The sequence below is a fragment of the Sturnus vulgaris genome, chromosome 1 (assembly GCF_052056855.1).
Source record: "Sturnus vulgaris isolate bStuVul1 chromosome 1, bStuVul1.hap1, whole genome shotgun sequence".
NCBI lineage: Eukaryota > Metazoa > Chordata > Aves > Passeriformes > Sturnidae > Sturnus > Sturnus vulgaris.
In genome coordinates this window covers 82,841,233-83,129,590 of record NC_142243.1, presented here as the reverse complement: position 1 = coordinate 83,129,590, position 288,358 = coordinate 82,841,233, and the positions used below count along the sequence as shown (strand labels likewise).

Genomic DNA, 288,358 nt, shown 5'->3' with positions numbered 1-288,358 from the left:
TTAGTGTCCAAATTTTTGATGCATAAATACTAATACCAATCACATCATTACTAGAAGACTGACCTATATGTCAAAGAATCCATAGGTGGGAATGAAATCCATACCATCATTTAAGTGCCCTGATCATATTGTGCCTTCTGACTTGGAAATATTGCAGTGGTTTGCCTTTTGGGGAAATTGTTTCCTTTTGCTTTTTGTAATTTTTTTCTCTCTTTGTTGCAAAGCTCTTGAAACAACTATTAAATACAGACAAACAGCTAACAGTCCTTTTCTTCCATCAAAGCATGGAAAAACGTATCCATCTGCCTTTCTCTGAATTGTAAGGGAAGGAGGTGAAAGATATGCTAAATATCTGAGGAATGATGAAGTAGGGCAAACTGCAGTCTGATTTTCTGTATCAGCTGCATAACTCATCCATCATTATTACAGTTTGCAGCTGGGGATATTGCAGGGTTCTGACATGAACTGTACTGGGAGACAGAAACACCCTGGTGAGTTGACTGCATAGTGTAGTTAAGAGGCCTCTGCTGTTACTTCATGTTGTAAATGCTTCTCTGTGGATGTTAAGAAAACCAGTGCCATTTTAAACAAAAAGCTTGAGTGAATTTTATGAAAAGTCTAGACTGATGACCTGCAGTTTCAAATTTGGTTAGGTTTGGTTTTCTAAAAGTTCTTGGGAGTGGCACGTGCACTGGAAACTTTTTTGCATTTTCCTAACCTTTTTTTTTTCAGCACACACATGGGGGGCTGTAAGTAGAATTTTAATTTTAGGTGAAAGAGATAACACCTATTTGCTGCCCTCCACTAAAACTGTCACCAGTAGTTCAAATATTCCAGCATTTTAATTTCTTCCTTACTTTCCCATTTTCTTCCCTTATCTTTTGCATGTACCCACTGCTTTGACTGAGATTTTTTTTTGTTTGCTTTTGTTTCCTAAATATTTGCTTTTTGTTTAGTCTTATGCCCTGCCTGAACATTTAACTTTCAGTTTTGAATTCCAGCCTCTTTTGGTTTGTTCTGACAGTATCCTCACCGTCAGACTTCCAGATACTGTCAGAAGAGTCCAGTTATTGTTAGCTCTGGATCTAGGAAGTAGTATGACCGTATTGGAGGTAAGCCCCATCTCTTCTGAGAAAAGTAGAATGACTGAAATGTGGCAATGTCCCTTCAGGCCACTAGTGTGCAGTAGCTTCATTGCAATGCAGCAGCAGTGTTTAGAATAGATGATGTATGGTTTTAGTAGAGAGAGATACCCTGAAAGGACCGAGGTCTTGGAAGCCTTTCAAGTTCAGTTTTGAATTTCAGTGGTTTAGAAAAGTTTATAAATTCCTTCCCTAAAATTCAGAGATTTACCATTGTAGTTTCAGTTTGCATAGTATATATTATGTTTTAGTAGCTGAATTTTACTGAAACTGCTGTGATGCCTTTTCAGGGAACTTTTCTATCTCTACACTACTGCAAATAATTGCTGTCTGAACCAGTCTGCTGGGTTTTCTCATGACTATCAAAGGATTCTGAATGGGCTTCAGTGGAGTAATTTTATGATCTATATGACAAGCTATTAGTGCCGTTTTCAGCATAATAGGATGCTATTTTAATTGTAGTACTGACATATCACTAGGGCTCCTATTTTTTTAACCTTTGGAATACTAGGCAGTATAGTAGCTTTTGTCAATTAAATATAGGAAGGGTTTATTGTGATGGTCTCACTGTACTAGCTAATGGGAAAGGAAGAGAATTTTTTTTCTTTCTTGGACGTGGGGTGTGTGCTGTACTAAACAAACTACATGTATGAAGTGGTTTGTTGTCCTTCAACCAAGCCTTCTGTTCAGTCTAGCACTTGCATTACCAAGAGTATCCACCTTCCCCTTTTCCCAAGTCTTGCAAGTAACCACAAACAGACTGTTTGCCAGGGTGGTAAGTTCTTGAATTTGTCATAGTTACTAATGATAAATTATCTCTCCCATGAAGACTTGGAGGGGGTGGGGGAGGAGGTCAGCATAATTACTTCTGTGCTGTGTTTATGACCCTTAGAGTGTGCTAAGTGGAAAGAAGGACTTGAGGGCTTAAAAGCCTCACAGAAGGTCAGGTGCAAACATGACTATGGACCATGCTTTCTCTTTTCATGACACTATTTCCCCTTGACCAGGAAAGCCCAATTGATTTTAGAAATTTTTATTTTTCTCTCCTTTCTGTCAGTGTAAGAACTGTGTTCCTTTTTTTAGAAAGCTTTTAGTTTTATTTTCCTGGCTTAAATTAGAGTTTAGGTTTTACAAAAACAATAAGCTGCTCAGTTTTTACAATAGTTATAAATATAGAAATGACTATTCATAAATCTAAATAAGGCTGTAAAATTCAACCTGATTGTAAAAAAGAATGGAAGGGATTTTTTAGTTCATGCATATGGACTTCGTTCATCCCATGGTCCATAAAAAAGCTCAGCTAGACCATTAAAAAGGATTCAGGTCCACAATTCCAATTTTTGCATTAGATATCCTCAGTGTGACACACAATGAAAAGCTCCCTACTTGGCAGTTACTGGGGATCAGGGTGCTCATGAGGAAGGCCCTAGTTTTGATTTAATGACTGTTGGCAGAAGGCATTATTAATACTTTTAAAAGTTTGCTGATAGCTACTCAGTGCATGCCAACAGACTAAGATGGATTCACTCAAGTCTGGTACTGGTGGCATATCTATATCCACCAACACTCTGCTGAAGAAAACTGGAAAGATAATTCCTTGACAGTGAAGTCTAAAGTCAAGGTTTTGTACTTTGCCTGCCTGAGTAGGGGATACTGTTGCCTTCTACTGTACCCAATACACCCTTTTCTCTACCAAAAATGTGAAATAATGGGCTTTATTTTCTTTAACAGAATTTGGCTTATGGCATCTTTTTATGTAGTGGCTTGCCGCCTCTCAAGTGTATGATCTAATGCATTGCAATATTTGTAAATGATTTTAGAATACATCATTGGATATTAGTACATGGGTATAGAGTACATTATGGATACCTGTAGTCAGTCTAGAGTTAAAGTTGCAAGTTGCTTTTCTTCATTATGATGTTCCATTTCATTGTTTTGAAATTGAAATACTAGTATGCTTTTAAAAACAGTCTGAACTTGCTTGATGAACTGCACCCTGATTATTTCAGTAGCTGCATAACACAGCTTCACAGGCAGGGTGAGAAGAGTCTTTCAAGGCTGCTGCAGGTCTCACTAAATCCAGCTCCCTCCAAAAGAAAAGAGATTGGGAGCTGCATACCCAGTTGCATCTGTGTTTAAAGAGGATATTACTCCAACAGTTTAAAGATCAGATTGATAAGTTTCTGTCTTCTTTTTTACTGTGATTATTTAATTCCTGTTAAAGCTCTTTAGTGATTCTGTGACTACCCAAACTTGGCAAAAGGCCATCGTGATGAGCCTTCACTTCTTGGCAGATAGATGGTGTTGAATTCCTAACTTAACACAATGGGATGCCTGCACCAAAACTCTTATCCCAGGTTTTTGTTTCAAACTTTAAAAGCACTTACGTCCCAAAAGAAGATTGGTGTGGACAGGGTGCAGACTGCTCTGGGTCTGCACTAGGCAGTGGTGGTGTTCACTCTTTACAGAGATGCCTGAATAATGCCTCCTCCTGACCATGTCCTCAACCTAAATCCAACACTGTGCTTTCCTATCCAGGCTCCGTCTCTCTTCCAAGTACCCTGATCCTGAACGTCCTGGATTTTCTAAGGTGTGGTGGCACAGTCACAAAAGGAAGTTTTGTCTATGACCTGCTGGTCTGAACCTCTTTTTTGTGAAAACAGAGGAAGTTGCCTATTTTCCAGTCCTCCATCTGATGGTGGGTGCCTTATTCCCCTCCTCATTTTTGTAGGAGGTGTCTGCTTTTGGGACCGTATTGCAAGGGAAGGGATTTAACCTGTTGTTGCAGGTCTTTGGCACAGAGATGGTTTTGGATGTGTGAACATATGGCATATACGAGCACATGATTTGGGGTTACAAGAGATTTTGCATGTAAAAGCAGTCAATTAAAAATGTGAAGCATGCTGAGCAATCCCCTGACTTCCCTTGCCACATGCTTTTTTCCTGTGAATTTCTTTCCAAGGCATGTGAGGCATGACTGTTTTTCTGCTCTGGGAATCAGTTGCTTCAGAGGCATGATGAGTCCCTCCCTCTATTTTAAATCCTAGAACTGACTATACTGGCACACTATTCCAGCATTTACCTTGCCTCATATCCAGAAAATGTGTTTTTCTCTTTCACAGAAATATGTATTATTCTTTTGGAGATATTCTCTGTATATTCCAAATCATACCATGAAGACTAAAGCAAAGATCTCTCAGCTGGAAACTCACTAAACCTGGACAGTTTCTCTTTGTCTGGAAAGCACCTGATATTTTATGTACATCTCATAAAGATGATTTTACTAATCATTAATTTACTGCTGCTATAAAATTTTAAAACTTACTGCCTTTCACATAGATGTGTAGCACCAGCCTTTGATTATTACAGGTTAACACCAGGCAATACCTACAATAATTGTAAATTGTCCTGGAATTGGTTCTTTTACCTTTCACTACAAAGTTTCCTCCTGGTCTGCAGTGCCCACCCACACATTCATATACTCATTTGGGGAGCTCAGCTGCAGGAACTGGGCCAAAAACTGGTTTTTTATATGCACATACAAATACACACATGGAGAATAATGAGTATTTTGGTGAAGAAATGCTTAACAGTTAAAAATGTGGTTTGAATTACGTAGCTTTCTGTTTCATATGAATGTGTATCATTCCCATCAGAATGGGCTCTTCTGTAAGCTGGTACATTTGGAGTTCACAGTTACTGCATTCATTTAGCCAGAAATTCTGTTGTATGGTAAGGGAAAAAGATGCCAAAAATCTGCAATGTTCTAAAAAGATTGTGGTGTTGCACTCAAAAGGCCTAAGATGGAGATGGTGAGAATCCCCAACCCATCCCCAAAACTGGATCTCATCAGTACTGCTGAAACAATTTGGCAGCAAACTCCTTTTTTTTCAGGTTACTTTCCAGCCTTCTGGCAGCTGTGTACTCTGCTCATCAAAAACATGAAAAAGACTTGTAATTCATTGGCAAGGTTTTAAATCATTTACATATGTAACTTTGAGTGTTTGAAAGGTAATGTTATAGACATGTCATTAGCCTAGGTGATAACATAAGCCATAATGCTCAGTATTTCTCATTGTAAGTTTTTTCTCTAAGCTTTATGTACTATTCTTGCTAAGCTTTAACAGTCTGAACTGCAATTTTCCATTTTGGATATCTGTCTGGGAGTGGGGAAATGAGCTAAAACTTCTTCGATGAAGACTAAACAATGTCAAAGAACAGAGGAGATTATATCTTCTCTTTTTTTAAAGTTTAGCAGCTTCTTACTGTTAAGAAATTACTTGATATTTAATAGGAGGCTACTTTCATGTTGAGTATTCTGTTGCTCATCTAGGGAGGGTAAAAAAATCCCAACTTGGCTAAGATATAAGACCTTTAAGAGTACTATGAATATGGCATCTGAATCAAGAGCAGAGACTTGCAAAATCTGAATTATAGTATTTCATATATTCACAACATAGTTCACTAGGCTTTGAATTGCTACACTGTATGAAGTGCAGTGGTGAGAATTAACTGGTGCTTACTCTCAGAGCCCTGAGAGTTAACTGGCACTTACAGTGTTGATATGGTTATACCTTTTCTTTACATGTGGAAGGTGGAGATAATTACACTGTGGGGTGTGGATACAAATTTTCATGAGCCAGTTATATTCTAGTAATAGTATTAGTTTTAGTTCTATTTCTCTTTTGCAGTAATAGTGTATTATCCTGTTCTTGAAAAAAAATTAAATATTTTTACCCTGCAGTAAATATGCCCAAGGCAGTACATAGAGCAGCAAGAAAAATATTGAATAACTGTTTTGTAAAGGAATTCTGTTGACCCGTGGCTGGTCTGATGAGCATCCTCTGGAAAACAATCAGAGGACATAATGCAATGCAGTATTATATATACATACATATATATATATATGTGTGTGTTTGTGTGTGTGTCGAAAGGAAAAAGCAAATTGAGATCAACTTTTCAACCACTTTGCCAAATGAAAGTATTTTTGCCTATGCTTATTTACTGCAGATATATATATAGGCACATATTGTTTCAAAGAGACAGTATGATATATATATTTTTAACTACTATTTATGTTGTTTACATTTGTCTCTAAAATTACTGTAAACAAAACAACAACTTACAACAAAATTCAACTCCAGGTTTATTTTGTTGTGGAAATAAAACATGAACCAATTGTGCAACTTCAGGTAGGGTTTGAATTTCCATTAATTGCCAACTGATTCTAGGACAGATGCTTCTGATAATAGGGAGCTAAAACACATACGTGTGCCCTCAGTAGACAAGCAGTGTTCAAAGCATTCCCACTGCTTTACATTGTCATGCCTGTGTGCTGGCTGTCAACAATCATTAGCAATCCGTGTTAGAAGCACGGCTCTGCTTTGGCTGTAAGAGGTCTGAAAGAGACCTGAGCTGCTATTCCTGTGTTTTCTCTTCTGCTCAAGAATCATACCAAGCCTAAATTTAGCACCCCCCCCTTTTTTTTTCTTTTTTTTAAAATCTCATTTTAGAGTAACAGTCAAACTGATAACACTAACCAAGAACATGTCTGATTTTAGACCTGCAGTCTTGACAATGTTTGTACTGGAGGAAAGCTTCTGTTACTCTTTGCATTACTGATCTTTGTTTTTCTCTTAGGGCTGGAACATAAAGTCCATTATATGGTAAGGCTTGGGAACACCTGAATCCTTTCTATTTTTGAGAAAGAAACATTTTTATATCAAAAAGTGTTGTTTTTATTCACCCTGCGAATAACTAATCTAGAAATTTTATTTCTATCTTGTAGTTTCAATTTATATTTGTTAATATTGCTTTGATCTTTTGGGGGAGTTATTTTTAGTGAGTAAAAGAAATTGTAAAATATTATAATAATCTTAGATGCAACAGTGTGTGTTCCCTTAATGAATATTTATTTTATTAACTACTTTTTCTGTCTTGTAACATTGCTCAGCCTTCAGTGTTTTAGTAAAACAGCCTCACAGCGAGCACAATTGGAACAGAAACTGATACCAGCCCCAATGTACTGATTTCAGTGTTTACCTACTTAAGTATGCATGCTAAATATAAAGGAACTTATGTTTTCATAGAGACTTGAAAATTGGAATTCTCAATAGGCAGCCCAACAGTCATGGTAAACACAGGATAAAGCATGGAATGTACCAGTGGGAGTCTAAATCTAGGGCAGGGATTGACAGCTGTATGTCTCACTGTATTAAACTTCACTGTAGTTGAACACCTGACAATTTGGGCCCTTGTTGTTGACGTCTTCAAAATGTTTAAATGCTTCTCCACTTTATAAATCAGACTTTTCAAGGAAAAATAGGCAGCATGTTAATTTTCATGTACCTTGTCTCCCACCTGGGCATATTTCAACTGCCTGATAAGGTTTCAGATAATATATCAAGGTTTTATAGTTTCTACGTATGGAAGAGTTGAAGAACATAAGAGACTATTCTGCAACTTGAAAACTAAGCAAATAGCAAAATTCTTCTTTCATAGATTTTTGTCGATATTGAAATGTTTTACAGGATAGTTGTACTTCAGACAAGTCAATTGAGCCTGGCTGTATTAGAGAATAGTAAGAAATAGAGATGTCAAAAATCCCAGAAGAATATTTCCCCATTGTGGCTGCAACCACAAGTTCCTTTTACCCATTCACAGCTCTTGAATAACCCATGAAAGGAGGATAAAACACCAAATAAAATAGAGAGGATTTGCATTATTTAATTTCAAAGTATTTACTTTGTTTTATTTTTAAGTGGTTCCAATTGCATATGTATGTGGGTTTTTTCCTACAAACTGATCTTTCAATTCCTCTTTTTTTCTTTACCTTTTTACTCTTTTTTCCCTTTTTTTGTTCTCTTGCTTCCCGTCCAGTTGTCACAACCTCTTGCTTAAGTTATCATCTCTGTCTTTCTCTAATGCAGATTGTATTTCATATAGTCTCTTCAAAGAGAAATTAAAAGTGAATTTTTATATATTGTAATCTGTAGGATCTATTTATTTGTTAAAAAGTAAAGGAGCTAGTGATTGATATGAATATCTCCTGTTAAGCAACTGTGCATATCTTGACAAGACCACCAATTTTCCAGCCAGGTTATCCTCACAACCCTTGTTCAGATGACTCCTGATATGCACAGTAAGATATTACTCTGGTGTTTTTCTTGGCTTAAGAAAATATGGTTGTATGAAACAAAAAGCAGTAGACCTTTTCAGGGCCTGTGATGAATAAAGAAGCATGAATTTTATTGCTTAATTAAATTTGGAATTCTTGTTAGTAAGTGTCTGGTCTGCTTTGATTTGTATGATTAAAATGGAAGGATTCAAAATGTTCTTCCTGGTGCATTGTTTGAATAGCCAGCCCTTTTTTTTTTTTTTTTTTGTAAAGTCATGGCAAAAATAACTTGTCTAATCTCATCCCATGAATACAAACAAAATGAATGATACCTTTGTCTGTTCTGCTGCTCATGCTCAGAATTAGGTTTCTGTTGGAATTTCCTAATTCCCAAATTCAGTCGTAGGTGGAGCTCTTGATGTTAAATTGATTTATTCTTAAAAGTACCAGGATTTGGTGTGTCCAAAACTAATGGTGGTCTGCCATCAACAGCAGTAGTGCAGATACCTTGTAAGACAGGTATTACAGGTCAGTGTGAAATGTGAGGTATTTCAAAGGCTGCAGCACAATTCCAACTAACTGCATAAGAACATGGAATTGTTCATTAGGTTAATACTTGCTGGGACTTGCAGGGGTTGGCTGGAAAAGGGAGATTTGGGAAGGTGCATCTCTAAGATTCTGGCAAAAGCCACAAGGAATTGGTAAACGGAAGTGTATAGAACCTTACCTTAGTTGGTGATGCTCAGTTAAAAACCAAATTGTCAGAGAAAAATATGGGGATTGGGTGTGTGGACACATTGCAGGCAAAGGTGCAAAAGGTAGAGAGCAATTAGAGCAACACATTAGGAGAAGAGGTTTATCTTGCTCTTGTCTTAGCATTACTCTCTGCTCCCTCAAGACCATTCTCAGGGCTTTATCCCAGTACCTCTAGTGTCATCAGTGGAGGCCAGTGTTCCTGATATGCCTGTAGGTTTCACTCCTGTTAAACTGCTGTCCCTTCATCTTCCCCCAGTGTGCTGTAATGTTTCTTAGCTATGATATTTCCTGCTTTTCTGCTGTTGTCACTAATGTCTGTTTGATCTAGTACCATGACAGCTAAGCACCTGTGGCCATATAGTCAAGTCATAAACCCTGTAATCACAAAAAGGTTGTTTTATTCTACACGGCAGCTGGCTGGAATTGATGTGTCTCTGGTTCTTAGCCATCAGGAGCATTTTTTCTCCTCCATTTTAGTGCTGAGGGTCTGAGAATCCCATGCATAACCTTGTCATGGAGTTCTGTGAAGGAGTAGTTTCTGATTCCGGATGTCCACAGACCTTGACTGCACTAAAAGTTCACAACAGAGTAAGTCAAGTTAAAAAATTGCACATCACAGATCTGAGTCTGCACTAGATTTAGATTTTTGCATAAATCCCATCCTTACCCTTTCCTTCTGTTTTTTCTTTGTAAATTTTAACAGTCCAGTAAAAATGACATTTTAAGAGTTTAAACCTATTAGCAACAAATAGGTTGCTAATGCATAGCTTCCTCTCAATCAGTTGGGAATTTTTAGGAAATGCTGCAGTTTTAATATACTTTGACAGATCTCTTTCAAAACTTCTCACAAACCTTATAAACAGTGATGAAAAATTAATATTATTTGGTATCTTCGGGGAATGTGGTCAGTATCTGAAAGAAAAAGGGAGGATTGAGAAAAGTTTCAATCAAAAACTATTATCTGCCTTGAATACAGCTTTCTGCCACTGCTCTTCTATACATAATTTTATATTAAAAAGTGAAAAGCTAGACTGCCAATAAGATACACTGAAGAAAAAGAAATAGTATTGGGCTGAGGACAGAGTAAATGCTTAACTTCAATGATGGGTTTCATGCTTTTGCTGAATATTTGGTTGAGGGTTCTTTTTCTGAGATCAGTTTTGATTGAACTAAACCTACTATATTTAGATCAATTATTAATTTCTTGTGTGCACCAAAACACAGAGTCAATATTATGTGTAGTAACACATACCTGTCCCATGAAAATTATTCAGAGGTACTCAATAGTGGCAAGATCATTATAATTCTCTTTATTCTGTGTTCTGCAATTCTCTGCAAAGATCAAAGATGGATACAAGAATCAGCACAAGGGTTCAGTAGGTTTTCAACAAATGAGTTTTGGTACTTGTCTTAAACGATGCTGACCTCAGTATATTAAAAAATAAATCAACCCTACAGCTTCCTTCCAATAAAAGGAAGAACATAGGGGGCATGCACAATCTGTGTGTTTCTTCTGCTAATTAGTAGTTTGAAGGAGCTGTGCATGAAGAACTCCCCACTGAGCTTACTGAATTTTATATAACAGCCCTATTATCTGGTATTAGTGTTAAATGTCCATTTTCTCTCATGTCTCCTTGCTAGTAGATGAAATCTTACTGTTTGGGCTTTTTATGTTGGCTTGATTGCACACCATGCAAAGTGAACACAAAAGTCCTTTTAAATTAGCTCAGAGGGAGGAAAATCTCTTCCAGTAGGCAAAGTGGTTGGGACTATTTTGGAGCGTGTTGCTGTGGCTTTAGCAATAGTTAAGAAAAACTACCGTGTAATATTTTAGCTGCCTATGGGACTCTTTGAGAAGCAAAATGTATGATGTCATTCTTCCCATCGTCCCTGTTGTTTTGGGGGAAGGAGGAAGAAGGTATGGAGAGAAATTATGAGAACAGTCCCCAAGATATACTTTTGTTAGGGTTACAGCTTGAGAATACTTGAGAATGTCTTTGCTCTAATAAATAAATCTATTGCTTTGTCTGAAACTTTTCACATGCTTTACATCACTCCCCATTTATTTACATTGCTTTTGGTGTTTATGTCTATGGAGCCTGGTTGCTTTAACTATTAAAATTGTCACAAAACAGATAGCTTTCTTGGATTGTGATTTGCTAATTGAATTGTATGGCCAGAATATGTAGCATGAGGTAATATAAATAGTCAATGCAAGATGTATATAGCAATATGGTAGAGAGTCTGAAAAAGCTGCTATTTGTCCTTCTGTACTTCCTTTATTCTTGTGGATTTTTTGGCATAAGCATTTTGGTGTAACAGAAGGTACAAACTGTATCTCATATACCAACTGCAGAAAGCTAACTCTGACATTCTGCTGTGTTACTGCATTGTTGGTACATTTGTAATATAAAAAGTTAGTATTTAGATACTACTTCTGAAGGAGAACCTGAGGAAAATATAATTCGTGCTTGTTCTGAGCCCTTGTTTTGTTTTGCTAGTACTTGCAGTAAATATGAGGGAGTTCTTACTATGGGAAAGTCAGGACCATTTACTACTTGTATTCCCAAAAACGATTACAGGTTTTTGATTTCCCCCTAGGAGCTGTCAGCCTGATTTGCTTGGGTACCACTGGCCATGAGATCTCCTGCAGAAGCACATATGTGCTTTTCCTGGCCTCATTTATCCTCTAAGCAGACACTGTGATGTACCTCAAGGTTTTAATTGATTCAGGGTGTAAGTATAAGGCTGCATGGCATCCGTGCACTTCCTCACACCCTGAATCAGTTCAAATCTGTTTCTCTGCTACCTACCATCAACCTGTGTCTTGTCAAAGGTTTTTGACTGCCTTTGTGGCCCATAAAGCCAACACTTCACACAGGCAGTTCAGAGCCATCTCCTGCCAATGTTTCTCAGGCTTTTTCTGCTATGTCTGCTGATGATAGTGTTTTCTGAAGGAAATCTTAGACTTTAAAAGATTGGAAAGATTTTTAATTTCACTTCTAATCACTAGAAAGATTTAACCCATTTTGAGAAGTGTCATCCAGTTCTGAAATATTTTCTCCCTATGTCCCATAAAAGGCCTACATTGCCATCAATTAGTGTTTGCTGCTGCATGTACTCTAGGTAAAGGAGTTAGGGCTAGTCTTGATAATTTTGACTTCTTGGTTCTACAAGTATTCTTCCAAATTGTCTCCGTCTTTCTTCAAAGGCCCTTCTTTAGTCTCACCAACTGTGATCACTTAGTCTCTTCACCTTTTCTTCTTTGACAGGTGAATTACTTCACATATGGGATGTTTGCTTGTAGAAACAGTTTTGTAAAATCATTCAGAGAAAGGAAGAAAATCAGTTAAACTAGTGAGGTAAGGCTGGTCAGAACAATAACTCTGACAACAAACAGTGGAAAAGATCTTCCTTTTCCAGGTTATCCTAAATGCTGAGGGAAGGCTGTACTGCTGTTTCCAAGCTTTTGACATCTTTCAGAATTGTAATGAGAAGTTTAAACCCCTGCTGGTACCCTTTGAAGGGAAATCTGTTCATGAAATATGAGCTACCAACCAAAAATAATAGTGTATTTTGAACCTGGGAGTCAAGTTAAATTAATGTCACAACTAAAAGACAAATATGATAATCTTTCCTGTTTCTCATTTTTTCCAGCTGAGGCATTTGATGCTTAATTGTGACTGACTTCATGCACAAGTAGATTTGCAGGGTTAATACATTGCTTTCTAGCAAGTATCTGGACATTTTCCCACTTAAGACTAGTCAGTGTTCTCCTGGTGCCCATTTTCTCTGTCCGTTCTTCCTCTATTCAAAATGCCCTAGGCTGTGTTCAAATGTATCCACAGGCATCCAGATTAAGCACAGAGCTCTCAGATTTAAAACCCTGCAGTGGTGATGCTTGGATAGTAAGACAATGCTTCCAGTTTGGTATTTCAGCCTGGATTCAGGAGACACGGATTTGCCTTGTTACAGTTTTATTGCAACTTTTAACAGCAGTGATGGAGGAGCACTAAATTTAATTAAAGACAGCCAGCATTTGCCCCCAGGGCACGGCTGAGCCCCTCAGCCCCGGGGAAAGCCTGGGCAAGGGAGGGCAAAACGCTGCCCGGCAGGCAGGGCTGAGCCAGGGGAACCGAGCGAGAAACGGAGACTCAGCAGGGATGGCCTGGGGCCAGGGAGAAATGCCTGCTCCTCACCACATGTTTCTGCCTGAATTTGGTGAAATATAATAAATAATTAACTTTTTTTTTGCGGGTCTGTACAAGGCCTAGGATCTCCTTAGATGTGAACTCCACAGGTCCTTATTTTCTATCTTCAGTGGCTATTTTGTCTAGAACATCGAATATTCAGCCTAGATGTAACTGCCCAGGAGTAAGCTATGCCACTTGAATAGCTAAGGACAGTAATTCCCAGTCTTAACTCTGGCCTACATTCCTGTGCAGAAAGGCATAGGAATGTCAGTGATTTCACAGTGGTTCCATGATGGCTGATCAGGCCAATCACACCATTTCTCACTGTTGTTTTAAATGATGGCTGTTTACATTTATGTCATGCTGTTTGATTCTTTGCCTTTCCTGAGAAGTTAGCTGAAAACTGAAAACAATGGTAACAGGTAACCTGTCGAGGACAAAGGGCTTTTTGTTTAAAAATAGAGAATGTGAATGCTAATTTTGATCCCAAGATGTTTTTGGCAGAGTAGGTTGGCCCAAATACTGTTTTGTTTTTCCTTAGTAAAAGTACCTTGACATCTTAATCCTATCCTTCACACTGTCACACAATATCTGGAAGAAGCCTAATAAACATGGAAATGTTTCAAACATTTTATTTTTTTAATAACAGTGTTAATTTTAGAAAACACTTTGGGCAAACTCTAGAGCAGGCACAGTTGGGAGGAAACCATCAATATAATTTGTGTTCTGCAATGGGAAAAGATACAAAGCCACAAAATTGGGGTTTTTTTAGTATGAATTATCACTCCCATGTCATCTTTAACTATTATAGGTTAAAGAAAGAATATAGCCAATTACTCACAAAATTCTGTGAAGAAAATCGTTGGTTTCAGAGGGCTGTATTTCCATTATTTAATTAATGCACTTAAGTCATTGTGACAACTGTGTTTTCCTCAGCGCCCTATCTTCTGAACTTTGAACATGTGAACTGAGCTGAGGCTGCCCAGCATGCCTGTGATGTGGGAGCAGCTCCCTTTCTCCAGCTGGCTGTGGCATGGAGCAGCAGTCAGGAGAAGCACGCCCTGGTTGGCTCCTGGGCAATGTGCCATTTTCCTCCTGCTGCAAGGCTCACAGACAAAGTTGGCTGGTGGCCAGATCAGCTGCATTCAGCTTGTGTCTTTGAGGAGCTGAAGAGAATGTATGCACTGTATTTTTTGGCATGAAATGTAACAGGTATTGAGTAATTTTTACAAAAAACGTTTAGCTTTTTCTGTTTTTGGGAATACTTGTATATATGACTTCTGCATCAAGTGGCTGGGGTCCTTGTCACCTGAGTGCTGGCACAGCAGACATCTCTGAACAAACAAACCCTTCCTAGCTTGAGACCTACTTACTGTAGCTCTTGCAGGTCCAGCCAGCTCTCTCTGTGCATCACTGCAGAATTCATGACCAGAAATCTGTGTAAACACCACAAGACTTCTGCCCTGCATTTTGAACTGTAATAGCCACATCTGCTCCCCACCCACACAGACTCAGTGAGCTGATAGAAGCACCTTAGTTTTAAAAATATGAATCTGCATACAATACTGAAGGCAATAAGAACTTTCAAAACAGTGTATTTCTGACCTCCTTTGCTTGGGGTGAAGTGGATGTGTGAAGTCCTTGGCACCGGGTTGGTATTTTTGTGTCATGTCTCATATAACTTGATAGGCTCACTCAAGCATTAAGGTAGGTGTAATCTAGTAGTAGAGGTTGATTTCACTCCACATGATTCATGCCCCTGATTTGAGGCCTGAGGAAAACTGCATCCCATTCATGAGCTAAAATTCATGTCCTGCATTGCTTTTTGCTCAAGGCAGAGAGCTCTTATAGTTTTCCAGTTGGTTCGTGTCCAATCCAGCTGCTACAGTCAAAAAATATCAGTATATGGGTAAAATAGAGGTAAATGTATTTTATGGTGAAAGAAGACTAAATGAGAAGTTACTATCTCCGATTGTTTTGGTGCCTTTTTTTTTTGTCTACAAGTGAAAGATACAATCTTTTTTTACATATGTAAAATGGATTAGGTCTCATCCTTAAAAAAAAAATAAAGGCATATTTTTAAAAATTAACAACAAAAAAAAAAGACAGAAAAAGTTCCCATTCTCAGTCTAAATTACTTCTTTCTGTTGCTGTTCCATTACTTCCATTGCTCACCCCACCACAAATATACTGTTTTTATGAGTTTCCCCCCTCCCCCCACCCTTTCCTGTGCAGGATGCCAAGCACACAGGAAGGAAGGAGAAGAAATAGTAGTAGTAATAACTATGATCCAAACAGAATAATTCTCTGAGTAACGCTAGCACCTCTTTCAGTATGCTCAAGTGAGTGGGACAAATGCTTTGCAGAAGTGATCAAAGAAAAATCAAAAACATTATGTACACACATCTGAGTTAACAAAATTTCTTACCATGTCTCAATTTACACCTGTAATAAGTTACACAAAAGTTACGGGAACTGTTCATAGGCACAAAACTTGGATAAAGTTCACTTGCCAAACTGAGGGTCCAAGTTCTCTTCCCTATTGTATAATAGTTTTGAAGTAAAACAATACTCCTTTTAAATGATAACATGAAAAAATCCGAGAAGGAAACTCAGCAGGAACAATGAACACTTTATATCTTCCCCTCTTCTCCCCTCTCTTAGATTTGGCAGGATTCTTCAGGAATGGAAAACATACCTTAACATTAACCAGCATACAGAAATTTCTCAAAATTTTTGCTTATTAATCTTTGAGCCAAAATTTGAAAGGGCCTTAAGCTCACTCCTGCCTATGATTTTCATGTACTCCTTCCTGATGGTTATCTTTAGTGTTTAATGAGCCCCTAGCACAGATAAGATGCTGGTAGGAGAAGAAATAGTAGTATATAGGAATGACTTGGATAACCACAGAGTTGCAAAGCTAACTCTTTCTTATGTGCTTTTACCATTTTAAACTGAAGAACTTAAAAAATGTGGCTTGAGGATACTTTTAAAGCAAGTATTCAACTTCGATCCAGTTTTGTATGCACAATTATATACATACAGAGCCTGATGGTTATCTCAACCAGATTTTATTGCCCAGGGACAAATTCCATAATTTGTAATACACAGCAGTATAAGTCTACTATGCTTACCCTTGGATTTATGTTGCTGCAGTGATTGAGAGTCCTTGTCACGGATGAGGAGTTTATTGTGTTAGGCTCTCGACAAATGGTGGATAAATAGGTGTTCTCTGGTCCCAAAGGCAACCGTCCACAACCTATTTGGATGCCTGATTTTTTAGGATTTTTTTTTAGGATTTTTTTTCTCAGCTGCACCTCAGATATGGGAGGCTTTTTCTCAAAATTCCAGCTGTGTGAAATGGTTAAGTGGTATTGCTGTCATTTGTGTTAATATGTGCAATAGGATTGAATAAAGCACAGAGTGAATTTGTTTTCCCTTTGTGATTAGATTTTAGACCTTAAACTTAGTGGGTTCATGAAGCTCAAATTTTTTACAGGTGAGCATATGGATAGCTAAAAGGTGTTGCTGTTCATATTTAAAGTGAAAACAAGGAGCGAAGAGGCACCATGACAATCTGTGGAGTACTGGAGGTAAGGAAAGAAGAAAGGTGCATACAGGGATAGGAACTTACTGCTCTGAAGTGGTGAGGTTGGTGTCTTCACAGCTTTGTAGGTAATCTCTACCATTCCTCCACTGTTGCCACACACAGGTCACAGTTCTCATGTTTCAGTTTATGCTCATTGCTTTCCGTCCTCCCACTGTGCATCATTGTGAATGATGCCTTCAGATCCACTTGTCTCCATCTTCTCAATGACCTCCTTGGATGTATCAGAAAACTGCCATGAGGTTTCTCCAGTGCCTTTGGTTCTCCAGGCCTGAAAAAGCCCCCATTCCTCGGTCCTTCTCAGAGATCAATCTTCCAGCCCCCAAACACTGAACTCACTTCAGTTTATTCATGTCCATCATGCATCAGAGGTCCAAAATTAGACATAGACCAAATTTTGAAAAATGAAATTTCATTTTGAAAATGAAATCTCTCAAAGGCTGAGCAGAGGGATAGAATTCCTCCCCTCCATGTGCTGGCTGTGACCCTGTTGACAGAGCCCAGGACACTGTTGGCTGTTCCTGCTATATATGAAGCTACAGAGATGTTAAGGTGTCATGTACTGAAGTAGCCATAGTACTTAAGTGGTCATGCTATTTATGTAGGTAGTCACAGTACCTAAGTAGCACTACGTTGTGCTATGTAAGTAACATTGATGAGTCCTTAAAAGCCAAAAAATTAGATCCAAAGCTTAAAAAAACCCAAGTGGGAGGCAGGAAAGTGAGATAGTGAGATTGAATTTTGAAATGCAGAATCATATTTTCAGCTGACTCTACCCAAGGTCCAGATAAATGCAAGCAACACATCTGAAAATGCTCAAGCAGGTGGGATTGCATTTTTGGCCCAGGTTCTCTTCCTCTTCATGCATTTTCAGGTGTTTGATTGAAGAGGATATCTCTGAACATCATATATCAGTAGTATCAATTTAATACTGTAGCCTAAAGTATGTCAAACCACAGAAGAGCAATAGGCAGAGATGGTGAAATTACATAAAACCTGCTGTCGATGGGAATCTAGCCTTTTCTCCTTGAAAACCTCTTACAGGACTTTTTCTTTGACTTTTTTTGTGGGTTTTTTTTTTCTGCTTTAATCAGTCTCCAGACCCTATTAAACAGGAACAAAAAGAGGAAGAGGAAGTACAGTACTTTCTACAAAGCAGACTGTATTTATTTGTTTAAGTGAGACAGAATCTCAATGTCTTCAGTGTTTCTTAAAAGCAGATTTAAGCAAATCAGCCAGGCAGCCAGCCAGGCAGAATGCATTTTTAGGCACTGGCTCAAAGACAACGTCAAGTCATATTAAGCTGGGTGCCTAGAAATAATATATGTGAGATTAAAAAAAAAAAAGAATACTGGAAGATCATCTTGCCAGTTGTGGATGATTATTTGACACAGGTTGAAGAGAAATTGCATTGTAAGTCATAAAAGGGTGATGAAAAATGCTTTGAAATATTAAGCTAATATAGTATCTAAGGCTGAATGCCACCCGATTGCTAGTTTTCAGACATTTCACTGGGAAGTACCTGAACATAGTCAACAAAATAGCTGGTTCAAACCAGTTCTCTGGGTTTGACAACCTACCCCCCCAAAAAGTGAGATATCTTAATTGTTTGCTTGTGTGAAAAACTTGCTTAAATGATTGTGTATTTTAGTAGATGTTATCATATTACCAGGTTGAAACAGCTATGTTGATTTCCCCTTTTGGTTTCTATATATTCAGCAGTACAAATTAAGCATCTCACCCACAAAATATAATTTATATGATGAATAACCAATTTTGTTCTTAGCCCTAGGTGCTGAAATGGCAGCAGAGTTTTCCTCAGCTTTGAGGACCACAGAACCATTAGGGTTGGAAGGAACCTCTGGAGATCATCTCATCCAACCCTCCTGCCAAGGTAGGGTCACCTCGATCAGGTTACACAGGAATGTGTCCAGCTGGGGTTTCAATGTGTTCAGTGAGGGAAAATCCATGACCTACCCCAACAGCTGGTTCCAGTGCTCTATCACCCTCAATGAAAAGTTCTTCCTCATGTTGAGGTAAAACTTCTTGTGTTTTGGTTTATGGCCGTGGCTTCTCATCCTGTTGCTGAGCACCACTGTAAAGAGTCTGGCACCATCTTCCTGACACCCACCTTTGAGATATTTGTTTGTATTGATGAGATCCCCTCTCAGTCTTCTCTTCTCCAGAATAAACAGGCCAGAAAGCAACAATCATAGGTTAAGTTAAACAGTTTTCATGGCAAGATAAAATAAGTTTCCTAATTGAAACTAACAACAGGGTAATTAATTATACCATTTATCTATCACGCTTGGCAAGGCATGCTAGGATTTACAGGGTTCATCTCGGTAGATGGTGCTATTGTGTCTTAAACTACTTCATATGCTGGGATGGAAACACTGCCCAAGGCAATAGAGGCACAGTAAAGGTTCGGCCTCTAGAGCAATTACAGGCAGCCTTAAATAAGTTTGGTTTGTTGGTGTTTTTTTGTTGTTGTTGTTTTTGGTTTTTTGTTTGTTTTTGGTTTTTTAAATTAAGAATGGGCAGGGTTGATTTGGTGAGAGTTTATGTGTCTGTAAAACCTGTATTTAAAAAAAACCCCAACCTTTGAAGTAGGTCATATGGTTAGAGTAAGGCAATCTCTATGGGATGAATGAGTTGCATTACTGAGTCAGGAAAGAAAGAAAAGCTTTAGATGTTTACCGAATTATTAGTGCTTATGGACGTTAGTTGCCTGTAAAAGGATACAACCACACCTTATCCAATCATGCTTTTCCTCAGACTAATTGAATGACAACCCTGGCACAGGTTCCATAAAAAGAAAGTTGCACAGAAGGGTGCTGCAAGTATGTGCATGAAAAGAGCACTGTGCAGCACTAGAGTGCTCTGTTCCTACTTCAGTACCTGACATGCAGAAATCAAAACAGCAGATTTTCTTTCAGGCTGGGAAAAAAAGCCTGAAGGCATGTGAGCCTGCAAACATGGGATTATTTCCCCTCCTCCCCTCCCCCTTCCCCCTCCCCCCTCCCCACTTAGCTTTTCTTAGAAGCATTTCCTGACTGGATCTTAGGATTACAATACTACAACAGACTAGTGATAGTCTGAGAGCCACTCTGGTCATTTCTGTTATGTTCCCCAAAGCTTTTTTTGGCTTTTGCACAGCAGATAGCAATTCCTGGATCCCAGTTCTGCTGAGCCAGCTGGGCTCTTACAGCCTGTTTACAGTTGGGAGCTGTGCTGCTGAGAGACTGAGGACAGTAAGAAATATTGGCACTCTCAGGATAGTGGGAGGTAAGGCAGCCTTAAGTCAGCAGAAAATTAGGGCAGCATTAACTTACAGTCTAGGTCTGGGCTAGTCTTAGCCATGTAAGTAGCCTTACATGATGGATAAACTGCAGGGATTTGATCTGTTTAATGAGCAGCAGCATCTTTCTTTTTTTTTTTTTTTTTAATAGATATAATTAAAGTAGTAGACTGCTGCCCCACAGCACGCTCCCAGATGGCAGCACGATCTCTAGGCCAAGGTTTCCGTCTGTCTTCTTCTAGGCAATCCTTGGAGCAAAAGAAGATGAGTTACTATGGTGACTTACAGGACAAGTGGATATCACAAGCACAAAAGCATCCCATTTGTTGACTATCTCCTGGACTCATCTTTCCATTCTGAGGAGCTGATATAGTCTAGCTGATCCAAGCTGTTTTGCTTAATTCCTGAAGAGAAAAAAAATATTTATTTCCATGTCACATCTGTCTGGTTGCCACTCCCTGCCATGAAATCCTCTCTTTGTTATATGCTATTAAGCACACTTGATCTCTTAATCAATTTTTAAGGCCAGAGAAGGTGGTTGTGATTCAGAGGGAGCAGTTCACTGGAAACTGTACACCTAGCTCATACCCTGGTATTGTGAGCAGAATTTCCTCTTGTGATACATAAGAATTTACGTTTGAGAAATGATGATATCTGATGGTATTTTGCCTTTATTACATATGTAATGTATCACTGACAAATCTTATAAATTCACAAAAAATTGTATAGATTTTGGTGGAAGATATATGTAGACATGCAGACACGGTATTGACCCGAACACTTTATTTCTTAAGTAGCTTACATTTTTTATGGAGAAAAGCTGCTTTACAACCCATTTAGATGAAGATTAACTTGTTTAATGTTTAGTTTCATTCCCAGTAGAGCAGTGATTGAAATCTATTTAGTCTGAGACAAATGCAACAGCAGTGTTTTGCCTTAATTTGAATATTGCTAAGGATAAGGGACAGAGACTCTTGAAAATGAGTCCAAACAGTCAACTGTTTACACAATACTTGAGTCACTTGGTTGGACTGCCATCTTCTTATCTTTGCATGCACAAGACTATTCCAGTCTTCTCAAAATAGGCCTTAGGAGCCTGGATCGCAGCTCCAAGCTCTATAGAAGACTGAGCATGCCTAATTAAGTGGCTGTTGAAATGAGACTAGCCACAAACATTTTAGAATTTATAAATAGATGACTGAATCTGAGTCTGGTGTAGCAAATCTCAAATCCTTAAGTTGCAAATCTTCCAAAAGAAATCTTATGAACTAAAAAAAGTAACCATAAAAGGTGGGGGGAAAAAAGCTAGGCGTCTCCCTGAAGCAGTTTGAATCTATTGAGGCAGTGGATAAAGTCATCATTTACCTTCTGGCTTCCTTTTGTGGTTACCACAGGGAGACAGCTGTTGTGTCTGCTTGGCCCTGCCATCCCTACAGCATAGGCTGGCATGCTTAGGTGTTATCTCAGTTCCCAGCAGGTGGTTCATTCTGGTGGCTGGTCCATGACAAGCTGACGGGCAGGTGAGATAATTTCAATCCTGGAAAGAAGGGAAGATATAATTCAGGCGTATGTCAGGGCTATATGTGTAGAAGCAAGTGGGAGAGGGACCACGGTAGAAGGGAAGAAATAAGTGATTGAATCAGAAGCAGAGAGGATTGAAATTTATCCAAAACATATTGCCTAAGATTTTGGTAGTGCCTCCATTATTGCTAGTGATGAGGCTGGGAGGTTTAGAGTTCCACTGATTGGTAGCTGCACCCTCGGGAAGGGACGTGGGGAAATGTTCTCATCTGTCAGGATCTGACTATTTGCAATGGAATCTGACAGCTGTAGGGTTACGTGTGTATAAATCAGGCAGGCAGAAGAGGAGTTAGACAGTAATTTTATTTTGCCATGGTACAGTGGGAGAACTTTCATCCTGGAGTCTGAGCAGCACAGCCACTGCCGTGTGCCAAGCAAGCCTGCATAATTCCCAAGACATTTCTGTCCATGCTCCCACTCTCTGCTGCAGCCCTAGAGCCTTCCTCCTTGGAGCTTCCCTCCTTCTCCTTCCTTTGATTTCTGAGAGAGGCAGAAAGCAACCTTTACCTTCCCCTTTCTGAGCTGCATGGGTTTGAAAACATAGCTGCATTTATTTCCTACATGTCATGTCATTGCTTCCTCTGCTTTCAGTCCTGGGAAAGGAATAACACTGACCTCTAAAGGGGAAGTCACAAAAAGAAGGTAACATTTTTAGAAACAAAATGGATCCCAGAAAACTAGCCTAGGCAGGACTGGGAGTTGGAGCTGGGGTTACCAGGATCTCATGACAGACTCTCCTGCCAACATCTTCACTTGGGTGTGAGCTGGACCTGGAAGCAGACTTGGTTCGTTTTGTGTTTTTTTAATCAGACTTGGAAGAAATAATCCAGATGTGTATCAACTTCTAAATGTTTTTTCTCAGTGGGTGAGAGATGTGGATTCAGGTTTCTTGTTTGGAAACTCACTGTAGTGAGTTAGAGGTGTCATAAACTGAGTAGACTTTCTGAGGTGACTGATTCAGCTTATTTATCTGGCAATGTGTGGTACATCTGCCAGGTCTTTAACCTGGGTTTCAAAGTGTCAGTTTCTAGTACATGGAGAGGATAAACAATATTATCTCAGAAATTAGGCAAGGTCTAACATTCTTTTTTAAGGGACAAAAGTGATGTAGGGAAGCAGAATAGAATGCAAAAGAAAATTATTTTAGTATCTACTGTTACCAAGCTGGGAATAGTTTCTCTGAAGAGATACTAAACCTCCACTTATTTAGAAAGTTTCAAAGTGAAATCCTGAAGAAAATATTGAGAAAAAATAAATAGTTCTGTTTTCTGAACCTTTCTGTAACATGGAATTGTTCATCACTCCTTCATACTAACCTAAGGTGAGGCACAGAGCAGTGGGTCAATTCACTTGAAATTGTAGATCCACTTGGGAAATTTCAGGTTCTGATCAATGGACAGGCTGCATTATTCTCTCATGTGGGTACATAAATTTTAAAAAAGCTAGAAAATTAGTGCTATCTTCAGTAACAACACTGTAAAACCTAGTTTCTAGCATACACTGTGGATAGGTCACTTAAGAAGAAAACAACAACTCCAGTTGACCACCTCAAAAGCTCTGGGGATGCAGAAAGTATTTGGACTGGCGTAAATCTGCCCAGAAAAAGAGAGCTTGTCATTTTTATGTACTCTTCCTCTCCTTTTCCATTACTCCTCATCTCTCTCCCTCTCCCTTTTAGAGGTAATTATTGTGGGTAGATTATTCACTGGGATGGTCTCTTTTTCTCTGCTTATACCATCACACCAAATGCGCCTAACACTCATCTTTGCCAGCTCTGGGGTTCATAAAGTGCCAGAGAAAACATGGAGTTTAGTATCCTCTCTCCTTCTCCTTTTTTAATGCACAAATAGTGAGAGTTTCTATGTCTGTGCATATCTGTGCAGCCCCATCCCATTGCTTTGGTTGACACCTGCTATCTCCTTGGGACATCAGGGGCTCAATAAATGAAGCTGAGACTACAGGCGTGGCCTCACCTGTCCCCCAGCCCTGCCTCTTTCCTGATGTTTTTATGCTTGCAGTACTCTTTCATGCAAATGAGAAGCCATGGATCCATTCATCACCACCTCTTTTATTGGTCTTTGTAAAAGAGGTTGAGAAGACTTTGTTACAAGTGGTAGAGAGAGGCACTGGGGCAGGGAATGGTGAAGAGGTGTGTGCAGAGGCAGCAGAGCGAGGATGGCAGGAGATCAGGCTCTGTGTGTTGGCTGGGCTGGGGGTGGTACTGTGGCTCTCCAGCTACAGGGCTGCTTCAGGTACCATGCTGAGGCAGTCGTGCAAGAACCACGTGCAATGTGAATGCATCCCTTTTCTGGGGAAAAAGTGCCAAGGGCTCAGCTCTTCCAAACTGCAGTCTAGCTTTGATTCCTCCCATCCAATTATCCAAGTTTCTTCAATCCTCTTGCTAATGCATTTCTGAGCACTTTCCTTGACTGGAACTCCTTACTTTCTCCAGCAAAAGAAAATGTACAAGTTGTCCTCTCGCTGTTTCTACTGCCCAACATCCTGCTGCCTGCTCCCCTTCCCACTTTCTCTCCTATATTCTCTTGTAGCTGTGGTCAAAGACCCAGATCTCTTAATCTAATCACTCTTTCTTCTCTGGAGGTATTTTTCATCTTTTCTCAGGTTCTTGAGCTGAACACTTCTGTAGAGGACCCGGATGACTGCAGAAAATGTTATTTACATCAGTTTATTCTCACTGGGGAAACCTGCAAGTTGTAAAATGTATGTATAAGCCTGTTGGTTGAGGCCTAAAGTGAAAATTAACCCCCTGCATTGCACTTCCCCACTTTGCCCAAATAGCAGAGGGCAGAGAAACCTGAAAAATTAGGAGTGTTCTGTTTACATCTCAGGGTCTGTGGGGAAGACAAGGAGGGACAATGGGTGAACCTAAAATATATTTGGTTTTTATGCATTAATAAGTTTGAGAGGACTTTCTGTTGAAAATGGAACAGAATTTCAGGTCAATTAACCCTAACTGTGCCTGGGATAAACTCATCTGCTTGTGTGCAGGAGTTGCTTCCAGGGCTGGAGTGGAAAGATTAAAGGTGGACAGGGGAGAAGAGAAAGAGATGGTTTTCTGTAAGTGTTTGGTAAGCTCTGGCACAGAGCTTATGGGTTTCTTATGGGTTTCCTGGGAGCTGAAAAACAAAAGCAGCTGCCCAAGAATCACCTTTAAGGGAGATTCCTGGTGGAATGCATTTAGCTCTCCGTGTTATGCACACTTTCTAAAAAGCTGAAATAACAAACTGAGCAGAGTGGCAGGGAAGTTATCACTGATTTGGAAAGAGGGGTTCATTGATGCCTTACTGGCTGAGGGAAGAACAGTTCATGGCAAGTAGCAGGACCCACTGTAGGAAAACGTCATGATTACAGATCCTCTGAGGAGACTCTGGACCTTGCTATTTGTCCAATATGACAACTAGGAGGCTTTAGCATTTCTCTCAGCAGAAAAAAAAACCCCAACAACAAGATAAATTGTCATTAGTGCTATACTTCAGGAACTTCCTCCTTCCTCAGAGGAAGGTCAAGGCACTATTCTTTTAAAAAGTTCTTTAAATGTGAACTATGTCCTTGTTGCTGGCAGGAGGGCCGCACACACATGCAACTTTGCAACAGTGTCCAAAGATTTTACATGTCAAAACCCTCTTGCTGCACAAGTGAAAGGGAGATGCTTGTACTGCACATTAAGTACATAATGAGAGACGTGTGTGTGCAGAGTGGGGGGCGTATTTGAGGAAATTACAAAATATTTCTTGAGTTAAGCATGTTTATGAAACATTTCAGTCAGGACCAGTTATACACCAGTGATTCTCAACCACATTCAACCTTTTCCTCAGCACAGCATGCTGTTTTCTTGTCTCCTATCTTGACAGCAACCTCCACAATACTGTTGCTGCCCCTGCCCTCCTCCACTGCCATCAGTTTGAGAAGGTGCCAGTGGAAAGACTTAGATAATCAGCCAAACAAAGCACATTAGTTTGGTCTCTCATCTCTAATGTTGGTATTCAAGCCAGAGAGGTTATTTTAATTGGGATGTAGTATTAGAGATTTTTTTTTCCTAGAAAGTGATTGTGTTAACTTTGAGATTAATGCTAAGATTTGTTAAATTTAATCTGGACACATTTAAGTTTCAGTCACTCAACAGTGGCTTCCATCATAGAGAAGAATAAAAAGTTAAAGCAGGCAGAGTATGGGATAAGTCAATCCCAGCTATTCATTTTTAAGATATTACAGGAGGTGAATATGTTTGGACAGTGAAGGGAGAAGAATGGCCTGGCTTTAAAGTGCTTAGTTTCCCAGAGAATTCCTGGTACTCTTAAATTTCAGATGCTTAATCTTCCTGAACATCAGATGTACAGAGTACATCTACATTACTTGCAGAATTGAATGAAAAGATCTAGAGTTCCTCTTCTCATGCTGTTTTTTTTTCCCCTTTTGCTTCATTGTAAGTGATTAAAACCAACTGACAATACCTCCTCTCCCTCATTCTTTATTAATTCATGATGAATTCTGTTTTCTGGCTGACATCAGTTCACTGTCATGGTTCAAAACTTTTCCAGTGCTTGGTTGGCTTGTTGCTTGCTTGCTGAGAAAAGTGTTTATATCAGGATTTTTGGAAAGAAACAAAATGTGATGTTATAGGGAGGGAGGAGTAATTTTGTTTTGTTTCTACAGGACTTGAACTTTGAGATATTTACATTGTCTTATATGTGATTCGTATTACGAAAAAAAAGCTAATTGTTCTATTGTTCTGATGGCTTATTTCTATTCATTCTTTTGTTATACTTTTGACAGAGTATTAATCTCAATAGGATGTGGCATTCTGTGTACACACTTAGGTGAGATGTCTGGCAGATTTGAAAGAGGGTAAAACATCTTTGAGAAAAATCTCAGGTATTCCGGTGATCCATTTTTGTTTCTCCACTTGAGTTTCATGCCTGTCTCATAGTCACCTGCTGCTATATGCAAACCCTTTTCTGATTATTAGGTTTGACCTTAACGATGTGTTCTGTTAAATGCTCTGTGCCTGAAGCAGGCTCACATGTCTCAGTCTGATCCCATAAGTGTCCTACATAAGGAGTGAGCTCTCACCCAAGTGTGTAATTTTGAAAATTCAAATATTTTGTCAGAAATCTTTGTAGAAGAAAGAAGATGACCCCTCTATTTTGTGAATTCCATTAAAGCATTAAAAAATTAAGAATGCAACTACCTGCGAAACCAAAGAGCATTCTAATTCTCACCTTTGCCTACAACCTGATATGTTTGTTTAAAGACATTAAATATCAAACTGGTAATGGTTTTGTATGCAAAGCAAGGGAATATAGTTATTGTCAGAGACAAGTACAGAGTTTTAAGACATAAAATGATGATTTTCTCTTACTGTTCCCAGTGTCAAAGGGAAGCTTATTCTCTACCAAAAAAAAACAAAACAAAGACAAACCAAAACTGTGGTTATGACGATTCATGACTTACTGCACTGACTTCATTCTGGCCTCTTGCACATAGTGCCTAACAAGAGATCAGTTGGAGAAATTATTTTCTAAACAACGCCATTAGTAAATCAGAGTCTTTTGCTTCAACTCATAAAAAAACTTAGTTCCTGTTAAAAAGTACAATAATGCAAAGTCCTGACTAGTTTATAACACTCTTCTCCTTTCTGAGTATGTTCTCAAAATGCTTGAGCATTCGAACTCCCAATGGATTTGATGTTGTTTGGTACCTAACTAAAAGCAACTTGCTTCTTGGATAGCCAACTTAATTTAGAATGCATTACTTACACTCAGATTATCTGCCACATGTTGAGATTGGTATCTGGCCACATGGGGAACCAGAAAATTCAAACATGTAAGTCTTCAGAGTGTCTCTTTCCGAGATGTCCTTGCAAACAACTACTCTTTTGGGAGGGGTTTCAAACTGAGGGTCAAATGTACTTCATTGAATATCTATCTTTCTTTTCTTTCTTTGTTCAACAGAACGCTATCCGTGTTTTACTGTGTCCAGCTGGCACACCCTCAGCATGCTGATTTAATTTAAAAAATCACTACCCATTGTAGAAGCCAGATGTAGCTGAATAGCAGAGTTTTGCTCATAGTATGGCTCTGGTGCCTGCACTGTTCCAAGGACCATTACTGCAAACAGTGCAGTGAGTGCTTCCAGAGTAGTGAGAGAAGGCAGGAAGTGCTGCATCTGTGATGTGCCTGAGAGCAGGATTGTGCTTTGACAGGGTGGGCTTCTGTCATCCTCTGACTCTAGAATTTGAGACTATTCTTCAAACATACAGTTACTAGGACTCATTTAAGCTGTAGCAAGTTCCAAACCAGTAGAAATTGTACAGGCTTTCAGGCACCTTCCCTGCCCAGTCCCAAACTTGCAGCTCCAGATTTTTACCTGGGAAGCAGGCAAAAGGGCTATAGACAGCTTGTTTTCAAAAACTATAGAGCAGCTATCAATATAGTGAAAATCCCCATAAGCTTATTTATTTTGTAGTTTCACACTGCAATACTATCAATTCAGACCTGGTAGCAAAAATACAGTCAGAAAAGTACCATTTGCATTAGATACACCACTGTGATTTTTGAGCATTGTTCATGCTGTCCAAGGAATTGAAAGCTGGAAGGATCCTTGTCAACAGATTACAGTAAACCTGACTGCTAGATCATTCTGTTTATCCCTTACCTCCCTCGCCTTTTACAAATAGGTTTTCTGGCTATTCATACTGTTGTTTGGGTGGGAAAGAAATGAGATTATAAAGACAGCTGGATGCACATAGTAGAAATGAAGATAAGAAGAATTGATAAGGGTAAAGATAAAACAGTCTCCGGTAAGACTTCTACAGCAGAAACTTTGCTTTGGTATAAAATGACAGCCATTCAGTATTTTCCATTCAGAAAGAGCCTGTCACCTAAACAGTATCTAGAAAATAATGGCTACAGGTGGGAGCATGGGATTGATCATGAAAGGCCTTGAACTTTGTTCTTGACTTTTCTGAGTTGCTTTGGATAAGTAACCTACTCACTGTTTAAATCCCTCATTTGCATTTTAATAATATGTAAGCATCCAATTTTGCTGGCTGTCTTGGTCAAACCCTTTACATTTTGAAAATATTATGTCTCTTTCTTCCCTGTCTAAACAGTCTAATGCCTCTGATTTTTCCTATTAGGTCATATTTTCTAACTGCTTGATCAACCTCTTTGCCTTTCTGTGGATTCCTTCAGCCACTATGTAAAAATCTGTGACTGTGGTGGGTATAATGGGGCATGTTACCCCAGATCAGACTGTCTCCTTCTGAGCATGGAAGAGCACTTGCTAAGGATGGTGAAGTGCCCCAAGTAGGAAACAAGGAGAGACTGAGAAGAGGGTCTTAGACCTGACTATTTTCAATACCTTCTATGGAAGTCTTGATCACCAGATGCTAATGCTAAATCATCAGTTGTAAGCATTGCTGTCACCTCATTCAAGCCTTACTTGTGCAGCTACAAGTGCCCTCCATAAGCTTTCTTTTGCCTTGCTGTCATCTTAATTGATGTTCTCTAAATGACTTTTTTTGGAAACACATGGTAAACTAAATTTATAAAACTATTTTGGCTATATTAGGATCTAATGAGGATCTAATTAGGATCTAATATTACCTTATCTTGTACAGAAATAGTCCAGAAATGGACCACTTAATTTTTTTAGTAGCCTCCCATGTGACAGGAGGCTCCTGGAACTGTAAGAGAACAGATACCAGCAAAAATGCTGATTAACTGCTGTGCCCATAGCAGTGCTTGGTTTCTTAAGATGCAACATGGCTACTCTTTCCCACAACCCAATGATTATCACCGTCCATTCTAAAAGTTACTTATAACTCTTCTTTACCAGACTGTTCTTTCTCTTGTATCCCTTAATGTACCACATTAAGCAGGTCAGGCATTGCAGTCTTTGGTGTTTGTTTGATTTTCGTCTTTGAGATGTTGTGTGTAGTTTTGCCCGTTCCTAAAAAATTAAAAATTGTCTGAAACTTTTTGTTTTGGGGCTTTCTGCTGCATTGTTTCAGGACTAGCCAAAACATGTAGTACAAGAAAATTATGGTGAATTTGGTTTTGTGATTTTTTTTTTCCAGGTGGGCCATTTTTGGAAACCTATATTTCTGGCTTGAGCCTTAGAGAAAATTGACTGCTTTTTGTGGAGGCTGGACTTGTTCTGTGCTGCCTTTTTGGTCTGTGTGGATCTTGGAAGTAGTGTGGAAAACAGCAAATTTTTCCTCTGTTCTTACTGAGCATCCAAGCAGCACTGCCTTGAATGCTGCCAGTGAGGAGACACAGGGACTGCAAAGAAGTTCCTGGAGCTAGAGAAGGGAACAGGTCTGGTTCAGTGTGGTCGTTTGAGCCTGGCTGAACACCAGGTGCCTACCAAAGCCTTTCTATTTCTCCTCTCCTCAACTGGACAAGGGAGAGAAAATAAAAGTAAAGGCTCACGGATCAAGTTAAGGGCAGGGAGAGATCACTCTCCAATTATTGTCATGGGCAAAACAAGCTTGACTTTGGGAAATTAGTTTAATTTATTACCAGTCAAATTAGAGTATGATAATAAAAAATAAAACCAAATCATAAAACACCTTCCCCTCACCCCTCCTTTCCTCTTGTGCTCAACTTTACTCCTGTTTTTTGGTACCTCCTCTGCTCCAGCAGCACAAGGGGACAGGGAATGGGGGCTGTGATCAATTCATCACCGATTGTCTGGGCCACTCCCTCCTACTCAGAAGGAGGACTCATCAAAGTCTGCCCCTGCTCCAGTGTGGGGTCCCTCCATGGGGCACGGTGCTGCATGAGCGCCTCAAGGTGAGTCCTTCCCACAGGCTGCAGCTCTTCACAGGCAGCACAGGCAGTGTGAGTCTGTTCCAGGGCTGCAGCCCCTCAGCAAAAGGCTGCTCCGGTGTGAGCTGCACCGGGTTTGCTTTTGCCAGCAAACTACTTCAGCATCCTCACTGCATGGGGCCACATGTCCTGACAGGAGTCTGCTCCAGCACAGGCTTCCCACAGGGTCACACCCTCCCTTGGGCACCCATTTACTCTGGCACAGAGTCCTCCACGGGCTGCAGGTGGATCTCTGTTCCCCCAGGGACCTCCATGGCTGCAGGGGCACAGCTGTCTCACCATGGGCTGCACCATGGGCTGCAGGAATCTCTGCTCCTGTGCCTGGAGCACCTCCTGCCCCTCCTCCTGCGCTGATCTGAATGTCTGCAGGGCTGCTCCCCTCACATATTCTCACTCCTCTATCTGGCTGCTGTTGTGCAGTGTTTATTTTTTACCTCTTTTTAAATACATTATCCTAGAGGGGCTACCAAGGTAGCCACTGGATTTGGCCTTGGCCAGCAGCAGCTCCATCTTAGAGCCAGCTGGCATTGGCTCTGCTAGACAGGGGGAAGCTTCTAGCAGCTTCCCACAGAAGCCACTCCTTCAGCCCCTCCCGCTACCAAAACCTTGTTATGCAAACCCAATACACTCAGCAAGCAGATGGAGAGTCAGGCCTGTTGCAAGGAGTCTGGTAAAAACATGGGCTACAGCTGAGGCAAAGATTGGGGCTGGATGGTAGGGAGCATGGGAAGGCTGGTGAGGAGGGAGAAGGAACTGAAGGAAGGTTTCACATCTAAAGCAGAGACATAGCATTAAAAAGAGCATCAAAGTGCGCTTTCCTGCTCTTGATGTGTGTTCTGGGCAAACGGCATCCCTGCCTTTCCCTAAAATGCTTGGGGAAATGCCCTGAACTAAGTCTGTATCCAAGCGCATTAAGGGAAAAATCAAGTTTGTATATGAAGGTTACTCTTGGTGTGAGCTTCTTCATAAACAACAACAAAACTTTCCATTGCTTTACTTTAGTAGGTTTAGTTATAAGGTATTTTAGTGCAAAGTACCAAAACAGCTATTTTCATGCTGTGAGCACTTCTTTTTTTCAGTCAGAATAATTTTTATATCTATCATTTGAGTAAGATATTCTCATCTTCAGTCCTTACCAAGAGAATCCAGAATTTCATGGTACAAAGAGGTATTGCTATCTTAAAGTTTGCATTTTCAGATTTAGCTTTACTGCAAAGTACTGTATATTCTTTCTGGAGTCTATATTCTTGTTCATGTATACAGTATGCAGCCTCTGTTCATAAAAGTAAATCTTAACCAGCTGTGATCATGAGATAAACCCTGACATTTGAGTTGCCTGACTTTGAAAATAGTGGGAGAGCACATTTGGTACTTGAGTCTATAGGTATGGGCCAGTATAACAATGAAGAAATTATATGATAGCCCAGTTTAAAAATCATCATTTGCTATTTTCACAGATTATCTGTGTCGGTAGAATGATTAGGGAGTGGAGGAACTTCCTTCATCAGCAACCAATACAGTCCAATACATCCCCAGCTAGACAGGGACAACGGTAGGAATGCCAGTTATGCTGCCTCAGGGAGAGGGAATGTCATTTCAGAGAGAGCAGGGCAGAAGGACATCAGCACAGAACTATTCTAGCAGAAAATCGATACCTTTCTGAACACAAAGCCATTTGTAACTTTTAATATTGAGGCCACCAAATAGAGTGGGAAGTTAGCTGCTTTTGATGCAGCAGTCAAAGGGTCAAATTCTTTTCCCTGCTGCTCCAGCGTAGCTCTGTGGCAGTCTGCTGGGCTCCGCCAGTGAAACTGAAGAGGAGGATTTGGCTTGCAGCCTGGTTTTAATCTGCACGTATGGTATCAATTTTGGAAGCATTTTCTGGTTGTCCTCACAGTTATAAAAGGGTAGAAAAATATATTTCTTCTCCTCCCCATTAAAAAACAGGATTTTGTTAACTCATTTGTGTTAATTCTCTACCTGAAAAGTGTAAAGTTAGCTTCCTCTTCAGTTTTGCCATAGGATTGGCCTGTCTATTAATAAGTACTTCTGCTGTCTATCCTAAGGGAAAGGCTGCTCCAGAGAAACTAGGTTGCCCCAGCAGATTCCAGCTCTCTCCTGCACATGTAGCTGATGCTGAGTCCATGAGGACACTACTCTATGGATCCTCCTTATCACAGGCACTGGAGTCTCCTGTCCATCACTCTTCTTCCTTTTTCCCTTAGCATGTTCATCCAGTTATTGTTTGCTCAGAGATGAGGAGTTTTGTGGTGTATGGGCTGTTGGCAACAATTGTGTACATTTCAAGTGGCTGCTGAAGAGAGAATGTCTCCTCATGCTCACCAAAATTTTTGGCTGTATTGATGAGTGCAGGAGCCATCAGCCATGGATGAGTGTCTGGCCCCATGAACGAGCTCTGATCCCCTCAGAGCTCCATCTCAAGCACTGTCATAATTTTCTTAATTGCTGTTTTATTATAAGGTTCTTCTGCATATTCCTTGACTGTAGTCCCTTCAATGTTTTGTGTCACCTCTTTCGTTGGGATAGACACTACTTCCTCCTCTTTCTGAAAAAGAGCAGACTCTCTCCCCAGGGCACAGGACTGTGAGAAGATGCCTGTAACAAGTTTTCCCATGTAATTGTAGAGAGCGTTCATGTTTTCTTCAGAATCTGAGGAAACTTACATTTGTGAGGGAGTTAAACCTTTACAGTAATGTTTGCCATTTTTTTTCCTGCTTTCTCATTTAATTACTGATTTTTCTTCCCTTGCAATTTCTTCTTACTTTGTATTGTTCCACCCTCTTTTTGCCCTCTCCTCCTTTTTTTACCTCTTTCAACTACCTTGGCGCTCAGTTAGCACCCACAATCAATATTCCTATATAGCCATACAGACTTAATAATTTCTTGGCTCTTTTAATGGGCTTAAAAATATTCCTTAGCATAAAATACTTCAATAAATATCATAAGATATTAATGTAAGGGGCAACTGAACAACAGTGGCAGGCTGCATGTGATGAACTTAGCTATGCTACTAAGAAATAGTGACTGCAAAACATAGAGGGTGAAAAAACTGAAGCAGGGAGATGAGTCAAGGTTGTTGGATGCAGAGTGAAAAGGGCAGCCCTATCATATGTGAGACAGTAGGTAACACATGCTAGCTGGAATTTCTGCTGGCAGCTGTCCATGTGTTTCAGGACTATTATTGTAGGTGAACAAATCAATAGAAGTTCTCATTATTTCCAGCAAATTAAGACGGTAACTGTTTCTAGAAATTTCCCTAGACTCCTTGACCTGTAACATCAGTAGTTCATAATGATTGAAATAGGAAGCAATGCAGCAAGTTCATCATGCTTTCTAGTGCACAGCATTGCTTTGGTACTTGTACTTTAAACAGAATACATAACATCTGTGTTGTGCTGGTTTAGATTTATCTCTTGTCAAAGATAGATCTCTATCTGCTGAAATAACTGAAATTACCTTCTAACACACTCATCAGGAAAACAAGCTTGAACACCCGCAGATCACTATGACTGTGTCTGTAATTTAAGAACTGAGAATACCTGTAGGAGGTTCTCTTTTAATAAGATGAAAATAGATGACTATCCAAAACTGTTAGCTGATTAGGATCATCATGGCCTTATCTTAACTTGGTTGTTTTGCATGTTGAAGGTGAGAAATATCCTGTTTTGGAAATATATTCCCAACATTCAAAGTGACTATGGAAACCATTCAGATTATTCACTTTTTACCTCCAGCATCAGCATTTTAAATGATAAATCAATCACTCAACTGAAAGAATATAGGTTTCTATCAGATTTGTTCTGGCTATCTACTACCAATCCCTACGAGAGTTCCAGTTCACAAAAGTATTTTGCTTTATGCAGTATTTTAATCATGACTATAACTCCGGACTTGTTTCCATAATTTTTGTGTTTAATTTTCGATAGTGATAGCAACAGTGGGAAATCTTAGCCAATCAGGCTTTTGAACACAAGCCTTGTGTGTCTGGGGTTTATCATTGCAGCATTAGAGAAGCTCTGGCCATTGCACATTTACATCTGCATGACCCAATTGACAATAATTCTTAGTTACTCTGGAATAGGTTTATGACATGTCCACAATCTCAGGCTTGAAGTACTGCACCACACACTGTCAGTTTTTAAACACTATTTTGCCAAGTCTCTGTGTAACTCTTGCACTGCTAGTGGGTTAAACAAGGCTATTGAAAAGGTTTTCATGTTTTTCTGAGTTTTAAGGATTTTTGTGCAAGGGATATTATGACAGCATATTCAAATACTTATTAAAAAAAAAGGTTCCAGGGCCAATTAAAATGTAAAGAAACCCATGGAAAATAAATTTAGGTAGTGCCTTCACACATTCAGGACTAGATCAATCAGGCAATGTAATTATTAGACTGGATTTATCCAATGAAAATGACATGCCTCTGTACTGTATGCTCTGACTTCTTTTTCACTTGCGTTTAGTTTAGAATAAATCCCACAACTGTGCTAAACAAATGTTTGTTTGGTTGTACCAAGCTTTTGTTCCAGCAGTGGAATTCATTAAAACAACACGTTCTGTATATTGCCAGCAGGTCATCAATGCATGCTTGAGTCAGATTCCTGACCTTTACTTTCACTTGCCAAGTCTGCTAGTTTGCCTCGTCCTGGGGACTCTTAAAATATATGTCATTAATAATATACCTTGCCCTGTTTTTCTTATAGCTGATAATATCTTCACAGGTGTACTCACTGGTTTTCTCTTACCAATGAGGTAATTACCAACTACAGTTGATTTTATGTAGAGTCAGATGCTTAACTCGCAATACTTGCTGAACAGTATGAAATAGTACTGTTTTTCCCTCACCTAAGGAAAATTTAAATTAAATTTGAAACCTATTTAGGATTTGAGGTAAGCTTTTTCCTTCTGTAGGATTGTTGGAGGTCACCTCAAGCAGCTACTCAACAGTATATATTCCCAGTGAATTATGTGGACTCATTATTTTCTAAACTGATGTTCCAGTTGCTTGTCTAGATGTAATTGACGTTAAATTTTTCTACAGTGTTACCCCACCAACAGCTCTAATAAAATTTACCCCTACACTCTACTCAAGTTGGAAAATGGTAATCAATCCATAGGGGCTCAGCTCAGTATGTCCCTTACCTCTGTGTTTAAGTGCTGTATTTCACACCCTGTTTTCATTTTGGCCATAAGCACCTCAGTCCATACAACTCCAAGTGTCAGGACAGCTCCTACATCAGGGTCACTATCTGGAATCAAGAAATTACGCCTCTGCCTCTCTAATTTTGTAGAAGACGTTCTCAGTGCAGTTGATTTGTATCAGACCTATCATCCTGGGAACAAAGAAGGGAATTTTTTTTTGTTTCCAAGTTGCAAATATTTTGCAGTTGATCAGAATCAGTGAGAAGACTACATGTCTACATGTAAAACCTCACCATGTTCTTCTCTTCCTTTTTCACAGGAAAAAGTGATCCTGTCAAGAGACAAACTTCTTTCAGAGGAATTGTGCACAAGAGCTGTGAATATATGCAAGGGCCCCACAGTGACATGCCAAGTTCTGTCCCAGTGTGCCAACTCCACTGTTACTATGGTCAGCAGACTTTTACAGCATCAGGATCCACAGCAATGTAAATACACACCAGACTTCCCTGAATGAAAGCGTGGTATTGATTTTGCTGTACTCTGTTGCACTCCTATGGATCTTAATGACAGGCTGTTACTTCAAACAACATGAAAAAACTTACTAAAATAATCTATTTTTCCTTGGTAATTAAAGGCAAAGCAAAATGGAGATGATCACAAACAGTCTCTGATGAGAACTTCTCTTAATGTTCCTTTTGATCTCTAGTGCTGCTGCTCCAAAGTAAAGCATCTAGGTAAAAATAAAATCATATTAATACAGGATGTTAAATGGAAACATGTCCCTAAGAATGAAGCTGTACAATTTAGTGTCTAGCTTTTTCTGGCATTTGTTAAAGCCCAGTGAATGCAGTTCATTTCAATGTGATTTCAAAAGCAGATAAGCAAATATGTGCATTACAGGAAGCATTCAAAAAAGATGGTTTGAGTTTGAGACCAATCACTTCACAAATGCTTCAAGAGTGCAGAATACCACTGAATGATTTAAACTCTGCCTTAATAAGGATCTATGACAGTGGCATTTCTTAGAGATATCTTTTTTTTCTTTTCACATAAGAGAAACACCTAAAATACAATTAGAATAATCAGGTCTATCCATCCCTGAGATCATGCTGTATCCTTGAGACCTGCAACAGAATCATAGAATCATAGATGGTTTTGGGTTGAAAGGGACCTGTAAAGGTCTTCTAGTCCAAACCCCCTGCAATGAGCAGGGACATCTTCAACTAGATCAGGTTGTTCAGAGCCCTGTCCAACCTGACCTTGAGTGTTTGCAGGGTGATAAAAAAGTTGAGATGCAGTTCTTCAGTGTTTCTTCACTCTCCTGTTTCTTGTGCTGTGTGGTGTGTTTCTGTAAGCCATGAGAGGAGTCAGGCACAGTCTACAGGTTCCATGCATAGATTTCATCATGATTATAGTAATTCTACTTTGAAAGACTGTGACTGGTGCCTTCCATTTTCCAATGTACTTTTGTTATTTTCCCCTTGCCCAGTACAACTTTCCAAATAAATCTTTTCCCTTTCTTTTTGTCAGTCATTATGTAAAACATTGTTCTTCCGTCCCAGAGGACCAATGTCAATCATATACAAGCTTTTTCACACAGCTAAATTGAAGTGGCTAAGTAATATGCATGTCAGGGACTGGCAAACAGTTTAAGCATTCAGTTACTTGTCTATGCAAGTTTACTGAATTTACCTAGATGTGATTAATGGTGCTAGTTACCTTATTAAAGGTAATTGAGGGAGAATCTGGTGTTACAGTTTTCAAGATCTACAGAAATACAGTCTAAATTAAAACAATTTTAACTGCAAGTCACTTTCAGCAAAAAAAAAGAAAGAAAAAGAAAGAGAGAGTTTATCTGTACACAGAATTATTTGTTTGTTTCTTTACTGGTCAAGTAATTAATCCTGGAGGGCTTTGAAATTAAATTAAGGTAACAACTTCATAAAAGTTTTGGGAGTGCAGTACCTACATGTGAGTGCTGGGCTCCAGATGTGCGTGGACCTCCAGAAGAAAACACTCACACTGACTCCTCAGAATGGCAAATATGGGCCATGTGGCCACCTGAGTCAAGGAGACTCTGCAGTTGGTACACAGCTCTCATATGTCATGTCTGTGTGCATGTTCTTGCTGTGCAGAGTGAAATTTGCCATGACAAAGACTCTATCAATCTGCTGGGACTTGTGTTCCTCACATAAGGATGATGAGGATGGCTCACTTGCTGATGAGCCATCCATATCCAAACTAATTGTACAGTATAGTACCATCAGGCTGGTTTATTAAAAATGCCTTGTAAAAGAGCCAAGTAATGTGAAACAGGTTAAAAAGTTGTAAAACAAAGATGAGGTTTAATGGCTGATACCATGATAACTTTAGAAATTGTCAGTGCTATACAGTGATGTGTTAGCCTGTGGCTTTAGGAGAAAACATAAATGCAAACCTGGTTTTTCTTTTTTTCCCTATTCAGCGAATGAGAACTTGGCCAGGGTGTAAGCATTTCATATTACTGACCCGCTACCTTCACTCATTTTGGAAAGCAGTTGAGAATTGGATATTTTGTGTAACGGCTTTGTAACCAAACACATACATCTAATTTAGCAACCTGCTGGACTATTGCATCCATCATGGCAATGTAGTCCCTGCTATGCACTGAAGCAAGCTCTGCTCTGTCTTGATTTGGGCTGAGTTTCCTGCTTTGGGCACACCATGTTCCCTCTGCCCTTGTGTCAACATTTTCCATGCAGTATTCCCTCCAGTGGCCTGGATGACAGTGAAATTTGATCAGTTGGTCTCTCCTGAGATCAGCCAGTCTTTCCTTCCTCCTAAAGGTAGGGACAAGGGCTGCTTTGCCTAAGAGGGTAAGAAACAGAGAGTGGTTTCAGCCTCCCTGTCTTCCTCTATGTAGCCAGAGGGCAGAAGGAGGATTCTAAATCTTTCAAGGTTTTGTGGGGGAGCTGTTGGCCTCAAATCTTTCTGGGCACATGCAAGAAGAGAATATGCAGCTAAAATGTGTGATGGTAAACCCTATAATTCACACTGTTAATGCCTTTTATTCCTAGCATTATAATTTTCCCTTTCTCCTTTTACCTTATTTTTATCTCTTCCCCTGCAAGCTGTGAACCACACAAGCAACTACTTCAGAATTTTGACTTTGTCATATTATTTTGTAGCTTGGCCCCAAATATCATTGCCTTAGTTCCTGTGGCAAAGTGGCTGAAGCCTTATTAGGTCAAATAAGCTATTCAAGGTATCTGGGTGCTACTTTGAATGAGCCAAGAGCAGTTATAAGAAAATACTCTGCAACAGATTTAATTGTCTTAAAAGTGACATAGTAGTATCCAAACAAAAAAAAGATGGGTTGTCAGGAGGAGCATCTTAAAATGGGAGGACTCTGAATCAAAAGACAATAAAATGGTTAACAGGACATGATTTTGAAAGTGTATCACTTTCTGTAATGGTTTTTCCCAGCTCTTTCTTTTCTTGTAATGTAAGGCGTAACAAGAAATAAATATTCTAAAGCATAGGCCCATCTACAGCCTCAAAAAAAGCAACTAATGTGAAAGAACAGTAACCCCAGCTCTGGGGGTTTTTGTGTTGTTTAAAGCCCTACATAAATCAAGAGGAGGCCCACAAAGGGAAGACTGTTTGGTTTCAGGGACTGGTCTTGATTTTCTGCTTAGGATAATCAAGATCAGGAATCTATCTCTAATTAAAGGCAAGCAGAAAATATGAAGGATTTTCACATACATTCTTTTCATACTCATCGTTTAACATGTTATGTATACAGTATTCTTTTCCTTTAATTCAACTTGCTCAAATTATGTGCAGACAGCCTCAGCAGCAGGGAAAGGTGGGAGTATTTAGGATATCTAGAATTTAACTCTTTCACTTCTACAGAAAGACCTGTTTCTTTATCAGAAATATTCAATAGAATGTGGTTTCTAGTTTCAACAAAAAACCTCAGTGAATCTGTATGATTCTGTTACATGGGGGCTTAGGGGTGTATTTTGTTTAGTGGGATTTTTTCCTTTTGGTGTTTTTTTGTTGGTTATTTAGGGGCTTTTTGGTTGGTTTGGTTTGGCTTGGTTTTTTGTTTGGGGGTTGTTTTTGTTTGAGAGTTTGTTTATTTGTTGTTTATTTGGGTTTTTATGTGTATGTTCTTATTTTTGTTTTTTGTTTTGTTTTTTTTTCCTAATTGAGTAGATTGTAGCAAATATACTGGCCTGGCTTCTTTGGAAAAAAGACATGCTTTTAGTTTTAACAAACATAGTGCTTTTTTTGGTGTCTGTTTCTCTTGTAGCTCTGATTTTCTTTGCAGTGATTTTCCATAGATATGTCATTCAAATGAATGAAATTTAATCAGGATGTGGGTTCTGTCACTTTGATGGTGATGTAGTTTCCCAGATGCAAGTTTTTCATTAAGAAATTAATATTGGCAGATTGGGTATTACAGTAAACCCAACAAGCTCGAGTATGCAGTAGGACCACATCATCTCGCATGGTGATGTTCAAGTTCCCCTCTCTCCCCACACAGTCAAGTCTGGGGTTGATTTACATAAATTCTTAGTTTTCCAACAGCAACATCCCATAAGCTGAACTATCCCTTATGCTTTTGGCTCCCTTTCTGAGATGTATTGCTGACACTTCCATCATTGAATCCGTATAGCCCACTGAATCAGTGTCTGACGTCTAGTTTTCAATGGAGGGGAAGATTTCTGATGATATATGTGGTTGCATTTAAATCTGTGGCAATAAGATGGATGAAGATTAAAGTTTGGCTGAAATAGGTCTACCCTGAGATCCTCTTCACCTCGTGCTTGGAGTAGACTTACTAACATAATTTGATTTTATCCATGAAACACATTTTCTCTAATTAAAGGAGCCCTGTGTTTTGAACTAGATGTACCAACACAGCCTTCTGCTAGGCTAGTTGTCTAGAGTGGTTTAAATAACAAGCTTTTAAGAAAGACAATACTGCAGTAATTCCTAGTCAAGGAAAGGATTTGATATTTTCAGCAAAACAGTTTTCTCAGGAAAAGAAAATTAATAGCCAATTTCCTTGAATGAAAGAGTGAATGCTTTCCTTCCTTGATGTCAGAATAGTAATAGCTGTGCAAGAAATACTGGGACATTCTTTTGTAATGACTATTTATTTCTGTGGGATGTTGGTCTAGTAGTTAGAGGCTTCCTGTAAATCATTTACATTGATGTGGGTATTTTGGGGGCATGTCTTTTTTAAAAAGTTTATTTAAAATAATAGGAGCAAGCAGGAACTGTTCATTGGTTAGTCACCAGTGCATTATTGATTCTGTCTTTTTCCTTCTGTTCATGTGGACTGCACTCTGATAAAAAGGCTGAAAGTGGAGACTAGGCAGCTAGGGCTAAAATAATTAAAGAAGACATCACTGAAGAGAGAAGTTTAGCTTCAAAATTCAAGTGACCCATTCTTCCTTCTCTGTTGTCTGCCCAACTCCATCCAACTGTATGGATGATTTACTGTGGGACACATACTGAGAAAGTAAGAAAATTACAGCCTGAAAAATATTCCAGGCCGGAGCTTCTCAGCTCTGTTCCCAACCGATAAGCTGGGCCAGCTCAAGGCTAGGGACAATTTCTCCCAGGGTGATAATTTGGTCAAAATAAAAAGGAATTAATAACAAGATAAAACACCTGTTGTGGTGCATGACCAGGCCCTGGGAATGGGGTGTCTTCTCTCTGAACCAATCACCTTTTCTCTACTCTTGGAGTTGCAGTCATGCTATAAAACCAAGTGTGTTTCTGAATAAACTTGTCTCTTTCTTGCCTATCATGAAAGATGACCATGTAGCTGTGCATCTTATTTCTGCTGCACTTAAAGGGTTAAAACCCCTTTCCACGGCTACAATTTACCTTTTTGTTAAGGCAGGTTCTGCATTGCCACAGTTCATAGCAGAATAATAATTTAGTGGCATGAGAATGACTTCAAGAGCAAGTCAGCCTGCATGGGTGGTGGGTGTCAGCAACTGCACTTTCGGGGCCAGCCTAAGCGGTGCTTACACATCAAAAACCTCATGGCTAATGGAGGTGGCCAAATGCAATGCTAGATTTAGCTAAAAAAAAAATCTAATTTTATTTGGCTTTTTAGAGGTGCATTTTATGGCTAGGTTTTTTTACTATAGAACTTGTCAATAAGAAAATAAATTGGCAAGCATGTACAATTCATAAGGATTTTTACTTCTTAAATTTGACTCTAAGCAAGTTTGTGATTTACATACTTATAAAAAGAAGTGTCTTCTAACAATTACTTTTTTTACATATGTGTATATATAAGGAATCCAATTAATATCGCACTTTTTACAGATTTACCATAGTGAAAAAGTTTAATGCTAAAATGTGCAAGAAAACCTTTCTCTGTAACTTTAAAATTGGCAGTGAACAATTACTGTAATTTTAAAATATCTATTTTGCATTTTGGTAAAGATTGTTGCAAGTTTTCTCTTCCAGATGAAGAATACTTTCAATTTTTCCTTTTCTTGTTCTCAACGAGTGTAGAATATTTGGAAGAGTTCAATTTTTTCATATTTATGTATTACAATAAATATTATCTTAATTATTAAAATAATAACTTTTAAAAAAGACTTTTTTTTTGTAGTATCACTTTTTTTCAGATATATTTAATTTTTTTCCTTTACTTTCTTTTGTAGTTTTTTGCTCTTAGGGTTTTTTTGACCTTCCTAAAACCATTTCTTCCATGCTTGTTCCTATTCACCAAACAACTGTCAATAGCTTCCTAGAAACTTTGTTGTCCCAATGCTTTTTCTGTGCTAATTGCTGGGTTTGGGAATTTAAGCTCCAGATGTGTAAATCTGAAGTTACTCAGTATGAGGCAGACCAACTTGTCTTCCCAGTCCTGAGTTTCCTACTGTACATTGCTTTGTGTGGCCAATTATCTTTGTAACCAAGATCCACATTTGGTCTTGAGTAGCTGAACTCCTCTTGAAATCCAAGACTGATGATTTGGATTTTTTATTTCCAAAGAAGAAAGAGGTATTTATGTATAAACTCTATGTCCCTGGGGGAATGCAAACTGTTTTTTTGAGCATGAGCACACATAGGGATAAGCTATGTCTTGTACAAAGGACCCCCACTGCCTGACCTGAACTTTTCCAAAGTCCAAAAAGGAAAGAAAAGTTTGTGGAATTTATACACCCTGTGGAGTTTGAGTCTGTTGATAAAGTAAAGAAGAAATAGGAGTGAAGACTGTGCAATTTTGAGTCATCTGCTCACTGACTATAAATCTACAGCAGTCTATTTATCAGTTCCACTGAGGCTGCAGCAACTCAAACAGGCAAGAGAATACAGCTGCCTTTGCCTGTATGCAGAGCCTGTAGATGGGTCAAAAGCTGAACATAAATCAGCAATATAGAGCTGCTGCCTAGACAGAAAAGCTCTCAATCCAAGGGAGAAATGGAGTGGTGGCTGTGTGTGAGGAGCCCCAGCACTGGGCAGGACAGTCAGTTCTGAAAAGGTTTTAACTTGGATATTGTGCCTCTTTCTGGGTGCTCCACTTAGAGACACTTGCAGCTTTGGGAGAGGAAATCTAAGACCACTTATGAGGATGATCAGGGCTCTTCACAGTATTTATCTCAATGAAGGACATGATGAAGTGGCTTCTTTCATCTCAGAGAAGGAGGGAGGATACCTGTGTTCATATATGTGAACACTTCAAGTCCATGGTGGGTAGAGCAAAATCTGGTAAGGTGCAGCAAGGAAGATTCAAGTTTGATATTAGAAAAGGTCTCTCATGGTAAGCCTGTGGAAGTACTGGAGAAATTGTCTTCACCAGAAGTCTTGCAACTGGATTAGATAAACACGGGCCCAGGACAGTTTGCATAATCCCTGCCCTTCCCAAGTGACCTTCTGAGACTCTCACTAACCTTGAGAATTCTCTAGGAAAATGACCTAAGTTTCTTCTTTCCAAACCTTGCAGTGACATTGCCTAAGAGCAATGCTACTTAAACACCCAGTCCTACTGTAATTTGTTAAACATGCTAGATTTTTTTCTTATGAGAACTTCTAAATTTTACAAGAACTTCATAAATATCTTACATAAGCATATACACTTTCCAAAGTTTTAGCAACATCTTCAGAAAATCTTGAAGTGGGGACAGCCATCCTGAATATGAAAAAGTATATATATCTAGGTGTAGGTGTAGCAAGTCCTAAGATGACTTGTGAGACCAGTCACTTTGCCTCCAACTCATCTGAAAGGATAAAGCACTTACAGAAATCTCTTGACTGTTACCCCTGATTATTTGTATTCCCTTGCCCTTTTCTGTTTGAATTCAGACATTTTCTTTTATTTTTGAAGGCAAAAGAGCACACATACTTCAAATTAATAACGATGCAATAATAAAGCTCAGTTGCGCTATTCTGACAAACACGGGATATTGAGTGTGCAGGGTTAGGAATCCTGGGGTATTTGGGGCACTGTTTTACAAAACTGCAGGGGCCTCACTCTAGGCTGATAACTCACAGTGCCAGGTCAGTGGTGAGATATCTTCTTTAAGTGTTAGCCAGAATTTGTTGGCAGGCAGCAGGGAAGTGGATGGAGGCCTTGAAGGTCAGATGTTGTTCCAAGTTTGTCACAAATATGCATTAGGGAACAGCAGTGTGGGGGTGGACGGGGCTGAGACGCTAGATGTAAGCAGTAGACTGGTGCCCGACTCCACCATCACTGCAGACAGGAGCTGGATAAAAGAACACAAAACTACAATGCTGTTTTTCTTCAGGCTTTCTAAATAATGAAATAACTCTAGGGCTGCCTGTTATATCGATGTTAACACAGCTCTATCCAGCACAGAAAACATGATCACAGACTTCAATAGTTTGAGGCATGTCTGCTGAATGTCACCCAGATTCCTGATGTATTTGCAAGCAGTACAGATTTTAAGTGTCTATGAAGAAGGACATAGATTCTCTAAATGCTCCACAAAATCAGACCAGCTGTGTTTCCCAGTATACTTCCTCTCCAGCAGCAAGGAAACTATAGCTGCCATTTAATGAGATTGTGCAACCTTAGTAATTTTCCCTGGTCCATTCCCATTAGATTGCATTGGATCCACAGTTGGATTAGGGATTTAACAGGGTGCATTCCTCTTGTTGCCTCTCTGTTTATGGACCTACTGTCCATAAATTTGCATTATTGTTTCTGAATCTGGCAATGCTTTCTGTCTCCACAATCTCCTCTGTCAGCAAGTTCCACAAAGATGGCAGTAGATGTAGTATGATTTTACATCAGAGGGAATCATGAGCCTGCCTTTCTGATTTTCTTTCTAGAGAGTTCTGGTTCTTGCACCATGATCACTTTAAAAAAAATTAGCTTTGAAGCATATGGGGCTGGGGATGGAATTTTCTTGTGCATACCTGTAGACTTTTGGCTGTCTCCCTGTGGGAGTGCATGGAGTTAAAAGAATCCTTATAGCCTTTTATCTATTTTCTGCCATGTGATATATCCTTAAGATGATCTCTATATTTCACCATGTGGTAACAGAACTAGTTAAAGTATTAAGTAAACTGATACACTCTCATCTTTAGTTGTCTGAGGTTTAGTATTCAAGCAACTTGTTTTACATATCCCTATAGCTAATTCAAGTCAGGATCACATCCTTTGGCAGAACGATGTGTGGTGTAGGAGTAGCTATATAATAGGGAAGAAACTACGATGAGTACTCCTGGTATATCTGTACTTTTCAATGAGGAATTATTTGATCCAGTGTTCACAATAGGGGTCCAGTCTGTGTGCAGGAGAACCTGTTGAGACAGCCACTGGAACTTCTTGGGACTCTCACAGACTCTCCTTTGAGAAAGGTTTGATAATACACAAGTTTGTGTTGATAAAAGAGCCGTATGGCCCAAGGCTTCCAGAGTTTTTCAGGTAACTCTTGAGAGTCCACAAGATGTTTTTATGTGCAAAATGTTAAATCAGTCTTTCTTCTCCTGTAGTGCCTATTGCTCTGCAAAGGGATCTGGACAGCCTGGATTGATGAACCAGGGACAATTGTATGAGATTCAATAAGGCTGAGTGCTGGGTCCTGCACTTGGGTAGCTGGGAAGCTCCCCATTGGAATAGGACCTGGGGGTGCTGGTCAACAGCAGCTGAACTTGAGCTGTGTGTGCCCAGGTGGCCAAGAAGGTCAATGGTATCCTGAATTGGATCAGCAATGGTATGGCCAGCAGGACCAGGGCAGGGATTGTCCCTCTGTATCTGGCACTGGTGAGGGCACACCTTGAGTTCTGTGTCCAGTTCGGGGCTCCTCTATTCAGGAAGGACACTGAAGTGCTGGAGTGTGTCCAGTGAGGGGCAATAGAGCTGGTAAAGGGTTTGGCACACAAATCCATTGAGGAACAGCTGAGGGAGCTGGGGATGTTTAGCCTGGAGAGAAGGAGGCTCAGAGGGGACCTTATCACTTGTTATATATAACTGTATATATATATATATATATATATATATAATTGTATTACTGCCTGAAGGGCGGGTGGAGTGGGGTAAATACTGCTCTCTTCTCTCAGGTAACAACTGACAGGACAAGATGAAATGTTGTGCCAAGAGAGATTTAGATTGGATAGGAGAAAAAATTCTTCACAGAAAGAGTTGTCTAGCATCAGAACAGGCTGTGCAGGGAAGCTGTGTAGTCATCATCCCTGGAAATATTTAAAAGGCATGTAGAAGCATGTGGTGCTTGGGAATGTGGTTTAATGATGGACTTTGCAGTGCTGGGTTAGCAGCTGGGCTTCATGATCTTAGAGGTCTTTTCCAACCTAAATGATTCCATGATTCTATGACACAGAAATGCACTCTGGAGCTCTTCAGTAACATTGAATTTTGCGGCATGGGAGTAAAAGAAAAAGAAAAAGCCTTTGACCTTGATAATTGAACAAATAGAATTTTCTGTGGCTGACAATATTACATCATCTTCATGCCATTTTTACAGGACCTTTCTGACTGTAACCATAATGTAAACTAGGGCCAGAGGTGCATTTTCAAAGCTCAGTTCTGAAGTTTCTAAGTAATTACCTTCCTAAATTTGAGACTGGTGATGGTAGCTTACCATGTATTACTGCAGCCAGGAAAAAGATTAAATCTAGACAAGAGACAGACACAGGAAAACCCCTCAACATTTGTATATTTTCTGCAATAACTTCTCTTTGACTAATATGAACAGGTTCATACCTGTTGAACAGGTTCAACCATTGACAACCCTTCAACAGTTCCAGGAAGGAAAAAAAATAGAATGTTTAGAATGTTAATTAAAAAAAATATTTCCGTGACCTTTCTGTATGGATTTATCGTTTTTCCCCATGAAGGACAATGTCTTGAAAGCCTGTAGGATAATAGCAGTTGAGATGGAACATCTTTATTCCTTCAGATATTTGGGGAAATTTTTTACAGTATTTTCTTTAATGTTGAAAGATAGGTGGGTGGATAAGTATTCAGAAGAACACACATATTTTTAAATAGATACACAAAAGTCTAAAGTTATGCATATATGCAAGCCCACATTTTATTTAACTCTTTATTGATCATTGCTGAAGGCCAAAATAGTAAAATCTTGATTTCCTGCACTTCAGAAAACAACTTTCTGCTTTCAGAAGCCTCTGGAAAGAGAGAGCACAGTTAGTGAAACAGAGCACTGCTGGGTTGCAAATGCTGCCAGTGCAGATGGCAGCAGTGCTTTGTCTCCGTGGAAATGCTCTGTAGCTTGAGCCATGTCTTGCCCCTTCAGACGTGCTCAGTACAGCTCCCCCTGTCCTCCACTGTCCTCTCACAACCTTCCTAAATGCCTTTCCTGTAAAAGGGAGGGATCCTATGTTGAGTATAAACTTATAACTCCACCTATTTCCCTTTTTCTTTTACTTTGTTTCAGGTTTTCAATATTGTTTAAGCGTAACATAAAACATATTGCAGAACTGGCAATTCTTCCTACACATATTTAAAAGTTCAGATATTTAAAAGTGAAATTAAGGCTTTCTTTTGCCAATATTCCTACTGCACAAGTCCACATAAGATAAAGTAAGCCATAGTTGTTGGTGTCTTGATTGTCTTTAATAAGATCATGTCAGAGGATTCCTTCTCCACTTCTCAAAGCCTACAAACTTACTAGGAGCAAAAGAAGTGTGTAATACCAGTTGATTGTGTATTTACAGTTTCATTGTTCTTCTGTTGATTTTTCTTTTCATTTTTACTTGCTCTCCCCTAGCTCCTTGCTGAAATAGCAGAAACATCTGCCTCTCTTCCTTCATGGAAGAGAATAATTTATAAGTCCCAGATTTACCAACAGTATCAGTTACTTCCAGCAAACCTCACTCCTGGTCTTCTTAATTACTTTCCATCTGCTTTTCTTTCAGTCATCTTGGTTAGAAGAAAAATGCTGACAATCAACAGCAATGATTTCTTCAGTTGTTATTTATTAAGTCAAGCTTTTTGCAGATAGAGTTTCAATAAATGCATGGTTTGTTGGGGTTTTTTTTAAGAGAGAGTTATCTTTGAATTGGACATAGTTGAAAAACAAAATGCAACCATTCCAGAAGCTGATGACAGTATGAGAGGGGGAAGTGGTTTGACTTTTTTTTAACTTTTTATATTTTTCGTATTCTAAACTGACTGATGGTCTTAACCTCTGCTTTGAACTTTTAAGGTGAAAGAAGCACAGTTTGGATTTGATAGTTGTACACTCAGCTGAAGGAAAAAGGAGACCTTCAGAAGTTGCTGTTAGAAGCAGCTACTGTGGGCAGGCAAGGATACTAGGATTTGGGAGTTTTGCTCTTGTATTTTGTTTTTTACTTTTGTTTTGGTGAAGTGAACATTTATGTTCTTTTCCCATGACTTTTCCCTCTTTTGGCTATGTTGCTCCCTTGGGCTCCTACTGGGAAAGCAGCATTGAACTTGCAGCGCTGAAAAGATGATTAATGATAGGCAGAACTGTATACAACGTGCACTTTATTTGGGGGGGAGGAGCCTGCAGTGAAATCCTGCATTGGAGAATTCTGGGCAAATGGTGTGTGAAATTGTTGACAAATTGCTCTCATTAAACTCACTAAATGAATGCTTTCATGAGAACACTGGCTTGATATCACCATGTATAATGTGACTTCTACTTGAAATTGTGTGTACTGCTATTCTTATCTTTTAAACCCTTGTAACAGCTTTAATGTCCTGATAAAGCCAACCATTGTAGCTGTCTTCACTGTTCAGTACATGGGATGTGAAGGGAAATTGCTGAGGGTGACTTCCATAAGTGGTTTTGAATTATTCATTAATTTATTACTACAGTTTTGAACCCAGTCACCAGAGTTCATAAGTGCCAAGAAATGGATTTAGAAATGCCTTAAGTTCCTCGGACTCTTTAGCTTGATCCCTGCCAATGAAAGAGGCAGCAAAAGGACAGAAGTCACGAAAGTCTCTGTTTTAGAATGCAACTTTGTATTCTGTTTAGCCTTCTTGATGGTAGAAAACTTCCAGAAAAATTGTGTCTCAGAGATAGTGGTGTTTGTTGATCCAGGACACTCACCAGCATTTGAGTAAGGTCAGTGTGCACTAGACACTTGCCTTTCCAAGTTGAATTCTGGCCATCAGCCTAAATATGCCCAGTTGGGCAAAGAATGAAGTGTGAAGCCATCACAAGGGAGAACTGCACAGGCTACTGAGACCTTCAGAGATGAAGGTCGGGCCATGGCCTTGTGCCCAGGCTTGTACCACACACAGTGTATGCTTGTTACCAGGTTTTAGAAACCATCTATGCTAAAAGCTACCACTGTTGGCTGTTTACCTTTGATTCAGCAGCTGCTTTAGCTGCTTCAAAAGTGTAGGAGATAACAGCCAATCTATATTGAAAGATGATCCATATGATGAAATGAAAAATCTCTGCCCTAAACCAAATGTATACCATGCAGAAAATGACATAAGTATAGCTGTCTTTGTGTTGAAGACTGATAGTAATTTTGAAGAGGAATTGTAGTATAAGAAAGGCATGGATATATTGTCAACCACTGATCTACTTGAGGTAAAACCAGCTGTGCCTGGTCCTTCTTAGAGCTTACTGCAAGGAGAACTGGAAACTATGCTGTCCAATTTCCCACATTTAGGAAAACCTCAGATGAGCTCCATCACATTGGAAAACTTTCCCTGAATATGGTGTCTCCCTGATGTAGAAATCTAGAACCTAAAATGTAATCTGTGGCTGTGATATGCTGAAGCTAAAGCTTAGGTGGTAGGTTGCACTCTTTGCATTATCATCAGGTGTTTATCTGAGCAAGGTTTTATGTTAATGAAATAAGTAGACTCCCCCTGGAGCCATCAGAGAGCAGGAAGTGTGGTAAAGGACAGTCTCATAAAATGGAAGTATCAGTGGACGTCAAATTGAAAAATAATGCTTCAGCTGTTGGCTCACTAAGACCTCTATAACATTTTCTTAACTGCAAAGGACATGCACAAGAGATTTAATATGTATGAGCAAAAATCATTAGAATATTAGATCTGAATGTTAAAAAGAAAGCAATGATACTTCGTTTTCCAGAATCACAGAATGACTAGGTTGGAAGAGACATTCAAGATCATCGAGTCCAACCCATGCCCTAACACCTCAAATGAACCACGGCACCAAGTGCCACATCCAGCCTTTTTTTAAACATGTCCAGGGATGGTGACTCTACCACCTCCCTGTGCAGACAATTCCAGTACTTAATCACTCTTTCTGTAAAAAAACCTTTTGCTAATATGCAACCTATATTAAAGAATCACTAGGTTGGAAGAGAATCACTAGGTTGGAAGAGTGGTTCACTGATTTAGTTGAGCCAGAAATTCGCCTACTAGCTGATGTTTCATAAGATTTCTGGTAATATTAAATGCATGCTAATTGTGCTGGCTTTACATGTGGACACTGTCCTTACAGCAAATTGCAAAATTAGTCATAGGCACACGTGTCTTAGTTCTGGCTAGGTAAGGGTCAATTTTTCCTGGCACTGGCCAGGGGGCACATGGCTAGGACACTGAAGTTACTCTATATCACCTTGTGTCCTCTTCAGGGGCTGTAGTGGGGATGGAGTCTGTCTGGTCATGGAGAGGAAGGTGATTTGTGTGGGTCGATTTGTGTTCCTTGTGGTGAGCTCTCATGTGTGAATCACCCACCTCTTGTACACTCTGTTAGGAATACTGTTGCTGTTATTGCTAGTTTCTTATCTCTTTGCTGTTTCCAGTAAACTGGTCTTAACTCAGTCCATGACCTTTACTTTTTGTGTCTCCAGTTCTCCTCTCCAGTCCTCCATGGAGAGGGAGAAGAGAGAGGGAGCGAGCAATGCATGGTTTGGAGTCTTCTAGTGGGAACCTTACATTGGGGAATATAATTCCTAAACCACAACAATATGGACAAGGCAAGCTGTCTGTGGGAGGATGAAAACTGGAGAAGGCAGGGGACCTTTTCACTGAACATGATGCACTGCGTGGGGGAACCACTCTGCTGGGACATTTGCCATCCACTGGAGCATTTGCCATCGGCAGAGAATCTTGGTCTCTTATGTGAAAAACCTCCTAGCAGAGCACACAAACAAGACTGTTCTGTTGTGCAGGGGAAGCACATGCTCTTCCAGGGCTCATGCTTGAACTATTTCTTTGCATCCAGACAGCTGCTATCAGTGTCCTCTGCAGGTTCATGGCTGATGTTCACACCTTAGCTTTGTTTCAACATGTAAATGCTGATGTTTACATAGACATGCACTTTTCCTTCACTGTGGCACAGTAGTCCAGCCTGCAGCACTGAAAGAGCTTCTTGTGCATGCTTCTCCATGCACCTATTTTTTTTCAGCATATCACACTGCTGTTTACACACCAAGTTCTGGGTCTTGGTAAAGACTGCAGGATGTGCTGATAGTGGGGTTACAACAGAGTTACTGTTTGCTGGCTTTGCCTTTGGGAGAAGGCACACAGAGCTTGCTCTCTCTGAGTGCAAGCTGCCTCAGAAGAAACCTAGCTCAGTGCATCTGTGAGTGGAGTGACCCAGTGACTGGGCAAGATATGATTCTGCCAGGCCTGTGAGGAGATCTAGGGTCAGCAGAGAGACTTTTTTTTCTCACCTTGTACAGACCTATCTGTGAATTCTTCACTGAAAGTCAATACAAACTTGGAAGGAAAATCAGGCTGGTTGTGCAGGGAATGATACCACCAAGGGAAAAGAAGACGTTTTGGCTGCAGGCTGGACAACTCAGGTGTGATGTCTGAGAAAGTTCTGAAACACAACAAAACCTTCTGACTGAAACTTGGTGAAACGCCCTTTCATATGGCTAAATTTCACTGCCTCTCCTTATGAAAAAAAGAAGGAACTGGGAGGGAGCTCATTAGGGTTGAACAATTCAAAAGCCACTGTGAATTTTCTTAGAATGTTTTACATTAACATCAGTCTGAAGCAGAAGAATGGAATTGTCAGGAGCAGTGGAGAGAGACCAGAAGATAATTGGTTCAGAGAATGTTCACAAAGACTGAATGTAGAAGAAAGTTAGTGGAGATGAGTGCTGAGGAGAACAATTCTGTGGAAATGCAAGAATGTACTGGTTACCAGCTTGGGAGGTAAGACAGAGGCAGGAAGGAGAGAGGAAAGGCCAAAGGGTAAGAGGGAGCTTTGTTGAGTGATGTGTCTGGCATACATGGGGCACGAGAAGCTGAGACTACAACTAGCCAGACAGGAAGAAAGATGTGAAATGAGGCTTTGGTGTGCATGTGGTGTAGCACTCTTTGTGGGGTAGTGGTCAAAGCAGGAGAAACAGCACTTATGGAGATGCAATGGTCAGAAGAAGCTCTGTCTAATGCATTGTCCCTTTGTCCTGTGTCATCCTGCAACACCTGCTGCTTCTTGAGAAGATACACAGCACTGGAAAAATGCCTTGTCTTTCCCCAGTGTTGATTCCTGCAGGTTGTTTCTAGACAGGGGTTTCCAGAGTTTGTCCACATCCCTGTGTAGGGAGTGTCCACAGTGTGAAAGTCTGCTATGAACAACCCTCACCCTGTTCTGTTTGTGACTGGAAGGAAACCTGGCCATGCCAGGAAAGAAGGCCACAGCTTCTTTCTGAGAAGAAGCATAGACACAACCATAGTGCTTGGAAAGTCTTATGTTTCCATCATTACTTCTCTTAGTCCAACTAAGTCTGCCTGTTAAGCAGAATTCAGGCTTCCAACCCTGAAAATCATTGCTAGAGATGTCAATGCGATGAGGCAATGTATCTTAAGTTCATTCTTTGCTCAGTTTTTGGAGAATGCACCAGCCAAAACTGTTTTTTAAATCCAATGAAAAAAACTCTATTTTAAAATTGCAAGGTCAGACATTAGTTGTGAAATGCCAGAATTAATTTTGCTTCTACAGTCCTACTATGTCTCATTATGCCAATGCATCAAAATGCCACAATTTACATAATTGCAAAGTGCTCCTGGGACTGAAGTGGTTTTGCAGTGCTGGCTGAAGGCCTCAGGTTTGTTTGTGGTGGAAGGTGTGCTGTGGGTTAGGCAGGGGAGTTCATGATGGTGGTTCTGGAAGCATACACAGTCTTCATTCCTGTGTTTTCTAACACTTGAGACTTAGGAGCTTGGCTTTTCAAACTCACTATTCTTTTCAACAGATTTTACATGTAATGTAAAACATGTTTCAACACAGTCTGAACTTTATTTATTGATTTTGTTGCTGGAAAAAGGAAAAATCATATACAAGTGAGGATTTTCTCCTGTAAAACTGAAAAAAAAATCAGCAAAAATGTCTTGAAATATCAGGTTGGTTAAAAACTTTTAAAGATTTTAATTAGTTGAAGTTCTGAAAGAATTTAAAATGAACCTGGATCTTTATTTGATAGAAATGCCTGTACTTTATCTGGTCTGTGATCCCATCAGACAAACCTATCAGAATAAAAACTCATATTATCCAAAATGTCCTAGAATTTGAGCACCACCTTGATTTAGTGCATTTCAACCAGACCTATTGAAGTCATTGTGGGACCAGAGCCTTTGCTTGGCTGGAGCAGCCTGACCTCATGCAAGTGGATGCTAAGAGAGTTCGCAGCCAGGAGAACAGGCTCTACTAAAAGCTGCCCCTTAAAATACGATCTGAGCTATCCTTAGATCCTGCAGCTTTTCAGCCATGCAGATCAATTCACTCATAGTAATACTAAGGCTACTAATGAGAAAATGGCACATACTTTCAGGACACAGGGCAATGAGGCCATAACTTTTATCTATAATGATGAAGATAATCTAGAATTTTTCTTTCTTTAGGAGGTACATAGCATTAATGGATCATTTTCTAGTTAATGAAACAATATGTTTTTGATAATGGTTTTAAGTTGCCAGCAACATATTAGTCAAATTTCTTTTGGATTCTTTTTCCCTTTACAATGCCCAAAAACAGTCAACACAGATATTATCACGAAGCATTCACAAAATATATGCAGCCCTATGAACATGGTGATGTAAAAGTAGACTTAATTAAAAAAATATCACTTGGCTTCTGCTGTCATTAAAAGGACACTGAATTCTTTTACCTTTTATTTAAATTGAAATTGTGAAATGAAATGCTTAAAATGTTCAGGGAAGAAAAGGAAAATAAGGTAGGAAAAAAATCAAAGCTTCTTTCACCAAATAGGAAACTAATCCTAAATTTGCTGCTGGAATTTTAGGACCTGAAATACAAATGGCTTTTAAATTGAACTATGACATAAGGCCACTTGGAAGTAGCTGGAAGTTTTTGATACTTGTTTATTTTTTCTTCCAAGGAGGAAAGCTTAGGCTGAAACTGAAGGAAAAACCGAAACAACTGCGGCAAAAATTTCAAAGCCAAATTATTTAGTCCTGGAATTGCTGTGATGATATCTTATGGAAATAGTTATGCTGCTTTCAATTTTTTAAATTTTATTTTCCTTATCCAGAACCCTTTATTTGGCTACTTCTTCAAAAATTGCTGTGGTTTTGTTCATGAAATAGAAAAATGGTGCATCATGAGACATGTAATGTACCACAGAGGGAGGCCCATAATGAATACAGATGTAATACAAACATTCTGTGAAATGATTGTAGCAACATATCCAAATAGAAACATTTTGGCCCATAGTTTTCTTATTTTTTCCTCGGCTCTAATAATTTCTAAGTTCCTCTTGCTGGGACAGGATACAAGTCTAATAAAAATGCATTGATGTCTCCTTATGAAGAAGGAAAGCATAGGAAGGCACATATGGAACAACAAATCTTTCTGTCTTGCAAAACCAGCATTTGATAGTACTCCATCTCATCCCCCTGAAGTGGACATGTACTGCTTGGATTAAGAGGCAAAACCACCAAAAGTTGTCCTTGTCCTTATAGAAAGCACTATATCTCCTTTGGATCATTGAAAAGATGGCAGAACTGATGTGCTTTCAGATCCTTTGCACCATTTTGAAGGTGAGAGTGTCTTAAAGGGTTATTGTAAACTTCACACATGTGATATGGTTCAGACAGCTTAATTCAGTCACAGCCAAGGGACTCCTACTTGTGCTTCATATTTGTACGTACATATACTATGTAGTTCAAGCTGAATAATCACAATGTATAAGATATGGACCAACTAGAAGACAAGGAGAATAAAAAGGAAAAAAAACCCTACTACCCAATTTTGCCAAGGATGAATGAAACATCTCTGAAATTGTTGAAAGAAAATATCTTCCTAAGTCTCATGTGCAGGCTCCAAAAGGGTACAAAGTCCCCAGCCATATCTCTGAACATAGCAAGCCTCCCAGGGTGCCACAGCGAATCCCACAATGAACCAAGTGTTTGGTAAATACTGAAGGACTACAAGATGACTCAGTCCTAGTTGGAACTTGTAGTCTCTTCAAACTAACATTTCCCAATGTCTCTGCTCATGATGATGTTTTGGGTTTATGAAGCTCCAAGTCTGATGTCCTACATGCATTGCATGAAACCCATTATCAGCAGTATCATCTGTGATGGATACATTTCTCGTGAGAGTTTTATGTCTTTATAACAAAGTGAGTTTGGTACTTTACTGTTTCCTCCTCTGTCCTCCACCTCATTCTCCTATAGAACGAGTGTAACATGATGTGCAGAAGCAATATCCAGTCCTTCATCAGAAAGCTGTGTTCAAATCTCCTAGACCAAGACTTTCTTTCCTCGCTATTTTTTTTTTCCCCTGGGTGTTTTTTGTTTGTTTGCTTGTGTATTTTGGTTTGTTTTGTTTGTTTTGGGTTTTGTTTTGTTATTGGGATGTTTTTTGTTTTATTGTTTTTGTTTTTCCTTCCTTTTGGTGCTGGTCATGGTGGAATATTCCTGGGATTTATGTCATAAACTTGACAGAGTGGTTACATGTCTGTCTAATATCTTTATTCTTTACGGGGCTCCCTCAACAGCTGAGCTTCATGTCTCACAAAACACCAGCCTATGCTGGTTTTGATAAGCAAAATTACCCCTTGGAAAAGGGAGTAATTTCAGTTGTGGTGCATCAGATGTTGAATTTGGAGGGAAACTGCTATATTTGCCCTCAAGGAGTGAATTCATAATTTCTGAATGATGTAAAATTATTTACATACAGCTATGCACTTGGGTCTACGTGAGATAATATTTCCAACCAGTCTGAGAAATTTCTCTCTTATATGTCAAAAAGGTTGCACAGCTTTCTAGGAGTTAGAAGTGGGATCTTTGACTTTCCTGGTCCTATGACCCACATAGGAACACTTTTGGGTGGTTGACAGCCACGGAGGACTGCCACTGACATGAGGAGCTGAGAGGCTGCCTCAGGAGTGGTTTGCAGTGGGTACTCCCATTGCTGTATTTCAGGCTGGAATTAAGCACAGCTGTGCTGCACATGGAGCAGGGACACGTGCTGTTTTCAGCCTGCATGTGCTGTCCCACAGCTGGGGACTAGCACTGCCCTGCAGCACTGGTGAGGAGGATGGTATGGCAGGCTGTGCTGGCCCACAGGCCAGTTGGGCATGAGGGTTTGAGTGACAAAGGTAGGCTGCTGTGCTGTACAAAGCCCTATGTTTTTTATTTATCATCCTACTCTGCCTAGGTGAGTTCCTAACAAGTGTTTGGGGTGTGGTTTTCGAACCCCACAAACCACCCAGCAGGGAAAAAAGTACTTGGCTGTATGTGTTTTTGGCAGCCTGTGGGCTCATATGTAAGCAGATATTAATGTTGCCCCACAACCTTTCGCTGTCTTACAGAAGGCAGATTGATTCCCCCTGTCCCCTGCCCTGCCCCTGAACAGGTAACTCTCACAAAGAAAGTAGAGGATGTTAAAAGCAGACACCTGTGTCAAGGCCTACCTGCTTTGGCATTAAGTACTAAGTTTGTTTCATATTAGAAATTAACCTTTGATTACCTATATTTTTAGACTGATTCATATTTTGTTTTGAAGGACCAAGGCTGGTCATTTGATGAGTCTTACCCCAGAAGGCACTATTTTCTTCACTGATTTTTGAGAATTGAAGGGTGTGTGTAGTACTGTATTGTAGTGTTCAGTATTGAATCAGGACCAAAACTTTCATACAAGGAGACATTGCCTGATTACTTGTCAGTCATCTCTGCTGCTGGTACCTACTTCAGCTTCTGGTAATTAGCCCACCTCTTAATGAAAATGCGCTTAAAAAAAACCCCAAAAAACAAAAGAAATCCCCAAAACGTCAGGTTTTAGGCTGCTTTTCTGTAGTCCTGTCAGTGTCGATACTTTTGCCTCTGCCATTTCATATGCCGTTTGTGTAAGTTGACAAAGATATAATTAGCTTAGAATTATCTGTACATGCAGTAATTGTCTTGTGGGTGTTGTGTATGTTTAGGAAGACAGGCTTTTTCATACATAAGATCATAGTGTGGTGTGGGGAAAACTGCTCAACTCCTGGTTTTAATCAAATCAGAATTAAAGTGTTTTTGTCTTTTTAACAAGGACATGTTGACCTAGCAATCAGTGAGCTCTATGCCGGGGCCAGTATGAGCAATACAACACATAAACACCAACCGTAGATATTTGCAAAGTGTTAGTAAAGAACTTTCAAACTAATCTTAAAAAGTCCTAGTCTCAAACATGCATTGCTTTGTGCATGCCACTCCCGAGGCTGTGTGGGTTACAAGCTGACACTCCTCTTCTAGAAGTGTGGGTCCCTCTATTGCCCCACATGTCCTGCAGGTACCTGTGTAACCACATTTCAGGTATAGTTACGTGTACCTGTGCTGCTCCCTGTGCCAGCATACGTGCCACAAGACCCCCTGCATGCCTGGGGTGGGATCCTTGCTTGTTGCACCCTGACCTGCCACCAGACAGAGAGCCAACACCAGCAGGCCAAGAGCTGAGATACCAGCACCAAACCAGGACTGCCTGCTCTAGCGTCTCTCTCCACCTATCACAAACTTTCATCCTTCTTTCTTGCTTCTTTTAGACCCGATTCTTTCCCAAAAAGCCTTTGATAATACTCGATTACCACTTAACCTGGGTAACAGCTGTGTGCGGCAAAGTTAATTGATATTCTTAGCTGGCACACTGGGGGAAGTGCCCTCTTGGGACTGGCAGTTTTTGTATTAACCTGGTCACACGCAGTATATCCTCACTCCCACTTGACAGCATTCCTTGTTATCCAGCCCCTTTTGCCAGGAAGAGGTGGTGTGGGCTCTCATGCAGTAGTGAAATCCTTGCTTCCCAATGCCGTTGTCTGGGTGGGCTGCACTTGGGATGTCCACTATCCCTGACATTCCCAGTGATCCAAGAGTCTGTCTTTTAGATGAAAGAAGAAGAAATTGGTTTTTTTTTTAAGACAGCTAAGTTTAATAGAAACATCTTATCCCAAGGGATGAGATACATCCCTACAGAATACCTGAATAACTAATTTGGGGGACGTCAACAGTTGGATTTTTTTCCTTCGATGTGGCGGCAAAGGCCGGTAGTGATGTACTGGAATTGAGTGGGAATACCATTTGCAAGGAGAAAACAGCTCGAGCTCCGGAGCAGCCGGAGGGAGCGAGAAGTAAGCGTCCCTGCTGGGCGGCTTCCTCCTACACACGGCGACTTTCTGTGAGCCCCCGGTGAGCTGCACGGGGCCGGGGGTGCCGCGAAGGTGCGGAACGCAGAGCCGCCGTCCTGCCCGTCGGAAGGACACCCGGGCAGGGCCGCCCTGGGCGGGTCTATGCGAGCAGCCCCCGCAGCCATCCCCGCCGGGACAGCGGGGGCGGCAAGGCAGGAGGACAGCGGCCAGGGGAGCCCCCGTGCCGGGCGCTGTGTCTTTAAGGGCCGGGGCCGGCTCCGGGCTCCATCCTCCCTCCATCCCCATCCCCTCCCTCCCTGCCTCCCTCCCCCGGCCCGGCGGCGCTGGGCGCCGGGAGGAGGCGCCTGCCGCTAACAAAAGTCTGCGGCCGAGGCTCCCTTTCCTCCCGCCCCGGGCAACAAGTGGCTGGCGGCGGCCTCTCGGGGGAGGCGGCGGCAGCGGCAGGGCTGCGAGGAGGAGGAGGAAGGCGGAGCGGCGCTGAAGCACGGAGGAGCCGAGCGCCAGCCGCGGGGCGGTGGAGCCAGAGCCCGGAGGCCGTCCCGCCCGTCCAGCTTGTGGATTATAACTGGAGCCGCCTTCCTGGCCCGGACACCCCGGCTGGAAACCGGGGCGGGGAGGGCGCGCCGATACATCGCATTTTTTATTCTTTCGTTTTTAAAGTTTTTTGGTTGGTTGGTGGTTTTTTTTTTTAATTTTTTTAAGTTTTTTGTTTTAATTTTTTTTGTCCCGTGGGGAAGGGAGAGTGTCGGCCACCCGAGAAGAAGCGGAGGAAGTTGCAGGGCTGCTTTGGACATGTCGCCGTGAAAACCTCTGGGGGCTGTTCCCCCAGCAGTGCCCCGGGGCTGCGCTCGGCGCCCCGCGGCAGAGATGCTGAGCGGCGGCGTGGGAAAGCGGCGACGAGCATGAAGGCGGCAGGATGGGCGCGAACAATGGCAAGCAGTACGGCAGCGAGGGTGAGCTGGGGGGCGGCAGGAGCAGGAGGGGTGCTGGAGCAGCGTCGGGGTCCTGGCCGGGGAGGAGGGACAGGGCAGGGTCGCTGCGGCGGGATCCTCCTCTCCCCGGGGATCCGCGACCGACCCCCGCCCGGATCCGCGACACTGTTCTTGGGCTCCCGCTGCGCCCCTTGAAAACACCCTCGGTTTTTAGTCATTTTTTTTCACCATAGGAGTTTAAGTGCTGTCTCAGCTCATGATGTCGGGCCAGCGGCGCGGCTTGCTGTTCGAAGGTAGCTCGGGGGTTATGGCAGCGTTAACTTTGCTAAAAACTTGTAGAACGCTCTTTGTAATCTTTTTCTACTCGTCTTTATATCCCAGGATCCTTATATTATGCAGTATGCTATATGACTGCTTCCTGTCTGTACAGAAAGAAAAAAATTAACCCCAGCAAGGGCTGGGGAGAGAGTTAATGTTCTCCAGCTGTTATCCATAGATTGTACTCCTGCAATTTCGCTTCAGTGAAACTTTAGTGGGCTTGGTTTTAGATATACAGGGCCTGATTCGCTCTTGTGGAAACCTATTAGTCTCGCTGGAGTTGCATCAGGGATGAATTTCAGCTGCTTTGCTTCTGGTGTGAAGGACTACTGGAACAGTCAGCTGGTGTCAGGCAAACCAATGGCAAGTACAGAAAGTTTGTCTTCCTGCCAGCTAGTTTTAAGCTTTCTTTAACTTCTAGCTGACTTCTATATGCATTGCTTTCCAAGTATTTAGGCAGCTCTGTAGGATGTATGCCTTCCCTTTGGTGTATTGGGCAACCGTATAGGATCACCACCACCCCCTTTTTTGTTGTTAAGCGTTTGTAGGTGGAGCGAGGGAGAGGATCTTGTGGTCTGCTCCATTCTTTGGGAGTTCAGACGGCAACTGCCAAAGAATACACCTCTTGCATCCAAAATATGCATGAAGATTGTGTAAAGGAAAGGGGAAAGACGCCACTTGTAGTGCAGATTCTGCAGTTCCTTTCATTTATTGCCAAATGAGCTCTGCTTTCTGAGGAGCTGATGAAGTCAGATGCTTTAAGCTATTCTTTCTGTCGTGGGCTTCCAGTCAATTTTACCATCACTAGAAAAACTCCTGTATAAATGGGGTGAACCTGGAAGTTACAATCAAAACCTCTTTGGATTCCTCTTGAAAGAGGAAATCTTAGTTTTTCACAGAGTTGAAAGTTGTCGATAGTTCTGGTCATGCTGCTGAAGGGTGTTTACCTCAATGATGGGAAAGTGTGGATGCATGCCCGAGCTTTCTTGTGAATTCAGAGGACTGATTGCTTCAATAAATGTACAATTTTTGGGGAAGAATGTGACTGACACGGAGTGTTTTGCAGCCCTCAGTGAAGGGGAGATTAACTATTCCATAAGTACCTGATCGGCACTGGGGGGAAGAGGAGGATTAGTACCACTGGGGTGTTCTTAGTTCACCTCTCTCCTCCATTCAGAGTGGAGATTGGATCCTGGGAGTGCCGACTACGTGTGGCAAATTAATCTTTGCAGTGCAGACCATTACCTGTTTTGAGAATTAGGTAGAATAGTGGTTTAAAGTTTATTTTAACTTAAAGAATCCCCAAGCCCCATGACCAAAACTTCATCATTTATGTGCCTCAAGGATCGTGTTTCCTGGTAACTTCTACGCATCATCAGTTACTGTGAAACTTGGAGAAGGTCTCATATTAGTTGTGTTTCCTAAGTGATACGGAGGAAAACAAATCTAAACCTGATAAAGGGAAGCCTTTTTTATTTTTATTTTCATAAACTACTGGCGCTTTTGGTGCCTTTGGCAAATAAACCACTTAATTGCTATAAAAAGTTCCTTTTTAGTAGGATGTGATTATGCTAGTGGGTGGAGGGGTAACACCATTTTTCTGTGTATTTAAAAAACAGCCTGAATATCCATTTGGAAGTTCATGGAGTGGTGTCTGTGCACACAATTTTCAGCCTTTTGGGCTTTGTAGGCTGATGCTGCACAATGGTATGTCCTGTGCATTTTTAGGGATGGAGAAAAGTACCTTTGTTAGCTGAGCTGCTTGAAGGCTGTTTTCCCATTTGCTGCTTGCTGATATCTTAGGTGAGATTTCAGGAAAACAACTGCAAATTATTTTAAAAATGGCTGGGGTTTTTTTCACACAGCTTTCCTTCCTATCTGCTGTGGAACTGCAGAATTTCATGAATTTGCCCAAATTGGTTCTCATGTCAATGTTGAACAGATACATTAGGGCAAGGATAACTCTTGCTCAAGATACCACTTCTCAACTAGAGCTTTTATGACCAGAAAATTAGGTGTTACGTGGATTGCCACATTGTTACACTTAGCAGTAATAAACTTTTTTGAAATTGACATCTGTGCTGTGTGTGTAATAATATCAGGCAGCTAAGTGTTTGTGACTGATCACATAAACTACACTAGACTGCCTTTATTTATTTGGTTGGCCAAGGCTTTATTGAATGTTATTTTATTAGAAACTACAATTGTGGTGTTAAGATGCACAGGACAGTCGGATGTTTGAGGAGTCTAAATGAGTATATAGACTCTGATGTATCACTGACAGTGCCTTTGAATGTGTTTGTTTTCCATTAATTTAATTTTCTAGGGGTAAAACTTGCTCTGAATGAAGCTTAAATGTAAATAAAATTACTTACCTGAAATATCATGTCATGCAGATGGGATATGAACACAACACTCATTTAAGAAATTATAATAGATTAATATATAAACAAAACTTTGTTTACAGGAATGTACCTCTTTTTAACTGTAAAATATTAAATACATGTTTACTTTCCTAGTTTTCATTTGGACTTTAAAAATAATTGTTATAAGGCAGACTGACTATTCCTGGAAGTCTGTTCACCTGAAAAATATGCGGAGCTTGAGATTTCAGGCTTGATGTAGTATGCAGTAGATTCAGACTGAAGTGTTAAAGTTTGAGATGAGTCTTTCTGAATGTGTTCCAGTAGTTGTGTTTGAACAGTGCTATTGATGCTAATTGATCACTGGATCAAGAAATCCACTTTACCATGGAGCAGAACTTGTAGGGGTTTTGCTTATGCAGATAAACTGATGGAAATCATCAGTTACCATGGCAAGAGTCTTACTGCTGTCTTTCTTACCATAGGGATAAATCATTCTACTTTCTCTCACTTATTTAGCTCCTTGCTTGGTTTTTAAATAAGAGGAATCCTTGTGTCTGATAGTGGATAGAGCAGCCTTTTGCTGTAGAAGCTATCAAAAGTCAAGTGTTCTGTTTAAGGACCTGTCTTAAAGGGTAATGCTGTTGCAGCTGACCAAACAAGACACTACTCATCATCACAGATGAGGGGAGTGAATTGAAGGATGATGCCCTTTAACTGTTGCCAAGTTGGCGGTGTTTCTGTAATATTTCTGCCTAGAAAAACCTTCTGTGATGGACACAAGGCTGGGTGGGTGCTGACTGTGGTGCCAGCTGTTGGCATGGGACCTTTAGGAAAAAGTTAGCTGGATACTGTCCCTCTTACCACCTGAGGCAGTTTCTCATCCTCAAGGGAAGGACTGCAGGCTTCCGTAATACACGGAAACAGGCTTTGGAATATGAGTTGTAGGAATAATCTGTGTTCTTACACATGAAAGGAAGCTGTGGCATTGAGGTGAAGTTGCTGCTTTGCAAAATAACTTTTCAACATGTCTTCTTCACAAGTGGCTTCTTTGTTAAATGAGACCTGAGAACCAGTCAAATTTGAGAAGAGCTAAATAACGGTATAAAATTTTGACAATACCAGTGTTCAGACCATATGAACTACTATCTTTTTATGAGTCAACTATCCAGAATCCGGCAGTTGTGGATGAAAACTTCTTTGTGCATCTCCTGTACTTTCTCCTTCCAGAAGCTGGTCTAGAGAGGATTGGTGACAATATGCAGCAGCTCCAGTTGATCGGCTAAAACGTATCATGAAAGACTTGATGTAACACAGGAGCCTGGTGCTGTAGAGAACAGAGGATGGCAGGGGAAAAATAGATGAAACTGTGGGAGAAATAGGTGAAACAGCACCTTAAACAAGGAAATCAACATACTTCCTGAATCATAAGCCTTGTTGACATGCATTTCTTTTTGAATCTGAATATTTAATTTGGGAAGAGTTTGATGCAAGCTCTTTAGGAATGACTTTCACTCTGTTCTTAGTTTGAAAATGTTCCTTCTTCAGATTTTTATTTGTGGTGTTTTCTATTTGCAGACCACTTGGAGAGAGATCCCAGTGTTCTGCTAAAGTAAGCACCAGTACAGAAACCTGCCTTTGTCATGAGATCCAGTTGTGGCAAAGCACAGGCAACAATGGCTCCGCAAAGGCGGTGTTCATTATGATGTGCGACCTGGTATACAGTAGCTAAAACTTCCTAGGAATTGCCAGCATGTAGCACTGTGGAGAAATTGGTCAGTCTGTGTTCATTTTGGAGTATGTTACCTTCTCAAACCTGTCCCTTCAGCTGGGAAACATGTTCAATGTCTGCGTTTCAGGCTTTCAGACTTGTCTTTTTTTTTTTTTGAAGGTTCTGTTGGATACTAACTCATTGTGAATGCTGCCTTTCATTTCACAGTAGATTTCTGATAATTCAGTGATGGCAAGTGTTCTGACACGCCTGATATTGTGTATGAAAATCTTTTTAATCCAAAAGTTCTGGCATTCACGACCTATAGATTTTGCCATATGTTAGGATTTGTTTCTGCACAAAGTGTTTCTGGATTTACTTTACATGCAGTGCTTGTGTCAGCTGTGAAAAACAGTAATACCATGGTAGTCTTGCACTCTTTTGTTTAAAGAGCTGAATCATAATCACTTACCAATTATTTATATTGATTTTTAGAGTCTGTGAAGCCTCGTGGGAAATTTTAATGAGGGTAAGGGGGTGGGAAAGGCAATAAATTAGCTGTTACTATATTATTTAATTACAAAACTATGACACTCCCCAGAAGTATCTTCCCTGTGTACTGCATCTTCAGAAGCAAGGACAGTTTTTTTCTTTCTGGTGTTTATTAGTTTCTACCCCATGAGGTTCCCAGAGTCAAGTGAAGAGTCTCATCTAGTTGAGTGCTAAAAGGCTCCTTCCTAGGCTATGCATTTTTTGCCTCCCATTGTTTTGATGTCTGAGTTGCGTTTATATGTTACTATTTGACCAGTTAAAAATGAAGTTTAGTGTATCACACTTACTGCTCTCTTACTTTACTGCTCTGGAGGGCTTTTTTTGTTTGTTTTTTAACCTTAACATCCATGCCACTACTGTAAATATTAGGGTGCTGCTTAATAGTGCTTTTGGTCTTGCACTTACTCATGTGATTGCATTCTGCTTTTTGGTACTTGTCCTGTCAGTTCTTGCATTTTATCTGTGGCTGAATTTCACTCAGCTACCTTCAGAGAGATGAGACTTGCCTCTTAACAGCAAAGTTGGGACTGGAAGGATAGCAATATTTCAAATGTCAATTCTTTGAGCAGTGTTGTTTTCTTAAAAGTGAATTTGCAGTCTGACAGTGGCCAACTGCTCTTAACCAAAAGTAATCTTCAAAAATGCTGCTTATGATGTTCATTTTTTATGTAACTGTCAACTGAGCAATGCAAAACGATTGTGTGTATGTGTGTTTACTCAGTTTGTCTCCAAAAAGTAAATTTTCTCTAAGCTCAGTGCTTATGTTGCATGTTGTTGTGTAGATCATGAGACAGGGGCAGGAGGAGGGTCTGACACAGCACTTAAATGAGCTGCTGTCATAAACCAGAATTTTCTTTTCTGAAAAAATAACCAGCCTGTGTGTGATTCAAATGTGTGTATATACACACACATGCAGCTACAGATTTGTGGGAGATTTAGGCTTTAAAAAGTTGCTAATTTTATCGATAGCTTTTCAGAAAGTAACTTAGATACTAACATCCATTTTATACCATAAAATATTACTCTTTCATAAAATTCTTCTGGGGGGAAGGAAGGTCTCTTTTTATTTCATTGGTTTTTTAATAGGTATTAGCTAACTAACTGTACTCTAGGGAGTTATCTTTGACTTGGTTAGTAGCTTTGCATGGTGCAAGATGAACTGGATGCTCTTCTGTACATTAAAAAAAAAATTGTTAACTGGGTGCCAGTCAGAGGCCTGAATAAACTTTGAAGCTGGGGATTCATGACATAGAAAGCTTCCAGCAGACCTGTCTGAGCTAAGGTAGTAGGTGTCCAGGACTTGCACATCCTCATCCTTTTTTTGCCCACTCCCCAAGGGCATAGAAAGAGACCAGACTGATTTGGTAACGTTCCTAAGCTGAATTTGAACATCCTTCTACCAAACTTCATAAAATCCAAACTGAATATGATACTGTATCATTCCTTACTTCTGGGAAAATATAAAAATCGACATGGATTCAGAATTGGGTAAGCGGTTTTAAGTCTAAACCGCTCATCCCAAAAAGCTCCTTAGCGAAATTAGTTTTCTGGCAGTTTCAGTCCTTTGGCCAGTTCTGGATTCCTTACTTCTGGGAACAATTCCTAACTAGGAATTGGTTTGCTCCTTCGTGTGTCTTGTTTGTGTTAGGAAAGTGATTGGCAGAAGGCAATGGATGACATTTGAAGGCTGAAATGCACAAGTGGTTTATTTCTGCTCCTCATTTTATAATTAGCTATGCCCTATTTTTTAATATAGGACATATGCTTTGCTAAATTAGGACAACTATTTCATTAAGGAGTGGAGACCTTCAAAAGCTGAAAAACAGGTGGTGGGCTCCCAGTAAAATCTGTTCCTTCTTGATGAGAAGAAGAAATATGGAACACCTTCTGTGTGTGTAGATGTGCAGCTTGTGATGGGATATACAACCTGTAGGACTTTGTTACTCAAGTACCATTTAGGCTGAGAACTCGTAGTGTTGTAGCTGGCCTTGGGGGGGGGGGGGGGGAAACCTGGTAGTTCTGTCTGATCATACCTCTCATTTTAGTTACAAATCTACTTGTGTGCCTTCTAGCACCAACATGGCACTGAGGACAGGTTAATGTGAGGCCTCCTTAAAGGAGTTGAAGCATAAAGGAGGTGTTACCATCTTGATGCTATGCTTGAGTTGGTTGTGTCTTAACAGGTGTTTAAGGAAAAGGTTCCAACTCTCTGCCAGTATCCAAACTCAACAAAAGTAATTTGTTGGCAAATAGGTCTCTTCATGCTATATACTTTTGTGATCTCTGCCTTAAGTAAACGGGGAAAAATTGTTGTCTTTTGGGGTTTTTTTTACCCTTGGAGTAAAGGGAGCAACAGGAAGCTCTTTCTCATGCCCATGTTTTGAATCAGGAAATTCCTGTCTGCAATACATAAATTTGTCAAATCAACATCCGAAATCACGTGGTACTTTTCTTTCTCAGCGATGTTTGTACAAATGTGTATAATAGCTGCAGAAATGCTATACTGAATTCTTTTCAAGCAGCATTAGCTTGGAGGAAGGGGTTTTTTTAATGCTCTTTGGTGAATCTATTTTAAAAATTATCTTCCTTGATTTCCTTCTTTGTTCCTGTGAAAAGAAAACCAAGTGAAATTCATAGATGCTATTATAAAAGTAGCAATTATGAGGTTGGCTGTCTTTTTAAAGAAAGAAAGGGGACTTCAAAAACACTGGCAAAATGTCAATGATGGTTAAGTAGGAAGAACCTCTTTTGATCAAGAGTCATACAACCTTGTTTCACAGTAAAAATAGAATTTTTATTAAGTCTAGTTGTCACATGACAAATGTAGTTTGTCAGTTCATGGGGAGTCCAGACTTTTATTGCTGTTATGACTGCATGCAGAGTGGAGAAGCATGCCATCTACTTAGATGATGCCAGGCTCAGATACTATTTTGTTGCCGGATTGCACAAAATCCTCTTTCTGTGTAAGTGGCTGCATGGAGAAGAACAATTAGAAGTTGTTCTTAAATTGTGTAATAATTACTAAGGGTGAGTATTTTGTTTAAATCCTAATCTTGAGAGATAGTAATGCTGTTGTGGAAAAAGGTGAAGACAAAGTGCATTTATTTGAGAGTGCATTTATTTATTTATTTATTCTTATGGTGCTCATGGCTCTTGTATTACTTCATCTCTGGTGCAATGATGGCAGTACTTGGTCTTGTTCATCACTGGAGGGCAAGACATAATGCAACAGCTGGTCACCAACAGATGTACTCAACAGATGTTTTTGGGGTTTTTCTGTAGCACCTAGTAAAATGTATTTCTACTCCAGTTTTTCATTTGCCTTTTCTTTGACACTTTATAAGGAAGCTGCTTGTGGCATCAACATGGAATCATAGAGTAGCTTGGATTGGAAAGGACCTTTTAAATGTCATCTAGCTCAATCCCCCTGCAATGAGCTTCAGGTTGCTGACAGCCCTTTCCAACCTGAAAATACACTAAAAGAGGTATAAGAAAAGCTTTGTAGCAGGAGGATTTCAATTCCAGTTAACCATCAAGTTGAAGCTAACTGTATGCTCTTGTATAGAATATTTAGTAGCTGACCTTCCTCCTCAGGTTCATGTATGACTGTCCTCTTTTGCAGCCAACAACCCTGAAGGTCCTTATCTATTTTTAGCATGATTTGAGAACATGGGTGCTCTTACTCCAGAGCCTCTAGCTGTGGAATTTTTATTGTTTGATATACTAGACTGCCAATGAAGCTCTTTACAGACAGTAAAATTACATTACAACATTTTCCAATCAACTCTTGGCCATATTGTAATGTCTACAGAGCCTGAAGTACAAAAATCCAAAGATTACAAGTAACACCTCTGGAGATCTCTAATCCAACCTGCTGCTCATAATGAAGCCAACTAGAGCAGGTTGCACAGAATATTGTGCCATCAGCTTTCTTAGCACCTCCAAAGATGAAGGTATTACAATGCCCCTGAGCAGTGTGTTCCAGTCACTTGCAGGTTTTAAAAGAAGAAAAAAATGCTTTAATGTTTAAATGGAAAGGGTCGTGTATCAATTTGTGATCATTCCCTCTTCTCTGTTCACTGGCTCTCGCTGAGAAGATTGTCTTCTTTACTCCACTCTCTCTCCTCTCCAGGTGTTTATACACAGTGATAATACTCCATCTCAGTCCCTTCTTCTCCAAGTAAAGTGTTCTAGCTCTCTTAAGTATTTCTGCCTAGCAGGTTAGTCAGTTTTCAGTTTTGTCTCACCATCCACTTAGCTAGACTGTGCTTCATCCATTTGTCTATGAAGATTCTATGGAAAACAAAAGTTGGGAAGTCTTGCTGAAGTCAGGATGAACTATTTGTGTACTCCCCTAGTGCCAGTTGTTTCTTTATTGATGTCTGTCAGGTTGGCCAAGAATTACTTCCACTTCTAATCCCTGATAATTACTTCCCATCACCTTCTTGGCTTGGAAATATTTTCCAGGAAGCTGTCACTTGTCTTGGATTGAGGTGAGGCTGACCAGCCTATGGGTCCCTAGGTTGTCCTCCAAGCTGTTCTGGGGACCAGGGGAGTGTTTTGCTTTTGTCCAGTTCCCAGGAACCTCTCCTGATCACCGTGACCTTTCTGCAGTAATTGAGGGACCTGGCCATGACGTTGGACAGATCCCACAGCCATTACCAGTGCACTCCATTAGGTCTCATGGATTTCTCTGTCCAGTTTGGTTAAATGTTCCCTAACTTGATCCTCCTGTACTTCTACTGGTTACTTATGTTTAGAAAAGCTACTACCAGGCTTTCAGAGAGCTGTAGCAAGTTCTGGCAAGTGTGAAGATTGTATTACAGTAGTTGAGTATCTCTAAACAGTACTCTGTAAACTTGTTTCTACAGCTGGTTTGGAGTTTTTCAGCTATAATTTATTTTTACCTTTGTGCTAAGAGTCTTCATTTCCACTGGATAAAGAAACTCATGCTTTCTCAATGACTACAGAGTCTCTTGGCAGAGAACAGATAAAATAAGAAGAATGCCCTTAAGAGTTGTGGTGGTAGAATCTGGCTCTGTGTTTTTTGTTGCTGTTTCTGGCAGCAGCAATGGTCTGTACTTTTCATAAAAGCTTCTTCAGTACAGTTTTGCTTGCTTCAGGAGGAACAGCTAGCCCAGGATAACATTTTTTTTTTTGCTTCCTAGAAAATTAGAATTGTTACTTTTATTATTAAAGTTGTAGTAATAATAATAAATCAGTTCTGCCATGTTCCAATTGATGTAGCCTTGACTGGTAAAAATACTTGTCAGCAATCCTTATTCTACTGGTAAAAAAGTTAGCTTCTTTTCATGTATTCTAGGATTGAATCAAAAAGGCTTTAAATTCTCCATTTAAGTTATGGAGGGTTAATATTCAAGTTTAGAAGAAATGTCTTACTTTTCCTGTGTGAAATGATGACATACAATTGCCTTAAATTTCCTTCTGAAAGCAGTCACTGCTCACAACGTGGGTAATTCTAATCCTCTGAAGTGCTAGGAGATGCTTCTCAGTTTAGAGTCTTCTATTTAAAACGAAAATTACACACAATACAGTGAGTTTTGGGTATTGCTATGTCTGATGCTACTTGGCAGTTGAATTTGCATTTTGATTTTCATACCAAAAATCTACCTCTAGGGTAATTCACCTGTTAATGTTATCTATTCCTTGAACATTTGTTCTGTGTGGGAGAGGGGTAATGTTATGGAAAGGTGAAAGATTCTGTGATGTCAGAACTATAGCCACAGTGCATGAATCAAAATGTTCCAACATAAGATTTTAGGGGTGACTTTTTACAGCTGTTTTTCTTTCCGTTTGTATGTATAGACTAGACAGCATAGTCCAGTCTAAAGTTTTCTTTGGCACTCGGTTAGGCATGAGCAGAATATTTTGCTTATGTCTTCATTTCTCTTGGGAAATTATTGCTCTTTACTCCCCTGTGGGTGTACCTTTTGTTACCCTGTGTGGTTGTCATTATGGAAAAACACAAACGCTTATGGTGTGTATTTATTTCTCTTGCCAGGAACTAGTGGAACAAAGGTGAATATGAGACTTCCTCCCCTCAAACAATTACTAGGTTTTTCCTGCTTTAACTCTGGTCTTAAAAGGCTCCATGTGAGAGCCTTTCTTGTATCTAAAAAATAATCCGACTGTGAATTGGCTTACAGTTTATCAAGAGGTTGCACAGAAACTGTAAGGGGAAGGGCTAGTTTCTGTTTGGTTGTCCAGGAATTTATTGATTCAAATATTCTGTTGATTTAGGTCTTTGATAATGGTTTAATTTTCTTCTCATCATGAAAGTACCTAGTATGTCAAGTCATATTTTTCTCTGTAAGAGCTGAACTGTGACGAGTGCCCAGCATCTTGATAATGGTATGTGTTTCCATAGTGTGTGTCAGGTAATGAAGTGGAATTGAACAACCTTATCACCTTAGTTTTTGAGCACAGGATTTGGCAGCAGAAGTAGGACACAGTGAATGTTGCAGACCTGTTCCTTTCTGGGTTTCCTGCTTTCATTTTGCCAGGCCTCATATTCTATGGAAAACAAATCCTTGCCCTTCTGTGGATAAGATCTCCTGCTGCCCTTCGCCTTGCCATGTCTGTCACTAAAGTGTAGGGTTTCTTCATTAAGTTCCCTACATGAGCAAAAACATTCCTAGAAAGTGAAGTTTAGCTTCCCCAGGATTAGAGTCTAAACTAGAACAAGTCTAGTCAGACACAGGAGCCTTTCACGCAGCAGTTGGCTGTCAGTGGCTGTGTGGTTTGTGCCTTTTAAGCACTGATTAATCCTATCCATGTTTTCCTCAATTTTCTTCCTAACTGAGGTATTGGCACTTGACTGAAAGGAATATCGTAGGTAGGACACAGAGCCTGGGCTTTTTGTTAATTGAGTCATACTGGTAACAGCCTTGTTGCTAATGCTAGCCGTGGTTTTGAGAAAATACAATACAAATCGTGAAGGATTCAGTTGATTCAGGACGTATTTTCAAGCCAAGGTCAGGTCTCTAACTATGCACTTGGGAGAAGAAGGATCATCACACAACCTGCTTTAACCCTGTAGATGCCAGCTAATGGGTGTGAAATGTGAACAAAATCCCTGTAAAATCAGTAGAACTGATCAGTGTGAAACTTTATTTTCTGTAGACTTAACCACAGGTGGTTTCAGAAGAAAACCCAACAATTAAACTGAATTACATATTCTTGAGTCTTACAAAGTAAGTACAAAGAGGGGGAGCTGCAGTGGAAAGGTGTGTGTTTTTTCCTGGACCATACAAGAGATGTTCATCAGGTACCCAGTAGAAACTTTTCTTAAATTAAAAAAAGAATGAATACTCTAGGGATAATAAGCTAATCTGTGTCACTAGTGAGTCATCTGGTGAACTAGATGTTCCTAGTTGTGTGGTTTTGGATGATAGAGAATGGTGGAGGAATAGTGAATTACATAAAGTGTTCTTGGCTATTCTCTTCCACAGCAATATGCAAATTTGGTTTGCTTCATCTTTGAGAACAGAACCTTATCTTGTGGTGTAGCTGAGCCTCTTTCATTTGGAACAAGAGCTACTGCTTTTTAAAAAGGGATTTTTTAATAAGGATTTAATATATTTTTAAATCCTCCTTCATGATGAAGCCATGAAAAATTAAAAAAAATCTTAATATGCTAATTCTTACATGTTGGTTTTGCATTTGTCTCCCAGACAGCTGAAGTCCTATATTAGTGATACCTGGAATGCACACAAGTAATACAGCTTTGCAGAAATCAAAAATGTATGATGAGAATAGAAATGCCTGAACAACGAAACTCTTCAGGGAACTGACCTTAATTTTAATTTCTATACATCTACTGGAAATGTTGTATATTCATGCTACACAGTGTTATTTTACCTTTTTGTTTACCTGTGTTGTGTATCTTTAAAAAAAATTGTATCCACAACTTTCTTCGAGCCTCGAGTTCTTCTTTGTATATGTGCTAGGTTAATGGAATTTCTAAAATTTTAAGTTCTTGAATTCCAACAAGAATCTTCAAAGAGCTTTTTCAATCTAATTCTAGTAAAATGGCTCTGAAGAGTTGAGGATAAGAATATGATTTTCAGTGTTATGTGACCAGCATTGATTTTCGTGATCTAAAAAGGATAACTTACTTCTTAAATACTCCATTTGAGAAATTGAGCTATGTTTTTGTTACTTTTAAAATGCAATATTCAGGTAATGACAATGTGCTGTTGTGCTTTTAGAAAAAGATGCAAAAGACCAAGCACAATTAATGCAAGAATGAAATGTGTTAAGGAGATTGGAAACCAGACCACTCTACTCTCCTTGAGACTGTCTATCCACATTAGTTATACAGGAAAGTCACTAAATCCTGGCTATATTCTGAAATTCATCAGCTGAGCCCTGATAATTCTGGTTGCTAGCAGACCAGAAATCAACTAATATATATTGACATCAAGCATTAGTGTTATGGTAAACTGCTTATAAAAAATTATATTAATGTAGTGCATTGACCTGACCCAATGAAATGTGACAACCTTCCCCTTCAGCAGGACTGTGCCCTCTGGGAAGCTGGTGAATTAAAATTATTTTATTGATGTAATGTGTTCTTAGTTTGCTGAGTACCAGCTGCAATGAGCTGGGTATTCCTGTAGGATTATTTGGTGGAATGTTCTGTGGTGGAGGAGACAGGGATGCTGCATCTGAGCAGTGGCAGAGTAACTCCTCTAAAGTGGATCTGTGCAATCACAGCTTTGATGAACTTTAACAGATTTGTTGCTGTCATCCATTCAGTAAAGGACTGACTTGGATCCTTCTCTTGTGCAATAGGTAAAAAAGAAGTACAGTAGCTTAATATTATCTTTCCTGTTTGGCAATAAATAGTCCAAGGCATTTCAAGGGCCTAGCATATCAGGTGATCCTTCAGTGCTTGCTAAGGAAGTTGGAAAGCATATCACTTTTTTTTTTTTTTTTTTTTTTTCCTTGAAGATTGACTCTTTACAATAGATACAAGAAAACTTCTCTGGAGAGATTGCATCAATTGTGGAGACTAAATGCACAACTCTCCAAATCTGATGTTTTGTCATTGCTTTGTCACTTACTCAAGGATTTTTTCTCAAGGGTAATGGGTTTATGATTTGGAAACACTGTATGGATAGATAACACCATTTAGATAAGTGGCACAAAAGTTTTCAAAAGTATTTTAAAGTGAATTTGCCACTTTAATTACTTCCTGTGCTATCTTGCTGTGTAAACTACTATGAAGCTCTGTGACCGTGTTGGGAGCAATTAAGGATGGGTAAGAATGATTTTTCCAGGTAGGGCTTTGAGTGTTTGAATGAAGTTAAAAACAGAACAGGTAAGGAATCCATCCAGAAGCTGCCAAAGGAATTTGTAATTTTGGATCAAATCTGGTACTTCTCCTTCAATAGCTGCCTCTCAAATTGTTTCTCTGCAGCTGAAAACAAGCTCCAATCTACAATTAGTCTGGATTCATCTTACTGTGTTATGAGAGATGTATATCAGTTGTCTCTGATTCTCTGTTCCTTAGATCTTTGCAGTTAGTAAATCCAGTTGCCTGCTGCCCTCTTGTAAAATCTGACAACAGTTCCTTGTAGTTCAGTAACTACATGTTATGCAAAGCCGGTCAAGCCTTGGGTACGCTCCCATGTGCAGATGGTTGGTGGCAGCAGCTGCTTGGCTCTGTGCAGCTCAGGTAGTAATTTTTTCTTCATTGGTGTGATTCAGACTGGCCAGAAGTTTTTTGCATACTGAAGAATTTTCCATTACACCTCCTAATCACTTTTGAGTAAATTATGAAGTGGCTAAGAGGTTGTTCTTCCTTTGCTTAATGGCACGGTTGTCTCTTGAGTATTTCTCTTCTGCTGTGTGGTTTTGAGAAGTGTGGGAGAGTGGGCACTACAAGTGCTTGTGTTGTTTTGAAAATGCTTCTTGGGGTCCAGACAAAAAGTAATGTCTGAAATATTTCTGTTTATTGTCTGTGAGAGGCACAGGAAATAGGAAAGGCCAACTAAATTATTGCAGCAAGCACGCTCCTCTGAAGCAAAGGAAAATTTAGGAGTGACAAAACTGGGCCTTGCTGCCCATTGGGTCTGTGTAGCACGTTCCTCATAAATCTAGTGACAGAACTGGATCAAGGCTCCTTCTTTCTAGAACAGCAGAGGGGAAATGAAGTTAGAGTTTCAGAGCCAGTTTATCAACTAGAAAAGGGAGATACATTTACTTCTCTCACCCCAAATCTCCATAATCTGTAGGTGAGTTCTCATAAGGTACCAGAGCTGCAGTGAAACTTGTAGACATAATTTTGTCCCACTTTCACTTAGAATAAGTGGTCATTATTTTCTTTTGCAAGTTAGAGTTGAGATGAAAGTGGAGGATGCTAAGACAGGTACTCTATCTAAGTGAGGAAATTGCTGTAAAATACTGGACAATCCTATACTATCTCAACTAATTGGAATCTAAAGTTTTGGCAGAAGTTCTCCAATGTTGCTGTAAAGATAAGTTGCCTACAAAGTTTGCAAGTCCTCTCGCCTCAAGGCAAAGATGTTTGCATTTTCAGCCGTCTATTTTCTTGCAGCCTAAACTGTCCAATTTTTAGGTTAAGCAGATGTGTGAAAAAAAAAATTAAATCTGGGCTTTTGGCCATAGTAAACAAGCTAGAATTGCTGTTTCTTTGAATGTTTAATAACAATAAGATAAATTGTTGCAAAGTACTTCATGCCTCATTCATAGCAAAATACTACCTTAAAATGTTGTTTGCATCTGCGTAATGTAAAAATGCTATTTAGACTTGAACATCTTTATTTTCAGTTGATTCTAGACTTAAATGGTGATTGATTCCTTGGGATTCGTTGGCATGCTTTCTGTCCTTGACTTGTGTGAGTGTGCTCCAGTGGGACTGCTTGCCTTCCTCTGTAACATGGCATCTGAGGGTTTGTCCTTCAGAGCAGTACTTTTTTGTATGGGTTTCCATTGGAAAGAGACTCTTCATGTTGTGCTGTTGTATTTATGTCATGGAGTTAAATCCTAATGCTTTGCTGTTGTCCTAAGCAATGCTGTGCATTGTTTGTGTAGGTGATGATCATCTCTCCAGGCTGACAACCCAGGGTTTGTGCAGTATTTCTGTGTGTCCCCTGTGATTTTAATTTAAATCTCTATGGCAGCTATCAGCACTGGCAGAAGTAGGAATCAGAAGAAAAGGGCTGTATGGGCAAGATTGCTTTCTCTAAAGACACTCTTGGGAGTATCTTTGCACAGAGCCCAAAATACATGAACTGGCTGAAATGAGACCCCTATAGCCTGATGTCCTGTCCTTTGCAGTGACCCTTTGTGACTTATGAACAAAGAAGAGTTTAATGGAGTCGTGTGAAGAGTTAATAGACAGACCCTGTATGCTAGAATTGTATATTCTAAAAGCGTGACTGGTATCTGAAGCAAGAATGAGAGATAAGTGGATGCTCTCTTCTTGTTGTGTCTTCAGTGCTCCTTATTTGAAATACTACAATTCTCTTGGCTACAGCAGTCAATAGAAGTGAAAAGCTGCAGTCATATTTTGTTTAAAAAAGAAATCCTGCAAATTGTGATCATTCATCACTGTAGTTTAGCTAAAAACATTTGTTTCTGACACCTTGTGGTTGAGTCTCAGAGCAGCAGTAATATGAGGAGTTTCATAGAGAGATTAAATCTATTTTTTCCTTGCTGTTTAGTCACAGAATGGCCTGGGTTGGAAGGGACCTTAAAGATCATCTAGTTCTAGCTCTACTGCCATGGACAGGGACACCTTCTGCTAGACCAGATTGCTCACAGCTCCATCCAACCTGTCCTTCAACACTTCCAGGAATGGGGCATCCTCAGCTTCTCTGGGCAGCCTCACCACCCACACAAGAAATAATTTCTTCCTAATATCTAACCTAAACCTACTCTCAGTCTGAAACCATTCACTCTTGTCCTGTTACTCTTTGTAAAAATCCCTCTCCATCTTTCTTGGTAGCTCCCTTCAGGTAATGAAAAGCCACACCTAGGTGACCCCAAAGACTTCTCTTTTCTCATCTCAACAAACCCTATTCTCTTAGCCTTTTGATTTGATGAGTGGGCTGTTAGATAGATAAAGCTGCTTTTCTAGACCTGTTCTAGTAGTGTAGCCTTGCTGACTGACAATGTATTAACCTACTTGTATGATCTACTCCTAATGACAAAATTAATTGAAGCTCCATGAATTTGCAGTGAACTATGAAGGACCATTCTAGGCTTTTGGAAATGGAGTTTTGTCATACATATAGTACATCCCTAACTATTGGATTTATGGACCATAAGAAATCTGCGTTTTTCCAAGCTTTTTATTTTTCCTGCATAAGCATTTTTATTGTTCATCTGTTTTCAATATCTCTCAATAAGGGATGGGGTTTATAAACATTTTTACAGCAAAGGCTTTGAAGCATATCATGGTTTGAGTTTGTCTTGCCCTGAAACAACTTTTTCTGAAATACTTTGCTTGTATCACACTACTGTAGCTCCAACCCTAACTTGGACTTGGTGGGTCCTACTGGGGCAATTCTCATGGAGAATGACTCTAAGCATCTGTTTATGTAGAAAGTATCCTTGTTCTTCTAGAAGTCTCTATTTCAGAACAATGAGACTAATTTTAAACGGAAGGTGAACCTAGAGGGAAAGCCAATCTACCTGCTGGGTATAGCTGTAAGCCCCTTTAGTTTTAGTTTGGTTTATACAGAGGAAAGGGCATTTTCAAATTTAGTCTGTAATAGTTCCCTCAGATCAGGTAAGGTACCATTGGAGAATCCATTTGTTGCAGGTATAATTGTCTAAACTGTGATTCTCTTCCATATAGAAGCTTTGCTCGGGAAGAAATTCCATTGCTGATGGACATTGCTTCTTCAGCAAATTTCTAAAGTTGGTCTGGTCTGTGAATTTCAAATAACTTGTGCAGAATTCCTTTATGGACTTGAAGCCATTCCAGGGGTTTAAAAAAAAATAGAATTGTGGTGTCTGTTTCCTCCTTGGTAAGGATAGAAGACAGGCAAATGGACACATTTACTGTCTGTGATTATTGGCAGAATCCTGCAAAAAGCAGATTTTGTAGCTTGACAACAGCTGTGACTCAAAGCTGCCTAACTTGCTTGTCTCTGTTTGTAATTATCTAATCCTGCTTAGGCTTTCTCTTCCTGAATACAGTTTTTTGTATGGTGAGCATTTCCTGCAGTAGAGGACTAATACAGACTGAGGGCCTTTCCCGTCACAAGGTAGGATGCTCCAAGTCTAAACAAATATCTGATATTAATAGCTTGATTTCTTCTGGCTTGTTCTGTAGGTCATACTTCTCTTTAGACCTAATGAGGACTATTGCTGTCTTCTGGTCTATGCTCTTAAAAGAAGAACGCTAAGTACTCTAAATATTTTAGTTCCTTTACTAAAAGCTGAATACTGCCAGCATAAGCTGCTCTTTCTCAAGAAGAATTCTTGTTACCAGCCTGTTTGTTCATGTTTTGTGTCTCCTGGCACTAACAGCTTCTGGTAGCTGGATGTCAGATACCTGCAGGCATGTCAGTGTGGTTCTGCTTCCCATGTCAGGGAATCTGCTTAATGCTCTGGATTAAATGGAGCAACTTGGACCTGGAAACACTAACTGTTCATCTTAAATTGGCAAACAACTCTAAAAGGTGATTCAAAGGAGGGGGGAACCTACTTCAGGGAAACTTGTTCAGGGTAAGCAGAGAGGAAACAGGCCTGAGAAGGTTTTCATCTACATGCAATGAATTTTAGGTATACTATTGATTTTGTGATTCTGGAAATACAGAAACAATCCAACTACTTTTTAATTAAATGCCGTGTCTTTATTAAAAGCTGAAGTACTTGCATGACTTACCAGTCACTGATTGATTCATATAAAAAAGAAAGTTTTATTAAAAGCTGTTATGCGAATTGTCAGGGTTAGTTCCAAAAAGTAATAGGAAGATGGGGTTCTTCCTTCATATATAAATCCAAAATTGTTAAGAAACAATTAGAGGAGTGACTGAGGTCACCTGATGTGTTCAGCCTGGAGGAGGCTGATGGGACCTCTCACTGCAGTTACAACTTCCTCATAAGGGGAAGAGGAGGGGCAGGCACTGATCTCTGCTCTGTGCTGACCAGGGACAGGACCTGAGGAAATGGGCTGAAGCTGTGTCAGAGAAGGTTCAGGCTGGATCTTAGGAAAAGGTTTTTCACCCAGAGCGTGGTTGGGCACTGGAACAGACTCCCCAGGGAAATGGTCACAGCACCAAGCCTGACAGAGTTCAAGAAGCATTTGGACAATAGTCAAGCACATGGGATTCTTGGAGCATCTTGTGCAGGGCCAGAAGACAGACTGATCCTTATGGGTCCCTTTCAACCCAGGATATTCTGTCATTCTATAGAACATGGAAAATGACAGTCTAAAGTAGATGTAGTAGTGTGGCTAGGTCTTCAGAAGCTTTTTCAAGCAGGCATTCAGACTTCATGCCATGAGAAAAACAAGGTAAATATTTTGCTAGTTTTAAAAGCAAAACAGATTATTTTTTTGTTTGTTTTGTTTTCTGCTTACTTATGGATTCTTTTAGAGGGTCCATGCTTGGAGGCTTGCTTTTGTTATGAGTTTTCTGTTTCTATTGATATTCTTGTCCAAATCATGTATAGCAGGCACAGGACCCAGAAATTTAAGCAGTCTTTCCAGGCATTTTAAGACTTCTGCTATTCAAGTTGACAACAGTCTCTGTTAAGTCCTGATAGTAATTTGTTGTCGTTCCTAGAGATTTGCTTATTCAGTTGTGCAACTGACCAACACATCAAATGTTATCTAGTTATCATGGTTGCCTCTTTTAAAAATATGGTTTTGTTTCAAGGTGGCCAAGAAGGCCAATGGCACCCTGGCCTTTATCATCAATAGAGTGGCCAGCAGAACAGGGCAGTGATCATCTCCCCCATCCCCAGCATTACTGAGGGCACGCCTTGAATCCTGTGTAGAATTTTGGGTCCCTCATAACAAGAAAGAGATTAAGGTGCTGGAGAGGGCCCAGAGAAGGGAAACAGAGCTGGTGAAAGGCCTGGAGCACAAATCCCATGAGGAACAGCTGAGAGAGCTGGGGTTGTTTAGTCTCAAGAAAAGGAGGCTCAGGGAAGACCTTACCACTCTCTACAACTGCCTGAAAGGAGAGTGGAATAAGGTGGGTGTTGGTCTCTTCTCCCAGGTCACAAGTGATAGGATGGGAGCAAATGACTTCAAGTTGTGCCAGGGGAGGTTTAGATTGGATGCTAGGCAAAATTTCTTCACAGAAAGAATTATCAAGCCCTGGAATAAACTATCCAGGAAAGCGGTTGAGTCTCCATCCTTGGAGATACTTAAAAGACGTGTAGATGCTGCACTTGGGGATATGTTTTAGTACTAGGCGTGGCAGTTTTAGGTTCGTGGTTGGAGCTGATATTAAAGGTCTTTTCCAGTCTAAACGACTATATGATTCTGTGGTGATAGGGATAACTACATGAAACCTAGTATTTACAAATACAGTGAAGAGCTGTATCTTAGGAGTGTGCTTTTCTAAAGGCAGTCAGAGGAGTTACAGGGAACACTTAGCATTAATTGTAAGTTTTCATTTCTATGAGGGTGTCCCTGGGTAGCTATTAATGCAAATAGTGTTTCTGGGCTCCTAAGGATATGTAGACTGTAAAGTGTTAGTAGTACGAATTCTCACAATAATTTGCATATAGTAACCCAGTTAAAAAGGTCTGGTTAAAAGATGCTGTCCTTTAAAGAAAATATTAAACTAATATTAAACCTTTGAAATGAAAGAAATATAAGCATATATATTCTTAATGTTAAAAATAAAATTTGGCATTGGAATGCAGACAGTTATTGTGACTGGTTCAGAGTGTGTTTGTAAGCCAGCTGGGGAATGTGTGACATTAAGCCTACTGTAACCCATTATGTAGTCAGATTGTAGTTAGAACTTCCATGGTTCTTTAAGAATTTGGACTCAACTGTAAGTACAAGGAAAAGATTAAAGCTGGTAGCCAAACAATGCAGATAATTCATCAGAACATACGTAGTTAAATAATTTTTTGATGGAAGGAGATTGAGAGGAGGACCTTTCTGAGATGAGATCTGACACCTCTGCCTTGCTGGCCCGAAGTAGGTTGTTGTAGGTTTTTGTATAAGCAAGTGTACTTCTTTGTTTAGTTCAGGTGTTTCCTGTCTTACCTGATAGAGTACTTCTCTCTACATGTAGCAGGTTAGCAGTGGTCTTTGGTGGAAACTCTTTCCAGAAGCCTCATCTAAAATGTGGTGTACTGAAAAGAGTGTTTGCTGAAGGTCATCAGAGCACCCTTTGCTTCTTGCTTAGGTGGAATGGAAATTCTGGCCTGATGACCCAGGAGTACATTAATTGTGACAGGAGTCACAACTATGAATTGCATTCATAATACATACCAGCTTCCGAGGTGTCTTCAGTTCAGCTGTGTTTTGAAATCATTAGAGTCATGTGAATTTTGGCAGCCTGGAGATATTAGGATTTTTGTGGAGAATTGTTAAATGACTTGTTAAAAATGTCTGTCTCTTCAGAGTTAAAAAGACTACACATATAAGAACTTAAAGTCTGGTGTGTCACATCAGATTAAATTTGAAATTTAGTGTTTGCTACCATGTTTTAGAAAAATATATCCTTGGCATAAGAGCAAATCATGCTGCAGATACTGAATACAGGAAAAAAACTTTTAAAAGCTTCCAAATTCCCATAAAATTTTGTTTGAGCATGAAGTGTGCTTGACAGTCCAACCTCACATCTTCCCTGTAAGGTGCTTTTGAAACTGCTCAATTTAATGGGGTCTCATGGCCAAGCATACAAAGTTTCTGATATATTTGAGGCTCTACAGGGCTCGTATACTATGATCAGGTATTTGTAAAAATGTGGGTTAGCCTTAAGGCAAATAGCTTGAATTTCACAGCATTTCAAGTATTTTAGCTGCAGGTGTTATTACTATTATTGGTTTGTGGGTTTTCTTTTAGTTGTTGGGATTTGTTTGGGGTTTATTTGGGGAGGGGGTGCTTAGCTTTCAGTTTTTAGGTGTACAAGTATAAATCTTAGTTGACTAACTTAGAAGTTCAAGTCCATTTTTATGGGGTTGGACAATAAATCAGTCATATGAGTCTTCACTTGACCATGTGTTCTTGGTCTGGTGGTAACTGTTCTATTTTTTTAAAATAAATTTTTAAAGGGAGAGGAGACCTTTGAAAATGGATTTGTCACATGTTTGGTGTCTTTTCTCTCCAATTACTATCAAAGAAAGTTTAATGTTTGACAGTGCACAGATAAGAAGCTGTAAGGTTTTGTGATATTTGTGGTAATGGTTGTCATTATGTTGAACTTGATGCTGCTAGGTTGGCTTTTCAAACTTTCTCAAGCTGAATGTTAGTGTAAAACTATCGAAACCAAGCATACATCAGTTTTAGTTCCTAACAAAAGACACCTCTGCATTGCATTGTTTGTTTAATGCTTCAGAAAGCGAGTACTTCTTCCAAAGGGCAGTGTCTTCTACTGGACAGTACCTGCAGGCTCACTTCAGCTCCTGGTTGCCTCACCTCCTTTTTCCCTACTGCCAGTAGTCCTGGCAAACCTGTCTCCTGACATGAGATGTCTTTGAGTGAACAAAAACTTGGGTTGATGTGAAGAGCACATAGTAAGGTGTTTTCAAGAGGGAATTACAATTCCCTCAGAGGCCTATCTGGTCTAACATTTTCATTATTGATTTTGAGCTAGATGAGCCAGTAATTTGTGTAACGATGGGAAACAACATTACTGCAAAAGGACCATAACAGAGTATGTTGACAGAATTTTGTGGGGTGGTAAAAGCAGAAATGGCATGAACTCACTGGTGCAAAATACTGAGTAGTGCAGGGAGGACATCATGAGTGTAAAACTTTTATTAGGCCTCTCATTGATTGGAGACAGCTGAAAAGAAGAGATCAAGAGTCTATTGCTAAACTGACCATGGATTGTCAGCATGGCACAGCATGGGGACAGGGGAAAGTGTACTATACATCAGGGAAAGTATTTGCAATGAAAGAATACTAGAATCTGTGTAAAAGGTTCTATTTAGAGGGCCTAAATGGCAATATTGATCTAAACCAGAACACCTGTAGGAAATTGCTACGAGAGTGCTTGGAGAATGATATCTTACACGTTAGGCTACCTTTAAGACTGTTGTGTTCAGGACTGTGAAACTAGGAATGGGTCTTGTTTCCTGGAGGTAGAACAGATGTTCTGAGTGAATGTGCTTGCTACATGCTTCTGGGGAGACATCCTTGGCTCCTCTTGACATGTTCAGACCATTATAAATCTCTGATAGGTAAAAAAAAATTAAAAATGGCTGAAACTAGAAGTTAGAATGCTTGATCCCAGGAATGTAGTTTTAAAATTATCTTCTGGACCTGGCAGCAGAGGAGGGGGATTCTGTTTTAAAGCAAGAGTTCTTCAAACTGTTAAAACAGCCCTGGCCTTTCTCTGTAACATCAGGAAAGTTACTTTCTAGGTAAAAATACCTAAAAAGTGCTGACCGTTACGCTCGCTTTTTCAATCTTCCTATTATGCCCTACGTTTGTAAGTGTCTGGGGAAGTATGGGGGTATGGTTACTCTGTGGACCTTTCTTCATGGGAGAAAACAATTAGGAAGAACCCTAATCATCTTTTCTGAATATTGGCTATACAGCTTTTATGTGCCTGAATTCAGTCTACTATGGTTTTCACTGTTCTTGGTAAATGTGAGTGGTTTTTCTACTCCTGGGTGTAGACCACCCCACTTAGCCTGATTTTTAGGCATCTGGTGATGTGAAATGTTGCATTCCTGGTAGATTGGGACTGCTTACAGGGTAGGCACTGGGCCATAGGGGAAGTGCTGCTATGAAGCACATCATCAGGCCTCTGTGTCTCTTTGTCTGCTCTGCTGTGAGCTTTGCTGCAGAAAACGGCTGTTTAATTAAATGCCAGGACTCTTGCCAAATTCCAGCATGATGTAATTAAAACATTCCCCACAGGCAAGCTCTGACCCAGCGTTCAGTGTGGATCAGAAACTTGATGCACCCTGGGGCTCACACTCTCCGGAGGGTATTCTTCCAGTTTGAACAGAGACCAAAAGGGATGAACAGATGGGGAGAAAACAAGCTCATCTGCAGAACTGTAAGGTTTTCAGTGAGCTGCATCTTTTCCTTCTGCCTGTGCAGAAGGAGCAAGTAGCCACTTTCAGGCACAGCTCAGTCATCCATTAGTTACTGATATTTGTGTGGGTTTTTACAATGTTATGAAAGTTTGTCTACTTCAGTGCATGGTATCAGTGCAGACTTGTTGGATGAAGAGTGACATGGCCACCTACTTCATCCCCTGATTTTTACAACTTTTTAAAAAGAATAAATCATCGTGGAAGATCATGTGTGTCATGACCCTGCATTCCTTTGCAGGGATCCTGTTATATGTCACTTGGCAGTTTGTTTTACCCACTGTGGTGGGTACTTGATCAACTTGCAGAATTTTTATTCTCTGCTGTCCTTTTCAGTGAAAATTAGAAGATTAACTGCTTGCTCTTGCCAGGAATAGGAGAAATAGCTTTCCCTGCAGTTTTGCAGAATTGAAATGTTGGTTGTTGCTGCTGCTGGATTGCAACAATAGAATAAAATTCCAGTCCTTCAGAGCTTATCTTCTTTGTTGAAAGAGTCAGATGGATATAGAAAAGCAGATTTGGGGGGAAAAAATAGTATTTAATACTAGTTGTCTTGATAGATATTTGCCTACCTCCGAGTAGACAGCTTTAATGATGGAGAGTTTCATCTGGGAGACTAAAAGAGGGCAGTATATTTAAAGAGATTTCATGAGCTTGAAGAGTACCTTGGGAAAGTGCCTGTGGATGTTGCTAGAGAGTAGATGGAATGGAAGGCTGTGGAGGAAGAGCTGTTTGGCTGTTTTGCTTTCAGTTGGCAGGATAGGATATGGTGAATAGTGAATAAATCTCAAGCCAACAGTACCTCCCTTATATCAGGTACTACCTATGGATAGTTGTTGTTTACTTGAGTTTTAAAGAGTAGTGCACACAATGCAAGTTCTTGCCCTAAGATGTTGTGTATCAGTGGTGCCTGTTTTGGAAAAGGAGACTGATTATTCTGCACTTTAGTGAGCTAGTGGAGTGGGATAATGGCAACTGAGGCTGTGATTTATCCCTTTGAAATAGTCTTACATAGTGAAATGTCACCATGGGGACAGATCAAGCTTTATGTGATTGCTTCCTCAAAGAAGAAACTTCCTTTTCAAATAGGTATTTACTAATGGTTGTTACACATTTTTAAGGTAAGAGAGAATGCAAAAGGTGTGATAGTAGTCCTTTTTGAGAGGTGTGCTCTTCTTCAGAGTCAGATGTGATTGATAGCTGTGCCAAAAAGGCGCCTGCTGTTGGGCACTGCCAGCGGAGCTCGGAGATGGATCAACCTTTCTGTCTGACCTACAACAGTGGGCACATGCTCAGTATCCATCTCCTCCTTTGTGTGCCAAAACCACCTTGGCAAACATTCTTCTGTAGTTATGTATATTTTAAAATGCTTTAGATATAAGGTTCAAAATATGTTTTATTTGTTAGTGGACTGACTTAGTAAAGATATTTGTCATTAATAGATGCCTCTGTGTACAGCTTCAGATTTTGCAGTGGTGCTTTCTGAAGTTGAGTTTCAGCTCAAATAAGGGTGTTTTTTACTTCAAAGAAAAGTGTGCTGTATTGCAAAAGAAAAAGCCAGAACACTACAGATTAAGAAGTAACCATTGAGAAAGCTTGCCTTGAGGTGTTTGCTGATATCTAAAATCCAGATTATGAATTTCAAAATAGTAGTAATACTGGTGCACTTGTTGCATTGTACAATTTAGATTTCTGAAGTGATCTTAAAAATGGACCCACTCTTGCATTTCTTGACTGTATGCATCTATGTGTGTGCATTTATATGCAGAAATCAGGTACCTCACTGAGTTTTCAAGACAGCATGGATGTTCAAGTAGCATTTATTCTTTTGGTTAAATTATGAACTAGTAGTTGTGCTATGCTGGAATTGCAGCAGGAATCTGTCTAAAACTCTTACTTTCCTATAGCAACTTTGTTTTGGTAGCTATTGATTTTTATTTCAGCCGTGGAGTATAATCACTCAATAGTATGAATCTCTGTTCACCGCTGCTGGAAGCATAGGCGGTTTTTTAGAAAATATTTATACAATCTCATCTCTGCTACCCAGAATTTCAGATATATTCCTACTTGTTTTTCTGACATAGACATAGGACAAGTTTCTCTTATGTTCTTCACTTTTGTCCTTCTGTCTTTCCATCCTGTACACACTGCCACTACACATGTTTTGAGCAAGTACCTTCTAATGACTTCTTTTGACAGAGGTTATGACAAACAGTGGAAAAACAGATGATGATTTTAAGCATTCCTGCCTTCTCTCAGGCCCTCTGGTAGTGGATGAATGTGCACTTATTAGCACAAGTGGAAAAATCAGCCTGTTTGGTTTCTAAATCCACTGATGTGTGCTCCCTGGACAAAGTTACTGGGCTTGTTTGTTCCAGGCTGGTGTAGGACTGTGATGGTCTTCCTGCTGCTCTAGGGTTTGTGCCTATGTTTCATAAATGTTAGCCTTAGATTTCCTTTAATGAAAGTGTGGAGTACTCAGGGAAATAACACGTGATAGTTTATCACGTGAAAAATCACTGCTTCAGTGTTAGTTTGTGTGTTGTTTTAGTTTTGGAAAAGTCAGTTTCAGTAGAGTGATTTGGTTTCAGTATTAATTTGCAAAAATTTCCCTGAAACATGGAATTACTTTTGCATTTCAATTACAGTTTTCACTATGTACTAATGAATCGTTAGAAGAGTATTTCAACCTTCTGAAGGCCCTTTCTGTGTTAGAACAATGGTTTAGCTCATAGACTTTACCCTGAATAGCATAGTGGAGAATGAGAAAAATCAGCAAAACTTCTAGCTGGGTTGGACAAGCAGTTTTGCTCCTGTTGTCATGGTACAGATAGTTTCTGAAGACTAAATTTTAACAGGAGTAAATCAGGTTCTTGGCATGGCATGGTGTATTTCACAAACTGTAGTTTCACAGTGGCATTTAGTTAAAACTTATGTCTGAAAAAGAATCATGAGTTTTTAGCGGCTCTCATAAGTGTAGTTAGCAAAGGATAAGCTGTCCTTTTAAGAGGATATTGTGGAAATGAGCACTGGAGCAAGCTTCCTGCACCTGTGGCTCTTTGACATCAACCGTGTTTTTGACCTGATATGCAGCCATGGACGTGCCAAGACTGGAGAGGTGCAGGTGTTTCCCTCTGGCTCATGTAAACTGTATGCTTCCCTGGAAATAAAATGCAACTTGCTATTGCCTACAACTACAAAAGTAGCTGCTGAGTAGTTAAGGAAGTGCTTGTGTATGAAAGGTGCCAAATGGCACTAGGTAGAGATTTTCAAAGAGGAGGGAGTGGGAGGAAATGCACAACTGTTGTCAGTTCCCAGGACATAACTACTCTGCTCCATGCTCTACTTCTGCATATAGAAGTCCAGACTTGCTCTGTCTGCTAGCAAAAATGTACTAATGTGATTGTAAATTTTATTAGAATTACTTGCTAGAAATCATCAGACAGGTTGGAGAAAATGCAGGAAGATTCAAACTAAATCCCAAATGGCTAAATTGTTAAACATCTCTACTCCACTCTACTTGAAAGACACTTTGAGAATGTTTCTTGTCAGACAGATTGTGGTCAAGGAGTTGGAACAGTTCTCACAGAAATGAATTAGTGGTGGTGACTGCTTTCAGCACAATGAAGCTAACCAGAGAGACTGAAAGAACTGGGAAAAGTTGGGTTGTATTGTTCAGTGGCAAAGCTATTCACTTACATTTGGCTAACCTTGCCTAACGAGTGCCAAAATAGGCTGCTGTCCTGGGCATTGCTCCGTTCAGTTTGGTTCATCAGGCACATCTTTCAAAGTAAAAGAGGAGTAAGGGGCTGATCCTTAAGGAGAGCCAGTTGGGCCATCTTCACACTACACTGTATAGGTAGCTTAGCTGGGTTTGAGGATAATACAAAAGCCACTAAATGCATAATTGAGTGGAAGTTTATGCAAGGAGAGAGCCAGAAGTATCTTGTAGATAGTGTGCTTGGACCTTATCCTGTTGACCACGGAGCCTGGTCTGTGTTTGCTGTTAGCCTCAGCCCATCTGACATCCCCATTTGGATTTCTAGTTTCCTTCTCATGTTACCAACCTGATTCTTTACAGCAGTATTTTTATAATAAGCTGTTTCTGTGTAATAATTACTGTTGCACTGTACAACTTCATGTGCTTTCTCTCAACTTTTAAGTTGAATCACCTCAGTTATTACAAATCTTAGTAATGGTTGAATGGTTGTTTGGTTGTGGATTTTGTGATGGTTTTTTTTTTGTTTGAGTTTTTAAATTTTTGGCGTTTGTGTTGTTTGTTTGGAGTTTTTTGTTGCTTTTGGGGTTTTTACTTGGTTTTTTTGGTGGTGTTTTCTTTTTGGTTGGGAAAAATTCTCTAAAATGATCCATGTTTCTTTGATGTGGCTTCTGTTAGCTTTTTTAGCAGCACTGATTAATTAAAAAATATGCACAAAAGTGTGATCAAGAAGCAGAGATGATTCCCTGAGTGTTTTAAGAGTGTTCATATAACATTGTAATAAGTGTGGTGAAGATTTGGTGTCAAATGACAGAATATTAATGCAAGCAGCATGTCCCCTGTCCTCTCTTTTGTACAGATAGTGAGTTGGCTCGGAGAAAGAAATGTAGGATGAATTAAAGAGCATTACAAGAATCAGTGTGATGCTGGGTAGGATGATTGGGAGCTGGAGACTGGCCCTGCTGCACCATTGCTTGTTCCCAGAAATTATCCAGACAAGAACATCATGAGCAAGAGATTTTTTTAAACTGTCATGTATAGTGGTCACTGATATACCCACTCTGTTTCTGTTGTTTTTGCTCTCTTTTCTTCTGCTGGAGATGTATCCCTGTTTCAGTATTCTTTTTTTCCTGTAATAGGATGCTAATACCGAATACTACAAGAATGAGTTATACCAAAGAGCAGAACCACTTCTCGGTTCTGCTGGAAAGAAAGGGAGATGAAGCATGTCTTTTCATAAAGACATGAGATAAAACACTTTTGAAAGCCATGCCTTTTTATTTTTTTAACTTTTTCAGAATTACTCAGTTCAATTTGAGCTTTATGGATATACTTCAAAAGGAATTTTATAATTCTCAAACTGTTACCAAACAGTCTTTATGACACTGGCATGCATACTACTAAACAGTGAGAATGAAAAACATTTCAGAATTAAGTACTGAATTATCAACAGGGTAGATATTAGTTAGTTACCTTTTGGTTTTTTTCCCTTAATGTGTCCTTCTCCCACTGAAAACCAGTGTGAGTTACAAATAACATGGCCCTGGTGAAGGTTGTAGGGACAGCTGAAAAAGTGTCCTTTGTCTTTTTGTTGTGGTTTGTTGGGATACCTTGGAGTATGCTGTGATTAAAACAGATGAAGAAATTGTAATGCTTTGAGGGAGATACATTTATATTTAACTCTTCTGAAAGTTTCCATGCCGTGTTTTCTGACAGGAAGGTTTTTTTGTGAAGGACAGCTGAAATAGAGACAATGGTGCAGAAGGAATAAAAACGCTGCATTGGCACTGAAAGCACAGTATCTCTATGGAGAATTACGGTACTACTCATATGCTGGAGATAGATGAGCCTCTGTTGTTTTGGTTAAATTTTACTCTGTGTTCAGGCAGTGACTGCAGTGGCAAATTAGTGTGCACAGTCTCAGTATAGAGTTGGGACTAGAAGATTAATTTATGTAATTGAAACTACAGAGAGTTTTCAATAGGAATAATGTTAAAATTGTGTGTTTAAAAAATAATACAGGTAATGGTTTTTGGTTTTGTTTTGTGGTTGGGTTTTTTTTTTTAAGTTTTCAAGGCAATCCTTGCCAGACATCTGTGGTTAGTGCAACGTTGGAACTTAGCATTTAATACAGTTCAGAGAAAAAGGAAGAAGAAATCTAAAGCTGATTGTCAAATGTATTGTGTGAAGCCGTAGTTTAATTTCTTTTGTAATTATGGCTTCTTTAATATCTTTAATTGTTTTTAACTCGGCTATTATGTGATGAGTTTCATTTCTGAACCTGCTAGTATGAGGTTTGCCATTTTGCCAAACGATGGTCAGTTAAAGTAGGGATATTTCTCAAGTATGTGGGATCTCTCTTATTAGTTGCCTTTAGCTGCCACTCTATATCACTAGATGCCTTTTTTCACAAATCTCTTTAGTTTTTGTAATCCCACTATTTTTCAAAGTCTCCTTCTCCTTGCATCCTTCAGTCAGCACTTCCCTTTCCCCCTCCTCCCCTCCCTGTATCCATCAGCAAAGAAAAGCTGGAAGTGACTGTGCTTATCTAAAAGAGTAGAGTGATCCTTGTCTGCTTTTCCTTAGCTGTCAGGATCTTTTGTTGTTCTGTAAGTAAAGAAGTCATCTTAGGCTGTCAGGTCTGTATTCTCATATGAAAGATTTTGTATCACTTTTCACAGTGTACACTGATACCAGAGTACTTTGTATGATGTCTTGATAAAGGTTTTTCACTTCCTCAACTCTTTACCATTAACTCTGACTTAAACAGCTGTCAATAGTCAAGCTGAAAATTTGGGAGATATTGTGAGGTTGATTTTTGTGGTGTTACTATGTGCTCCCCTAGCACTGCCACATCATTCACTTCAACCTGGGGATTTCTTCTGCTTCCACTGCATCTGATGGAGCAGTAAAATTGATCATGTTAATACTAATCTTTTTTTGTTTAGATCTTGGAACTAGTTGTTTGTGAAAATCTAAATACAGATCATAAGTGTTAATGGTACTCTTGTGAAAGAAAAACATGTATTTGGTGGGTTTGATTTTGTAGTAGTAAACTATATCATGAAATTCAGACCTATGCCAAATGTCTGTGTTCTAATACAATAACAGATTGCAGCCACTTCAGAATCTATACACCGGAGTTCATCCTCTCAGGCTACCTCCACTCTTTGGCATGTCTCATGCAATAAAGTGCAAATGAAGTCTCTACCAGTTTATATTTGGTATTGAACTGGATAGCTATTGCCTTTTCTGAATGGTAAGGATTAGCATTTTGTTTAAATTAAAATAGAGCTGGGCAAATACTGAAATTGAAGTAGCCATTAGTGGTGAATTTGTCAATGAAGTGATTTTCTCAGAGAAAACTATATATACTATAAAACTAGAAAAAGGATTTTGTTTTGACTTAATGGTGTTTATTAATTTTTTGTGTTGGTTTAATAATTATTTTTGGCTGTTGGATTATAATAGTAGAGTTAAGGTTAGGCAATAAATTTGAGAACATTGTATCCAGTGTAAATGCCCATCTTAAAACATGGTGTTAATTGGATGACAACTTGTAATGGGAAGTCCTGTATTGAATGAATGAACATTTTTCTAAGAAAAGTCTGTAATTGGTTGGAAGGCCAAAGTTTTATTTCCCTGTTTCCTTGGTAAAGTACAAGGTTAGGGACCGTTTTTGAAATACAGGCTGAGCCATCTCAGTGAAAGATTGTATTTTAAAACTTAGCAGGACTAGCATGTCTCTAGACTAAGTAATAAAAAAGGATGTAAAAGATTTCTCATCTTGTTTTCTCACTTTGAGTTCAAATAAGTGGAGCACTTGCATTCTTTCTTTCTCAGGCAGCCTAGACTAAACAGTTCATGGGCTTTTATCAGTGTGTGTTTGAAAAGTGGAGCTTAACACTTGGAGTGGGTGCAAAGTTTGGCTGCAAATAAGCATTACCTTCTGGCACAGGCTGCTTAGCAGGTGTGAAGAAATGCCTCAAAGTAGTTTGATGCATTATTGATTCTTTATAAACATAGAAGTGGTGTGTGACACTGTATAGTGAAATCCTCTCATAAAGCAGACATTTACTGTCTTCAAAAATGAGGGTGACCTTCATAGTCCCATATAAGGGTTCTTGGTTAACAAGCCTCATCAGTGAGTGCTGAAGTTTTCTAGAAAAGGGATCATATCTAGAAAAATCTAGAAATATTATCATCTGTTAGCTAGAGAAGACAATATGTGCCCTGCCTCTGTTTAGTCATTAGATTAGATGAATCCACTTGAAAACTTCAATAAATAAAGCTTTTAGCTATTCTAAACTCATAGTAAGTTATTTAGCACCAAGAAGAGAGTTAAAGATGTCTTGACTACAAACCCAGTAGGCTTCTAGCACAGCAATTAGAGTCTATGACCATACTAACAATTATATTTAAGCTTCATGATTTTAATCCAGACTTTCTGAAGTCTTGCCTTGGTGGTAATAAACATCATTCTGCTTAGCAGTTCTGAAAAATTCAATCCCCTACCTGCACTTTAATGTGTGTTTTTTCAGGCCTTTTGCAGTATAGTGGATAACCTATTGTGTCTTGCTATCTGCAGAACTTCCACAGCCATATTTACAGTAGAATTATAGAATTATATAATTAATTATAATTATATAATTAGACTTATGTAATACTGATTGCCTTGTTACAGCTTCACCTTTCAAGCGGCTTCTTGTATCTGGTTGTAACACAGCCTCAAAAAGGTGGCACTAAGGGGCTGAGCCCCAGGACTCCCCTGTTCCCAGGTGCCCACCCACCCATGGCTCAGAGGCCAGCCATGCCCTGTGATGGGGCCAGTGGAGCTGGCTGCTACCTGCGCCTGGAAAAAGAAATAGAAATCATAAGATGACTTACTCCCTACCCCAGATATATTAGTGTAGCCTGCTGGCGTTTGCAGGAGGTTTTGTCGTGTGCTGTGGTACTTGAGAAGGTGAGGCAGGCACTGACTGAAAGAACAAAACTGGCCAAATTGGCCTGTGGGACCTGAATTGAAATTTAGCTTAAAACTCAACAGAAGTGCTGCAGAACTAAGTTACTATTTCACAGCTAAATTATGCCAGATTTCACAGCCAAACTTCACAATCCTGGAAGCTGGAGTTGTGGTTTAAACATAAAAAAAAAATGTAAAAATGCTTTTGGAGATTCCACTTGTGAAAGTTTTAATATTGTCCTGAAGTACCAGTGCTAGCACATATCTGCAAACTCTTCAAACTTGAGTGTGCTTCCTGTGAAACTTCAGTTTATTTCATTTCCTTGGGATTGGAGTTTACGCAGATTACTTTGTTTTATCATATCCTGACAAATGTTGGGTGGAATAAAATTTGTAGCCTGCTTATTATATTGGCACGTGTTTTCATTTGGAAATAAAACGAAGAGCAAGCTTAAGAGCCATAATCCTAAGATTTTAGGGCAAAAGATGTATGTGAATTTGTAAATTAATTTTCCTGAAAGCAGTTCAGTGAGTAGCAATGCTTGTAAGTAGGTAATTTCAATGTTGAAACAGTGGTAGTTTGCTCAGCAGTGAAGAATTAATAGATGGAAACCAGTTTTATGACACATAATTTTCATTGGTACAAATGTAAAGTTCAAGGAGACTGTCCAAATTGTCTAGTCCAACTTTTTTTGTACTTTGGATAAATGAATTGATATCTTGCATCTTTAAAGGATGCTCTATATCTGCAAAGCCTGAGTACTGCACTAGGCTGCTGATTTCCATGGGAATACTTGGAAGCATCCTAGGAGTCTGCAGTCTTTGGAGGTGCAGATTGTAAAGAGATATGCTTGAGGTTTTGGTGACTTGGATTGCCATAATGTGTGTCATGGAAACAAGAGAAGGAAAAGAGATTTTTCTTCCCTCTTGAATGATCCCTAATGCTTTGAGGTTTGGATTGATTTTTTTTTTTCTGGATCTTTTCTTGATGTGGTTGGCATGTATTTGATTTTAAAAACTTGTCTGAAGATATGAAAGAGAAAGTAATGATCATCTGGTAGGAAAACCATGCACATATGCACTTTCATGTTGAGAAGTTTAATTTGAATAATGTCATTTGGATAAGAATTGATGGCTTAAATAAACATCATTTTCAGGTTTTTTTACATCAAAGTCATTGTAATATAACACTTTTGGGCAGTTAAGAAGATTAATGGATATTCTGGACTTAATTGCTTTCTGCTGTCTTTTCCTAAATGACTATTTTGTTTTTCTGTTTTGGCATTTTGTTCAACGTTTCACTTCAGCATGGCAAGAAGTGGATTTGGCCCTGCTATCCATTTAATTCCTGAGGTACCTGTCACTGCCTGCAGAAGAAAGTTGTCATCACATAAAACTTGATGTCAAGAGAAATATTGCTGTTACTTTCCAGGGCAACACATAAGAAACAATGGTCAGGTCAGCCTGTCTTTATGAGATCTTAGAAGGATGTGCAAAATATGGCATGCACATGCCCATACACCAGAATCCAAGGCAAATGTGCTGCAAAAATACCTAGCAAAATTGTTCCAGAGCAAGTAAAGGGGACTCACTGCTGTTCCGACTAGGACAGGCTTTGCATATAGGGCTCCAAAAATCCTTTTTCACTGTAATACAGTTATAGACTGTGCTTTCCCATGGAAGTTTAAATTGCATTGTTTCTGTCCTGACTGACTTGGGACGTCTTTGACACTTCTCAGCAGTGAGTGTGACTGGCAGAATCCAAAGTTTGCAAAAAAACTGGAGATAGCAAACACTTCTGAAAATCATACATAATGTTGTAGTCAATATAGCCGCCTGCGATGATAAAAAGAAAATCAAATACATTGTTTTAATAGTAGTAATTCAAAAAGAGACAAGGTAAATTTAATAAGAGAGACTGTAGGGCTACTGAGTAGAAAGATGTCTATGGCTGAAAAACTTCCATGGGCTACAAAGACCTGGAGACAATGTTCAGGAGAAGTATCTGTTATATTAAATGCCTCCCTGATTCTAGCTTTCCTTCCAGCAGGATCAAAATGTAATCTGTAGGAAATAGCATACTAAGTTAGATAGCTGGAATCTTGTTCCTATGACTATTGTAAGATTTTGGCACTAGTAGACAGGGAAAAAAAAATCCCTACTTTGCTTCTTCAGAAGCAGGTCAGAGCCATAATTTGAATTGCAACTGTGTGGCTGTGTGATTCTTTGCAGGTGTTGTGAAGTACATGCTACCTTCACTCCCAGTGTGAATCATGTTGTATTCTAGGAAAACAGATTTCTTCTATCATATCTACTATAGTGCAGTTTCCTTTCTTTTGGATTGCAGCTTCTGGTTTAGAAATAAAGAACCATTGACTCTATGAAGGAAACTCTAGATCATTGCAAGTCATGTTAGGGAAGCTTTTGGCATGCCTTTAATTTGTTTAAGCAGAGGATCAAAGTCATTACTGCTGTAGTCTTTGCAATATTGCCCTCTGTTTGATCCTTCTAGTTGTCATTGCATTAGAGCCCTTGTCAGGGTATATTTATGTGCAATGACTTTCTCAGTGCACTTTTTGAATTGGAGAGGAACTGGTCTCTGGAAACCAGTGTTGTACTGTGCTTTAACTTTTCCCTATGGCATTAGGGAAATCAGCAGTCTTTGAATTTCTGTGATTCTAATATTCCATGTAATCATTTAGCTTGGAAAAGGCCCTTACAATTGAGTCCAATTGTGAACCCAGCGCTGCCAAGTCCATCACTAAACCATGTCCCTAAACACCACATCTACATGTCTTTTAAATACCACCAGGGATGGTGACTCCACCACTTCTCTGAGCAGCCTGTTCCAATGCCTGAACACCCTTTCAGTGCAGAAATTTTTCCTAGTATCGAGCCCAAACCTCACCTGGCACAACTTGATGTCGTTTCCTCTTGTCTGTCACTTTTTTCTTGAGAGAAGAGGCCAACTACGATCTCCAGGCTGAACAGCTGCTGCTCTCCTAGCCTTTCCTCTTTGGAGAATACTTAAATACTGTAATGTTTTAGCTCTGGCATGTGTACATGAGTCTGCAGTAGCCAAATCTAGTCTACTCGAAGCTTTGTTTTACACTGGAAAAAAAAAGGCAAAAGAAAAGATATATAGTGTCAGCTAGTCTATTTGAAACACACTGAAAATTACTAGAAAGTAACTTCCTGCTTTCTCCTTATTTGAGTGGAGAATTTCAGACTTGGCAATAAGGAAAAAGGCTAATTTTGGGGCTGTATACAGTAAGAGAAAACTCCATCTAAAAATATAATTACAGGTAGAACTGTACCAAACCAAAGCAGTAACTATGGGTTTTGTTTTTTTCTTCATTTCAAGTTTAAAATTCTTGCAAGGTGTTAAATGTTTTAAAGTTCAAGTAGATTTAAATGATAAATATCTACACTTACATCAGGCATTTCACAATTTCTACAGAAGTGTGCAGTTGTAAATATGTTGCTACTAGGTGTACTGACAGTTAGTAGCTTACAGTGGGTAAAATATTTTGGTTATGCTCTTTGAGGCGGGCTTGTATTTGGGGTAAATAGAACTGGTATTGTTAGTGGGGAGGTATGGAGCCTGGGAAGCATTCACTTTCTGAAAACCCATGCCAGATATGACCATCTTGCAACTCTGCTGTTATTTGGTATCACTAACTTCCTTTCCCTCTTCCCTTCCCCCCAAAAAAGAGAAGTTCTTTTTTAAAGGAAATCCTGTTTATATGCTTTCAGGAAATAATTTTTCTGGTTAGTCTGTTTAGTTTTGTTTTCTTTCTATTAATCTGTTCAGGAATGCTGATAACACTTGGAATTTTATTTTCTGCCTCTGCAGTTGCATTTTTTGATGCATGAGGAGTTGCTGGTAGTGGCAATACCATTTAAATACCTTTCCTGTCAGTCGTGGTTTGATTATCAGCTGCTGCAGGTGTTTCTTGTTCTTTGGCCTCTTCCTGGGAAAGAGCATTTAACATCTACTCTTCCCTTTTATCTTCTGCCTTTCTTCTACCACAAGCCTCGTTGCCTTAGCTGTAGAAATATTTTGGGGCAGTAATTTTTATATAAAGACCACAGTCTATTACTCCAGCTCATGTCACAGCTTGAGAGCAATTGAAGTGATATTTTGGAAGTGTTGCTTCTTGGTTTTGCTTAATTTCTTAAAGGAATGTGAAAAGCAGTTAGTGAATCATTGGAAATACACTTTTTTCTTTCTCTTCACCCTGCCCAACTACTAACTTTAGCCATTTATTTTTTTTATTTTCTTCTGGCGGTTTTAATATCTTTTCACTCCAGTTCAATTTATAATCATCTCTCAAATCTAAGCATGTTAATTTAAACAACTTTCTGTGGAGAATGATTCTCTAGGGCTGGCTGACGGATTAAGTGGCAGTACCTTGGTTGTGAAGCAACCTACATTTGCACATTCTCCAGTCGTTTCCCATTAAAACTTAAATCCTTGTTCTGTTGTGGCACCTTTAAAAAGCAGAGTTCTCCCTTACATCTAAATGTTATGAAAACCAGGCATACGGTAACCCAGAACCCCAAGGAATGCTTGATTGAAATAACAGATCAGAAAAGTCTCTTGCTAACATTCCTGTGATTATAGGTTTACTCAAGTGACAGAAACTTGGTGTCAGCCAGCTTTTGGCATACAGCCTAATTTTGGTCAAAAAATAAATAGATCTTAAAAGCTTCAGTGATGCAGTATTTGTAGGGATAGGTAACTTTTTAAAATGTAAGTGTTCACTGCATTTCCTCTCTCTAGAATTATCCCACTTGCTGCTCATTGGGTGGTTGGTCTGGTTCCTGCTGCAGAGTAGAATGATTCTCTGTTAGTAATTACTGAGATTTGAATAGAATGAGTGAAGGGAAACCCAAATGACTCCAATCTTAGCTCCTCACAGGTAAACAAAAAGACAGCTTTGGTTTAGCCAGCTCTGTTCTGTAGTATCTTACATGGGTTAATTTTTAATATGTATTTGGATTTCTTTTGTTTGTAACTTGTATCTAGAGTTTGACATCCTGCATAAAGGTCTGAAGACAGTGATGCAGGAAATTCAGGAAAAGCTTTTAAAAGAGAAAATAAGAGAAGGAACATCCATAGGTTATGATTTACACGTAAAACCCCTCCAGTATCAGTGAGAAGTTAATTCTGAAGTGGTGTATTACATCATGCAGTGAATATGGTGAAGGAGAAAACGGATACCTTGCTTTCATTTTCGCATGACCAAATGACTTTAATACATGATGTGAACACATAAAACAGAAATCCAAACTCATTTAACATATTTTGAACATAACCGTTTTTCTCAATCTGTGTTAGAGGTATTTGAATGAGTAAACTGAACATTTAAGTTCCCCTAATGTTGTTGATCTCAGACATTTAATTTTCAATGGAGCTTAGCAAATAGGTAGTGAGAGGTCCTGTGGCATAGGACACTATTTGCAGCCTTAATACATGTGAAGATGCCCGTGCTAGAAGTTGCAGTGCAGTGAACTCCTATTCTGGTGTGTACAAAATGAACACCAGCTGCTTTAAGCTTAGTTTAAAGCTTCCTGGAATTGTTCCAGGTTCAGATATTGAAGGTCTTTCTATTTCAGAGTTGATACTCACGTTTGTTCTCTCTCTCTCCCTCCCCCTCCACCTCTTTCTCCTTTTGCAGGCAAGGGCAGCTCAAGCATCTCATCCGACGTGAGTTCAAGTACGGATCACACACCCACCAAAGCCCAGAAGAATGCAGCTACCAGTGAAGGTAGGCAGCTGGTACTCATTACCCAGGCCAGGCCCCCCAGCACAATCCTCGCAGGTTTCAGAAGAAGAAACTCTCCTCCTTATTCCGTCTGTGCAGAGTAGCATTGGTCTGCTAGAAATTCTTCCTTTAAACAGTTTTCACTTCTACCTGTGGTAGTTTCTGATTTGAATTTGTGACAAAGGATTTAAGATACTTCTGCAGAACTCAAATGTAGAGAGTTGGGAGTAATTTTGTATGCCACTTTTTCAGCAAAGGCTTTCATACTTAAGGTTTTATATGACCTTATTTTGCAGTTGTATTTGAGGGATATGATTGATGGGGGCTTTTTGACATACAATTTAAGTCAAATATCAGTCAAAATTCTTTTCATACTGTGAACACCATGAAAATGTGACTTGTTTGAGCCAGATGTTTCAGAAGTGTAGCTGTAGACATCCTGACCTGACAGATTTAATTAGGTCAGTACACCTCACCTATAATTACTGGAGTATGTCATCACCGGGGCTAGATTTTTAATGTCCAGGGGAAGGAGATGTCATATTTTTCAGCGTACTAACTGGCCTATGAACAGAGAAATGCTGATTTTTCCTTTCTGACTTATTACATGTAAGTGTGCTCTTTTAAATGGAAGCCTATTTGCCCTAGTTTTATAATTGTCTTTTAAGGCTGAGAGGAAATAACTATATATAGTTTAATGTTGTAAGCCAGAAAGATTTTTAAAAATTGTACATTTATACTCCTTAACCAGTATTTCTGTTTAACTCTGTCATAATGATTTGGTTATATTTGGTAGCAATCAAGTTATAATTCTGATTTCTTACACTTCTGTCACTTAAGTTGCAAGCTCTGATTGCTCTCAGACTAGTTTTATTTCTTATAGTTAAAGGAAATCATACTTTTGAATAGTTCTAATGTGGCAAGTCTGACTATGACTGTAGAATCTGTTCAGTAAAAGCAGTTCATGTAAGTAATAAATGACCACATAAATAACAAGAATTCTGTTGTTAGGCATGCATAATACCATACCAAGAATGAATATCTAGCACCTATGAATCATAAGAAATACTAGTTAGAATCTGTGATTTTTAGTCCATCCAATAAATTTAAGAACAAACAAATACGTGGTTAATAATTTAAAATTGAATAATAGATTTCATGTTTCTGTAAACCTTAGATTCAAGTTTGGAGGTACCTGAAAGAGGTGAATTACTAGGGCGCAAAAAAAATTTAGGAAATGTATTCTCTATATGACAGCCAGGAAAGAAAAAGAAAGAAACTGCAAAAGAATAGTGGAAAATCTGAAGTCAATACTTAATAATTGCTCTGAATTTCTTTTCCAGTCTGTAAAGCATTTTTTCCTTTGTATTCAAATAAGATAATGCAAAATAATCCTTTACTATTCTCTATCATTTATGTTCTTAATTTAGCCCGTTATTGAGCCACTGAATATAAATGTTGACCTTGAAATCTTCTCCACTAGTTTGCAGCAGATTAATTAATTAGTGAGGGAGGCTTAAATGCAGGCCAGCAGTTGCTGTAATAGAAATGTTTTTATGAGTTCACATGCAAAATCAGAGTTCAGAGCAGTGTAATTGTGTATTCTGTACTTGGAGGCAATTTCAGTTGTTAGCCTAATTTTTCTGTTCCCTGGAATAGCATGATTTGTCAAATACTAATTTTGACAATAGGTTCAAAAGTAGCTTCTTCCTCAGCTTGTGCTATTACTACTTTCTTACTATTTCTTTCTTCTCAAGAATGAATAATGTGGAGCAGTTTAATAGAAATCACCTTAATGTGGATTGCTGCATAATCTGGCCGATATTTTGAATGCCATAGCCAGGGAGCATAAGAATTCTGTTAAGGCAAGTGAGACTAGAGATATAGAAGTAGTTGGGGCAAAACAGGCACTATTCAAACTGGTGCTGTTACTGGAAGACACATTTATCAATTTCTGTGTCTGGATTTTTTACTAATGCTGCCTCTTTCCCCCATGAACAGTAGACTTGTGCTGAAGGAGGATTCAACTGATATGAAAGACTCATACCTTCCACAAGATGACTTGAGTTCTGTTCTTACAGAAGGCTGAATGTTTTATAACATTCAGTTTTAGAGTAATGTCTAGGGGCCAGGTAAGAACAGAAGTATGATTGTGTTAGTTGCTGTACAAGCAGTGGCACTTAGGTATTTTGGAGTGGTTGCATAACATTTTTTAAACTGTTAGTTAAATTTACCTAGTCCACTGTAGTATTTGCTTGCTATGGTACAATCCCTCCTCTGCCCAGCACCGAGGGTGGTACATGTATCTTTATTTTCACTGGAAGCTGTTTACTGCAGGGACAGAATGCTCCAATTCTGCCTGTATTGTGAATTCACAGCACTGTGTGTTTTTCTTTGAAGGAGCCATGTGTTGTGTGGAGAGCTGTGTGCAGCTAGGTTTGGTGTGGGAAGGACTAGGAAACATTGCAGGTGAACTCCTCTTCACCTTCATTGTCATAGGAAATGATCCTGATTGAGCAAGTGGCGGACAGCTTCTTTGCATCCTCTGAATTTCTGTTGCCAGCTGCATTCCTGAGTGCCCAGCTCTGTGAAGAGTATGATATTTGTTTGGGGCTGAAGGCTGGGTCAACGGAATGAATGCCTTGTAACAGCTAGAAAGGAAATTTGTGGGACTGATCCATCCTAGCTCTGGTACTCTACAGCAGAGAAGCAGTCATGTAAAGTACTACTTAGGCAGCTACATATTCCCAAGAACTGCAAAAAGATGTCAAGCAGGACTCGCTTGGAAGAGCAGACCACCTCAGGAAGTATCTGACAGTGTTATCTTGCCATCAGTTTAAGCAATCAAACCACATTCTTCATCCTGATGACTTCAACCACATTATCTGTCCAGTTTCAGAGTTCTGATGTTTCTCTATAGAATGGGTACCACAAATAGGTAACAAGATGCTTGAAATGGCTTTTGTTTTTCCAGTCAGAGATATCCTGTTACGGCAACATCATTTAACTCTCTTGATGGGTGTGAGTGGTGCAGTTATGGCTAAAATAATGGTACTCTCCCTCATATTGTGGATTTAGAGCATCTATAGAGCAGTGAAATATTTTATGTTTCAAAAAGACAAAATGTTGGCCGTGCTGTTGAGTGTGTCAAGGACAGTGTGTGTTGGCTTAGTTAGCTGAACAAGCTTCACTTGGTGATGCATCAGAGAGGTAACCACTACTGGTTTTGCTGCATAGAGGAAAGCGGACAGTACCTGGCAGACTGTGCAGCTTCCTAAATTCAGGCTTTGACACATCAGTGATGAACTTGAGAGGGATGCAGAGGCACTGAAACTGGAGTCCAGTGGCTCTCACGTTGTGTACTTCAGTGAAGGGAAGGTGGCAAAACCCAGATGTCTGGTCCTCTGTGTAAATCACAGGCTAGAGATGCCTGTTTGTTTGCTACAGCTTGACTCAGAGGGAAATGTGGTAGCCTGTGGGTGTGCAAGCACACTGATGCCTCCACACTGTCCCCTCTTCTGAGGATACAGTTTTGTTTAGCTTACTGCATACACTGCCTTTTACTTCTTTTCCAGTCTCAGACATTGTCTGCAATTCTTTACCCTATCAATCAACTATAGCTAGAAACGTGAGAACACATGAGTTTTTACTACCCCCCATTGCTCTCTGGCAAGTGAAAGACTAAATGGATTTTTTGTGGGCCATTTAAATGCAATTTTCTAGACACAGTCTCAGCTGGAATATTATTGTCTGAAACTTGATTTAGAAGATTAGACTGAATGACTGTTTTTGTATGGGCTTACCTTGATCAGGGAGCTTTGTTCTAACACTTACCTGCAAAGCGTGGAATGTTATGTCCAAGCTGGACACTGTATTAACTTGACTGACTGTTTTTGAAATAAAAAATCAATACTGTTTGCACTTCAGGTATAGCACCATTAAGATGTAATGTAGAGGCAGCTTTAAATTGAGAGCTCATGTATGAGCTCAATGTAGAAGTTCTAATTTATTTCTCAGTTTCTGTAAAATCAAATTGAAGGATTAGGTCTGAAGTAAAACACTATTTTAGTAGAAGGGCTCAATGCTGAAGTACCTCTGAATATATTCCATTAAATCTTAGTATTTTGAGTTTGCAAAAGCACAATGAAGCCAGCTGCTGTATTTTGAAGAAGTTAAAATTTTATCTGCTTTTAGTTGACTTCCAGGGACCTTCAAAGAACTAAGTATTTTACTTTTTTTCTGACAATTCTAGAGTACACTGTTTAGTGTGGAGATCAAATGAATTTGTTTTGGCAGTAGCTGTATGCATCTTGACACAGGAGGTATTTCTTCTGCAGTTTAGGTCTGTACTAGAAGAGCTCTCCCTTTCATAGCTGTATCCTCCTTCCTGTTTTATTTGGGTTTTGCAGTGGTTCTGCTGGACTTGACAGTGCTGGGTTTACCGTTGCACTTGATGATCTCAAGGGTCTTTTCCAACCTAAATGAGTCTATGACCCTCAGAGCAGCAGGGTCTATAGCCTGGTGGGTACAATTACATTCTTTAGAAGCCCCAATAAATCATCTTGTGTGAAAATGTAGCACTTTGCAAACATGTAATGCTTTAATTGCTCATGCAAAACAAGTTCTGCTGTACCCTGTGCAAGATGATGGCTTGGTTGATCAGAATGTGTTTGGTGCCCTTGGCCATCCTTTTTTTGCAGGACCTGGCCACTGAAGCTTCTATATAGAAAACTTCCTTTTTCCAGAAAAAAATTGACCTCAGTATCAGAAAACATTTATCACTATTCTACATAGGAATGTATGAAATAACATTTCTTGAACACAACTTTGAGTTGTGTGCTTATCATTTCACCTTAAAAGTGAAGGAAAAAGCACTTCTAAAGGGTACTTTCAGGTAGGCTGTAATTAGTTTAATTTCTTTTGGCTTCATAATCACATTGTTTCAAAACGTGATATCTTTTGGATCTCTGAGTAATTATTAATTTATTCAATGAATTTAAGAGGAGAAGTTCTTGCATTGTGGACTATGATGGACAATATAAAACAATTTGGGAAGCTGGAGCAGATTTGTTGCTACAGAATGCTTTTTGTATTTTAAATGGTTCCTGATAGAGAATCAGCTCAAACTGAGATTTAGGTGAATGCAATCTTGACCTTTTTTAGAGGGAGATGATAACCAGTTTGCAAATCGACATCCTTTCTGTGTGTTAAGGTTGACATAAATAGGTAGGTAGCTATGTTTGGTATATCAGAGTTCCATTGAAGCTTTGGAATTGTTTGTGTAGCCTTTTTGGGGCACTGAGCTAGGTGTTGTGGCAAAAGACTATTGCTGAAAAGAGATGCAGTTTTTTTACCCAGATTTTTTTGATGATCCCTTTGGGAGAAAGAGCTCTTTAGATCTCTTTTTTCATCTGATACCTGTTAACAAATCTTTTCACGTCTCAGTTCTTCACCATTTTTCTTTTCATTTTCTCTTTAACATTAGAAGTTTATTAACTTATACTTCACCTATACTTACTATACTTGAGTATCAGAAATGAAAACCTGTAGGTGTTCTTTCTGGATGGATGCAAATATATGCATAATTCCTATTCTTTTGATGGCAGTTCTCTTCCTTTTCACCTCTCTGTCCTCATGTCTTTGCAGCATCTTTCTGGGTATTTGGGCTCTTGGTTCTTCTGTTGAAGTTCTGTCAAAGCAGACTTTCTGTACACACAGTATGTCAGAAGTTGATATCAATGCCTGAATTTGCCCCTGCTTGCTTGGAACTGGGCAGAGATTCAGTTGGCTTTGAGTGAGCTGTGGCTGTTTTGAGTTGGTACTGAAACTGGAGACTAGGTAAGTTTCCTGGGGTTTTGTGTTACTTTTCTAGCAGGGGAGTTTTCTAGAATAGTGAAATGTTGCATTGCAGCATGTGCCAAAACAGAATCATTTCAAGCCAAAAAGATTGAGGAGGAGTAAGAGGGGGCTGAGAGGCGTGACAGCTAATAAATCCAAAACTATAAACAGTTTGGCCAAATAAACAGAGCTCACTATGTAAATTCCTTTAACCAACATATCTGAATGCATACACAAATATAATCACCTCAAGCAGTATGTGAAGGTACAAAGTAGTATAGAGTTTGCTCTTGAGCACTATTTTTTTGTGCTTAACCACATCTTGATATGCTTTTGCTATCTAATAGGCAGTATTCCTGCAGAACTGTTCTGCTAATGACAACAATACCATTACAATCAGCATTTAAATTAGAGTTCAAGTACAAGGCAAAAGTAGCTGAGACATTGGCAAGGTAAAACCTGAAAAATGAAACCTTACGTTATTCTGGCTAATTTGTACTGAAATGCTGTAGCCAAATGTTTAAAACTTGCCCAAACAATACCAAGAACAAATTGGAAAGGTACATGACACTGCAGTCTTATTTGATCTGCTGCCTGAAATGTGAGACCCACCAGAGCAAATGCACTTACAGTACAGCTAAAGAGAAATTATCTCAATTTAAAAACCTGGCATTAGGTTTTCCAAGTAAGGTCTGATGCTTGGTAGGAGTGATTACAGTTTATTCAATTACCTGTAAATCTGATTTTAAGGAATCCAAGATCCCAAATGTAGTTCTTTAGGTAAAATACTGTACCAAACTGCTTAAATACGGTTATCACAGGAAGGTTCTGACACTTAACTGTTCTTCATGTTATTGTCTATGATAGCTGTCTGAAGTAGATTCCTTCCCTGGAAAGGGAAGTAATCTCCAAGGATATAAAGAATGCCCAGCATTTGTTAGTCAAAACCCCATCCTTCTTGAATGCTAGACTGTCTCCTAAGACTTCTTGAAGAATATATACAACCTGATAATGCATATTTAAATATGTCAGGTTTATCCATTTTTAAGAATTTATGAACTGAGACGAGCAAGTTCCTTCAGATTAGTTCTAGTTCTTGATTGAAATAATAAAATTGGTACAGCAAATTTTTTTACTATAACTTCACAATCCCTGTTAAGATGCTCTGGTTTAAATTTATTGCACAAAATATCCTGCCTTATGTTCCTATATCTTATCTTTTAATGTCAGCTTGTTGAATGACTCTATAATTTTTAAGACTGATACCACCAATGGTGCCAAAACTAGCAGCATGCTTGAGACATATCTGCTTAGAGTTGCTGAGCCATTCTATATTTCTCTTCTGGCTATTGTACCATCAGTCCTGCTACTGTGTTTTTCTCAAGGTTGGCATCTCCTCGTTTCTGCCAGCATTTCTAGATTTCCCTTGAGAAGTATGTACTGGGAATGAAAATGGCAGTTCAAGCGTTGATAATGATAATTCCTATGCTTCTGTTAATTCTGACTGCTGGATCATCATTGGTTTAAGCAGTTACATGAGACTAGGCTGGAAGGAGAAGGAGAAGTTGTGAACTTGAATATAATCTGATTTGCTATTTAGGTGTTCCTCAAGCCTTAATCAGCCACACCTGAACACAGAACTTGTGGTGTGTGGTCACTAACTGACCATTGGGATACTTCTTTCCTATTTAGGAATAGTTATCATCTTGAGCCATGGCGATGGATTTGGGAGTTTGTAACTCTTGAACCTCAAAGTACAATTGTGGTATTGACAGTTCAAATAAAAGGGTGGGTTTTTTGGTTGTTTTTTTTTGGTTTTTTTGTTTGTTTGTTTTTGTTTTTGTTTGGTTTTTTGTTTGGTTTTTTGTTTGGTTTTTAATTAGAGAAAAACAAGCGCCCATAGCAACCTGTCATCTATACTGGGCTAGGAGGTTTCAAAAAACCTTCCTTACTCTGTCCTGTTGGGTGTACATAGGTCTGCCAGAAGGCAGGCAGGATCTCTTTGGACATGCATTATAAATGCTTGTTTGCAAGATCCTGTAGCCAATTTAGATCAGCTAGTGCTACTTTGAGTTACTCTGTTACTCTCCCACAAAGTGAAGCATGGAGACATTTCACAGGCATGTCACCCACTTGTGGTGTGTTTGTGCTGCCCTGGGCATGTGAATGTGTGGGTGGGAAGAAGTTTGATGGCTTTACTGGATGCCTGTAATCCAGCATGCTGCTTGCAGTGACTCAGATACATTATAAATCTCCACCGTAAATTTTTATCACAGTTTCCGTAACTACATTTTGGGGTTTACCAGTGCCTAATCTAATCTATAGTGCTTTTAATTTTATTTAACATCTTGTATAATTTTCCCACTTCCATCTTGTATATCAAAGAGAGTGAAATTTTACAGCACTATGAGGTATTCATTGTTTGTGGGAAGTTTTTTACCTTGTTCATTGTAGGTAAATAATGCTGTGTGGGAATCTCTGAAAGATAAACAGTAAAAAATCTCGAGGATGTGGGCAGTAGGAATAAATTCTTTTTTCCAGCTGTGATGCTTGCTTAGTATGAATATTTATATATCCATATAGGCATATGTGAATATTGATTCTTTCTTTATTAGACACACTCACATTTCCTACCTCCACCCCATAAGATAAACATTCTTAAGCCTTGTCAGGTAGAGTTTGAACTTCCATTTGAGCAATACAAACTTAGTGTGGCACCCAGAAGTTGAGAAACTGTTCAGAGCAGTCATCTACCTTGGTCAAAGAAGGACTTCTATGGTAGTTTTCCTTATAGAGCAGGCACATATGTCGTCTAAAATTATAATTGGACTGAATTTTATGAGCTTGATCTTGGAAAACTATGGACCCTTCTTTATTGTAGGTTGAAACAAACCATTAGCTTGAGCTCTGCTTTCTGAAAATGCTCTTACTCTTGCTTTTCTTTCACTTTAAAAACAAGACTTTAGTAAATTCTTGTAATCTGAGGTAAAACTACATCTTACACTCACAGATAAAATCAGATTATTTTCCCTTTCTTGTTTCTGTAGACTTAATTTTCTTAAATTTCTTTCAATGCCCTTGTGCCTCAGATTCAGTTGTATTATAGATTTTCTGTCCAGCCTTTGGTTTGTCTTTTGAAAGCTTTTGCCACATAAAGCATGTGAAACTGATCAAGAAGCTGATGTTCCTGGTTTTAATGGGAGATTACTCTGGACCTGGCTAAAATTCACAATATTCTGAATATGCTTTGTCATGTTCCAGTAAAAAAAGCTGACATCAGTGGGTGTCAGTTGGTATCATTAATTTGGCAGACTACTTAACAAATTTGTTTTTGGAAAAAGCCATCAAGGAATATTTCTTTCTTCTGAAATGGAATTAGATGAATGGTAAATTTACTTCTATCCATCAGTGTTTTGTAAAGATCACTTCTGCCGCTATCGAATTAATCCCGTCGCATTTAGTGAAACGTGAATGTTTGCTGGACTGTGCTGAGAATGTCACCCCCAATGAAAGTGTATCCCATTCAAAATACCAGCACTGCCATTCAGTCACTGGGTTCAGATTTTACCAATCATATTAAATAGCTATGTGGAATGAAGGAGAAGTGATATCTTCTCACCTTGATATGTTAATGCTTTCGCATATTTTTAATTCTGTTTAGAATGTGTGCTTGTATATGGCAAAAAAAAAAAAAAAGAAAAAAACCAAAACCACACAGAAAATATCCACACCTACTGTGGGTTTTTTTTGTTGCTGTGATGATACTAGTTGTTTTAAATATATTGTTTGTAAGAAGACTGTAGAGATTCTGAATCAGCTGTGGGATTTGGTTGTGAGAAACTGTCATGATTATTGATAATGTCCATTTTCAGTTAGACAGCTGGCAAATGCTGTGAAGTGGAAAAATCAAGGTCAGAAGTATGTAATTTAACTCATGTCTTGATTTCTATTATTGGTTGTTCCAGTTTTGAGATGAACAGAGCCCTAAAGCAAAAGAACGACAGGGGTAGCCTCTTGAATTTGATATTAAGGTAATGTCCAATCTATTGGAGTCACTTATTATCCTTCATTTGTGCTTTAACTCATATCTTAATTGCTTCAATACTGCTTAGATTTCAAACCTGCAAATTTCACAGAAATCAGAACATGAAATATTAGATCAACTCCTTATATATCCTTGTCTGAGAGATCTTTTTATCATGTTGCCTTGGAAATAAGGTAAGTGTAGAAGGACGATATGCCATGAACTTTAAATGTTGAACGTTTCCTGATTCTAAATTGAAGCAACTGTGTTTAAATATGTGATATCCTGTACTGTTTTTGAAGGAAGAATAATAAAACCATAAACAAATTTAATTCTTTGCCTAATAGGAGGAAAAAAGGAATGTAGTTGGAACTGCAAGCAGTAAAACTAGGTAAAATAAACTGAAAAACAGTATCTGCAAGTTATTAAAAAAAAAAAAGGTTAAAAGAAGGAGTGACCAAATCTTTGTATTCTACTGTCTATTTCTCAATATGATATATTATGCTTATAAAGTTAGCAGGCTCAGATACTGCAGAAAGGACAAAGTGTTTCATTTGGGCCCCTTTGTGGAAATTATGACTTTTTACTTGAATGGTTAGTCAGTGCATGCTAGAAAAACAAGCATTTTGTAGTAGATGGTTTAGTTAACAGCAAATGTAATCACAGTGGATCTTTTGGAATCTGATGTTGCTTGCATAGCCAGACAGACTTCCTTAATTCAGAAGATAGATCATGAACTATGGAAAACGTAATGATATTTATCTTGGGATTGTGATTGTGGTTCTAAAAAATAGTTGACATACCAGCCTGAAAATGTTGCTTATCTTTTTGGATTGAATTATACTTTTACACTAAATTCAAGAGTAAGTGTCTCTAATTTAAAGTCCTAAGAGAGACCATATTTCTTCCAAGTTTTGAAGGAGTTCCGTTGATGTCTGAGCTTCATTGAACCTATGGATATGTCCCATCGAGAAGTTGCCCATCAAAAACAGCTCGAGCTGTTCTTAAAAAGACTCACACTGGAATAGTAAGATAAACTGGAGGTGGTGATCCATCATTACACAATGCCTCTATGAAAAAGAAATAGTTGAAACCTAAGTTAAAATCTGAGGCATGTTTGTCAGCTCCTTTTAACCTGAGGACAACATCATCTTTGGTATGAAATGCATGGCTGTCGATGGTACTGGTCTCCATTCATGTCTTGACACATTTCTCTGCAGCAAGAAAAATATGTGTATTTTAGGTGCTAGGATTTATGTGTTGGAAGGTTATTTATTTCTGTTTGTGCGCATTTACTAGTGTCCAGGAAACTAAATTCAAGATTTGGATGAGCTTCAACTCTTCCCATCTGTGTGTGCATTGGAATTTTCAAGAAGTTTGGCATGGGAGGATGCTGAACTGCAAACACATCATCAGTCCCCACCTCATTAACACTGTATTGCAGTAGTTTGTGGTGTGGGCATGTTTACTCAAAAGCTAGAAAGGTTTTGTTGCCTTGGTTGCTTCTTGAAAATTAAACAAGTTATATCAATTTTCTTCTGATTCTGAGTATTTTTTAATACTAGTGTGGTTCAAATATCAACGGAAAAAATTTGCTTCTCCTTGGACTGTGATCTTTTCAATTCTGACCCAGTTTTGTGGGCAAGCTTTGTGGTCTGGTAATGGTGTGTTCAACTCAGAATTAGATCTTCTACAGGGCTTGGAAGTGTTTAGGCTCCTGGGCTGTTTTGACACGCTGGCTTAAAGTCCTCATTTTAATATCATGTCTGTGTTAATTTGTTCCAAATCAAGGACACTCCTGCCCCCAGTTTGTCAAGGCATCCTGTGCAGAGTTCTGGAGGTGTGACATGATGCCTTTGAGTGCCAGATGCACTTAATTTGATTCTGCTTAATGTGGCTGTACAAGTTAGCTGGAGCTTTTGAAGCTTCAGGTATCCTGGTCAGAGCCATTGCCATTTAACATCTGGAAGTAGTTGAAAAATCATCATTTTCTCTTTTTCCTCGAGGAAAGAATGGTAGGCTGATAGAACAAGGCCAAAAAACCCAGGTGTTTAACTATGTTGCACCATCTTGTAAATGATGTTGTCTTACACATCCAGAATGATAAGTCTTCAGATAGCTTGTATTCAGACCACGAATCACTTGATGGAAAAGGCTTAAAAGTAAAAAATAAAAGCTTATATATAGGTGTTGAAATACATGGTCTTATTCTTGGTATCTGAACATTGCATGCTGAATCTTGAGCCTGCATTAAATACTGTGTAGGAAACTGATACTGATTTTAAACAAGGTTTATCTCTTCCCATTTTTTTTAAATGAACTTTAGACTGTGGAGTTGAACCTGATGACTCCTATTCATCTGTGTCTAATTTTTTAGTTTTTATGGAACAGTCATACTTAGCTCTGGCATTGAGCTTGTGACTGAGTCTGAACGGACTATGTTTTAATTTTGTTTTGCAATTTCTGCACAAGTTATCTTTGTTCCATATCACAGAAGCACCGAACTGAATTTTGGGGAGGGAAGGGACTGCTCAAACTAAAGGTGCTGAATTTAGATTGGGAAAAGGGAACAGTGATGTTAAAAGATAGCAAAGGTAGTAAAGCCAAAGCTGAAAATCAAGCTTCTATGGTGTATAATGTTAAAAAGGTAGGTTTAGGTTTTGTCACACTGCTAAGCAGTGATAACAAGACATTAAGGAAAATGTAGGCCATTGCATTTGAGCACTTGTCTCTTCACAGAAAGCTTCTGGTGGAAGCCACAACATAATCTTGGCAGACTAATAGAGAGGTCTGTAAAAGGAACCCTATCAATTCTAGGTGCATGGAAATCTAAATACTGCAAGACTTGTACACAATTGAAAAAGTAATGGGTTGTGATGTTGGATAATTTTGAGTTTGTACACAGTGAAGAACTTTTGTATGCTAGAAGATCCTTGAAACAAGGTCTGTGTCGGGATGGGTGGATTATTTTGCTCTAGACAATAATGCCTTCTTCACTCATAAACTGGAGCTTATGACTGCAGGGAGGTACTGGAGAACTCAGCTGAGCAAATGCCTTTCAGCTATATAGAAACAGCATGAATAAGCTAAAAAGAAAGTCCCTGTATTTAGTCGGAATGCAGTAGAAGCTGTTTTTTATTGTGCATAGAATGTGTTATAGGTTGGGAGGTATTATCATAGAAGCATGATTTTATGATTACATGGAACAGAATATTATGTATCTAGAATAGCATCTTGTACATGCTTTTAACTTTTATGATGGATAGCTGTTGGAATGAAAGTTGAGACTGAACTTCTTAATGTTTAACTGACACTTAAATTGGAAATGGTACAGTTCATAGTTCATTATAGAAAATACTTACTGTTTTTGGCAATCTAGCATTATGCTCAAACATGCAAAGTGGACCAGCAAAATTCTTAGTTTTCTGTGTGCTATCCTGTGGCAATAATAACTCTTTGCACAGCCCTGTTTTTTACCACTGCTCTGGAAAGCTTTGGAAGGTACCAGTAACCAACACACTAGAAACCTGTTGGGTGATGGAAAGGACTTTAAAGATCTGAATGCCTGCCACCTCCTCTGTCATGATCAAAGCTTGTTTTGCTGAGCACTGTGTTCCTTCAGTCACATGGATGATATCAGACTCCATCCATCTTAAATTTACCTCCTAAAAATGTCTTGTCTTTTCTTATTCCTACACCAGTCTTCCACTTTCTGAATGTGAGATGAAACTGTCCTCACTGCCAGCTTATTTTTCTGAATATGCTTGCTAGGCTGAAATGATATACATCATAGTTACGGGCTTCTTGCTGCCAAACTTTGGTCGTATATATATTGCTCAAGCTGCAAACTTCCAAAGCAAACACAGAGAGGAAATCAAAATTAAATTAATCCTCTCCAAGGATATATAAAGTATGGCTGCACTGAGGTTTATATGTTGAGGGTGAGAGGGACTGTTGGTCGTGTGGGAGGCAGAAGCCACTTGATATTCACAGCCCTGTTCTGTTGCATCACTTGTCTGGGCCAGAGTTGCTTAATGTGAAGACCTTAATTTTTTTCATGATAGCTAGACAAATGACTTTGCTAATCCATGGTTGACTGTAGAACCATAGGGCATTCATGGCAGTTTGATTCAGAGGACTAAAGGCAAACGAGTCACTAATTTCTCTGGAGCCCTCATAGTTGTGCATGTGCTTCATTTAATGTAGTCAAAACTTCTTTGCTGAGACCAAGCAGAACTCTGGGGTCTTCAGTTTAGGACAGTGTCAGAGTTGGGTTTGGAGACCTTCTATCTGTTGACCTCGGCTGAGAGGACTGGTTTAGGGCAATGCTCAGTTCTCTTGTACTGCTGGATTTCAGCTGAACAGCAGGAAAAATCATCAGTAATCCTGAAGGATTTGATGCCATCTCTCTCAGATGATATGAGGATTGGAGATATAAAGTAGAGGCTGATGGCTTTCTCGAAAAAATCCCCACCTGCTGGCTATACCTAGGCCATTTTCAAATGGAAAACATGGATAAAAGGAGTACTGCCTCCAGGAGATGAAAATGAAATGGAATTTCTTGGCTGAACTTTGTGCAATTTCAAAGTAGATTTGAATGCTATTTCATAAAAAAAAGTGGTATTTTTTTTCCTTTTCCAGGTTTTGAGTTTTCCTTTTGGTTTGTTTGTTTTTTGTTTGTCTATTTGTTTTTCTTTTCTTTTTTTTTTTTTTTTTTGCCTGGAGCTGTAGGCTTTGTATTTTGATCGTCTCACCTGAAATAATATCTCATATTGTACACGTATTCAGAAAAAAATTCCTCAGTGAGCAATGGCAGTCATAAATTAATTTGTTCCTATAAATTAATAATCTACTGAATTAAATTTAAATTAATTTACTACATTAATTAACGTAGTAGATTAATTAATTAATCTACTTCCACAAGCAGAAAAATAGGCTTGATGGCTGGAGTAACAATCGTAACTTTTCTTCACTAAATATTGTGCATGGTAAGAAGGAATTAAAAACCTTGTCTGTTTTTTTTCTAATAAGGAGTGCCATCAGTGATCATCTTGATCAACCTTCTGCTTTGCTCTGAAGCCTAATAAATTATTAGGAGCAGTTTAAATTTATCCAAGAAAAAAGTTTATGTTTGTTTAAATTGTTTTGAGAAGTAAAGCTTAACTTAGCTTAATCTTGCCTTGTTCTGGGTGAAAAACTTCAACTATACCAGAAGTAGACAAGTTCAGGTGTGAAACTGTGCTCTATTTATTCTGCTAACATGGGGAAAAGCATCTGCTTGCAGTCTTGCAATAGTGTGTGTTACTGAGACTTTGCTACTACTCCCTGTTGTCCAAGAGGAAACTTGTGGTGATAGTAAAGCTTTTTACAGAAGACCTCCTGTAGTGGGAAGTTACTGGTGTGTTGTTTTGTTGCAAATTATCTGTCCCATCTTTAAGCCTAATCTTTGTACAAATCCTATGTTTAGTTTTTACTGATAGGCAAACAGTTTTCCATGGCTTCCCTGCTAAATATGTCGATTTATGTTACTGGAGAAACTTGTCAGTCATTAATCAAGCACGTAGTGTGGACCTAGAAGGGAAAGGGTAAGAATTATTGTCTGTACTTCTCGATGATTGTACAAGGACTGACTCCTTGCCAAAGTGGTTAACAGAGCTGAAGTAATGTACTGTGAATGTCAACTTGTTGATCTGCAGATCTTGAAACTTTTCCATGAAATACAGACTCCAGTCATGAACTTAAGCTTGCTGACAATAGGTTTTGTTTTGTTTTATTTTTTAATATTGATAGTAAAAGTTCTGAACCCTCAGGTAGAAACTTCTGATGTAATGACATTTGCACTGAAAAAAAGGCACTGTTCTGGGGAGAATCAAGGAACCTGTAAGTCTCAGAAACCACTCCTGTCATTTATCATTTCAGTCCATTTCCTCACCCACAAATGATGCAGGATGGCTGCCTGCCATGGAGGCAAACTGTAACAAGATGTATAATGGTGGGTTTATTTTTTGTTTGTTTAAATGGTGTATGTTAAGTTGTGTTATTAATGACTCATTTATCTATACTTTGGTTGTTCTATATGTAAAAAACTTATTTATAATTTGAATAAACAAATATCCATCAGCTTGATATTCTGAATCAAGTTAAGGCTCTGACTTAAATTGTATTAGTCTTCAAAAGCTTGGACCACAGACTGACTTAGAGATGTGTTCTATTTGATATCTATGTAACACACAGAAAATGCAGCAGGAAGGATGGCATGTGTCTTGCACTAGTACTTAAAAATGCTCAACCAAGTTACATTGTGAATTTCATGATCGTAATAAAATTTCTTCCTTAAAAGCTTGTAAATTACACCATTGAAATTATTTCAAGATATATTTATTAGTGGAGACAATTTAAAAGATATTCGATGTCATTCCAGTGGCAGTGTTTTCTCATTGCTTTTTTATTCTTACTTTTGCCATTTGATAGGTGTGTCTGCCAAACTAAAACAGATTTTAGAAGCCAAATCCAGGCCCTAGTAAAAAGGATTTGTGTGATTTTAGGTAGTTATTTTTCATAATCCATTAACGTAATTAAAGCTGATCATAACTTGGTTATGGTTTACTAAAATGTCTGAGAATAAAATGGAAGCTGAATTTTGTCCAAGTTAAATTCCAAAATAGAGTAAGGATGTTACTTTAATTCTTCAAGTTCAATGTATAATAGTGCCTAGCCAAATTTTTTTCATTTTTCTTAAAGTTGCTATAGAAGTTCAGCAATTGGGAAACTTTTCTTATATAAACAGATGCCCAAATGTACGTATTCAGTAACTCTTTCCTGGTAGTATCTAATGGGAGCATTGGTATTGTAAAAATGTAGCTTCCCGTGAAAGACAGTAAAGTGAAGTGTAGCTTTTACTTGAAACACAGAATAATTTTATATTTCCATTAACAGATGTATGCTGGATATACGATGTGTGTAATGATAGCCATTCTATCAGTATAGAAAAATATAACGTGTATAACTGGAAGCTCATTAGTCTTAGACAAAGCACTAGCAACTGTCTGATTGAGACTATGGAAATAAGTATATATATCCCTATTCTAGCTTATTCTGAAAGATATACTGAGATATTATGGTGACTTTTTTCATAAGAGTAGGTTTTCATATTTGGCTAACATTGCCTAATGCCAAATAGCATAGCTTGAAAAGTAGTTTTTTGTGTCTTCAGATTTCATGTGATTCCCCCCCCCCCCTTGTCTACCTTACATTTTTTTGTCCTGCATACATAAAACTATAGTGAGAAAATTGTTAGCAGTATTGAATTCTGTTGCTTTTCCCTTTTGTCCCTGTCTTATTTTAGAAGCCAACTTAATGCTCCATCTAGGTAGACTTGATAAATGGAATTGTTCCAAGTTTTGTGTGTGAATACAAGGCAAGGATAGACTAGAGAGTTGAAAACCTGCCAAAACAAACTTGAGTGAAATAGCTTCGTTTGTCTGGTGCTGCACTTTCTAACACCATGGGGCTTCTTAAAGGTATTTCCGTTCTCAGATGTATGTGGTCTGTCGGGTATCATGAGAGGCAAGTGCCTTTGTGATCCACGAAGTCCATGTCCTGCAGCACTGAGGTGGCATTTCAGTCATCTTGGTAAGCAAGAAAGGACACAGCTCGACCCAGCCATGCTGGCTGACACCATAAATCTTGTGGTATTTAAAGTAAAAGCTGCTATTTTGTACAGAGGTGGCAAAAGGTACTACAGTGTCTTAACTCCATTTAAATAAAGTTGCCTTTTTATTTCAGAGTTCTTTCACATTGGCATTTCAAATGCCTTCCTTCAGTTTGCAAAGCACTAAAGTACAATATACAAGCTCCTTGCTAGATCGAATTTCAAGTACTTTGTATTTTGAGCTGTATTTATCTTTAGGAAGCATCTTGGTAGCTGTTCTGAGGGTTTGTGAATGTATTTCATTACAAATGTAATGATTGGAGTAATTTCAAGGCAATACAAGGTTGAACCTGTGCTCAGAAAACCTGACCTGTAAAGGAAATCACTGAAATATCTTTATTTCCTTAATCTGGTATAAGGTTGGGAAAGGAAGAGGACATAAGTGTGTCTTGAAATACAGAACAAAATTACTGCAAGGACAAAGGATTAAGATCTTGTCCATGCTAGGTGTGGATGAGAGAATTAGATTTTAATAATATATCAAATTTTGCTATGAGCATTGAACAACCCCTGCTAGGTTCTGGAGCTTCTGCTGAGTCATGAAGGAAAGAAAGATGGGCCTAGATATTTGTAGGACTGATGCTTAAGTCTTGCATGCATTTGTAACTAACAGCTAACACTGCTGTGAAACAGAAGAACTAAAAATGAAAAATTACTATGACATTCTGCAGACTCTATTCCTTGTCTGCTCTATGTTGGACTTGTCCACAAACAAGTATTTTTCCTAGTGCCTGTTTTAATTGTCATTTAGGAATTGAGTGTATTCATGCTGTGGACAGACTGCCTGCTAATGCAAAAGATAAAATCTGTCCAGTTTTACTAAAAAATACTGGATTTTCCCATTTGGAAAATAGTAGCCTAAAGAAAGCCAGGATTTGAATTGCCCTACAGGCTGGAAAAGCATCTCTGATGATGCAGATGCCAAGGTAGCTTTTTTGGAAATGTCCAAGAGGTTTTGTAAAGTGTCTAGGAAGCCTTATTTTAATCTACCTGTTTTCTTGTAGGGTCAACTTTTATAGGCATTAAAACAATAAGAAAATCTAGCAAAAGGGCACATGGGGAAACATGTAGCATGGTCTTTGTAGGAGCATGTGAGGTAAAACAGAGCCTAGATGTTCTCCTGTATGTGAAAGGAGGTGAAGTGTATGAAGCATATTGTTCAGGGATTTTGTTGAAAGTGTGATCCATAGTAAATGAATAAACTATTTTGCTGTAGCAAATATCTATATATCAAAGGGAACATTATTTGCTATAGATATGAAGATCAGGAGGTACTGTGTTAGAATCTCCACCTCAGTTAATAAAATGTGCTTAGTTGATGCTGTATCAGAGTTTGTAGGCTCTGACTAAAATAGTCTATGTCTCGGGATATTAACCTTGCTGTGAAGTTTGAGAGAATTCGAATTAACTTCTAAATTCTAGATGTTGAATGACATTTTCAAAACATCTCAGTGAGCTACTAAGACTGTAGGCTCAGGGTATTTTCCAAATATGGTTTCTCCCTTTTGGGTTCACATTGATGCTATAGGCAAGTAACAGTGTGTTTGCCAGGAAGAATAAAAACAAACAAATGGCAACAACAAAAGCGGAAAATTTTATCTCCTGAAAGTGAAATCAGTCAATAATGCAGATTATGCATAGTAAATATTAAAGATCCCTGAAGGTAAACTGAACAGGCTTATTTTGAAGAAAAAAGAGATAATGAAAACCATAAGGAGTTGTCCTTCCATTTTGCATTCTAGAGAAATATTTAACAATTTTAGGCTGATAACTGCCTGAAAAAGTATAGCTGTTATCTAGTTTTGAAATTGCTAGGGCTGCTAGAAGCCAAGAAGGGGCTAGATATGAAAAAGTAATGAGATGAAATTAAGCCTCATTATCTTATGGAAAAAGCTAAGTATTTTTTAAATAATTCAGGTATAAAATTACTTTGTGCTGTTCATCCTACTCTCTCCTCCCCCCTTTAAATATATGGCAAGCTTGTAATAGTATAAAATATAATTTTGGAGCTTTTAAGAGGAACAGATGAGTTTTTTACAGTCTGTAGCAGCGCTCTTAAATGTGTGTGTTGAAACTGCTCAACCATAAAGATAACCTGTACAATACCTGTACAAAAGGATAACAGAAATTTAATTACATCACTTCTTGATGTGTCTGTAGCATGTGCTGTTGATTTTTTATTTTTTTTTTAGCCTTTTTAATTTCTGTGAAGATTGGAAATATTATTTTGTAGTCATACTATAATTTTTTTCAGGAGTTCTATTGTTTGTTTCTCTAGCTGTGGAATACAGAGTCCCTGGTTTGAATTAGGCTAGTTTTTGTCAGAATCCTGTACCCTTGCAGTGCCTGATCCAAAGTATGTTGAGTTGTAAACCCTGGAACATTCAGCTCATCTGTGTTTCATGAGAGTTGTGTCTTTAAAACCTTTGGTGTCACCATGAACACAGCCTAGGATCATTTGCAGGAATACTAGAGCTGATCAAGAAACTGTTTCCTAGTTTTCCAGTGCCATCCCTCTACTGCTTGCACAGATGCTGTGGTTTGGACTGAGAAAGTGGAGAAAATAAGTAAGGATGAGCAACCTGTGAAAAAGGAAGAAAAAAACCAACAGAAAAATCCCACCCTTTCCACATTCAGATTCGAAACCTCCAAAGCCTATAAAGCTAGAAGAAGACACTGGATAAGAAAGTGTTTGTCTCTTACAGCCACCTATAAAGAATGAAAAGGAAGCCTGACAGGTACTTGAAGGGGGAAGATAAAATCTGAGTGGTGAAAGACCTTCCTTGGTCAGGAAGAGTGAGACAGGGTAGGAGATGTCCCAGGTATGTGGCTAGTTTGTAAACGCCTATGAAACCCAGTGGTAACCCCTCATTCCAGTCTGCTCCCTCCACTGCTGCATTTTTAATTCTCTGCTTGCTTGAATAGCAGACGTGTGTATAGTGGGTCAGAAGGTGGTCAATAATTGTTGAAACAAACAGGTTTCAATGCAAGACCACAGTCTAAATTTTTATTTTTAAATAAACTTAAAAGTGGTATATGATCTAAGTTGAAACAGTAGTAATGGTTTTGAACCCAAGCATTATATAATTAGGAAAGTCTGTAAAACTTCAGCTTGCCTTTGTAATGTTCATGAATTCTAAAAAATCTTTTTGGACCTTTTTTGCCTCAATTGATATTAAGACCAGACAAATGCTTGTTCAAAGACCTACTGTTTATTTTCTATGGTCACTCTAATTGTGGTACCAGTATTTCAGGTGTAGTGCTCACAGCATATTTTGGATAGAGTGGCATTTGCCCGTCTTTCTGACGTCTCAAGACAGCTTTGGGGCAGGTTGCATGTCAAATCTCCTCAGCTGTCTAGGGGTTGTTGAAGTGATGACCTAAGAGCTGTGTAATTAGGACACCAGACAATGTCATATGTTTAACCTTAAGTTTCACCTTAAATAAGGTGTGAAAACACATTGTGTGTTTGCAGAAAGATGGCCCACAGTTTTAGGGACTTTGGTAGGGGATGTCTAGACTCCTGGTATAAGAATACTGAGCATCACAACAGCAAACTCCTATTGAGGATTTTCCTATGATTAAACAATTCTGTTAATAACCTCATCTCATCACACAGCTCTCTTTGGACAGTGGGCCTCATGCATGTTATTTTTATTTCTCCTTCTTGAATGAGGAGTTAAAAGACAGTATTTTCATCTTGTAAATGGCTGCTGATTAGTATAGTACAGCCTGGGAGAAAGACTGATAACACTCTCATGTTTATTTTCCAAATCTGACAGACTTGAATTAGGGTTGAACCGTACTTATTCTTAAATGTAAAAACAAGAGTGTGGTTCCAGTATTGCTCAGTTCAGTTGCAGAGGCAACTGACCAGAAGAGTTAAACCCAAACTTCTGGTATCTGGATTCAGCTTCCAGCTTTGTTTCAGACTAATTCATGCTGCTGAATTTCTGCAGCTCTTTTCAGTTTTCATGTGGCTGTAGGCTTAAGATTTTTGAACTAACTCTTACCATGCTTAAAATAAAAAGTATATAAAATTATATATATATATATTCAAAGTTTCTTTAATGCCACATTTAAAAATGTTTTGACTACCTGAATCCCTGTGTCTCTTTTAAATCATATGACTTCCTATGGCCATTAGATGATAGTGTGTGTGAATGCATTTTTTTGCTGCTGAGAACAGGAAACAAAGTGTATCTGTGAGCTTTGCAGCCATCTTCCTTCCAGTTAGCAATGATTTCCGTAAACCTAGGCTCCCATTTACTGTGACCTCCCTAGGTAAGAGAAGGGGAATGGGGTTTGTAGTTTGCCTTACTACTGAACTCAGGCCAAATAGTGACTAATGAACATACCAGATGTTTCTACTTCTGAAGGCTTTTTTTGGAAAGAGCTATATTAACCAATTTATCCTTCCTCCCAGGAGATAATAGGACAGCAGCACAGCTGAGATCTGACAATTCATTACATGAGAAGAAAATATTAATGTTGACCCTTGCTATGTTGACAGTGGGATTTGAATCTAACCTTCTGCTCTTTTTGCTTAGAAAAATGCATGCAAATAGTTGTCTTCAAATCTTTCAGCTACTGTGTTATGATGTCAACCACATTTTTAGCAATTTGGAATACAATGAGCTAGATTTTTTGTTCAAATACAGGTGATCTCCATTGGCTTAATAGTGTTACTCCAGATATTTATTAATCTTACCATGAAATTGTAATCTGACCTTTGTTTTTGAAGAATAAATAACCTATATTTGATTTGGGATAGGGGAACTATGGAGCTGAAAGTTTATAGCAAGTTCCTGCTCTGCCTTTGTTGATGAGCTGTCAAAGGCATTCATCTGTAGTTAATTATGTTAAGTATGAGAGAGGAAGGCTCTGTTGAAGTTTTTTATCAGAAAGTACTTGCAGGCAACCTGATTTCTGGAGTTCTTGTGATTCAGTGGATATTCTACCTTTTCTCCCTGGCAGGAAGGTAAAGGTGTAGCAGCTGTGAGGACCTCTGTGTGGGACAGCCAAGCAATAGGAAGGAGATGGTTGTAGTGACTTCAGTTTTAGTAGCAGACTTAAGTTCTGCAAGAAAATGATGAGACAGGGAATACAAGCATGGAGATACCTTCACAGGCTTTGTTCTTTGCAGCTCTTCCCCAGGGACTCCCTCTCTGGGTTGAAAGGACGCCTTGCTTCTTGGTACCTTGTCCTGCTGGGCTCAGGGGAAGGGGAGGCTATTTCTGCAGGCAGAGCAAGGTTTGGTGTGGCTCCTCTCCCTCCCTGTCTCTCGTTATGTGCTTCCATTTCCCCAATGTCCAGCACCCGGCTCTTACTCCAAATGCTTCCGTTACCTCATCCTGCCCTTGAGTTCAGGATGCAAAGATATTTTGAGCACCTCATGCAGGTGGTCTGTGTGTCAAAAACTTAAGACCTTGAAAATTGATTTCCTTTGATTACCCTCTGTTCCATTGTTCATGAAATATGCTTAACTACAAGGGATGAAGTCAAGAATGATGTAATAGTTATGGAGCCATTAATCAGTACAGTCACTGTGAATATCCAGGTGGAAAATTGTAACAACAGTTTATGCTCACATCTGCATAGAACATGTACCATAAATTATGCACAAAATCAAACATCTTTTAAGTGAACAGCATTATTTAAGGCATACTTCCAGAAATCAGAAGAACCAAACCCCCTTGATAAGCAGGTAGTTGCATCATTTTTACTGATTGCTTGCAGATTTCTGCTTGAAGCAGAATGGAACAAAAAGTATGGAGTGATGTGGTTCACAAACCAGCTTGTCATGACCCACTCGGTTAATGTGGGACTGATCTCCTTAGGAGGCCTTTTTCTGTACACATGTACATCACCATTTCTGTAGCTTGTTCATTTCACATGTAAGATTCAGGAAATACTATGTTTAAAGTTCTGATTTCTCTGTGGTGGCAAATCCCTGTCTAAGATGACTGTAGGAGTTATATGTGAGAATGTGCTATGCTTAAATTTCTTCGGAGCATCAAATTTTAAACAATAGACTGACACTCTTAAAGGGTTATTTGAGACCAGAGGCTGTTCTTGATGTTCAGATAAATCTGATTTAGTCCATAAATGTATCTATCTTTCTGAAGCACTGTAGATTTCATATCCATTGGAAAAACTTCATTTCTAAGCAGCAGAGTTGCTTTGCTTTTGTAACTGGACATGTGTTCTCCTGTAATAACATCCCTGTAATGATTTTCATGTGTGCTGACTGCTCCCATATGCAGTGGGGGCTGGAGTCCTTTCTAGCTGAAAATTCAGGAGTTTCCAAGGTACATCCTTGTTCTTCCATGCAACACAGCTTCTTATAGAGCCGTGTTGATAATGTGCCCTGCCGAGGTGTTGTGAAAGGGCAGTGTCCTGATTCTGTGGCAGGATGCTCCAGCTCCAAATTGTGGGAGGGAAAAAATGGAACCAGACCTGACAAGAAACTGAATCTGGTGTTTCAGTCTGTGGTCATTGTAAAGAGAGGCTGTTTCAGTTTAATACCAGGAGGGTATTTATGTGCCAGGAGGGGTAGATGCAATGTGACAGTGCATCTAAATCTAGGAATTTTCTTCCATCATTCTTAAGCTTGCTTTATTGCAGAATGTGGTGGCTCCTTAGACGTGGGTCAAATAGTAAGATTTAATTGCATTTGTTCTTCTTGCTTGATTGTTGAACTGAGTGTTTATATCAGAGTGTTAAATTATCATTCTGAGCACCCCCGGTCTGATCTGGGCCTTATTTTGTGAGCTGATACACATATGGGCCATACAGTGATAACTTATCACAAAGTGCTTCTGAGCTCCTGCTGTTCTTGTGTGGTTTTTGTTTGTTTCATGTGACTTGAGGTCGGAAGGAGACTCTTGACCTAAATACTGTATTAATGTTTCACTGTCTTATCTTTAGATGTTTTCATGAGGTTGTAAGTGTACTGGGAGACAAGAAAAAGGTTATAGATGAGTTCTGAAGTTGTTTAGCTGAACTTGGAATATCTTTCTTGGAGTGAAACAGAGAAGGAAAGAATAGTGGAAAAAAGGCAGCAACTGAAGGGGGAAAAAAGTTGGATGTGTTTTATAACCATAAATGGTAAAAGTAACCTGGCTCTGCTGCCAGCAAGCAGAAAGATGGAATAAGGTTTTGATTTACAAGAACAGCTCAGCAAGGGCCTTGTAGAGTGCTTCATGCCTGCTATAAAAATGTGATTAGCTATAAAATGGGAGAGATTTAACAAGAGTTTAAGCATCGCCATAACGCTGTTTCATGCAGAATGTGGATGCCTGCTTTTAGCGTTCTGTGAATACAAGCTAGTTTGGAAAACATTACATTTTTCAAGAGAGAATTTGGATTATTTTTACATATTACCTGAACATGTTACATTTTGGTTATTGGCCCATCCATCATGAGGTCTCTAAAATTAAGCAACATTTATCCTTACAGATAATTCATTTAGATTAATTCCTTATAGATAGTTCCTTTAGATAATTGGAGAGGATCTAGGCTTTTACAGGAAGCTGTCTAAGGACATAGAGGTAGATATGAGATGTTTTCCCTTAATTCCAGTGTTCTGTCTTGTTATATAACCTTTGTGGTCTTTCCCTACCTGTATATTACTGCTTTACTCAGGAAGGTAAATTTGTCAGCTTTAAGCTCCAGTGGTCAGTCCAGTACAGCTTAATAGTTGTGGATGGCAAAAGCCTTTTCCCACTTTGCTGTTTCCTGGCTTTTAGCCCTGGAGGGGTGGAAGCTCAGAGTTGAAATTTTCTTAACAAGAAAGTTATGAGCAAATGACTTATCAACAAACATGCCAAGTAGAGTTTAGGGAGTGGAGGAAGGGGAACAGCAGCATTTTTGGGTGCCTAGTGTCATTCCTTGTGAAGATTCCACTGCAGGGAAGTGAAAGAGACCTTGAATATGGTATTACACTGTATATTAATTCGACTTGAATGGTATTTGCTCAATAAACTCAAAATGGTTTAAAACTTACTTTTCTATGTATATTCACTCAAGGATCTACCTATAAGCAACAATAAGTTTGAAATGGCTAAGTAATAAACCTCCTTAATTTAAGAGAGTAACTGGGGGAATCCATACAGTTGAAATTTTGATATTCTGTGATTCTGTAATTAATACAAAATGACTTTGTGAGAAAGTATTGCTAAAATCTCTCAAGGAAAAAGGTAATTTCTTTTTTCTCCACTAAAGATAATGTGTTATTCATTATTATCAAGATGCAGTTAGGAACTGTTGCACTGTAACAGTTTTATTGGTGTCTAAATATGCTCATGTCAGGTTTATGGTACAGATGCAGAATTTGGAATGTATTTTCTTCAGTAAAATGTAGAGGAAGCTTTCCTCCCCATATTAAGTACTCATTAAATACTGGAGGTTGGTTTCAAAACTTAAAATTAGGTCCAAAGACACAAAATTGGTTGTTAAGTAATTATTAAATATGAAAAAAACATTTTGTGGAGGCTCTGAGTAAAATTCTGGTTGTAACCATGAAAAAAAACTGTGATTGAATACAGTGCACTCACTGTAAAAGAAGTGTTTAAATTAAATTAATTAATTTAATTAAATTTTCGAGGTAATTGAATTTCTTGGTAGTTCAGAAGCAGAAAAAAAATTAAAAATTTGGGTAGTTGTACTAAAACCGAAGACTTAACTTATTGATGACTGGGTTTAATTACTGGCTTTTACATGTGATCAACTAGCTACCCATTGAGGAAATAAATTCTCAGAAACTGAAAAAGAAAACAAAACCGATTGCTTCATACATCCAAAACTGAAGATAGATCCAAATTAGATCTAGGGTCCCATGACTGTGTATGATGAGATTAACTCTGCCAGAATCTGTATGTGCACTGTTGGTGTATGTTAGCTGAAATCTCACTGAGGCCTTCTGTTTGCAGATCTTAAATGAGGATACATTCACTTCAGACAACATATTGGCTTAGGGAGAGGAACAACTGTGCATAACTGTGACTTTGTGTTTGGTTTTTTAAGTCCATCCCCTTTCCCCCCTGCCATTAAGTTGTGGTGGGAAAATTCCACTCTTCATTTTGCCTTTAAATCACAGAATTGTTTAGTTTGAAAAAGACCTTTAAAATTATTAAGTCCAACCATTTTACCCAGCATTGCCAAGTCCACTGGGTCCCTAGGCACTTAAGTCTTTTAAAATACCTCCAGGGATTGTGACTCCACCACTTTCCTGGGCAACCTGTTCCAATGCTTCATAATTACCTTGAAAAAGTTGGTCATGGAGTCACAATGTGATACACTAAGTGACTTTTTGCTATGTTGTGGGTGTCTTGTGTAAAACCATGAGTTTGATCTGCTGTGTTCTTTTTCTGGTCTCTCATTTCCTAGCTGGAATGTGAAAACTTTTTCTCCAATGTTAATTACAGTAATTTATTTCTTTTGTCAAGTTACAGACCTTAGGTAGGATGAGATCAGACTTCAGGCTAAGGAAGTAGCTGCTAAAAACACTATTGCCTTGCCCAAATTTGGGAGTGCATAGAGGTGCAAAAAATTGCAGAAAATGCAATTCCTGAACTATGATTAAAATCTTCTTGCCTTAATTCCTGCCCTCCACCCCACAAACAAAAAACTGCTAAGCAATTCAAAGCTTGACACCTGTACTTCAGGTATTCTGTTGCTGTGAGTTAGCTTTCTATATTTTGATCTTCAGGGTGGGCTGTTGGGAGAAATTCAGTCATACTATGGTAGAAGCTATTTTTCCTATGTTTATTCATGGTGTAGCATCTAAAGATGATCTCTCACTGTAAAGTAAAAATATTTTGTATCTTCTTAATTGTATCTGTGTCTGTAAGCAGTTTTTCTGATCCTCACCTACATGAAATGGAAATGCAGTTATTAATATTAGAGCTGAGTCTTGGAGCATGGATAATTAGTTAAGGTTGTAAGCCATGCCAGCACTTTAACACAGGTGCAGAGTTTTCTTTTCATAAACATATGATTCAATCTCAGTTCAGTCAATGCAGAAGAAATTACTTGGTCTATATTAAGATGGGTGGTCATTTGCAGAAAAGAAGGTGCTCCTGTCTGTTCAGATCACCTTATTTGCCTTACCACATCCTAAAGCATGATTTATCCTAGTCCTTAATTTTAGTGAACTTATCTTCCTCTTTGCACCTTTGCAAGCATTTTGTCAAATATTTTGGCGCTGCTTTTTCAGCTGTAAATCGGTGTCTTAAAAATATTGCTGTGACTAATCCCTGTCAACACCAGTATCAGCACACAGGATTGCTAGTTCAGCAAATTCAGAATTACTCTACTGCCATGATGCTTTAGATGATACTGACTTCCCTTTAGACAGTGTTTGTTACTTGTATAGACAAAAACAATTAGATGTTTCTGGTAAACACGAAAATGTCTGTTTGGCACAGCACCATTAATCTTAATATTGTTACGCTTATATTAAGTGACCTGCAAAATACGAATGTGAATTTATGTCAGACAAAAGAAGCGTTTGTAAACTTTTGTTACGAAGGCTTAAGTGTAACAGTTTTATTTGGACACTGGAAAATATAATTGCCCCATCACAATAATGTGGCATAAATACGTAGCATTAAAACTTAGTCTTTTACACTTTTTTCATAAATTCTTGTTTATTGATGTATTTAGCATTATAGATTAAAGCTTTCAGCTTACACTGAACATAACAAACGGCTTCACTGTGCGCATTAATATTTAAAATTCTTTGTGAGCAATAGCATATACTTGACATTTCATATTAATCAAGTAATGAAGTATAGTAAGAGTATGAGTAGCACTGATTCATCACTCCTCTTTAACCCCTGAGAAAAAAATGAGAGCATCTCTTTCTGCACCAAGAAGAGGAGTGCTTCATGCTTCCCTTGCTACCCTTCTGTATCTGAAAAAGATAGTCTGAAAGACTTCACCAGTGGAACCTTGAATAGCTGCAACATGTTGTTTGGACAAACATATTGACTGAAGCAGTACTTTTTAATTGAATCACTGTAGTAAAACCTGACCATAGGTGTTAAGCTGTGTTGTTCCCATTTAACAATTCATCCAGCATTGACTTGTATCCTAACTTTGACGTTCCTGTGTACTCATGTTTTAATGCCAGCAGTATCTGAAGAAATGAACTGAAGATGGTTTTATGTTTGAAAAAGAGGGGGTATGGTGTATGTGTACACGCATATATGTTTGTAGTCCTCTTAAGCAATTGTGCCCTCTACTAATTTTCTAGTCTGAAGGAGGTCTCTTTGGTAGTGGGTAAGTAGTAGACAGGGAGGTCAGGGCCTCATTTACAGCTAGAGGACTTGTCCTTCTTGAGAAAATGTTCCTTACTTTGTTACATAGGCTCATGAGGAAATTAAAAAGGCACTGTTACCAATATTTTTACAGAGAGCTAGGCACTCGCCTATGTGAGTGCAACTCTATGAAGTTTAAGAAGGGCAAGTGCTGCATTCTGCACCTGGGGTGGGGTTGTGTGCATAGACTGGGGAAGGAGAGGCTGGAGAGCAGCACTGTGGGAAGGGCATCCTGGTCAATGGCAAGCTGAACATGAGCCAGCAGTGCCCTGGCAGGCAGGAGGGCCAGCCCTCTCCTGGGGCATCAGGCACAGCATCACCAGCCAGGCAAGGGAGGGGATTGTCCTGCTCTGCTCTGAGCTGGGGCAGCCTCACCTCCAGTGCTGGGGGCACTTTGGGTGCCCCAATACAAGAAGGCTATAAGAAGAGCCATTATGGAGCATCCAAAGGAGAGCTGTGAGGATTTGGAAGATCTGGGGGGTAAGCAGCATGAGGAGCAGCTGAGGTCACTTGGTGTGTTCAGCCTGGAGAAGAGGAGACTGAGGGGAGACCTCATTGTGGTCCTCACAAAGGCAAGAGGAAGGTGAGACACTGATCTCTTCTCTGTGGTGACCAGTGACAGGACCTGAGGAAATGGCCTGAAACTGAATCAGGGGAGGTTCAGATTTGATATCAGGAAAAGATTTTTCACCCAGAGGGTGATTGAGCACTGGAACAGGCTCCTCAGGGAAATGGTCACAGCACCAAGCCGGACAGAGTTCACAGAGTTCAAGAAGCACTTGGACAATGCTGTCAGGCACATTGTGTGATTCTTCAGGTGTCCTGTGCAGGGACAGGAGTTTAACTCAGTGATCTTGATGGTCCCTTCCAACTCAGCATATTCTATGGGTCTATGACAGGTACAGGTCTCTTGGCTCAGTGCAAAGTATGGCATTGCTGTAATAGATTTACTCAAACCTGGTCAGTTGATACAGAGGTCAACCCTTTTGTGGGAGCATCCCATTAAATGCTTATGTGTCAGGCTGGGCTGTTGTGCGTCAGCAGCCTTGTGTGCAGAAGGGTGTTTCTTTGCTGGTGTATAAGTGTACTGCTGTAATTGTGCCACAAAAGGTGTATGTAGGTACCCACTGACAAACCTCTTTTCCTGCATAGTATGCAGGGAAAGAAAAGGAACGATGATCACCTTCAGGACTCAGGAATACGGAGCTGTTCTGCTGAGCTCCAAAATCCTACAGAGGATTTGTTATAGGGTATACTGGAGGAAATTTACTTCATTCTCACAGTCTGTCTTTTATCCTAACCCAGTTAGGATGTGTCCTCTGGCTAGTAACCTGCTTGTAAGTGTGCTGAAATTAATTCTGCTGGACTCTCTGCAGAGCACTGAAGATGGGAAAGACAGTAACTGTGTAAAAACTATTGAGTAGTTCCACATGTTGAATTGCCTTCCCCTTGCCATTCAGATCACCAACAAACATTCTCTCTGGCAAACACATCCCTCCTTTCAGGTATTTAGGCTTGGTGTTGAGAAATAGAATGTAACATTATTTTTTCTGTCTTCATGCTCTTGCCTCTTTTTATCCCCTTCCATAAATCTTATATGTTTACTGTACTCAGTTGTGCCCTTTTGGATCCTTGAAACTCCAAACTTTATTTGTTCTTGTCTGCATTCCATCTTATACCTGTAGAAATTAATTTTAGTTTTTGTGCATTCGTAACTCACCCACTTTTTTTCTGCCTTCAGTCTGCGAGTTTATGCTCTTTTGCATTATCCTGTCTTGTGAGACTTTGAGAAAATTTATGAAGTAGGGGGGTTTAATTGCCTGTATTCATTTCCATCACCCAACTCCTTCTACCCCTGAGAAACAGCCACCTTTAACAAGCAGTTAATTGTGATCTGACATTCTAGGACAAAGATTACTTTTTAACTTTTAAAGTCAAGACTGGTGCTTGATCAGAGCCAGTCTTTCCTCTCTCGTGTTCCTGCTCCTTGCCTCTCCTTCTTCATCCATCTTTCTCCGTGCAGGAATTTGGGAAGCAACATAGAGATTTCTTGGAGAAAGGATAGTGTTACCTCACAACCATGGTTTTACTTGGGTTCTTTTGGAGGTGGCAGTTCTATGGGATTCCATGGGGTACCTCTGGTTCTCTGGTTTAAACTGTTGTCTCAACTGTCCAAGTTCTACAGTATAACTTGATGGGGTTTTTTTCTTGATTTTTATGGTAGATCTAAGCATACTCCACATAAACTTGCACTTTTCTAGCCATAGTGAAACCCCAAATGTCTGTAGATGTTGAAAAATGGAGTGTTCTCTCTCCAGTGCTGACATGTCCTTGTGGCAGTTGCAGAGAGAATTCACATCCAGTGTGAATCTGTTTCTTTTCTTTGTGGCCACTTGTCATGAGTATGAATTTGAAATGGGTGTACTTCAGAATGGAGGGTCACTAGGCTTTTCTTACTAATAGTTAGAGGTATTGAGGAGAAGTGTTTGTGCTTAGGCTTTTGAAATACCTTCTTTTGTCTGTAGAACTGAAGCCAACAACTTAGTTAATGGCCTGGAAATGTACACTTGTGTCTTAAGAATTCAGTTTGTGAAATTTCATTCTGGGTGGATTTGTTTTGGGTAAAGCTGAGAAAAGAGACTTTCTCAATAATAGCAACTTTTGAGTTATTGTCAGCTCTGGTTGGACAGTTTCCTTTGTGAAGGCTGTACTTGTAGGAAAGGACTATTAATCTGATAAGGAATGTATAATAGATATTAGTCTAGAGACTAATTACTTTTCCTACTGTTAATGTAAATGATATATGCTCTTGTATAATAACTATTTTTTGACAATGAGAGGCTTCAGCCAGGCATGACTTGTATGCGTTAATGTTACTCATAAAATCGAGCTGACAGAAAAATAGTAAGCTGCATTTTCTGTTGCTGCATGTTTTTAGTCAGAGTCAATTCTGCCACTTTTGAGGACTTTATGTCCTCTAGGACTTAAACACAAGGACCTAGTCCACCGACTTGCTAAGATGTTTTTTGGGGGGTGGGGGGGAATATTTCCACTACTTTCATCTCTTCTTATAGAAAGACAGAGGTAACAGCCCAACCCATTCCGGTTTTCTTGTTGGCTGCATCTGTAAACATCTGTAATCTGCCTGGAATGTCTTTTGTGAAAATGGAGTTGTGTTCTTTGACATCTGGTGGAAAAGCAACAGTTCAAGATTATAAAGTCTCTTAACTTAATTCACTTTGCTATCATTCTGTTCAATTTAGGCAAATCTAGTGTAAGTCCTACTAGCAGCTGAAAATGTAGTCATTTTATTGTGGTGAGATGTCAAGCAGGGAAAAGGGAAAAATTACTGTAACCTCCTGATTATTTTCTGGACAGCTGCATGTATTCTTCTTTTCCCATGATACTAATGGATCTATATTTTATGTCATTCTGTGCTCTATCAAATTTGCTTCCATCCTGCAAGCCTTTGCCTCTGATACATCTTGTTCAAGTTTTCAAGCATTTCAGTAATAGACTAGTACAGGAATAGTTTGCCATTTCTCTAATATGAATATAATATTTATATCTGTGTAGGCACAAGATTGTGTGAAGAGATTTGGCTTATTCTAGGTTTTCTTTGGCTGTATGATTACTGATTGGTGGTTGCTTGTAAGAACAGCCTTGGGACCAGCAGAGGACAAGAGTCTGTATAAAACCAGTACTAATTTTTTCAGTTAGCAGAATTCAGCCTTTAAGAATATTTAGGGGAAAGATGGTTCCTGCAGAAACTAGCCTCTGATTTGTGTCTTTTATGAAGAAGAATATGATCATTGCTATGACCTGGTAGGTAAGACTTTGAAAGATGTTCACATTCCTCTCCCAAATGCTAGGAGGAAAGTACTTTTCCTGTCTTAAGCTCACTTATTCCAAATGTGAACTGTATTAATGGTGCTTTTTGGTGAAACTTTGAAGAGCTTTGAAGCTTTTACATGCTTTGGAGAGCTTATTACCAGTAAATGTGTGTTCTTACACACACCTAAATTCCACCCTCTTTGCAGATGGTTGTTTGTGGAGGAGGGGAATGAAATAACTCAAACAAAATAACAATTGGGCAGCTTTGTGATAATCAGACGGTTCTTGTTTAGAAATATTTTCCCATTTAGAAATTATTGCTTTCAGCTGTGCAAATAGTGGGTATTTCCTGCAGAGAAAAAGAGGGAGGATGTATTTAAGTATTTAAAATAAATATCAATTCTCTTTTGCAAGTATGGAAAAATAATGGCTCTTGTTTTAAGATCGCATGGGGATTCTACAAATATTGCTTGCATTTGTGGATAAGTTATTTTATTAGGTCTGGTCAGAGAAGCCCTGCTTGAAAATGTATCTCTTAATGCTGGAGCTGTGCTGACACCATTTTTGAACAACCTCTTCAAAACGAGAGTACCTTAGGGGTTGTATGTAAACAGAAGCTTCAAATAAACTTCTTTTATTTGTTGCACTGACATAATCTAGCAGTGATAATTATCTCAGGGCTGGATAACAGCAGAGTGCTTGGAGGTACTTGCTGTGTTTGACTCAAGAACTGCCAGTCTAGCAAGTGATGAGGTATTTCACACATTGCCAGTCAAGTTAATTTGATATCTGCCACGTTTTAGGAAAAGCAGCCTGACATGTATTCATGGTAATTTTCCCTGAGACTGCTGTTAAGGCTTTTTTTCAAGAACAGTGAAATATTTTACAGAAACATATTGTGACCCAACTAAGCACAGCAAGATAATCTGAGAGGAAGCCTCCAGGGAGCATGTAGTGTCAGATGGCTGGGCAATAAAACTTCCTTCTTGCATGTTGCATTCTCTTGACTGTTCAAGCATTACTGAAGGAGAAAAACAAAGCTTTGCACAAAGGGTCTACGTGTGCCACCCAGTGAGTTTCAGGCTTTTGGGTTTTTTTCTGCTTGCTTTAAGAGCAAAGGTCAAATACCATTTGCCTGGTTTCTTCAAATCCTCCCACTCTTCACAGAAGTGGGTCTGTTCCAGACTGAGAGTTCCACTGAGCGCCTTGCTCCATAAACAGTATTACCTGTTGGTCCCTCACACTGAAGCCTGGAATTCCTCTGTCCCACTTGGGAGAAGGAGTTTGGAGTGAGAAGATCTGATGTTATATTGTTGTTGTGATTGTTCCAGGCAGCAAAGATGGAAATGACCTAGGGGTTGCTTTGAAACAGAACACAGAGCAGGTAGGTATTATGCCATGTACAAGGTACTGGTGGTTACACTGCCTTAAAGAAAGAGCACAGTGTTTTTCAAAAGTTATTTAATGCTCATGCTGAAGTATCAGTGAGTTATTGTGTGAAAGATGTATTAATATGGCATGTCCTACCAATTATTTTATTATACTAGTCAAATAATGAATTTTTGGCAGAACTGTTTTTAATAGGCAGCCATTGATTGTGGCTTTCAAAGGAATTGCACAAATATTGCTTGGGGAATAATGTTAACTTACTCAGTCTTTCCTGAAGGTTGTACAATAAAAACCAAATGCAGCTTCACATTCACATAATGCAGTTTGTAGAGTTGACTGTTTGAAATGTTTAAACCTGTATGTGTGATAAGACAATGGAGAATTACTCAGCGTGCTGCTTCTTTTTAGAAACTTCAATTAAATGTTAAATGAACTGAGTCTGCAAACAGTAGCACTTGTAAAGAATATCATTGTAAGTAATTCTCTCCACATCCTGAGAGGAGATACAAGCAAGAGACATGTGCAGAGTAACCCTGCACATTAAAGCATAAAGAGCTCAGGCTTACTTACCTTTCTTGTTTAACATGAATTGAAGAAAAAGGAAAATCAACTGTATTTTGGTGGTTTTAGCTCTGTCTTTAAAACTAGTTCAAACTTAGCTCAGACTGCTACTGGCCGAAAATGGTGAGTGGGTAGAGTGTGTTCTCGCTGAAGCTCCTAGCACAAAAGAATTGTATTCCCATTTTGGCCCTCAGTGGGCAGTGTTGGTTGAATGGAGATTCTCTTTGAGGATGAGACTAAAGATGCTGCTCGTGATATATCCTGCTGTGGTCAAAGTCTTGTAAAAGACCAATAGTGAGTACTATTGCCCTACTCAGATTACCTAGGAGTAAACTTTCATTTATACCATTAAAGAGTATACATATGTTCTTGCTAAAGTTTTGCCAGACAGACATTGCCACAGGGTAAGATGGGGGAGGAAAGGGAGCAGAAGACATGAGCACAAACTACCAAATGCTAATCTGAAAGTTTTCTTTAAACTTTCTATGAATTCTGTGGCACTGGTACTAGAAAAATTTTTTGATCATTATCCTATTTGGTTTTTCTCCACTGTTTTCAACGTTCTGGCTCATGAGATGCCATCAGTTGCTTTCTGTTTTGCTCTGATTTCTTTTGGATTAGTTTGTTTTGGAAGGTAAGTGGGCTGCATAATTAAGCTGTTATATCGTTTGCATGAATTGTGCTCCCTATTCAGAATAGATTCAGTAAGGAGGAAACATGCATGACAAGAGAAGTAAAAATTTTGAGCAGCTCTGACATGGAACAATAAGCTACTCTGCTCTTGTCTCTTTCTTAGGTGATACTAAGAGAATTGACAGAACGGTAGGTTCTTGGAAGTCAAGTGTTTTGTAGTCTGGAAGTCATCAGTTCTCTCTCAAATCTCTCTCCAGATAACATGCTTAATGAAAATGATGAGGCTCTCTTGCACTAAATTAAACCTGCAGTTTGCCTCTGAGGCTTTAGCAACTGAGGCTGAAATCTGAGATTCTTAAACATTCTTTTAACAACGTAAGTTATGAATTAGTGGGGGTTTCTAATGGGACTTTGTTCGTGCAGAGAGGGTATTTTATTAAGGAGTCTTCTTTTAAGATGTCTTTGAAATACTGAAGTAATGTTGTGTCATTATTTGGATACAGTTTTAAATTATATTTGACAGCTCTAGTTTTTGAGCCACTGAAAACTCACGTTTCACTAGAATCTGACAGTATAGTGGAAATGGTCATATTCATCAGATTTAATACATCTGTCTATGAGTGTAGGGTGAAAAAATTATTTCAGTGATGCAAAACTACCTGGCAAAAATGCCTTGTGACAAACTTTGTTCATCAGCACTCATCTCATACCAGGTTTCAAAACAGGTCATGTAGATGAAAGCTCCCAACTCACTCAGGGTTTCCACATGAGTTTTGAAGTAATGTCTTCGTTGTATATCTAGTAAATTATTTAAATGAACAATATTGTGTTAGTAGATGAAATACTTTATGTTAAACTTTTGCTGTGCGGCTTATCTTGGAACCTATCTTTATCCTTTCTGGTAGGAAGTTAGCAGGATGTATTTTCTAAAAGTGTGCAGGAACTTGTATGGTAGAAAAAATGCTGTTTGGATTATTATCATTGATGCAGTTCTCCTATGGTGTACAACACAGTGGATGGGTTTTCTGAATATGACAGCAGAGACCATCAGATCTATAAGAAATGAAATCTGCATGTGCCTTGAGCAGAATAAATAGTTGAAAATTTTGTGTATTAATAAATTAAAGTCTGATTTTGGATAAAAAATAAAACAATCTTAAACAATTTGGATTGATTTGGCAGGGTTAGCTGGAAACAATAGAAAGTTCAGTGACTCTTGCTATTGTTTTTTTCTCTAAGATCACCTGGAAATTGTGAACTCCTTCTTACCCTCTGCTTACAGAGCAGTGTTCAGTGTTTTGTAGAAACTGTTGTATCAGACACTAACCTCACAAAAATCTGTGATGTGGGTTCAGTCCTGCTTGGAATGTAATGTGCCCCTAAATTCATTAGTTTCACTTAGTGCTGCTTCTAACAAAAACGCTTTTTGTCTTAATGTGGAGACCTACATTACTAAATGTGCATCAGCCGGATAATGCTCCCTGACCATATATAGTCTGCCTGAGAAAATGGACTTTAGTTTAAGTATCTAAAGCTATCTAAATATAATCCTCTGGCTTCAAGAGCCTTGGTTTTTCATGTAGAGAGCACATACCTGCTCAAGAATTGGCAGATAAGTTATTTTACTCCAGTAGCACAGCTGGCTGACTGGCTGATTACCAATATATGAAGTTATTTGGTTCAGTTTTGTTCATATTATGTCAGGGCTTCCAAGGCATCACTTTGATGTGAGAGCAAAATTTGACCTTTACACTCAAAGTGATGGTGCTCACTCTGCAGGAATTAAGATGTATGTAAGCATTTGCTAGGAATTTAATGTGTATAAAATAAATATTAAGGGGGAACCATGAATGTTAAATATGGAAATGCAGAAGAAAAGTACTGTTAGGCACAGAGATTTTATTCTTATTAGTATATGACATTTTTGTTGTTTCTCTTGAAGTGAATTATATGACTTGGTAATGAGCTGTGATTTATTGAACAATGATAGATGATTTATTCTCAGAGGCATTACAGTCAGGAGGAGGAGTCTGTGTGCATTGCTTTCTTAACCCAGGAATTTCTTTGATACCAGTCTGTGTTCAGCAGCTGATGCAGTTTGTTTTGCTGTGTTTTGAAGCGGCTGAGCAGTGCATTGCTGGCATATTTCTGTGTGTGTGAGCTATGTAGTGACTGATGGGCCAGATTTCACTCACACACGAACACATGCCTTTTATCTAATGGGCTTATTTGCATTTATGCAAAGTGGATATAACATAAGGGTGTAGGATACTTGTTTTAGTCACATTGAGGCAGTAAAATAATGCAAAAAACTCCTTTTTTATTTTTTATTTTTGGTTTGGATTTGTTTGTTTTTGAGACTCAAATATTGACTGAACTTAAAGTAGTTTAAATTTGGAGAGTATTGTTATGGTTAACTTTTTAGAAGCTACGAGGGCTAGCATACTAGCAAGAAACTGAGGAGTAAAATAAGTATGCCTATTAGTAATGTGAATGGCATGAATCTTACGGGAATTTTTTGGGAAAAAATGGTGCAATTCACATTTTAGTTCTGTGTTGATGAGTGTTAAATATATGAGAAGCAAAGACTGGTCCATTTAAAGGCTGACCACACATTGTGCTTGAGGGAGGATCATATCTGGATTCAGACATTCAAGCAAATTGAATGGATATGTTAACACCATAGCTTGCTCAGGTCTCGGAGTGCTAAAATGGCACCAATCTACACTTTCATACTTTTAGTTCCTAGCATTTTTTTGCATTTTGTGATCACTCCAACTATAGAAGATTTAAGAGGGATCCCTCTTGAAATATTGGGTGATGAGTGGATTTTTATAGTTATAGCTCAAATCCACCTGTCACATCTTCAAGTGATGAAGCCAATGTGCAAGCCTAAGTATTTCTTATATTAATATTACATGCATCTTAGTTTTTTCTTACACTAGATATAAAATTTAAATGTAAGAAAACAGGCAATAGAAATTATTGCAAATTACAAAGGTTAATTTAAAAGCAACTGTTCCAACTGCAGTGTGTCTTTAGCAAACTAAAAGCTAGTGGCACTGCAGCAAACTAACACCCGAATTTATAGCAATAGATATTCTGATAGATATTAGATATTCTGCATACATTAGTGAAGAACTCCATAGGGAAAGAACATAAAAGGATTGGAGGAAAAAGAGAAGTGATTCTATCAGGGTGGTTTTATTTATTTTTTTTTGTTTCCTTATAGAGCCTGTGCTATATTTAAATGTTGCTCTTTCAATCTGCTCCATTGTGATAGCCAGTCAAGACAGCACTACCATGGAGTCCCTTTTCAGTGCTATTTAAAGGTGGTAATATTTCAGATTGTATTTGTTTATTGATGTTAGAGAGCAGTCTTTCTGATTCATGGAGACTCACAGATCTGCAGAGATTTCTGAGAGCCTTCTGTAAAAGCCTTGGCTCTATATTTGGAAAAATCGATGGTTTTCCAGAGTTAGCATGGATGCAACTGGCATATTCTAATTTAGTCTCTCTCAGGTTGATTGTGCATTGTGTTTCCCAGTTTTTCCTGGCTCTAGGAGGAATGGAATTTTCAAAGCTGCCTTAAGGCAGGAGATATATTGTATAAGGCAGGAGGAAATGTGAGGGAAGGCAGATGTTATTACCTGCATTCCTGGTATTGTCCAACTGATGTGAGATTTCCAGGAGACTCGATGCTTGAGGAGTGCAGGACTAGGCATAACTAAATGTTGAAATCTCAGAAAAAAAGTGGCTCCTGAGAGAGGGTTAAAATTGGATGCACAGTTGCCTGTACAGATAATGCAGAGCTCAGTTTTGGAGTGAAATAGTTACTGGTCAAAACTCTCTTGCTGATGAGAGCATGAGTTAATGATAGGAATGCTGGATGGGCATTGTAAATCCTCAACTTTATTGAAACAACTAATGGATGATCTGGAAGTGGCTGAGTTGGAGCAGTTTAAGAATTCTAGGAACTGAGCCTTGGAAGAAAAAATAAAACTGTAAATCATTTGAGGAGAAAAGCATTCAAAACGAGCATAAACAAAATAGATCATAATTCTCAGTATGTTTGCTGCATAAATAGTATTAAGCCCCAACACTTAGTGTTGATTTAGAACAGGCTTGTTGCAGCATAATCATACTTTTATGACCTAGCAAGTATTATGATCAATGGTTTCCTTATGCTGAGATATTTCTCTTCAATATTGGCTGCTCAGCATAAGTTCAGGTTAACAAAGTCCAAAGTACATTTATAGGTAAATTGGTCAACTGTTAGGCTTGACACTGAGTTTCAAAGTACTTGGTTCACTTATCTGTGCAAAAATTGAGTCCTTGACATATATTTGTAAACTCAAGCATCACTTTAAATTTTTGCCCCTGTTTCTTAAATGCTATAAAAACATCTTTACAAATGTTAAGCTTGCAATTACTCTCCATAAAGATCAGACGATGACAGTAGTTCACCTGAGGCCTTGTTTTATTGCAGGATTTGGTTTTGGTTTAGACCAAAATTAGTTTAATGACTTTAGATTGCTTTGAAAGTTCTAACCTAATTGTGTTGCTTCTGTACAGAATTAACTCATGGTTTAAAAAGAACTTACTGTTCTCAGATTTATTCCAACCCCCAGTACCCCTGATTTTATTTATTCTAGAAGAAACTCCCTCTGTTTTGGCCCATCAAAAGCTAAATCAGTTTGGTACATCCAGGCAGAACACTGTAGAAACGCAGGAAGCAAACTGGAACGAAGGATTGCCATTCATATTTTTCACCTTCATGGCCTTTAAGGGAGCTTCTCTCATTTCTGTTCAAGGTGTTCTGGTTCTGTTCTGTTGCCTGTAAATTTAAATGTAGCTCAGGTGATGTTGGAGTCCTTGTGAATCTGGTAAACGCTGCTCTTTCACAGCACTGAGTTGTAATGAAATCTCAAGTTCCATGTTAATGTTGTGGTACCTGATGAGGGATGGAACTGTGGGGCTGGATGGATGAAATTGAAATAAGTTCCATGCTGACAGATAGACCTCAGCTTTTTTACTTGCCCTGTGCTTGAGGAGGTTTCAGGAAGGTGCTCTCCAAGTACATTGCAGGTAGTTAGGATTCAGGGCTGTATTTCTTCTTGCAGAGCTGTTGAGTAAAGTGAGGGAGCAGGGGGAGAAACAAGGGCTGAATTTGTTTAATTGGCAATGACTTTTTCTGGAACACTAGCATGCTCTTGATGATGCTATTTATGGGTGCCTATTGCCAGCAATAACATTCATGTCAAATTACACTTCATGGTTGACAAAAAATTATCTCTCCAGCATGTTACCATATTTAAGCCATTTGTTCACTCTCTGCTATTATTGGTTATTTTAAACCCTGTTGATGAATCTTTTAAAATCTTTTGCCAGTTTTGTATTTTCTTTTGCTCTTCAGAAAAAAAAAATAGATCTATAGTTCAGTATTGGAGAGTTGGTTTAGGCAAATACAGAATAAGAAGTCTTTAGTGAATTTGCAGCAGTTTGGTTTTTATACCTAAACTGCTTTCTCTTTCTCAGACATCCATAACTCTTCCACTAGTCAGCTACTGTTCCTTTTGTTAGATTTGAACATTTTTTTGATGAGTAGCATGTGTTTTTCATGGAAAGAGATGAGTTTGGTTGTCCAAAACAAATGCAGAATTCAAGTCCTAAAGCACAGATTTTTAATCTGAATTCAGATTCCCAGGGTTCTTGTCTGGTGGCAGTATTCAGCTGTCATCTGTGTTGAGTGGGATGTTCTTTGTGTCCTTCTGTACTCTTTGAGTGGCCACTATCTAGTCCCAGGATACTATGAATTATACATGATTACCACTTTTTTATTCAAAGTTTATAGTTGAATTTTGATGGGGAATCCCGTGGTGGACTGGTTTTGGTTGTTGTTTTTTGTTTTTTTTTTTTTTTAGAATGAGCATCTGTTATAGATAAGCTGAATTATGATGGAATTTTGTTTCTAAGGGAAATTAAGATCCCTCTGTGCCTTTCCAGATGTCTTCCTGGGGATATCTATTGCAAATATGTTTTTGAGGATAACTAGTTTTCTAGCAGTCAACACTACCAACTGGAAGCAGCTGTCTCATGTTTTCTATGTCTGCAGCTGCCTGCCTTGGGTAACCAGATGATTTTGTATTCTCACCTGTTGTTTGTGCATTTAAAAGCTCTTGCTGCCATGCTAGCTCCAGCCTTTTTTTTCCCCTCAGAGTTTGGCCATATGTAGCCATCAAATCATAGTGGTCAGCTGCTGGGACCGATTAAGTCATTTAGCTGTTCAGATCTGAAATAAATTAAGCAGCATGAAATAATTTGTCAGACTTGCATCTCTTTCCAGAAGAAAGACATGTTATTTGCTTACATAGCACATCAAATGGCAAATGTGCTTGAGTTTCTGTGCTTGCCTTGGAATGCTTGCCGTCCTGGAAGGGTTGGAAGAGCAGTGGGAACCAAATTAATTACTCAGAACTTAATGAGACTAATTTTTGGAATTCATCTAGGAACTGGAAATCAAATCTGCAAGGCAAGAGAAACTTCCATTGCAAAGCACAACTCTCAAAGTACAATGCTATGCTGTGGCAATAAACTTACCTGTAGCATTTTTTATTTAAAAGCAGAATTTATTTCCTAGAAGTTTGGAGTTTGGTGACTTGGCATTTTTTGGCTTCTTTGTGTGTGGAGTTCTTTTGTTGTTAGGATTGGTTTTGTTTGTTGGGGGATGGAGGTTTTTTTGTAGGCTTGGTGATGTTTTTTTCTTTTTTTGCCTTTTCTTTTTCTTCTCTAGTTTAATAGGCGACACAATCCTAGTTCATTAGGGTATAGAGATATAGGTATTCCATGCCAGATTACCACTGTGTAGCCAAAAAGATACTGATAGAAAGCTTTCATATCCTAAGACAGACCTTGTCTGTTTGTTTGAAACAGAGCAGCTGTCTGGAAATATGCAGGTAGGATACTTTTTTCATTGCATATCAGACCCTTTGTGTTTTTTTTTTCTTTCTTCTGTTTTGGTAGGCATAGTGGGGAGCTGCTGCTAAACTTTTCTCTTTTGTTTATTTAATATGTTTGTGGTTTTTTACTAGATAGTTTTTTATTTTTTTTTCCAGAAAGATGACATTGTCTATATTGTAGTAATAGCCTCTTATCCTTTGCCGCTTTCTGCAAGGGAAAAATTACCATATTGGTAGTGTTTCAGTATTTTCATAATTCCATCCACTAATGGGTAGGTCGAATGATCATAAGAAAAAGAAGTGTGTCCCAGGAAATTTGGTACAGAACATACCAAGATAAGCATTTTGTGTTAGAAAAGAACCTGAATGTTTAAGTATCATTTGGATAGTTAACATTTCACTAGCACATAAGATTTGCCCATCATGATGTAACCTGCAGGGATAAAATAATAAAATAGTGTGATTTGAGATATGGTGGAGTTGAAATATCTGGCTGGATTTAATTCCCTTTCAAATTTGTCCTCTCATTTCTGGCAACAGTATTTTAAATAAGCAGTATGCTGTATCTGATACCTGCACCTTCTTGGTGGCCACTGCTTAAAGATCAGCATCATTTGCTATCTAACTTAATTTAAATTTGAAGTGAAACAACAGCAGTTTCACAAATCGGATGATAAAATATAGTAGGAAAGCAGACTGGGTTGTAAGTGGATAAATGAAGAACTTGAATTTTCTAAACAATTTGCAGATGTGAGAAGCACAGGGGATTAAAATGAGAACAGCAAACTTAAGACTAACAAGTATGCACACTGTGGGCCAAGTTTGCAGAGGCCTCTACTTGGCATCTTAAATGCTATTTGGTTACTTCCACCCACAACTGACTTGTTGAAGCAAAATTGGAGCCACAAAAAACAAATGTGAAGTCTTCTACCGTAATGTGTAGAGGCAAATAGTGCCTGTACACATAAATCAGGTGTTAAGCTATCTGCAGTAACTTGAAGCTGCAAATGATTGAAAGCTTCCTTCTCCCTCCCATGTGATGAAAGTAATGCTTTTTGAATGTTTTTGTGTATTGAGTAGGCAGCTCTGAAATAAAGACATGTTGTCACCTTACAAAATAGCTAAATGTTACTTTGGACCTTCAGCCATGGAGTATTAAACTCCATGAATGCAGTCATGGCAGAAAAAAATTTTACCACTCAGACCTGCACTTGGAAGTGCAATTCCAGTCCTCTTGCAAAATAAAAATCTGGATACTGTCTTTCAGAACCCTGATTCCAAAAGTGCTCTTGGGGTTCTAGAAAGTACCAGTGGGAATGTGCTCACTGAAATGTTGAGCCATGTCAGCTGTTTGAATTTCTATTAATTCATGTTTTTAGGTATGGCAATTTGAAGTGTTCTCAAAAATTGAGATATATTGATTCTTTGAGCCAAGGGACAAAGTCCATTTACATTAGCAGTATCTTGACACTTACAATAAAACTGAATTACTAGTGTGAGATTTTTCTGGCTGCAGATAAACTTGCTAAAGCATTTTCATTTGTTCAGACAATTTTCTGGGAGATCAGTGACAGCTGGAATACTCCAGAAGTGAGTCATTTATCTAGATAGCTCCCAAACTGTAGGGACTACTCAAACATTGCAAATGATGGAAATGGAAAATCTGTGGATTTAGGAGTCTTTTACAAGTCCTTGGTTTGAATCTTTTTTCCTTTTCCATTTCTAATAAAATATATTTCTGTCCCCAAAAGACAACATTTTCATTGTGACAGAAATGGTGTCCTACACTTAGGATTGCACAAAAATCAGCAAATGCTATAGAATAGGTCTGTTGCTAAATGCTGTAGGATTCAAAGAAGGACATACAGTAATATAGTAGGAAGATAACTGGAAAAAAGTGGTACAGCCTGTTTTAGTCTCTTCCAGATGCATTTGGTCAACACCTTATGTGTTCTTCATTAAAACCCAGAATGTCGACTTGTCCTTAATGACATTGTACTTAAATCTTGTGTGCACATTTCATTCATAGATGCTTTATCCCTTGTGGTATGAAGTTTGTTACAAGGAATATCTTCTGGACCTCAGTATTCAGTAGTAGGGGCAGAAGTAGAATCTAGTGCTGCATGCATGGGGTAGGAGTTGCCTGGCCCTGACTTAGTTAAGAAAAACAGATGAGAGGGATATTCTCATAAATACCTCTGCTGGTAAGAAGCCTTTGGATAAATTAACTAATACAGCATAAATGGTAGAATCCAATGGGTCATACAGACCTAGGTCACATTTTTTAATCTCACTGCATGATTGGGATGCTTTGTTCATATGAAATAACTTTTTTTTTTAACTATGGGGTAATAATATGAATGATTTAATGTCATGAGGCACTCTTGAGTTTTATTTCTAGTTCCTTCTGGGAAATTTAGATGGTATTTTTTTCATTGAGATTGATACAGGTTGTCCATGCTGGGAAGAGCTGCTTTGGAAAAGTTTGTGTACATATAATAATGAAGGAGTACTAGCAAATCTGTCACATCTATGAATATAAAGTCCTAGAGTGTTCTTTTCCTGTTAAAGGAAATAAATAGCGTTTTCCAAAATTATAGAATAATTCAGGTTGGAAGACAACTTTGGTGGAGAAATCCAACTGCCTGCTGTATCACACCAGATTCCTAGGGCTTTATCCAGTTGGGTTTTGTAAACCTCCAGGGCCAGTGGCTGAGAATCCTCTTCCACTGATTTTCCATCAAGTAAAAAAGACCTTCCCTTTCACAGCATCTGGATACCTCATTTAAACTTACATTCATTGCTTTTTGTCCTCACATCTTCACTACTGTGACGAGCCTGCTTCTCTCTTCTTGACAATCTACTTGTAGGGCTGGGAAACTGCTGTTAGCCCTTTTTTCCTTCTGTTTCTTGTTCAGGCTGAAGCCCAGATGTCTCAGCCTATCCTCACATGCCAGTGCTCCAGTAACCTTGGGGGCCTCCTGATGGACTTATTCCAATTTTTCAATGTCAGTCTGATATCAGGGAGTCCAGAACATGCAAGTAACAGAGATATGGTCACATGAATCTCTAGAATTGACCCCTCTGGTGCTTGTTGCTAGCCTGGATAAAGTACAACCAAGTAATCACTACTCTTGAGGAATTTACAAACCATCCAACATATTTGCCAGTCTGGTTTTCCAGCCATCCAGACCCAACCAATTTGGTTGTAAAAATTGAAAAAGATAGCAAAAAAAGGTTTTAAAAAGTCAATGTCACTGAATCACTGAAGGCAGTCAGATGGATCAGACATGTTAATTAGTTAAGCTTTGCTGATTGTTCTAAATCTCATTCTTATGTGTGCCCAAAACCAGGTTCCAAGATGGGACCCAATTGAACTCTGAAACATGAGTCATGTCTCAGATGGTAGAGGTTGCTTGAATAGGATTTTAATGCACCTGGTTCAAGAAGTTGTTAATTGCAGGATGATTTTTCTACTGCAGCTTCTCACATGAAGGACTTTGCCATGTAAAGACTTTCATATGCATCAACAGAACTGAAAACTCCATGAATTTTCCTGCTTCCCATAGCTAATACGGATTTAACAGCACAGTAGGACTGAATATTGAACAGGCAAATTGTTTTGACACAAAGCATTTTCCAGTACCAAATTCAGGCTGATGAGGGAGTTCAGCAGAGTGACCAATGAGAAGATGCTTTGTGCAGTGCGATCTTGTGATGAACTTTCAGAACAACCATTAAACAGCCTGGTGCTTTCCTAACAGCTAAGTAGATGTTAAATATCTGGGAGACATGTTTCTCCTGCAGTTCAGGAAGCAAGGAGAATTTCCTCAGCAATCACTCTGTTGCTGCTTGAAGTCAGTGCTTGGCTTTGTCATTTTTTCACCCCTTCTAGGTCTAACCCCTCCACTTGTCTGCTTTTCTACAAAGGCATCCAGGCTCACTGCAGCTCCTGCCAAAGACCTCTCTCAATGGTCCCCTATGGTTTTGTCCCAGCAGCACTTAGGGGTAGTATTCACCCTGCAGTTGCTATCCTTGCATTTTAAATGCAGCACAAAGTCCTGGAAACAATAAATTTTGGCTGTTCAGAAGCTTGTCCCTCACAGCCCTTCTCCCCAGCCGCCTGTGCATTAGCTTTGTGCCATCATGGGGTGTCATCCCCATTCAGCTGTGGCACCTGGCAGCTCCTCAGGAGCTTAAGCCTCCCTCAAAGCTAATGTCCTGGAAGCCCATAACAATGTTCCTGCCTCTTTCCCATCTGCTCAGTCCATCAGAGCTCAAGGCTAATGCCAGTTTACACCATGGTGCTCATGTGCCCCAAGCCAGACTTAGTATCTCCACCAGAGTGATTTACTTAAATTTGACTAATCTACAGGCTTTGTAAAGCCTGTTGTTCTTTTAAAACATACATGCAGGAGAAAATTTAATTGTTTTTTCTATGCTTTTTATTGCTGTTGGCTGGATATATGCAGCTGCCTAGACACCACAGTTTTAACAATTCTTGCTGTGGTTTATACAGATTGACGTATCCCGGCAAGGAATGTAAGCCACAGAAGGCTGAAGATGAAACCGAGGAGGGAGTGTTAAACTGGTAGCAGGGAACAATTTAATTGCAGTTTAGAGTAGTGTTTAATTTATGGAGCTTAAGTTACGTTGTTCTGTTTTTTTACTTGACACCCCAGCAGTTGAAAATAAAGCCCTGTACATATATGCTATGAATCCCTAAACCCAGCTTTTCCTGCCCCTAAACTTGCATCATAACTGCATACGACTTGTAGCATAGAAAAAGTGATACATTCCTGAAGACTTACTCCGTTTCTGCTTTTTTTTCTAAATTCTGTATTGAGTTTACTAGTTTAAGTTCTGTGTCTAACTGATTAAGAGAGTCAAATTAGCTCTTTTATTGAGGGGAGAGGTCTTCCATTTGTTTAACTTATATTCCTATTCTGATACATCTAGCAAGCTTTTTTTATAAAAGCAAGCTTCTAACTTTTTGCAAAGAGATGTATCAACGCAAGTTTTGAAAAATGTCGGATTTTATTAAGTCTGGAAATACAGATGATAGAGTGAGATAGAGATCAACATTTTCTGTAAATAAAAAATAGTTTACATTTTAAGACTACTCTCCAAACAGGAAGATACTTTCATTTGATTGTCAGAATTTTCAGTTGTTTCCTTTGATTTGAAACTTTCTATTTTCACTTTAAATACTATTTTCCTATTACTTGATGCAAGAGAAAGCATTCATTTCACAATGAAAAAGTGACATTTATTTCCAAAAATCTTCAGCTGTTGTGCTGACTTCTTCCTAAAATTGGGAAAATGATTGGCCATTATAAAGTTTTCTGAAAGACACTCGTTTCAAGAGAAGCACGTATTGATAAAGTACTTACACTGAAGCTTTTCCAGCCATTTTTCTGTAAAACTGAGTTAACATTGATACACTTTAATAAACTATGCTCTAATCACATCTCGGAACTGGGACCAAAGTCTTTTGGGATGAAGGAAATGCTTTCTGTGTCTCTTCACTTGTATAGTAATTTAGGATTTTAGAACTTTGATTTATTCCCATACATTTCAGTCCATTCTTGGAGATGGATTAACTATATTTGGAAGAGAAAAGGCTTTGTAGAACAATGCTTTAAGGCTTTTTTCTTTAGCACTAACACTTCCTTCTTTAGCTGGATTTTTTTTTTCCACTTAGTTATGAAATTACTCTTAGAAGGTTAAAAAAAGGTTTGCAGATCATTACTGTGTGTAATAAAGGTGGGCAAGGATTTTACTGGCTTTTTCTGAAGGACAACAAAAGAATTGAAGGAATGTCTCAGGACACTGGAACCAGCTGCTCTGCTCTGGGAGCAACTGCCTCATGCAATCCTTTTCATTAACTGGCTGAGCCCTTTTGTAAGCAGTTTGTCCCTCCCCTTCATTTCTCTGGGAAATTTTTTCGAAGCTTTATTTCTCTAAGGGTCCAGAATATTTCTTTCAGTCAAAGCCTAAAAGTGTTCTCGGCCAAAATGCCTATTTGTTCTTCAGCAACACCCTGTCGTTAGAACAGCTCTTCTCTTATTGTAGTATCTTAGTTATCAGACTGCTCCCAAATGATCTTCATCTACATTTATTTCTGGATAATGCCTCTACTAATTACTTGTGATATTATTTTTTCCTTTTTTAAAAAAAATTTTAGTGTAGCTGAAGAACTTCTTACTAAATGCTTTAACCTTTCAATGTCTAGTTATACTTTATTTTGAGCAGTTTCTATCTTATTCCTGTGCTTCTAGACCAGTACTTTCTCCTTTGATGTTTTCATATTTCTTAACAGCACCCTTCTGTATTCCAAGCAGATGTCTAGATGTCATCTTTCAAGGAAATCTGTGGTCCTTTCTTAGAGATTTCCTTCCGTCCAGGGCACTCCTCATGTGGGATAACTTCCTGAGTTTAAGCACTTCTGAAAGGGAGCCAGCCCTCCTGCTCCATTTACTGTCTTTAAGTAGTTCTCCTGCTGTGTCATTGTTTGTTTGTGCCTTTTCAAACTGAGTCCTCTCCTTCCAGGCTGACTCATCCCATGTCACTTTTCCTCGGGTGGCTGTAGGAGCTTGTTGGCTCCAGTGTAGATGGAGTATCACTCTTCCAGGTATCTGTACTGCCACAGAGCTTTGTGAGCAGGTGCAGATTCACTGGGGATTTCAGCAGATTCCTACCGTAGACTGGGCATGAGTTTCAAGCTCAGCCAGCCATAGGGTGTCCTGTATTGATGGAGACAGGTCACTGAAATATAGTCATGTTTACATACCAAGTACAGATGTTCAGTTCTTCCAAACTTGGCTAGAGTTGGGCCTTGACCATAAGGCAGACTCACTCCCATCATCCAAGTCCTTAATGAAGACTTTGAACAATATTGATCTTAGTATTAACCCTTGAGATTAAAAATCTTAAATTCTGTATCTGGTTAAAGATGAGAAATTAATATCCTCCACGTAAGTAAGGATGAAGCATGAGATAAATATAAATTCAGCAATTAAACTATGTGATGCCATCAGTGAGACAGAACCAACTGGCTTCCAAAATATTATGACATTTTCAGTGACACTGCAGAAATAAGTGTTTATAAGGAGTGAACAAAAGGTACTTCTGCCTATGCAAGGCTTAGAGGAATCACTTGAAATGTGGCAGGGCTGGTTTATATGGGCTGTTATGTCAGATGAATGGACACCTTCCTTACTAGAAAAATATGAAATTGGATTTGATAAGGCACCACATTGTTGCAGTTGTTCTTCAGTTCCTTCTGGAGAAATGAAGGAATCTATTCATCCCCACCCTGCTGAGACATTTTTCTTTCTCTTGGAAAGCACACAGTCCTTTCAGATGTTAGGCAACAACTTGTTGCATAAGGTACCAGACTGAGTCATTCAAAATTGCTTAGAGGGTTGAAATGACAGCACACACAATAACTGCAGGCTTTAAAAATGCAATTGTTTTAAGCAAATACTCTTGTTCTCTGTAAAATTCTCTAATAGGAAATCCCTCCACCCATTTCCATCAATTATTTATATGAGCTTCAAGCTTGATGTTTAGCTTTGGGCACAAATACAGCTGCAACTGTTCTCACCACCTTTCCTCCAGGGATGCTGCTGGTTAAGCCCTGTCCATCCTCAGTGCCCAATCTGACTGTAGGAACAATCCCTCCTGTAAAAATCCTAGTGAAATCTAGGAAATCTTGTTATGATTTAGGATAAACTAGATGAGTTCAGTGATCGTCTGTGGCCTGTCTAAGGTTTTGGTATGTTTTCCCCTGGTGATAGGTTTTGTTTTCTTTCTGTAAAGCAAATAATTATTGAATGCCACCAAACAACCCTATGATGAGTAAAATTTGTAGCATTGCCGGCACTGGTGGTCATGCCTACAGGAGCCCAAGGTAAAATAACTGCCCAACTGTTCACCCATTCTTGTGGGTGAGTTTTGCCACCAACAAGGAAAATGTATATGAAACTGGGAATTAATTTGTAAATGGAGATTCTCCTTAACCTGCTTATGTACAGGTGTTTTTGTTTTGTTCTCTATTCTCCCAACTGTGGTGAAGTATTAATTTGTCTTTTTAGCTTAACAGAAAAATGGGATAAATGTATGGCTTAAAATGTTGTGGGCTGGCCAGAAAAGAAGGAATCAAAAGGTCAACAATGAAAGGAAGTAAAGAAAAGCAAAGAAGTTGATAGAAATCCTGCAAGTAATAGTGGGTTTGGTTTATTTTATTTACCATTCTGCTCCTGAGATTATCAAAATGTGAAAAACAATTCCTGTGAAGTTTAGGAAAGCAAAGGTTTATTTTATCCAGAGGGAAATACTAAATGCTGAGTAGAACTGTGGGTAGATTTTTCTTGCATGTATCCAGGATTGCTCAGGTGTGTGATTTGAGGAGTGTGGGTTGCCATATCTCAGTGGGAATATGCCTGCATTTGTAGTGAAGGAAAAACAGTCTATGGAAGGTGCTGTGTCTGGCTTTGTGTCCACAATACTTCCAGGCATTATAAATCCATGGAAAAATTGCAGTGAGACTTTTATTATTTTTTAATACCACCTTAGCTGCAATTTCATGTGATAAAAACAGCTTACTTGAAAGTTTGTTATTGATTAATTACATCAGTTGGTGTAAGAGAAATGCAATGGAAATCTGAGTTGGTAATACATGGAATTCACTTCTCTTCATTTGCATTGCCTCAGCAATAGTCACACCTTACAATAAAGCCTGAATTCTTCTGATCTTAGGCAGGTTGGATTATCACACTGCTATTAATGATAATTATATAGGGCTTGGAATGCACACAGTATGTCAGGGATGCATTTTAGGAACAAATACATGTACAGTGTAGCACATCCAGTACTCTTCAATTCTCTTGTATAAATATAATACATCTCAGTGCACAAGAGTTATTAAGCAAGTGACTTCTGGCACTTAGCAAGGCAAGGGCTGTCAAACTTCATGGCACTTTAAAAGCAGCCCTGATGATTTGGTAGACCTGATGAAACAAACAACCTTCAATACACCGTAAAGTTCAGTGTTTAAAATTTGCATGTATTCATTTCATTTCTCTGTTAACTTATTTATTAAATATTTGCTGAAAACATCGCTCCTGTTGCAAGGTGTCTAAGAATATTAACTGTGTCTTAAGCAATAGACCAGAATTAATTACTTGTTTGGGAATATTCCAAAGATGCACCAAATGGTCTCAAATCCTATTCCAGATTTGGCCTTGTCCAAGGGGCTGCCTATTGCTGGCTTAATAAGAAGTAACCTGGGCAAATGGAACCTTTTCCTTTCTGTTACTTGTTCCCCATCCACTTTTTTTCCAAGGAAGTGAGAAGATGTGCAGAGATGTCACAAGAAAAGTAAAGTAACTGCAAATGATGCAAGCAGGGAAATGGGGTTAGTCTGTATGTAGCCATAGATCTCCTTCAAAATTATGGAATTGAAAACTGTCCCACTTTGCATATTTTTTTGGGCAGGAACAGCAGAAGGTGCACATGGAGGGAGTGTTATGACAGTAGCATTTTGCAGCAGTGTTGGAAGGAACATGATTCTTCAATTTGCTCTCCTTTGTTCCAGAGTGCTGCTGAGTACCATGCAGCATTAATTTATTATGTAGGTAATTTTCTTTTCTCTCCTTTTAAAATAATTGTAACAGAGCGTGCACCAGAAGTATTTCTGCTTTCTGTCTAAGGTTGAGATGGAAAATGGCAATGATATACTGCAGCTGTCCAGCACGGGGGCAGCAAAAATTACTTCTATTGTGTGTAAATGAGACTTGGGTAATATGGGAACTGTTTTCTACATTGGAAATAGCTCATATTTTCTGGAACGTGCATGCAAACATTCATTTTTCTAGATGGTGAACCCAGTTGACTTTGTAGTAAATCAGTAGCCTACTCAATGTTGTATCTAGGTATGACTTTGGCCCTCTGCCTGAGGGGGAGTCCTGGAAGGCTTCACTTTATGTGTGCTCTGAGCATTGTGGGCTCCTGTTGTTTCTCTCATCTTTGTGAGACTGCACAAAGCTTCATGAAATCGTGTTGTCCTGCTCAGCAGCAAGCTTACAGGCTATTAAAAGTAATTTCAACTAAGGAATCAGTCTGCATCAGTCTTCTCTTCTCAAGTAACATGTTTTTTATATCTATTTAAAGGAAATAGATATTTTTCTTAATTCTATTGAAATTCCAGGTGGTTTTCCTCATGTAAATGAAAACCAGAAAATTTTTCCTTGATGCATACTTTTTTTTGCCACTGATTTTCCTGAACATTGAAGGAAAATATTATCAGACCTAAAGGAATAATATAATTACTTTCAAAATGAATAATTAGATTTCTTATTTGGGGTTTTGTTTTCAGCTCTTTTTTTTTCCAAATAGGTTGCAGTATGAAGACAAGAATTCCAGATGTTAGGAACTTGAGTTCTCGGTACACTGGGGAAATTAGGACGAGTGATCAAGAAACTGATGAAAATAAGGGCTCCTTGTAGTACTGTTATGGAAGATGAACTTGTCTGGTCACACATAATGTATTTAATTGGGGAATAAAATAAGTCTGTACTAATTTTGAAAGTTCGCTCTGTCTTGAAATTTGGTGAATCTTTTTCCTAATGTGATTGGTGAGTGTGCAGGCCTCTGTAAAGCATCACTGAAGTTATTTTTGTTCCCCTAACTGCATTTCTTCATCAAAAGGCCGTATAAGTAAGCCTCTTCCCCATCAAGTGGCTGAAGGCATGAGGTAGAAGATGAATGTTCTTATAAATACCTTTTTTTTTTTTTTTTTTTGCATGGATCTATGCTCATATGTGGTCCAAAAGGAGATTAAATAATAAAAAAAAAAAGTTATTTTCTGTGTTCCTAGGGTCACCTACGTCTTGTTGGGTTCTCTGCTTGCCAGATGCATCTAGAGGATGCTGCTTTCTGCTGCTAGGGCAACTGTGACAATATTTTGTATCTCAGGCAGACAAGGATAAGTGTCCCTTCAGGAAGACAAACTGGTGTTCATCTAAGTAGGGAAATCCCAGAAAAACTATCAAATACCCCTGTTGCTGTATTTTTTAATGTAATGGAGAAACTTTGTGGGGGTGGAAGGAGGTGAAAATTCTAGTTTAGAGGAAAACTGGTGTGGACAGCACTGTAATTATGGGGTGGCTTATCAACTCTGATCATATGTCAAATTTTACTGTCCTCTTTAAGGGAATTATTTGGGAAAGCTGGAGTAGCATGGGGGGGAAGAATAAGCTCCTTATGCCAAGGCAGAGTTGGCAGCTGGCCACCTTTTTTAATGTTTTATTTCCTTCATGCCCTATTGTTGTCTGCCCTGACCTCTGTTTCAGCTCTTAGGCCCTGGCGAGAGAGAGATCAGATTAGGTTAATTACTATATTGTTTAGAAACCAGTGGACTGATAAGTACAGCAGTCTTCAATGTAGCTTTCTAACAAGATTTTAAACCAAAAACCAACCTGAAACATGATCTTGAACAAAAGTACTTCATTGTTTCACTCCTCACTGCTACCATAGCATAAAGCTGTCACTGGATTTCAGATTTATTTTTCGAGGTTAAAAATCTCTGATTAGTGCTAAGCACCACTTGTTAATGTCAAGGAGTTAGTACATTCTATCTTTATTTGTTGATTGCTGGAAATGAATATGTTCCTTTCTAAGAAGGTACCATAAATTACTAACTTGCTTAGAATACAAGTATAATACTTCATGAATCCTCCCAAAATATATTGACAAATTCTGCTTTGTTACTCCAGTGCAGTTACAGGATTCTCTTGCCTCACACAGCTGGGCAGCAGCTGGTGATACTGTGTATTTCTAGCAGCACTTTTTAAATAGTTAGTCAAAACTAACTGTAAATTAATTTAATCTTGAATGTACTTTCTTTTACAGTTGAGGCTGCTGTGAAATTCCCTCACTAGTAGGCAGTGCCTTTTGATTGATTCACAATAGACTCAGCATCTGAAGGGGTGGAAAGTCTGTTGCTGATTTCCCCCACTCATCATGGGCTAAAGTGGTAGGCTGGGCAATGAGACTCAGTGACCTGACATTGCTGAGATGTAGAGTTTTGTAATAAACTTGATTTTTTTCAATATCAGGGACAAGACAGAACTAAATTAAATCTAAATTCTGTGAAGTGATTACTCTTTGTGCTGGGTTTGTGTGGCCAGGTTTTCGTAGCCAGTGGCTATTGGGGTGGCTTCTTTGAGAACCACCAGAAGCTTCTGCCATGTCCAACAAGGCAATGCCAGCTGGCTTCAAAACAGACCCACCACTGGTGAAAGCTGAGCACATCATGGCAGTGGAAGCACCTCTGGGATAACTTATTCACAGAGGGGAAAAAGTTACAGCACAACATCAGTCAGGAGATAGGAATGAGATGTGAGAGAAACAGCCCTGCAGACACCAGTAAAGGGAGAATGTGTTCCCAAAGTTTGTGGAGGATGTTTCATGATGTTTCACGTGGAAGGGAGCTCACAGTGAAGCAGAGGAGGAGGGTGACGAATCCTCCCCCTGAGGAGAAAGCAATGACAGAGACAATGGATGATGAAGTGACTGAAGCCCCCATTATCCATCCCTCAGTGCTGCTGGAGATACGGAGGTAGAAAAATCAGGAGTGAAGTTGAGCCCAGGAAAAAGAGAGCTTGGGGGGGGAAGGTGTTTTTTAAGATTTGTTTTCCTTTTTCATTATTGTACTCTGACTGGCAATTAATTAAGCTAATTTCTCCAAGTCAAGTCTGTTTTGCCCATGACAGTAGTTGGTGAGTGAGTTCTTCTCTGTGTCCTTATCTCAACCCATGAAACTTTGATTAGATTTTCTCTCACCATGTTAAGGACAAATGATAGAGTGGCTTTAGTAAGCACCTGGCACAGCGCCAGGTCAACTCACTGCATTCCTTAAAAGATTGACCAGTGCCAGGCCTTGCCCCTGCAGGAGGCAGGCATGGGGTGGAATGCACCTGCTCCATCTTTTACTCCCTTGTTGGGTATCAGCATCTCCTGTTTTCTTGGTGTGGTGCTGCTGTTTCTTGGTGGTCATCACCAGAGTGTACTCAGCCAGTTCTGGTTGGGCACTGAATTTGGTAAGCTTTCCCAAAAATTGACAAAACCCTCATAAGTATACAAAATATACCAATCAAAGAGCTAATCTGTGCAACCGTATTAAGGAATGGTGCACAGGCCAAGTATACTGGCATTCTCTGCTCTTCCCCTTGGAATGCTCTGCTGCATCAGGAAATCTCCTTCCTGAGATCACGCTAAATGCAGTGGCTGTCAAACTATGTGGTTGCAGAGGATGAAGTTGCAAGAGACCTTTATCTTGGATTATAGAGAAATATGATCAGGCACAGACTCTATCAGGCCACTGGCACTTGAGGCCTGGGGAGATTTCATGTGGAAAACAGCACAATGCTTGCTGTTTCAGTCAAAAGCCATCCTTGCACGGTCACGGCTGGTTATGTGGTAACTTGGCAGCATCAGTGTGGTCCTGGTTTGCCTTGTGCTGTTGAACTGTTTAAAGGCTGTACAGTTCCTTATTGTTGGTAAGAACCTTTTCCATTATATTGTTCTCCTTTGTCTTTTTTGTTTTCTCATGGTACACCTCTTGTTTTTATAGTTCTTTAATGTTGAGATACTATGTCTTCTAGTCTGTTTCCATAGAAACACCCAATTAGAAGAGTAATTTGAAGAGATTGAGACACAGCTGCCAAAACTCCTAAAGGGAGAGATGGGTGGAGAGAAAGGGGAGAAGATTTGGGCTGACAGAATGCAAGCAACATTGCCTGTCCTCTGCCAGCTATTTCCTAACACTTGTCTGTAAATTCATATCTGACTGTACATCTTGCACCCATTTGGTTTATGCTACATCTGTAATGAATTTTAAAACTATAATTGAGCCTGGTGCTCAGCATATGTGATGGTAATGCTTGGAATGTGAAAATTTTTTCTTATTGCATTGCTTCTTTCATATGTTTTTTATCAGGCAGTGGCCAAGACATTGAGACCAAAAAGGGAGGGGAGAGGAATTAGAGCATCTCTGTCTTGCCAATGTCTCATGTAAACACACATGTTGAAAAGACAGGTTTTTGTCCTTCCTTTGACACAGAACAGGGTAGCCCAGGTATCCGTGATTCAGTGCTTCTCAAAGCATTTATACAGGAAAAAAACCCAAACATTGCACTGAGTTAGTTTTCTGGTAGTCAGATGATTAACATATCTGCCTATCTTCTTTTGACTCAGTGGAGGCAGTCAGGAACTGAAAAATGAAAAGAAGGAAAAACGAATGAAGCAAAAATTGAGTACATGTATCCTTTTCCATAGGTGAAAAATCTCTTATTTGCATATATGAAAACATACCCGTACCCCAAGAATGATCTCTGTGCTTAAAAGGACGACATTGCTACTGCCTTTCACATAGGAAAGAGGATGAAAATTTAAATCTCTCGTAGGATGTTAGGCTTCATTCATACCCACAGAAATGTATGCTGTGGTGACAACTTGCAAACACTGCTTTAATTTCTGTTTTCTCACAAAATTATGGGGCTTTCTCCGAATTTTTTTACAGAGTATAAGACTGACCCTAAGACTCCCTACTTTCCTTCCTGACTATAGGTCTGTCTTCCAAGACTCACAACAACAGCAAAGAAATCCCCACCAAACATAGTAAAAGAGCTGAAACCAAACAAAAAGTCCCCCTCTCCCTGAAATAACCCAGTCCAAATAAGCAAAAACCCCACACATAAAGCCCACCCTCAAACCCCTACTGTTGTCAGAGAAGCTTTGGCACAGGAACGTGTTAGAAATCTGGTGTTCTTTAAGGAAGGCAATTGCAGAAGCCAGCCAATATTCATGGGTAATTCCTGTTCCAATCTTGAGTAAGATAACCAGGACAGACACTCTGGGCCTTTTGGCTGACAGATTTCAGCCATGGCTTTGGGTGTTTTTCCCATTTTCACCGCCTTTGCTGCCTTTTGTGCAGCTAAAGGAATAGGTTTGTGCTGTCCTTTCTTCCTCTTCTGTAACCTTGCCCTCTGTTTGTGTCCTTAGAGCAAAATGGGCACTAGGTTGCCTAAGAGCATCACCTTCCCATGACATTGTGAGTAATACTTCTAGGATCTTAGGACTTGGCAGAGCAACTGCTGTACTGCCTTCTTGGACCCGTAATCACTCACTTTGCCACACTGTCAAACTGCAGTGTTCATGAATATTTTAGATCTGACAGATCTCATAATTGATAAAGCTTCAGTATTTTGGACCTTCAGGAAACTTTTCAGCTTTCATTACAAAAAGTAAAGGCAACATAGTTGAACATTTTAAATTCAGTTAGTTGAAATGGAAAACCTGTAGGAATCTCCTGTGACTATCTTCTGCCAACCAATTACATGTTACATTTAACCTCAGGGGAAGCAAGGATTCTCTAAGAGTTCGTGCTCTTCAGTATTGCAAGAAAGCGAATACTTTGTGTTGCTGGTTGAAGATTAGAATAGAAAACCATCATTCAGGCTGAGTAACAGGTGATTTGGGATTAAGCTGTTGCTGCCTTTTTGCTGTAGAATAGATGGGAGATCAGTCTCTTTCTGTTTAGGTTGTTATGCATATTTTCCACAGAACATAGTTTCCCAATGTTATCTTGACAGAATGAACAGTCTTAAAACAAAAGAAACAACAACCCCAGGAAAGAACATCCCCCCAACAACACGGTAGAAACCACTTATTCAAAGACATCTGCAAGAAACATGGAGTGAACTGAAAAACTTAACTCTTCTCTTAAAGGAGACTGACAGTATCATATTCAACGCCACATGTTTATATAAGTGTGGATATATATGCATATAGGACCTTATTAGCCAGCAACTCAGATTAATACTGAGTGCTTGAGCGAAGTGTTGACTAGTGTGTGTAGCTAATTAGATGTAAGCATCTAATGAACCCTGTCAGCAGTTGCTTCCTGTTAAATCATTATCTGTTACAGAAACATGTTGATACAGTCTTTTTTCAATACCAGAGTTAGAATAGATGTATGAAAACTGCATTTGTTGAGTAAATTTCAGGTCTGTGTTGCTAAATGCTACCTCTTTCAAGAGAAGTGGATGGTATTAAATTTGTTTTAGTTGCTTCTAATGATGGCTGTAGCAACTGCCACTGGGGGTTTTGGAAAATGGTAATATTTTTCCTAATGTATCAAAGTCTAGACTGGACATGGAGACACTGAAATGCCTGAGCTAGTAACATCATCTTTTTAATATCCCTCCCTAAATTTAGCATGGACAGTCAATGTAGCTTGGCATTAGAAAAGCTTTTTAAAGGAATTACGTTGAAATACTTACCTTTTTAAATGGCCTTCTTTAAATGCTTCCAGGTTTACAAGAAAAATATAGTTTCCCATCTTGATTCTGCACCTGTAGTGAAGCAGGAGCTGTGAAATAGTTTCTTGTAGTTTAACCAGACAAAATTAGCAACGACATGCCTTCCACAGAAAAAAACAACTAAATCACAGAACTACCAAAATACCTGTTATGACCAAGCCCTTCTATAAATGCTATTTTGCTTGTGTGATATATCTTATTCATATTAACCTTTCTGTTTGTCTTTAAAGATCTTAAAGATCTTTAAGTCTTTGCACATGCATGGCTTAAACCGTATCATATGAGCTGTCTGCTTCCTGCTTCTTCCTTTATATCAGCAAGGGTTGTGCCAGTGTCAGTCTTCCAAGTTTGCTTTTTTCCTTCCTGGTACTGATTAACTACAGCTTTGCTAGGTTTCCTTGAGAGGGGTTTCTTTATAGCGTTTGGTACTGATGTTTTCATAATGGAAAGTTTATGGTCTAAAATTAATTGATAGCTGATTTTATTTGGTAGCAGTGATTTTCTGCAACTTCCCAGGCAGTTTTGGGAGACCCCAAAAAACTTGATTTTTCAGTATGTATTAACTCCTTCCCTGCATGTATGGCTGCAGCATTCTTTTATGGTTTCATTATTATGAAATAATAAAGTGTCCTTTTTAATGAAATTAATTTGTTTGGGGATTGATTTTTGTTGCTTTTTTGGTTTGATTGGGTTTTTTTAATAACATTGTACTTAAACAGAAAGACTGCTTTATGCAATACTCTATAGTAATGATTTTTAGTCATCACTCCTAAGAACAAGTGAGAAAAGTAGCAGGAGCCAGTCTCTGAGTTTGAACTCTGAACTCTTTTTCAGAAATTGGTTTTGGGATTTGATCCCAGTGAAAATTCATGTTGTCCTGCTTCCAAGGCTGCCTTTCAAATACACCTTGTGCTGGCTTTCTTCTATTCCCACTGACATGACTAAAAGTACCCTTAAACCTTCTCTGAATCCTGATTGGTATGAAGAAATAAATTATGAATTAGACTTGTAGAACAGGAGTCTTAAGCTCGCTGCAAGCCATTTTTACACCATGTACACACTAAGTTTATCTCTAGGATGATCTTACCTACATGCCCACTGTTTCCTTAACTGTGAAAAAATGAAGAAATAGCAAAATATGTGCAAGTAATCAGCAAATCTACAACAGATCCTTGCAGTGGCAGATCCTACAAATATACAATAAACCACAATTATAGTAGTGAAAAACATGAAGTTTCAAACAGCCTAGAAAGGCTTTTTGGAGGGCAGTTTGTAGTTTGTCAGTTGTTGAACTCTGTTCTTTGTCCTCAAAGCATTTTTGCAGGTGCTGGGAAACACATTGCGCTTATCTGATGAGTGACAGTTGTTATTTAAAAAAGTCACGTGTTAGAAAAGCAGGCGCCACTAAACAAGAAGATCTGACAGTTCCATCTGTAATGTTTTTGCTGGCAAAGTAAATGAGATACTGTTCCAAAGTCTGTACAAAGCATGCTGCAAACCTCTAACACTGGAAAGAACTTAAGAGTTTAATGTGTTCTGGCTTCACGTTACATAAACAGGGGTCCCTGTGGTCCTGTATTGATTGGGCTTGTGTTCCACCACTGTTTTTGTGGGTATATGCTAACCCATAAAATCACATTTTTGTTTTTGCCTGCCAACTCCCTTCTATTGCTTTGTCTATTAGGCTACAAAGCTAAGTGCTACAGCTGGTGTACTCAGGGATCCAATGCAGAACAGTCAAACCACTAAATTTTAGGCTGATAAGCCTGAGATAAACCTTAGCGATTTGATAGTACAATTGAAAGTATGTAATGAATTGTCAGAACTGCTTTATGCTGTTTGGAAGATGATGGTATATCCCCTGGTGTCAGCACAGGCTAACATCACAAGCACTACAAATACTTTGTAGCACATCTCTAGCAGTCGCAGCCTCATAAAACAACTACTGTTTGTAAACCAGGGGTAGTCACATGGGGAGAAGACCCTGAAGTGAAAGATCATGTTTAGTATACTCCATATTTTTTTAATCTGTTCCTTCTCTAACTATACGTCGTTTGTGTTTTGGTAAACCTTTCTGTTATCCTTGCATGTGAGTGTGGACCATGACGTTTTGGTGAAATTGGGAAGCCTTTGTTGCTTTTTTTTTTGACAGGTTGACATTTGACTTACACAGGAAGATATAAGGAATCTAACTTTTTTTCTTTAGCAGGCAGCAGTTGACTGACTTAATAGTCCTTGTACAAAGAGCACTGCAGCTTCCACTGCCAACCCCAACAGTTGTGTTGTGTTTAGACTTTGTTGAAATACTGACACAAAGTAAAGGTGTCTGATACCTGTCTGGTGGGTGAAGGACTCTGCAAACTGACATCCTTAGACTCACGATTCAGTTCATGCAGCTGCCTCCTGCTTCCTGTCACATCCATCTCTGCATCCATGTGTACATCATCTCTCTGATTGGAATAGAGCTTTTAGAGGGGGCTGTGTCAGGACAACGGGTAATGGTTTCAAACTGAAGTTGGGTAGATTTAGACTAGATAGAAGGAAGAAATTGTTTACTGTGAGGGTGGTAAAACACTGTCATAGGCTTCCCAAAGAGGTGTTAGATGCCCCATCCCTGGAAACATTAAAAGTCAGGTTGGATGGGGCTCTGGAGAATAACTGGATGTTAATTTTTAAAACCAAAGCCTTTTACAATTTCCTTATCATCCTGATATATCACTATATTATCACGATATCTATTATTCTAACTCATTAACATATATTATGTAGTATTCTAGAAAAACTTGGAATACATTATATTATTATTATTTCTTTAACAATGTTAGGGGTTTTTTTCTGTTTGTTAGTTTTGCCAGGTGGGACAAGGTCTGTTTTTAGTTGAGTAAATGCATAACAGAACACCTCCTTTCATTTTATTATGATCTGAAGAAAATAAAGGATCTCCTCCTGAATATGGAATGAGTTATTTTACCTCAAAAAATTATGCCAATGTCTTGCAAGGCAGGAGTACTGCAATGGAAAGATACTAATTGTGAAGGAAATACTTGAATAGTAGAATACTAGCTGGTTAGTTTTTTGGGGCTTTTTTCCCCCAAGAATGATAGAAGAGGCAGACCCACCACCTTCAGCCTCCCAGAAATTATAAATACAGTGTGGAGTTCAAAGGAAAGTGAGACTGAGGTTGGGTGAGATCTGTACGCAGTTTAGGATGAATCTTCTCTTCCCCAGCATTTGTTTTAGAGACTTCTTTGGATCCTAAGGACCTGAGCCATGAAGTTGGAGCAGTGTGAGTTGAAGCAAGCCACTTCTTTTCACAGTATATTTGGGTTTCTCATTGGCCATTTAATCTGCATGGCTTTGCTGAACGGAATGGGCAGAATTTAGCATGATTGGTAGTCATGTACAAATCAGGCTATGACTAAATCATAGCATTATCTCTAAGTAAGAGATGTGCTTTTAGCTTTTTTTTTTGTAATTGTGGTGAAGAGTTTTACCACTAAGCGTGTCAAGCAGGTTGCTCTTGCAATGTGAAGAAGTAGGGCTCCTAGCAGCACTTTACAGCCCTGCTCCTACATTTGCTCAATTAGTAGCAGAATTGCAGAGATAATGAAAAGTTGTCTAAGGGTGGACATCATCTGGTTCTCCCTTTACTGTTTTCCAAGTGGAACAATTTGCTCTTATGAACGAACACAATGAAAATTTCCTACTTGCTTGTGTGTCTCTGACCCACTGAAAACACAAAACATAAGTACAGCACATAATCATTGTATCTGCTCGTGTGGCGGGGTGAGACAGCAAATTGACGTTCTTTGATGCTGCAGACAAGAGGCACAGCTGTAAACCAGTTGAAAATCTGCACAGACACTACTGCTCTGCACCCAGAAGGCTCTAGTTGTCATGTAACCGGGCAAAAAGACTTTCAGAAAAGTGTCTCCATTTCTGGAACAATACTTCTGCCCTGCCTTGTAGAGTAGTTTTCTTACACAGGTGTCCTCCAAGGGAGCTACATGATCTGGACCTGGGCTTTTGTATTTTGGACCTACCTCAGAGATGCCAAGCAGGGCGGCATCTGGGTTTTGGAGCCTTGGGAATAAACTGCTCAGTGTCTCAGAACCTCCTTCATGTTCAGGGACATAAAGTTATGATTACTGTGGCAAATAAATGTTCCAGGTCTAGGTCAGTGTTCTCATTTCTCTTAAGAGCATTTATGGTCAGAATAATTAATCATTTAGGTGGTCAAAACTGACAGTAGTTATTTGATGTAGGAAATGGCACAAGGAAAGAAAAATTGGCAAGAGCTGGTGGGAATACTGAAGTGGCCTTCTGCATTGTTGGAAGTGACAATATTGTTCATTGTTTCCCTTGGATCTTCTCATTAGTCAGCTGGATAGCTTTGTGCCTGCCGTGTTTCGCAAAGGTTGGGACACGGGGCTGCGCCATGATCACACCATTGTGCACGGAGCTTCGGCTCCTCCAGTCTTGCTGTAGAACAAAAAGGCCATTGTTTCCAGCATAATACTAAAGCAGGAAAAAAATCACAAAGGTCTTTCCTCTAGATAGAAGGCTGACTTAGCAGCAGGCAGGAGAGAGCTAGCAAAGAGTTTATCTCCTAGAAATGGCTTCTACAGTTTGCATTTTTGTTTCATCTTGTTTTGCTGATGGCTGGAGAAGATACTTAATGCTAAAATTGCTACATCAGTCGGGGTAGATAGCTGACTGGAAACTGATGATATGAGTAATCTAGCGCTGGAAACTTGTTTTTTAATGGCTGTGTTACAGTTCCGTTTTTAGAACCATTAAATCCGAGTGGAGGAGCAACTGTGCCTTTGTGTGTGTACATTCCTCTGGCAGACTGAGAGCCCTTTAGTCACTTGTTAGGAACAGAATACATTGTTAGAAAATACTTAGTGACTTGCCAAACTAGACTAAATATTACACATTAGTCCTTTCTGGGAGGTAGGTTCTGCTTAAGTAAATTAAGTTATGAAGGCTTTTCGTGGAAAATCCACTCTTGAAAGTTATCAATAGAACAAAATACCTCAAATGTCAAATCTAATTTTATTGGGTCAGCACAACTCAGAAAAAGAGCGGCCAGACACCCTTTTTTAAAATTCCACTTCATATCAGATTTAGCATATCCTCCCTTACCTCATCTCTGTTCAAAGGGGCTCTGTAGCAGGCTTGAGCAGTGCTACGTGTGGAGAGATGTCATTTGTGTTACGGTGACTCCTGGGATCACCTCCAGGCAGTGGGATTGTGACTTCCCTATTGATCTACATGTTGGAGGAAGCATTTACAGAAACTACCTTACTGCATCTGACCTCCTACCATTGCCAGTTTGGATTCTTACAGTGCCTTATTCTGCTGTCAGTAGCATTGTCTTGTGTTGAGCCAGAGCTTGCATTAGCAACATGTAAATCTATATTGCTCTCAATATACATATTGATAGGTATATGCACACATATATATAGCATATAATATAAATGGTGAAATAATTTTCTGTAGTTTTTTGTGCAAACCCTTATATTATTTGCATACAGATACTTCTTCTAGATGAGATCACTTGTATCTTTGATCAGCAGCCCAACAGGTTATATGATCTGCAGCAGAGCCTGCGTTTAAAAGCTGTAAGGAGTCTGCCTTCTGGCACAAACTAAATTTTATTAAATGGTTTGCACTAGCTTGGTAAGAGGTGTCTTGTTCCTGGAGACATACTACACTGAAACCATAAGAAAAATATTTCATGGGGAATAATAACAATTTTATGGGCGGTTTGCAGCCATCACTTATTTCTTAGTGAAACGGGACTTTACCACATCTACAGTGAGAAAAATGACGAATATTTAATTACCAGATAGGAGTTATTGCTTTAGAGTAGGTTTAGGAAATAAGGGTGACTTTTTTTTTCTTGTATATGCTATCAAACACACTGAATATTGCAAATTATCTTGCATTGCCAAGTAAGCTAGAAACATCTTGGTTGTTTTCCCTTGTTGGTTTTTCTAACAGTAAAAATAGAAAATATTAATTTTGATAGTGAGTAAATGATAATTATATCCACAAGACCCAGAAACAGGCATAATAGACATAATAGAGTCAATGTTATAATGGCGTAATAACAGAAACATTTGAATTTCCAGAGGAAAACTTGCCAAATGGATATGCCTCATTACACACAATGATGGTGCTGATAATACCTCATCAAAGAAGTATTCAAAGAAGAGCTTTGAGAGCATCAATAACGTAGCCCATTGTATGTAAAGAAGTTTTATCAACATACTTCGTTCTAGTGTCTCAAGCAGTTCCTGCCATTGCAGAGGGAGAAAGACTTTGGAAATTGAAACAGTACCTAGAGAATGACTTTTGGCAGCACTGTGTTTTATAGGAGCTGCAGCTGATCAGGGCTATGCCTTGAAATAGAGTTGCATTGTTTGACATACCTGTTGCACTAAAAAAATTTAGCTTCTTTAAGTGTGAAACCATTCAGAAAAATTTTTCCAATGTTCAATTTTCCCTGACTTCAATTTTGTCTTCCCTCCCCCATATCAATTTAGGTAAGTTATTTTTCCTAGGTTTTGGAAACGTGGGCTTGTACTCCCTAATCTTTACATGCTGCTTTACCTGAATATTCCTGGCAAATGCAATAAAGCTGGAAGTCTTTTTAGGTAATTGATGGTAGGCTCCAGAAGGGAACAAAGTAGCCAAGACAGGGAGAAAATTTATGCTTAAATTTATATTTAAACACTGTGAACTTGTAAACAGAAGAGTTAGACGCCTTCTAGGAAGTAGTCTGAAAACGCAAAAGGATTTTTTTTTCCAGAAGGAATTTGAGGTAGAGATTCACAAATCTATCCTTTTGATAGTGAAGTGAGAAAAGGAAAGGTTTTCTGAAATAAGGCATGTATCAGAAGGAAGAGTAGGAACCAGGATGGCTTCTCATCTTGCTGGGATGTAATCTGTAGCCCAGCTGGCAAGCAGCAAGCACTGTAGAGGCAAATAAAGGGGGCTGTGGCTGGCTTATGCCCAGACTGCCAGAGAACCCTAGTCAGTCCATCTTGGGTTGTGATAAGCCAAGTGATGATGGATATACCTGTTGGTGCTGTTTTCTGGAAGTAGAAGTCATGAGGTATTGACTAACTTTCCTTTAAAAGCAGGAGGCCAAATTGTCTGATATCTTCATATGTCAGCTGTTGCTTTGCTGGACTGCTGGAGGTGCAGATAAATAGGAAGTTTTGATGTCACTTCTCCCCTTAGCTTAAGAATGGCTGGTCCATGCCATTGGCCCTGCTGACTGGTCAAGAGAGGCAGAGTCACTTTGTGTTCAGAATTCTTGGCAGTTTCCCTATAGGCTGGAGGAGACAACAGGACAGTTCTCCCCTTGTCTGGCTCTGCTACTGTCTGGGGAGACTGGGCAGCCCTTCAGCGATGCTGAATTCCTGTTTGGAACAGGAATGTAAATTAAGGTGACTTAATTTGATGTTGTCCTGGTTTCAGCTGGGCTAGAGTTCATTTTTTCTTAGCTGGTACAGTATTGTGTTTCAGATTTAGAATGAGAAAAATATTTATAACACCGATCTTATCGATTATAAGACCAATGTTATCACTAATATCACTGATGTTTTAGTTGTCTCTGATCAGTGCTTACTCTAAGTCAGGGACTTCTCAGTGTCCCAGGGTCTGCCTGTGAGAAGGTGTACAAGAAGCTGTGAGAGCATGGCCAGGACAGCTGACCCAGACTGGCTGAAGAGATTCCATACCACATATGCTCACTATATAAACTGGAATGTTGGCCAGGAGGGATCAATGTTAATCTTTAATCTGGTCCAGAAATACCTTCGGCATGGATTATGCAATGGGAACATGAGGCCAGTCATGCAACATGTGCATGTTCTCCTGAAGTGGTTGGTGGGAAAAGTGATGCACAAAACAGCAGGTCCCTCAGCAGTGCTACATAAGTGGCTGCTGTTTTGGCAAAAGCATGGGAAGTGACTGAGACTCGATAGGGCAGTCATAGGCATACCTGAATTCAACTCCAGCACAGACAAGCATTGTCATTTTCATGAGAGATCCAGATATCTGGAGGAGATGCACAGAGAGAGCAGAGGAGTGGCCCGCAGGACATAGTCCAAAAAACTCAGCCTAATCAGTCTAAGAGCAGTGAACCAACTGTGAAATATCACTGCTGTATTTGTCGCCAGGTTTTTAAAGTTATGGTTTTTTTCTTTTAACTTTCACTTTTTGATCCTTCTCCAGCCACAGTTAAATTTCATTTCAAGGACAGCAAAGTTTGGTGACTCATCAGAGGTTATCTTACCTGCTGCAACTCAGATGTGACAGGCAGTTGCAGCCTTGTTTGGGTAAGAGAAAAAAGTTGTTATAACACAAGCAAACGCTTTCTACACTTTCTAGCAATTCAGAAAGAATATCTCCTACAGCTGAGTTTCTTGGGAGGGGCTTTGTTGCTGATTTTATTAGTTTTGATTCAGTTTTTGTCAACTGACTAGTCTGAGCAGTAGTTGGAAAGAATAGTTGTTTGGATCGTTTTACACTGCTTTATGGCAAAGATTTTACTTCCAACTATCTTAGAAAAGACAAGGGCAAGATGCTGATATTTTGTCTTGCCAAGATATTTTAGTTTAGATGTGGACTAATGAACCTTGTCTGTAGCTGAACTGGCCTTGAGTTTTCTTTGTTAGTGGCTTTCAGAAGACCATTAACTTTTCATGACTGAATGGACTGCACATGGGTGATCATGTTCTGCCCTCTTTTAAGACCACATCATGCTCCTAATCAGCAATTTAACAAGGTTATAGTGTGGTTTAGCTGGTTGCAGGAGGCACCTGTTTTTCTGCTTTGTGTGTATTATTGGAAAAGTTAATCTGCTTTCACTTGAACTGTGGTAGTCATGGATAGGTAAGGAGTAGTATTTTGTTCCTCTTAAGCTAGCAGTAGGTCCAGGCATTTTTACTTTTCCAATTTTAGTATTTTCAAATGATCCTGTAAAGCTCGACCATGTGGAAACAACCAGATCATACTTATGCTAAGAGTCTGTGGCTTGTAAAATGATAACCAAAGCAAGCCAATGAAGTTGATGAGCTTCTAGATTTGAAGTTTCCTTTTTAGCACACTTTGAGTGTTACTTTTGAACTCTTTACTCCAATTTTGGGTTGGTTTAGTATTATGTTGCAAGAAACCATAGCGTTTTCTTTCTGCTTTTGACACAGTAACTGTTTTGACAAGTGATTGTGTGATTAAAGGCCCTGTAGTGACATACTAATGACTGTAACCCTGTGGGTTTTCTGTACGCCCATAACAGCCGTATTTATCGGATATTTATCAGAGTAATTTTCAATAGCTCAGCAGGCAGTTGTTCTGCAATGCGAAAGTGAAGCAAGTGTTTGAACAAAACCCTGCTGTCATTTGGCAACGCTATTGTGAGCAAAACCTGTAGCTATGTAAAAGACCACTAATGTTCGGTATGTTGCTGGCAAACTGCTCATTTTATTTTTGATGGCAGATCCCCAAGTGTCTGTACACTGCAGAACACGGCAGCAGATGTAGCAAGAATTCACATACACACATTTCTGCCTTAAAGCACTTTCTCTCTTTTCATAGAGGGACAGTTTAGGATAGGAGCTCCTTGGTTTTATGCTTTTCATCCTATCATATTCCCTTCCTAGCCCTGTTTACAGTTCCCTGTTCTTTTGCATGCAGAGGACAAACACTGAGATATCTGCATTGATTAATCTTAATCAAGTACTGTTGTTTTTAAGAAATAAAAAACCTGGCCCCTGAAATAATGTTTTTTTCCCAGCATCTCTGCTTTCTTGGAAAGTTTTAAGAGCATTTAGTGACCTGTGATAGGAGTGGTTGTGTAAAATGCTGACTGCAATTTTATATTCCTTTTTCTTTATTTAGTTTCTTTGGTTTGTTAGAGTTTTGAAGGTCATGCAACAGCACTGAAAGTTTACAAGTGTAAGAACTGAAATCCTATATTTATCTTAGTCCTGAGTCTCTTCCAACTCAGAAAACTCTTTGAAAGAAGAAACAGTTCTGTGAAATCAGAAAATGGAATGTGATAGGGGGAAAAAAGAATAATAATAAAAAAGATGTTTCAGTTTCTAGCTTTATTTCATAAGCTATAAACACTAAAGACACGAAGTCTGCTAAGGTTACCAAATGTGGTATTACTGGGTGTTTTTGTCTCTCCTTGCACTGGAAAGGAGCTGCAGTCAGAGGACTGAACACACATACTTCAGTCTGGTATCCAATTCTAACCTGAAGTTTGGCTTAGGAACTGAAGATCTCCAATTTCTCCAAAATAATTTTACAGGATCTGTGTCTCAGTCAGGTTCTAGTTTCTACCTTAACCATACAAACTTGTGATTTTCATATCTTTGTGACCCTTAAGTCAAAACTAGGCATTTCTGGCTGCTTCTTTTGTGTTGTAACACAGGTCAGAAAGCAACAAAATGCTGGGAGTGGCAAGTTTGTAAAGGTATTTCTGCCAAGTTCCTCACAGCCTTGATTTGACTGCATATGTACACTGGTGATTGAGATAAGTACAAGCTGTCCTAGGATGCTTGCAGGAGAGGAGGGAGTTGCTGCTTGGAGCATGTAACACACTAATGGCAAGATTCTTTTTTCATTACTTTTTGCATTAAAAGTTCTGCTCTAGAAGAGAAATGAAAATAAACATAATCATAAATCTGTGTTATAGGAAAGGAACAAAGCAATATGATTTTCAATAACCATATATTGAAGATCACGGTAAGCAATGGCATGTAAAAATCCTTCATTAGGCACTGCTCTGAAGTTGTATTTAATCCATTTTCTTGACAGTTCATGGAAACTTAGAATGCATCTTTGCATGGCACTGATTTAACTGCATAGCTTCACTCAAGCTAGGATTTTCTCTTTGTTTTGATCCATAAAGTCAAGTCACTGTAATCCAGCTAAATAATATAAATTGCCTATTTCTCATCTGTGGCATACCCAAATGGTGTTCATCTTTTCAATCTAGAGTATCACAATGTGTCATGTAAAGCAGCATTCTTCTCCAAATTCTTTGCTGGTTTTCTAGCATTCATGACCTTATTCCTTTTCATAATCATACAGCTTCATTTTCACATTCCCAGTTATTCTCCCCTCCCTCCCTTCACTGTGTTTTAGCTAAAATAAGAGAATAAATTCTCTATGCCAGACTCTGTGTTAATCTACTGCACTAAAAGGTGCCATAAATACCTGAAGGGTAGGTATGGATGGATGACTTATGGGACAAAGAGGACTTCAATAAAGGAATGTGTTTAATTGTTTGCTTGGGTTTTAGTGGGATCAGAACAAATTGAGAGGTCTTCTGAAAAGAAGTGATCAACATCTTATTAAGATGTGTTATCTTGATAAGATATATCTTGACTTGTGTAGGTAGCTAGTAATTTTTTGTTTGCTTGTTTGGGAGGCTGAAACTACTGGAAATAATTATTTGTGACTTTTGAAAGAACTGGTCCTCTGAAAAGATGTGAAAGTTGCTTGGCTGAACTTAGAGCACACCAAGGGCTACTGCCAGCTCACTGGCAAATAAGCAGGTCTTCCAAACAGCCAAGATCTATAGCTTTAACTTGAGTAGCAGAAACTGGTGCTCAAATAGATTAGCAATGCTTTACATAGTCTTATCTTTAATCAGTCCAGGAGAGACTTGTTGCCATATTAACAAATTCTTTTAGGACACTGTTTTTGTTACTTAACACAAGCTTGGCAGAGCATCAGACAAAACAGTTCTTCTGTTCTCCCTGAGCTATTGTTCTTTCCTCCTAATCTTCTGTAAAGTCTGTTACAGGATCCTGCTTCTCTTCTGCGACTTCTGTCAATAGTTTCTAAGAAAAATCTTCAACATCCCAAAATAAAAGCAAAGCACTCTGACCCCATGGCCTGCCAGGTCTTAATTTTGTGGGCATGGTGTGCTGTTCCTATGCTGCAATCCCTGAGATACAGTCACCTCTGAATATGCCTGTGGTGTAGTCATCTGCTTTATTGGGTGACTGATCCTAGAAAGCACATAGGAGCATGTGTTTTGTGTGGCTATGATTTGCACCCATGTGCAGATTTATGTAGAAAAGCCACATGTAGTTTCTCACTGCAACATCCTTCTGCTAGTGGTGCTGGATGTGCTCTTTCCATTCCTAGATCCTCACAGGGTCTTTTCCCCACCTCAGGTCTAGAGACATCTTGGCATTCAGAACTACTGCAACTCCTTCTCTCATGTGAATGAATAGAAAATAATGTGAGATGACCCTCAGAGGCAGCAAAACATTAATTAACAACACGAAGCTGGTTTTGGATGAGGAATAACTTCTCTCCGTGGAAAGAGCATTTCTCAATAACCTCATTATATAAAACCTTGTTAAGCTCTTTAAAAGGCTCGAGCCTATGAGATGCCTGATGCTGTGCATTGCTGTGGAAGTCTTGGGGAGTCATGACAGGTGTTGCTTGTTTGCAGGAGACAATAAGGATCTGAGGAGATGAGGGAATTAAACACCGGTGTATTTATTAAGTCAGTTAATATTGTTCATGTGACTTGCACGCTAAGTGCATATTTTAAACAAAGCATGAAATTGATTCTCTTTAATTAGAAATCTGGTACACAAAGGAGGGAAGGTTCTTCCATTGAGTAGCAGCAAGATGTGCTGTTAGTGTAACTTATTATAGAAGCCTCGTAGTTAAATTTCCCAGATAATGAAAGGAACAGTTGAGGCCATAGAGGCAATTGGAGACTTATTACAGATCCTGTATTTTCCTATGAGTGCAGAAATATGGCCATATCTCCTTCAGAGCTGTACAAAGAGCTTACAAGCTTCTGTTAGCTAAATGTGCAGTAAATAGGTTTATCAGCTTAGTGTATTTTAAGTGTCACCTACTAGCAGGTAGGATGAAAATAAAGGAACAAATAAAAAGTGTTTCTGGTGAAAGATATGAACTTAATGTAGTGTTAGGTGAGTGTAAGAACACTTTCCTATAAGATAGTCACGAGTGAGAAGAGAAAGTAGGCCTATATCTAAAACTGCTCCTTAATGATTGCCTCTTTCCCCAGCATTTTGGCACAACTGGTGAGAAGCATGTATTGCTCTGCCTTCCCTCTGGCTTCACAAAGCGTGATAATGCATCTTCTCTTACATGTGAACGTCTCCAATTTGCGTGACTTCTCTGGGAAGTTTGGGCTGGTGTTTATGCTTGGCCCAGGTCTTCCTGTAGTGCTTCAGAGGTGTGGGACTTTTTTATTTTTAATTTTTTTCTAAGTTCTATTTTTCCGTCAATCGTTATTTTCATGAAAGTCAGGTTGTTGCCACAGTCCACCTGTTTATAGCAGACTGTGGGCTTAAGCTGCTTGCATATAGTGTTTCCATTGCCCTCTCCACATCTGCCATGGCACAGACTGACAGAGGTAATGAATTCAGTCTTCTGTATAATCCAGCCTCACACTGCTTGAGTCCGTGCCCTTTAAAAATGTTGTGTATTCTGTTTTCCTCTCTTCCTGTTTCTGCAGTGATTTTTTTAAAACTGTGTGCAAACATGTATGTATGTTTTAAATAAATACTGCATGCACACACATTCTATGTGTTAATTGCCTATGCTATGAAATTTCATCCATAAGACTTGTCAGTGATCTACTGAGGAACTGAAGATGAAAGAGAGTAGATGGTTCACACTGAAATGACATTTGCCTTCTGGATGGGCTTAACAATACAAGATTTGGATGCAAAGTTATGGTACTTGATCCTATTGCTTAACTCAAAGGCATAGATGAAGATAAAGCCGAGCATCTTGATTCCAGAATGTCTGGAGAGGCATGTCAGCAAGCTGGACCAGGTTCTAGTTTTTCCATTCCCTTTAATCACTTGAAGTTTTATGAGGGATGATAGTACACTTAAATAGCCTAACTAATATTTTCAGAGATTGATGTCAAAGGCACTATTCTGACTGTTGAAACTGAGCATCTTTCTGATCAGAATTTTTTTCTTTGAAAAATGCTGACTTGTTGGAATCAAAACTTTTAATAGGTATGCATGTGTCTGGGGAAGCAGAGGTTCAGCAGAGCATCTGTTTTTGAAATGGCCAGAAGTTCAGTTACTAAAGTTTGTCTGAGACATGGGAGACATGAACTCAAATCCAGTCTCTCTTTGAGTAAGGCCAGTCTCAGTTTCCGGGAAAACTTATTTGAAGAGATGTGTTTTTCTCCCAGTGTGAAGAAGAATATTATTCTGCTGATTAAACAAGTTTTCTGTGACTATGCATTATCCAGAACAGAAGGAGCAGCTTGCAGGAAAGACACCTCAGCAGGGACGTGTTGTGTGTGTTTGCCATTCAGGGACCTAGCAGTGGGGCTGCAGACATGGAGCCACTGTGGAGCTGAGCCATCATGCTCTGTGGTGCCCAGGAGCTGCAGACCTGCACAGTAAAGCTGAGCCTCGAGCTGTTTCAGTGCCACCATGAGCTTGGGTGATGCCCACATCCATTTTACAGATCAAAACAATGGTTGCTGGAAGGTGACAAACTCTCCAGGGACAGCTGTCTTTCTTGCAGCTTCCTTCTGCCATTTCATAGCCCTCAAAACCACAAAGGCAAACACATTTAATGTGCTCCTGCTGCTGGAGGCACAGGCCTCTTTAAGAAGGCCTGCAAAGAAGTTATTTTTTGCCCTTTGAAGAAGCGTTTGCTAATAGCACAAATTCTGAAACTTATGTTGTTTGTACATGGTAGAAGTGTATTTCTGTAGAAACATCCACTGCAAATAATAATCAAAGTTAATAGCTTTTGATCCCATCAAGAAGCTCTCAAGCAGGATAAGTGTATGAGAGGTTAGATTAGAAAATTTAATTTAATGCTGAAGTGGAGTGGCTTTGCATTCTATCCAGGAAATTCATAAGTTCTCTCTAGTCCCCGCAGGCATGATCTGTCAATTTTTGAAGATTAAAAACTCAAGCATTATTAAATCAGTTTATTCTCAGGAAGAACTTTCATACTTGACATCCCTTACGGGTCTCCCAAGCAATGTTCCATGGCAAATGAAACTGAGAGGAGAAATTCTGCATATGCAGCATTCTGCTTGTGGAGAAAAAACAGTTGGGAATCTGGACAGTCTCCTGACAAAGAGACAGGGATCCTTCCCTTTCTTACATACTCCGATGATTTTGAGGGATGACTGTGAAGCCATTGTCTGGTTTAACCCCAGACAGGAGCTAGGTATTATAAGGCTCCTGATAATGCTCCCTATCCTCCATGGTGGACAGGGGAAGAGAATCAGAAAGAAATAAAACCTGTGGGTTAAGAACAGTTTAATAATTGAAGTTTAAAAAAAAAAAAAAAAAAAAGAGTAATAAAACCAAAGAAAGAAAAATGATGCAGAATACCATTGTTCAGCACCCACTGACAGATTGCCATCCCACAGCAGGCAAACTTCACCCAATTTATACACTGGACACGATGTTCTGTGGTATGAATATCCCTTTGGCCAGTTCAGTTCAGCTGTCCTGGCCATGGTTCCTCCTGGCTTCTTGTGCACCTGCTCACTGGCTGAGCCTGAGGCACTGAGAAGTCCTTGACTTAGTGCGTTATCACCATTATTCTCATGCTTAATCCAAAACACGTCATTTTATCAGCTATCTGGAAGAAAATTAGCTCTATCCCAGCTGAAGCTAGGATAGAAGCTGTCTATCTCTCTGTGATAAGTTTGACAGACTGTCCTAAAGCTTGCACTTCTGACAAAGCAGGTCCAAGCAGCTCTTGGTGTAAATATTTCTCTGAGCTGTGGCATCACTAAGAGTATGAGGTGCTTCCTGGTACAGCAACATGAAGTCCTGAACTTGGGCCCCATGGACTTCTACTTCAAGGAAACAAGTCTCTGAGGATAAATGCTGGGAAGTGTTTTCATAAAGAAGGTTTTTAATTAACTTTTTAAAAAAATTTTTTTTCACACTATAAAATGCATTTGAGAAGTGAGATTATTGGTTACAATATGAATCAGCAGGTTAACAGCTGCACAAATTTCAACTAGCAGCCAATTACCACTGATATCCCTTGGGCACTGATACTGGGCCAACGCTGTTTAAAATCCAAATTAATAATGCAGGTGGATGGTATAGAGTGTGTTCTCAGCAAATTTATGGATAATATCAAACTAGGTGGAATGACTGATCTACTTGATGGCAGGGGGAATATCAACTCCCTCCTCCTCAAAAAATGGCCTGAGGCTGGGCTGTATTAGTAAAAGTGTGGTCAACAAACTGAGGGAAGCAGTCCTTTCTCTTTGGCACCTGTGAAGCCACACCTGGTCTCCTGTGTTTGGTTTGAGCTCTCCAGCACTTGAAAGATATTGGCCTAATGAAATCGATCAAATGAAACATCATTAAAGAAGGTCGAGGACTCAAGCACTTACCTCTAACCAAAAGCTGAGAGGACAGGGCTGGTTTTGCTTGAAGAACAGTGTGGGGGAGATCGTGTTGCTGCCTAAAGCTACTTGAGTGGAAGAATAAAGATGAGATAGAGATGGACTCTTCTGGCTATACTGAGTAAGGTGGGCTAACCTCAGGTTGTGCCCTTGCACTGGCTGTTTGATGAGCATGCTGGGCCCTGCTGCCATTTCCTCAGTAACAGAAGTTAAATCCTACTGCCCAGCTTTCCATTGCTATTTCCAATACTTGTGTAGTACCCCAGAAATGCTTTCAGCTCTACCAAAAGGTGCTTTCAGTGACATAGTCCTAAAAGTAATTGCAGTTTAACATAATTTGGTATTTTCACACAATTCAAATGGAAGTTTGTAGATTCAGTTGATGGTCTAGATAATTCCTAGTAAGCTTTCAACTCTTTGAAGTTAAGTGAAAAAAAGTTTTACACTTGTGTATTTGTGGCATGAAAGGATAGTTCTAATGTAAAATCTTGATTGGAAACAGAAGTCCTCTGAAATAAAAAATTCAGAAAACACTGAAATAAATTGTAATTGATCAGTCCTTATTCAGGTTAGGTTAGATTTAATGGATAGAGGGAAATAATTGGGCTATTTGCATACAGCTTGCATTCATGTAGCTCAACTTGCTGAAGCCAGCAGATTTGCTGGGACACCAAGTCATACCATTTGTTAATGAAGGGGGAATAGAAGGTCTTATCCAGCAATACACTGAGGGTACAGTGACCATTCAGGAAAAATCTGATATCCTTCATTGCTTCACAGAAGGGACTTGGCATCTCATGGCTTGTGCCGTTCAATGAGATCAGTGGCCATGAAATTGTGGGCTTTGAATCTCTGGGAGCAATAGTATGACCCAAGTACTTGTATCTCAGGCTGTACAAAATTACAGAGAGAAAGTTTCTGGCTAAAATTCAATCCAAAATTAGCTTGTCTCTGCTGTCATGCAGATCAGTAAATTTCTTTGTGAAATACTTTTTTAGTTCCTGTCATCAATAGCTTATGTGCTTTGACTGTGATTCAGTATTTATTGCAGTAACTGTCTGAGCGGGCGGCAGTGGAGAGGGAGAGGCTTGTGAGATTTTTTCATTGGAGGGGTTCTGTTTGTTTGGTTTGGGGTGGGCTGGGGTGGGGATTTTCTAGATTTTAATGAAGGAGACTGGGAGTAAGAAACAACACTTAAATACACATATTTGGAGGACCTTCTTCAAGCAGGACAGCTTTTTATCCAGCCATTGCTAAAACTGCTGAAACTTTTGGAGAAGAATTGAATGTTAAAGGAGCAGCTGGAGTAGGGCTAGGAACAGTATTAGTAGCAGACTGATCATTCAGTTCCTAGGAAAGACTCTTGCTATCTAAGGCTCTGCAAACAACACACAACTCTCAGGTTTTTTTCCAGTCACTGAGTGTTTTTAACCCTGCCAAGTAAATTGATTACATGTACTCAGTTAAGCTTTGGGTAGGAACGAAACTAGGATAGGAGACTTGCAGGTAGGTCTGGACTTCCTCTTCCAGATGAGGGAGTGTGAAGAGTCATGTGGATAGTGTCATTTCTAATATCTTAGAAGTGGTTTAATTTTAAACCTGTTTACATTTGACCTATTAGGTTGAAGGCATTCTTTTTTCATTAGTCTCGGCTTGAAAAGATAAGCTTCTCTGTTTAGAGATTAAATGAGCTGGAACAAATTTGACCAAATTGCTTTTCCCAAATGTTTATAGGCTGTAATGGCACATGCTGATCTAGAGAACATCACCTGCATATTTCTTTAGTTGGCATTTGCTTTCTCTTAAGGATTCATTAGTATCTTGAAAGTGATGGTTTTATTCTTAATGTTTTAAGTGGCATGGATCTAAGCAATATTTTTCACAGTGTTTTGCTTCTAGTAGTCCTTAATACCCCTTCTAATTTTTAATTTTTTTTTATTCCCATCTCTGAAAAGCATTGTGAAAGCATTGCATTCTGGCATTTTTGATCAATTCTTCTGTTTTAACACTTTGCTGCTTTCACATCCTGATATCCATCCACTTCAGAGCATATCTGTTGCTTCCCAACTGGAAGGCCTCTATTTGAAGCATGTGTGCAGTGGAAATTTCATGGTCAAGTCTGCCCATGGAAGGTCCTTCCAGATTGCTGTTGTTGCACTTTTTCAAGCTAATCAGTCAGGCAGGAAGCAGCTGCTGTAGGAATGCTGTTGAAACATAGAGCCTTTTGCATTTTAGGCCAACAGTCACAACTTCCATCACAACCAGCGGGTGACAATTAGTGTCACATGTTGCCTACTGCATTAGTTGGCTGTGATGTATCCTCTCTGATTTCTGGTGGAAAGATGACCAGAGTCTGGAAAAAGATGGAGGAGTATTTTGCTTGCTCTGGAAATTGGCATGAAGACCATGGGGACAGAAATCTAATATTTGTTGGATGGCTCCAGAATGAATTTATAGTATAAATACCACTGAACACTTTTAACATAAACTGTTGTGAGCTGTTCTCTGATTCCTTGCTAAGTCAGATTACCTGAGGTCATGGTTGATTTATAGAGGCTTCTTGATTGATTTGGTCTTAAAAGTTCTTGAGTAATTTTTAATACACTGTCCTTATTTCTCTTGTATTCTCTGTTATTAAAGTAGTTGCTGTTAGTGTACGTTTCTTATTTCATTGCTGTTTCCAGGAAATTGTTCTTATCTCAATCCATGATCTTTACCTTTTGTGCCTTCAATTCTCCTCTCCATCTTGCCATAGTGGGAGGGGGAAGTAAGAAATAAACAGCACATGCTTTGGAGCGTTTCAGTGGGAACACTGAATTGGGGAATACCATTCCTAAACCACAACATATGCACAGTACAGGAAAATTTCTCAGGCAAGCTCTCCTCTATTTTCCACTTCAGTAAGAAAATCTGTCACTCTCTCCTAATTGGAAGCCTAATTGCCCTTCCATACACCTTACTCCTTAGCATTTTCCTCTGGATAATGTAAAACTGGAACAATCATGCAACTAGGGCAGGTAACACAGAATTAAAACCTAGTGTTTGAGCATGCATTTTCTGTCATTAATTGTCTGAAATATGTTAACTAGCCAGATGTAATGCTATTTCTTTCTAAGCTGATTTTTTTGAAGTTCTAAACACCGCCCTTAATGACCGAACACCTTGAATCCTCATGTAGGGACAAAGAGTTAGAAAGTTAATCTCTCTGCCAGAGTGTGTTTTCTAGGTAACTTCCAAGCTCTCATAGGTGTGTTAGGTAATGCACCAGTCACATATTGGCTGGGAGTAGTTTGCGTCTGAGATGCCTACAATTGGTGTCTTTTGCTGAATTTAAATATTTTCTCTTGCTGATTTTTATTAGGGTTGTGTATGTTGGTGAGCCATAATACAAATTAATAGGGTATGGCTCAGCTGCCAAACTGCACAAGCAGCATGAGGAATAGCAAGAGCTTCCAGTTGAGTAACCTCTACTGACTTGGGGAAAACACAGCTTGCTCCTGGCTGTGTCCTTGGCTTTCAGTGTTGCCAAAGCCTTGCCAAGGTTGTCTTGCTTGGTCTTTGGGTGGTGGTGCTCTCTTGACACCCTTGTCTGAGTCCAGTTATCAAAGTGGAGGAACATTAGCCATAGAATTGTAAAGTCAGTTGCAAACTCCTGGAAGTTCAGATTTCTTGACTGGGCTTTTGGTTCAGCTCTGCTAAGTTGTTAAGATACACTTTTGCTTCAGGAAAAAGATTCCCAGAATATATGAAAACACATTACACAAGGAAACAATGGCAGGAATAAAACTTTTCCACTAGCAAATGAGCATGTTGGCTAATCTTGTCGTCGTACACATGGGTTTAAATACAAACCAGTTTTAAGTTGCACTAATTTTCTATATATGAACTATAATGAAACTTAAGTGAAAACAAACCCTGCTGCTGTTTGTTTTGTTTGGATATTGGCAAAGCTTGAGGCATGTTTCTTCTTCCTCCTTGCATAACTATTTCAATAAAGTGCAGACAAAATTAACAAAGAATTACCCTGTCCCTGTTTGTAAGTGAAAACAGGCACCTCTGAACTCTCCATTGTTAAGGTATGAACAGCATTTGCATAGTATAGAGTATTTTATTACTCTGTAGAACTGCTTTTTGCAACCTCATTTTGGGGGAGATTAACATGGAAAACTGGGTTGAGGTTTTGCTTTAGGAGAAAGAATATTACTTTATTAAGAAGAATTCAAGTAAGTGCAAAAAGGCTTTGAAGATAGTATCAGACATCAGTCTGATTTCCGAAGAACTCCAGATTTAGTGTGTTTTGTCAGCATCATTCACCTTTTTTTTCTCTCTCTCTGTCCTACTCCCTCCTTACCTGAAGTCACTGTTCTGGCTGAAGGGCAAAAATCAGTCTATACTACATGCTGACAGCCCATCATACAAAGTATGAAAAACCCTCAAGTATTCAAAATACTTCCTTCATTACTTAGCCTGTGGCATGGTGTCTTCATGGTAGTTTTCATTTTCCTTCATATTCTCAATGGCAGGTGACTCTGAGCCCTCTGAGGAGGGTCCATTCCACTTTAGCAGCATGTTAAAAGTGCTGTTTGCACTGCCAGTACCTCAGATAAGGGTTTCAGCTTCTTCCTGTGCATTGGCAGTGGAGGTATGTCATTGCTTAAACTTTTTGAGGATGAAGTTCTTAGTTAAATTACCAAATTAATTAAGAAGCTATTGAGCCTCACCTTAATGGTGTATCTTCATATGTGTTTCAAGGCAATGGATCATCTCACAAGCCCGAAGATGCTGTCTTTTATACTTACTCTTAGAGTCTTGTTTCACTACTTCTGATATATTTTGAATTTTTGACTTTATTTTTTCTGACTTTTTTCTTACTATGTTACTTCTTTACTCATCTTCTTCGTGTCTATCACCTTATACTTTTTTCTTCTTTTGAAGTTGCAAGTAAACTTTTTCACCAATGGTTTATTTTCATTATTAAGAGGATATAAAACCAAGGTACATTCACTGCAAGTTCAGGAGCCTGGTTTTAAACTGAATGCTGCACTAGAATGGTGAAGTGGAGAATCAAGCCCAAAATAATGATTGATTTTAATTTATTGTAAACATGGGATTTTTTTTTTCCAAGCAGCAATTTTTGGATGCAAAGTACCCAGAACATCTGAATTGACTCTAGAATTACAGCCATCTAAAACATCCATAATAAAATCCAAACCAACTCAAATGTACTTGTGTTTTAGTGTTTCATTATAAACCCTTAACTCAGCCAAGGTTAGCAACCCTCTGCAAACCTGGCCAGAACTGTGGGGGAATCTAAGAATGAGAGAATCTAGGTCAGTTTTTTCTTTGTGGATGGAAACATGTAAAATTTGATGGGTTTATGTGGTTTCAGCTTCTTAGCCATGCAAAAATTGAAAGTTGTGTTGAGCTCCAAGTGAGCTGGGTAGCTCAAATGAGTGGCCTGCATTGTGCCTACATGGTCCTACTCCTTGTCTAAACTGATTTAGGTTCCACTGCCTTGCAGTGTGTCCCTGAACAAGAGGACAATGCTCATTACTAATCTTCTATATGCCACAAAAAGATATTCGTAATTGAAGTCTTTTGGAACATTATTTCAGATCACAGGGAAAAGGGGAGAGATAACTAAGGGCAGATTTTCCAGGAGAGGACCGTGAGTTGACTCTCCCAACTTGCTGTGCTGTCTGTTGCAGTATGTGTCTTCCAGGATCACAGGATATGGGAGTGGAATTGTCTTTGAGCAGTAATGACTATATGAGCAGAGAGCACTCTCCAGGCACATGAGTAAAAGGATTTTCTGTCCCCTGCAAGGAGTGTTTGTTTATCCCCAGCCTTGACATCTTCCAGTGGCTCTGAGGAAGAGAGGAAGAATGTGCCCAGTACGTATGCCTGGCTGTGATCTGGGGCAAAAGCTGTTCCTAACTGAGGTAGTGGAACATTTGATGTCATCAAGCATAAGATTTGGTAGTATTTCTTGTAGTCTTCGCCTTTAAGTGTTAGGAATGCATTAATGGGTAGGTAAGTTCGTTCCCAGAAGGGCTAAACTCTGGTGATAGAGAACCCCTTCAGTGCTGGTAGCCTGTTTCCAGTTCAAATGCTAATCAAATCTGAAATGAGCCTAGTGGGAAAAAGGTAGGTGGAAAGGATGCTACCTGCATCTTGCCTCATACCTCTTTGGTCCTCCCCAAGTTTGAATAGGATGTCACTGACTTTCTAAATGCTGTGGATGCTCCAATGTGGGTGCTCAGCTGTTCTGCTCTCTTCACTGGCCTCCTAATAAGGCTTGTTGTGGGCTTTGTCATGTGGCCTTCTGTGCAGAGAGAAAATCTTCTGTGGCAACTTCTTAGTGATGATAAATCTTTACTTTTTAAAGGCTTCTATTGTAGCCTCATTGTAGCTGGGAGAACTTAGGAGGTTTCACAACAAAAATCATGATTATGAAAGCAGTCTTTCAATGGGACCTGGACTTAAAAGCATCCAATATCATAAATCACTAGGCTAGTAGAAAATTCAAAGTACCAGTTATGTCCAGAATTACTTTGGGTACTGTGAACATTATTTCTTCAGCCAGCAGAAATTCTCAACAGGTTTTTGTTTGTTTTGTGTGCATGAGAGATTGTTTAGTTTCTCTGTTTGGGGTTTTTTGGTGCATTTAAACTAAACTCATCTTCAGTGCTTGTGTCAGTAATAGTCATTTGCATACTCATAGGACCAAATGAACATCTGAATAGAAATGCAGAACATAAACATAAAATGGGATTACAAGACATCCTGAGAAAGCAGGGTATTTTATCACAGAGATATAAATACACTTCAGAATAAGGATGGTGGGGTTTTTTACCCATCTCACAAATTTAATGGGAGAGATGGAAAATGGGAAAAGTAAAGTGTAAGAAATGAAGGGTCACTGAAACAAAGGCTAGTATTTCTAATTTGGTTCTCTGTTTTATGAGCTCCTAAGAAAATGTTAAGAATGGACAGAACAAATCTTTGTGTATGCAAATTATGAAGAGAAGAATATGTTATATCTGAGCTTTGTTTGAGTATTGTTTCCAGCTTAAAGCAGCTATCCACAGAATTAAATTCTTTTTAGTGAGGATTAGAATTATTTTAATAAGGCCAATTACATCTAATTAGGAATGATTTGTAAGGCAAAATACAAGAAAAAGAGGTGGCAAAGAGGCTAAAAAGTCAAGTAGTCTTCTGTCCTGACCTTACCTGAACAAAAAGGAACAGATCTGATTTTCATTCAAACTCTTCAACTAATTTAATTTTAATTTCTTCCAACATGTTTCTATTTTATAGAGGCTGATACTGGATCTACAGCTTGTAATCAGCCTCCAGGTTGCTTAGGCTGTGAAGGTGTGGAGAGAGTGGACTGTAGAGTTTTTTGATGTGTCTCAGCCTGCCTCTTAGAGAGGGAGTCAGTGGAAGAGGCCACGAGGGCTCAGAGCAGGGTAATTCAAACCATTGGTACTTCACTGCTAAAGGCTGTGGGTGGGATGGTGCTGTGAAGGGACTGAAACATCCCATCAAGTGCTCTCTGGATCATTGTGTTATGCATTATAGAGATTGTTTCCATCCTCAAATTCATGTATGAAAAAGTGAATATGGATTCACATATGAAGACTGAAGCTTCCCATTTACACTCTAGCTCGTGCTCCGAATTTCCCTGAAGTGCATACAAAATTTCTCACTGGGATCTTTAGAATGTGTTTTATTTAAACTCTTTTTAAAAATACCATGTCTTGGTTCTGTTGGGGGGGAGGGTGTGGTGTTGGCATTCAAGTACTATTGACTCCCTCTTGTGGCTAAGTTAAAAAAAAAAGTGAAAATTACATCAGTGATAATTCTAGTATTGAGGGGTAATTCTATTGTTGTGGTTTAAATGCCTGTTGGATGCAGCGATTTTTCTGTACTAAAACCTTTCCAAGTGCTTCCCTTGGATGTCCTTTAAATATTTAACACGGAGAGGGGAAGCAGAATATAAAAAAAGGCTGCAATTAGATGGTAACAGTTTATTTCAGGTACACGTGGTCACTTGGGTTTAGGCAGGTTTCAATGCAGGAAACTCATCTGGGGAATGCTGGCTCTTAGCAAGCAAATAGTTCTTATGCCTGCTTCATCATCGAAATATTTCTGCATTTCAGGGTTTTCACATTTACCAAATGTAAATACTTATGTGTGTGTGTGTGTGTGCACGTACAGAGTTGTAGGAGGTAGTGCTTACGTTTCTGATCATATTTTTAGTACATCACCAAAATTTTCGTTTCCATGCTCACTCGACTGCAATAGAAAGTCTTAACTGTGTGGTCAGTGTTTGGAAGATTTCCTTCAGTTTTTTCTAATGGAATGGAAGCTTTGTCTCTGGTTCAGTGGCCAGTACCTACTTTCTTTGTTTTCTTTCTCACATTTTTTACTATCCAAATATTAACATTTCAAGTGTTACATAATACACTATTGCAGAATTGAGCCTGTAGGTAACACTCTGTGTATGAGGCTAATAATAACTTTTTTCCCCCATATATCCCCCATTTTCATTAACTTCAGTTAACACTATGGTCTATGATAGTGCTGTGCATTTATGATGTATTTTTGCCTTGTTTTTTTTTCTCTCTAGAAACTCATCACAAATGTTATTATCGCTAAAGCAGATTTTGTAATTTCGGATATCCAGCTATCTGATCTCTGTTGCTAAAGGCTTCATTTTTGCAAGTGCCTTAGTGGCCTGGCATGGCTTTTATTTCCATCACGGCAACATGGGAATCTGTGCTCTTGCTAGCACATGTTCCCATGCCTGTGCCAAGGCACTTCTTCACATGTCATTAAGCTACATCATCAGATATTTAATGACTAGATTACACTGCCTTTGTTCTTAAAATAAAGGATTAAATCCCCTTTGTTCATCTGGTTTTAGAAGCAGTTGTCCTTAAGACTACAGAAAGTTGTTAAATGAAAAGTTGTGCTGGTTGTTACAAGGCTTTCAACTTTTTCTTCTGGATACCATTTAAAATGTATTTAACGTTAAGTATTAAAAGAACAGGATTTTTCCTGTTGTCTTCAGGACTTGCTTAAAATACAGTAGACAAAAAATATTTAATAGAACTCTAAACTGGAGTCACTGCAGTTAGCATAGTTTAACTGCAGGCTTGATCATGGAAATATTGAAAACATGGAGATCTTGGTTGTCATTCATCAAAGATCTGATGATGAAGAGACTAACAATTCTTTCTTAGGGCTGCTCATTATTTCAGTTTTAGTCTGGAGCCTTCCTGCTGAAGTTCCTTTGTTTTGTTCCATCAGAGCACCCTTTCTCTGCAGTAGAGATGCAGGTAGATGGTTACATTTGATCCTGCTGGAACAAATGGTTTTAGAACCAGTCATTAGACTGGTTCTAAAATTTGTTTGAAACACCCGGTTTCCCAAAACACATCCAAAACTGGCAGGAGCCTCAGAGGTGAGGGGAGCTGAGAGTAGACATTTACTCCTCTTCCATACTTGGCTATATTGCTGCACTGCACCAAATGCACCATTCCACCACATGGCTTGGACAGCCCCTGGGGCAAGTCTGTAGTTACCAACATCAAAAAGTGCACATCAGCAGCATGGCACAGAAATACAGCTTTTACTTTGGTTTTGGGGGGTTTGTTTGTTTGTTTTGTTTTGTTGGTTTGTTTTTTGGGGTTTTTTTTAGCAACTCAGTAGTAGCACCAAGGAAAGAATATCACCTCAGTTGCTTTAGTTGCTTTAACTCTTTGGGTTGTGCTTACCTGACAGCTGAATTTGGGATGCAGACAAAAATCTTCCATCTTGTTCCAGCTGACCAGAGTCTACCTGGAGCAGAACCGCAGGTCTGTCGATTGACTGACTTCAGCAACTTACTGATTCTCCAGGGAGTGTAGGAGGCAACTGTTAATGATTTTAAAGGATTTTGGGTGTGCCTTTGTGTGCAAAAGGCCCAGTTGCTTCTCCCTTGGAACCCCCAGTCAGGCACATTTGTGCTGCTGATAATGCCCAGACGTGTGGTGTGAGTGAGAGCAGCACAGTGCTGAGTGAGCCCTGAGACCCCCTGATCCTGCCCGTGTTCCTCTGAAGTGCTGCTCCCACTGAGCTACCCCTTCTCTGTTGGAGAATGCTGCTCCCTTTGAACCGAGGGGCAGCACCAAGTGCTGGTGCTTCCCCACATCTCGCTTTAATTTGGGTAGCAAACGTAAATAAGTTTCTAACCACACTGGAAAATTTTTTAAACTATACTTGCAACACATAAAATTGGTTTTGTTCTGAAAAATCTATATGGCTTTTGTTGCTCTATGCTCTAATACATTATCAAAATTAGAAAATATAAAAACTCTTCCATACCACTAGATTTAGAGAATATTTTTATATCATGCTAAAATATTTAAAAAGCTGAAGTTTAAACTCACAAAAACTTCTTTCTTTTGCCGCATGTTTCTTAGGGACATGGAGTTTCTGTATTTTACAGTATTTTAAGTCAGTGGGATAAAAATATTAGCCTATTATATCTTCAAAGGCTAGATGTTTATGTCTGCCTTCTACGGCAAATCTAGATATACATATATATGAGGTAAATTCTGATTCAGCACCCAGGCTTTACATAGTGTAATGCTAGACAAACCATTTAAATGCCAAGCCAAGTTACAAAGTGGGCTTTGTCAGATCTGGGATTAGAATAAATGTTTCTGGCTTTTTGCTGATTATCCCATCAAACTAAATTCTGACACCTTTGACTTTGGTCAGCAATTTCCTTAACACAGCAGTCTCTTGGGCAGTAACAGGGAAACATCCATTGTTCTTGTCATATTTTTGGGTTCTGTGGCACAATTTTTTTTCCTCACATGGCTCAACAGTATCACATATTGTCTTACACTTGTGCACATATAAGTTTTGTGGTACAGGAACAGGCCTGGGCTAAATTTAACAGCACGTATATCTTTGTATATGAGCTGCAATGTCTTAATTTCATGAATCAGGCTGTGTATTTCTTCTTTTTTCTTGCACCTTTGTCAAACTCTTACATCATTCTGAAAGTGGTCAATTAAAGACCTGTCCTCCCTTTTGCAAACAGGCTTGTGCTGTACGGATTTGTTTGATACAGAACACAGCTTTTGGAGCTATTAGACACATAATCAGCAGGGATATGTTTCCCCCAGCTCTTTCCTGAACAGAAAGTTGCCAGATTATTTCATAGTCTGTTTTTTTTTTTCTTTTTTCTTTTTCCCTTTTTTTTTTTTTTTAAAGTTTGGATTCTTCAGTCTGTCCTCTGAATTCTGAATAGGTGAAGTAATTTCCACATGCAGATGGTTCATGCTTTTACACATGAGCCTGCTTTTCCCTTCTGGATTCTTACAAGTAAATTAACAAGTGGAACTATAAGCCAGTGACTAGCCAGCAGTATGCTGAGCCTCTCTAGTCTCTTCCAGACTCCTGCTTTGCTCAGTCAGTGGTGTTGGGTTGTGCTCCACGTTGTGCTGTCAGGGAGCTGGCTTCACATGGCTCCTTCTGGCTTTGCACGGCATGAGTGGAGTCTCCTTTTAGTTCATGTAACTGTGTGTGCCTTCCAACACGGCCCAGCCTGGATGAGTGATGCTGTCCTCTCTTGTGCTTGAGCAAAGGGGTGCCAAGCTGGGTGCTTTCCCCAGGTGTTGGGAAGGATGGAGGTAGCAGCTGCAGCCTATCAGAGATAGTGCACAGTGCAAAACATTTCCACTTTTCTTCCCCATGCTCCTTTCTGTCATAATTAGATTTCAGAATTTTCATTGGGTTAGTTTGATATCTTGGGTACTGTAATTAATGAATTTGCTACTGTACAGGAAGTCCCATGGATATTATTTTTATAAGGAATATGTTTTGTATCATACTGTAACTATAATATTTAAAATGTTTATTATATATAATTATATATTATATATAATTTTATCTTGCATTGTATGTTACAAACTTCATGCTTGATTAAAAAGTCAGCAAAACCTCATGTAATCTAGATTTAGAGGCCAACTGGTTCAAGAACTAGGAGGTAGTTAGGTATTTGTCATTTCCATTACAGTAACTTCTATTATAATAATTAGTGAAACGTGTTTTACAGTCATGTAATTATGTATTTAATAATTTAACAATATAAACACATACAAATAAATAAAATACAATTCAGCTCTCCGGGCTGTTGTTGCCCCCTCTGGGTTTTGCCAGGATATTCTGTTAAGATCTGACATGAGGTTGATGAGGTACCATATGACAGCAGCTTCCTTTCAGCAGTCACTAGCTGTAGGGGCTGGGGTGGCTGCATTTGCTCAGGGGTTTGTGCTGTGGCAGGGGCAGCAGGCTGCCTCTCAGGAGCTGCTGGCTCACATCCCCCAGTCCCTAGGCAGGCTCTTATAGCAGCAGTGTGATTCCCTTCCCTGCCAGAGGCTGTGGTGAGCTGGCCCCTGTGCCACACACGCAGTGACATCTCAGGCCATGGAGGAGGGAGACTCCTTGGCAGGCTGTGGTGTGGTGAAGGAGGACAGTCCAGAGGAGCAGCCTCCTTTTCTGTGTCTGAGTTGTGTGAGCCATGGCACTGGGTGAGTGCAGGGTGTGTGAGCAGCCACAGCTCTCCAGATACTCCAGAATGGCAACTTTGCACTCACAGAGGGGAAGGCAGAGCTCTGCACAATGGGATGAGAGGATGCATATTGGCTGAAGAGCATCTGGGGTATTCTTTGCTGGATAAAAAACTGTCTGGAATGGCCAAACACAGAGAGTTGGGGTCAATGGAATTATATCCAGTTGGTGGCAGGTCACCAAAGGTGTTCCTCATTTGTGGGGCCAGTCCTGTCTAATACCTTTATCCATGATCTGGAGAAGGGTATTGAGTTGCACCTTCAGTAAGTTGACAGACAACACCAAGTTGGATGGGAGTGTTGATCTGCTGGAGGGCAGGAAGGCCCTGCAGAGAGATCTGAACAGGCTGGAGGGATGTGCTGAAGCCAATGGTATGAGGTTGAGCAAGGTGAAGTGCTGGTTTCTGACACAGCAACCCCTGGCAATGCTACAGGCTGGGAAAAGAGTGGCTGGAAAGTGTCCCAGTGGAAAAGGACCCGGGAGTGCTGGTTGACAGCAGCTGAACAGGAGCCAGCTTGTGCCCAGCTGGCCAAGAAGGTCAGTGACATCCTGGCCTGTATCAGCAATGGTGTGGCCAACAGGATCAGGGCAGTGATTGTCCCCCTGTACTGGGCACTGGTGAGGGCACACCTCAAATCCTGTGTTCATTTCTGGGCTCCTCACTGCAAGACAACAGTGCAACAGAGCTGGCAAAGGGTCTGGAACATAAGTCCTGTGAGGAGCATCTGAAGGTAGTAAGGTTGTTCTGTCTGCAGAAAAGGAGGCTCAGGGAAGGCATTATTGGTCTCTACAAGTACCTGAGTGGATGTTGTGGTGAGGTGGGGGTCAGTCACTTCTCCCAGGCAGCCAAGTAATAGGACAAGGGGAAATGGCCTCAAACTGTGCCAGGGGAGTTTTAGATTGAATATTCTGAAAAATTTCTTCACTGAAAATGTGGTTAAGTAGTGGAAGAGGCTGCCCAGGGAAGTCATGAAGTCAACATCCCTGGAAGTGTTCAAAAACAGACATTGCATTCCGTGATATGGTTTAGTGGGAATGGTGGTATCAGGTCAAAAGTTGGACTTCTGATGATCTTGGAAGCCTTTTCCAACCTAGATGATTCTATGATCTGTGTTGGGAATGTTTTGGTTCCTGCAACCAAATGCTCCAAGTATTACTGAACTATAATGCAAATTAAATAGCACTCATTCCTTTTTTTTTAAACAAGCTAGCAAATTAAATTATTTAATGGGAGATGCTCTCCTTGGATGCTAGCTCTTGCATTTGGCAGTTGAATAATAAGGTAATATATTCTCTGTCATTCTTCTTTCATTTTTTGTAGCTACTCAGGGACATTGCTTAAATAGTTGCAAAGATCATGGCAGAATAATTTTTCTTTAAAAAGTTGAAACAAAATAGCAGCATAATGTTAATTACTTCCAGACCTAACTGGTAGTGATTCTGAAGGCAGAATAAACTCTTTGAAGAGGTTGCAAAATATCTTCCAAGTTTCTACGAATTTAGTGATTTCTCACTGCAGAAGTGTCTGCAATGAGTGCGTATCACCTCTTGCATGGACAGGAAACACAGGCCTTTGCTTCCTTATGTAACAGCATATAGTTTTTAGAACTCTCAAAATCTAAAAGCTGAAAGAAATGGGTAGAGGGAACCAATCTCATAAGTTCTTCCAGAGCTTCATTAGACTTTATGAGCTTTTTTAATAATTGTTTTTCCAATAAGAATGTCTACTGCAATTTCTAAATGTTGTACATAATTATATGCTTTATAGCCAAAGTTGAGTGGTCCTCTATCAAGTCTGTCTTTTCCTACTGGCACTTACAAGTGGTTATCCTGGACCTCCTCTGTAAGATAAACATCCTCAGCAGCTTGAATTTCCTAGTTACTGAAATATGTTTTTAGTCGTTCTTGTGGCTCTTATTGATCTCTCTCCAGTTTTTCCATACAATTTGTGTTGTGCAGTGCAGAACAGAGTGGTATACTAGCTGAGCTTATGTTAGTGCCAACAGAGACAGTGTTTTCCTCCTGCCTGGTATTTTCTTATCCACATACCAAACCACAGCTCTGTTGTGGTTATTCATGGAAGATGATGATATTGGGCTATATACTTTCCCCTCCACAAAACAGAGATAAAAATCTAGTACCTTTGTAATTTCCTTCTGGTTGAACAGCAGATGTTCTGAACTTTTGTATGTAAGAAATGCTTGTCTTATATGTGTCATGTAAGGATATTTGTAGGGCTTCCTTACTGGATTGTATTCCATGGACATCAAGGGTGTTAAAATATATGAGGTGATGTATCTTGAATCCTTATGAAGCCACTTCCAACGCCTGCTGCCTTGTATGATGACAGAGACAGGGAACTTTCAGAATTAAAATCAGTGTTTTTCCTACATATCAGAGAGTATGCTAGTATGTGATGTTTTCATATCCCACGTGAAGGCAACAGCAAGCAATACTTAATTTCATTTACACCTTTTAGAAACATTTTTGGTTTTGACCAGCTGGGACAGTAGCACTCACTTGCATCTGCACTGCACAGACTCCAGGACAGAGGTGAGCAAAGTTCAGATCACAGGTTCCTGTGCTGGACCAGTGGCAGCACCTCAGCTTTGCCTCACTTGGGCCTTGAAGGACTTGCAGCACCTGAGAAATGGGCTATATGAGCTTTTCCAGGGGGGAGCTGCCTCACTGGCTGTCACAGTACAATTCACTCTCTCTGGTGTATGTGGATACTACCTCAGTGCATAGGCATCTAAAAAGATAGAAATTCTGAGCTTAATTGTTAACAAGTGAAACAGACACTTGGAGCAGAATAGAACAAGGAAATAGATGAATGAGAGAGAATTGGCAGAATACATCAGTTTTTCTTTCCTTAAACCACCAAATAGTTTTTTTAAAAAGGTTAAGTGAAACTAAGCAACCACATAATACATTTTTTAAAAAATAAAAATAAAACCCATATTTATTGCATTTTTTGGATAAGTCATATCTCCCAACAGGATTTAAAATCTTTCTTACCACTGACTTATTTGACAGTTCAGTCACAGTTTGGCCATGGTCTGATCAGTATGGTTAGCCAAGAGCACCACCAGCCTGGAGGACACTGATGATACTTGATGCCTTCATAAACAGTCTGGGGTCTGTGAAAAGAAATACAATTGAGAAATTTTTAATGTCAATACAAGCGTGGAAAATAACCCACGTTGCTTAAAGACTTAGTGCAGGATGAATCATAGCATTGCTGAAGTAAATTACGCAGAGTTGAGGAGGGCCTGCCTGGCAGCATTAAGTAGTCAGGGATGGAAAACAATTAGAAGTGACTGTCAGCAGATGGAGGTGAGGCTGCTGCTGGCTTGGAGCAGTGTCTTCCTGATGCAGCTTTGCAACACCCACTTTTCTGTGGGCCGTGTGCTTGAAGTTTCACAGGAGGGATTCGTGAGGAGAGGTAATTTATTTTTTGGAGCAAATAATATTAATGGGTGGGAGGAATACTTGTTTCTGGATGCACAAGCTGTTCTGTAGATCCAAGATAGCCTGTAGCAGTCTTCACAGTTCATTAGCAGTTTAACAACTGCTTGGAGTGTAGATAGAGCTTGTTGGTCCAGCCACCTGACAGCAGGAGTGGTGGTTGACTGTAAAGTAGGAGGAGAGGTGAACAAATACAGAGCTGTATGGAAAACAGCATGACCTGAAACTTATACTGCCTGTGGATTGTGGAGAGGCTGTCTGGGAGAGGGAGGGGGAGTTGGAAATACCTTAGATCATTATCCCTGTTGAGTCTGTAATTTTTTTTTACTTTTTGTTTTGGTGTTCAGTGGAACATATATGAATTTTTATTTCCAGCTTCTCTCCAGACTGAGCAATCACTAGGTTGTTTGGGTTTTTTTCCCCTCTAGTAACTGGATATTTTTGGCCTTTATCAACTATGTGTTCATTCAGGCATTTGCTGGCTGTGGTTTCTTACCCCAGTTTCCCAGAGGGCATTTTGCCCACCAGATGACATGTACTGCTTATTGGGAGGTGCAAGCCTCTGCTTCTGTCCTGTTTCTGATTATGTTGCAAGTGGGATTTACCATCATGGTTGTGAAAGTGTTTTGGAAAAAAATGTTAGCCCAAGAGGTGTTTAGTTCCTTTTTGACATTCACAGTTTGAAAGCATTAATACATTTCTGATGTTGTATGAATTTTGCAAACCAAAGGCTTGATTCAAAGTGTTGTTAGAGATGGGGAAAATTTTGAGGCCAGGATGGTTTGTTGTAGTTGGAATTAGCTGAACTGGTGGTACATTGCTGCTTTGTCAGTCCCATGTCCCATCCACTTCTGCTCGGCCACCACCTCCTTTGGGTTGTGCAGGGACTGTGCCAGTACTTTGAGGAGCAAACCTACGCCATTTTTTAGCAATGCAGTGCTACATAGCTGCTTTTCTGTCGTCTTCTGTGGAGCAGGAAGTAAAATGTCACTCTTTGTGATAAATAAGCAAGCTAGGTACTTTTGTTTCTGAAGTACCATTTCAGGTACCCCTTAGCAGTGATCAAGCATGTGACTTACCTCTCATAAAGAATGGGAACTCATCTGGCCCAGGTGGGTTGTGCCTTGCACCATACTCTAGGCAGAAGACTGATTGAGCACTTGAATGACAGGGTTGTAGCCCCCATTTTTGCACACAAGTAGTTCAATTGTTTGATGGACTTGATGGTGGCACATTCACTTTTTGCTTTCTTCTTTTCGACCTGATGATGCTATACATAAAGTCAGTTGGTCCAATTGACCAAGAGAAGGACAATGGATGCAACAGAGCCTTCTTCACAGCATCAAACATGCTGAATTATTCTGCAGCATCTTTAAGAAAAAACTGGTGAGATGACCTGTCAGTAGCAGGACAAAATGTGTTTTCATGTCTTGAATCCCCACTCAGAGTTGGAAGAGTTGCTGTTAAGATACAGTTTGATACATCCTGTGCCTTGCGGGGTGGGAGCCTTCAGGTGTAGTTTCCCAGGATTCCCAATATTTTGCTCCATTGTCTCATTTCATTGACCCAGGGATTTGTCAATGGGGTAAGTTTTATACTGAATATATGCCTGGTTTCAGTTACAGCATTAGATAAATGTGTCTGTGTTATCTGCTTATGTGTCCAATCCAAAAATTCATACAATGGACTGCTTTATAGGACAGTAAAGATTATTTGGAAATAATGTGAAGCTTCATTCTGGAACCTGTTCAACCCGTGTAGAACATGTGCTTGCTAAATAAGACTGGATTTAAGCATTTTGTGCTAAGTTTTTATGTACATTTTGTCTTTTAATTCTCAGAAGCAATTAAGATTTTATATACCAAGCTTCATGAAACAGAATTTAAAGATTATGAGTGTAGTTTGAATTCTGTTGTAAATCATGTAATTTTCTTTGCAGTCACATTTAACATGGGAGCATATTTTATACAAAAATGAGAAGGAGACAAGAGGGGAAAAGACTTTATTAAGATTATGAAAAAGATGGCAGAAATTATTCCTTCCAACAGTCATCTAAACTCACTAAACAATTGAAATTTTCTCTGAGTAGCAGGAGTCTGGAGTAGATACATGGCAACAGAATGACTACTTAGGTATTTCTCCCTGTGGATAGTTTGCAGTGGTTCTACATTATTCATTTAAAAGACATTTGCTGGGAACAAAAAAATATTATTTCATATATCTAACAAGCCTGCAGAGGCTGAGAGTGGGTCAAAACATATACCTTCATCTCTTTCCCAGTATCTGCATATTCTGTTTTTGAAAGCAGAGGTTAAGCACCAGGAATCCTTTGCCAGATGTCTGTAAGTACCCTCATGTTAAGAGTTTCATTGCCATAAGTTGGCTTTCCAAAGCTCTCTTTAGGTACTTGATTTGTATCTTGTGTCCTTTCTCATTCTTCCTTCATATATCCAACTGCAACATGTCTCCCTAGTGAGAAAGGCACAGTGGTTGTCATAGCTTGCTTGAGCTCGCCACAGCAGTTACAGGTCGCATCTTTCTGCAGCAAACCTTGGGTTTCATTGTGAGCCACGGCAGAAAACTCTGTGACATGATGCAGAGCATTACATCTATTGACACTTCAAAGGGCTGCTTTTGGCCTCTTAAAACTGGCCTCATTTTGGCTGCTGCACAGCACATCCCACCTGGGGTTCACGGATCCATTTCTTCTGGCATGCAGGAGGAGAGGCTGTGGTGCTGCCTTCCCCCGGCGTGAGCAGAGCCAGACTGCAGCGAGCCCAGGCACAGCTGGGAGGCTCTAAAGACTGCAGCATTTCGGCATTCCAGGGAAAGATGTGCTTACATGTGGGGAGTCAAATCAACCCAGTTGACAGGGTGGAACCTCCTGCATCAGGCTGGGCACTGAAGGAAATACATCTTGTAAATCTGTCCTGTGGTGTGACAGGCTTGCAGCATCCAGAAGAGCAGAAGCAAGCTGTCCTTGAAGTAATTAAGTGTTCTGCAAGTAGCGAGAAATCCCTTGGAACATTTCACCTCATCTGTCCCTTGGAGCTTGCGTTAAATCCTTCTTTCTCTAAGAGTAATTTCTTTCTGTTCTTTAATGCTCCTGTTTCTGGAGAGCCCTTCTGTCCCCATGTGTGCCGAAACAATGTTGTTGTAGTTCCTTCACCTTGTCGTATAGTTTCCCTAATCTTAAAAGAATGCAGAAACCTGTGAGCCTGTTAAGTTATTGAAAGCACTGGAAACATGTCTGAGTCATCCAGAAACTCAGGTCATGGAGCAGAGGAATTTCATGTTTTTCTTTCCAGAGGATGTATGAAGAGTGGGTTTGTGCCTATGCATGATGCAGTATACTGGGGAGATAAGCCCATCAATACAATACTTTGTACACAAGTTTTGTCTGTTTTTAGAACTGTTTAGCTTTTAGAGAAGGAAGATGCAGTTGCTTTGCATTTTTCCCCTTTGTAGGTACAAAATTCATTATAGTAATTAAAAATGTCAATAGTTGTGCTTGGGTGAAATGAACAGGAAAGGATAATTTTATGACATTACAAAAACGTATGTATTTTATAGCTATCATGCATCTTTGCACATAAATTAGATTTTCCATAGGACAGGTACGGAGTTTAGGGCAGGCTCATGGGTGCAGCTCCACCATTGTCAGTCTGTAAGACTCTTTTTCAACACTTTTAGAACAAGTAGTGAGACAAAAGTGCCGAAGATTCAGTAACAAAATTATGTTTCCTGTGAATTTCTTGTCCACCGTTATTTAATGTCAATCCATACAACTGCAAAGATTACCCTTGCATATAAATCACAGCTTTCACTTCCTTTCCAATATTTATGTATATTGGCAAAATCTTAGCAATACAGAACTGGAGTACCTCTTCTCTCTTGTGCTGTATACGTAGTGCTCATGATCAGCCTGGATTCTGCAGGGGCAGGGGAGTTCTTTTTGCTTTTGCAGCAAAGTTGTCTTCAAACTGCTCTTGCAGTTGTTGTGTTTCATTACATGCTTCAGCCAGACAAAGTTGCAGTTGAAAGTCAAGATTTTAAATTTTTTTTTTTCCACACTTTGGTAGAAACATCACAATGTCAGATCAGATTATGGATGCACTGTCATCCTCTTCCCTGTGCCCCACTGCAGAAGCTGAAGCAACTGTTTATAGCAAGTCTGGGTGTAATCACTCAAGCTGAGCATACAGAACTGGAGGCTCCCAGAAACCTGAGAGCTTCCATTAAGTGTGGAAAGCTTGGCTCCACACAATTTCCAAATGGGCAAAAGCTCTTCCATGTGTTCTTAGGAAAGAGATGTAAATAGCATCCCTGAAAAAGTTAATGATGCGCTAGCTTAGCATATAAAGTTTGTGGAGTTGCCTTTAAATATGCTAAAGACATTATGGCTTGAGAAAGAAATTAGTGTCTGGCAAATTATATGTTTGCATGTAAAGAACAATAGTGTCTTAAAACAGAAAGTATACTTAAGGGACAAGCCAGGCTGTGCATATTTGTGTGCTGCAAATGCTGTGATGAGGGCAGGGAGGAAAATGCCTCAGAGCATTTCTGGAAATTTCAATGGAAATGCTGAGGGTGACAGTACATAGGAGAACAGTGTAGAGCATTATGGAGACTTAAAGCAACCAAAGAAATGTAAAGACCTATGAGCAGCTTGTATCACAATTGTTTTCCTTTTGGCATTGGATGTCATTCCCGCCATCATCTCAGAGCAGCCTGACTCTGAAATTGCCACTAACCCAAATTTTAGAAGAGCATTCTGGACAAATTTTAGTATTCCATCTCTTACATTCAGATATGGAATCTTGCAGTAACCAAGGAGGAATGCTTTCCTTGGTCAAGAAAAATTTTCCTGGAACTGAGGAGAGTGGAGGCATCAGTCCAGTTTCCAGCAGAATCTGACATCTTCATTGGCATTTTCTATCTTATTTAGAGCATGAAATATTCCAAGAAGCCGTTGAACAAACATGAAAAATTGAAAATGAAACACCTGATTTTGGTGCTAGGATCTGATTAGGTTGTTGGTTTTATAATAAAGTTTACTGTTTGAGACATGCTATTAAAGGTAAAATTGAATTTTCACTGCAAAGTTTATATGAACGTGTTTATTAATGTTGCTTTCCCTAGAGTCACTTATATTTTGTGTAAGTATATAAGAAGTTAAATGCTGGTCTAGCTGGATTAAGGCAGTTATATGTTAGAGTCCTTTCCTCTCCTCAGTTGGGTTTTTATGAAAAGTTCCTGTATTGGAGCGAAGGCCTAAGTTCAGGAAAACGTTATAGTCATATCAAAATAAAGTTAAAATGAATAGATTTGCCACTCTTTAGTACAAGCAATGCTTTCAGAATGCTCTGCAGTATGAATGTAAATAACAGAATTTTAAGAATTTGCAAGTATAAATATTGAGATCCAGATTAAAACATGTTTACATTGGCATTGGGTGGCTCTTGTATATATAATATATATATTATATATATAATATTTTAAAAAATTTAAAAACTTATTAAATATTTCTGTATAATTTTAGGTTATCACATAAAGCTTGAGTCTGAATTATTGGAAGATACATCATATAAAGCAACACAATGTCTGAATTTTGAGCTCTTGACAAGTCTGTGAGCTTCTTCTAAGTTCCTGGCTTCTGTTCTTAAAAAAAAAATAATTTTTAGCTCTTCTCAACCTTAAATTCTTGATTCTTCTGTATTTTCTGTCTTTAATATAATATGACTTGTTAAAAATATCTTTTGGTGCTGACAACTGAAACTCTAAGCATGCTTTAAAGACATTATTTTAATAAGAATAGAGCTGATTAGAACTGCTGTATATCACCATGTCTTACTGCTGAGAGGTGCACAGAAGAGTCAGACTCCAAGAGCTTGCATGGCAGTGTTTGGAGTGTTTTGGTTAGATACAGCCTTTGATTTTGAATCCAGCACTTCAGATCACACACCTTTTGGCTTTGTTTTCCTTCTTTTTTTGTCTGACAAGGAAAATGTTTTCCAGACTGAGAATGTTTTAGGGTGGTTTTATTCCCACTTTTATTATTTTTTTTTTCATTTTTCATTCATTTAAAACTGGTTCATAATTTGACTCAAGCCATTCCAGGATTTGTAGAGCTGTTAAAAATGTTTACTGCATAAGCTGGGGAAGCATCTGCTTTTTTCTTCAGTAATTTTGTTTTTCCAGTCTGTTATGCACTGTTTCCTTCCTGAATGTGCAAAGGTGATGGAGGCTATAAAAAGCCTATTAGAGTGTAAAAAAGGGGGAATATAAAGCAGCAGTACAGATATCCTTTCAACCTGAGGGATTGCTAAGGATGGAGAGTAACATGTTTCCCTGAATCGTGAATTGGTTAGTCTCCATGAGCTAGGCCTGGATTCAGAGAAGAATTAAAATTATAAATGCTAAAAGAGCACTGGATTTTGCATGAGATAGGAGAAGCTACCTCAGAAATTGGGGAAGCGCATGAGAGAAGCTTGATGACCTACCTGCTGCACAAAGAAAGAAAAAGAGATGTCAGTGATAAGACTGCAGCAGTAAAAATGGCATTCGGCATCTGTAACTCTCAAAAGAAATTAGACAGTGCTGCTTACTGCTCCACAATCCATTCCCTAAAGGTATGGAACTAAAGGTATAGCAAGCATCTCACATTCATATTCTGAAGCAGCGATCTTAGTGGTGCTATGAAAAGTGAGGAATATTGTGGAAAACACGACAGAATATTAGGACAGTAGGCAAGAGCTGCTTAGTATGAGATCTTTCAAAAGATGTACTGGAGAAGAAGGGAATAAGGGGTGAGGCTGAAGGAAAAGAGTGACTCAGAGACGAGAGGAAACTTATCAGTATTATTTTTCCCTGTAATTAATTAATGGCAGGAAAACTTGTGACATTCTTCCCTGAGGTAGATATAGATATATGCTAGGTCCTTTTGTGCTTATAGATCTGGTGTGCTGGCAGTGATCTTGGCTGTCACACGTAGGACTGCATGGGCTATAGCCACCCTTGCAGCTGAGCAGAGCCAACCCACAGGATGGGGCTGGCCAGGTTCTGCCTGCTCTACTAGGCAGCTGAATGCCTCTGCAGGCTGGCCACCACAGCTCGTAAAATCATGGTGGAGAAGCTTTTCTTCAGAAGGTTTGCATGAGAAAAAAATGAGGATTCAGTAAAGCTACTTTTATTTTTTACCACAGATAAAGTGATTAATATTTTCCTACTCAGTATACCTCCCCTGACAGCAGCATAGGTTTTCCTTCAATGTACAGCTGTTCTTTGAGCATTGGTAATGCTGCAGTTGTCAGCTCAACCATGGTGATTTGCCTCACTGATAATTTATTATACAAATCACTGATGGGAGTGGGTTTTGGGGTTTTTTCCACATCATGGTAGTGTGCTCCCTTACTACAGATGCTGTGTATCTAGTAATTTAGACTGAGCATTCAAATATATTTGTAATTCCTGTCCTGATACTGTCATGAATGTCTTTGTTCCTGCTTAGTTCACTTCCCTGTTTCTTTATGCTCTTGATGTTTCCTGCAGGTGTTTATTACACTTAAAAACCTGTAATAAAGTTGTCAGATGATACCTGCTCCTTTTCAAATAGCCTAAGGGAACCTAGCTCCTAGCTTATTTGTATGCCTCTTCATTGTTCCTGAAGTGCAGCAGACTATTTTAGAAACAGTAATATTGTTGAAAAAAATGTATTAAATATATGAAAGCTGAACTCCAGTGAACTCTCTGCAATATGTCTTTTGTTTTGCTGCTTTTTCATTAAGTTGCTTTCTTACCTTCTTCCTTTAACCAAACCCTTTAAAAACACCTTGGTGGAGTTTCCTTGTTTTATTAATTACCCCTGCTGTGTTCTCAGCACTACTGTTAAAATAATGTTTTTGATAGAGTTGCTCGTTGTTGCAAAGGTGACCTTTTCTGCACTGGCAAAATTAGGGCAGTCTGGAAGGTCAGCAGGAACAATTCACTGAAGCTTCACTTCAAGCTGACTTCTTCCTTCCTGGGATTAAAGCGTTTGAGCAGGCGTGTACTCCCCTGGCTCTCGGCACATCCTCAGCCACTTTTGCTGCTGCATTAGCAGCCCAGCTCCAGCCCAGAGCAGCACTCACAGCTGGGCAGCAGAAAAAGCTGCTTGCTGCTGCCCTTGGGTCCCGCTCAGGGCTGCTTGATGTCCTAACTGCGTCTGAATAAAGGACCCAGTGACAGGAGAATACTCAAGGAAGATTAATCGTGCTTTGGCTGGACACTGTTTGGTGTGTGCAGTACACATCAGTTCAAGCCACAGAACAGCCTGGGAGCCTTTCCGTGGCATTCTGGCCCTGCAGGGATGTCTCTATTTACTGCAGAAGCTCAGGTGTGTACATAAGTGGAGAGATGCTTGAAGGGGAAAAAATATATTTGGTGAAAATGCCAGTGCGTGGTGCACTGCATGGTGCACAAACACCGAGGATCACACTCCCTTCCCACACTGGTACCCTGTTCCCTTTCTCTTAGGAGACAATGACAGCTTTTGCTGCTTCATTCACTGGAAATGAATTGCTTTATCAACATCAGGCGTTCCCAGGGTGGGATTTCTGTACATGAACTACTTCTGTGAGCCTGTTCCTCAGTTTCTGTTGTCTCTTATGCCCTGAAAAGGGATGCTACTTCTTTTGTATTACTTTTTTTACCTCTGACAAAAAGAAGCAAAAACTTTCAGATCCTGATAGCATTAAACATTGTCTTTTCTTGCCATATACCTACTGTGGTTCTGTTTACTCATCTTGAGATTTGGATAGCTGGGAAAGTATTCTCCTTTCTTCCTTGACTAGATTTTAATAGAAGTATTGCCAAATACCAGCCATTTTCTGGATGCTTTTGTCCTGCAGGACCTTCCAGGGAAATAATTTTTCTCTTTTTATCACCAGAATTCATGTATAATACTGTGGTCAGACATAGATCTCAGCTCTTCTCGCTGAATTTTTACAGGTGATATTTGACTGAAATGTAAAAAACCTGATGATAAAACTCTGTCAAACTTTGCTAAACTCTAAATTTACTTAAAGTAATGCTAGCTTGAGCCATTGGCCAGTGTATGGGATCTGGGAAGGTTGTTTTCAAAATTTAAAAAATTAGACAAGGAATTATTCTCATGGTTCTCTGAACTTCAGGAAGGCAGTTATCACAGAATCATTTAGAATGATCTCAGGTCTTGTCAGGGAGTTGTAGAGAGACTTGTAGAGTGTTATGGTATTAGCAAGCTGAGGGGCTTGCTTATGCACTGCACTCACCAGTCTTTTGAGTTAAATTGCTGCTCCCATGTGTGTAACCTAGGTCTACTTTACCTTTGCAAGGCTGTTGACAGAAAATGCTCATCTCCTGCTATGTTTTTTCTTTCCCTTATATTCAGACGTGTTTATTTGGAAGCCTAATATTTACACGCTTAAGCAATTGGCCGCACATTAATTTTTTTAGTCCTTAGTGCCAGATTGCCTGTTTACAACTTAACCTTTTCTTGACCTGGTTCACAGCTTACTTTCTTGACTTATGGCCCTCACTAGTTTTTCACCACCATTTGGCTCCAGCTGTTCTTATAAAAGGAGGAGTTTAATTGCACCTTCTGGTCAGCCTTAGGGCTTGAAAACACTCATCAGTTTCAATCATGTTTGCAGTACTCTATACGGAAGAGACAGCGGCTCTTAACGCTTTGCAGTATAATGTGTTTTCAGTCCTGTATTTATTAGAAGTGCTTATACGGCATTCTTACAGGATTTTAAAATCCACATGGGAGAGGAAGGAGTGAGATTTTAAATGCTGATGGAGCTGGCTAAGAACTATAAGCATTATGAATATGATAGGAGGTGATTTCTGCAAATGCTGCTGTCCTCCAGCTACAGATCATTGCCCTTTCGTGTCTGTCTGGTTTGAGCCTGTCAATGGTTAGTTTGATTTCTTTCATCTGTTCTCTAGTGCAAGAAAATAAGTGAGGTATAGCTTTTTAATACCTCTTGTGACTGAACAGGTCTCCATCATACTCTTTTCCAATTGTCTCTTCTTCTGACTGAAGAATGTTTGTCATTCAAAGCTGTTTCTTATTTTTGCTTGTCCTCAACATCTTCCTCTGAACTGCTTCTGTTTTTACTAAAGCATTTTGAGAGGAGAGGACCAGGACTGCATGCAGAACTTGAGTCCTTTTTTTCCTCTGTGATGATGATTGCTCTTTTCCTATCCTTAATCCCTTTGTGAGAGTTTTAATTTTGCCCATCTTTCTTTGTTTGTTCAAGACTATGTATACTTGGAATTATGGCATGTAACTGTGTCTATTGCAATCCCAAGATTTTACTTGCCAATAGTAATGGTCACCTCAAACTCTTCCACTTTATGTGGAAAATTACCAGCATGCCTGAAAGTTTATCCAAGTGAGTTTTATTCATATCTACATTAAATTATTTGACAATGTAATGTCCAATAACAGAGTGCGATTAAGACTTTTCCGCAGTTCTCCAGAGCAAGCCCTCATCTTCACCTCCTTGAATACTTTAACCTATCAACTATCATACTTATTGTTTTCCTATTAAACTCATTGTCTAGGTTACATGTGAGCCTATCAAACTGCCTGGATCCTTCCTGAATGACAAGTGACTGTTAACTCCTACTTTGTTTCCTGTTCTCAAAAATGAGGATTTCACCTTTGAGACCTTCCCACTTGAGTTGACTGCAGGGTTTCTTTCAAGAACTTCAGTGTAGACATTAATTGAGTATCTTCTGGAAACATGAACGAACTATAACCACCAGATCTTCCTCTGTCCTTTGGTACTTTTCTTTTTGGTGGAGACTGCTGCTGCAGTGGTTTTGTTTGCCAGCTAGCAAGTAACCTTAGGATTTTCCATATATTTGCCCTCTATTCCAAGCTCTCTAAATGTGCAGTGCTGAGCCATGTAATAGGGTTTAGAAGCTTTCTGACCGACAGGCCAAGTTATACAGCTCTGTAATCAGGTGTCTTCTCTTCTTCATCTGTATCTACTTGAGTAAATCCCCCTCTCCACCTGGATAGCTTATAATCTGCAGAGGGAGATGCTGGTATCCACACTTTGCAGTCCAGCAGGATTGTTTAAAGCACTATCAGTGGGAAAAGTTCCAGTTAGTTTCTGCAGCACAAAAGACCTACTGTGAGCCAGATCTGTATCCAAGATGTATTCACATTATGCAAGTATTTCCTGTTCAAGATGACTATTAATCAAACCAGACAACTCTTTTGCAGCAAAAGCTTTCTATAAAATTCATATTTAGGACATGACATAAACTTACACTGTAAAAATGGCTGTTGATGGTTTACAACAACAACAAGAATAAAAATTTAAAAAAAAAAGGAAAAAGAATTGGAGAGAAAAAAGTCTGCTTCTGAAAATTAGAATGGCATTTAGCTCTTGCATGAGCTCGTATTTATGCTTTTTATTATTAATTAAGAGAATAAGTCTTAAGAGTGGCTGAGGGAGCTGGGGGTGTTTAGCCTGGAGAAAGAGCAGTAAGACTCCCTTTCTTGCTCTCTACAACTGCCTGAAAGGAGCTTGTGGCCAGGTGGGGTTTGGTCTGTCCTCTCAGGTAACCAGTGAATGGACAAGAGGAAATGCTCTGAAGTTGCACCAGGGGAGGTTTAGAAAAAAATTCTTCATCAAAAGGGTTGTCAGGCAGTGGAACAGGCTGCACAGGGAAGTAGAGTCCCCATCCCTGGAGAAATTTGAAGACTTGTAGATGTGGTACTTGGAGACATGGTTTAGTAGTGGACTTGACAGTGTTAGGTTTGTGCTTGAACTTGGTGATCCTAGAAGCCTTTTCCAACCTAAGTGGTTCTGTGATTCTGTAGTACTTCGTATTTCTGCCTAAGGATAACTGTGTTCATTTAACCTTGAAAGCAGGTCCTACAAGAAGGGAAACTTGTGATTTTATTTCAGAGCTGCATTGTTGAGAGTGTAATACATCCTGCAGCATGAAAGATAACCTCCTGTTATAACTTTGCAAGTGTCCTTTTCAGTGTTACTCACAGTGAGGAGGTGTGTGCCTGAGGAAAGGAGGAGCTACATCACTTGCCTGTTTCCTTTCCCAACTGCTGTTGTGGTTTTCCAGGCAAGAAAGCTTTCTTTTCCATGATTTCAAAGGCTCAGTCTGGGTGTTGCCTTTGGTAGCAGAGGGCACGTGTTGCAGATTCTGGAAAGGAAGGAACAGAAGTCCTCAGGGTATTAGCTGCCTGGCTGCAGGACACAGGACTGTTCACGTCTTGGATTCTTGCTGGAGTTACAGGAATGACAGAGCTGATATGTGGGATCATTTTTCTGGAACTGTTAAAGGAAGTCCATCTATGCTTGGTACTTGACACTTCTCTGGGAAGCGCTGTCAGACAGCCAAGTGTGCTCGCTTGCAGAGCACAAACATGTCTTATGTTGGCAGTATTAATTCTGAACAGAGCAGTCTTACAAAGACATATTTTGGTCTTTTGGAAGATATACTTTAATCCATTTTCCAGAGATAGCGTGGTCTTCTTAAGGCCTCAGCAGTGTGTTTTTACTTTCCATCTCATCTGAACAGAATGCAGAAGGGCCAGTCCAATGTTCAAACCTTACCCTTCTCTAGTGTACAGTGACAGTGAGGTACTTACTATCTGATGTGCGCTGTGATTTTTAAATTATTTTTTTTAAGCCAAGCCACCTCAACTTTATAATTAATTTTAGAGATGTATAAAAGCAAGAACTTTATCTATTCCTCCAGACAATTCCCTTGGCTAACTTTAATTTGAAATGAAGCAAGGCTTGATCTCCTCCTCCAGCTCCTCCTCCCATCCAATGGTTATAGCAGAGATTTCCTCTCATTAAGTGAAGTTCAGATGGAGCCCACCCTCATATAAAAATCCAAACATTTTGCTTTGTTTTGGACAAAGGAGGCAGGGAGGCATGTAAAAGACAGGAGAAAGACAAATAGCCTTTCTAAACAAACAAAGGATAATTGCTCTCATAAATGTGGGTCCTCATAATTTAAGAGCAATAGTTTATATACTTGGTAAGCCTTATAAACAGAGAGAGGAGACAAGGGCCAGAGTTGTGTTCAATAAAAGGTCCAACTCAACAAGGCCCTTGATTGTTAAGTTGTGTATTTTGTGAGCCTCTGCCAAGTTTCCTTGCTAGCAGGGCTGTGCTGAGTGCTGATATCTGGACAGAGGAGCAAGCTTTGGGAGTTCCTCTGCAGCGTCCTGGGAGTGGGAGGGTGCCGTGACTGAGAGCAGTTAGAAGCAAAACCAAACCATCCTGTGGATGGCAACTCTCTGTTGTGGTGGGCAACAGGGTGTTTTGGGCTTGGCAGGTAGAAGGTTCGTGTAAAAAGCTTAAATCTAGAGTGTGTTTATAGTAGAGCATATAGAAAGTTTAAATGTGTCTTGTACAAACCGGTGATTAACTTTTTCACCACAGCCTCTAACAGTAGTTAATTCCGTGACCTAAGGAAGTCTGGTTAATTTACCTGCTTTGATTTCACTCTCTTTTTTTTTTTTCTTCTACATTTTTTCGTAAGATTTCAAAACAATTAATGAATGTGAAAGAGTAATTGCTGTTAAACAGACTTTTGTTGTGATTATTGACTTACTAGGAGAGTCCTCACGGCATGTCTCTGCTTGGATATATTCTGTCATACAGGTAAACAAAGCTCGTACTGAAAATTTAAACTGTTTCAAGTAATGAACTTTAGGGTTGCCAGGTTTTTCGTGGTTGCATGCAAGAATCTGGTGATTCCACACTGTGCATGGTGATGTGTCCAAAGAGTTCTATTTCAAGTCTGCTACCCCCTCTAACTTGAGGGGTTATTGAAGTTTTTGTTGTATGATGCATTAGCTTCTTTCCTGAGCACCTGTAATCTTCTTGCTTTTGCTTTACTTTTTTTCCCATTAAACTAGAACACTTTGTACCTGTGAATTCAGATTTTGTCTGCTGCAACTACAGCCTGTGATGGTGAAGAAGTTACACCTGGCTCTGGCTGCATGGGCTTTACTGCTGCTACTGGGAAACAAACAACGGGTTGCATTTCAGCAACTGTGCCTGAATGCTCAGAGTAGTAGGGGAACCTCGGGGCAAAGAAAGATGCTTAGCTGTGTGAGCACAAATATTAGATGTGTTACAGTATGTCATACTCTGCATGATCTTCATGGGATGCCTAACTCAGGTTGGTGGCACCATGTGGCCATGCCAGTGTGTAATATTCCTGTGAAAAAAGAATTTTTTCTGCCTTTCTGTGAACCTCACTTGCCTTCAATTCTCTGGTACCAGGGTGTGCAATTGCAAGGAAGCAGACCTGGTCTGTGACCAGGTTGAGATTGCTCTCGGGCTGCTAAATGACTCCTGGTGACTAATTAGATGGGATAGAAGTAAGCTGACACTGCTTTGATGACAGGTAATACTGTGGCATGCTCACAGATGACTGATGTAGTTTAGGTGCCTGTCAGCTGCTTTGAGATGACGGGTGTCTCAAAGTGCCCTGAAGCCCCTTCGGAGCTCCATCCATGTCACCAGGAGCAGCTCAGTGCCAGCTGCAGAGGAGGCTGCTCAGCCTGCATGCCTGGCTGGCCTTTAGCCCTGCTGCTAAAGCTGGAGAGCTTGGAGGGTACTATGAAGCCAAGTGGCTGCAATCTCCTTGTTCAGCTGTCAAAAGAAGACAAGCGATTTACTTTCTCCCAGTGGTGAGTCTGTCAGATGCAGTGAAGTCAGGTCTGTTGCTTGAGCTTCTCAACCACCCTGACTCGTAAGATTTGCCTAGATGTCAAAACATGTTCTGAGGAAAGTCTCAACAATACATTTGATGCAGTGTTTCTTTTGGATACAGTCTTTTAAAAGAAGCAGAATATGAATTTACATCAAGGTTGCCAAGACATCCAACAGCTTCTGAATTCCTTGTATGTAAGTGCAATGGTTATTACAGCTTATTTTAAAATACACAATTAAATATAAACTGAATTTCCTAATCCAGTTTATATTGGTTGCAACATAAGGATAAACGTCTGGCTTCATCCTCTGGCTCCACTCATCATTATCTGTATGACATTTTTGACATCATATTGTGCAGTGGAGTTATGGGTTTTAACAGAGGGTGCAAAAAAGGGAAAAGAGTGAAACAGCAGCACTTTTTACACTATCATAGCTGAGAACAGCTCAGTGCTTATATTCTTCTGAAACCATGGGGAAGAGTCCCATTTCCCCAGCAGGTCTCCCACAGCTGCAGCTGTCCCCACCTCGGTGCCATGCTCCATGTTTTCCACAGACATGAGTTCTTGTCCTGAGTTGGTGCATCCCCAGGATGCATCATCTCATGGGCTGCACTGGAGCACACCTGAAGACCTGGTACAACCCAAAATCATTGTCATGGTCTATTGGATCTATTCTTTTGCCACTCTGCTGAAAGGGGACAATAAGTGTTTTAATGAGGGGAAATTTGATTTTAAAAATTGGTATAAGTCTGAAAAAACCCTGTAGTACTGCAGTTGTGTCTCTCATATTCTCTTTGAGTAAAGCTCAAAGTAGCTTTACTCCCAGGGAAGTGAGGACCATTGCCTGGTTGAATTCCAAGGATGTGCTGGACACATACTAAAAGCTATTTTCCTTGCAGTGTAAACTTTACGTAAAGTTACAATATCTTGGTAGCTTGTCTTAAAGTTTACAGCTCGTGTCCATCTGTTCTCTATGCAGTGCTATCATGAAGTGTCTCCATTTTAAACAAAGCAAATGAAGCCTCTGCAAGTGCCCCTTATTGTAAAGCTTGCCTGATTCTGTGACTTGCCTGATTAATTTTTAATTAATTTTAACATAATAAGCTAAATTTAACCCAGCTTAAAAATAGTCCTTACCACTGTGCCACTAGGTGCTTGGCTTTTTTTCATACTCATCTATTGTAATATGCCAATTACTGAGCTTACATATTTTAACACAAAAAAAGAAGAAAAGAGAGAAAGTTAATACGATAAAATTATTATGGTTTCATTGTGTGATTAGAATATTAATCATAAGGAATTTGATACCTTTTCCTATAAAAATGTTTTAAATTATTTAATTGCCTTTAATTTGGTTCCCTAATTATATTGGGTGTATATTATTAAGTTTTCACTGGCACACACTTCTATAAATGAAAGGTGAGCTTTTTATTCAGTCATAGCACTTCTGTGGTTTCCATTACTTTCCATACTTAGTAAGAAAATTCAAAGCCGCTGTTTCAGTTCTGGCCATCTGTAATTATAGTAAACTGCCTATAGGTACAGCCAAATGTAGCTATATATGGAAATAATACACATATATATATATGGAGAGATAATTAGATTATACCAGGGTTGTGATTCCCTCCAGGAGAAACTAGAGTCTGGATCAGCTGCAGTCCTTGCCAAGGCAGAACATGATCCCTCACTGCAGGTGTTCAGCATCTCCCTGTTGCTCCACTATGCAGCACTACCAGTGCTCCACAAATCCACAGTGACATCTAGGTTGCTTTTGGAGTTTGTCCACACCTTTTCTAAGCAATGGCTTGTTGCAGCTGGTTAAACAACACTCTTTAATGCCTAGCTTTATTTTGAAATTCTTGTCAACACCTGATATAAATCAGTTTTCTCATCCTTAAAAGTATTACAGAAACAAACAGCAGCGAGTGATGAATCACATGTGCTGCAGTGGAGTGCTATTCAGTTCACATAGCTTAAACTAAAATTAGGATCAAAGCAGTTTAATAATGGCATGAATTTAATCAGTAGTCAATGAACTGCTCATTTGGGATCAGTACCAGTAATGCTACAGATAAATTCTAACCCTGAACACAGAATTAAGGCTAATAGCACTTACAGAAAACAGCTTTAACTAATCCCCAAAAGTTATAGACTCTCTTCCACGAGCACACTCACGTACTCTACCAGCATGTGTGGGTTACAGTCTTCCCCCTTTTCCCATCTGAAGTGCATCCATAATGATATGTGTTTATATATGCAGGAGATGTGGGTGCTCTCACTTCCTGGGACCCAGTGCTGCTCCCTGCAGCTGGTGAGGCAGCAGCCACAAGCTCGGGTGCACCCCATGTGGATCTTTGCCTGCAGCAGCCTGCCTTAAAGCAGGCAGCTCCTGGCCTCTGGCTAGGAATCTGCTCTGTCTGGTTATGATGATTTTCTTCATTATTAAGGTGACTTGTTAGAGATAATGGTTTTTGTGCATTTTGACATGATCGGTGTTGGGAAGCACACGCTGATTTTATGTGTTTTTACACTGGCACACCACCAATGATTCACTCACATTTCTTTCTTAAAAGGTGGTGTCCCAGACCATTTGCCAAGGTTGGGCCATGCCATTGTCATCTGTTCTTTGCTCTCAAAGATCTCACTTTGTTATCCTCAGTCATCTTCTGCTGCATTGGCATAGAAGCACACTCTCCACCCATACCTTTGTGTACAGCAGGGCTGCTAAATGCAGTTCAGGTGTGATGAGATTGCTTTTTGCTCTTGAGAGTTTGGAGTTTTTTCTATAAACAAAAATCTGAATTCCCTTGAAGGACCAAATACCTGTCCAGAGAATGGCTGGCAAGCTTGCTGCAATGTACTGCAGACAGATGAGGCTTTGTTGTGTTACAAGGCTATTTTCCTAAGGGGCAAGCCCTGCCAGCTGTTGTCTCATCTAAAGGAATTTATTCTGCCTAAACAGTTCCCCAGATATGGCTGCACTTGCGTGAAACTCATTATAATCAGTAAAGAAGACTCAGTAGCATCACTGGTGGGTGCTATGGATACAGAAAGTAATGAAGAGAAATGAGTGATTCACTGAGGTGTGCAGGAACCATGGCTTAGTCCCAAGGCAGGCATCCCACCTGTGTTTTGGAGCAAAGAAGAGCTGGACATCCATGCCTAATGGTCAGCCCTCGTGGCTGGAGGCATTGTGTCCCTCCCTGAAGCCTTCTCTTGTTGTGGTGTTCAAATGGTTTCTGGCTGGTTTATAACATAGCAGACCACTTGGGAATGTATTGTCGCCTTCCAGAGCTTATGAAATAGAAATTGTTAAATCAACAGAGGCCATTCAACATAAAAGCCTTGTGAGTCAAATATCACTTCAGCAGCATATGTGCTTGTTACATCATTTCAGTAAACTCAAAGCTTTGTAAGGACTTTCTTTAAAAAGGTGGGATGGTGAAGGCCAGGGTTTGTTCAATAAGAGGTGATGCTCCATGTGAACGGTGCAGTCTGTCCTTGTGCTCTGCTTTTCAGCCCTTGTGAACAGACACCTTTCTGTAAAGTATGTGCCAGCTATGCTTTTGTGCCAGGATTTGATGAGTTAATCACAGCCTGACTCTGCAGTGGCAGAATTCAAGCACTGCAAAAGTCACATGAGAGGCAGTTTGGTGGAAAGTTTGTTATCCATCTCCAGGTTGATGTATCTCCCGGTTGATGTACAGGCATCCCATTTCGGCAGGTAGTGAACAAAAGACCCATTTTATGTGTTATGGAGATGGTCCTAGGGAGGATTTTAATTCCTGAGATTCAAATGGAAGGACTTCAGTAAAGTCCTAGTAAAGACATATGACACATGCACTTGTGTCATTTGAAAATTTTCTACTTCAGTGCTTTTGACACCTCTGCTTGCTTCCTTGTGTCATGTCAAAAGTCAATCCAAACTGAGCAAGAGGGATGTCTTGTGACAGACACCTATTCCCACAAACTACAGGGTGATCAGGAATCAGCAACAGATTTTTCTGTCTCCCGGACTGGATAAGATATTAAATAGTGAAAACATCAACATTATGTACTAGTTACTGTACTAGCTACAGAAGTATTTTCCTGAATTGTGTGTAATACCAGTAGTATCAATGCCTTGCACATGGTTCATGTGTTCTGTAAATAGAATTTAAATGAGGACCAAGTAAATGTATAACTGGATTATAGAAGATTAGTGACCCAGTGTTTGTAATCTCATCTCACTTATTACTTGAGCATTTCTCATAGTGACACTTCTGCAATGTCGTGTTCTTTTACATGGTTTATGCTATAAATAGTCATGAATACAGCATGAGTGGAGTGTAATTTACTATGATGCAATGAGGGCAGTACTTTCTAGCCAATTACTGATGTTATAAAAGTCTCTTTGCCACAAATAGAAGAGAGAGAGTAAACTAACCTGGAAGCATTTCAGAATTAGGGTATAGTGAGAGAAGTTGTGGTCCTGTGAGATGCTGGCTGCTCTGAACTTACTGTAACCTTTCGTACTCTGCACATCCTAGGAACTACTTGGCATCCAGGTACTGCAGCATCAGCCTCATTGCTTGTAAATTCAGTCAGCTGGAAAATGTGAAGTCACTATATGGTTCTAAATGTTTCCTAATAAAAATTCTTTTTACCTTCTCATTAAAAGCTTTTAAATGCAACTTTGTGATCTCTCTTTATTGGCTATGTTCTGTTTCCAAATTATACTGAAGAATTTTTTTTTTGTTATTTGCATTAGTGTTCTGCTTGAAGTCTTGTGCAATTAGGAAGGAGACGATGAAGTAAGTCATTATTATAATTTCCCCACCTGAAGCCTCAGTACCTAGTGGAGCTATAGCACAGTGTTAAATGTCTTCTCTAGAACCCGAGCCTCGTTACATGTACTTTAATTTACATCGCACATCCTGTAAACATAGCCTTGTCATCTCTCCTTAAATATAATAGTAGTACAGCAGTTGGACAGTGCTTTCCCTCTCTGAAAGAGTGTAACTTTTCCCTGTGCTCTGTGTGCATCAGCCTCACTTCTGAAGCAGGTCTTATAAGGGTAAGCAGCAGTTCAACTGGAGGTGGTCTGAGGGTGGATTCACTAGGATTTCAGTACCATTTAGTAGTGCTGGTAGTCCTTGTCTCCAAGCTTAGCATCCTACCAAGAAATGTGTAGCCTCAGCTCTGCCAAAAGGAGAGCACATACTAATTTTTCTACACCAAGGTGAAAGACTGGCAGTGGAGTGTGCTGCCCGGAATCTCAGAACTGAGGCAAGTGAATGATAAGTCTCAAACTCAAGTTGTAAGTTACAAGGATCTTTTGTATATTCATTGTATTGTGAGGGGAAAAAAAAAAAAAAAAAAAAGAAAAAAAGACCATCTTGAGGAATTTTCACTGATGTTCAGGAGACTTATCAGAGTCCACATGAGCAGGGTTTAACATGCTCCTGTGGATCATGTGCATTGCAGTGAACTTCACCCTCTTCCCTCTCAAAATGGAGAATGGTCTGTATTTTATGAATAGAATACAAAGTCTGTAAAAGTGTGTACTGAAACAACTTGGAAAAAGTTGCAGTGAAGGCAGTACTTCTCAGCCCAAAATGTGTATCTGTGCCAGTTATGAAAATAAGCATCAGTTACTCCTTCATTTTTTACCTCCCTGACAAATTCTTTCAGTAAGAGTTTTACTTCTCTGTTTTAGAAAGACCAGGATGGCTAACAAATTGGGGCTGGTTGAGGATAAAGGGTGGGAAAGCTCTTGGGTCATCCTGTGTAAACAACATCTTAAAGCAGAATTTCTTCATAGATTAATTCTACTGTTGTATTTTGGTTTGGGATTTTTTGGTGTTCTTTTGTTTGTTTGTTTGTTTTGTTTGTGGTTTTTTGTTGTTTTGGTTTTGTTTTTGTTTTTTTGTCGTTGTTTGTTTTGTTTGTTTTTTAATTTTGATGCTTCCTAGAAAGCTCTAGATGTCAATCTTAACCCACTGAGCCAATGCCCTGACCTATTTGTGTACTGTGCCAGAATTTTTAACCCTCAACTGCAATGTTTTCTCTTAGTCAAACTTGGGTGCAGCTCCTTCTTATGTAGCTCTGCAAGTACAGTAACCTTTCCATCACCTCTGTCCTCCAACTGCATACATTGGAGGCCCTGGTACATATTAGCTTATCCTTTTTGATCTTCAGCTGCACAGGTCAAGATCACTTAACCTTTCCATTCAGAGTTTGGGAATTAGCACATTTATTATGACATTTTCACAAGGGTTTGATTTGCTTTAATTAGGCAGTTTGTTCTTCTGTGCAAGGCCTCAAAAAGAGGAACATTGTTAAGTTCAATTGAATTGGTAAACACAGAATAATTATATTTAGAAGGGACTCCTGTACACCTTCCGATCAGTTGTATATATATATTCATTAGACCACCCTGGCAGGTTCCCGTTTTCCTTGGGCTTTGTGAAGATAAGTGCCTTTCTCTTCATCTTCCTGTTACTTTGTCAAGATGTCTAATATTTCTAGATTCCAAATACTACTTTTGCTGTTGTCCTGTATTTAAGTCTTCTCCCTGAGATACTGCTATAAGCTGGTCATAATAAATCTGAGGATAAATACGAAATTCCATATAGAGCTAGTGATGATGTTTTAAATAATTAGCTTAGGTTAACATGAAACAGACTGATTTAGATAGTGCCAGAGTTCTTGCTTTGAATAATAACTCAGCAATAGTGTAGACATAAACATCACATTTTTTGCACATTGATTTTGAGTTAATGAAATCAAAGTGACAGTGAAAGAGTCAGTGAATAATTTTGTTTATCTCATTTTGGTAAATTGAAATCACAATGAATTGAAGAGGAATAATTACAGTCAGCTCACATTTTCTGCACAATAAAGCAGTTATTTATTGTGGTGTTCAGTAGACTGGGAAGTTATTGAAGTTGCCATAAATACTGAGTGCTGAATTATTGATTTACTTGCATGTATGTACATCTGATACTCCTCAGATGTCAGAGTACCATATGCTGTTGCATATAAATAGTGATCTGCAATTCATACAGCACAAATCACAGACACAGCAATTGGGATCTCAGACTGCAGGGCTGGGTTTCAGAGGGTGCCTAATGCCCTCTGAATGCTTTTGCAGTCATAAGTACCATCTGTTTTGACACAGTCTGGGACTGCTTCACACTGGTGGTCAGGAATCCATGTAACTTAGTGCAATTGGACTTAAGCCAGTTACATTTTTCTAGTAGAAGAAAAGCTGCCAGTGGCCATGTCTCTTTCCCAGCTTAACTCCCAAGTTTCCCATAAACAAAATTTTAATCCTTGTGGTTCTGAATAAGCACTTCGTGCTTGCTGAGTGCGTTGTTGTGTGTGTGTTGTGTGTGTTTGTAAGAAGAGGGGACTGCTCACTGTCACTCCAGGGCTCTCATAACGTGACGTGTTTATTATGGAAAAGCCTCGGTTTGTGTATCTTTGTTGGAGAGATGCTGGATAAGTTGGATGGAGCTGGTGTTGTGGGTTTCTGCTTTGGAGACCTACGTTTCTTTTCTTTCATCCTCTGCAGAGTGTTCCTCTCACCCAGGTCCCAAAGGTGATTTGTTGGGGAATTCGCTTTGGCCAGTTCTTTGCTGAATGCATTCCTTTGTCTGTACATGTAGTGGCAACACTGTGAGCTTGTAAGAAATGCAAAAATGTGGATTAAGTGAAGTTTTCTACCATTCCTTCAAAAAGCCCTGGAGACCAGCTTTGTTTTTCTCAGTTTGGCCATGTGTCAGAAGGGAGGAGGAATGCAACCCTAGAAACAAGGTATTTGCCCTCAAAACATGAGAGTGCTTGCCAGGATACTAGCAGGTGCTTTTGAAGGAATCTCATTCCTGGAAAAGAAAATAAACTTTGAAAACTGAGGTGTAAATGGATCTGAGCTGATCAGGAGCAGGTGTTGCAAGTCAGCCTTTAGTTACACTTGCAGAGTTCTACTGATTTTCTGTAATCCATGGGCATCCTACAGAGATGGATGCAGGCATGGCTCCTAGTCTCCAAGAGCGTTAGTCTGGGAGTAAACAGGTCTCATTGTAAAGTCAGGAAAACTGAGACTGCCTCAGTGTAATTCTCCTAGGGGACTGAAAAGAGCTCACCAAACTCACCCTGGAGAGAGCAGCAACATGGTAATTTATTAAGCAGTGTTTTTAGATGAAGGTGATGTTCTCCTGTCTGTTGGCAGCATTTTTTGTTGTTTTTTAATTATCACTCACTTACTGGTAGTTTAGCTGGTAGGGGGATGTGTCTACTGCTCTGACACCTGACTCGTCAGCTGGGACACCAAGTGGGCACTTGCAGGTATCTCATGGACAATCCTTAACAAGCTGGGCTGAACCAAGCTGAGTTGGGATTGGCTTTACCAATTGGATTTTGGATTTGTTTTCTTATTTTTAATCTAGAGACCTCTTCCTATGCTGTGTACAACTCTGTGCTATAATTTGCAGGTTTATCTTTTCCAAGTTATTGGCAAAGACCATGTTTTCAAAGCCTGGATTTATTTTAGGAAGAATATTTGTGCTATTCCGAATTACACTGATTTAATGCATCATTAGCATATGGAGAGAGACAATTTACAAGAGCATGTAGAGATAGGGGAAATGGCTTCAAAGTGAAAAAAAGAGTAGGTTTAGATTACATATACAGAAGAAATTCTTTATTGTGAGGCTAATGAGGCAATGGAACAGGTTGCCCAGAGAAGTTGTAGATGTCCCATCCCTGGAAATGTTCAAAGCCAGGCTGGATGCCAGTCTGTTCTAGTAGAAATTGTCCCTCCCACAGCAGGAGGAATGGATTCAGATGATCTTTAAGGTCCCTTTCAACCCATCAGCATTCTGTGATCTAAACTTGAGTGATAGGAGAGAGGCACAATTTTATGGCTTTAAATCTCTCATTACTGTTTATTCTTCTGTTTAGCATACTGCTTACCATTTGTTTCTCCAATTTTGAAGGTCAAATCCTTGGTCCCCTGCTAATTTGAAAGTCAGTAATTTCTGAGAGCTGCATGCTTTTAAAATGCCAACAGTTGATTATGAAAAACAATGTTCTTTTACACAAATAATTTGTTTATGGTGAATATGTGGGAAACAGCCGTTCTTGGGGGAATTATTTGTCTACTGCAGCGTTTGCTACCAACTGGATGCAAGTCCTCTTGATTACACAACAAAGTGATTATATTGTCAGCTTTTCCCAGAGGCAAACATTCCTCTGCTTTGTATATTATTTTCTGTTTAGAGTCACGCACATCTACCAGAACTACACTTCAGAGTTCTGAAGGTCCCTGTGGTTTTGATCCATGTGAACTGTGGATTTTGAAAATATTTCTCCTTCATAAATTTATTCCAGCAGCATGTCTTGAAGTTTTGTAATAATGTAAACTGATACATATTTTATTCCAAATTCTCTCATTTTGGGAAGGTGAAATAGTGGAACAGCTACAATTGTCTGGGGCAGCTGACTGGATTTCTGCATTTTGAAGTTGGGAGCCATTAAGCAGTTGTTACAGTTTTCTAGATACATTGCAAAGATACATTTACAGCACAGACTGAATGTTTATCATTCAAAGACAGAGAAGGATCTGTTTGTGCCATCTCGGTGTTATTCTAAGTGACTGGTTCTGACCATGTAGGTGTAGCTTGAGAGCCACTGTCAAGGAGTGTGCACTTCTCTACATTTATGTAAACTTGGTATTAAATGAAAAATAAAAAACAATAGATTTAAAAATTGGAACAAAGTAATGTAGGTGTTGTCCAGTCAGGTGGAAAAATGCTTTATCTGACAAAATTTTCACTTTGGAGCATGTTAGAGTAACTCAAAGAAAAGGTGGGTTACAGTTGTAAGCCTGTTTCACCGAAACAACTGGATAAATTGGGAAGATTTTTTGTATTCACAAGGATGGTGTTCCTGGCTTACTTAAGGCTGTCAACTTATCAGGAGAAGGGAGAGAGATGATGGCAGGATTTCTAGTATGATTTGAAATTAAGAAAACTTCCTATCTTTTTGTTGTCTTATTTAAACCTTTATATAGAAGTATGTTGAAGATGCTTATTTATAAGTATCTTGTAAAATGGTTATTTTCATTTTCACAACATTTGGTTTGCACATTTCAGAGCAGTGCATTGAAAAGTATGGATTCCATAGGTATGATAATCCTGAAAATGAGGGGTGATGAAATGCCACTTGTCTGGTCCATTGATAATCCATCCCTGAAAATCCAGCAGGGCACAGGATTCCTCTCCTCAAAGTGGTATGGAATAGGTTGGGAGATGATAACTCATGATTTGGAGGAGGTAGAGAGGGGCTTCTTCTGACCAGCAGGTTTATCTACATTAGCATTTTTGCTCAAGTCCAAAGCTCGCTTTTGAAATATCTCTCCTTCTTACTCTGTTTTAGTAACCACCACAAGGTATATGAACCCAGTTACACTCAGGCAAAACTAAAGCAAAAAAATCTGTTCTGGCAGTATACCCAAAGCACCAAAGGCAACCCCTACTGAGCATTCAGGGCTGGGGATTAAATTAAATATTGGCAAAAAAATAACACCCACTTCCCAGGCCTGTGGATGTCAGGTTTTCAGCAATATTAGTTTTGCTCCACAGAACTCTTTCTGGGCTGCACTCCTTGCTAATGTAAATATAAACGAGCTCAGCTGGAGGAGCTCCCTGGCATACCATAGAGAGTTGGGAGAGCATCTGACCTGAAGGATTTAAGATCTTGTACTTAAGCATGTGTGGAATTCATTTTGGGACATGGACTGAACATGGAAAAAATGCACCTTCCAATCCATTTCTATGTAATTCCCACAATGATGCACTGTGAAACCCTTTTCTCAGAGCTGATGTGCTCTGATGTGCATCAGTGACACTAAAGGCTAAATTAAGACGCTTTGACTTCCTAAACTAATAGTGAATTCCTTTTTTACTTTTCCTCCCCCTCTGTCTTTGTATTTTTAGCTTCGTTCAAAAATATGGGGATAAAATTAATTCCCGCCAAGTGGCAGGGGACAAAGTCAGTAGGGGGGAAATTAGTTCCCAGCTTTCCACAAATACATTGTAAGGAAGAATTATTTGCTTAATAAAACTATAATGATTACTTCACTTGCAATGCTCTTTGACTTTAACCATCTATTTTGAGTATGCCAGGAATGCAAGATCAGGTCTCCAAATGTAGGTAGGGAAGTTCTAGGCTAAAGAAAACTGGAGCTCAACATCACAGGGAAGTTAGACCAGTATAATCCAAGGTGTAAAGTGTCACACAGAAACTACTATGAAATGGTTACAGATTTTAGTTAATGTATCCCTCTTCCACAATGCCTCTCGTCTTACACAATAGGTGCAGTTTCTTATTACATTCTAAAGGAGGTTTTTAAAAACCATAAAAGGTTATTTCAAGTTCTGTGGAACTGTTCCTTCCAAGACCATGTGGATGTGATTACTTTGTGAGCTCCAAGGTTGCTTATTCTTGCACTGACAAATCGAGCTCTGCCACGGGTCTTTGTGCTTAAAATGAGAAATGCATGACTGACAAGATCTTACAGGATAAAAAATTAGTTTTCACCTTTGCCAGAGTGGTTTTGTTCCTTTGACCTCAGTTTTCCATGTAATTTTCTGTTTTGGCAAAAATAAATTGTCTGGTGAGAGGGAAGCAGTACCTGTAACACATCTCAGGTTTATTTGGACTTTTGCATGTGAGTATTGGAAACAAGCTGATGAAATACAGAGTAAATAAAATCATGATAAGGTTAGGTGGGCACTGAAGGGGAGTAGTATTTCATGTAGTTATCACTCTTGAGTATTTGTCAGCTGTGATGATGTTTCAGGAAGAACCCTTTAAAAATCACAGAATAGTCTGATTTGGAAGGGACCCACAAGGACCATTGAGTCCAGCTGTTGAGTGAATGGCCCATAGAGGGATTAAACCCACAACCTTGGTGTTACCAGCACCATGCTCTGACCAACTGAGCTGGTCTCATCTGTGATGGCTTACAGTATTTGTTAGCAGGTTGCCAGACATTCCATTTCTCTCCAGGAACAATCTTTTTCAATTGAATTCAGACACAGAATTACCAGTATCTAGAGAAATGGGTTGAAATGTATGGCCCTGGAGCTGCAAGGTATTTGGAAAACTGAAAATTAACACACTTTGAGAAGGTTGCTCAGTACTCAAAATACTGTTGAAAAAGTAGATTAGCGAGAGAGAAAACAGCATTCTCTAAGGAGACAGGTGTAGGGAAGATGAATGGATTCGGTAAACACAGATGAGGAAAATAAATGTCTTGGTACTGTATGGCACATGGGAATCCAAGCAATATCTTGAGTCACATAGTGAAAATACATCAGCCTTCTGAGACTTTTGAAATATGGAAGGTTGAAAATGTGGTTTTCATGAAATATGGGTACAAAGGACTCCACTTTAACCACTGCTGGTGAGGTTGGGTGATGCATTGAGAGCATTAAGAGAAAAACACAGATAGGAGAAAAAGTAAAGGAAAAGATAGAAGAAACTTGGAATATTAGTAACATGACTAATAAAAAGAAAGGAAAATGCATGTAAGAAATCCTTACAGGGAGAGTGAAGACTTCTCATTCTTCACAAGCACAAAGAGAGGGGCAATAAACAGCTTCTTATATGAGCCAAATAAGAGGAAAAACTTAGAAACTTAGATACAGTGACAACACTGGAATAGGCACCTCAGTGAGCTGAATAATAGCTGCCCCTAGCAGTTAAAAACAGGGCAGACATGCACATCTGAGATGGTTTGGGTGTACTTGGAGAGAGATGAGAGAGCTCATCCAACTCATTCTGTATGTTTTTCATTGTAAAAGGCTACAAAATTGTGTAGGTATCTCCACTGGGCAACCCTTTCCTCTTTCCTTCTGGCGTTCTTGACCGCTGCAGCCTCACAAAAGTTTGCATGTGAGTTTTGTTCCAGCTGCCTCTTTGCTATCTCAGACTCTCCAGTTCCTCCCAGCCTCCTGGGACTGGGAGGAACCGAGGTCAGTAGGGTAACTTACCCTGAGAGAAATGCCTGAGGATGTTTGGGATGTGGAAGACACTTTTTTTTTTTTTTTTTTTGGTAGGTATCAGTGTTTCTGGAACTTTGTTCATACCCAGGGCCTTGGAAAGAAAATGACTGTGTTGTAGCCTGCTGTCCTAAAATGAGCTAACTCCTTTTCCTACTCTCATCTAAGGGCATACAGCCTTACTTGAAATCTCTGTCAAATTCACAAATCTCTCCTTGAATCAGCCCACATTGTATCCCCTGTAGAAGCTCCCCTTTGCACTGTTGATTGTAGCTGCTACAACCATCAAGTTTCCATTTTCCCCAGTCTCTGTAAAAGGAGTACTTACTTGGCATGCCTGAGGTTGATGGTATTCTGGTAAAAATATGAAGTCTATACCCACACTGCACTTAATAAAATATGTAATATCTACACAACACTTATTGAAGAGATGCTAAGTCAGTGAGGTTTTGGCACTCCGTGTAAATGCTTCTTGTGCACATTACTTTGCAGCTAATGTTTACAGGAATGACAATTGCTTTTTATTTTTTGCAGCTGTACTGACTTTTTCAGAGCTTGAACACAGTTTAGTTTATTTCTTGCCTTAGTTTTGCTAAAAGTATCCGTGGTGACAGGAGAGCAACATGGAGGATCCTTTTAAGTTGTCAGATAAAAATCTGAAGTTTGATTGATATCTGCAAAATTTTCATTTAAGTTTTTTAGCTTGAAGAGCTCACTATAGTATTAATTTCAAAAAAGACTCATTCACAATTCCATAGTGGAAGGTGTGAATGGATGGAGTCATGCCTTAAGCATGGAAAATGGTTCAATCTTAAAAATTCATGCTGTGATCCAGACATCGAGTGTCCTGTGTTAGTGTGCATTTGTGGAGTAATGGAAATACAACCTTGTTTTATCTCTCTGGTTCTGAAATCAGAGACTGCATATTGTTGTCGATGCCAGAAGGAATGGAGACTTAAATCTTATATATTTAAAGGTTTTTTTGTTCCCAGATGTATGTATTAATTGGGAAACAAACTGTGGAGAAAGAATCCTTTGAAATAAACCAGATTCCTAGTGGAATAAGAAAACTCCCTCTAGTGCATTTTCTCCCTCTATGTCAGCTTTTATGGTCTTGTTTCTGGCACTCATCTTTTGAGATTTTTTTAAAGATTGTTAAGAAATTTTCTCTTACATCAACAAACAACTTTCAAAGCTTGATCAAAGCTTTAATAAAGGCATCCTGCACAGAAGATTGGAGGCAAAGGGGCAAAAGAAGCTGTTGGGAGGGAAGTGCAGGGCTACTTTCTAATTTGCTTTTACATTCTAGGATCACCAAAATTAAAGTTGCATTTCAGGCTTGTAAACAATTGAGTTTACAAGAGAAATGCTTGTATAGGGCATGTGTCTATAAACGTGTGTATTGAGAAGTGTAATCAGCAACTTCATTTGTACTTGCAGAATTGTGTTTATTAATGTTACACTGTCATTTAGTTGTTCTTTCTCAGACTGCCCCAGCCTGTTGGCTAGCCCTCAGTAAATGGTGAAGGAAAAATTCGAAGGAAACTCCTAGAGATTGAGATAGTGCTATAGGAAGCCCCTCCCAACAACATTAGAAAAGTCTGGAAAATGTACAGTAGACCAAGTGTTTTGCTGAAGTTTTAAATACTAGCAAAAAGCTTTCCAAGTTTTTCCTGGCAATAAGGCTCCTGGACTCACCTGCTAGTTTTTTATTTTTTGTTTCCCCTTAGGGGTGTACAGCGAACAGTAAGCAGGAATACCTCTGTGTGGAGTTCAGCTGAGCTACCAGCAAAATTCCTGTCTGAGAGCATATTGCATTATGGGCTCAGCAGAGCAGTAATGTGCTCCCAACTCCCTTTTTTAAACACAATGACAACACCATGGTCTTTTTCCACAATACTGTGTGGTGGGGAGACAGGGTGCACGTGTATGTGTCTGTCTGGAAGTCCATGCCCCGAGGATGGAGGGAACAAGTTTCACATGATGCACCTTCAGGACTGAAGGGAAAGGAAATACAGGATGCACATCTGGAACTGCTATACTAATGAGAGAATTAAGAGAGCAAAAAGCACGGAGCATACACGTAAAACAGAAGGTCAGGCCTTTTTTAGCTCGAAGTCTAAGTTAAAAAACACATATTAGTAATTCATTACGCACCCAGAATGTCTGAGGTATTGATTATTCACAGTGCCCAGGAGTGATGAAGGAATGCCACTTCTGATCCAAAAGCAGTGGAGATTAGCCGTATTAGCTTGGAGTATTGCTCACCAGGGGAAGAGGGGGAGAATCATCAAGTATGAAAAGCTTTTTTAATGCATAAGTAGAAATGGAAACTAATGAACACTGTAGCCCTACAGAAATTTTGAGGTGTTTTTAACGATAACTGACTAAAAATGTTTTCCAAATATGCTGTCTTACAGAAGGTACTCATTCCCATAGGAGTGAAAATTATTTAAAGCAGATGTTAATAATTTCAAGTTTTTGCTTTTGATTTTACTTTTTTTTTAGGTGTTTGTTCTGTGTTTTTTTATTTATATAATTTTGTTTTCCTTTTTGTTCTGGTTTGTGTAAAACAAGCAACCAAGGAAAAGGCCCAAAGCAAATGAAAAAGTAAAAAGAAAGCAATTGACAATATCAAATACATGTAATAGTAGAAGATATATCCAACAGTTGGAAAAAAGTGTATAGTCTTTTATATTAGAAAAATTATTGTATTAAAATCTCAAAAAAGGAGAAAGAAGTAAAAGCTTTGCCTCATATTCTGCAAATGTTTAGCTCCAGGCACTGTCACTGGCTTTGGTGATAATGTGAGGGAGGTCAAACATATGGTATGTCCTTGCAAAAATTAATCTTGGGGACCATTGCATAACCGGCCTGTGGAGTCAGTGCTTGTCTGCAGGAGCCTGGCTGCTGCTGGTTGGGTTTTTTTCTCCAGCTGTAAATCTCATTTTTAAAGTACCAGCATATACCAGATGCGTACCAAATAACACTCCTCGATGCAATTATTTGCAATAGCTGCCAGGGGGGTATTAGGAGGTCTCAAAGGGAGCAGGGTGTCTGCAAAACCCACTCAGCATGAAGATAGTGTTCTTGCTCATAACTGCACAAATCCATGTATTCGGACCACATAGCCATAGCACAGACTCAGAAACCTTGGGGAAAATGTTCTTTCCTTTCCTTTGCTGAAACAGTGGGTTCCTAAGTAATACAAGATGCAGAAGAGGAAGAAGGAAGGAACTTGGTATTATAGGTTTTTCCTCCACGGTGTGAGAAGATGATTGTGATCTCTCTTCAACTCAACTAGGTGATCTTGAGCAAGACGTTGGACTTTGTGTCTTGGGTTCTTCAGCTGTATATTTGTGCCTCTTTCCCTTGCAGACACACTGTGATAATACAGGCCTGTGGTTGCAGTTGTAGGTGGGTGAGATCAGAGCAGCCTGTGCTGGGCTAAGTAAAAGCTTGGCGGGAAAGTTTATGTGAAACGATCAAATTCACCAAAAATGTACTTAATTAAAACACTCTGCCCAAATCCAGGTGTGGACATGTTTGTTGAGTGCATTTCTGGCTGTATCTTGCTTAGCCCTTGTCTGTGCTGTCAGGCACACAGCTGCAGAGTCCATGTTACTTAAGGGGCTGCCTTTGTACACTTCCCTGAAAGGTCTGAACATCGATGTGACAGCAGGAGATGTGATGTAGAGAAAAGCTTGGTCCTCTAAAAACATTGTCTGTCTGAGAATCTTGTTATTTTACTGGTCACTAAATTGTGATTACTGTATTCATTTCTGGGTTGTGCTTTCCTTTATAAAGTTTCTGTTGAGATTGGTACTGAGGTGGAGGGAATGTGCTCAGCAGCAGCATGCATCTCTCATACACTGGGTGTATATTGTGAAGTACACTGCTAAAGTATCCTCAGAGTCTGTAAATGTATTGCCCGTGGCATTTGCTTGACTATCAAAGTTATATCTTAGCTGTCTTCCAGTCTTTTACTTGGTTTGCTTGGAGAAACTGGGAGAAGGAGTGGAAATTACTTGTAGGCAATGCCAGCACACAGGGAAAACAGTTGAAATAATCTTACAGCAAAGGTAACCTTTCTTAGTAGCAAAATATCTCAATTTTTGTGCCTGACTTTTGCCATTAAAATGAACTAAAGAAGGTAAAGAAGTAGCAAATTGATTTGGGGAGGGGAGTTGAGTTGACTGCTTCCGGTGTGACAGATAGCCCTAGCAGTAATAAATACCATATAACAATTCTCAAACAACTTTCCAGGCATGCTGTTTCTTCATCAGTTACTTTTCTGGGCTTTTTTTCCCCCCCACAATCCAACTGAAGTTCACCTTAGTCCATTGGAAAGGAGTGTTTTCTGTGTGCACATGAGGAACTAGTCACTGGGCTCTTGGTTGAACTTCTGAGTTTCAGTTTGCATAACTGAAAAATTAACTTCTTTGATGACACATTGAAAATCAGTGTTTGGAGTTGAGCTCTTCCCATCTGCCCAGACCTGGTGAAGGAAGCAGCATTTGCCTTGTGAGCTCTTTTTTGGCCTCCTGCTGAATGGCTGAAGGAGCTGAGAGGTAAAGAACCACAGCATTCTCTGTCTCTAAGAGCTCACAGCTGTGCCAAGGTTATGGACAGTTACTTCTTGCAAAAAAAAAAATAAAAAAGGCTATGACTCAAACATAATAATTTCTTACGGTGTTTAATTAATAGTACAAAGATCAAAATCCTTCTGCTGCTGTCTGCTGAGCTGCATCATCTCCTTTGCTCACATAGCTTTTGAAATATGTTTTCTCACTCTGACTGGTAGAAGTGACTGCTTAATACCCAAGAGACCCCGAAGTCCATCATACTCCATTAGCAAACGGGCTAGCAGGGTGCTGTGCTGTGCACGGAGCTCTGTGTCTGTCCAGTGCTCATTGAGATTGTGTGTTCTGTCTTCCAGATTCCGACCTGAGCATGCGCACGCTCAGCACGCCCAGCCCAGCATTAATATTTCCACCGAATTCCCCTGGGTTCCAAAATGGCAGAGGTTCATCCACGTCTTCCTCCTCCATCACTGGGGAAACTGTTGCCATGGTCCATTCGCCGCCTCCAACCCGTCTCACCCATCCTCTCATCCGGCTGGCATCCAAGCACCAGAAGGAGCAGGCCAACATAGACCGGCTGCCTGACCACTCCATGATCCAGATCTTCTCCTTCCTGCCCACCAACCAGCTGTGCCGCTGCGCCCGCGTGTGCCGCCGCTGGTACAACCTGGCCTGGGACCCGCGCCTTTGGAGGACTATCCGCCTGACCGGCGAGACAATCAACGTGGACAGGGCTCTCAAAGTGCTGACCCGGAGGCTTTGTCAGGATACTCCCAACGTATGTCTCATGTTGGAGACGGTAATTGTTAGTGGCTGCAGGCGGCTCACAGACAGAGGACTCTACACCATTGCCCAGTGCTGTCCAGAACTGCGGAGGCTGGAGGTGTCTGGCTGTTACAACATCTCCAATGAGGCAGTCTTTGATGTCGTGTCACTGTGCCCAAACCTGGAACACCTGGATGTGTCAGGTAACAGGGAATGGTCCAATACAGATGCTTCTGATGTTTGTCAAACTCTGTAACTGCACGCTTATCCTTTCTGTGCTGTCTTTCAAAGTAGGAATACCTGTCTCCTAACAGAGCACCTGTGAGACAGGTACCGCTGAAATCTCAGTGTCCCTAAAGCCAGCAGCACCTCTGGAGTGGCCAGGCCTCTTCCAAAGGAAGTGAGCTAGCAGAGATGGCCCGTTCAAATGGCACAAGGCGTTATTACAGATTTTTGCACAAAGCACCCATAGAAAGGCCCACACTGCAATCAGTGCTACGTCATGTGGTGAAGCCTAGTTACTTCAGCAAAACTTGTTTTATCTATTTCACACACGTGTATATGTAGATTATATATAGGTAATGAATACATCTGTAATCTGGTAAGTGACATGAGGAGGAGCTCAGAATAAGTACTGGGGTTTTTTTTCTGGGTATTAATATCAGTTGTCATCTCTAGCTAAACTTCAAGGTCCCCTTGTTTCATTGCTATTTTAACACGACTTAGCCAGCTTGAACATTTTTCTCATTTCTTCCCTTTATTTATTTTTTTAAGCTGCTGTTGCAGCTGTTTAGATCAGCAGAAATGTTTTAGACAATTTTCTTCAAGCCTGCTCTGGGGAAACAAGATGTTTTTCCCAAGGTCAGCTGCGCAGAATTTCCTCTCTGCAGATAGGTTGGCACTTAATGGAAAGGATGCAGCCAAGCAGAGCACTGAAGTAAATTTGCTGCTCAACATTTACTTTGTGATCTCATCTGTTATCAGTCTAATGCCATCATAAATCAGCCAAAACAGACTTGCCATTGCAGAGGTACCAGTGGCAGCAAGCAGGAGAAGACAGGGGATTAAACAACAGGGGGTAGAAAGTGATGCTGTTGAGTCACTGCTGCTGTATCCTTTTTCCAAGGCTACCTATCTGGTGTACACTGATTTCTCCCTGCTTTTTAATTTTTTTTAAGCTGATTTATCCAACTCTCTTCCCCCATTCCTAGGATGGAATGTCATGGAAGGCATCAAAACAAATATAAATAAATCAGAATTATGTCCTTTTTGTTACTGCTTTCTGAAACCACAAGGTAATAAGGAGTCCATGGAACTCCACAGAAATCTATTCACAGTGACCTTGTATATGAATTACTTGTTGGTACACGCTGATATTAGTTCTGGATTGCTAGTCACACGTTCAGGTTGAAGCATCTCCAGTGCCAGGAGAAAATTTATATACCGGTGTGATTTAGACCTAGAGCTTTGAAGCTCACACCCTGAGGGTAGCTGGGGGCTTGTAGGTGGTTGAAAATGCTTTGGTCCACGGCTCTTATTTATGGATGTGCAGTAGAACAAAGGTACCTTTTTCAAAGGCGGGGAAAAGGAAAAGATGATACCAGGTCTTGAGATAGGTTATTTTGGGGTCTATCTTAATTTGTGGTTTTCCCAACCCTCTTACTCTCAGACTCAGAAGGTAGTATCTGTCCCTAAGAGCTCATCAGTTTGGTATAAACTATGCAGGGGTAAATAAAATAACTGTCTTCCTTCAATTTTGTCTCATCAATAAGATAGAAAGTAATTTTAATTTCTTTTTTTTTCCTAAATTGTTCTTTCTATTTGGAGCATGTGAGGGAAAAATCCTGCTTTTGAACATGCTCAGAAGTCAGGGTGTTTGGTTTCGGATGTAGCTTTTGCTGCATGTAACATATGAATTGAGGATAATCAGTCTTCTGGCTCTTGTTTTAAGTCCAATTTTTTTCATTCTGATGTGGGTAATTTTGGAGGATATTTTGGAAAGAGGATTCCATTTTCCCCTGCTTTTCTCTGTAGTTGCGAGGACAAGGCTTGCACCTACACGCTCAAGGAATTCTCAGGACCGAAGTGTTTCACTGGTTTGGTTTCCCTGCTGAGCAAGGGGACGTGGGGGTGTGTTGGGGGGTGATGCTAGTTGCTAGTTAATTAAATCCCAGTCCGCAGTTGTACATCTAGTTGAATCCTTTTCCCCCCTGGATGGCTACTTGGCAGCAAAAACTTACCAAAATCTTTAATGTCAAAACCAGATGTTTGTATTAACTTTAGGAGCTTTCCACAATGTAAGTTCTGTCACTGTCAGCATCCACTTTGTGGGCAGGCCTGAGATATTGCTAGAAGTTGGTTGAGCTCGACTGCAAATTATTGTCTAATACTCTAGCCAATATGTTTCTTGGTCTGTTTGGACGTTTCTCTTCTCTTTTAGAAATCAGTTATACTTACTTTATGGAAAATCCTGTTACAAGAGCTTTATTTTTACATTTTGTATTATTTAGGACAGAAAAATTGTTGTGGACCCAGGAATCTGTCATTTTGCCTAAAAATCAGTCAGTTCTATATCAGCATGGATTCTTTTTTTCTGATGAAACTGTTTTGAATATCCTTCCCATGAAGTGTTTTACAGTGTAGCCAAAGTAACTAGACATGGCAATGCTGAGCTTGACAAAACAATGATCAGCACAACTGATGTGTGTGACTCCAGCCTTGCTGTGAGACTTCTGACCTATTTGCTTTCTAATTATGATCATTAAACCTTCTTGGACTCTCAGCAGACAGAATGTTCTCCTTGGCCTCGTGGATGCATCGTTCTCACTAAGCCAGATTTAAAATTGAATTCTGGTCGGAATACAAAATATCCAGACTGACTTCTTAATCCAACAACCTCCTCAGCCAAATGCAACAGCAGCAGCTCCATCAGGTGCAGCAGAACTCTGCCTAGGTGCCAGCTTCTTCTGTGAAACTCCCTTAATGCATTTTGTATCACCTACTTCAAATAATATACTAGAGGTGAATTTTTTTACACCATTAGTATCGTAGTGCTTCCCTAAATCCTTTGTGTTACTGTGTATATAGTACTTAACTGAAGACAAAAGTACTTCCAGAGATTGCTCCAGAGCGTAGACGGATCTGAAACAGTCTGAAGAGAAAATAGCATTCAGTTTTAAGATGTTTATTGAACAGAGTGGTTTACTTCAAGGTCTTGCTTCTGCATAACCTGTGGTCAGTTAGTCCATTTAATTGTCTGAGGCCTAAGGTAAACTTTGCATCTATTCAACTGAATTTGAAACCCAAAGATCCAGAATAAATTTAAATAATGAATGTAGAAATCTAGTTACAGGTGACACAGTGTTTTAAATCCATATCCCACACTTCCTACAGCATTTATGTGAGTCCACATGGTTATCTCAAGTGATTTTTTTCCTTTTTGCTTTTAAGAACTGAAGCATATTCATACTTTCCACTAATTCTCTGAATGATGACCTCTAATAGCAAGTGGTACAGCTTTGGGTCATGTAAGTTTTTGAGGCAGTCTCCATACATCATCACGCTCTTAAATTCCATGCTACAGTATTTCTGCAGGGTTTCTGATACATGGAGCTCTAAGGTCATTGCTTTTTATGAGTCACTTCATACTGCTTGGCCAGTGTTCCAGCAATATAGAAAAGGTCTTTTTATTTCTAACTGGGGACACCTCTTCAGGCATAACCTGCAGAATTTCTCTGAGTAGCCATTTATGGCTAAAACTGTTGGGCCTTAATCACTAACAGGTAGACTCTCCTTTCTTGCAGCTGTTTCTAGCTATGCTAATGCAAAGTGCCCAGCTGAACTTGGCACAGCTTAAGAATTTCCCTAAGAAGCTGAAGACTGCCAGTTTGCAGTGCAGCAGAAACCACGCTTTCCAAAAAAAGCTTTCACTCTCCTCTATGCAATGAGTGGAAGTTAAAAATGGGGAAAGTCTGTGTGTGTTTTTCCCTTTAATCTAGTCCTTTGTTCTTCCTTGCAATGTCTGGTGTTTCTCCTCTAGTCTAGTTACTTCCATTCATGGCCAGACTCTCTCATAGGGCACAGTCCTTTTCTTTGTCTGTGCATGTCCTTGCATGCCCTTACCAGTGTGTTGGCTCCTATCAATTCTCCCTTTTCTCCTTAGGTTATCCAAATTTCCACCCTTCTACAAGCACACAGTTTTGCCATAGTTTTGCATCCTTCCCACATTACAGGCTTGGGGCTGGATTCACATCTGTTCTCCAAATGCTTGGGGCAGGGAAGGAGGGGAAAGGGAGCAGGGTTGTGTTTTCTATAATGAGTTTGGATGGTGAAAGAGCCTCTGATGTTGGTTTGCAAATTCAGCCAGTCAGCAATGAGACTGATCAAAAAACTGCATTGTTTGTCACGTAGTATCCTTTTCTCTAACTGTCACTGGGTTTAGATTGCAGTAACAGACCATGGGCTGTCCCCAGATAGATCCAGGACCACCATTTTACATTTGGGATATGGACAAAATCAATCCATTGCTTTCCAGAGCTCACAATCTCAAAGCAACCTCACTGACTCCAGTGGAGTTTATTGGTGTGGGCACTCAGCAGGGCAAATCAGAGCAGTCGGTCAGGGTGATTCCACTCTTGCAACACGAGGATACTTTTGTCATGTCCAGCACACCGTGCCACACCCACTTTTCCGGTCATGCTGTGTGATTTGTTTTTGCTGCTTGCTTAAACTGTGTTTTTCCACGTAGGCTGCTCCAAGGTAACGTGCATCAGTCTGACTCGCGAAGCCTCCATCAAGCTGTCTCCCTTGCACGGGAAGCAAATCTCCATCCGCTACCTGGACATGACAGACTGCTTTGTCCTGGAGGACGAAGGACTGCACACCATTGCCGCCCACTGCACTCAGCTGACCCACCTGTACCTGCGCCGCTGCGTGCGCATCACCGACGAGGGTCTGCGCTACCTGATGATTTACTGCACGTCCGTCAAGGAGCTGAGCGTCAGCGACTGCCGCTTCGTCAGCGACTTCGGCATGCGGGAGATCGCCAAGCTGGAGTCGCGGCTGCGGTACCTGAGCATCGCTCACTGCGGCCGCATCACGGACGTGGGCATCCGATACATAGCCAAGTACTGCAGCAAGCTGCGCTACCTCAACGCGCGGGGCTGCGAGGGCATCACGGACCACGGCGTGGAGTACCTCGCCAAAAATTGCACAAAACTCAAATCGCTGGACATCGGCAAGTGCCCTCTGGTCTCAGACACCGGCCTGGAGTTTCTAGCCCTCAACTGCTTCAACCTAAAGCGCCTGAGCCTGAAATCCTGTGAGAGCATCACTGGGCAGGGCCTGCAGATCGTAGCTGCCAACTGTTTTGACCTGCAGATGTTGAACGTGCAGGACTGCGAAGTCTCTGTGGATGCTCTGCGATTTGTTAAACGACATTGCAAGCGCTGTATTATAGAGCACACCAACCCTGCTTTCTTCTGAAGGGACACCCCACACCTGTCATTGCAATGCAGTATTAAAAACACTGATGTATAAACACACGCTCCCATATTCAGTAATGCTGTCTTTTCTGTCGCTCACGGGAGTCAGTTTTTCTTGTACCTTATGGGTGAGGGGGGTTTCTAGAGGACTGTTTTGTTTGCTTTTTTGTATGATCATTTTTGAAGGTGCCGTGGGTCTCTGTAGAGAGGCTGCCTTAATGCAAACGCAATGAGTGCTCAGCATCCCCAGTGGGATGTCGTTTCCATAAGAGCCATGATCTTGTCCCAGGCTACAGTAGCTGCCTCCCAAGGAAATAGCACATCACCCCTCCTTCGGAAATGCTACTAAGCTGTGTCAAATATATCTGAATTCTAGCTGGGCTCATGAAGCTGACTATGCAATATTGTGTCTGTGTTCCCCAACTTTTTCCAATATAGCTGATAAAGCATCTTCTTGTCTCCAAGTAGTTTCTTTTTGGTAGTCATCCATTGTATTCCCTCAGGAAATGTTCTTAAACATACTCATTTGAGGGAGAGTTAGACCTGCTGGCCATTGCTGAGCACTTCTACAGAGTGAATCTGGAGATTGTGCCCATGCATAGATTTTCTTGGGAAGCCCACCTCCAGGTCACTTCTACATCATCTCTACTTGCCTTCATTTCTAAATTTTTCCTCTCCTGCATGTGTAGTACCACTCTCTGGTAGTTGACAGGGACTTCTGGCTCTGATAAGCAGTGGTGTATTCACCTGAGTGGAGGAGAACAAATGAAATATTGGTGGCCTGGCAAAAGGAAAAGCCTCCAAACCAGCCTGAGATGCTGCTGTAATTCTGCAGCGAGCTGAGATAGTACTGTAGGACAGCAGAGAGGCTCTGAGGCATTGTGGAGCAGCTTGCACAGGGCAGTCCCAAGTGCTGTGCTGTGCAGCTGTCACCAGAAAGTCTGGCTTTGTCCCTTTGCTGTACCTTTTCAGCAGCTGTGGCACCACTGCAGTGGATGCTCCCTGAGCTAACCAGGCACTTGCATTGAGGTAAAGTTAGTGTGTGCCTTAATACACTTGGAAACCTGACCCTTTTCTGTGGCCTTCCAGTTCAAAGGGTAGATGGCTGATCTCAAGACTTCAAAGACCTTAGCCTGATGTTAGATAACACCCCTGGGGACAGAGGGGCTTGGAGTGTTATTAGACTTAGATTTTTTGAGGCTTTGGCTGCATGTGTTCCCTTAGGCTGGAGATGCAGCTGCGTTCAACAAAGAATTAAACAGCAGAGCTGCCCTGTGACACTGGGAGCTCCTGGTACTCTCATGGTCACTCTTGCTCTTACATGAGCAGGAGTGTTTTGGAAGTCCCCCATCTCCTTGGCTCCTTCCCCAGAGTGTGTGGTTGAGTCATGGTTACTTTCTTCACAATTTTCTGGCAGCTGTTCCTCTGCATTTTCATATGTAATGCTGTGAAAGATCTGAAGGCCAGGCACGTGAGGGGTGATGATATTTTCAGGCACGCCCCCTGTGCCTGACTGACAGGTGAGTTCTTATGTTCAGCTCAAGCGTTCTAAGTGTCTCATAAGAAGGGAAGCGCCGTGTCTGGTTTTCATAAGCAATAGTTCCATCATCTCCAGACAACACTAATAAAATCAGTGGTATGAAGTGAAAATCAATATGCTCAAGAAAAACACGTAACTGCTGAGGAAATACTTATAACAATACTTTCTCAAGTTGCACCAAAAAAAAAAAAAAAAAAGGTTAATGATTTGGTCATGTCCCTGGGGAGGGAACTTGTCCGTCCTACTGCTGCAAAAATTTCTGTAATTTATGTGTGTTCCACCAATTCTGGATTTTTTAATACAAGATGGCATCAGCACTGAATTATAAATTAGGTTATACTAAATCAAAGAGGGCCAGGGAAAATGAATTTGTCATTGCTACTGTTACTGGTCAGTGACTAATATGAAGTGATACCATCCCTTGGACAATTAATTTCATTTTGGTTTTCTTTTCCATATTTCTAAAGTAAGAGATTCTTCTCCAGCAAGTAATACAGTATATTTTATCTGAGCCATCTATACTCTCTGTTTATCCTTTATCTAAAAATGGCCTCAAGGAATTTAAATGTTGAGCCCTGAGGATGGTGGGATTTTGAGCCATTTGCACTCATGAAATATAAGGCCTCACTAGTAACATTTAATTGTTTATTAAAAAAAAAGCTACTTTTCTGGCTATGTTAAATTGAGTGAATAGTGCTACATGGTTTTTAAAGTTTCTAATGTTTAAATTGGCCTGTACTGTACAAATCTCACTATAAAGCCTTAATTTGCTACCAAGAAATAAAGCAATATATTGGTAACTGATGAGCATGCAGCGTCATTTGCACTAACTAACTGCCAGTGAAAAAGAAAAAATTAAAACTTATAAAACTCGACAAGTAGGTGGGTGATTGAGCTTATCAACCCATCAGGTAGGTGAATGGCTATTAAAAGAGGGGAAAAATAATATTATGGATTATGACCCTGCCTTTCTCTTTAAAATTTGATTTTCCTCCTGTAGTTTTTTGACCCTGAAGCATAATCAGAAACTGGAAGTGTAAGCAAAAGAGAAAACAACATATAAAAAACAAAATGTATAAAAATTTCAGGAGGGCCTCTGCATTGGTTTAAAGGCATGTTAACATATTTGATGAGAAAAAAAAATGACTGAAAGGGTGGGGCACTTACTGGAGCAGTGTTGTCTTTTGAATGCTCTAGAAACCCTTCTCTGGGGGGCACTGGTGGAAAGTTAATAAAGGTAATTTTTCTAAGCCGAATGTTTTTAAGTACATAGTCTTGCATGATCTGGGTTGGTACTCTGAGACTGCTACTCATTTCAAGAAAATTTGAACTTATTGATGCAGCTTGCCTGATTTGACTTTTAACCTTTTTCCTATGTCTACTTCCAAAATGACAGAACCAGAAAATACTGGAAAAAACTGCACTGGTAAAAACCGAAAATAGTGCATGTGGAGCTGAGTTTGCGGAAAGGTTGCAATGTGTGACTGATGTGTCTCCTAGTTTAGGGTTAGCAAAGATTATAAATTTCCTGAGTGAAAACATAGGTGAGTCTTGAACCATAAAATTCAGGCTCAGGCACTGAGGCTTCTTCTGCTCTGCAATAGCATATGGTGATCTCATCAAAGAAAGGCAGCAATGAATCACATCAGTCAGGCTGGCATGTTGTTTATGTCTTTGGAATCATTTGTGTCCTCTGGAAAATAATTTGTCTCTTAGAAAAGGCACATCTAAACTACCATGCACTGTGATTATAGCCAAAACTCTGTGCCTAGGTATTTATCCTTCCCTTGGCTTTTTGTGAAAAGTAGAACTGTATTTTTCCTATTAGCAGCATGAAACTGACGAGGAGTGCAACACTTTTGCCTCTTTGAGCTGTGCTCATCTGGCTTCCTACAGAATGCAGAACAGCTTCTGTTGGATGTCTTGAACTCAGAACCATGGTCCAGACGGAAACCTTCAGTAGTGGCTTATGTGGTTTCTCAAAACTTCTAGACTTTGAACTGAAAAATTGAAAAGCTAGTTAAATATCTAATTTTAGCACTAGGCTTGAAACAGGTCCAAACTCTTATTAAAAAGAAACACAGTGATTATTTGGACTGCAGGCTGGCTGCCCCTCAGCTGCCAGTGTTAGTTTAGAGGGGAAATGTTCTCTGACAGAGTTGGTGCATGGCTCCTCTTCCCTCAGCGTTCCCCAGGAAAGTAACCTACCCTCAGTTTTTTGTAATTTTGTCAGTTTAGCTATTCATGCTGAAACTTCCCATGCTGGGCTTTGAAAATGTTAGTTGAAATGGTTCATCTGGTTCTGTAAATAAAGCTGGAGGAAATGTCATTTTGCTCATGTTAAACTCCAGGTGACCTTTCCTTTGAAAATGGTCCATTGCTCTTCATCTCCTCTAAGGCCTTCAGAGTGAAAGTGTGAGCCTTGCCAGGAGGTCAGCTTTGGGACAAGGATGTGCCTTCCTGATCTCCCAGTAAGCTTCACCTAAATTTAGCTGCATTACATGTCTTTGAACATCTCCAATTCTGTAACCAGGGAGAAAAGGGACATGCTCAGACCTTTTGGAGCTTGTAGTCTGGCAAGGCTGAGATTTGGCAAAGCTAAGAGGCGTTTATCACTCTGGCAGTGTGAAGGAGGAAATGACCTGAATTATATGGAAGCTGCCTGGAAAGTCAGGGCAGGGTTCAAAGATGGGGTGTTGAGAAGTAGGACAAAAAGGCTGAAGGAGATTTCCTGGGCAAGCGGGACTGGGACTGAGATGACAAGAGATTGAATGATTTTCAGCAAAGAAACTGGGACTGAGGTTATAGAGAAGTGGGTTTGTATGATTGGTTGAGCAGGGAGGGCTAGGCCAGAGGAAGAAATGAAGAGTGAAGAATGAAGTTTGGGGTAGGAAGAGAAACATGAAGAAAATTAATTGAACTTCATTTAAATACAGTACACTCCTTTGGCACAGGCTCTGAGAAAAGCTTACAAATTGTTTCAGTGAGGATACCTCAAGTTTGAAAAAATAAAGTAGTAATTTTGTATCTACTGCAGCCAATATTTACCTTTATATATATATTTTGTGGGGCCAGAAAGTCTTTACCAGCAGAAGTATTTAGCTTTGCCAGTATATGAAGGTCTGAGAGATTGTCAGCCTCAGAGTCTTTTTCCTGCCTTTACACCTTTGTAGCCTGGTGAGGAGAACAAGGAAGGCTGGTTTGTAAGGTCCATTCTTCTTTGGAACTGCATTTCAACAACACCAGCTGCTCACCTTTGCTAAGGTGCAGCCACCAGTGTGGACCCAGACTCGTGCCATTTTTGAGGACTCTTAAAGGGCACAGTAATCATGGGTTCAAGTTACTGCCAGGCAGCAGACATCAGAATTCAAACTTAGCCTAACAAAAATACTTGACTGAACAGCATTACTTCATGCTATTAAACAGATTAAATCAATTTTCTCTGTAAAATAGCTGAGGGATGTTTATTTTCATGCACCCTGCTGCACAGATTCAGGGAAGATTTTTCCTCCATCTTTTTCTTCTGTGGAAATTGGATAGAAACATCAGGTAATTTTTCCCTTGTCCTCTGGATGATCACAGAGGCACATTTAAACTAGTCAATAGAAATATTTTGCAAGTAGGCTCTGCTAATGCAAATTTTAAAAATATTGTGAGTGCAACTATCCGTTTGGCCACAGATATGCCAGATTAAGCCAATATGAAAGTTACTGAACAGGCATTGGAGGAAGAACCAGAGGAATTAGAAGGAGAGATCTTTCAAAACAAATGACCCCCCACCCCCAGGTTTTTATTAATGACTCTGGTACTTTTAATGCAGGACAGAAGTCTTAGACTTCCTTCTAGCACTAAAGCTACTGTGTTCTTTGGATTAGAATAGATTAGTTTTCCTTTGTTTTTTAAAGAAACATTGCATGCTGTAGCCTCAAGCTCACACAAAGGGTAGAAATGGAAAAAGTCATCTTGCAAAGTGGAGAAAGAATGCAGAGATGGATCTGTGCCAAAAGGAATGAATGTTTTTAACAGTTTCATGTTTCATTTTCTATCATCGATGGCTCTTAAAATACCATTATTAAAACAAGTAAATGGCCATTCTTGAGATTTTTTGTTACTTCTTCAATATATTCCATTCACACAGTTGCCTCAGCAGAGAGACATCAGAGTTTTGGAAAAATTGAAATTCTAGTGATGGAAAATAAGTGTAGCTAATGTATAGTTTATAATTTAATTTAAGCCCTATCAAGTCTTTTTCACATCTTAATCACTTGTCCTATAAAGGATATATCCCAAGCCTTTACCAGGACAACTGCAAAAATATTTCTAAATGTTTAGAACTAATTCTATTTTTCTGACACCCCAATTTTGCCTTAGTTGTCTGCTCCTGGTCTGTTGTATGCTGTGAAAATACTTTGAAGAAAAGGGCTTATTTCTGGGCTTGAATTACATTCTATTTGATTGCTTTATGGTCATGTATCTCATGTGATGTCACAATTGTTGATGGTCTTTTGTGACAGGACACTGCAGAGTAACTACCTGGATTTCAGCACGGAAATAGAATGGACTTACACATGATGTAAGTGACATAGCATTTGTCAGAGCCTGCATTTTCATGAGTGATGGCTGCTTTGGGTCTTAAAATACCTACCCATAGCAGTGTCAGTACTTTTGTAGTGATCTATTCCTTAACTGAATGAAGCATCTTCTGTTTTATTTGGCATCAATGACAGGACCAAACTCTAGCTACAACACCTGCTTTGGGCCAGGTAGTAGAGTCATGACCTTTCCTCCATGCTGTCCCTTCCTTTTTTCTTCTGCCCTCATAGAGTTACATAAGCTCCTCTGACAGTCTGAGGTATTCCACCTCCATAGTCCTGGATAATTTAAATTATGGATGTCTCAGTATTAATAGGATGAGTAAGGCCATTTACTTGGCAGGCAATCCTGGTGATTAACTTGAGGGGATTGACTAAAAGTTACTCAGTGGCCAAATCTTGCTGATGTTTCTCAGTGGAGGTGGGAAGTCCATGCACAAATATCTGTAAATATGATGCTTTCTGATGCTTTTTCTTAAGGGGGTATGTGGAACTACAGGGTGAATCAGCTGGGTGTAAGTGGTCTGCATAATCAAGCCATTAAAATCCTCTTTGTTAAAGTAGTGAGTGTAGTAGAAAATCAGGTATACATCTATCATGTTGTATATCCTCAGGTCACACCTCAGTGACACTGCTGGGGCAGCACCACTGGAGTTTTTTCTCTCTAGCATTGTATTCCTGTACCTGAACAGCAGAGAAACTACCCAGACTTTCTGTATCTGTGCCCCACGTGATTGTGAACTTTCGGTGTTTTGCTTTTTGATCTCCAACAACCTCCTGTCCTCTGTCTCTCTCTCAGCAGCTGCCATGCTGGGGAGCCATCCCAATGGCCACATCTTAATGGGAACTGGCCAAGATGCCATCTCTGCTGCTGCCACTTCCCCAGTTGGGCTGACAGCTTCTCTCAGTGCTGAAACCTGAATCCCTGCTGTTGTTCCTTCTGAAATGTGGTTGCCTCTCCCTTTTCCTTTCTTTGAGATTTGCTTACCACAAATAGGTCTCCCATCATACAGGCAGGAGAGCAGTGGTGCCACCGTGGTGGGACCTGCTGCATTTTCCAGAGAGCCAGAAGGAAAGGAAAGGAAAGGAAAAAGGAAAGGAAAGGAAAGGAAAGGAAAGGAAAGGAAAGGAAAGGAAAGGAAAGGAAAGGAAAGGAAAGGAAAGGAAAGGAAAGGAAAGGAAAGGAAAGGAAAGGAAAGGAAAGGAAAGGAAAGGAAAGGAAAGGAAAGGAAAGGAAAGGAAAGGAAAGGAAAGGAAAGGAAAGGAAAAAGGAAAGGAAAGGAAAGGAAAGGAAAGGAAAGGAAAGGAAAGGAAAGGAAAGGAAAGGAAAGGAAAGGAAAGGAAAGGAAAGGAAAGGAAAGGAAAGGAAAGGAAAGGAAAGGAAAGGAAAGGAAAGGAAAGGAAAGGAAAGGAAAGGAAAGGAAAGGAAAGGAAAGGAAAGGAAAGGAAAGGAAAGGAAAGGAAAGGAAAGGAAAGGAAAGGAAAGGAAAGGAAAGGAAAGGAAAGGAAAGGAAAGGAAAGGAAAGGAAAGGAAAGGAAAGGAAAGGAAAGGAAAGGAAAGGAAAGGAAAGGAAAGGAAAGGAAAGGAAATTTCAAGCAAGCAGGCAAGTGCCTGGCATTTGGCAGTAATCATAGAGCCATGCAGGGTCACTTGGTCTCTCAGGACAGAGAAGAATATCCCAGAAATATATCTGCTTGATATATTTCCATTACAGCCTGGCATGCAATGGAAAACCTGGCAAATATTTAGCAGCAGTACGTTTTTGCTGCTGGGGCATTCACAGCATTTGCATGGCTGTGTGTGCAGGGGTCTTGCAGTCTTAAAGCAACAACCCCACTGTCAACATCCCACCAGTGAAAAGGAAAAAGAAATGTCATCCTTCCCTGTGGATGCAGGCTGGAGAGGTACAGAAGCTCTGGCCAGTAGGGAAGGACTCTGGAGTGCCCTTAGACATGCTGGGCCTCATGTCTGGGGTTTGGCACATGGGTCACTCCAATGCCATTCCTTAAATGCTGGAGTTACAAGAGAAAAGTCTGCTTGGTGGGGTGTCCATACTGCAGGGACTGTTGGAGCCCTGTCGTAATCCCAGAACAGAAATGGGAGAAAGGGGTCAGGAGCTCTTTCTGGAAACGTGCATTTTGCAAAAGGGGCTTTCCTGCCATCTAACCTGGACAGATTTTTCTCCAAAGAGTTTACACAGAGAAGGGACTGCTCAGAAGCAGCAAAGGGAGCTGTGACAAGGCTGAGGTGACCATGTCCTAATAAGCAAAGGGCAAGGTGTTGAAGATGCAACACAGAGACATATTAAGAGAGACTCCAGGCTCTTAATTTTTATTTTTTTTTTTGTAAAATGAGAAGGGAAGTGGGTTTTTTGTTGGTTTGGGGTTTTTTTAAGTGCAGCTTGGTATTTACCCTTTGTAGGGGAACCTCATCCAAAAACACAGAGACTGGCTTATCTTCAGATCAGAGGGGTGTCTGATTTCTTAACATTGGTCGACTTTTTTTGTAAGGCAAATTGATGAAGACACAAGATGGCCTTTCAGTCTGAACTGTGGAGTTCATAAATCTCTGGCAGGTTATATTTGAGAGCATGACAAAGCAACCCCTTTCCCTGCCAAAAAAATGAGAAAAAGCAAGAGATAATTGTATCAAAATTCCCAATAAAGAGAGCAAGGGAATTCAGAGCTGAAAGCTGAACTGTAAGTGGTAATGTGTAATCTCTTGCTTATAAGGTATTTTCTCCTCTGGGAGTCAAATGTGTACTGTGAAGCTGAAGGGTAAATTGAAGTTATCATAAAGATTACATGAAGTGAGCACATGGATAAATGAGGCTGTAGGAAAGAACCAACACAGCTTCTCTACAAGAAATTCAAAGGGTTGATAAGTACAAGGGAGACCTGTCAGGCTGTGGAGCTGGGGGCACCAAAAAAGTTTTGAGAATGTTGTCTGTGTCTGGCACCACAGTGTGGGCTAGGACGCTTTGTCTGGAAAAGAGTTAACTGTGGTGAGATGTGGCACACATGACAAAGGTCAGGTAATCATGGATGGCTGAATGGATGAAGGGATTGAATGTTTACCATTAATAATAGTGGGGAAAAAAAGAAGTTTGGGGCATAAAGTGAAACCAGTAGGTAAGAGATCCATAGCATATTAGAGTAGTTCTTTGTTGGCCATTTGTTAAAGCCTTAGACCGTGCCATGGAGTGTTGTGGATGCTAAATGTTCACATCATTTAAGAAGAGGCTGGATGATTTTGTGGAGGAAAAGTGTGTGTGCAGCTATTAAATACAACAGACAACCTCTGGCTCAGGAAATGCCTGAGGCACCAAGTCTTGGAGCCTGGCAGGCTATGCTGGGAAAATACGCCTGCTCTATTCTTGTGCTTCTCTAGGCGTCTGGTTTTGGCTACAGTCAGCCAGACTGTTCTGCTACATGGACCTTTTTGTCAGCAGCTGTTTTCATATTTTGGTATCTGTCTCAGCAGATCCGTGACACAGAGCACATACTCGTTGTTTGCAATGCCCTTATTCAGAGTTGCTCAAGGTTCTCCAAATCAAATACTTTCATCACGTTCTTTTCTGAAATTCTTGTGCTTCACACTGGAAAGCCCAATCCACCAGGAGCTACGATTCTCATCTATTGACTCTCATGGAAGTAGGCACTTGAAATTTTGCTGAGGACTTGGTACTCTGCATATTTAAGCCTTTTTGCTGCAGGCTGCAACGAGAGCATGTCTGTATTTCAAAGAGAAACAGAGTAAGGAGAGCATTTTGTGCTCTTTCCACCTCCTGCAATTTAGGAAGTTGGTCACAGAGACACCGATTTTCCAGGCCTCTCTCACTCCTCTCATCTACAAGGAGAATTCTGGAAATCAAGAAACCTCTTGATTTCTCTAAGACTGCATCTTTGTAATCAAGACCAGAATTTGCCCAGAGCCTCAGCTCTGTCAAAGAAGTTTAAGCATCTCTGCTTCCCTTTATTAATTTTTAGCAAGACCTGCCATGTATCAGACACAGGCAGCTGTATCAGGGCAGTTGACCAGGTCAAACTGGCTGTGATGTTTGGCATCAGAATTAAATCTCCCTTAGATGCCTAGAAGGCAGGACACAACCAGTGAATATACACTTGACAGAAACTGTACTGTCACCGAGTGCCAGCTCATATGTTTCCCAGACTCATCTGGAGAAATTATCTCCAAATCAGCAACATAGAGTCCCTTCTCTGCTCCTTCAAGCCCTTTGCCTACTTCTGGCCCTGGGCCCACACAAATACCCAAACACAGCGAGGAATATAAATTTGCAAGTGTCTCAGCTTTCATAATATGACTGAGTTGTTTTGATTTAAGCATGCTCCTCTTGCCAAGATTGGAAAAAATTAGTCCATTCTCCTCATGGCTGAATGTCAAGGTACACTCAGGTTTTCAGACAAATGCCCCAAATGTGCCCATGTAAATGCACAACTGAACCAAAGCCTGAGTGTTGGAGATCTTAACTCTTTCTTTAATAATTTTTTAGGGAAACAGGGAGAAAAATAGGAAACTATGGCAGTGTGAGAAGATCAAGTCCTTGCTTTGAACAAGGACTGAAGTCACCCATGGTATACCAAGAAAATGAAAAAGAGTGCATACAGAATTACTGTGCTGACCTTGGAACACAGACACTATTCGTCCTGGGCTTCACTTAATTTTATCCATGGAATTTGCCTACAAGGCAGCAATACTTCATATGTTTAAGAACTTCGCTTAATTTGCCCATTTAGTGCATGAAGAAAAAGTAGAAAAAATGCCTCTATTATTTAACTATGTTCTGATTCTTCTTTAGGGTCATTGATAGCTACTTCTTATTGCATAATCTCAGCTGCCTTTCTTTTTTTAATAAGGTGTTCTGCCAGTAATACCCTTACAGATTAATGTAAATGTAGACTCACATTGGGGAAAATCATATCAGTGCAGAGCAGCTGTTTGCAGGGAGACTTTTCACTGTGAAGCAATCTACATGTTTTTGGATCCGTGACACATTTGCAGGTTTACATTCATTCCTTATTTACATTAATGACTGGGAAAAGTGTTGCACCAGAGGCTCCATTTAGTTGATGAAACAGAGGTACTGGATGCCATTAGAGATGCACAAGGGTATCTGAGACATCCAGGGAAGGTTGGTTGGGATGACAGTCCCTGAGGAAGATTTGTGCCCTTTTGCAGTGGCAGAGAGAGGCCAGGCAGATGCCATCAGGCATCTCAAATGCCTTTAGTTGCCCTTCCTTGGGCAAAGATGCTTCCAAAACTTACCGGGAAAATGTGGTTAAGGTCAGACAGACTGGGCCACAAACACACAAAAAATAAACCACAAATGATCGACTATGCAGGCAAGCATAGAAGTGACTGTCATGTGAGGATATGATCATTTTGTATTACTGCCTGCTGCAGTTTTTGTGCAAATATTTATTCTTGAAGAAAGGACAGTTTGGGCTTCCTTTTCAAAACCAAAATGTTTCTGATGTTTAAAAGTAAAAGAAAAAGAAAAGAGAAAAATTGAGACATCTTACCTCTTACTGCCTGGGCTTTACTGAAGGTCTCTGGGATTTGGAAGGTGAAGTCATCTCAAGCTTTGGCACTGGTTTCATCCCCAGCTGAAGGAGCAAGGATATAGACTCACAGTCTAGAAGTCACTGAGAACATCCTAATACCTGAAATAGCTGTGAGGATATAACCCTGCTCTTCTTTTGGTTCTGCCCTTTGGCTGCTGAAGGAACAGCACCTCATGTTGGGCCCAAGGGCTGTGGGAAGCAACATGGAACCAGCCACAGGTCATGGTTACAGCCAGGCTCCTCGACAGCCCCAAGCAGGGAATGGTGTGCAGGGAATGGTGTGCAGGGGATGGTGTGCAGGGGATGGTGTGCAGGGGATGGTGTGCAGGAGATGGTGTGCAGGGAATGGTGTGCAGGGAATGGTGTGCAGGGGATGGTGTGCAGCTCACTGTGCAGGGGATGGTGTACAGGTGATGCTTTGCAGCTCAGTGTGCCCGGCCACGGGTGCTCTGAGCCATGGGTGTCAGGCAACACCTGCAGAGCTTGTCCCAGAGCCTGGTGTGGGACAACCCTACCTCATCCCATCCACATGGCAAACTGTGGGAGGTCTTTGTGTCACCTTCTTCCTCTCTTTCCTCTTCTGCACATCCCAGGTGAGTGGCGATCAGAGGGAGGGAGGGATGAAAACCTGAAGCCCAGCTGAGTTCTTGAAGTAGGGACTACAGCACAGGTCCCAGCAGCTGGATAACATCTGTTTGCAGCACACTCAGACATCTTTAAAGGGTTGCAAGTCTTATCCTGGGTTTGTATTCCTGCATGACGTTCTACAAGGTAATGGCAATTTACACTGCTGCCTGGTTTTCAGTACTAAATAATTTGCTATTAAATAGTTTCTTTGTTCTGTCTGTTGTTTGTTCCCTAGGTATTTTTGCTTTGTTGTGTTTTTTCCTACTTCATTTTCCCTTCTTCTCAGGTGGCTTTTTCACCCTACCTGCTTTATTTTGATTTAAAAGTTTCTCTTCATCTAGGAGATGCCCTGAAGGTCTCTCAGAAATCCTTCATTTTTTCTTTTCTTTCTTCTTTTTTTTTTTTAAACTTTTTACTCAAAAGGCCTGACTAGGAAGATTTTACTATAAAGCATTAACTGCATACATAAAAGAGGAGCTAGAGCCTTGCTTTCCATTATTTCAGACTATTAAATGCCGAAAGCTATCTTCCAAATGTTAAAATGTTATCCCTCAAATTATTTTTTTTTCTGGTAGCTAAAACAGTTGATAGATCCTTTGCAAGTAAAGGCTGGTTTGTGTGAAAAAATCTGGCAGCTGATGACAGCATGAACTTAATTTAGTTTTGTGCACGAATGTTTTACTGCAGAAGAATCATCCTGGATCATTACCCAAGTTGAACGATTCATGTGAAAATGATAAATGTTTCTGCTGACTTGCAGTGTTTGGGATACTCGTTGAAGGCAGTATCAGCTCTCCTTGCTAACCAACACTACCTAATAAAATAATAAGGAATGCCTTTTCTATCTTCATACCATGCAGAAAGATTATCCTGGTTTATTTTGTAAGAGGGTGTTAAAGGGTTTATTCTGCAGAGCAAATTTCCTGTCCTTCCTTCTTCATCCTTTCTAATAAGATTAAATTCTCTTAATGGACAATGTGATTAAATTCATATTTCACTTAAGTAATAGATATTACCCTAAATATGGCCACATATTGCCACAACAGTGTTGCCTTAAAAGCTAAGGTAGAGATAAGAGTCCATTCCCATAAATCACTAGGAAAAATAATATCAACTATGAAAATTTACATTTTAAATACTGAATTATGCAAGTGCCAAATAGCAAATATAATAGATACAAGAAGTATTCTTGTTGCATAGCACCTAAGTGTTCATAGCAGTTTTGACGATTAGATCCTTCGTATTTCTTTTATCTTGCAAAATTGGTCTGAGGACCTTCTGTTGCCTGTGTCTAGCTGAGAAAAGCAGTGCCTCTGAGGGCAAGGAAGACTTCTTCCAAGGACCTGCTGTCTGGAGACAGTGGTCCTTGAGCAGAGCCTTGCAGTCTGAACAACTTCCCTCTGCTGCAGAGGGCATACAGTGGTTCACTGGAATTCTTTGGCTTTTCGAGGAAAGGAGTTACCTGGGTTTTGTCAGATTCACTTAAGACAAGGTTTGAATGACAACCTGGGAGGCTCAGTTCCGAATTAATGAAGTTTCTGGTTCTGTAACATAAATAATTAAACATTTTTGAAGCATCATACAAAGTTTTACAGTTGTGGGGGCTCGTACTTCATTGCTCACCCAGTGTGAAAGCAGTGCATTCAGTACATGCATTTAACTTCATCATGTTCTCTGAGTAGTGGTATTACCTTATGTCACCACTCTGGATTTCCCTGGAATGTTCTTGTGTTTCCTCATAGCCTGACAGGATTCAGAATACTGAGGACTCTCTCGTACTGAGACATGTAGTTACTTCTTGGCCTACTATTATTGATAACATCTGTCTTAGTACTATAATCTAGTTCTCTGCTGCACTGGCAGCCAAGAAATGTGGTGTTTCAGGATCAAAAATATTGCAGGGTTTGTTCTTGAAAAATTTTTTTTTTCAGATGAAACTATTTAATTCCCCAAGAATTGTGAAATTAGATCAGTTTCACTGACACAGAACCAAAATATTTTCGAAATGATTTTAAAACTTTTTTTAAATGCTGAAGTTTTCATTTTGTCTTGGATAAAACCTGTGTTATGTTCACTTCCTTCCAAGTCTGACCTGTCTCCTGACCAGCCTGACCAGCTTCCCTCAAAAAAATGTCTCCATTCACTCTTCGAACAAAACCACTTAAAAACAATTCAGTAAAATGATATCAGCTTCCAAATAAAACATTTGTAGTTCATCAGCATGAATCACTGTACTGGATTTAGTGTGATTCATTTGGATGTATAGCTCTACTCTGTGAGCACTTTTAAAAATTGTTTTTTCCTAAGTGAGGATAAAACAAAATTTGAAACCTGGAGTGTTGTAGGGGAAAATTCATTTGCAGATTTGTGCTGGCTTTTCTAGAAATCATGGCTTGCTGGGCTCAAGCAGTCAGTTTTCCCTCTTGCATGAACCCACCCCACACCTCTCACCTGGGCAAGTACAGAGTTAAATGGCACTTGCAAGATGGTTATGGGCTAATTACAGGCAATGATAGCAAAAAAGATCAAAAACCAGTGTTAGATTTTATACGTTCCTGCAGAATGGATTTTTTTTTCCCCTGGGAAGAAACCAACAAACAAGCAAACAAAAAGCCCCGATAAACAGTTACTTGACAACTCTGCTTTCATACTTCTTTTCAATTCCCCCTGAGATCCTGATCCCCTGCTAGGCTAGTACTGAGCTGCCCTCTCTACAGTTCCCCATCATCCTGGCTTCTTCTGGCACTGGCTAATAAACCCAGCTCATTTAATGCAAATATCCCGGAGTGGAAATAAAATCCCAGTCTGGTAAAACCAGAGAAGGAGCACAGGCTGAAAGCCGCCAGTGCTGCAGCCCGGAATTCCCCGGCCTGGGCTCAGCCAAGGAGCGGCTCTGGCTGGGACAAGGGCTCCATCTGCGGGAAAGGACCCGCATCCAGCCCTGCCCAGGGGATCTCACCTTCCGCAACAAAGAGCAAAGCCCTCAGGGTTTCTCCTTCTCCAAATGCACTGTGAATTACTGTTGGGCTAGGACCTATTGCCTACAAATCCCACACTGGAAAACTAACTCTGAGTGCATGTTCCAGTAGTGAGCAGAGCAAGCCTGACCACAGCAGTAATGCTGGTGGAATTTTTTTTCTGTCATCGTAAGTAACTGCATCTTTAGGGCTTGTCTGGAACCATTTCTTATGCAGGTTATCTGGGCATTTAATGTATGAGAGCAGACTAAGAATGCTTCTGTTCTTATTCTTCCTTTCTGTCTTCATTCCCACTCTTTTTTTTTTTCTTTTAAATTTGCTGTTGCCATATATGCAAAGCACAGGCATTTGGTACCTGTGAGAAGGAATGTGTTTTCTGTGCATGACCCCTGCCATGGCTGAGCTGAATCTGTTCCAACACCACTTAGCAAAGGTGGCAGCTGGCATTCCTGGATAGTTTTGCAATGAGAGAGCAGCTGAATGTTGATGCTCCTGGAAATGCCTAGCAGAATGAACATTTTCTCACAGCAGTTCTTCATAACTGGTAGTGGTTTTTTTTACTACCTCATGCAATTTTTCTGTGAGCTGTCGTCTTCTGAGTTAACATACAGCTAAGCATAAACCCTCTGTTCAGCAAAGGAGACGTAGCCTGCTGGTAGCTGGGGTATCTTCTGCCATTATGAAAACAATGTTGGTTTATTTCTGGGGACAGAGACTTCCATTCCATAGCTGTTATCTGTTATTTCTCTCATCAGCTAATGAAGAGTCCCCTCCATTACAATTATTGCTGTAAGGTCATAATGGTATTTATTTTTTTCTGCAAAAGATCCAAACTCAGTTCCTTATAGATAAAAGAGACAGCATTTTGTTCAAGATCCTCACACATGTCCTGCATTTTGCAGTCCAGGCTTTACAGGATACCCACCTGGCTTGTGAAAATGATTCCTTTGGGCCTTAGAGGCTATGAATCCAGTGATCTCTTCACATGGAAGTCATCCTATAGCTTGGCAAATGGTTTAGTAAGAGCCTAAGGTCCACTGACTGTGGGTGAAACATGAAACAGTCCTGTAATTTGCTCTGTCTCAGTCTGTGTAACTTATTTGCAGAAACAGAACAAACCTATCATTGGAGTCCACACAGCCACAGGCAGCAAAATCCAGAGCTAGCACAACTGTTCACACACAGTGTGTCCAGTTTCCAAACCACATCCTCTCCTAGCCAGTGCTGTGCCAGCTGAGTAGAGCCAGCCTTCAACACTGCCTGCCCCTTTTCCAGAAGGCCATGCTGCTCCTTCTTCTCATCCAGTTCTTGGGGCAGGGTTCCACATATACATGGGGAGACCAAGCCAGGGTTTGCTCTGGAGGCTGGGTGAAGTGCTGCAGCACACCTTGAGTTTCCACCCAGATATTCCTCTGAGCACATTTGGTGACTTACTCAAGAGATGGATACTGAAGAGAGGATTTCCAGGCCTTTGTTTCAACTGATTTTTATTTCTTAAAGTAGATAATGTATTTCTACCAAAAATAAAAATTAAATCCTGGTAAGCAGCCATGGTAGATTTTAAAAAGTCGTAGCTTTTTACCTGAAGTATTAGCATGAATCTCTTGTGCCTTAACAGCAGTCCTTTTAACGCCATGGATCATTGCACCTGACCAAAAGGTGTCACCTAATTATTAACCACATTCAATTCACTCTGACTGTAGCTGGAGAAGGTCTTCCCTTGCTAGAGCAGGTCAGTTTCTGAATTATACTGTGTGTTCTTTTCTGGTTTAAGTTTTCTTATGAGGCCCATCACAGAGAAGGTAGGAAATCCTTTTGCTGGTGTCTCTCTGTAGAGTTAACTGCTGGCTTCCCTTGTAAAACCTCAAGGCTATCACCATCAGCAGCGTCACTGCACCATTTCCCCCTTGGTGTTACCAAAGTAAACATTTCCATAATAGGTATCCCAAAAGCTCTCTAGGGAAGAAAAGTATGTATTGTAACGTGGGAAGGTTTCCTCTGCTTGCTTTCAGCACTGTTAATGGGCAAGTCCTTGCTGTGCTCTGATTAATTACCCTGCTTTTATCATGATTAGCACATTTAGCATTAGGCTGGCCAGCTGTCAAGCTAAGCTCAGTCTTAGCAGACAAGCATTTACTGCCTTTGTGATTTTTCATCTCTAACTGATCATCCCAAGGAGATATAAGTCTTCCAGCCCTGCATATTCAGGAGGCACAAAATATCTCATCCCTATGCAGTTAATGGTACAGGCTTAATTAACCTAATGTGAAGAGGGCATTGTGCAATGCAGAATTCAATTATTTTTTTTTTTAATGAACAAACCGCATGCAATTTAGATAGTGGGCTTTCTTATGCATCCAAATTCATTTATGTTCAGCTCTAGAGGAGAAAACACCTATTGGACAAATTGGATCTTGCTTTGCCTACTTCTGAAATGCAACAGAAATTAGGAATGCACAGGAGAGGGGAGCTGTCTTTTTACAGGTCTTTGCATCATTATTTATTGCTTCATTCTCACAATGGAGAGAGAAGACACTGCTGACATCCAGAAACATCACCTGGGAAAGAAAAAGTAAAGCTTACCCTTCTCTCTTCTTGATTATGGGGAATTAATTCTATGTCTTATCTGAGACAATCCTGCTGTGATTTGAGAAAGTCTAAATCTACATTAGGTTCCAGCCCCTGTATTATGCAGCAGCTTGGCACACATATACTTTCTTTTACTTCATGGATCACTTCACCTGGTGCTGCTTCTCTATGCTGCTTCTATGGTTTTTGTCACTGCCAGTAATGATAGAATTCTTCTTCTCAGACAAAATGGCCGTGGCAGGTGTAAGATATTGTGGTTTATTGAGGCTAGTTTCTTTTTCAGATTTCAGGGATAAGCAAATGTGGACATGTACACTGGGAACCCAGTCCAGATTTCATGAGGAACCGCTTAGTCATCAGGTAACTTGATCTGCTTGCAGACTGCAAAGCTTGAGCTGTGATTCAGAAATAACATTACTGAATGGAGCTCCTTTGTGCTCCTGTCGTTCTCCTGTCATCTGTGGCAAAACTCCTCTCTGTACCACCTGGAGCTCACAGGTCTGTTTGAATTGGTTTACGGTGGCAGGGAAGGAAGGCCATAGCACATCTCTTATCACACTGTCATCCATTGCTTCCTGCTAGTTTGTCTCTTCCTCTACTGAAATGTGAGCTCCATCAGGATGAATCAGTCTCTGACCACTGTGCATGAAAGAAGAATAGACTTTCAGTACCAGAACAGCAATTAGAATCTAAGTCTAGTAATGTTGACTTCTAGAGATTTCATGTTCAAACAACCTAAAAAGCATAGCATAGTTGATGTAGCACAAGTATTTCACTGTCCCTAAGTAGCTGGTGTATGGGTGGTTGGATTTTTTGTAATTGTTGCTTGGCAAATGTTGTTAAGATCCAAGTTCATTGCAGCAAGGTCAACTGATACTCTCTCTGACATTTACATGGTTTTTTTTCTAAGTAAGCCTCACAGGAGCCTTATCTAGGTTAAATAAGCTGGAGTTGTGCCCTGTCACTACTGAAATTCACTTTTCCCCTTTTTGGTACATGCCACCATTTAAGTTTTTCAATCTTTTAGCTTCCTTCAAAACAATAGCCAGCTGGTGGATCTGCAGTGTGCACAGAGACATTTTCACTACATGCTTTTGTTCTTCTTTTCTCATAATCAGGGTCTGTCTCTGAGCTCAGGGTTCTAGAGGTGGGTTTCTCTTTTTCCAGATACCATCAAGGCTGACTTATCTAACTTGAAGATGAGACCAAGGAAAGGTTAGACTGTGTCAATGGATTTCCCAGAAAAACCGTGGATGCCCCATCCTCAGGAGTGTTCAAGGCCAGGTTGGATGGGGCTCTGAGCAACCTAGTGAAAGGTGTCCCTGTCCATGGCATTGGGATTGGAACTAGATGACCTTTAAGGTCCCTTCCAACTCAACCTGGTCTATAATTTTTTTTTTTTTAATATGAATGGAAAAAATATGTAATCATGGCATGCTTTTGCTGTGTGTGCTGTAGCATTCTCAGGGTTCTGCATTAAATATCATTATTGATTGCTTTTGTAGAACAGCAGCATGTCTGGCTTAAACTTCGCAGAGGAAACTTCTCCATCACTGCTGATGCCGAGACAGTAGGTACAACATTAGTCCAAGACTGATAGCCCAAAGCAAATGTGGCTTCAGAGAAACCAAGGCAGAGAAAGAAAGGTGGCATAGAGGAGCCAAAGTGCTAATGTTTCTATGATTAATAATCACCTACTGCCTGTTCCGCTTTACCAAATGCTACTGAAAATAATGATGTACCTTTAGCATAATGAATTTCACCCAGCTCATCTGAAAATCTCTTCATCTGGATATTTTGGCTGTCTTCCACTTTGACTGAGTAGAACTGTTCCGTCATTGTGAAACCACTTGAGAATTTGAATTGAACAAGACAAAAGGAAAAAACAAAAATCAGAAAGAGCAAATGGCAGCTCAGTTTGAAAAAGACTTCATGTAAGCAGACAGGCCAAAGCTAAAATGCTACAGGGTCTAAAGTTTCTTTGGAAGTTTCTAAGGTCTGGATAATATTTTTTTTCAGAAATATGCCTTACTTTTATAAAGAAATGCTCTAGAAAAATATTTGGAGTTTTCTCCTTATTAAGCCAATCCCCAAATACTCAATCACTGGCTTTATATTTTCTTATTAAATTCCTTCTCAATCGAAATGATGGCAGTTGAATGTATGCATTAGGACCAGAGCTTCAATAGACATGTGTTACTGTAAATGTTTCCCTTGAAACTGTAAATCTGTATTACTAAAAATCTGTATTACTGAATCTGCATTTATTTTTCTACACCGTATCTTATTTATCAAATTAGTTGTATTCAAGCCAGCATAAAACTCTGGATTCATATTTAGTACAAGTTTAGTATTATCTGGACAGTTTTGAGTGAGGATGCTGCCATATTACATTACATAATGTTCCTTTTAGGTAGGCTTTAAAAGGCCCTACTGATGAGCAGAAGACCTTGTGATATGCTATGTATGCAGAAAGAAGCAGCTGTATATAAATTTTTTAAAAAAGAGTCTAAAGTCTAATCTAACTACATAAAGGGTGAGAGGAATCCAGGCACAGATGAACAAAGTGAGTGAAAAGTCCTCACTAGAGCCAGGCTGAAAGCCTCAGCTCCTGTTTGCCTCTTTCCATCAATAACTTTGTTTTTTCTTTGCTACCTTGGCCACTTCCCAACTCAGCTGAAGAGCCTTTGGCCTTTATCTGTGATTTCTTCAACCAGTTGATTCACATGTCACTTGCTGGGCTGTGTATGGAGGGAGTGAGGGAATACTTGGGCATCCTTGTGCTTGGAGTCACTAATGGGGTAAGGAAGCAGTCTGTCCACGGCCAGGGAGCTCAGTGTGTCCTTCCTTGCACAGCGTGCCCCTCTCTGGCTGGTGGCAGTGTCTCGGTCAGATCCAGCAGCACCCGGAGGACTGGGCTTTGCATGCAGTCCCTCTCCCGAGGGCAGGGCTGGTTTGGAGTGCACGGAGTGCAGCAGGAGAAGGATGCAGCACTGCAGCCATCACAGCTCCTCGCTGCTGCTGCAGCACAGCACCATGGGCAAAGGAGAGTACAGCTTCTATCTCCAAGAAATCTGGCCACAGGTAACTTGTCTTTTTCCTTCTAATGGGACCACTACATTTGGCCATGCCTGGGACAACGTGAACAAGGTGTGCTGATGAGAAGGTAAATGCAGAACACAGAGACTAGCAAAAGAATGAAGCCTGTTCAGCTGAGCTGTGCAGTGTGTGGTTGTGTTTTCAGTGCACATGAGGGGACAGCTGCTGGCCTCTGATGGTTTTTGTAGAGCACAATGTGTCTCAGCTCTGGAGGTTGCTGTGGCATGAGTTGAGTTCGTGTCAGATGGAGAAGCAGGCAAATGCTGACACAGCTCCCCAACTACAACATTTAACCCATCTGGGGGCTGCTTGGGATCAGGCTGACCCCTACAATCCCCCTGACAGGGTGACAGAACAGAGCTGAATGCTAGCTTGACCTAAATGGTGAGTTTAGGGCTCTCCTGTCATGTGAAGAATACACATTTCAGTGCATGAGGCAGGAGGTGTCTGGGGCTTTGCTTGAGTGACAGGTTAGAAACTGTTGCAGAAAGCATGAAAATTTGGGAAGAGGAAAGGAAAACTAATTTATCCTTATGAATGACTGGAAATGGTGGATAGGTCATTAGGGGCTGTTACTTACAGAGACTGTGTTTGCATTTTTTAAGAAGTGTTTTAATTAATAAAAAAAATGAAGTACACTTTTCTCCACTGGCGTAAATTAGGGGTTTATTAAATATGTAATACCGAAATTAATATCCTACAAAGGTGATAAACACTTGATATGAGGATAAATATTGAACAGGCCTCTCAGATACTCTTTCATGGACAAATGCCAAGTTGTCTTCAGTGGCAAAGTGGGATGTGGATAAATTACCTTAATGTCTGGGAGTGAGTTATAGCCCAGATGTGTTTAGTGGGAACAAATGTCCCAACCCCCAGTGTGCCCTGAATGTAGCTTGAAATGTATTGCTAATGTCAGCCCATGTACTGAAGACCTTCCATTTCAAAGTCCAAAAGCTCATTCTGAAGTTCATGAATACAAGCTGAATCTGCCTGGGACAAGAGATAGTAAAGTCTAACAAGTAACAGGACCCAGATGGAGCCAGTCTGTGCCTGGATGACAGATGTCCTTGTCCAGTAGGTCGGGGGCATATTGCACAAAACATATTATACTAACATTATTTGTTCCTTTTCTGGATTTAATTGCCTTCTTTATTAGAGACTTTCATGAAAGAGTTTTATTCAGGGATGCTTCTGGACAGGAGATATGCAGCTGACACTGAATTTCTGTCCCTGAACCAGACTCAAGCTACTATTTTTGACCAGTTGCATTAGAAAAACAAATCCAAGTCTGCCTTTGCACATACACAGAGGAGTTTGTATGTTTGTGCCCAATGGTAAAACTGTCTTTCTTACTCAGGTTCCTATGTGGTGTCTGGGCTTTTATATGCTATATTAGTGTAGGTAATAACAGCCAAAAGGGCTACATACCTGCTTTCCATTGCAACCAAATTGGTCTAAAATAAATATATTTCTATTTCTATTCACATTTATATTTATAAACACTGAGCATTCAGTGTCATATCACACTAATATGCCCCAAGGGATCTATTAACAAGAACTTGAGTTATTCTTGCCTTCTGGTGGCAGGCTGTAACAGGGGAGTACTCTTTCCTCAAGAACTAGTGCTGATCAGGCCTAAAAAACCAGACCTTTGGATAAATTATTCAACATAATTTTTGGTTTCAGCAGTTTGGCTGTTCCTTTTCCAGCTTCATGTGTAAGGCAAAGCAAGGTTACGGGCTAGGAAGGAGCAGTAAACACTGAAGAAAGCCTTTTGGGTCACTATACCATCATTGTCCAAGTCCTTTTCATTCACCTTAACCTTTCCTCCTCTGGTGACCTTGGTGCCATTTCTGGTCTCTGCCCATGACTGATCCCAAATTCTGGCATTCAGATGGACTTGCAAGCATAGATCTAGTTCAGTATAGTTGGCTGGTGTTAAAACAAGTTCTGTGGTTGGCTCCAGCCAGCTGTTTCCTGCTGAAAATGTCATTTTATGAGGCTTTTACGAATTTTTGGCCAGCTGAGAGGTCTTCTGTTGTTCAGGGGACAGGCAGACAGGCCCTCAAGCCCACTGCTTTTAAAGTAAGGGAGCAAATAGTGACATGTCAGGGTTAAATTCAGCTACAATTTGTACATGAGGAGGCTCCAGGGGAAAGGATAGCTTTGGTCTGTCAGGAGAGAACTCATTAAGCAGGAGGATGTTCATGGGGTCAAGCCTGCAGGATAGCCGGCTGGCCACAGCAGGAAGAAATTATGCTAATGACTGCTTTTTTCCTGTTATCTGCAGGTGATCTTTGAAAGGTGTTATGCTTCTCAGAGGCCTATTTCCTAGTGTTTCCTTTTTATTTTTTTGCCATGTGACTGCTTTTAATGTATGCATCACCTTAATACAGACTGTGGTTGCACTCTACAGTGCATTATAAATATCTCAAATCTGGGGGAATATTAGTACCCACCTGACAAATTTCTGAATGTGTAAAGAACCAAAACCTCTTTTCTAATTTTAATACATGAAACCCAAACATTACTGGGTTTAAAATATATTTTTGGTGTCCTCTTTAAGGTAGCCAATTCAGTCCTGAACACTACTTTAACTTATATAAGAGGTATTTCTAGGAGCTGATAGCTCACTAGGGTTTTTAAGTGTTGTGAGGCTTACTAATTTTTTTTTTACTTAAGGCAAACAAGAAAGATGAAGTGTTTTAAAGAGCATCTTCATTTCTTTTCATAAACCTGCTAACAGTTCATACTTTTCAATAATTGCAAACTGTTCATATTCCTTGGTGCATAATTTACAGGCTTGCAGATCTGATAGGTAAAACATAATTTTCATATTCAATCCACTAGAAATCTTCAGTTCTTTTTATAACAGCAGTAAAGTTTTCAGAGGGGAACTTTGAAGACCAATGTCCTGAATGCCTTCTTTACCTTTGTCTTCACCACCAAGTTCTTTCATCTTCTAATGCTTGGCAGAGCTCTGAGCAGCCCAGTGCAGAAAAGACATGAAGCAACTGAACAAACTCAGCAGAGCACTTGCCCTGCATGGGGAGCCTGAGGAATTGTGGTTACTGCGCTGCAAAGAGAGAGAAAAAAACAGCAACGCACACAGACCTTTTTGGGGGAAAAAAGGCCAACTTTATTGTACGGACAGCCCGTATTTAAAGTGTGTTACGTGCAGCTAGGACAGGACAGTAGTTCATTGGACAATTGGGAAAAACATCCTTGGGACAGTACTTCAGGATGTATCCCACGGGAAAGACACTAGATGTTAATTTTTATTATGAATTCCACTCTGTTTTTCACCATATTATCACCCTGGGAGATTTCCTCCCTAACTGAAGCTGTAGTCAGCTTGTCAGCCTGGTAATGGACCTGAGAGTCAGGAGAAATCCAGGCCTGAAAAGAATCTCCAAGTTGTAATTCCTTAGCTCTCTAAATGTGTGTGTCCACAAGGAATCAGGTCTTATTCAGCCTTGAGAAGGAATGGCTTCAGGGCAGGCCCAACAGCAGCTGGCCAGGAGCCAGCAAGGGGTTATCAAGGAGGCAGAGCCACCCACTTCCCAGTGGGGCTTTATGGGAGAATGAGAGACAGTGGGTGTAAGCTGTAACAGGAGAAAAGGTGGGATAGAAGGAAATACTACTCTGGGAACAGTCAAGAGCTGGAGTGAGCTGGTTGCCCATAGAGGCTGTGCAATTTCCATCCTTGAATATTTTTAAGACCTGATGGTTTAATGCCCTGAACAAGCTGGTCTAACCTCAAAGCTGACTCTGCAGCTTGGATTAGATGTCTTCCCATGGGTCTTTCCAGCTTGAATTGTTGTCTGTGACTCATTCCATGAATATTTTAAAACTACCTTGAACTTCTAGCTAAATTTATTTCTGATCTATTCTTGTCCTTGAGTTCTTCTGCTGTCTTAGGCTTGTCCTTTGCCTAAAATAAATTTTATTCTGCAATGTATTAACTGAGAACAATAACATTTACTCTTGACTTTTGTTAAGCAGAACAAGGCAGGCTCTTCTAATTCTGTGCACACCCCTCCTCCCCTCCCTGTAGTGACTGGAATAGGGTCCCTGCTCCTTTCTCATCCTAATATCCTCTCTATGCACCTGTTTTCATTTTAATTCATCTTCTGGCATGTAGATGATTACAGCATTGCAAGTACTGCACAAATCCAAACACAAGGTCAATGAAAAAAATGTTCATATCCTGCACTAGGCACTCTTACTACTGAAAATATTTTGCAGGACAACACAATTTCATTATGTTTTAGTGATTGCATCCTGCCTATACTAATCCTGTTGCTGTTTATAATTTTCTGATCTTGTTTTTTACATATAGAAATGCATAAATGCAGTCATATGCAAAATTACTGTGCCATAGAAATTAATGTTGAGTTCTTCGACCATTAAAAAGGCTTTTGTGATATTTGCCATAAACATTTCTCTTACAAGCAATTTTCATTTATCTTAGTTGTCTAAGTTCACCTATTTTAGTTACCATTTTTTTCATCAAAAAGATTACAATAAAATGTTTTCATACAGTTCTTAATTTTGTTTTTAGGATCGTGTAAAAGACCACTTAAATATTTAAATCCCAGAGATCACACATACCTAAAATGTGTGAAACATAAGTATATTTATCACAGCATACTTTATTATGCTGGTATTGCAAGTGCTTTTTGAGATACTAATTGTGATCTCAATTTGGTCAAGTGGAGCTGGGGTCCTTCTGGGAAAGCAGCCTTCATTTAAGTAGTAATTAAGAACAAGTATTTCCCAATTGATAGAGCTTGGTTCCCCAAGTCATAGTTTCATCTTTAATTTCTCCCCAAATTCCTCCTTTGGGAAATGGTTTAAAGATAACCTAGAAGTGAATTCTCATAGTTTCTCAATGAGGTTGCCTGTTGTATGTTGGTAATTTTCCGTGCAGGAGATAAATTGGTTTTTTTGAGATAGCATTTCATTGTTCATGGTTTATGTACTGCTTTTCACATGAATTGGTTAGAGAGCAGTAATGTAATGTTGAGCTTGTGAGATTGTGACACAGAATGCTGGGCCCTGTAGAGTTCATTGGATAAATGTTTATGAATATACAAGGAGCTTTTAAGCATCTATGCTTAAATTATTTCTATCTCCCTGCCAAATGTAGTTACAGAGGCCTCCTATGTCTGGTCTTGGTACGTAAGCCTCTTATAAAAGGAAGGCATGCACTGATTTCAGCACCATCTTGTTGATTTGTGAGAGGGAATTTTCCAGCCTCAGCACTATATTTCCTGCACAAAATAAAACTTTTCAGCCACTGGATAAACTTACTTTGAAACAGAAGAATGTTTATCTGTGTACTGGATGCAGGTTCCCAGGGGGCAGGTGGAGATGGGAGCTGCAGAAGTGACCTCTATGAGGAGAGACTGGAGTGCCCCATGCCAGAGTCCGTCCCAAGCAGAGATTGTCCTGTGACCTGGAGAGGTCCTGGTGGAGCAGGTACTTCCCTGTGAACCCTGGAAAGACCATGGTGCAGCAGATATCCACAGTGCAGCCCCTGGCAGACATGTCTCGAAGGAACTGTAGCCCATGGACAAGCCCAAGGCTGGAGAAGAGAAGTGTGAGGAGCAGAAAGGAGCAGCAGACAGGAATTGTTACAGACTGCAGACCCCCATTCCTCATCCCCCTGTTATGCCCAGTGGGAAGAAGGTAGAATAGTTGGCAGTGAAGGGTTGAAGCTGAGTCTGGGAAGAAAAGGAGTAGGTGGATGTAAGGTGGTTTATGTTTTATCCTTGTTTCTCAACACCCAGCTTGATTGTAATTGGGAATAAATTAAAATAATTTTCCCCGTGCTGTCTCTTCTTTTGCTTGAGCCAGTAGCAGGTTAGTGATGCCCTTGTCTTTGTCTTAACCCACAAGATTTTTCATGTTATTTTCCCTCTCTCTTCTGTTGAGAAGGGTGATAGAGAAGCTGGGTGGGGATCTGACAGCCACGCAAGGTCAACCCAACACTCCATCCTTAACCCAGTTCTCTTCAACATCTTCATTCATGACTTGGACACAGGACTCAAAGGAATACTAAATATGTTTGCTGATGACACTAAACTGGGGGGAGATGTTGATCCCCTTGGGGGCAGGGAGACTCTGCAGAGAGGCCTCGACCAATTAGAGAGATGGTCAATCATCAACCATATGAAGTGCAACAAGATCAAGTACTGGATTCAAGCACTTTGGATGGGGCAACCCTGGATGTGTGTATAGACAGGGAATGAGAAGCTGGAGAGCAATGCTGTGGAAAGGGCCCTGGGGGTCCTGGTCCATGGCAAGTTGACCATGAGCCAGCAGTGCCCTGGCAGCCAGGAGATCCAACCCTGTCCTGGGGGGCATCAGGCACAGCATCACCAGCCAGGCAAGGGAGGGGATTGTCCTGCTCTGCTCTGAGCTGGGGCAGCCTCACGTCCAATGCTGGGGGCAGGTTTTGGGTGCCACAACATAAAAAAGACTTAAACTATTAGAGAGCACACAAAGGAAGCCTAAAGGAGGGCCACAAGGATGATGAAGAGTCTGGAGGGGAAGGTCCATGAGGAGCAACTGAGCTCATTTGGTCTGTTCAGCCTGGAGGAGAGACTGAGGGGAACTGTTGTCTTCAACATCCTCATGAAGGGAAGCAGAGGGGCAGTGTGTTGGTTAAGGTGATGGTTACTGCAATTGTATTGAATAGTGGGGCACCTGGCATGATGTAAATGCTATGGAATAAGAGGTGGAATGTGCTAGGTTTGGCTGGAGAAGAATTAAATGTCTTCACAGTGACTGGTACCGACTGTGTTTTGGACTTGTGCAGAGCACAGGGTTGATAATAGGTGTTGACAGAGATGTTTTCGTTACGGCTGAACAGGGCTCTCACAGAGCCAAAGCCTCTTCTTCTTTCCATACTGCCCTGCTGGTGATGAGGGGAGGGTTGTTGGGAGGCTAGGAGGAGACACAGCAGGACAGGTGACCCAAACTGCCCAAAGAGATATTCCAGACCATGTGACATCATGTGCAGTATATAAAGTGGGGGGAAGAAGGACGAAAGGGAGGCATGTTTGGAGTGATGACTTTTGTCTTTCCAATTAACCTCTATGTATGATGAGGCCCAGCTCTCCTGGAGATGGCTGAACACCTGCCTGCCCATGGGAAGTGGTGAATGAATTCCCTGTTTTAATTTGTTTGTGTGTGTGCTGTGCTTATCTCAACCCATGAGTTTTCTGTCTTTTACCCTTCTGATTGTCTCCCATATCCCACTGGTGGGGGACTGAGCAAGCCTGGGGCTTGGCTGCTGGCTGGGCTGAAACCACGATACACAGACACCGTTTCACTCTCGTGACCACTGGCAGGATTCAAGAAAAAGCCCTGAAGCTGAGTCAGGAGAGGTTTAGACTTGAGTATTGGGAAAAGATTTTTCACCAGAGGTGAACTGAGCACTGGAACAGGCTCTCCAGGGAAGTGGTCACAGAACCAACCTGACAGAGTTCAAGAAGTGTGGGTACAATGCTCTCAGGACGTGGTGTGACTCTCGGGGTGTCCTGTGTAGGGCCAGGAATTGGACTTGATGCTCCTCATGGGTCCCTTCCAAATCAGCATACTCTGTGATTCTACAAAACTGTTTTGGGTAAGCTAGTCCTCTCAGAGTAATTTCAGCCTTACTTTTCTATCTCAATCTTCAGCAAGCCTATTATTAAGTTAAAAATTGTTTCTATTTCCATTACCATTTGATTAAATTCTATTAGAAATTTTGCCATGAAACAGAAACAAGAGAAGTAAACATCACAGCATTGATCTATCATGATATTGGCTCATTTTTAATATGATGATTTGTTCTCTGGCAAAATTAAGGTTCTGTATTACTTACACTTCTGTTTCTATCAGGACTTATTATTATTCCAGAAGCTGCAATGCACATTTCTTTTTTTCTTTTTCAGTTGTTTTTGGGTTTTTTTTAAGGGATATCAATGACCTCTAATTAGAATGGTACTAAAAATTCACACGTTGCTAATTCCAGCAGCACTGCTCAGAAGGTAGCATCACTTCTGTGCACAGGTACAGCACCAGCACTCTGCAGATCTTAAGAGATGCGAGAGGCAGTGCAAGACTCTTCCCCTGTCTGTGTCATACTTGTGTCTGATATCTTGCATGGACATCTGGGAGAGCTAAAAAACAATACTTCCCATCTTCCTTTAGGTTTTGTAGAACACCCACTGGACTTCCTACTTAAATGTAAAGGAAAATATATCCCTCGCTTACTTTCACACACCTGAACTGAGGTACAAACAACAGCAAAATAAAGACAGAAAAGGAAAAATATTTGACTTGTGTCAACATTCTTATTCTTTTTGGAAGAATGTTGTCCAGTTTAATCCTCATGAAAGTGGAAAAAAATAACAGTAGTGGATTAAAGCCAGAGTTTAAGAAAATACATTTAAATTTATCTTTTTACTTAAAAATGAGTTTCCTCATCATTCAAAGACCTAAGAGTTAAGCTATGTTACATACACCTCAGGTACAAATTGAGAAAAGATTCAATAAATCAGACTATATAAAAAGCAAGAGACTTTTTCCCCCCAGAAAAATGTATTTGTGTTTTATCTGATCATATAAAAACCATTAAATTTAAAAAAAAGAAGTGTATATATTTTTTCAAGTGTTAATGGTTTCACCATTCATCATAACTACATTCCGAAGTCCTGTAACACCAGGGCACGTTATCCTTATCTGTGCAGCACAGTGAGCACAACCTTTACACTGAGGTCACTCTCATCACTACTTCCCCAGAGCAGTTATCCTCTGATGAATCCTCCTGAGGTCTCATGCGGTTGAACAGGTGTAACAACACATAGCCACACTGAAATCTTGGTGAGGTTAACTGTGTTGGATGAACTAAACTTCTGTTTCTAAACGCAGTCAGTGGCAGCCACAATGTCCTCCCTGCTGAGGATTCTCCTCGATTGCTCTCTTCTATGTCCGTGGCTTTATCATAATTTAACACATCCCAGTGCAGATTCACAGCCCTCCAGCGCTTAAACACTCGATAAACAGATGCTCCTTCATGGACTATCAGTCCTGAAAGTAAGAGGGAAAAGAAGCGTTTATGCAAAGTGTGAATAGATACCATTTTGAGAATAAATAGAGATTTAAGATATTTCAATGACTCTGGCAATTTCCAGATGCAATTAAATTACTCATACCATTAATAATTTAAACAAACTGTACATATGCAATTTAACTGGTTATTCATTTGTTTAGGAGGCAGGAACATGCAGAGGAAATAAAGTTGCTCTGAATGAAAGCTCAACATAACCAATACGGGAATAATCTGAGCATGCCTAACTAAATAAATGGTTCAGATATAAGTAAACCAATGCAAGACTGGCAGATTTGGATGTTGACTGTTTATGCTAGTGCTGCCCTTGTTCATGGTAAGTACTATTTATTTACTGAGATTTGTACTGGTTTAAGTAGACCTTTAAGTAGGCTAGACCTTTTGTAATAAACAGGATAGTCCTAAATTTGTTTAAGAGTGTTTTGTAGAATTCAGTACAGATACAGACAATTTTAACGGCTTTCATATTCCCAGTTCAATTTAGGAGCACAGATGATTTATGAAACAGCTTTCCTGTCTTGATTCTTTAGAACAAGAAGAAATTAAATGAGCATGGTAAGTATGATAGCCTTTCTTCTTTCTCTTCACTATTCAATAGGAAAAAGTTGCAAATCATCTTTTTCTTGAGACCCAGAAATATTTTAAAAGGTCCTTCAAGGAAAATACAGAATTTCTGGGGTCCTCAAGAGACCAATCTGGTTATGAATTTCCATGTAGCTAATATTTATGCCTATTGTATGTGTTCAAGCAACTTATTTAAAGAAATGAAGCTCCTAACTTTTTGTATGTATGTATATGTTTATAGTCACACACTTTAAATGTATTTTAAATATGGATCTAGTGGGTAGACACATGGGGCTTCTGCCTTCTTACTAGTTTTTTCCTCAGGCAGCCTGGTTGAGGACATTTACATGGTTCTGAGCAACACCACCTGTTTTCTCTGGCTCCCTGCTTTGGGAAGAGAGCAATCTGCTTAGCCAAAAACATTTATAATTCTTTTGTCCAGTGTGCTCCTAACCTAAAATTTTCCTATACATGGCCACACCTATAATATGATCTGTGGTGTCCTTTAGCCCAAGAGATTTTATATCACCTGTTTCTACACAAGAAAATTGTGATTTAAGTGTCTGAGGTCCTTTAGCACAATTAACTGATACCAGAAAGGAGATGCTCACAGAAAGATGACACAAGCAGAAAGGATGGTAAAAATATTTACATGAACAGCAAACCTCACATTCAAGTGCAATGAATTGCAGATAGCAATGCCTACTCTAACACATTTTTAAAGATCATTACACTGAAAGATGGAGAAACACAGATATTTCTTTCAGAAGGACATGCAGCATCTCTGTAAGGCTTTCAAGTTGCCTAGACTTCATTGAAGCATCCAATACAGCAAAAGTAGCACAAAACAAACTTAATTAAATAGTAAACATTTTGTAACAGAAAGCATTTTAGTGGAATTTTTTCTACAGTGCAAGATTTCTATCTTTATCTTCTCAGATATAGATAGAGTAACCTGTCTTTAAAATTTAGCAGAATAATAATAATAATTTAGTCAATAAATGTATCTTCAAGACTGGCTTGATTGTATAAAAAGGAATAAATGTATTTGATCTCGTACAGAATCTACAAACCAAATTAGCCATGATTTTACTACTGTGACAAAGATTTACTCTTTCATGTTCTTTTGGATTTGCTATAAAGTTGATAAAGGAGAAGAGAATAATCTTCCACAACCTGTTCCTGGAACATAGCATTATTTGGTCCAATTTCTCTCAAGTCTGTGATGAAGCAAAGTGAAAATAACCTATTTACTCCAACGTAATGATAGATGTCTGCACTCCACTAGAACCTGAACAAAATATTTCAGAATAGAGAAGGAAGTATTTGAGAAAGGATCATTGAGGTACATGAAGTACATTCAAACAGTCAAAATATTTTTCCAAAATTACAACAAAAAAAGTTGTAGGATGACTTATTTCAGGGAGCTCTTTTTTACTGTCTTGGGGCTTTCAGGATTTATTGAAATTATGTTTTCAAAGTTTTTAAACATTGGCAAGGATGAGAAATTTTCTTTATAGTGAAAGCTGTCAGTCATACATACTTTGAGAGAGCTACAAAACAAAGGATCAAATATTTCAAGCCTTGGCATAAAGTTGTCAGATTTAGCAGTGGTGAGGAAGAAAAGGAGCACTTTCATAATTCCTCTCATAAAAAGTGTTAGCTCCATTCTTGATAGAGGTATAGATTGAAAAATACCTAAAAGAACTGGGGGAGGGAGGGGGAAAGTTCCTGGCACCAACAATTCCAAGACCACAAATAAGAGGAACTCTAGGTAAGTTTTAAATGCTAGAGATTTTCCAGGTACAGCGGAGTTCTGATGCTCAAAAATATATGTAGTCACTGAAGTGGAGCTGTAAGAAAATGGTAAATAATAGCCTTTCATTCCATAGCAATGAATGTAGCTATGAGAGAGAAATCAAGAACAAATCTCTGAAGAATATTGATTTGTTTCAAACACCATGATTTCAACAGCAGAGATGACACAGCTGAACACTTGTGGGGAAAAGTATTTTTTTGACTCAGATGATCCCAATAAGTATTACAATTCACTACTGTTAGCTGTTCAGATGTTCTGTCCCATTAATATCTACAAGGATCAGAGTTTTTAGATGATGGACCCATCTAAATGCTGTATGATCCTAAGAAGACTTTACTGTTAGGTTTTATCTCTAAGATGGAGGGATTGCAATGAGATTCAGCCAATAGGATTAAGAATCTTAATTTTTTTTTCTTATCTTTTTGCCAAGTACTGTTCTATTCTTTCACTATATTCAAAGGTTTTCTTACCCTGACTCAAAAGTCAGGGTAAATTTTTTACTACTGAAAATCTTTACAAGCAGTCAACTTGTCTTATATAATTCATATTTGGTGGTATTAGGTTACAACTTTATCTTATTTATCACACTAATCTTATATATAATAATTTAGGAATGATCCTCCCAGAAACATCACAAGATTTTATCCAGGGGTAAAAGATCATTTTCAGAAATAGACTTTACCTCTGGACAAAATGTCATGTCTTAAAACTATTCTAGGGCTCACAGATATAAAATAAAAAAAGACAATCAATTGCTCACAACATTAAAGTGAAACATATCCATGCTAGAAATAGTAATATAATTCTTTATAAACTATTTAGAATTGGATGTAGTGTGGGAGAAAAAAAAGACTTTCTGAATAAAGACATATAAAGTGCAGCTAGATGTGTTCACTGTAAGTAACTTCAGCCTGTTCCTTTTTACAGTCAAGAAGTTACAGGAATGTTGCAAGGCCTCAAGTTCTTTAGCACGGAAGAAAGAGGCTTTCAGAAGGCAATTCACACTTCGCACTGCCTCCCATCTCTTACTCCATTGCCACAGTACTACTGGCACCAGTCATGTGTCTGTCTAGTGCAATGTAACAACTGCTTTTTACTGCTGGAAAAGGAGCAGCACTGTTGCTCTGGGATTGCAAGTCAGCTGTTATTATTTGTGAGAGGTTTTGTTCATGTTAGAACCCTTTATGGTCAGTAGTTATAAGTGTTCCAGTGAAAAATACATAAAATTCTATGACTTTTCTGTTCTGCAAAATAATTACTAGGTTTAGAAAGCAAAATGGCAAAGGCTTGATATACTGTCCTTCAGTAGGTAGATAAGGGATTTATATTATTCATTTCTTTCATGAATTCCTATTATTCATTCCCTTTGGTAATCCCTACGTGGATGGTCTGATCCTAGCACTATCACTGGAATAGCTTTGGGTTTCTCAGGCTATAGTTCTGCTTGATCAGGGTATTCAAAGTTTGCTTTAAGAAAACGTCTACCAATAGCAGATTTCAAAGAAAACAGCTTTACGCTCAGCTTTGATGCAGAAAAGTACAAGGTAAAGACTTGTAGGGTTAAAACCCACACTGATAACTAAAAAGATCTGAATTGTCAGGAAGAATTCTGGTAAAATTCAGACTAAAAGAAAGAGAACAGTGGATACCAATAAAACCTATACACTAGAACAAACAGATTATTCTGGTGTTCTATAATCTTTGAGATTTTTCTTTTGTTGAAATGTAAAAACAAAGAAGTAAGATACAAGTTAGGTGTGATTTACTTAATAAGAAAATTACTGGCGTGCTACATATGATATATAAGTCAATCATTGAGTAAATGAATTGTTATGTGCACACTTTCGAAGATGTCATAAACATATGACAGTACCTTTAGGCAAAATGCTATAAAAAATTATGGCAAAACATTTCAAAAAGAGCTTCACACTTCATAAACAACCAAAAGTATCTGTATTGTTTCTGTAAAGATGTAGGGAGGCATAACTGAAGGCAGGCAGAATAAATCTCGGTCATACAACCAGTATCTCAAGCATTATCTTGAAATATGTGGTGCACAGGAAAACCCGTATGTCTGCATAAATTTTTGAAATTGAAATAAAGAGAGATTACAGTGGGAGTAGAGGTATTCACTCACTGTAAATCCTGTTGGAAACTAAGAGAATACCACGGATGACTAAACATGAATGAAAGGAGAGGAGATCCTAAGTGAGAGCTGTAGCTGGTTGTAAGCATAAGTTAATGACTTGGGAAGTTATCAGCATAATGGAAAGTGTTTGGGGTTTTTAAAATAACTTATAAGTAATAATTACATACATCTATTAGAGAATTTTATTTGAAAGTTTAAAATTAAAATTATCAATCTAAACCCCCACACTTTATCATGAAAGAAAAAGATGAAATTGAATAAGGTTGACTATATTAATGAATACTTTTAAGAGTTACAAGAAATCCGGATCTTACAAGCTGACAGAATGCAAATAACTTGAAATTATATGCAGAATAAGTGGGTCTGAATGAATCTCGATTATAAAAATTCCTCAATTACCTAACCTCCTTTTATACAGCTTTCTGAATTTCTAATAAACTACTATCTGCAGTGAATTTTGTAACTACAAAACAGTGTCCAAATATATTTAGTTTTAGTCACTTTTACGCTTAAATTTGCATGTATTATTTATGATAGTTCTATAAAATATGCATTTATTAAATGACAGGCAAGTCAGTTTATCTGTGTGCTTGCTTTGCTCCTGCAGGGTGTAGTTGAGCCAGAAGCTCCATGTGAGGTACCCGTTTGTTCAGCAGCTTCCACTTCAGTGGTGACTTGAGCCTAGCTGGCTTGAAAGGCAGCTAAAGAACTGCATGTACCAATCCATGGAAGGTCACCTTCTAAATATTTCCTTCTATGGATAAATACAGTAATAATTCTGATCACCCACAGAAGTTCTTGGGTGATTTTGAGTTTTACCTGGTTTAGGTGTTTTAACAGAAAAACAAGTGGGAAAAATGAAAATAATTTGAAGTAACTGGTTATTTCCACTAGCTGATGCATACCAAAGTATTGTTTTAACCAGGGAAAAAACACCAAACAAACCAGAATACAACATAAATGAAATGCTTGAAATGCTTGAAGCACATTTTATCTTCCTTTAGTGTATTTTTAAACAAAAGCAAAGCCCCCAATATTGAGTATTTAGCTGGAAGAGGTGATATTCAGAAATCACCATCTAAGAGGATGTGTTGCTGAGTCCTTTTATTCATTAAAAAGATGAGCACTTCTCCAAATATGAGATTCTGCCCACTTTTTGGTTTGAGATTCAGGTTCATAAAGAAAAGCCTGTGTTACAAAATATTCCAGAACAGGCTTCTCTAACAAAAATTACAAAATGAACAGAACTGCTGATGTAGCTGAAATATAAATACTTTTACAGTAATGGGATGGTTTCAATAAAAGATGATGTGGCTTTACAGTTGAAGCAAAACCCTTGATATTTGGAATCACTCTGTGTCTTTGTTCCTTACAAAGCAGAATTCAACACTGTCCTAATTCCCATATATAGGATTCAGATAACATTTATCTCTCAGAAATGTCAATGCAAACATCAATGGCATTTGACTTCTGGATTTTCTTGCAATTAAAATTCTGTGAATGTGGTTTAATGTAAATCATTATTACTAATTATGTAAATTTAATTCTCTAAATTATATAATTATGTAATATTTAATGCAAATTTTCTCTACAAATAATCATAAATATTCTAACAATCTAATCAGGTTGTTTTACCAAACACTAAAGGGATTTTTATTTAAATATTTCTGAGTCCAGTGTATTTTCAGAAATTTTAAAAGTGGTCAATATAATGTAAATAGAAAATACAGTAAAATGTATTTTCTTAGGTTTCAGCTAAATGACTTGGGGCTTTTTAATAGTAAAGCAAGTTACAATAGTCAGCACTGTGTGAATGTTCATAATTGTTTATGATGTGCAAAGAACTCTGCCTGCCTTCTCTGTTCTCCTCAATTTCTAGCACAGTGACCTATATAGATCTGTGCAACCTAATTTTGGGTGTGCAGTTTGATGACATCTTCAAGGGCTTCTTCTGTGTTTCATGATGGTACAATCTAATTCAAACTGGCATCAGAAGACAATAGTGTGTAATTTTACTATTACATTTTAATAATGTCTTTCATATTTTCATCTGTTTAACTCCCTGAACTTTGCTAGTCATTTTATCAAGAAATTTAAACTGATCCTGTTCTCACCACTAAGATTTTGAGAATATACTGATGAATCTGAGAGTAAAGCTTCTTTGATTATTTTTCTCTCTGCAATATTTGCAACACTGTAAAAAGCAGCACTTGCCAAAGGTATCAGCCGAGAATAAATCTGCAAAGAACTGGAGTGATCAATTAGAGTGACCAATTAGAAAAATAAAAATAGTCACAGTCTTAAACCACAGTCTGTGCTGTTTAAAGATTTTGAGCTTACCTATGCATACTAGATCCATAAAACCATACATTCCATAGCAGATTTGAAAAAGGATGTCCTTTCTTTGCCATACTGCATAAGGGCTGAAGGCTGACCATAGAAGCCAAGTCACACTTGCTACTAAGAACAGAGATCCTAGGATTACAGCAACCATCTGCACTTTCTCAACCAGTGTTATAGTAATGCTTTGCCACTAAAAGAGAAACAAAGTTGTATAAGATAAAAATGTTATTGTCCATGGTTGCACATTCAACTCCACCTTTTTTCCTGAAATCAGAAATTATTTTAATATTTACACATATCTTCATAGATATTTACTAATATCCTTAATACTGACATTTATATATCTTTTTCCTATTTCCCTTTTAAAGTGAAGCTAATAGCTGCTTCCCCATTTCCTCGTGTCACTATCAATACAATCTAGCTGTGAACTTCTGAAGAGTTAATAGTTTTACTTCTGTTTTGAATATGTAGGCAAAAAAAATATTAAGTCTTAGGAATAGAACTCAGTCTTTCATTTTGGAGGACAATGAACAGAATAAGAAAGGAAGAAGACTTTTTAAAAATATTTGTTATATTAGTTTGACAGGTTTCCTTTCCATCCCTCCCTCCTGAAGTGTGAAGCCATTTTCCACTTTCAGGCTTCTCATCAAAGAAGTTCCAGACATACCAAGGGAGTTGCCTTTCTCTACATAAACCACTGTTAACAGCACAAAAAGACTCCTGCAGCCTAGTGTCAAAGCAACATGAAAACTCAGGAGGAGCCCTGAATATAGATAGCACAAACATTTCTTTTCAGTGCACCCCAGTTATGTCCATCTTTCCAGGGAAGGCTGTATCTTCCACATGTGAGGTGACTCTGGTTTATGGTGTGACCAGATTTAAATATAAGAGAATGTGTGTACTGACTTCTGTCAAGATAAAGAAATACAATTCTGTTTTAAGAGTCACAAAAACAAAACACAGCATAAGTATCTAATTGTTCGAGATTACCCTTAACATATATGACTTTTCTTGGACACAATTATCTAAATTATTTTGGTAGAGTCCCCACTCCAGCCCCATCACTCCTTCCAGGACTTTGTAGACAGCCATTTTTCCTGTTCCTAATTTTGGATGTACCTTCCTTCTTCTATAGTTTCAATAGGGAAAATGTGAAGAAAGCTATTGTAATAAGGGTTTTCTTACTTCTTTTCCCATCTGGCAAGAATTTTTCCTTTTTCCTATTACTTTACTAAAGCCTTCTGTTTTTTACAGCTATTGGGTATTCACTACCATATAATCATAGGATAAAAAAATAATTCAGGTTTCAAGGGGCTGTGGGAACCCTCTAGTTCAACTTCTTGCTTAAAAAGACAATCAGGGATGAGATCAGAACAGGTTGCTCAGGGATTTATTCTGCAACACCTTGAAAACTTCCAAGTATGGAGGCTGTTCAGTCTCTGTGCAACCTGTTCCATTTCTTGATTGTACTCAGGTTGAAAAAAGTTTTTCTTCAAAAATATACTTTCTTATATTCATTCTGATCCTCTTTTGTCCCACTTACACTCTTCCTCCCATCAAGTACCACCGTGAAGAGCTTGGGTGAGCAATGGGCCCTCTGTCCCCTTCTTTCAGCTTTTCCTATTAACTTTTTTGCTGTAGCCTAATATGCACAATTGGTGCATAATTCCTTCTCTTCTTGCAACCTTCTGAATATAACAGTACAAAAAGATAGATGTATAACAATTTGTAAATTGTCTGTTTTGAATATCCATAGTTGTTTTACCATAAAAATAGTTTTTAGTAAGAATAGCCCCATTCCAAATCCTCAAGTTCCATGAAAAAGCTAGTATGCATTTCATGAGTTCATTATAAAAGGATAGTATTTCATTTTGTTTCTTAAGTATTTTATAAAAGTCAAAGAAGGTCATTAACAAGTGTTGCATGACAGAATGGTATGAGCTTTTCATGACTCAGTATACAGGATTGGAAGTTCAGGACTGAAATTCATTAAACACTCTTTAGACTCCATAGGGTAATGTTAAGCAAAATTATTTTTCATTTCTTAGCTGAAGCTACACAGTGTGACTTGGCAGAAAACTGTCAAAAATGCTGTTGGTTATTTTTGTCTATCTTCTTTCTTTATCAGTGTTAGACAGACCTGTATTAAATTTCTTTGGGATGCCTGAAATCAAAATCCATTTACATGAAGTAAAACTTTAATTGTCACAAAATATTACACTGCCAAATTCACAGAAGCTGGCAATAAATCGAAAAGACTTATATAAATGAAATAAACAGCAGATCTGTCACAGTGCAATTTCAGAAGTTCCTAAACTCACTTCAGTTTATTTTGATTTTTTTTCATTTATTTAAACTTAGATTGCTCATAGTTAGTCTGCAAAGAGAGTGATGAACAAAAGGAAAAGCAATCCAAACATTTGGGATAAATAATGTAGCATGCAGTCTAGATACAAAGCTTATCCCCTATTCTGGTGCTGCCTGAAAACCAGTGTCTCTTCCTCAGTGTCAACCACTCCTACCACCCATTTCGTGAGGACTTTTTGTTGGATTTTCCTAATTCTTTATTTCTAGAAAAACTTGACCTTGAAAAGTTCTAAGAAACATAGATATGATCCTCACCTCTTCCTAGCCTCTTCTAAAGAATATATTCTCATTATTTTGCTCTTCTCCCAATTTATCAAGAATGCAAGCAATTGAATCTCTCAGCCTCAATGAAGTCAGTAATTCCAAAGATTCAGCATATTAGCACACTAGCAAATTACTACAATAACTGAGAAAAAGCACAAGCATTCCAGAGATTGCTGTTCCTAACTCTTCTGCCTTTAAAAATCAAAGAAGAGTTCCAAAAAAAGCCCCCAAACCAACAAATCAAAGACCCCATCAAAATAATAAAAAACCAAGGACCCAAAATAGGGTTGGATATTTTCTTCTATTACCCAACTACTTTAACCTTTGTTGCTTTCACTGTTTTTGTTCTACAGAAGAAATTTTAGTCCTCCACCTTCTTCAGTATGAAGGCCAGCAATAATCAAGAAATACAAACATTTTAGGAAATTTTCCTCCCTATTACTGTAATATGTAAGTTAATTGATGATATTCCATAGCAGATGGGTGAGGAAGGACTGTATGTGTAAGACTGAAGACATTTTAGTGGCCTTGAAAATTTATGTGAAACTGCTAACATGCCTCCTTGTGGTTGGTAGCCTGCCATAGGAATCCAGCACCCTAGGAATGATGGGGTGGGATGGATTGGTGTTCAGCTGTAACACGTGATGAGTTTGGGGACCTCATCTTCTGTCTATGTTGGTCCTTAGTGCTAATGGAAAGAAGACTGTGGATGTTCCTGATGGTTAACTCACCCCAAATGAAATTTCCTCCTCCTTGCCCCTCTCCAATATGTTTTCATTTGTAACAGTCTGAGATTGCCTCTTGGGAAATGGGTGTCTTGATTTTTTTTCCCATAAATTTGACTGAGTTTGGGTACAAATTATAAAAAAGTGAGCAGATGTTGCTGGGATAAATATATTTTTTACATAATGAAGGTGGTATTGTCGTTAAGATGTTATTCACATGTGGATAGGCTTGGAATGTTCAGTCCTTTGTTCAAACATGGCCAGCATTAGTCATTAGACAATGAGATGAACTGCACAGGACTGTATTGTTTGGTTGCTTTGCATTTCATAACAAGGCTTGTGAAGAGGATTTGGAGTTGTGGGCACACCATTTGCTTGTGCCTGACATCTCACTCACAGCATGGCTAGCATGTGTGAGAATACAACTGAAAGAAACCCAGGAAAAGAAAGCTCTTTCTAAGAGTTAGATTCTTCTTACAGCATCAAAAGTCAGTTAAACTTTCTTTGATTTCTCACAGTTATTTTCCTTATTGTATTCACTATTATATTATAATCACTTGACCTTTTAATTTCAAATTAATGGCTTACTTAATGGCTTATGAGGTCACGAAAATAACATAGTAAAAATAATTCAATGATAGTTAACATTGAGAAATTGCATTCAGAATATAACAGATTGAATTATTTAACATTGTAAATGGAATGATCACATTATTAGTGTGTCATGATTTAAATCCATTATTTCCACTAGTGTTTTTCTCATTTTCTTCATATAACTTGCCTCAAAAATCTTAATTGCTCATAATTATAAATAATATTATGACTTTCTAATTTGTTTTTGCTATTTGCTGACTATACATTCCACAATCAGTAACAGTTATTTTAGTTAAGTATTTTTAAGTTAGAAAAGATCTAGACAGGATTTTAGTGTCAGCTTCTGTCAAGTACATGACCCTAAAAAATAAATATTATGAGAAAGATTGTAATTTTTGCTCAATAACTAGAAATGGAAAGAAAATGTGAAATATTTTGTATCTAGATAACTATAATAATACTGTAGATTTCAGATATAATAATTTTTAAAACCTCATTTAAATTTCTATGACATAAAATCCCATTTCATATTACTTCCCATCATATCTGTACTGTTATTATGTACCATACCATCTCAGTTGCCCATGAAAAAAAATGCATTTTATTTTAATTTACAATGATGGCAAAAACTTCCTTTGAAAATGGTGTTTTTAAACAAAATATAATTAATGCTGCTGATTGTAATGAAATACTATCTGCCCTTGAAAACTCTAGACTTCTACTTCTACTGACACTTCTACTGACACTTCATTATGTTTGGTTCTTTTAAACTTTTATTTACCACTAGTCTTCCCCTGATAAATAATTTGGGAGTATACTACATTAATGGTACTCTAAAGTTCAAATTCTGACCCCAGAAACATTGCTCTTCTTTCCTTCTAATGTTTCTGTCAAACAAAAATACAAATATAAGGAAATGTGAAAACTTATATTTGAGATTGAGACTTTCAGAAGTTGAAGGAAACATATTTTTGCTTTGATGGACTAATTGTTAAAGAATAAAGTTAATACAGTTATGTGCATGTCCTTACTCGCATAAAGATGGATAAAATATTCAAAGGTCTGTCATCTTTGAGATAAATCAATATTAACTTGGCTTTGTTTTAATAATGCCTTGTAAAAGTCCATTGATTATTGTATAATATATGGCAGAAAAGTGATCTAAAAAGTACTGAGACTGTGCTTGTACTTAGAATACTTTCCATTAAAAATGTCTGCACAGAAACTATAGGTTTTCCTACATCGTCAATAAAGAACATATGAAATTTCCTAATGGCCAGCCAAATGTGTATCAGCTTCAACTGTACCAATTTATAATCCAACAAAATTCCTTAAGACAAAGAGCTGGTCCCCACTCTGTTCTCTCAGAAACACAGTTTATTATGGGCACTGCTGACTGAAACCTCTCAATTCCTTCACTTGTTCTGGAATGAATATTTTACATAACAGTAACAATAATGCCTGGCTGTGACCTATTGTAACATAACATGATTAACCTGAAGACATACCAGGTATATGTGAGACACATATTGAGAAAGTAAGAAAATTACAGCCTGAAAAATATTCCAGGCTGGAGCTTTTCAGCTCTATTCCCAGCCAATAAGCTGGTCCAGCTCAAGGCTAGGGAGAATTTCTCCCGGGGTGATAATTTGGTCAAAATAAAAAGGAATTAATAACAAGATAAAAACCTGTTGTAGTACGTAACCAGGCCCTAGAAATAAAGTGTCTTCTCTCTAAACCAGACATCTTTTCTCTACTCTTGAAATTGCAAATCATGCTATAAAACCAAATGTATTTCTGAATAAACTGGTCTCTTTCTTCCTGTCATGAAAAACGACCATGTAGCTGTGCGTCTTATTTCCACCGCACTTAAAGGGTTAAAACCCCTTTCCACGACTACAGATATACAACCTCAAAAACCTTTTGTTAGATTGCTCTAATTGCTAGAACCAGTTCTCACAAGGAAAAGTTCTTTCCTACTGTCATTCATTATCCATTATAGGACTTGCAATTTGCGTACATATGTATAAAAGTCATAAAGAAGAAAAAGAACACACGGATTTAAGTCCAACAAGTCACTTTTTAAACAGCTGTTCCTTGCTTTATCTTGTTGGTAGTCTATGTGATTAGATAATTAGGAGTTCTAAAAAGTTTTGCAGTAAGAACATGCTGACTACATGATTCAGTATACAATGATAGTTAACTTACTGATCAGGCTGGACAGAAAATGCGTAGTTTTGAGTACACACACACACACAGAGACATTAGAAATGTCATTTTTAGCTATAGGCTTCTATTTTTATGACTTTTTCTTGATAGAATCAATGTCACAAAAATTGCAGCGCACCATTAATGGCTGCCTATTTTGATACATTATTAACATAGAGTGCCTGGAGTCATAATGCCCATTATCTTTTCATCTGGCAGAGAGCTCATCAATACTGATAGTTTGGGATGTACATAATTTCTCCATCAGCTTGGAAGGCTGCACCAGTATTTTACTTGGGACATTCTGAAAACATAACATTTACTGTGCAGATCCTGTCCATCTGTGCACCACTCAAGCAATTTATTGACAGTTCCTGGAAGTGTTAACTTACTGCATATACACAACTGATTGAACATCTACACTACACTGCGTACGTCTTGGATTTCTGGCTGTCCAGAAGCCTGGACATCCTAGTCAATGTACAAAATCTTCACATTCTATTACGTTCACCTCTCAAAGTCTTACTACTTACTAAGCAGAACAGTTCAACCGTTTATCTTATTTTTTAAATTATATTAGAATTGGGATCTGAGACCACAAGCAGAGCTGTGATGTCAAGCACAATAGTCTTACACTATTCTTTCCCTGAAAAATTATCAATATCTTTTTTTTGCTGATGGCCAATAAATGGAAGGATTTAGGCAAGACTGTGTGACCAGCTGAGGCAGCTGCCCAGGCAGAGCTCCAGTGGGAATACGCTGGTGCCAGGCTGCAGAGTGTGCCCTGCTCTTGTGCCAGTAGGGGCCAGCAGCAGTGACCATCCCTTTGGGAGGTGTGCCTGGGCATGGGAGCTTCTCCGAGTACTGACAGAGCTCCAGGAGCACGCAAGCAGGCCGAGGAATATCAGAGTAAAGAAAGAGTTCAACTGCCTTCCCTGGGACAGACAGAATGCATGTATGCATGTATGCATGTATGGAGAATTCCCTATCCTCTGTCCATCAGAATGCAGTGACCTAAATGACAGGGGGCAATGGTGACAAGTTCCTGCCGAGCATGGCAGGCAAATCTCTGCAACTCCCTCCCTGTAGAATTTTGGTTTTTTTAATCATGGGTCAATTTACATGATATTGAGCCTGCTGGTGACAGACAGGGTGCACCAGTTGCAAAGCAGGAAAAGGATCTTTGCACAGGAGTTGGCAGGGCTCACTGAAGGAGCTTTAAACTAAACTTGAAGGGAAAAGGGATAAAGCCATGCTTGCTAGAGATCAGCCAAGGGGTAGCATACCAGTGTTAGAGGGGCATTGCTACGAAAGTCCTTTGGTCTGCCATCTCAGTAGAGGAGGGCTGAAGATCTGTGTGTCAGCAATGGCATAAGTTATTGATACAGTGGCACAGAAACACCTGAGAATGGTCATGGAAGAATTAGGGCTTCTCTCCCCCAAAAAAGTACTGGGATCAATAGCCCAGCTGAAGTGCATCCACACCAATGTACATGGCATGGGCAACAAACAGGAGGAGCTGGAAGCCATTGCAGCAGGAAAACTGTAGCATCATGGAAACATGGTGGGATGATTTGCACAACGGGGGTGCTGCAATGGATTGCTGCAAAATCTTCAGAAGGGAAAGGCAAGGAAGGAGAGCTGGCAAGGTAGCCCTGAACATTAGGAGTGTTATGATTGTCTAGAACTTAATGATGGTGCCAATAGAGTTGTATGTTTATGGGTAAAGATTCAGGGGAAAGGGTGACAAGGCAGACATCCTGGTAGGAGTTTGTTACAGGCTATCCAAGGAAGATGAAGATACAGATGAAGTATTCTGTAGGAAGCTGGGAGAAGTCTCATGCTTGCTAGCCCTTGTTCTCATGGGGGACTTCAACAAACAAGAACCGATATCTGCTGATATAATACAGCAAAGAGGAGACAGTCTAGGAGGGTTCCTGGAGGAAATGAGAAACATGTACGGTTAAGTAAATTATTCTCAAGCTAACTTTTAACTCCTGTGATATTCTAACTAAGTTTAGCTTAGTGGCTTAGCTCATTGGTATTTTGCACAGTCCCTGGATGTGTATATTTGGTGAAAATTAAATTACCATTCTATGTGAATAAATAGTGTTCCTACTGAAAAGTAGGAACTGTTCAATTTCTGTTGCAGCTGTAATGGAAATATTGAATTTCATTACAACCTACTGTACCTTTGATAGCATTATCTGAAAATTAAATATTAATGACTGGAGGAAATTAAAGCCTGCCATGGTTGTTGCAATCTCTGCAACGTAAAGATGATCTGTGATCTGCAAAATTAAGCTGAAAGCTTAGCTCAGACATAGACTGTCCTGTTACAGTCAGGTCCACATTCCTGGAAGAACACTGAGAGAAAAAACATTCATTATAATTGCACCGAGGAAGTAAACATCAGCAAGATCATAAATGAGTGATATGAAGGAGGTATTAACAATTTTCATGCTCATGAGAGAAGAAGCAATCTTGATTTCATGTGTTTCTTTGTACGATGTGAAACAGAGAGTACTTCAGATTTTAAGGGCAACAAAAAGACTCAAGAAACATATCCTGAATTTGGGTTGTAGCCTTGTCTAACCCTGAAGTAAAATAATATGTATCTTGGACGAAGGTTAGAAGGCAGGATGGTAAGAATACCAAGCTATTATATGCTGGCATGCAATCATGAAGAAGACAATCCTGGGTTCTGGGTTGCATGAAATCTGGCAGAGTCTGCTTTATAAGTCAATTTGAATGTAATTTCTTAGATTAATAAATCAATTAGATTGATTTTGTAGTTAATAAAATTAGCAACAAATTTTCACTTAAAGAGAAGTTAGTCATAATTATAAAATTTTAGACTGTACAAATGAATATGGCTAATAATACACTGCTTGAAAATTTGGCCTATTGGAAGTATTAAGTAATTTATTAATTGTTTTATATATCACACATTATATGATATATAAAACAATAATAATTAGAAGACTGTAAAAAGACATAATACATTTATAAGAATTAGTATAATGTATTCATGTTAAAATTATTCATAATAAATATTTTATCACTAAGTTGTCATTTAAATATATATTAAACAGCAAAATTTTAACAGTCAATTGCATTAGTTTTTTCAGGTACTGCTAAATAATCACAACTGCACACTAATAGGTGCTGTTGTTTTAATCAGTACTAAATTTTTTCTAATAGTTTGGGTAGCCATGGTTTTGATCATTCACTTACTTATAAGATTCTGTTTTTATAAAAACATATAAGTTGTAGTGCTTAATTACAGAGAGTGTCAACTTAGATACAACGTATCATCTAATACTATAACTCTATCTGTAAAAGATATCTGCCTTTATAGTATACACTATACCAGAAACTCTCTATTTCTCTCTAACCAATATCATGAATATGTCTGAAATCCCTTGGCATAATTAAATTAAATTGCAGAAAATGCTTTTGAAAATTTCCAGCCGTCTGATTTGTTACACTGTGCATCAGCAATCCTAGTGCTGCAAGAAGCAATGATTGCAATATCAAAAACTGTAATATCCATTCATATCACTGTGTTTGAAAATTCCCAAACTATAAATTGTTCTTGGCTTAAAGGTCCTTATATGACTTACACATAACCTATGTACCATCTCTTGCACTACAAAGACAGGCATAAAATAAAAATACCATCAGTTTCTCTCAAATACCAAAAGCACCAAAAAGAATGAAAGATAAGTAAATGCTATTCATATGGAAAACACACTTATGGAAGAACCACTTACTGATCTGCAATTGTCACTTTTTAAGTTTATGACCATAAACACAGTCACATTTTGTTGTTTCTAGACAACAGTCTCCTGTTTACATTCACTAATTACATATGATGGAGCTATTTGGCTTATTTTCAGAATAGGAGTTCATAAGATTGTTCTGCCTTACAGTCAGCACTGTTTTTGGATACCTTTCCAATATTAACAGTAACACTTAAGCTCTGATTAAACTAGTTTAGGACACTTAGAAAAACACCTTATTGGTCCTGCAGGATATAAGCCCTGAAACAACTTTCTATCCACTTGAAAAAAATGAAAGAAATTATGAAGAAATTCTTTATTCAGAGGATGGTGAAGCACTGCAACAGGTTGAAGGCCAGGTTAGATGGGGTCCTAAGCAACCTGATCTATGGAGTGGCATCCCTGCCCATGGCAGGGGGGATTGGAACTACAAGGTCTTTAAGATCCCTTCCAACTCAAACCATTCTATGATCATGTGATTCTTTTTCACCTCTCTGAATGGATAGAAAGAGGGAAGTAGATCTTCAATAGGCCCTGGTTCTGCCACTGTAGTCAGACAAAAATTTCTTGATATCTAGACTTTGTGGGCAACTCATCCTTACACAGATGATGTCTAATGAAAAAGCAGGGAAGGTTTCTCCATCTTAGATTGAATTCTCACTTACTCATAAGACTCTGGGAAACATCAAGCCTGTGAACTGAGAAAGTGCAGAGCATCTTAGACTGGTGACTGCAGACAGAGTTAATGGAACATGTCTCAGGGCTGTGAAATAGGTAGTGTAAGATCTTGTGGCTCAAAGCATTCAAAAGGTAAGTGGCTCAGACATCTGGTAAAGAGAGGACCTAATACTCTTCTTCAGGTAAGTTTCCCTAGTCAGGCCTGGCTGACTTAGTAACTTATCCAGAATGCAACTCTGAATTACAGAATACAGAATACTGACTACGAAGAGATGCTGATGGCCACAGACAGTCTGCATAGTTGGACTGATGTCTTCCAGCACATACAGAAGTTTTCTGAACATGCTTTTCCTTTGGTAATGAAAATAAACATGAGATATGCAAACTAACTGTCCCTTTGGGGGCATGCAAATTCGTGCATGAATTTGAGTTTGTAAATAAACGTTAGTTCTCTAAAGTAATTTTCTTTTTCTTATCATAAAACATACTCTACAAAGCTCTCTTCCCCTACAAGAGGGACAACAGGAAAGACAGAGAGGGAGCCTTTATTGGGGATAATTATTTTTACTTTATTGTAATAGGATGAGGTTTAGCAACTTTAAATTAAAAGAGAGTAGGTTTAGTTTAGATATTAGGAAAAAATTCTTTGCAGTGAAAGTGGTGAGACACTGGAACAGGTTGCCCAGAGAAATGGTGATGAAAACAGAGAGAGTGACACTGTGACAAAGACATGGCTTCGTACCCACACTTCTGATACACTAATGCGGGATTGTAGGATATAGCACTGCAGAAATTCCAGATGATTTTTAAGTAAACAGTTTGGAAGCCTGTATCTCTGAACCCAAACAAGGAAGGAAGAATTTTGAAGGTTATCTTGAGGATCTGATGCATGAGAGTTGTACAATGAAGATAAAGACTCACAAGTGTCAAATGTTGACTACCAAGACATCTGAGAGTACTCAAACTACTGAAACTGCTTTCTATTCTAAAACAATCTAGACTAGAAAATGGAAGTCCTTAGCTTTTGTAGGTTTAGTTGCTGGGCTAGGTTCACAGCAATTGTATCAGTGACATCTACAAAAGTAGAAGGGAAAAGCCCAGGGGAAAGACAAGCTTTTAAAATTCCAACAGCCGTAAGCTCCTCCCACTGAATGCAGAATAGATTTTCCACAAACTTCTGAACACAGTCAAATACACGGCATCAATTCTAGGAGGAGAAACTCTGAAGTAGGCACATATCTGTAGATCAACCAGCAATTTCACATATTTTCTAGATTTTTACCAAAGCTATAGAAATGACAGCCAGGCTAAAGTAGAGAATTTTGAAATCCCAGGGGTTATAGGATCATAGAATTTTCAGGTTGCTAAAGATGTCTAAGATCATCAAGTCCAACCATTGACCTAGCATAATTCCATTCAGCACTAAACCATATTCCTAACTGCCACATCCACACGCCTTTTGAATGTTTCCAGACATGGTGATTTCACCTCTTCCCTGGGCAGCCTGTTTCAATGCCTGACCACCCTCACAATGAGGCAATTTTTGCTAATCTCCAATCAAAACCTCCCCAGGCACAACTTGAAGCCATTTCCTCTTGTCCTATTGCTTGCTCTTCACTTGGGAGCAGAGGCCAAAGCCACCTCACTACAACTTCCTTTCAGGTTGTTGTAGAGACTGATGATGCACCCATGAATGCATTTCTAAAAGATGTATTTGAAGGTCCCTCTGTTTATACTGAGTAGTGGAGGATATGAAGATCTTTTCCGTAAGTCTGACAGATATCAGAAAATCATCCATTATTAATCAAATTTCTATTTGGTGCAAGCATCCAGAAGGCAATGAGATAATAGTGCAGTACTCTGTAAATGGTGGGTGGAAGGAAGTGACCCTCTTTAATAAGTCTCAGGAGGATTTAAAGTCAGTTTGTACATTCAAATACCATCAAAGTGTCCTTTTTGGAAGGTGACATCGAATTATTTGAGGTTACAGTGATTCTTGTGATCACTAAAGACAGTGGCTACGTGGAGGAACAGTGCTGCAGGTACAGGAAAAGGCTAAAAGTGTAAGTGTACCATATTCTATTTGTCTTGTGATGTGACTCAGGGAGCTGTTACATCCAGTCCTTCAAGTAAAATTTGTCATATTGCACTCCTCCTATGAAAGAGCTGCCCTGAAGCAGATGTGGACTGTAGTCATTCAAGGAGGAACATACTATGCTGGGAGTAACCACGAGCTTTAGTAGAATGTAAATCACAGATTTCTCAGATAAAGCAATGAGAGATACATAAAGGGTTCCATTAAGATGTAGACTCTCTGTCTCTCTGTTCTTGCCTATGGAGCAGAGGGAGCCTCCTTACCATGAAAGAAGAGAAGACACACTGAAATTTACTCTAATTTTCTTCAGCAATGATTTCCCAGCTGGCAGTTTTATGGAATTTGCTTTTTCCAAAATCCGGGCAGTGCTTGGAAGAATATGCTTCTAGTGTTAGGAGAGTAGTTAAATACACATAAGGCTAGCTAGCATTTCATGTTGATGGCAAGGTTCATGACTTTGTGAAACTAGTAAGGAATTACTTTATTATATCTTTTCGTTGGCCATAAAATATTTAAAAAATGAGCCTTAGCTTAGGAAATAGGCCCCATCCACTAATGTGGTTTGTATGGTATATTCCTGTACTGGGAATATGCTCATCACAGAACTGGCAAAGTTTAATGCTGCCCTGGAGGGAATATGCTGCCAGAAAAACACAAAAATGAGGCACATACATACAAATAGAGTAGAGGGTAAGGAAACAGCATGTGGCCAAGAATGAGAATACTCATTCTCCATGAGTTTCACTGTAACGTAAACAAAAGGAGGAGAAGAAAAATAAATTAAGAAACAAAAGTAAATAAAAAGGGAAGTTGAAATTAATTAAAACAAGAAGCAAAGAACCCCATGGCAAAAGAGTCATGCAAGCAAAATGCACAATAAGGGTGCTCTGACTCAGACAAGTATTTCAAAGAACTGAGGTTGAAGTGTTCCTTCACTGTTGCACTGTAGGTACAAAAGCAGGCAGGGGCTATTCTCTGAGCACACTGCTGAAGCAATAATAAAGAATCTCCAGAGTGAAAGCCAAACATTCAATTTGAATCTACGCACGGGACAAAAAATTTCAAAATACAAGTGCAATAGCTGCAAAAAATGTCTCCCCAATACAGCAAATTGAGAAAGAAGTAAGTTAGCATGACTGCCAGTCATTGGGATGAAGTGCTGAAGACTTCAGTGAGAATGCACCAACATTCAAAACCATGAAATATTAAAAGTAAATTTCAAAATTAATTTAATGAAACTTTCTTTGGCAAATTTCAGTTGTGGATAAAACTACAGGACACTTCAAAGTTAACACAGACTGGTAGAGAAGTCAGGATGTATTGACAGTACGTGGTGCTCAAAGCAGGCTACTTGCACTGCTAAACTGCATAAGGTAAAGAATCACAGACATGGTATGAAAGCAGTACACCATCATGTATTAACAATTTTTCATATTAAGAAATAGAAGAAAACTGCTGAAACAACCACTTCTTTGTTTCAGTATTTTTCCACTAATCTCTGTTAATAGGAATTAAAAACTTGAATAATCAGGATTTTTGACAAAAAGACAAACATTTGTATTGTGAAAACTCAGAAATCTTTCATCCCTAAACAAATTTCTAGCAGACCAAGCCTTTGGGAAAACACACAATGACAAAAAACCAGTAACACAAAGGTTCCTGAACAAAGGTCTGACACTATATCTTAAGCCTTGCATTGTTATTCTTAGCATTTCAAATGGCAGCACATATGTATATGTAGCAATCTTGATTCCTATTCACACCCTTTTCTACTTTTGGATTTTTTATAATGAAGTCTGTTCCAAATGTGTAATTTATGCTTATATTTCCAACAATAATTGTAATTTGATATATTTCCTCTAAAAAATAGGCTGGCACTGTATCTTATGGATGTCATTCTGCCCCATAAAAATTTAATATACCGAGATTATGCCACTCTTTAAAACTATACTATATGTCTTATCACTAGATCAGGATGACACTTGTAATTAAAAAATAATTTCCAAGTATCATTCACAGTTTACATTGCACTGTTTTTTCACACTATTCTAGCAGTCAAATTGCCTTGAGCACAATCCACACATCTCACAAAATAAAAACAGAAAGCTATTTATTTTTTAAGAAGCTACAGAAAATAAGAGTAACAAATGAGGGGCACACACCCACATACTTTTAATACTATTCCTTTTTTCAAGTATGCTCTGTTTATTAAGTTTTTTATTCTATTTGATTACCTTAGGATATACTCAGAAGTCTGACAGAACTGCTAAACTCTTTGACTTTCTCTGTAAACCCCCATATTCCTTCCTGATGGCTTCAGCTCCCCTTTGATGTCTGCTCTGACTTCTTAAGATGAATTTAATTTCTTCTCATAACTTACAAATATGCTTCAGTATTTGTAGTCAATATCTAGTCTTTTGTTATTAGTTCTTCTCTATCCCTACCCAGTTCTCACTGTGATGATAGTTTGTTCACCTACTATTCTTCATTATTTCATGACTTTCAGATTATTGGTATTTATGATACTCTTCCATCCCTTCTTCTCTCCCACCTGTCATTATTTATCAATTTTATCAATTTTTCGAAAGTTTCTAAAGCTTTGTTCCTCCCTTCCATTGTAATGTTCACTTTACACTCCTTCAGCTCTGTATGCTAACAGACAAATATTCAGCTCCTACCATGCTAGCAGTGCATCAGCAGCCTGCCCACTTGCTCTGTGAAAATGTGCTCTCTCATCTGAATGCCCAACCTAATGTTTTTCTCAAGCTAAACTGACTTTTGCCTCCACACCATTTTGCTGCCTTTATTTGCCAATTCTGTACTCCTTTTATTTCCAAGTCCCTCTATGCATTAATTACAAGAAAACAAAGAAAATACAAGATGAAATTTATTACCCCATCAGAATTTTCTCTTTGATTTTCCATTTTCTTCATTTCTGTTTTTCAAGTTGGTGGTGAAATTTGTACTATCCTCTCTTTTATATTCTCTATACTCTGCACCACTGACACTTGCTTACCCAATTCTCTTTTTCAGTCTCTTATTTGCACTCAGATCTTTAACAGAAAATAGACAGAAAATGTATTTTGGCTTTCCCACCACAGAAAAAAACCCTCAATTGCCCTCTCCAACAGCTCTGTTATCCTTTTGTTTCTAAACTCATTAAGCATGCTACTAAGAACTGATCATAATCACCATCTACCCAGTGCAGTCACTGAGATGACTGTGAGTGTATCAGATTAAAACGTTTATCTGGTCTAGTAAATTCTCCCTAGAAATGGCCAAAAGCAGATGCTGATGGGAAAAAAAAAATAAAAGAGCATGAGATGTACAGCTACTAAATCTATGCTGATGACTGACATCCTGACATCTAGTTTTCTGTTTCAGACTTCTTTGTCCTGTCAAAACTAAAGCATTAGTCTGCTTCTACCACTTTTTGTACAGATTTTACCATTCAGTTAGGTTCATTAAAATCTCTAGGATTTTCATGTCCCAGCCTTCCTCAAGCTCTTGGAATGATCTTAAATTTATCAGGAATTATCTTAAATTTAAATATATTTTTGGATACTCCTATTCTCAATATTTCTAAAACTTGCATGTTCTTTTTATGTAGCATTCATATATAAAAAATTAATTTCTCATCATCGCTTTTGTCTTATGTCTCAATTACTGCAACACATCTTTTAAACTAATGACAAAAGTAATTTTCTCAGCAAGTACAAAACTGCTTTTGTACAATTCCTCTTATTCCATTACTTTGACCATATTACTGGCCTTCTTTCTCCACTATGATGGACTCTCTTCTCCATCACATGAAATTAAAAAGACTTGATTTGATTTTTTAAGTCCTTCCAGGCATTTATTGACGTATTAATTACCTTCTAATGACTACTCAGGCATTGAATCTCATTAATTCAGTTCTTGATACCTATCTCAGCAAACTATTTTATTTTCCAACAGCCCTTGCACAGTGCTTTTGTATTCAAAGGGTGCCTGCGAAGTTTCATTATTTTCTTTTCAAGAGGTCTCTTAAAGCACATCCCATTTGAGAAGCCAAAAACCGAATTATAGTTAGAAATGACTAGTGTACGAGGGGTCTCGGTACCAGGGCCAGTGTACCACAGATTTGTCCCTAATCTCTTGTTCAAATTTCTTTGTAAATTGTCCAATATTGGAAAAATCCTCATTTTTCTTTTTTGTCCACTGACATATGGAATAGTACAATGTATCCTTCTGGATCTTCAGTACAGGAAGAGACATTAACAGATTGTTCTTAGTACATTGTGCAATTTAGAATACATAATTGAAGATTTCAGCCTTTTCCGTTTCCCCTTCTTAGTTATGCCTAGAAGAATTTAATGCTGTCATCCAGCTGAGCATAGTCATTAGCAAAAACTTTTACTAAACATTTACTACACAATTTTTTCCTGACACTGGCCTTTACACCGAAGTACCTGAAGAATTTGACTTTTTCACTTTTTGATGTAACATACATTCACATACCTGCAGTCTGTTCGAGTTTTGCTCATGCTTACCTAGTTGATGCCAATGAGCTCTCTCAAATGAGTGAGGATTACACATTAACAAAATTTAGTGTAAAAAAAGTGAAACCTTACCTTTTGAAAAGTAGCACCTTAAATTTTTTTTCTATTTTAAGAAATCAGACCTTACAAGTAAGCATTTACTTCTTAAAATAAATTTTGCAATTTTTCTGATATCAGAAAAGGTGTTGAATTAGCATACAATTAAGTTTTAAATTAGCACATCCATAGACTTTTGGAATAAGTCCATTCCACCAAAGTACCAGAATATAATGTTTTAATGAACAGGATTTATTAAATATCTAATAACATTATTTTATGACAGACTACACTAACAGTCTAGAAAAAGCTACTCTCTAAATATCTTTACTGCTCACTTATAGAAGTGACAGGTTTTAGCACCAAAGTATATATTCTTAACCTTTGCATGATTCTAAACATTATTTCTGAATCTACAAGAGCATTGACATTCTTCAATACACATTCCTACTTAAGTGCAAGTCTAGTGAACTAATCTCCTAACAGCTTAAAAATTAGATAGCACCAATAAAAATATAACGATGTGTTTATATTTCTTTTAGGAATGTATTTCCTTTAGGAAGGAAATCTGTACAAATTATAATCTTAACAAACGAATAGAAAATATTTCTTTTTTCACTTTCTTTCTTTTTGTTAATCTCAAATATAATTCGAAATTAGTTTAATTTCCAAGTCATATATTTGAAGTTTCTCTCTCCTTTTTAAGTATTTTCAAAAAAACCTTCCAAAACTCCCTGACTAAAGCAGTATTTGTTCCAGCTCCCCTCATTATAGTTTGAAGGGCAGTAAGGGAATTTTCTAGTTATTAACATAGTCCTGCCTATTATTGGATCGAATTCCACCCTGACAATGGAGCAAGTCCAGCAACATGAACATGTGTTTTCATTAATGGACTACTGCAAGGTTAAATATGTCTTCCTGATATGATTCTAAGAAGGAGACTGAAAAATTCCAAATCTCTGTTATACTTCATATCAAATGTCATCAACCTGTTTGTGTGCTCATCTTCCACTGTTAGCCCATGGGTTAATTTGGGAGTTTTTTTATGGTTTAAGGTTTATTCCTATAATAAAATCTATGTGTTTCCGGGATTAGATTCTTAAAAGTGAATTATGTAGTAGCTGCTGAATTTGGAACTGGAACACTGACACTGGAAGAATTTCTGTCAGAATAGAAATATTCTATTTCTTGAATGTACTGCCCCAGAAGAGGCACCCCTTGGAGATGACTTTGCCTTCCATGAAGCAACAGAAACCACAGAACATCTTAGATATTAAATGGAATATTCACATCTATTCCAATGTTCTGAACGAAAACATAGAAAAATCTCTTCTTTCTGAAGTCTCTACACATTGTTACATTCCTTAAATACATGAGGTGAAAGCAAACCTGAAGAGCTGTTGTAAATCTGCATAGACCTGAGAGTAAATAGACCAGGTTTGCATAGACCTGGTGTAAATCTGGGTTCACCTGAAAAAAAGCTATTTTTGTTAATAGCACCAGTTTTCTCTCCTATGACAGGGCCTACAAAGTTCTAATAAGTAAAAGGCTGACAAATAGAGACAATTCTGGGAAGATGGACTGAGGCAGACTACTGGTTGTTGAGTAGTAAACTACTCTTGTCTAAATATTGTATCTAATTTATTCAAGAAGTCCTGCTTTTTTGGGAACTTTAAAGTAAGTTCACTGCTTCAGTTGATTATGTTTTAAATTCCTTCTGTATTGAAATGGTCTCACCCTTAGCTTTTTGCCAAAACTAACCAAAAAGTTACCTTAAAACGAGCTTTTGTGTGGTGTAGAAAATGACTCAGAACCTGTCCAAAAGTTTAAGCCAAGACAGCTGCTAAAAACAGCCAATGCTAGTACAGTCAAGAATATGGGGGAGGGAGTTAGAGCATTTTAAAACCAATTCCCCTTATAAAATTACATAGATGACTGCAATTTGAGACTTCCTTTTAGATTCTGTTACTATAAGAGGAATATTCTGTGTAGGAGACTGAGAAAGGTACTACTGTGTTCCCTCAAAGAGATGGGTGATCTTTTTGGTGTCAGGAATTTGACCTTAGAATTGTATGTCTAACTTATTATTTGAGTTGCAACTCATGAAATCTTTCTGTACGCTATTTTGTCAAGAAAGAAAGGACAGACTTGCCTAAAAAATGAAAGACAGGGTTAAGAATAAATCAAGTATTAAGCTATTGAACAAGAAACATGAATCTGGTTTCTTTCCCTCCTCCCCCCAACAAATAAAAAAAGAAAAATAAGGTGACAACTAGTGCAATGAATGACATTTAACTTTTGTCTCTTCAGTTTCTTTCTACTTCCCTTGAAAGCTTTGCCAAACTTTGCTGACTACCGTCTCATCTACTGACTCTTCTTTGCTTCTCTTTTCCACAGAAACTGAATAGTCGTTCTTCAGACTTGGGTTTGATTCTGCTGTTCACAGATAGGTATCTAATGACTTTTCAGATGTCATTTAATATCCACTTGGCCTCCATCTTCATAAGTTCTGTCATATCTGCTATTCTGTGTACACATTTTGGCTATCTTAGGACATCTCAAATAGTACTAGATGCCTCTTTGCAGGCAACTGTGTCATATCTTTGGTGTCTAACAACGATTTTCAGATACTATAATTGTAAACTATTGCTATTGTAATCTTTGCTAGGAAAAGGATGAGATTCTGTGGATATGCAAGAAATAAAGACTTTTTAAAAGGATAAAAAAAGCCAAAAGGATTAAACCACGTGCCAAATTCTGTCTGTGTAGAAACAGAATCTACCACCTTAATTTTCTGAGGTGTTTTACAAATTCTTTACTTTTTTACATCATAAAGATTCTATCCAGGAAAATTTACCACAACCTTTCCTTTGAGGATTTATAAAGGAAAAAAATTGAAGTCCACTGGCTCTGAAAGTACTTGCCCCTAATCTGAACGGCTGTAAGCAAATACTCCAGGTATTTTGTATCTAAGGAATGCCTATCACGTTTACACAACTGCCATTACCATCCAACCATGTCTTTTCTATAAAACTTCAATCAAACACAGGCACAGAAAAATGACCCAAGTGCTCTGGCCTTTGAGAGCTCCATCATCTCTGAGCTCTTAGGATCAAAACTAAAAAAAGATACAATTATCTTACTAAATGTGTTCCTCAGATGTCATAAAATACAATTTTCAAGATGGAATTTAAAGCCTCTAAAGAATTCTAATATGCAGAGTGATATTAAGGCTTCCCTAAGAGATCTGCTGGAGCATTGAGTTTCTCCCCCTGCCTCTTCCTGAACATGCTACCACTACAATGCTCTAACTTCATGTTCTGATGCTGTTGAAACAGAGGTGTGGAAAATGTTACTGCACACTTCAGCTTCTTGAAACATCTACTGGTGGATAGAACTTTAAGAGTGTTCTACTGCTCTGAATTGTGCCAAGACTGAAAAGTCACCCCCTTTTTACATTTTTACAGTAGTTGAATACACGGACAACAGAAGCTTTCTTTTGCCTGTCCCCTCTGGACCCCAAGAACAAAATTAACCCCTTGAAGAAAGAACAAAATCAACCTTTGAGTGAGTCTTCAACAAAAAATAAAGACATGTAAAGTTTAGAAAGTGAATCTGGGAGATTCCAGTTTACTGTCACGTCTCAGCATGATTTAACTACTTACAGAATTTACCAACCTCTAAAGACCATTTCTACAGCAAGCCAAAAACTAGGAGAACATAACAGAACCAAATCACTACACATTTTAATATATAACTGGTCTTAAAAACCAATTTCAAGTGGGTGCTACCTGGTGAGGTATATAGGATCTTCTGCTGTATTTTCCAAAAACCTTGGAAGTAGAAGTAAGAATAATTTTGTTTTTAAAAAAATGACTGAAAATACATAGTTTTTTTTAAAAAGAACAAATTACCTGACAAGGCTTTTTCATTTTAATGGCTATAACATGGTATCTGTAACAGCAGAGTTCACAGGTCCATGACCCTCTTTCACTTATCCACTTTAAAAGGCAAAGCTGATGCGTGTATCGTACTGAGCCATCGCAGCGGCAAGGGTTTAACAATTCACCCTGGAAAGGCAATACAGAAACATCAACTTTAAAGGAACCTTTCACATATATGTACACTCAACACCAAAATATTAAGGGGTCTGTTACAACGACCCAATTTCACTATGTGGAAAAGCAGGTATTTTTGGCTATGAAATACTCAAAAATGTAACTGTCTTAAAAATACCTAGCTGCTTCTACTGAGAAAAGGCAGAAAGCTGTGTACACATGTTCACATACCTGTGTAAAACAACTGAAATATTACCATGCGTTAAACAACGGTACTATTAGCCCTTTCAAATACGTCAAAAGCTACCAGAAGTGGTTGGATACATTTCTCCAGTAGCTGTTCGAAGTCATCACTCAGAAAAAAAAGTGTGACGTCACGACTCCAAGAGAACCTTGCTCTTGGAGCACAGCTCTCTGCTGTCCAGGTAGCCAGGACCTTAAATAATGTAACTAAACATTTCCCCCAGTAGTTTCTGTATTATATAAATTGGTTATTCTCTTCTTTCCAACTCCAAGACAAGCTACAAAATGCTAGTTACAGATCTATTGCTGATATTATGCCCAGTAACGTCACGACAGAGATGATACTTGGAGGTCTTCTCAGCATTACCTGTAAGCTAACACTCATTTTAAAGTCCAACAGAAACCTGAGAAATTCGCACTGTGTAGAGTACCTCAGAGGTGAACCAGGGACCGCGAGCGCCAGAGGACACCCAGCGTGCAAGCCAGACACGGCAAAATCCCTGAATTCTCCCAGAGCTCTGCGCCAGCTCAGGTTCGCCCCAGGCGTTCCCCACAACGAGCCGGCACGGCGGCAGCCGGGGAGGGAGATTCCCGCCGGGGAGCGACGCCGAGATCAGCACCATGGACAGGGCTCGGCCCCGGCGCGGGGGTGCGAAGGTGCGCGGAGTGCCTGCCGCCCGCCCCCGGCGCCTCTCCTCACCTGCTCGGGGCCCTGGAAGCAGATCTTGCAGATGGGGCCGGCCCCGCCGCCGTGGCCGCCGCTGCCGCTCTCGCTGCTGCTGCACACCGAGCGCGTCTCGGGCTTGTCGCCGCCGGCGGCCCCGCTCTCCGAGCCGCCGCTCCGGCCCTCGCCCTCCTCGGGGCTGTCCCCGCTCGCCTCCCCCGCTCCGGCCGGCAGCTCCAGCGGGGCGGCGGCGGCTCTCGGCGGCTCCCCAGCAGGCAGCACGACGCTCGCCGAGGCGCAGCTCATGCCCCGGGGCACCCGCTCCCCCGGGGCGGGGACGGCCCGAAGCGGCGGATGGCGGCGGGCAGGGGGCGGCGGGGGCGGCTCCGGGCTGCCGGCGGCCGCGAAGGTGACCCGGCGCGGCCGCTCCCTCACGGCCCGGCGCTGTGCGAGGAGCGGCGCGCGGGGCCGCGGGCGGCGGGGCGGGGCGGGGCGGGCGGCACGCGCGGGGCGACGGAGGGAGGGACGGAGAGAGGGAAAGAGGGAGAGAGGGAGAGAGAGGGAGGCGCGGGTCCGGCACCGGGCACCGCCACCGCCGCCCCCGCGCCGCTCCGGGAAAGCCGCCGCCCCCGCCAGGGCCCCGGCGCCTGCCCAGCCGGGCGAAACCCCTGCCCCTTTCTGGGACAAAAATCCCTGCCCGCTCTCCCGCCCGCTGCCCGGCGTTCCTGCCCTCCCTCAGCACCGTCTTCCCCGCACCCCGGCGGCCGCAGCCCCTGCCCTGCCCCCGAGCACTGCCTTTCCTTCCCTCGGGGCCACCTCCTGGCCCTGCTCCCGGCGCCCAGTGCTCAGGGGGCTCCTTAACCACGGGGTGCGGCCCTTCAGGGGACACCCACAGATCTTTCTCCTTTATTGGGGTTGGGCTGCAGGAGGTTGCCGAACGAATGAATA

At 39.4% G+C, this 288,358-nt stretch overlaps 2 protein-coding genes across 2 annotated transcripts; one reads left to right on the top strand and one right to left on the bottom strand.

Moving 5' to 3' along the window:
- Window positions 1-59,235: 59,235 nt before the first annotated feature.
- Window positions 59,236-230,483, top strand: FBXL7 (F-box and leucine rich repeat protein 7). The gene is made up of 4 exons (XM_014872353.2): window positions 59,236-59,696; window positions 98,227-98,316; window positions 222,248-222,859; window positions 227,404-230,483. Exons 1-4 carry the CDS (start codon window positions 59,660-59,662, stop codon window positions 228,138-228,140), a joined length of 1,476 nt encoding a protein of 491 aa, XP_014727839.2. The 5' UTR covers window positions 59,236-59,659; the 3' UTR covers window positions 228,141-230,483.
- A 26,998-nt stretch (window positions 230,484-257,481) lies between these two features.
- MARCHF11 (membrane associated ring-CH-type finger 11) lies at window positions 257,482-287,716 on the bottom strand. Its single transcript, XM_014893082.2, has 4 exons — window positions 287,447-287,716; window positions 286,360-286,515; window positions 265,150-265,342; window positions 257,482-258,237 (listed from the first exon to the last, which is right to left on the bottom strand). The coding sequence occupies exons 1-4, from the start codon at window positions 287,714-287,716 to the stop codon at window positions 257,915-257,917; spliced, it is 942 nt and encodes a 313-aa protein (XP_014748568.2). The 3' UTR covers window positions 257,482-257,914.
- Window positions 287,717-288,358: the final 642 nt, after the last annotated feature.

Excerpts from the sequence above, each read along its gene's own strand:
- FBXL7 (XM_014872353.2), top strand. The coding sequence starts at position 59,660 with ATGGGCGCGAACAATGGCAAGCAGTACGGCAGCGAGG. Across the intron at positions 59,697-98,226 it reads CAAGCAGTACGGCAGCGAGG|GCAAGGGCAGCTCAAGCATC; the intron begins GTGAGCTGGGGG and ends CTCCTTTTGCAG. Across the intron at positions 98,317-222,247 it reads GAATGCAGCTACCAGTGAAG|ATTCCGACCTGAGCATGCGC; the intron begins GTAGGCAGCTGG and ends TCTGTCTTCCAG.
- MARCHF11 (XM_014893082.2), bottom strand. The coding sequence starts at position 287,716 with ATGAGCTGCGCCTCGGCGAGCGTCGTGCTGCCTGCTGGGGAGCCGCCG. Across the intron at positions 286,516-287,446 it reads GCTTCCAGGGCCCCGAGCAG|GGTGAATTGTTAAACCCTTG; the intron begins GTGAGGAGAGGC and ends TTGCCTTTCCAG. Across the intron at positions 258,238-265,149 it reads TATGGATCTAGTATGCATAG|GACTGATAGTCCATGAAGGA; the intron begins GTAAGCTCAAAA and ends TCTTACTTTCAG.